The sequence below is a fragment of the Melospiza georgiana genome, chromosome 6, assembly GCF_028018845.1.
Source record: "Melospiza georgiana isolate bMelGeo1 chromosome 6, bMelGeo1.pri, whole genome shotgun sequence".
Lineage (NCBI taxonomy): Eukaryota > Metazoa > Chordata > Aves > Passeriformes > Passerellidae > Melospiza > Melospiza georgiana.
The window spans coordinates 62610773-62893183 of NC_080435.1; the positions used below are offsets into that span (position 1 = coordinate 62610773).

The window sequence follows — 282411 nt, forward strand, 5'->3', positions numbered from 1 at the left end:
TTCCTGGGCAGTGCAGGTACCAAGGTTAGCATTTATTGTTTTCCATGGATTTGCAGGCTGTGGTTCCATGTTCTGCCCTCCAGCAGGGGTCCAGGTGCTGTCACAGCAATGTGAAACACCAGATTAACCAAGCCTTGAGGAAATTGATGCTCATCAATCGGAGAATTTTTATCTCTTTGAACATAAATCAAATTCCAGTCAGGTCAAACCTGTTTTGATGGGGTGCAGCCCATCTTTCCCTGCTTCCCTCTTGACAGAGATGGGAAAAGCCTTTGTTCACTGATCCTTCAAAGACCTTTGTGGCTTTCCAAGGAAGGAAAAGGGAATATAATAACAGCTCTGGCTTTAGTATCTGTGTAAGATAATTCTCCTGTTGTGAAAACAAATGACATCCTCGATACAACAATGGCATTCCAGGGGCAGATTTGTCATGGAGATATGTGACACAATGGGCCGAGTGTCCTGTGCTGGGGTGAGCCAGGGAGAGAAGCCTTTCCCAGAGCACTTGGCCCTGCTCCTGCCTCCCTGTGGGCAGGGAGGGGTGGGGATGGTTCCCATGGGTGCCTCAGCCCTGTTTCCTGTGATCTGGGTGCAGCAGCAGCTGGGATTGGCAGGGAGCTGAACTGAAACCTCCAGAGGTGTGTGAGCTACAGGCAGTGGTGTCAGAAACACCCCTGGACCTTCCCATCGTGTCAGGGAGTGAAGATAGGAAGGGGTGTTGGGGAAAATGGGAATTTGTTTGGAAAGACAGGCCGTTATTTTTAAGAGAGCAACTTAAGCCTCTGTGAGGTGGAAATTTGTCACCACAGATGAAATTTGATTGAGCAAAAAATACCCTGACTGCAGCAGGTCTCTGTGAGCCCCTGTGTGCTGAAATGATGCCTTGAGGATCCTGAGGAACCAATAAAATCCCACAGGTATCATCAGGAAAATCTCTGTCCTGGTCTCCAGCCCCCTGTGGAAGTGGGGAAGAAATCCTCAGAGCCCCTGGCAGGGCCTGAAGGGGCTCCAGGAGAGCTGCAGAGGGACTGGGGACAAGGGATGGAGGGACAGGAGCCAGGGAATGGCTCCCAGTGCCAGAGGGCAGGGATGGGTGGGATGTTAGGAATTGGGAATTCTTTATTCAGAGGGTGGTGAGATATTGCAATCAGGTTTTTAATATCTAAATCTACTCCCTGTAACCACCCTCAGGGAAAGAAATGCACCTATGGGCACTGTCTACTCCATATAGCCCAGTCTTACACTGCTGATTGATTTTCAAGGTAAAATATCTCATAAAAAGCACTGAAAAAAAGCACAGTGTGATGCCCCAGGATCCCTGGCAGTGCCCAAGGCCAGGCTGGACTCTGGAGCCTGGGGCAGTGGGAGGTGTCCCTGCCCATGGAAAGGGGGTGGAATGGGATGGGATTTAAGCTCTCTTTCCATACAAATCATTCAGAGATCCTGTGATTCCAGAATATTTAGGGTTTGTAATATATCTCAAGTACATCCAGATGTCCTACAGGTGCTGTTGTCCAAGCTGGCTCCTCCTTCCCCAGGGTGCTCTCAGGAGCAGAGGGAGGAAATGAGGAAGGGGGGTGGATAATGCCTGACTAAACCTCCACATGCCAAAACCCTGGATCACCACCGTGGCAGCACCAGCCTGACAAATCCTGAAGCCTTAACAAGAGCAATAATTTGAGGCCCATGGTGGGATTTTGGGGTGTCCTGTGCAGGGCCAGGAGCTGGAAATCACATCCAGGGGTGCCTGGATGTGTCCAGTGTTATTTCTGTGGGGATGCTCTGCCTTTCTCCCCTGTTTGTGCATGCCAGGCCCCCCTCTCCTCATGCCTTGACCCCTAAATCATTATCCTAATGCCTTTAGCCAAAACTCCAGCTGCCACCAACAGCTCTTCCTTAAGGAGATAAAAAGAGCCCAGAACAAGGTCTGGGATCTCTCCCTGCAGCCCCGACACCCTTAATGCTTCAGGCTTGTGCAGCACTGGGGAAAATCTGATTTTCCTTCTCGGAGATGGGATTGCCCTGTGGACTTTAGCCCCGGACTTTGCCCCAGTAGCTCGGGAGGGGCTGGAGGAAGTGCTCAGACACCTCGGAGAGGATCTGGCAGGGCGGGAGGTGTGGCCCTGCCTGGGCAGGACACCCTTGCCTTGACCTCTGCGCTGGAGAAACACAATTCCATGAGGAATCCATGGGAACCCACGAGAAACACAAATCCATGGAGGAGAGGGAGCAGCCAGTTATTCCCATGGGATATCTGGGGCAAAACACAGAGTTCAGATAAAAACCCTCAGTGAATGAGTTCCTAAGCAGCAGGGAATGGATAACAGGGAATGGATTCCCTGTCGTGGCAGGGAATGGATAAACGCAGGGAGCTCCTGAATTTTATTCCCTGTTTAAAGTTTTTGTTATTTTTTTAGCCTTTGCTGGGAATCCTTCAGCTCATTACACCTGCAGGGAGCAGGCTGCCCCTCAGACATTCTGCAAATCCTCCTGAGCTCTCTCTGAGTGCATCCCAGAGCAGGACCACCAACTTCAATTTTCAGCCTACACCAGCACAACCCGCCCTGTCTAAACCCAAGCACTGTGCTGGCCGCTCACTCGCAGAGCTAAATTCTGCTCCCTGTGCGTGCTGCAGCCCTGAGGAGCCGCTGCGGGGCTGACGGGGAGCGCGGGCAGCGCCGGGAGCAGCCGGGCACGGTGGCTTGTGCCTGTAATCCAAGCTCCGGGGAGGCTGAGGCTGGCGGACCGCTGAGCCCGGGGGTTCTGGGCTGCCGAGCGCTGTGCCGAGCGGGCGTCCAGGCTAAGGCCGGCATCGATATGGTGGCCCTGGGGGAGCCGGGGGCCACCAGGTCGCCTAAGGAGGGGTGAACCGGCCCAGGTCGGAGACGGAGCAGGTCAAAGCTCCCGTGGCGGTCAGTAGCGGGACCGCGCCTGTGAACAGAGCCTGCAGCGCAGCCCGGGTGACAGGACGGGACCCAGCCTCTTTTGGCACCTCATCCCCTGGCCCCGGCCCATTTTGGCACCTCATCCCCCGGCCCCGGCCCATTTTGGCATCTCCCCTCGGCCCCAGCCCCTTTGTCAGCTCTCCGCGCCGCGGAGCAGCCACATAGGAGGGAAAAGTGAGGGTGCTCCCAGGGATGCTCCTCCTCCTCCTCCTCCTCCTGCTCCTGCTCCTCCTCCTGCTGAAGATGCGGCGCCGCCCTCGCCCACCCCGGCGTGCTCAGGTTTTGGTGGGACGTGTTGGGATCCCAGCAGATGTGATGGAAACCTGGGCAATGCCGGGTTCCTGTGCCGGCCAGCGGGAATTCCCGTCTTTCTGGCCGCGAGTCAGTCGCACCCGTCCCTCACAGGCTGGGGAAGCTCGCAGGAGCCTCTCATCACTCTGCTCCAGCGGCATGCTCTGTCACAGCCCATCGGTGTCCTCCTCTGAGCTCTACACTCAGGAAAACACCGGCAAATCGGGAAGTTTTGCTCCAGGAGTTGTTTTTCAAAGCAGGACATCCCCGGTGTGCTCTGTCCGGAGCTGTCCCGGAGACAGCTCCAGGTTGTCCCTCACTCGGCTCAGAATGAGAACAGCACCAGGGTGTGCCTGCTCGGGCTGCCGGCGGGGCTTTGGGCTTCCTCGGCAGCTCAAACCTCCTCCAAAACCATCCCAGGCGCTTTGGAACACAAAGCAGAGGGAGCCCAAGGACGTTCCCTCGGTTCCCCACTGCCGCTGTGTGGCCAGGCAGCGCTCGCACAGCTCGGGTGGCAGCAATCTGCAGAACGGATGGAGCTGATGGTTGTGGGATCCGAGTGCTGAGGTTGGGATTTTGGGCTGCGGTTGTCGTGCTGGTGGAAGTTCAGTGTGGATTTGGTGCTCCTGAGGATATGGTGATCCTAAATCCCACCGTGAGTCTCTGGGAACAATGCCCAAAACGTGTGAGAAATGAAGTTTGTGCTAAGGATGGGGAGGGGGAGCTCTGTCCTTGGCCCGGGTGCTTCCTCAGCAGGGAAAACTGAGGTGTGTGCTGGGGATGGAGGGAGAGGGGAAACAGGAAGGGAAGGAGAGGGGGAAAGGGGAAAGAGGATGGGGAAGGAGAAGGGGTAAGGATGGGAAGAAGGGAAAAGGGTAACGGAAAATGGGGAAGAAGGTGATAGTGGGAAAGGGGAAGGAGAAAGGAGAGGAGGGAGAATGGGAAAGGATAAGAAGAAGGGGGAAGAAAGGGAATGGGAAGGGAAATTGAGAAAGAAAAGGAGGAAGAGAAAGGGAGAAAGGAGGGGAAAGGAAGGAGGAATGGGAAGGGGGAAAGAAAAAGGGGAAAGGGGAAGGGAGGAGAAGAAGGAAAAGGATAAAGGGAAGGAAGGAGAAGAATGAGGGGGAAGAAGAGAAGGAGGATAAGGAAATTAAGGAGAATAAAAAGGAAACAGAGGAGGACGAGAAGGCGGAGAAGAAGAAGGTGGAAGAGGAGGAGAAGGAGACGAGGACGAGGACGAGGAGGAGCAGGACAAACATGAGGGAGCAGCGAGACAGCAGAGGCAGCAGGAGGCGGATCGGGAGGCGGAGCAGCAGCAGGAGGAGGAGCAGGAGGAGGGTCGGGAGCCCCGGGAGGCGGGCCGGGGCGGAGCGGGGCGGCTCCACACAAACCGTACCGCTGTCGGAGCGGGCTGCGAGCGCCGGGCGCGGTGGCGCGTGCCTGTAATCCCAGCTGCCGGGGAGGCTGAGCCCGACGGATCGCTTGAGCCCAGGAGTTCTGGGCTGCCGTGCGCTGTGCCGAGCGGGCGTCCAAGCTAAGGCCGCCATCAATATGGTGACCCGCGGGGAGCTGCGGGACACCAGGTTGACTAAGGAGGGGTGAACCGGCCCAGGTCGGAGACGGAGCAGGTCAAAGCTCCCGTGGCGGTCAGTAGCGGGATCGCGCCTGTGAATAGCCACGCCAGCGTAGCCTGGGCAATACAGAGACACGCGGGCTCCCCTTTTGCCCCTCAGCACTAACACCAAACCCCAAAACCCCCTGTAAAGCCCCTTTTTGCCCCAAACATACCCCCACAAACACCGCCTCCTACTGGCGAAGCATCGCAACAACGACGCGCCGCTCAATCACTAAATTCACACCTCCAACAAAATTTTGAAGCCAAATCAGCCCTGAGATAATAAATGTCGACAAACACTCATGAGAAGGGTATCGCTGATCCCTTTGCTGCCGCACCCAGACACACGTGCGCTCATTTGCACCGAGAGACGCGGAACCCTTTTCTGCCCCCGCCACGGATCCTTTTCCCACACGCGGGACCGTCTCTCGCCCCTTTCTGTCCCCCTTTCGCCGCCCTCTCCCAGAGCCCCTTAGTCAAACGCGGACCCTTTTTTAGTCACCGCCCGAGTCTTTTTTGTCACTCGTGGAGTCTTTTTTGTCATTCTTGGACGTTTTTCTATAATTTCTCGACGCTTTTCTGTCACCTCCGAGCCCCGCTCGCCGCCCGCCCCCTCAGCGCCCCCTCGCTCACAGCGCCTCCTGCTGGTCGCGCGCGGCACCGCCCTGCTCGGCTCAGCCCATGCGCGGCCGCGGAGCGCCGGGGATTGGCACCGCGCGCTGCCCGTAGCGGCTGTGGGCGCAGGCGCGGGGCGGCCGCGGAGCGCCGGGGCCGTGAGGGAGCGGGAGCCGTGAGGGGCCGGAGCCGTGAGGGGCCGGAGCCGGGATCCGTGCGGGTCTCGGCGGGCGGCGCCGGCGCCATGAAGTCCCGCTTCAGCACCGTCGACATCCGCGCGGTGCTCGCCGAGCTGCGGCAGAGGTACCGGCACTCCCCGCCCGGCTCCGGTGCGGCTCCGGGAGCGGGGCCCGGCCCGGTGGGACCTGATCCTCCTGCCCCGGGTCCCGGTCCCGCTCCTGTCCTGGTTCTCGTTCTGGTTCTGTCCTCGCTCCTCTTTCTGGCCGTGGTCCTCGTCCTGCCCCGGGTCCCGGTCGCGGTCCTGGTTCTGGTTTTGGTTCTGTCCCCTCTCCTCCTTCTGGCCGTGGTCCCGGTCCCGGCCGTAGTTTCAGGGCTGTGGGGGCTCTGCTGCTCCATCGTGTCCCGCTGTCACCGCTCTGTCCCTCAGCACAGAACCCCCTCAGCCCCGCCGCCATCCCCTTCCACCCCTGCCATGGCAGGGACACCTCCCACTGTCCCAGGGTGCCCCAGTGCCCAGCCTGGCCTTGGGCACTGCCAGGGATCCAGGGGCAGCCACAGCTGCTCTGGCAATTCCCAATTCCCAATCTCCCACCCATCCCTGCCCTCTGGCACTGGGAGCCATTCCCTGGCTCCTGTCCCTCCATCCCTTGTCCCCAGTCCCTCTGCAGCTCTCCTGGAGCCCCTTCAGGCCCTGCCAGGGGCTCTGAGCTCTGCCTGGAGCCTTCTCCTCTCCAGGGAGCATTCCCAGTTTTCCCAGCTGGGAAACTCCTGACACATTCCTGGTGTCCATCCCCCTCTGAAGGGCGTCGCTGACACCCCAGGCCAGTTCAGTGCCCACACTGGCATCGCTGGTGCCCTGTGCTGGCCAGGAGCTCCACTCCCACCAGTTCATTTTACATCCCTGCCACAAAGAGGAGCACGGGCAGGACCTGGCACCTTTCTCCACTTTATCCATTAATATAAATCTCTCAGTCTCATTTTCTCTCTCTCTTAATTGTCGTGTTTTAAGAGCAGTTTCTCCATCTCTCCATGGTTGTTGCTTCCAACTCATTTCATTAATCTTCCTTTGCTGCCCTTTTGGTTACTCCTGGGTAATTTATCACAACTTGGTAATTTATTATAACTTGGTAATTTACATAACTTGGTAACTTATCATAACTTGCCCTTCTGTGTACATGAATTCCCCCTGGGATTTTTCCCAGCCAGCTGTGTTTTGGGTTCTCCAGAGCATTCCTTGTTTTCCTTTTGGCAGCTTGTTGGGCATGAGAGTGAACAACGTCTATGATGTGGATAACAAGACCTATCTCATCCGCCTGCAAAAGTAAGGGCTTCAAATGGCTTTATTTACAAATTCTTTAGGAATGCTGGGTGAAATCAGATTTTTTAAAATTGTCTGCTGTAATTTCTGACCTGTTTCCAGTGAAATTCTGCTGGGTTTTGGTAAAATGCAGGAATTTTTACCCAGAAAGTTCTTAGGGAATGGGAAAACCTTTTGTGGGTGGGGGGGTGGGGGGGTGGCTGCTCCTGAGCCACGTGGGATCCCAGAGTGTTCTCATTTGGAGGGGGTGCTGTGGGTTTTGGGGTGCAGCTGGGGATTTTGGGGTGCAGCTGAGGATTTTGGGGTGCAGCTGAGGGATTTGGGGTGCAGCTGAGCATTTTGGGGTGCAGCTGAGGGATTTGGGGTGCAGCTGAGCATTTTGGGGTGCAGCTGAGGGATTTGGGGTGCAGCTGAGGGATTTTGGGGTGCAGCTGTGGGATTTGGGGTGCAGCTGTGTGTTTTGGGGTGCAGCTGAGGGATTTGGGGTGCAGCTGAGGGATTTTGGGGTGCAGCTGTGGGATTTGGGGTGCAGCTGTGTGTTTTGGGGTGCAGCTGAGGGATTTGGGGTGCAGCTGAGGGTTTTGGGGTGCAGCTGAGGACTTGGGGTGCAGCTGAGGGATTTGGGGTGCAGCTGAGGGATTTTGGGGTGCAGCTGTGGGATTTGGGGTGCAGCTGGGGATTTTGGGGTGCAGCTGAGCATTTTGGGGTGCAGCTGAGGGATTTGGGGTGCGGCTGGGGATTTTGGGGTGCAGCTGAGGGATTTTGGGGTGCAGCTGAGCATTTTTGGGTGCAGCTGAGGGATTTGGGGTGCGGCTGGGGATTTTGGGGTGCATCTGAGGGATTTTGGGGTGCAGCTGAGGGATTTGGGGTGCAGCTGTGGGATTTGGGGTGCAGCTGAGGGATTTGGGGTGCAGCTGAAGGATTTGGGGTGCAGCTGCCCTGCTCTCCCCCAGGCCAGAGTGCAAGGCCACGCTGCTGCTGGAGTCGGGGATCCGCATCCACCTGACGGAGTTTGAGTGGCCCAAGAACGTGATGCCCTCCAGCTTTGCCATGAAGGTGAGCTCTGCAGGGTTTTGTAAAGTGTCTGCACATCAGGAAGGAGAGGGCACCTTCTGTCCTTGGGGCAGGAAATTAGGGAAGGGTTTTCCCAGTGAATCCTGGTCCTGCAGGTGGCTGAGGACAAGGGCAGAGCAAACGTGGCCTTGGGGTCACATCACCGTGTTCAGTGCCTGGAGGAGTGAATATTTAAATTTATTAAAACTTTTCATAAACTTTATCGTTTTTTTATAAACTTTATTTATAAATTCCTTCTGGAATGTTGCTCCAGCAAAGTCCTCGTTGTTCCAGTTGGAGTGTGGGAAGTTTTAGTTGCTGGATGCAGCTCTGGGGTTCAGGCCTTGCTCCAGGCTCCTAGGCTGGGCTCCTGCAGGTCACCCATGGGCAGATCCGTGGGGATCCAGCCTGGGATGCTCCCATGGATCTGTTTTACCTCTGGCTGCAGCCAGAAGTGACTCAGCAGAGATTCCCAGGGATGGAGATGGATGCAGGGATAATCCCAATTCTCTTCACAAATAAACTCTTAGAATTTGAACCAGCTGCTCCCTTGAGCTAAACAAACAACATGGAAAAAATGTCTTAATGTTAAGAATTAGGCTCAATTATATTTATAATTATGAAAATGAAGGTGTTACTTTGGTGAGCACCAACATTTTCACTCTTGTGATATTTGAGTTCAATGGGAAGTGGTTGGTGCCACAGGAGGGCTCCATAGCCAAGCCATTCCCAGGTGTTTTCAGATATTTCCCAGACATTTTCCCCACCCCTCTGATGCCTGGAGAGGCTGCCTGGAGCAGAGGCTGGGCAGAGTTCAAGGATGAAGGTGGGTGTTTATTGAAAGGCCTTCAAAGGGCACACCCTGGGCATGCAGAGGCCACACCCAGGTGAGACAGCAATCAGAGTTTCTCAGACAGGTGAAAGTTTGGTCCATTTGCATATCAGAAGTTAATTATTCAATTATAACTTCAGATAATGAAGTCACTCACTCCAGGTTTGCCCCCTGTCCTGGTGTAGGGCAAATTTGGGAGAGAACCTCCCAATAGGTTTCTGTAGAAAACAGATTCAATTGCAGATTCAAAAAGCAGGTTCAGTTCAACCCCGAGTGGTTCAGGAAAAACCTTCCTTGGAGAAAAGTGGAAAAAGCTGATTATTTCACAGGCAAAGCATTCACCAGCACAAAAACAACAAAAAAGAACAATATTAAACAACAAAACCCGCCTGATTAATTCACTGCTGGTTAATTCCATTCACATTACATTTTCTGGGCCCTGAGCCAGCGAGGCATCCCTGAGTTCCCGGCCTAGAGAGGGACTGTTTTACCTGCATAAACCAGGGGGGGCAGCAGCTGGCAGAGCTGAGGGTCCCCCGGGGCAGCCCTGGTGTGGAATCCAGGGCAGCTCCATGTGAGCCTCCCCGCAGTGCCGGAAGCACCTGAGGACGCGGCGCCTGGTGAGCGTGCGGCAGCTGGGCGTGGATCGCATCGTGGACCTGCAGTTCGGCAGCGAGCAGGCTGCCTACCACCTCATCCTGGAGCTCTATGACAGGGTGAGCAGCCTGCTCGGGGCTCTGTGTGCTAGGACTCTTCTGGTCTGCTTCCCAAGGTTGTTTGCTGTTGTCTGTCATGTTCTTTCCCTGGCCTGATGAGGTCTGTCCAGCAGGTCAGTCAGTGGCACGCTCCCCGCCTTCAGGGTGGTGTTGTCTTTTTATACAAAAAACTACTGAAAACTACTACTTATTATACTAAAACTGCTACCTTTTCTACTAAAACTACTACTTTTTATTCTAAAAACTATGTTGCTTTATTTACAATAATTTTCCAATACCCATCACCTATGTTAGACAGTCCGTCTCTACCCTAAACCAGTCCAAAAGTGCCACCATCACCCAAAAGATGGAAGAAGGAGAAAGAAGGACAAGGCATGCCCAGATTTCTTCATCTTAGGACCCTGAGCCCCCATTCTAAAAACCCCAGAATTCTACTTTTCACCCTGTGACTAACTATCATTCTACTTAAGCTTTGGTGGCTTGTAAATCCTCATATGAGATTGGTCATTTTTTCCATGGGTCAAAATCCAAGGCACAGGAGTCTGGGTCTGGAGTCCTCCAGAGCAGCCAGAGGAATGTCCTGGCTTCTGACAGGCTGCCAGTGTCCCCTGGGGCAGGGACACCGTGCTGGCCTCACTCAGGCTCCCCGTGCTCCTTGTGCAGGGCAATGTTGTCCTCACTGACCACGAGTACCTGATCCTCAACATCCTGAGGTTCCGCACCGACGGCGCCGACGACGTGCGGTTTGCGGTGAGGGAGCGCTACCCGGTGGAGAGCGCCAAGGCTGCCGTGCCCCTGCCCACCCTGGACAGGTAATGCCCATTTCACAGCTCATATCTGGTGTATTTATTGTGGCCAGCGCAAAAAGCTGCTGTGCCCCTGCCCACCTTGGAGAGACAATTCCAATTTCTGTTGGAATCTGAAATGCAGGGAACTCTCAGAACTTTGGGCCTGTGAGCCAAAGGTCAGAATTAAACAGAGGATTTGATCTGAGACCTTGGGAAAGGCTCCCAAACTGAGCAGCCAGAAGTGAGAATGTGGATTTATAGTTTAAAGCAGAGACACAATGAGCTAAGGAAAGGAAAGTTTAGAGTTTAAGATGTAGAAATAAAAGTAGTTCCAGAGGTAAACAAGGAGTTTAGAGTGCAGCACTGTGGGTTTGTGTGCCGTAACAGGAGTGGCTAAGAAAGCTCACACTGTAGCATGGGTCCATAAGATGAAATATTTAAAGATTGGGTTAAAAACATAAATGTCCTTGTTGGTGGTGTTTTATTGGTCAATAAATCCTTAAAACATCTTGTAACTGAGGGTTTGTGACCTTCTGAGCCATGCAGTGAAGATGTGAGCTGAACTCACCCTTCCTGTACAAGATAAGAAAATAAATCACACAAAATGTAAAATCTCAGAGATCCCATCTCTAACTTATTTCAAACTCCTTCAGAAATCCCTGTGAATTTCAGAGCTCATAAATGATGTATTTATTGGGACAACCCCAGATTTGTCAGAGCTGTGAAAATCTTTGGGTATTTTATTCCAGGCCATTTTTAGTTTCATTTTTTTGAGGCTGGAAATGTTTTGTAGCTTCTGAGCAGTGCAACGTTGTTTTAAACCACGTTATTCTTTGGAATTGCAGCTTTTTCTTTTCTCCTTGCTGCAGGTTAACTGAAATCATATCCAGTGCACCCAAAGGGGAGCAGCTGAAGAGGGTCCTCAACCCCCTCCTTCGTGAGTGGCCTTTGGCAGGAGGTGGAGTGGGGTCACTCAGGGTGTGCTCTGTCATGCTGGAAAGCTGGAATAACTGATCACAGAACCCTGGAGGGCTTTGGGTTGGAAGGAACCTTAATTCCATCTCCTTCCTTGGGCAGGGACACCTCCCAGCCCCCAGGCTGCCTGGGAAGCAGGGATTTGGTGATTGCCAGGCATCTGCCCCTGGTGCAGCAGTGATGGGCCCTGGCAGTGGCTCTGCTGGAGCTCTGCCTTGGGCCATTTGCACCATCCTGCTACCAGATAGGAGCTGCAGGTGTAAAATCAGATTTTCCTGAGCACAGAACCAAATTTGTCTTGTTTGAGTTCATCAGAACAAAATTGGTTTTCCTCCTGACCTGCCAATGCTGCTGAAGCAGAGAATTTCCTGAGCTCAAGCTGAGAATTTCCAGCTCAAATCACACCTGAGCATGACTTTCTTCATCTCTTGATCCTCTTTTTCACCACCCTTTTCTCTCTCCTTCTCTACCCTGCTCTCTTAAATAATTTCTATATAATAATAGTAATATTACTGTATAATTGCTAATTGCTGTCCCCCAGTGATCCCAGCTGTGCTGTGCCATGCTGCAGTTTGGTGTTTCTGATCCTGTCCTGCAGGAAGCCTTGGCCTCACTGGTGTTACTGATGCAGTCACCAGGCACAGCTGCTCCTCCCTAAAATCCCCATAATTTTCCCTTTGTGGCAATTCTGGCTTTTTCTCACCCCCTTTTCCTCACCCACCCATCCCTCCTGCCCCTTCCCTGAGTTTTGGCACTTCTGACTCTTCTCACACTCTTTTCTCCAGTTTTGTTGTGTTTTTTATTTTTTTTAAATGCAAATTGTGAATATTTTAATATTTTCTACAGATGATCCTTCACTATTTCTTTTTTTTTATTTTATTTTTTTTTTTTTTTACAGCTTATGGGGCCACTCTCATCGAGCACTGCCTTATAGAAGCTGGATTTTCTGGAGCTGTCAAAATAGATCAACAGCTGGAAAATAAAGGTGTAATATTTTAAAGGCTGGGCCACAAACATGGGGATTTTTATGTCTCTGTAGTGATTTTTTCCCAAAGAGATAAGTGAACCTGTGGTTTTATTTTTTAATGTTTTTAGCTTGGGGACTATCCTTGTTTGCATTAAAACTCTTGATTTGTGCATAAATTGGAGATAAAATGTCAGATTGTTCCTGTAGTCTAAATAATTTTATACGGACACCACCTCACCATGAGGTGAGTTCTGGGTGTTTGACAAGAAGAATTAACATCCAAGTCTTTATTTGTAACAAACATTGGGGATTTGATAAAGCAGCAGCTTTACATTTATTGGGAAATGAAAGATTTGGGTAATAAAATCAGAAAATATTTTCCTGTAGTCTTATTTTCCTCATGTGTTTTATATTTCCCATAAATCCAGAGGGTTTTTTCTTCCTACTGCATTATGGTGCAGTAAAAAAATAACTTCTCACAGCTTCTGGTTTATGCTTTACCTCTGCAGCTTTAATTTCATAAAGTGCTGATATTTGTGGGGTCTTTTTTCTCCTCCTGAAACTTGAATAATTATGTGCTAAAACCATCTAAATACATTTTTATATTAAAAATTTCCCAGATGTAAACTTAGACTCCTGATGAAAACGAGCAATAATTGCAGGGATGAAATATTTCTGCTGTTTTCTCTTCAGAAAACCTTGAAAAGGTTCTTTCAGCTCTAGAGAAAGCAGAAGAATACATGGCCCTCACTGACAACTTCAGTGGAAAGGTGGGTCTGGGTGGGCTGTCAGGGATTTGGAATTGCAGAGTTCAACTGGCAGGCAGGGATTCCTCAGGAATTCCCAATTCCTGCTCCTCCCAGCTCTGGGTTTTATTCCTGGGTCTCAGGTGCTGATGTGGAATAAAAATTGCTTCTTTCCACAGGCTGGGCAGCAATTAAATAATGCACAGGCAGATTGTGTGAATCCTGGGAGATTTGCACTTGGGATTTAATAGGTTCTGTAATAAATCCTGCACAGGAACTCTGCATTTATGGGATAGTCCTGAGGGCTGGGAGAAGTTCACTTCTTTTTCCAGAAGGAATTGGAGCCAAGCCAGTGGGTCAGGCACAATGTTCCCTGCTGGAATTATTTATTGATACCTAAACCTTTCCACAGACAAATGATATTTTTGTTTTCTTTCAGGGTTATGTTATCCAGAAAAAGGAGAAAAAGCCAAGCCTGGAACCAGACAAACCAGCAGAAGATATCTACACGTAAATATTTGAAGTATTTCTACTAGTGTGCATAACAGAAATTGGTTTTCAGGTGATAATATCAAATGTGTATTTTACAGATATGAGGAATTTCATCCTTTCTTGTTTTCTCAACATTCAAAATGTCCCTACTTGGAATTTGACTCATTCAATAAGGTACAGTGCTTTTGCTGATGCTGTACTTGAGTGCTTGAATTGACTGCTGCTAAAAGGAGTAATTAAAACATGGTGCAGGGGTTGTTAATGAAAGCAGAGACCTTGGAAGGGATGAATCATTTTATGGAGGAATGTTTGGTGAGAAAAAGCCACCCCAGCAGGGCTGGGGCTGCAGCTGGGCAGTGCTGGCTGCTGGGCTCAGTCCTGCAGTGAGGGAGGTGAAGCTCCATCAGAGATCCCAAATGTTTGTTGTGCAGAGCTGGAGTCTGGGTTGTGTGTGGAGTCACAGTTCTGGCAGACATCACATTTACACTTCTGCTCCTGCTCTGAAAGCCTCAGAGCTCTTGTTTGGTGTTTCCTTGGGCATTGTCCTTTCTGCTCCTCAGCTCATTAACATCTGGAGTTGTTAATTGGCCTCTTGTCTTGATCTTGAGCTCCAGATTTCCCACTCCATGCTCCTGCCCTGTTCCTGCCTCAGTTTCTGTCATTTCCTTCAGTGATCACAGAGCCCCAGAGTGGTTTGGGCTGGAGGGGACTCAGAGCCCACCCAGTGCCACCCCAGCCATGGCAGGGACACCTCCACTGTCCCAGGTGCTCCAAGCCCTGTGTCCAGCCTGGGGTCCAGGGGCAGCCACAGCTGCTCTGGCAATTCCCAGTGTCCCACCCATCCCTGCCCTCTGGCACTGGGAGCCATTCCCTGCTCCTGTCCCTCTGTCCTTGTCCCTCTGATGATCTGAACAGCCCCAAACCTTCCTCACCTTGTGCTTTGGACCACCAGGAGCAGTTTCTGGGCACTCTGGGTTTTTGTGTTTGTTTAAGTGACCCGGTGAAGCAGCAGGGATCCAGGACAGGTAGATCTGGCTTTGCAATCATTTAATCTGAACTAAATCAGCTTCTTTTCCATCACTTCTTAGCTAAGCAGGTGAGCCATTGCTTGGGCACTTTTTCCTTCTGTGTTTGCAGTGACACTCAGCCCTGAGTGTCCTGCTGGACTCCTCCCATGGGAAGGGGAATGGAGAAAGCTCCTGGAAGTTGTCTCAGCCTCTGTCAGCTCTTTTAGTGCTTTGCAGCCCCTCCTCTGCAGGGCCCCTCCTGTCCTGCCCTGAGCCAGGCCAGCCTGGGCATTCTCCAGCCTGAGTCTCTCTCCTGCAGGCCACAGATGAGTTCTACTCCAAGCTGGAGGGGCAGAAGATTGATCTGAAGGCCTTGCAGCAGGTGAGTCCTGATCCACGTGGATGCTCCCACATCTCCAGAGGCTTCTCTTGCTTCTTCAGTGATTACCTGATGGCTTTTGGTAAAGGCATCAGATAATCACTGCCATAAATATATATACCTATATATGATATACCTATATAATATACCTGTATAATATACCTATATAATATACCTATAAATATTTATAGGTATAAATATACCTATAAATATAAACATATTTTTAATAGAAAATGTTTTTATTTATATTTTTGACATCTTGTACTTAAAAGGAAAAACAAGCATTGAAGAAACTTGAAAATGTCCGTAGGGACCACGAGCACAGACTGGAAGCTCTCCAGCAGGCTCAGGTAAGGCAGATTTTGGGTTTTAATTAAAAAGTGCATAATCACACCACCATGGGATGGTTTGGCTGGGAGGGAGCTTCAATCCCACCCAGCTCCAGGGGCAGGGACACCTTCCACCGGGGTCGGATCTTCTCCCGTGCCACCACTCCAACCCATCCTTGCATTTCTCCACCACTGCTTCCATTCTCTAACACCTGCTGCTGAGCTGTGCTCGGCTGCACCGCTCCAAGCTGCTCCTTTCCCAAGGAAGCTGATAAGCTGAAGGGGGAGCTGATAGAGATGAACCTGGAGGTGGTGGACAGGGCCATCCAGGTGGTGCGCAGCGCCCTGGCCAACCAGATCGACTGGAGCGAGATCGGCGCCATCGTCAAGGAGGCCCAGGCCCAGGGCGACCCCGTGGCCTTGGCAATCAAAGAGTTAAAGCTGCAGACAAACCACATCACCATGCTGCTGAGGTGAGTGCCCTGCAGCAGGGCCGCAGAGATTTAAAAATACCCCAAAACAGGTTTTTTATACCCAGAAGTTTTGGTGTAAAAGCTGGGACGTGGCAGAGTTAATCTGTGAATTTTTGGTTACCTCGCTTTCAGAAGTGACAGTCTATTCTATAAACTTGTTTTCAGTCAGTTCCTTGGACTGGGAAAATTTGGCTCTTTATCTTCTGCTTTTGTTTTCTTTTTCCCCCCAAATTTGGCTGACTCCAGGACAAAAAAGGGTTGGCACACAAAGCTTCCTGTGTCTCTAATTGTGAATGGTTTAGAGGCTCCTTGGGCCATTTCTAAGCCTTTGAGAGATTTAAATTAAGAGCACATTGCACCAAGGATTAAAAATTAACCAGCTATCTTATCTCAATCTTATGATCTCACATGGTTTTAGGAACCCCTATGTGTTATCTGAAGAGGAAGAGGAGGAGGATGATGCTGATATAGAGAAGGAAGAAACAGAAGAACCAAAAGGAAAAAAGAAAAAGAATAAAACCAAACAGTTGAAGAAACCTCAGAAAAACAAACCCTTATTGATTGATGTTGATCTCAATTTGTCTGCCTATGCCAATGCCAAAAAGTAAGATTTTTCAGTAAAAAAAATCTTTGTTTTTTGAAGCAGAAATTTCTCTGGGTGTGCAGTTGTTGGTGATAATATTGCAGGAGGAAGGATTTGAGATATCTTGTTAAAAATAAGAGTTAAAAATTGAAACAGCAGCTTGTCCTGAGCTCTGGGATGGGAATTCCCTGGTGCAGAGCAGCTGCTCTGTGGCTCACACTGAATTTTCCAGCTCTGCCCATGGAACAAAAGGCCTGGGATGAGGGGGATGAGGAGGATGGGGATGAAGGAGTGGCTCTGCTGGGATTTCAGGACACACACTTGTGTTTCACAGGTACTATGATCACAAAAGACATGCAGCCAAGAAAACTCAGAAGACAGTGGAAGCTGCAGAAAAGGTATTTTTTTGTTCTCTTGGATTTTAGAAGGTATTTAAAAGGAAAATCCCTCCCACTGCTCAGGGGGAAATCCTGAGCTGATCTGAGCAGCCCTAACAAAACATAAAAGGGAAAACCATCACCCAGAGTTGTTTTATTCTGGACATTGGGAGCTCATGGAGGATTGCAGATCCCTGATGGATCCTCCTTTTCCAATAGCACTGGGAATGCTCAGAGCAGGTGGAGGCACTGACAGACCAGGACTGAGAGGGGAAAATCAGTGGAATCCTTCCCATCCAAGAGCTGATCATTTCAGGGAGCAGCTCTCCAGGGTGCAGGTTTAAGAGCCTGCACTGTGATCGAGTCCAGGCCATTTCCTCCCAACTTTCCCAGTGTTCAGTGGGGAATTCTGGGATTCCTGCTGGGTGCTGATGGTGCTTTCTGTCCAAACAGGCTTTTAAATCAGCTGAGAAGAAGACAAAGCAAACCCTGAGGGAAGTTCAGACTGTCACCACCATCCAGAAGGCCAGAAAGGTCTATTGGCAAGTACAGCTCCACTGTCCTTCTGCCATGTGTCAGGATGGATCTTCCCTGGTTAGGAGTGCAGCTGTTTGGGATTTCTGAGCTCTGCACTTTGCATGGAGTCTCCCTAAAGAGTCAGAGGATCCCAGAGTGGTTCCAGGGACAGCAGCACAGAGCAGCTGTGGCTGCCACCTCCCTGGCAGTGTCCCAGGCCAGGCTGGCTGGGGCTGGGAGCAGCCTGGGACAGTGGAAGGTGTGCTCCAGGGGGGCTGGATCATCTTCAAGGTCCCTTCCAAGCCAAACCCAAACCATTCTGGGCTTCTGTGCTTTAAAATGCAACAAACAAATGAAACAAAACCTCAAAGCTTTTAATTATTAAAATAAAAATAAACGGGAGGACTGTGCTTCTTGTTCCATCTCCAAATCTCCCTGCCAGGGATGCTGTAGTTGTCCCATGCCTTGTTTTTATGTCCCAGGCCTGTGGATGGGAGTAAAAATATTTCCAGTCTCATAAATTGCAGGTGCTGTGTTGCAGATATTTTTTTACAGAATTTTTTTTTTTAGATTTTTATGTCTTCGGGAGGCTAGAGGCCTCCGAAGACAAAGTAAACAATTATTATTAATTATTAGAGAATGTAATAAAAGTATTTATTTTAATTAGTAATTAATTTATGTTTTATGTTTATAATTAAAAATTAATTATTAGTGTAAGTTAGGGGATTGAGTTTTTAGCTACAACTTTGTTGTAGAATTTTTTTTATTTATTTTTAGTTTAGTTTAGTTACTCTAAAAACTTCTCTCCTTATTCTATTTAGTATAGTCATAATATATTATATATAATATCTTAATAAATAAGCCTTCTAATTCAAAAAACAAAATTCACCATCTCTCTCTCTCACCAACAACACCCACTCAAACACAATAGTAGTGCTGATGTGGATATTCTGAGTTTGGTATCAAAACCCAGCTGTGCAATGTCCTGTTAGTTCCAGGTGTCACTGACAGTGTGGATTTGCTGCAATTTGGCAGGTTTGAGAAGTTCCTGTGGTTCATCAGCTCTGAGAATTACCTGGTGATTGCTGGCAGGGATCAGCAGCAGAACGAGCTGATCGTGAAGCGCTACCTCAGACCAGGTGAGCCCCGGGAGCCCACGTGGGGCTTCTCCTCTTCCCCACCCCTGTGGTGTCCAGGAGTGACAGGGGAGGCTCCCTCTGCTTTGTCCTTCAGCTGGGCCTGGGATCCAAGGGAACTGTGGTGGTGGGGGTTCCTCTGGTGCCAGGGAGTGAGGGCAGCTTGGCTGGGCTCCCCTCGGGAGCAGAGGAGCTGATTCTCCCTGGACAGGGATGGGCAGGGGACAGTTCTGTGGGGTGGTGTTCACAGAACTGGGAAATACAAAATTTACCATTTTTACATTCCTAAAACCATAAAGGAAAGGAGCTTTCAGATCTTCTGTGTGGTGGTGTTCACAGGGGTCCCAGCATGAGGGAAGAGATGAGAATCTTGACTCCGTGTTTCAGAAGGCTGATTTATTATTTTATGATCTATATTATATTAAAAGAAAATTATATACTAAAACTATACTAAAAGATAAAAGAAAGGATTCATCATAAGGCTTGAAAGGAATAGGAAAGGAATGATAATAAAATCTTGTGACTGACCAGAGAGTCTGAGCCAGCTGACTGAGATTGGCCATTAATTAGAAACAACCCCATGAGCCCAATCCCAGATGCCCCTGTGGCATCCCACAGCAGCAGATAATCAATGTTTTTCTTTTCCTCTGAGGCCTCTCAGCTTCTCAGGAGAAAAATCCTGGCAAAAGGATTTTTCAGAAAATATCATGGCTACACTTCTGTGTGCCCAGCCTGCCCCTTGCAGCCAGAGCAGGCATTTCCCTGTGACATGAGGGGTTCCCTGGCTGAGGGGGGTGTGATCTGAGGGGGCTCTCTGTTCCCAGGGGACATCTACGTGCACGCGGATCTGCACGGAGCCACCAGCTGCGTCATCAAGAACCCCTCAGGTACCTGTGGAGCCCCGGGGACCGGAGCTGGCTGATCCCTGGGGTGGGATCAGTCCTGGCTGGGCGGCCGCAGGGCCGGCTCAGGGCAGCTGTGGGCGTTGCAGGGGAGCCCATCCCGCCGCGGACGCTGACGGAGGCGGGGACCATGGCCCTGTGCTACAGCGCCGCCTGGGACGCCCGCGTGGTCACCAGCGCCTGGTGGGTGTCCCACAGCCAGGTGAGCACTCGGGCACACAGCCCAGGGCTGCAGGGCACCCCAGGCACGGCTCCTGCCCGGGGGCACACTTCTGTGTGAGTGAGGCTGGGGACATCACACCAAAGGGGGGGTGCTTTTGCTCATGCCTCAGGTTCAGCTTTTCTATTTTCACATTCTGTGCTGCTTTAGTGTGAGGGTCTGGGCTCCATGTCAGGGGATGGTTCTGATGAGGTGCAGTTCTGAGCTCTGTGCACAGAGCAGGGAGACAAAACAATTCCTGCTCCAGCTGGGCACCAAGGACAAATGACCCAAATCTCAGCCCAGGAGCACAAACCCCGTGGGCTGGAGAGAGAAAAACAAGCAGGGTGGGACTGCCTGGGCTAAAGCTGGAATGGGACAATGAACTGCAAGGTGCAAATGGAGCAGAACTGATCCCAGGGACAGAGCCCGTGCCCGGCCGTGCATTTTGGGGCCATTTTGGTTGATCTTGGGTGCAGCCCTGGCTGGGCTCTGGTGCTGCCCAAGGTGGATCCATGGAGGAGATGCTTTGAATGAATCCCTGCTTTATTCTGGAGCTCCATCCAGCCTCTGCTCTAGGGCAGCCTGCACAACCCTTCACATAATTTCTCCCTGAATGCTCCTGAGTAGATCCTGGGTTATTTCCTGAGTTACTCACCCAGGACTCCTAAAACTCAGTGCTGGTGGATTGAAACATCCCTTAGGAAAACTCCCTGCTAAGGAGAGGAAGAGCCCCTTGGATATGGAGTCCTGCAGAGCTGTTCCAGGGATTTATCCCCTTTGAGCCAGTGTTTCTCTTGGTGCTGTTGTCATCTCATGTCTGTCACAGAGATTTTTTACAGTTTCTTGTGGTTTTCTTTTAGGTTTCTAAAACTGCCCCCACAGGAGAATATCTCACTACTGGCAGCTTCATGATCCGAGGTGAGGCCCAGGGCAGCAGTGGGATGTTTTGTTTTCCCAAAGGTGCTGGGCTGTCCTGCAGGGGCAGCAGATCCCACTCTTCTCCCAGAGCTCTGTTGGGAATGGCTCATTCTGAGTATCAGGCAGCTGCAGCAGCAGTTTGAGCTGAGCCCTGGGCAGGAGTTCATTAACTCATCTGCTTTTGAGCTCTCCTGTTCTCATCCCAGAGATAAAAAACCCTCAGTGTAGTTTTTTTGGTAGCCTAAAGCCTCTAATAAAAATGAATTTTGGAAGTACATCCTGCAGCATGGCTGCTAAAGCTCCTCATGAGACTCTCCCTTTGTTTTTCAGGGAAAAAGAATTTCCTTCCACCTTCCTATCTGATGATGGGCTTCAGCTTCTTGTTTAAGGTACAGCTTTTCCCAAGCAGCTCCTGCTGGCTTTTGTAATTTGCTTTGAGCTGCAGGAGGTTCATTTTCTGCATCTTGCTTATCAGTGTATTCCCAATTACTTCTTTTCCCACTGGGAAAGATCCCATAAAGAGCTTCTTGCTGATAATGACTCTGGGCTGAGATGGAAATGGAAGCAGTTCTGCATTCCAGACAGACTCTGATTCCTGTCTCTGCCAGGGCTGCTCTGGACTGGCAGTCTGAACATTCCCGTGTGCCACCCTGACTTGTGGGCTTGGCACACTTGGGTCTGCTTTCATTTTGCTGCCTTTTGATGGCAAGAAGTGTTAAAAGGGGAAGGAGGAGCTGAGGGAGGTGTTGTGTGAGCATTGCCAGCTGACCCAGAGCTCCTCATGTCCAGGTGGATGAGAGCTGTGTGTGGAGGCACCGCGAGGAGAGGAAGGTCAAGGCCCAGGAGGAGGAGCTGGACACGGTTTCCAGCAGTGCCAGTGAGCTGGTGGCTGAGGACGTGGAGCTCTTAGGTACTGGGGGCTGTGGGGGCTGCTGGGGGTCCCTCAGATCCCTCAGGCTGAGGACGTGGAGCTCTTGGGTAGAGGGGGACACTGGGGGCTCCCTCAGGCTCGGGGGGATCCCAGTTTGGACAAAGGGAATGGTCTCACACTGACACAGGGCAGGGATGGGTGGGATATTGGGAAGGAATTCTGGCTGGGAGGGTGGGCAGGCCCTGGCACAGGGTGCCCAGAGCAGCTGTGGCTGCCCCTGATCCCTGGCAGTGCCCAAGGCCAGGCTGGAGGGGGATTGGAGCACCCTGGGACAGTGGGAGGTGTGGGTGGCACTGGAAGGGCTTTAATGTCCCTTCCAAGCCAAGCCATCCTGGGATGAGGGATCAGTTTGGTGTTCTGTGTTTTCCTGCCCTGGGGGCCCCAGATGGAGGAGACAGCAGTGAGGAGGAAAAAGCTGAGGCTGAGACAGCTCCTGAGGGTGAGGAAGGTCCAGAAGGTGAGGAAGCTCCTGAGGGTGAGGAAGCTCCAGAAGGTGAGGAAGCTCCAGAGGATGTGGAAGCTCTGGAGGATGTGGAAGCCACAGCTGAGAGCAGCCAGGGTGAGCAGGGAGGAGGGAACACTCCTGCTGCAGAGGCTGGCTCCGAGGAGGAGGATGGAGACTCTGAGGAGGAACATCCAGAGCCCCAGAGGGAGGTGAAGGAGGAAGAGGTGAATTATCCAGACACCACCATTGACCTGTCACACCTTCAGCCCCAGAGGTGAGAGAAGCAGCAGCTGGGGCACCTGGGGGTCTCCCAAACACTGCCAGGACAAGGCTGGGATGTGTTGCCATCCCTTCCTTCCATGCTCAGCAGTGGGGATGCTGGGAAGCTGAGCCCTGAGCTGCCTGTGCTCTGCTCAGCCTGTGGGGTGGGCTCAGCTCCCTGCAGCCCCTGGGACTCCTTGGAGGGTGCAGGGAGCAGGGATTGGGTGGGTGCTCGTGGGAAGCTGCACCTTGGGGCTCCCATGGTGCCCAGGCTGTGTTTGGTGCTTGTGTGTGTGAGAGAGGAGCTGGCAGAGAGTTCAGATTGTTTTCTGAAGTGAATCCCAGTGTTCCTGCCTTTCCCAGCCAGCAAAGCTGGGGTTGCCAAGCTCTGAAAGCTGAAAGGGCCAGGCTGCTGAAGTCAGGGCTGTGTGTCCACGGTGAGCTGCCCTGCACCTGCTGATGAGCTCCCTTTGCATCTCCCCACAGATCCCTGCAGAAAATCATCCCCAGAGAGGAGGAGCCCAGCTTGGTAAGGTGCCAGCTGCTGTGGGTGGCCCAGAGCAGTGGGAGCTGCTGGGCAGGATCTGCCCTGAGCTGCCTTTGCCTCCCCAGGGTGACAGCAGGGCCCAGGGCCGCAGGCATCTCTCTGCCAAGGAGAGGAGGTGAGAGCCAGGGGCTGTTCCAGGGAATCCCAGCATGGGTGGCTTGGAAGGGACCTTAAATCACATCCCATCCCACCCCTGCCATGGCAGGGACCCCTCCACCATCCCAGGCTGCCCCCAGCCCTGTCCAGCCTGGCCTTGGGCACTGCCAGGGATCAGGGGCAGCCACAGCTGCTCTGGGTCGATGCCTCTTCCCCATTCCCTCCCCATGTCCTGGGCACATCTGCACCCACTCCAGTCCCATTGCCCATCCTGCATTTGCAGGGGAGCTGCTGCTCTGGGAACAGTTTTACTGCTGGGCTGGAGAGGGTTTTCTGAGGAGGGGCTGTGTCCAGTTCCTCTGGGTCCCTGAGGCAGGGAAGGGCTGGGAATGCTCAGGAGAGCAGCAGCCTCTCCTCTCTCCTCACAACACATTGTGTTGGGATTGTTCTCCTTAGGGAAATGAAGAAAAAGAAGCAGCAGAACAACCCTGAGAACCTGGAGCTGTCTGAGGAGAAGCAGAAGGAGGCAGAGACAGAGACCCAGCCTGTGGCTGCTCCCAACTGCCCCAAGGCAGCTCCAGCCCCCCAGCCCATCAAGAGGGGCCAGAAGGTGGGCATGGAAACAGGGACAGCACTGCCAGCTGTCCCACACACCCATGGCTGCCACCCATGGTGGTGCTTTGAGGGGTCTCAGATGGGGCTGGGGGTTGGCACCAGTGCCTCGGTTACTGGTGACCTGCTCTGAAAGTTTGGGACACTGGGAAGGAAAGAGCATCTGTGCTTGCAGAACTCTGCTAAGATTTGTCATTTCTGAAGGTGTTGGTGTTTCCTTCTGCAGAGTAAAATGAAGAAGATGAAGGAGAAGTACAGGGACCAGGACGAGGAGGACAGGGAGCTCATCATGAAGCTGCTGGGGGTGAGGGGGGAGCTCTGCCCTCCCCGGGGTGTGGGGGCTCTGTCTCCAGCCCTGACCACCTGTGTCACCACAGTCTGCAGGCTCCAACAGGGAGGACAAAGGGAAAAAAGGGAAGAAGGGCAAGACAAAAGAAGAGGCAGCAAAGAAGCAACAGCAGAAACCCAAAGCCCAGCGTCGTGCAGCAGGAGGGGGCAAGGAGAGCCTGCCTGCAGGAATTGTGCTGCACGAGGCACAGGAGGCAGGCCTGGATGAGCTGCAGGAGGACAAGGTGAGGACTGGGAGGGGAAATGGGATGGTGGAGCAGGGGGGAAGGTGAGGAACAGGGTGAGAAGGTGAGGAACAGGGTGAGAAGGTGAGCAGAGTGAGAAGGTGAGCAGCTCTCTCCTCTCCTCTCCTCTCCTCCCCATGTGTCTGTCCTGGCTCTGTGTAGCTCTGACCAGGAGGCTGAGCAGCTCCCTCTGGATTCTGGGCACCGTGGGGAGCTCTGTGTCTGCTGCCACTGATCCCACTGAGTTCCCAGAGCAGCCCAGAGCCCTGCAGCCATCCCTGTGCTCATCCTGGTGCCAGCACAGGCAGATCTGGGGCTCGGAGCAGTCCCGAGGCTCGGGTTCACCCAGCAGCTCCCCCTGAGCCGGGTGTGCCGCAGCTCCCCGCCCTGCTGCTGCTGGGATTTGTTATCTCTGAGCAAATCTCCTCCTCCCAGCCCTGCTGCTGCTGGGATTTGCTATCTCGGAGCAAATCTCCTCCTCCCAGCTCGGCGTGTGCCAGGCAAATGAGAGGTTGGAAAGAAACTCCACCCTCCCTCCCACCCACGGCAGTGCTGCTCTCACCTGGGTTGTGAAACCAGCTCAGTTCTGTTTGCAGGGACCGTGGGGCTTTCTGGGGCTGCTGATTAAAGAATTCCTTGGGGACAGGGGAGGCAGGAGCTGCTCTGTGGGTTCTGCAGGCCTGATGTGTTCTCTGTTTGTGTGTGCAGGAGGAGCAGGAGCAGGAGCAGCCAGGACTGGAGGTAAAGGCTCAGTTCTGTAAGGGCTGAGGTGGGGCTGTGCTCCTGCTGGGACTGGGGCATGGGGAGCCCTCCAGGACTGTTTGAACTCACCTTAATTGTGTTTTAAAAATTAATCTCATTAAAATGAACCTCCATGCCTGCCCTGCTCATCTCCACATCCCCCATAAGCCCAGAGCTGGCTCCAGGGATGTTTGCCCTTGGTTTGTGCCTTGGTGGCTCTGGGCTGGAGAATCACACAGTGAACAGTGCAGGTCCTTCTTTAGTGTGAAGTTTATTTACATATCAAATTGCTTCAAACTTTTCTGTAATTACTTTTGTGTAATTACAGGCTGTGGGTGTTGCCCAGGGCTGGGAATAAGTGAATTCCTTTAAATTCCTCCATGGAGGAGGGTAACAGTGTCTGCTGGGGAGCTTTGGGTGACCCTTGGCCCAAAACCAAGATCCAGGCAAGGCTGTGATTTTAGTGATGGAACAGATCAGTCACAAGTGCTGGCTGGGGCATTCCCTGGCAGTTCCCTGCTCATGGAGCCATGGGCTGGCTTGGTTTGGGAGGGCCCTGCAGGAGGGCTGAGCACAGGGCCCAGTGCAGCTCTCTGTGTCCCAGGAGAGCGAGGCCCTGCTGGACTCCCTGACGGGGCAGCCCCACCCCGAGGACATCCTGCTCTTTGCTGTCCCCGTCTGTGCTCCCTACACAGCCATGACCAACTACAAGTGAGTGGGGCCCCTTCCCGGGAGGGCACGTGCTGGGTCCGTGTCCCTGACAGAGCCTTTCCCTCGGGCAGGTACAAGGTCAAGCTCACGCCGGGCACGCAGAAGAAGGGCAAAGGTACAGTGTGAGAGCCCCGAGTGCCCCTGTGCCCCCTGCTCAGGCTGGGTGCTGTCCAGGCTCTTTCACTCTTCCCTGGCTTTTTGCAGCTGCCAAGATTGCCTTGCACAATTTCATGCAGTCCAGAGAGGCCAGTGCCCGGGAGAAGGATCTGTTCCGCAGCGTCAAGGTGAGCCCGGCCTGAGGGGCCACAGGAGCCATTTGGGAGGAAATGCTGCCAAACTGGGGGGGCTGCTGGGGTTCAGCAGGGGGGTTTGTACTCCTGGGCAATGTCAGAGAGCCCTGCAGTGGTTTGGGGTGGAAAGGATCTTAAAAATTCATGGGCAGGGACATTTCCCATTATCCCAGGCTGCTGCAGGCCCCGTCCAGCCTGGCCTTGGGCACTGCTCAGCTCCTGTGGGAAAGCTCTGCTGCCCGTGAGAAGCTGAGCCCCAGTGGGAGCCCTGGGCCTGGTTTCTGCACTGTGTCCCTGTGTGACAACAGCAGCGGCTCCCAGGGACCCCTCTGGGTCTGGGAGTGGGAATTCTGCAGCAGGGGCAGGAGCTGGCACTGGGAGCTGAGGTTGGAGATGTCCTGGTGCCCACCAGGGCCAAGGACAGGAGCAGCCCAGAGCTCCACAAAGGTTTTCCTGCTGTGGTCACCTTCTCCTCTCCCCTGTTCCCCAGGACACAGATCTGTCCAGAAATATTCCTGGGAAGGTGAAAGTGTCTGCACCTCACCTCCAGAACATGAAGAGGAAGTGATTCCATGCTGGGGGCTGGGACAGACGGACACAGACCCAGCGCCAGGACTGAATCCCTGCACCCAGGGCCTGCATTCCTGCTGCTTTAGCTGGACTCTGATACAAATTGCAGATAAATGTGGAATTAAATCGCTGGCATTTGGTCAGGAATGTCCTTCCCTGCCGCTGCTTCTCTGTTCAAGTGCTCATTCCCCTCTGCTGGGCAAAGGCTCTGGAATTCCAGGGTGTTCAATTCCAGAGCCTCCAGGAGGGCAATGCCAGGGGAGAAAGCTTCCTTGGGGAAGGTGGAATTGTGTTTCCCCCCAGACATTCCCTGGCTGTGGAGAGAGGAAGGTGCAGGCCCAGCTTCCCCCAGCCCAGCTGTGCCAGAACCCTGAGGAGGGGAGGAAGGAAAAACCCCGGGGATCTCTCAGGAATTACAGCACAGGAATTGTTCTACAAGTCAACGTTTTTAATTAGTTTTTGAAGACAGCTTAAAACTTGATTCCCCCCTTCCCCACAGCAGCACAGCCTGGCCCTGTCCCCCATGTCCCCTCTCCATGTCCCTGCAGCCAGGGGGACATCCAGGGGAGCTCCACAGGGCTGGGAACAGGCACAAACACTCCCAGTTACACTCGCAGGGCAGAATATCTGCTACCTAAGGTTCACAACTCAAGTTCCACAACATAAAAATTCCAAAAAAAAAAAAACAAAAAAAAAAAAAACAAAAAACCAAAACCAAACTACAGCCAAGCAGAAAGTAGTGGTGCTTTAACATCTCAAGGTTTACGACAGTTTATCGACCGACACCGGGACAACTTCCTGATCCTGCTCCTGACTTCCACATCTGCTTCTCTGACCTTAAGCACCCGTGAAGCTGCGGGTGAACACCCCCAGAGCCTCACTGCAGAGCCGTGCTGAGCATTCCCAGCTCTGCCCCCAAGGACATCCCCCCGCTCTCGGGGTGCACAGCCCCACACCCGGTCACAGCCGAGGCTCAGGCTCATCTCCTCTGGCATCAAATACATTTATTGGAACATCTCACACAAAAATAGGTTCTCTCTAGGCCATTCACATGCACGGGAGGGCGAGAAGCAGCTACCTACACACAGAGGGTGGGGCACGGGCGTGCCGGGCTCAGGAGCCCGAGGTGTTGTTGCTGCCGAAGCGCTGGTTCACGCTGTGCAGCAGGTGCTTGGGCAGGCAGTGCCACGAGCTGGCCAACAGCTCCTTGAAGCAGATCACGGCCTCCAGACACAGCCTGCAACACAGGGACAGGCTGCACTGGGAGCCCCAACACAAGCCAGGCTCTGGCAGCAGGGACAGGCTGCACTGGAGCCCAGCACAGGCTCTGGCAGCAGGGACAGGCTGCACTGGAGCCCAGCACAGGCTCTGGCAGCAGGGACAGGCTGCACTGGAGCCCAGCACAGGCTCTGGCAGCAGGGACAGGCTGCACTGGAGCCCCAACACGGCTCTGGCAGCAGGGACAGGCTGCACTGGAGCCCCAACACAGGGCAGGGACAGGCTGCAGGGACAGGCTGCACTGGAGCCCAGCACAGGGCAGGGACAGGCTGCACTGGAGCCCCAGCACAGGCTCTGGCAGCAGGGACAGGCTGCACTGGGAGCTCGAGCCACAGGTGCTGAAGGAGGGAATGCTCCATGCTCAGCCCTGGCTGCTGCTCTGGCAGTGTTTGGTAGAGGAACAAATGGTTTCCAGTATTTTAGGAACACAAATAGGTCAAATGGTAACCCTGCCCCACCTGTCTTAGAATCCCAAAATGGTTTGGGTTGGAAGGACCTTAGATCCCATCCCATTCCCCCCTTTTTGTATGGGCAGGGCAGGGACACCTTTCACCATCCCAGAGTGCTCCAAACCCTGTCCAGCCTGGCCTTGGGCACATCCAGGGATCCAGAGGCAGCCACAGCCAGTCCCCACCCTCCCAGCAATTTCCCCCTGCCAGTTCCAGGCTGAACTCCTGCTCTCTTACCTTACAAGAGATCGTGGCTGGAGGGAGAACACCAGGATTTCATTACTGTGAGCCTGGAGGGGGGCAGAGACAGAGAATTGGTTCTGTGGGATCTCAGCAGGAGCCAGAACAGGGAACACAACCAGGGAACCCCAGAATGTTGGGATGGAAGGAGCTTAAAGCTCATCCCGTTCCAGCCTGCTCTGGGCAGGGACACTGGGGGAACCTTCAGGCCTCCCAGGCCTGAGGGACTTTGGGCATTTCCCATTTCCCCCTCAGGCTTTGTGTGTGCACCTCTGTGATCCCCACGAGATCAGCACTGCACGTCCCACGGCAAGGGGAAGCTCAAAAGCAACTCACAGCTTTGGAATGGGCCAGCAGGTTGTTGGCACAGCCCCCAAAGATGATCACCTCGCCCTCCTCGCTGGCACAGGCCGTGTGCCACAGCCTGGAACAGAGAGCAGCACTCACTAACCCAAACCCAGCTCTGGGGACAGCCCCCTCACCCCAGCCTGGCCACAGGGACACAACCAGGAAGCAGCAGAGCTTGAACTGCTTCACCTGGCTCAGGGCACTGCCCCGAGCAGAGGGAGGAAGACTCCTGTGCTTCCCACGCCACACTGCTGCATCCCAGGGGCTTCAAACTGCAGGTCACCAACTCCTGATTCCTCAGGACGAGCCTCTGGCAGGACCTTGGTGACACCAGCCCGTGCCTGGGTGGTGGCAGAGCAAGGACTCTGGTTCCAGTTATCTCTGCTGCTGGCACTCACAGCTCGGAGCCCTCTGCAGCCAGATCAAACCCTAAATCCTGAGATCAAACCCCAAATCCCAGAATCAAACCCTAAATCCCAAGATCAAACCCCAAATCCTGAGATCAAACTCCAAATCCCAGAACCAAACCCCAAATCCCAGAACCAAACCCCAAATCCCGAGATCAAACCCCAAATCCTGAGATCAAACCCCAAATTCTGTGCTTCCTGCTGTTTCACAGGCTGCCTGCCCTGGAATTCTGGGAGCACCCAACCACTGCCCAGCTCTGGGGAGGAAACAGGCTCCTCTCTCTGGCAGCCCCCACCAGGTGCTTCCACACCCCTTCTGTCCCCATTTCCAGGGAATTGGCTGCCGTACCTTGGTTTTTCAGAGTAGTTGTGCTCAAACTGTACCCACTCGTTCTTGCTGATACAATAAATCCAGGCATCACCTGAAAACAAGCAAAATCCCAGACAAAATCAGGATCCTGTCAGTTCTGGAAGCTGCTGCAATATACAAATACTCAGGTGTAGCACATCCCATTTCTGTCCTTTGATAAATCAAATATTTTAGGAAAAACTTTATAAAACACTTTATTTAACAACAGGTGTTTAATGTAAGAGAGATTTATGGGGGTGAAGGGGGAGAATTGTAAAGCTGTCACCAATTGCAATTTGCACTTTTAGACACATTTTTAGAGCAGATCAATTGCTGAAGTTGTGGTGTCTCCACACCCTCAGCAGCTCCTGCTGTGTGGAATGAGGAGTTGGAGGGATTTAGAAGGAATTGAAGGCAATCATTCCAGCTCCTGTGCAGAGCTGTTCCACCACCAAATCCCCCTGGAATGACTTACTCAGGGGCTGCTTGTTGGTGGTGAAGCCTCCAAAGAGGAAGAGGTGATCCGAGGAGATCGGCGTCAAGGAATGCCACGACCGGCCCACGGGGCAGATGCCTTGGGTGAGTCTGGAGCGCAAGAAAAACACCCAAACCACATCAGGGCCAGCCAAACCCCTCTCTCCCCTGCCCTGATTACTTCTCAGCTGTCTGCAGGACACTGCAGTGACCCAAGGACAATGTGAATTCCTTTAGACACAGGAATTTTAAGCAGATGACGTTGAGCACCCACATTTCGCTCCACTCCCACGTGTCCAGGTTCAGGCAGTAGAAGTCGTTCATCCTGGACTCCTGCAAGAGAGCAGAGCTGGCTCAGCCCCAGCCCTGCTCCCTCTGGGCCCAGCACGCTGAGCAGGGCTGCCCTTACCCTGTATCTGCCTCCGAACACGAAGCCCCTGTTCCCCAGCGTGGCGCAGGCGTGGGCGGCGCGGGGCGACGGCGTCTTCCCCTGGGGACAGGGACAGGGACAGGGACAGCACAGGTCAGCACCAGGGCACAGCTGAGCCCCAGCCCAACTCACACTCATGGCCAGCAGGATCACAGTGAAAAGCACAGCCAGTAAATCACCCTGTGTGCAGTTTGCTGATGGATGGAAGGTCAGGGAACTCATTAAAAATGGGGTTTATTTCTTCCCTCTGCAAGTGTATAAATTCTGCTTTTAGCACAGGGTTCAGCCACAGAAGACAGGCTGTAAATGAGGCAGTGACATAATAAATCCTTCAATTCATAAATAATGAAAGTGTCCAAGGCCAGGTTGGACAGTCTGGAGTGGGCTGGGATAGAGGAAGGTGTCCCTGCCATGGCAGGGCTGGGACTGGATGAGATTTAAGGTCCCTTCCCACTCACACCACTCTGGGATCCCATTAAACACCATTTCAATTTTCCTTGAGTTTCTGAACCACTCGAGACCTGCAGGAAGCAACCCGAGCAATTCTTTGGCAATCTGGAGCTCCTTGTCTCACATTTCACTTCCTCCAACCCTGTGGCAACCCCAGGCCATTTCCCTGTTCCTGCACACTCCACATGTGTGTGTTTGCAATTAGCAGGGTTTAATTGTCTCCTGAGCACAGCTCAGCCCCCAGGGACAGGAACCCAGCATGCCCTGGCACTGAGGGTGACAGCAAACCCCACTGCCCTGCAGCTGCAGCAGCAACCAAAGCACGAGACAGGAAAAAATGGATGCAGACAGATCTAAAGAAAAAGCAAATTTCCTCTTTTTGCAGAGTGGATCTGTCTAAATGAATGGTTTAAATTCATTGAGACAGATGCACTGTCCAAATGAACACTCCTAAATACCAAGAACACTCCTAAATACCATTACTGAGCTGTGACTTAATTAAATGACAGCAAACCATTAATAATTACCGTGGTTATGGGCTGGCTCCAAGTGAAAGTCTCAAGGTCCAGAACGTGCACGTGGTCATTCCACCCTCTAGGAAGACCTGAATTCTTAAAAAAAAAAAAAAACATAAAGAAGCAACAAGTTTTTACAAGCAGTGCTGAAATATTAAAAGTTGAACATTAAATTATGTTATATAAATTAGAAGCTGAATATTAAATTATTGAAGAAATGGCTTCCAGGGTTACTTACCCAAAAAGAAGTTTCATCAAATTCAAATGTTCCACGTTGCTTCCCTTCGGGAAAATAGCCATAGCCTCCAAAAAATATCAGCCTAGAGGAAAATATGGAGCAAGAGCTGTGAGAAATCTTGTTACTGTAAATATAACTATAAATATAAATATAAATGCTGTGCTCAGAAAACCAGGGCAGCTCCTTTGTTTGCTGCCCCAGTGACCCTCCCAGCACACTGGATCCCTCTGGAGCAGTTCCCAGCCCGGGCTCCCAAGCTCTGCTCCACCTGCAGATCTCAGAATGTGCAGCCTGGGCACTGCCCTGTGGGCTCTGCCACGCTGCTCTCCTGCAGCTGAAGTGGGAATTACCCCCAGGTTTCACCTCTGGGCTTCAGGCTGTGTTAGGAACGGGCAGGGCTTTGCCAGAAATTCCTGCAGGATTATGGAGTGCCAGAGAACCTGCAGCAGCTCATTACCCACCCACAGCCTGCACAGATTCACATCTGCCCTGATGCTATCAGTGAGCTAATGAGCAGCTCACTCCCCACATCAAGGAGCTGGAAAAGCAGCACTGAGGGCAATGCCACAGAACCACGGAGCATCCCCAGCTGGGGGGACACACAAGGGGCTCCCACATTTCCTGAGGCTCTGCAGCAAATCCCACAGCAAATCTCCTGAGTGGGAGCTCTCTAATGGAGTGGCCAAGGCAGCACAAGGGTTAAACTCCAAAATCCCAGAATGGTTTGGGTGGAAGGGACCCTAAATCCCACCCAGTGCCACCCCTGCCATGGCAGGGACACCTCCCACTGTCCCAGGGTGCCCCAATGCCCAGCCTGGCCTTGGGCACTGCCAGGGATCCAGGGGCAGCCACAGCTGCTCTGGCAATCCCAGCCCAGCCAGGAATTCCCAATTCCCAATCTCCCACCCATCCCTGCCCTCTGGCACTGGGAGCCATTCCCTGGCTCCTGTCCCTCCATCCCTTGTCCCCAGTCCCTCTGCAGCTCTCCTGGAGCCCCTTCAGGCCCTGCCAGGGGCTCTGAGCTCTCCCTGGAGCCTTCTCCTCTCCAGGGAACATTCCCAGCCAGCCCCGGGGTGAGGAGGAGGAGGAGGAGGGAGAAGCCAAGAAGGAGCCTCTCCTCTCTGGGGTCTCACCTGTTCTTGTGCACCCACACCCCCAGCTTGTCCTTGGACGAGGGGGGCACCCCCTGGCACTCCACTCTCACCCACTGCAGCACTTTGTCCGTGGATCTGGCATTTAACATGTAGAACTGGGAAAAGAAAGAGATTTTTTAAACTCACTTCATCAGCTTAAAACTTGAGTCCACTATTAAAATAGCAACTTTAAATCAACATGTGTTGGTATAAAAATAGTAATAAATGAAAAGTTCTCTTCCTAGCTGAAATGTAGAGCACTGAAAACATTTGCAACAAAAAATGGACTCACAAATCACAAAGTCCTGACCTTTTTCAGACTCAAACACCTTTTCCAGCACTAACAGGGTTCTGGGCACTGAGCTTCAGCATCCAAAAGCTGCTGTGGGATCCAGTGAAGGTGTGTACAGAGCACAATGGTCTTACAGCTAAAAAGTGGTTCAGAAGTTTACAGTGACATTTTTACAGTTCCACCCCTTCTCTGCATTTATATAACTGTACAGGAAGAGAACCAGCTGCTACACTTACACACAAAACTGAAATGAAAGAATGCCATGGCAGGAAGGGAAGAAATCAACCTTACAATGAGGTTTGTTTCAAACTGTCTGCACAAACTCCTTCCAACTCCTTTTAGTTTATATTTACACAGGAAATTCATGATCTTATATTTAAATATATAAACTACATATTTACATAGACCAAAACTATTTAATTGAAGCCACATTGCCACACTATCAGAAAATATCATTAATTCATTCTGGCTGAAGGGATGGGGATGGGTCAGTGATCCTGGAGGACTTTTCCAACCTCAATGATTTTGGGATTCTGGGATTACCACAGACTGCAGGGAACAGAAACACTTCAAGCCACCCCAGATCAGTTCCAGATCAGTTCCTGATATTATTCAGGCAACTCTGGCACCTCCCATCTTTTAAAATTGGCAAACTCAGAGGCAGGGACACCATCCAGCTGCTGAGGGAATTGCACAAGGGCAGGAGTGGTGCCAGCTCGGGGTGTTCCTGCAGTGCTGTGAAGCTTCCAGGGCACAAGCCCATGGGAAAGGATGATCTTTTATTACATTATTGTTTATTATTCCATAATGGAGGCAGTGCTGACCTTGTTGGTGTTGCCCCGGGCGTGGTGCCCCCCGAAGAGGTAAAGCACTCTGTCCACACACACGGCACAGCTGCCAGACATGGAGGGGGGAACATCTCCCTCAGTCTTGCTCTTCTTCCTGCAAAAGCAGCCTGGGATCTTTCCCTGCTCCCAGCCAGCAGGGATGGGGGGCTCATCTGCAGGGTTTGACCCCCACAGTTCCCTGGGGACATTCCAGCCTGTTCTTCCCACCTTTCCAGATGTGACAATTCACAAAATGACTCTGTGGTGATGGAGGGGTGGGGAAGAGGCACTTTTAGTTAATCCACGGGTTTTTAGGGGGGAGGAATCCCATCTGCCCAGCTCAGGAGTTTGGAATGCTCAGAATCCTCAGGCAGAGAGGATTCCCCTGTGTAAACTGCAGCTTTGCACTCTGCTCCTGCACTTTTCCTGTTTGTAAACACCATCACCACAGAGAGGAGCCTGCAGCCCGTGCCCCAGGCTGGGCCTGCCCCAGGGAGGGCTGGAGCACACCTGGAATCCCAACTCCTGCACAGCCAGCACTGAGCAGCTCCTTTGGCTGCACCAGCCTTGAAAAACAACTCCTGGCAAGGACAAGAGCTCAGCAGGGATTCCCTGACCACCCCTGGCATCAGGAGTGGCACAAACACAAATTCCAGCTGCTCTGTCCTGTCCCAGGAACCCCAAAACTCCTCACACTGGTGGGCACACACTCTCATCAGGCTGCCTGCCCCAGCTGCCTCTCCTGCTTCATCCTGGAAAAACATTTTGGATCCTTTCACAGGAAGAAAAATCCCAAACCTGAAATATTTGACCCACTTTTGCAACAGTTTGATAGGTGGGAACAAAGAGATCAGGGAATTCTCTCCCTGCTCAGTCCCTTTCCACACCAATTCAAGGATTTATCAGATTTTTCCCCAAATGAATGATTTACTGTACCATCTTCCAGTTTCCATGTTGTAGATCCAGATTTCATCCCTCGGCAGGTAGAAGTCGTAAAAGCCCCGGACCTGGGCATTCTGCAGAAGGAGAAGCAGGGACAGAAGGGTTTGAGACAGGAATTTCAGACTCCTGGGAATGTCTGCACCCCCTCTGGGAGCTGATCCCAGCACAGATCCCAGCAGGAGCAGCGCTGTGCTTCCCACACTCCTGTGCCTCCCACCTGCACAATCAGCCCAATTTGGCACCTGCTGGGGACAATCAGCTCCCAGCAGAGCCAGACAGGGCTACATGAAGTTAAACTTTTGTTTTAGAGCCTGGGCCAGGGAGCAGAAGTGAGCCAAGAGCTCCTTTTCCCTTCCCCACCCCTCCCTGACAGGAGTTTATTGACTGAGTTCACTCTGTCACTGAAATGATTCTGTGGTGCTGCAGCACACGCACCCCCCAGTGTGACAACAACAAACCTGGCACCCTCACCACCCCAACAAAATGATTACCACCCAAAATTACAAATTACAAAACCTAATTACAAATTAGCACCCAAAAATACAGTTGTGCAAATAAATCACCACTCCCAGGGTGCACACCTCCAATCAGACAACACTCCCTCCATCACCTTTTGCCAAAGGCAAACGACACCCCAAAAATCCGTGTTACCTGCCAAGCTTTTCACACCTGTGCTTTATCCCAGCATTGCAAAACAGCCCTGAGGGCCGAGTTACAAATGTGCTCACTGGAGCTGCTGGGCTCTGGGGGAGGAGTAATCCCCAGAGTCCTGGATGGATGGATGGATGGATGATGGATGGATGGATGGATGGATGGATGGATGGATGGATGGATGGATGGATGGATGGATGGATGGATGGATGATGGATGGATGATGGATGGATGGATGGATGGATGATGGATGGATGGATGGATGGATGGATGATGGATGGATGGATGATGGATGGATGGATGATGGATGGATGGATCTATGGATGCATGGATGGATGGATGGATGGATCTATGGATGCATGGATGCATGCATGGACGGATGGCACACAGTTCCCAGCCTGGGCAGCTGTACCTTGTATCCTCCCCAGACGTACATGCAGCGCCCGTCGGTGACGGCCACGTGCCCGCTGCGCTCGGCGGGGCTGTCGTTCTCCAGCTGCTCAAAGCCCTCCTCGGCCGGCGCCGGCAGCTCCTCGTCCGCCGGCAGCTCCTCGTTCTCATCGGCCATCCTGGACTGCTGCGGGCACAGGGACAGCAATTCCCACAGCGGGATCAGCCAGGGCCGGCGCAGACCCCCGACAATCCCACCCCACGCATCCCGAACCCTCCTCAGGGCTGTGCCCCTTCCCTGTGCCAGCACCCTCTTGGAATAGTGGAACCTTTCCCTGAGATCCTGACACAGTGTGGGGCTTGGAAAAGCCAGGATCAGCTGGAGCCAAAAATATTCCAGGTAGGATTCCTCACTGCTGCACGGTTTGTAATGGTTACAGTTGCCAACATGGCTCAAAGTGTCCGTTTTTAAAAATATGTAAAATCTTATCTATAAATACTTTGATTGGTCTGCCCAGAGAAGCTGTGGCTGCCCCTGGATCCCTGGAAGTGTCCAAGGCCAGCCTGGAGCAGGGGAAGGTGTCCCTGCCCATGGACAAGATGAGCATTAAGGTCCCTTCCAACCCAGACCATGTCAAAAAACCCCACGATGTCAAAAAAACTAATCCAAAGGGGAATAAATTTGACAGATTTGCCCACAATAGCAACAAATCCTGGAGCTTTTCAGCGTCTTCCCACAGGACAATGTCCCACAGAAGCAACGTTCCTGCTCCAAACCCCAGACTGAGCTGGCAAAACACAGACCCAAAGCCCAGGGAAGCCAAAGAGCCCAAATTTGTGCACCCAAATGCAGGGAAAAGGACCTCAGTGGGACACTCACACCCTGCACTCCAGGCTGGATCCTCTGCTGTTCCCACACACCGCTCCTGAGGGGTTTTTGCTGTTTAATTTTAATCACTCCCGCCACGGAGACGCTGCACCACCTCCGGAGGGTTATCTGTGAGCTTTAATTACGATTTCTAATTTAGATTAGCAAGCCCTGCCCACAGCCCCGTGAAACCTGCCTGCTTCGAGCTAGCGGTGTCTTCACCGACTCGGAGAAATAACAGCGATATAATATTTATCTATAATAGGTATGCACAATGTTCTGTTATTCATTTTGCCCCCTCAGACACGCTGGGCCGCGTCCCTTCAGCCATTTCCCCCTCAGCTCCCCGCAGCCCCGCGGCTCTGCTCGCCCCCCTCACACACCACAGCCGGGGGCTCCTCACGACACCTTCTCCTGTCGCGACATGCCTGAGCGCAGGGCGGGCCCGGCGGGCTCCTCACGACACGCTCAACTGTCGCGACATCGCGGCCGCCCGAGCGCCGCCCGCCGCCGTTACCGGCCCGGCCCGAGCCCGCCCCGCGTCCCTCAGAGCCTCCCGAGCCCCCCGCGGCCCCGGGCCCGTCCCGCTCCTACCGCGGCCCCGCCGCTGCCGCTCCGCCGGCCCGGCCTCCCTCCCTCCCTCAGCCGCGGCCGCGCCGCAACATCCGCCGGGCGGGCGGCACCTTCCGGCGGCAGCGCGCAGGCTCCGGCACCCCGAACCCGGAGCGGGCACCGGCACCCCGGCATTAACGCTGCGAGTGCCTGAGGTGCCCCACAATTAACACTGGGAGCATCTGAAATACCCCCCGAACCCGGGCCGGGCACCAGCACCCCGGGATTAACGCTGCGAGTGCCTGAGGTGCCCCACAATTAACACTGGGAGCATCTGAAATACCCCCCGAACCCGGAGCGGGCACCGGCACCCGGGATTAACGCTGCGAGTGTCTGAACTGTCCCAAAATTAACACTGCGAGTGCCTGAGGTGCCCCCAAATTCACCCTGAGAGCATTTGAAATACCCCCGAACCCAGCCCGGGGCACCGGGCAACCCAGGATTAACACTGCGAGTGTCTGAGGTGCCCCAAAATTAACACTGCGAGTGACTGAGGTGCCCCCAAATTAACACTGAGGGCACCGGGCACCTCAGAATTAACATTGCGAGTGTCTGAGGTGCCCCCAAATTCACCCTGAGGGCACCGGGCACCTCAGAATTAACACTGCGAGTGTCTGAGGTGCCCCCAAATTAACACTGGGAGCGTCTGAACCGCCCCAAAATTAACACTGGAGCACCTGGGCATGCCAAAATTCACCCCAAGGGAACCTGAACCGCCCCAAAATTAACACTGGGAGCATCTGAAATACCTCAGAATTCACCCTGGGGGCATCCAGACACCCCAAAATTAATGCTGGGAGCACATGAACCACCTCTAAATTCACCCTGATGGCACTGGGCACCCCAAAATTCACCCTGAGGGCACCGGCACCCCCCAATTCACCCCAGGGGCACAAGGGCACCCCAAAGTTAACACTGGAGCACCTGGGCACGCCAAAATTCACCCTGGGGGCATCTGAACTACCCAAAAATCACCCTGAGGGCACCTGAACTGCCCCAAAAGTTAACACTGGGATCATCTGAAATACCCCAGAATTCACCCTGAGGGCCCTGAACCACCCCAAATAACACTGGGGCACCTGGCCACTCCAAAAATCACCTTGGGGGCATCCAAACGACCCCAAAATTAACACCAGGAGCATCTGAACAACTCCAAAATTAACACTGGAGCACCCAGGACCCCCTAAATTCACCCTGGTAGCACCTGAATCACCCCAAAAATCAGCCTGAGAGCATCTGAATAACCCCAAGATTAACCCTGGGGGCTCCTGAACTACCCCAAATTAACACTGAGGGCACCTGAATAACCCCAAAATTAACATCACAGCACCCAAACCATCCCAAATTTACACTGGGGACATCTGAACCTCCCAAAATCAACACTGGGAGCAAAACCAACCATGAGGCCACCTGAACAACACCAAAAATTTACCTTGGGGCATCAGAAGCACCCCAAAATTAACCTCAGGGGCACTTGAACCTTGTAAATTCACACTGGGGCTACTTGAACCCAACAAAATTCCCACTGGGGGCATCTGAAACCCCCAAATTAACCATGGGGGGCACCTCAGCCCTCCCAGAGTTAACCCTGAGGGCACTTGAAGACAACAAAATGAACCTGGAGGCACCTGGGCCCCTGCAAATTAACCCTGGAGGCAGCTGAATCAACCAAGCCAATCCCAAACCCCCAAAATCAGACCCTGGGGGGCATCTGAGCCCCCCAAAATCAAACCTTGGGGCTCAGGAGGGCATCTGAACCCCTCCTAAAAATGAGGGGCAGGGAGTTCAGCACATAAAATGAGGCTGTTAAAATAACAAATCACTTTTTGAAACAAATTTGCTCCCCCGAAAGCTCTTTTCCCCAAATAATTAATTTTTACAGACTTTAAAACCATCAAAAACATGTCCAAATGCCTCTTGCTTCAACTCTCTATAAAATTTTAATGACTGTGCTCCTGTTAAGTAAATATTTGAAACAGAAAAATAACCAGTACTACATTTGCTTTTTTTTTAAACAATAAATAAACAACTTTGTTGTTGTTGTTTTTTTTAACAAGAATGAAATATAAACTTTGCACATCCAAAATACAATATACAACTTATTTCCAAAAGGATTTCCTGATGACAGAAACAGTAAAACCAGGTGATGAACTGGAGTTTTCTGATAGAGACCAGGTGGTGTTGCAGCTTTTTCTTCCAAGTTCCACAATTCCCAGATGGATTTTCCTATTTGGAGTGTGAGGTGTGAGGCTCCAGGGTTGGATTTTGGTCAGAGCCTGGTGGAACCAACACCTGGGGGTGGTAAATTTGTTACCTTTAAGATTGAAAAAGTGTGAACATCCCCAAGACACCGAGGTGAATTTATCTTTTTGGGGGTAAGGCCAAGGAGGGTTTTTAAACTCAAACCATATTTTATCCAGCTGAAACGGATCCTTCCAAAAGAACAAAATGTCCCCTTCCAAAAGAACAAAAGCTTGTGAGGGCTGTGTGGCCAAAACCACGAGGGCAGAGGTGAACAATTATCTAGAAATGAAGCTGGATCAGTTTTCCATAACGCAGGAAACGAGAGGTTCCCAAGAAAAGGATTTGTTGTCAAAGTTCCCTCAGGAATCCAGCAGAGCTCTGGACAAGCCCTGGAGGTGTCCCACAGCTGCCTGCCCTGCCTCATGTGCTCTGCAGCTGGCTTTGTCTCTCAGTCTCAGCTTTCCTCTCCTGCCTGTGGGTCATGGCTGCCCAAAATGTGATTTTTTTCAGCACTTCCTGCACAAGTTTGGGTGGCAAACAGGGAATTTGCTTCTCCAAGAGAGCTGCGTTCTTCCCAATGCAGTCCAGACAAAGCCTGAGGAAGGGAAATAGAAAAAAAAAAGAAAAATTGAATTATTTATATTCTACAAATGACACCTGGCAAAAGCTGATGTGCATTAATTACAGGTGTTAATTACAGGTGCAGGAATTACACAGCACCAGTGATTCAGCTGCTGTGCAGCACCACACACTGAAGGGCTCAGGTATTTCCTGAGGAGGAAATTGGGAATTTCACCCCATTTCTGCAGGGGCAGGTGCTGAAACAACACCTGGGGTGGTGGGAGGTGTCCTGCCCATGGAACACGAGGGGATTTCAGCCCAGCCTAAACCAGTCTGGAATTCTGCAACTCCAACTCACCTGAGCAGGGAATAAGGCTGAGTCTGAAATATCAACAAGTCACTGCAGTGACCCTGAGCAAGAGAAGAAAAGAACCATGAGAATGGCAAACAACTTAGCAATCCTCAACATTAATGTCACATTTACTATCACATGATTTAGAAATATCCTCCTTGACCACGATTTATAAGGAACCTGAATTACAAATTCCTTTTTATTCTGTCAGTCAAGAAAGCCTCAGGTGGGGATTCCTCAGTAGTGTGTAAATTATAATTAATTTATAATCTGTGGTGTGTAAATTATAATAATTTCCTCAGTGGTGTGTAATTTGGAATGGTTTCAGTTACCAATTTGAGCAAAGCTTTAGAGCCAAACTCAATCTGATTTGGGATTTTTAAAAAATATTAATTAAAATCAATCAATTAATATATTTATATACTGAAGTTTTCCTATAGAGACCAGGTGATGTTGCAGCTTTTTCTTCCTAGTTCAATTAAGTTTCTTCAATTAGTATATTAATTAATATATAATATTTATTTCTTTATTTGCCCAGAGGTTTTGGACTCCCCATCTGTGGCAGTGTCCAAGGCCAGGCTGGATGATGCTTGGAGCTACCTGGGATATTGGGAGCTGTCCCTGCCCAGGCAGGGGTGGATTAAATGGACTTTAAAGCCCCTCCCAACTGAAACCACTCCATAATTTGGTATTAATTATAATTATCCCAGTGATGGGATTTGTTGCTCAGGTTACTGACCGTGTCCATGAAGAGCAGATCATCCTTGCTGCCCCCAAACACCATCACTTCTCCCTCCTGCCCCAGGCAGGCTGTGTGCCACAACCTGCAACCAAACACACACAGTCAGTGCCCAAGGAACAAGGGCTTGGGGTTAGCAGCAAGACAAAACCATTATTTCAGAGGTAAAAAACAATACCTTAAAATTTATTACTTGTTTGTTGTTTAATAATATAAAGTAAGAGAGCAGTGTAACTCCCCAGCAGACCAATATATTTTGTCATTATTTGACTTTTCTGTATTCTGGGCATATCAACTTTGTCTTATTTATCACCACAGTGGAAAATTTTTTGGCAACTCTACAAACCAAGCTTTTGCCAAGCTTTTCCTTTTGCAATTTTCCACTTTCTTTGGCTCAGCAGTACAATTTTCTCGTGGCTTTCAGCCTGGGGGGTGCTCAGTGCTGACACTTGGATCTCCAGTTCTCCTGTTCCAGTCTTGCCCTTGCCCCAGAGAGTCTGGGATCACTTGCTGTGAGTCAGGAACTTCCAGCACACCAAGGGGGTTTGATCATAAAAACCCCACAAAAGCAAATCCTGACTTTAGAACTTGCAGAAAGATCCTGCCCCTTCAGCAGCCACCCCTGGTGGGGAGTTTATTATTTTTATTTTTCATGATTAGATTTTTCTGCTCTATCACCACTGCTGATGGACTTTAGAGCCACTGAAGCAAAATCAAACACACCACCGAAGTTTCATGCAAAAAATCAACGTTCCCACTTTCTCTCATCAGTCCTTAGCAGGTTCCTCACCTTTTCCCTTCCTCATACCTGTGCCAGATCTGTCTCTGCCTGCTCTGCATTAGGGAAATCTGGGCTTGGTCACGGAGAACACGGGGAAGCCTTTCCTGCCTGGGCTCTGCTGACATCCTAGCTCGAAACCTGAGGCTTTTCCTACTGCCTGAGAGCTCCTGGCCTCCCATGGGCTGCTCTAACTTATCACCTAAACATTCTAACAAAGCACGTTATTCAATCACACAGGGCTGCAGCACAACAGCATCACATGGCAACGACAACATGGGGACCAGGGGTTAAACACTGGGGGCTCACTGAACCCAGCATGCAGAACTGGAACCCGTGGATGGAGGGAGAACAGGATTTTCCACAGTTATGGGAATGAAAACATTGGGAATCCAAAGGTTAAACATTGTGGGCTCTATCCAACCCAGCATGCAGAACTGGAACCCGTGGATGGAGGGAGAACAGGATTTTCTACAGTTATGGGAATGAAAATTTGGGGAATCCAAAGGTTAAACACTGGGGGCCCACTGAACCCAGCATGCAGAACTAAAATTCATGGATGGAGGGAGAACAGGATTTTCTACAGTTAGGGGAATGAAAACATTGGGAACCCAGGGGTTAAACATTGTGGGCTCTATCCAACCCAGCATGCAAAACTAAAATTCATGGCTGGAGGGAGGAACAGGATTTTCTACAATTTTGGGAATGAAAACATTGGGAATCCAGGAATTAAGATTTGTATTTTATTTCAACCCAGCATGCAAAACTGAAATTGATGGACAGAGGGAGGAACAGGATTTTCTACAGTGATGGGAATAATAATATGGGGAATCCACAGGTTAAACATTTGGGGCTCTATTCAACCCAGCATGCAAAACTGAAATTGATGGACAGGGAAAAACAGGATTTTCTACCAACTTTGGGAATGAAAACATGGGGAATCCAGGAGTTAAAATTTGTATTTTATTTCAACCCAGCATGCAAAACGTTGGCTGAATAAAACTAATTGACAGGAAAAGGAATAGTGTTTTCTACCAGTTATGGGAATGAAAATAGGAGGAATCCAGGGGTTACAGTTTGTTTTCTATTCAACCCAGCATGCAAAACTAAAATTGATAGAGGGAGGAATAGTATTTTCTACCAATCATGGGAATGAAAACATTGGGAATCCAGGGCTTAAATACTTGGTTCTGGAGTTCAACCCAATGCAAAACTAAAATTGATGGACAGAGGGAGGAACAGGATTTTCTACAATTTTGGGAATTAAAACATGGGAATCTAGGAGTAAAAATTTGTATTTTATTTTAACCCAGCATGCAAAACTAAAATTGATGGACAGAGGGAGAAACAGGATTTTCTACCAATCATGGGAATGAAAACATTGGGAATCTAGGAGTAAAAATTTGTATTTTATTTTAACCCAGCATGCAAAACTAAAATTGATGGACAGAGGGAGAACAGTATTTTCTACCAATTCAGGATCACCTGAGAAGGCAATTCTTTAGAAGTTGCTAAAAGTGGAGGTTGAAGGAAATTATTCTGTACAGAATTTAGGGAGGGAATCAGAGTTGCAGGAACATCAGGAAAAGACACTAATAAATTTCATTACAAAGTAAGAGAAATAAATAAAAGAACTACATACAGATGTATTACTCTGCATTTGAAGAGCAGCTGAACTGATTTAAAACTTTTCCAGCTGCAGAAAATACAAAGTTATGGAACAAATAGCTCACACTTCAGCTTCTGGTGTGGTTCCTTTTATCCCTGGACACATCCCAGTGTCACCTGCTGCAGGTGGCCCTGCCTTGGGATCTCCAGAGCTCCCTTCCCACCCTAACAATTCTGGGAATGGAAAAATCTGTGGTTTCCTGGGAAAATCTGTGGTTTCCTGGGAAAATCTGTGGTTTCCTGGGAAAATCTGTGGTGTCCTGGGAAAACCCATGGTTTCCTGGGAAAACCCATGGTTTCCTGGAAAAACCCATGGTTTCCTGGGAAAATCTGTGGTTTCCTGGAAAAATCCATGGTTTCCTGGGAAGATCTGGGCTTGGAAGAGTTTTTAGGGTAAAAAGCAGAAAAGTTGGTTTAGCTGTGGCTGTTGTGTTTCAGAGACAGCCCAGAAAAGGATAAAACAGGAAGAAAATTAATTTATTATTTCAGTAACAAGGCAGGGAGGAGCAGAGCAGAACTGGACATTTTTGTATCAGAAAAAAAAAATGATATATTATGATATAAATATTGTAATTAAAAATACATTGTGCTAGATATTATGATATAAAATTGTGCTGGGAGTTCCTGGGTGAATGCAGGGAATGAATTCAATGAAAATCTGAATATTTACTATCCAGACCAAATCAGTTCAATAGTTTTTAACTTAGAAACACAGATCATGATTCAAACACTGGGTTCACACTCAATTTTGCTTTTGAACCCTGAAAAAGGAATCAAGTTTTCCATGGTCTCTCCTCCTCTGTTTCTAATAATTTATAAATATTAATGAGCTTTTATTATTCTCCTTGGTTATTTATTCCTCCAATTTTTATGGTTTGATTATAGAACAGAAATTTGGTTACAGAGCACCAGGTCAGTTGGACACCCAGACCCTTCACCCAAAAAAATATCTTTTCATGCAAAAAAGCATCAAATACACAAATTAAAAATGAGGTATGAAGGCAAAAAAAGGTGTTAAAGCAAACTGCATTAATATTCTAAAATATTCTTTAAAAATACAGTTCAGGAATTTAAAAACTGGTTCATTTTGAAAAAGGATTCAATTCCAGCACACAAATTTCTGTTCCTGTACCTGGGCCTGCTCTTGGGCAGATGGGTGAGCTGCTTCCATCCATTTGTTGCAATGCTGTGGATCCAACCATCACCTGCAATGGGAGAATTATTATAATAACAATTATTATAAAGCTCATTAATGGGTTTTGGGATAAAAAATTGGCTTTTTTTTCACACAAGCAGCTCCAAGAGCATGTTTATTTAGGTAGCAGGAACATCAGCACTTTATGAAGCTGCATCCTTCACTCTTTGTGATTTAATGTTGTCCCAGGACCCTCCCTGCACTGAAATCTGGAATTAAAACACACCTAACCCTTTTATTTTCAGTAAATTGAGGAAATAATTTCCTCCCAGTGGGTTTGGCTGTGAAATTACTATTTATCTTCAAACGATTTTTGCCAATTTCAGTTTGTTTCATGGAAACAAGCTGCCTTTTCTACAAAAGCGACTCCTGCCAACCACCCCACCCCGTCTGTGTGATCTGAAATGCACAAGAGGATCAGAATTCCATTTTTACTGTCCATTACTCACTCAGAGGAACATTGTCAGAGCTTAGCCCCCCAAAAAGGAAAAGCCTGTCCTCCCCTATGGGGGTCAGCGTGTGCCAGGAGCGGTCCCTGGGCTTCTCTCCACTGATGTTAATCCTGGGGAAACACAGAAACAAACCCCAAATCTGCAGTCAGTGCTGGAATTGTTTCATGGGTTCATTTAAATTCATTTGGCAGAAAATTTCAGTTTGTCCCAGAGCCACCTTGGGTGTTTCCCAGTGCAAAAAGAGATTAAATAGAGAAATAATTCCATGTACATGCAGGAAGAGTTAACTGAGATCAAAGGGATGAATGCTGAGGGGCTCCAGGCTCTCCACTCCGAGGGAAAGGATTTTAAATGACACCAGGATTTGTGGTTTTACCTCTGATCCAAAAGCTACCACCTCTCCAAGCTGGGCTCACCCAGACTGTGAAATAAATATCAGCAAAGGGGGGATTCCTAAGTACAGAACAGATGGAGGTTTGTGATTGATAAAATTAATTTGAAATCTATTTCAGCTGAGCTGTATTGAAATTGATTTTATTTTAGTTGGGTTTGCTTGAGAATGTGAACAGCAAAGATCCTGAGATCCCAAAATCCAGTTAATCAGAGATAATTAAACAGGGATTGCACAAGTGCCCTGCTCAATCTGGCACTCAAGGCCAAGCTGCAATTTTGTTTGAATCCAAGTGAAGAAAATAAACTTTTAAAATTGGCCAAGGGACAGCCTGGACTTTGATGGTTAAAAAAAAAATCAAACAGATACTGATAATGGATAAAATTTCAATTTTCATGCACAAGAAATGATCTCAGTACCAGAAATAACCAAATACTGAATGACTTTAGTAGAGCTCAAGGCAGGGAAGGCAACTTGTGGGCAGTGCAGCTGAAATGAATTTTGCAATCTGCTGCTGGATGCTAAGCCTGGGTTAGCAATTCCTTCAGAAAGCTGGGCAGAGCTGAGGAAGCAAAAAACCTCCACTGTTTAGTAAATAAAATCATTATTTATTAATAAATAATTATGAGATCCTTTTGTGATCAGAGTAATAAATAATAATGAATAAATACAAACACTTTATCTCCTGTGAGGTGCCAACAGCAGCAAACATTGAAAACTCTTTTTTTCCACCAATATCTTAATTTTTTTCTTTTTTCAGTCTTAAATCTTTTTTTTCAGCCTCTCAAGGACTCTTTGCAGAGGTGCTGCAAGAGCTGAACAGAAGATTCCTAAATTACAGTGATCCAACATATAAGTATATAAATAGAAATATTTATATGCAAATTTACAGTTGTTCAATATGTAAGTATATAAATATAAATATTTATATATAAATTTACAGTGATCCAATGTAGAAATATATAAATAGAAATATTGATATATAAATTTACAGTGGTCCAATATGTAAGTATATAAATAGAAATATTGATATATAAATTTACAGTGGTCCAATATGTAAGTATATAAATAGAAATATGTATATGTAAATTTATAGTGGTTCAATAGGTGAGTATATAAATATATTTATATATAAATTTACAGTGATCCAATATATAAGTATATAAATAGAAATATTGATATATAAATTTACAGTGGTCCAATATGTGAGTATATAAATACAAATATTTATACATAAATTTACAGTGACCCAATATATAAGCATAGAGGGTTTTATATTTTTAATATATAAATTCACAGTGATCCAATATATAAATATATAAATATATAAATAGAAATGTTTATATGCAAATTTACAGATGTTCAATATGTGAGTATATAAATATAAATATTTTTATATAAATTTACAGTGATCCAATATATAAATATATAAATAGAAATGTTTATATGCAACTTTACAGTTGTCCAATATGTGAGTATATAAATATAAATATTTTTATATAAATTTACAGTGGTTCAATATGTGAGTATATAAATATTTATATATAAATTTACAGTGATCCAATATATAAGCATATAAGTATTTCTATTTTTAATATATAAATTTCCAGTGATCCAATATATAAATATGTAAATAGAAATATTGATATATAAATTTACAGTGGTCCAATATGTAAATATATAAATACAAATATTTATATATAAATTTACAGCGATCCAATATATAAATAGAAATGTTTTTATATAAATTTACAGTGGTCCAATATGTAAGCATATAAATATAAATATTTATATATAAATCTACAGTGATCCAATATATAAGCATATAAGTATTTATATTTTTAATATATAAATTTACAGTGATCCAATATATAAATATATATTTTTAATATATATACTATACTAAATAATGGATAAATCTTCTGAGCTTTTCTTGGATCATAACATGGAAATAACTTGAATTTTGGAAAAATCTTCATTTTTTAAGGATTTCATGGCCTTTTATGGAAGAGACCTTTCCCAATTTGTGCTGTAACTACATCAAAGCCATCAAACCCAGCATTCCAACAGCCCTAAAAGCTGGAATTCCATCTGGAGAAATGGAGGAGGCTGCAAACGAGGGGTTAAATCCCTCCCTGCTGGGCTGCAGGAGAAGCTCAGTCTCCACCATCAAAATTCAATTCCATGGAAATCAGAGCCCAGCAGCTGAGGAGTCCCCAGAGCCTCATTCTCCTCTTGGAAAAGCTGCAGGAACAGCTCTGGAGCTATTTAACAATATGTTTCCATCTTCTACATTCATTTTGAAGGGTTACAAAAGCAAACTTACCTTCCAGACCAAGTCCAAGTGTCTAAATTCAGGCAGTGCAAATCATTCATTCTGGTTTGCTAAAACAAAGAAATAAAATCCCACTCGGGTTATTTTAGGCAAACAATAAACCAAATATTTCAGTGAGGCCTTCCTGGGACAGAATATTCCAAGCACCAATAGTTTGAAGAAATCTGTACCCACTTGCCTTAACATAAATCTGAATTATGAGGCAGATGAAAAGCTTTTCTCCTCACAAAAACCATGCAACACTCAGGAAAGTGCCTGGCAGAAATATTTCCAGTCATGCAACAGCACTATGGGGCCAATTTTAGCTTCTAAAAGTGAAGAATTTGTGGGACTTTATCCAGTTCCTGCAAATGTTTTTAATTTCCATCCACAGAACTCCTGGCAGGGCAGTGCAGAAGGTGTTTGACTCTCCTTGGCTCTGTGAGCAGAAGTTTGGATCCTCCTGTCTGGTCACTACTCCTTGGAGTATCCTGGTAGTGCTGTACTCTCGCTATTCCCAGAAATGTCCATCATTTGTGCTTTTCCCTCTTTTCCTTTCACCAAGTGACCACCAGCAAGGTTTATTGAGGACCCTTTAGCATTTGCCATTAAAATCAAATGGGAAATCTTCCCTCTTGCTCATCTGCCTGGGGTTGGAGGTGGAGAAGGTGATAAAAGGATTTCTCTGCCTGCCTGGGAGCTGGGATTCCCCTGGGAGCTACAAACACCAGCTGGGAAGTAGGGAAATGGTTCTTGCCTTACCTTCCAACTCCTTTTCTCCCTGGGCAGTCCATAGATCTATTAGAAAAAGGATTTTTCTCCAGGTGCAGATCCTCTGAGGCAGAGCCAGGCTGACAGCAGGGCTGGTACCCAGCAGGGAGCTGAGGGAGCCCAGAGCTGCCCAGCACAGCTCTGGGAGATCTCTCAGGGATTTCAGGAATGCCACAACTCCTCTGCCAAGCACTGCCAACCCTGCTGGGCTGGGAGGGGAATGGGGAGCAGCACTTTGGGGAGGGACACAGCATAAACACAGCAGATTGTGAGGGTTTGGGGCATTGCCTAAAAACAACCTAAACACCACCAAGTGTGGTCCAGCTGCCAGATCTGTCTTCCACGACTCCTCTCTCCACTTCCCTACTCCTTCCTTTGAAATCATGAGGGGATCAAATCATCCAAGCTGAAAGCAAAATGCAGTTGGGATCTTCTGGGGACAAAGCCAACTTCCTGGCCTCTACAACTGGGAATAATCATGTTGGAGTAATCCAATTTGATATAAAGGATATCTACCAGAGAGTTGCTGCTATGGTGAAAATTAAGGTTTCAAGAGGATCCTGTTCAAGACCTCCTCGCTGACTTTCCTTTCCTGGGCATTAGGCAGAAGATGGAGAAATTCTCTTTCCTGCTCCCTGGGACATCAGAAAACCTTTGCATTCTCATGGTTCAACAGCTGGGCAGATGCAGAATTACAGCAAGCTCATCTGGAATCCAAAACACCACCAAGTGTCCAAGACTGAGACTTTAACAAACAAAGCCCCTTCCTGCCCCAGCCCTCTCTGGGAAGCTGGAGCACAGAGTTTTACAGGAGCATCACTTGCACAGCTCCTCATGGATTTATCCTTCCTGCTCTAATTCATCATCCTCTGCCAATCCTAAAATGATTTTTAATTGGTTTAAGAGCACCAAGGCTCCTAAGAGGGCTGGAATTTCCCTGGAGCTCCAAGGGCTCCTGACACCCTGCTTATCTCTGCAAGTTGATTTCTGTGAGCTCAGTGCAGGTCAGCACCAAGAGAGGCTTTAAGGGTGCCCTTGTTGCCAGGAATTCTGCAAGAGAGGCTTTAAGGGTGCCCTTGTTGCCAGGAATTCTGCAGCTCTCCCTCCTGGATTTCCAAGCAAAGGCTATTCCATCTCCAAGCTTTGCCAAGAGAAGGACTGCAGCTCCATGGATGCTCTGAGCTTGGCTGACAGCAAATACAAACATGCTGACATTAAGGCACCAGATGTGTGAAGAGCTGCTGCAAAGACTTTGGTTTATTTACCTCATTCTCAACATGAAACTTTTCCACTTCAATCAAACAAAAGATTCACATCAACTTCTGGACTAACTCTCCTTCCTTCCCACTTTCTCCCATTTCTGTTTTTCCAGGGGCTTACCTGAAGGAACTGAGTCCACATAACACTTCTGAGCCTGTTTTCAAATGATTCCTGGTACAACTGATTCTCATCATCATCACCATCATCATCATCATCTTCTTTTACCAGTTCTAGCTCCAAGTTTGGAAAAAGGTGCCCTTTCCTCCCAGAAAGATGAATAGGAGAAGCCTCATGACACTTCCTGGCCCTTTCTGGTTCCTTGCAGAGCCTTTTCCCTGGGAAGATTTGTATTATGGTGAACTAGAAGGAGAAGGAGGAGCAGAGCAACCCCATGTTTGCTCCTCAATTTCTGGAGAAAAGCAAAACTTCATCCTTTGGGCAGGAATTATTCCTGGGGTCAGGAAATTGAGTGGTTTCCTGCTGTCTTTAGCTTTTTCTTTTCATGACTTACATGAATTCCTCAAGCCCCACTGAATGTTCCCTCACTTTTTTTATGTTTCCTTCCATTTATTTCTAGGACAGAAAATGGATCAATAATGAGAATTACACTTGCTGCTCTCCTACAGAATTAAACACAGCTTTCCACAATTTCTCTCTTCTCTGACATGGCTTCCCAAGTGCTTTCACTGAAATTTAGCAAGATTTTAAGGAAGCTGAAGAAAAAAAAACCTTTTAAGATCAGAAAGCTGCAGTCAAACAGAAGCCTGAGGGTAAATGCTGTGAGGGCAGGGCAGGATGAGAGGTGAGCTGCAGCTAAATGAGAATTGCAGTGGCAGAGGCTGCAGGGGAGCCCAGCTGGGGCTGGAGAGCAGCTCAGGGGTGCAGCGAGGCCGGGGTGGGCACAGAGCCCTGGGGAAGGAGCTCTGTGTGCTCAGGAGGAGCTGCCAGGGCAGCACAACCACCCCAGCACCTTTACAGCCCCACATTTGGGGATTTTCCTCCCAGCTCCCTGAGGGAGGAGCAGGACTGGGCTGTGAACAGCTGTGAGCACACAGCACAGGGCACAGGGCTCACATAACTCTGATTTTTCACTCTCCTCCAATCTCTTGATTTCCTTCAGTTATCTGCAAACCCACTTTGGCCAAAGCTCTGGGAGGTGCTGAGTGCAGCTCTCTCAGGCTTGAGGAACAATTGCAGAGATCCTGAATCAAAGGTCACATCATGGCAGGAACAAACAGGATCCATTTCAATTCTCTGCTTTTCTGTTTGCTCTGGAAAGGCACTTAAATAAAAACTTCCTGCAGGTGGGAAGTGGCTGGACATGGTGTGGTCACTCTGAGCAGCAGGAGTGCAAGGAGTGCAGATTAGAAAGGAATGTTCCAGCAGGAAAATCAGGGAATGGGGAACAAAGGGCAGTTTTACACTGCCCTGTTTGCCAGGGTTTGGGAATACAGGGCTGAGGCTGTGGCAGCTTTCCAAGGTGGAGCTGGAATATGTTCATTCCCAAACTAATTCCTTCTCTTTTTTAGAGCACAACTACAGGAACACAGCACTGGGGGCTCTCAGAAGCTTCTTCACTGTCAATTTTGGAGATAGAAAACATCCAGGCTCATCCTCTAGCTGAGTAGGATTAAAGGATCTAAATCAGCTGTAGTGAAAAGAGCTGAAAACTTCCATTAAAATAAAACACAAGAGTGCACAGTCACTGAAACTGGGAGGTTTTAACTTGCCTTACAGGATCTGTTTCTCACATCAGTGCTTCAGCAGAGAGGAACTGAGCAGAAAATCTCCTTTAATTAGCACTGGAGAAATTCCAAGTGCTGCTGAGAGGTTTGAGTATCTCCCTGCTTTAATCAGGGGGGTGGTGCCTGTGGCTTGTTTCAGTTAGAAAGAGTCAGGGAGAGTAAAAATTACACAGCCACGTCCAACCCTAAATTATTTATGCACAGATTGCTTCCTTTTGTCCATGACCTCTTCCAGACATCTCTATTTCAGTCACTTATGTGCAAAAACTGGCAAAATTCAATTAGACAGCCAACTCAAATCTGTTATTTACCACACAATCATCTGTGTTTTACCTTTTCTGGGACAATCATTAATATTATAGACTGAATAATTCTTCTTTTTGTAGAGGGTGATGACAAGCAGCATCCTGCATACAGAGCCCTGAACACCCAGGTTAGGCCAAAAAAGCATTTGGGATTTTTTTTCTTACTACAAAATGACAAGAAAAAAAAGAAAAAAAACAAAAAAAAAAAAAACAAAACAAACTTCCAAAAGAATAAGATGACTGCTAAGAAAATATTGAATTACCAGCACTCGTCCTCCAAAGATGTAACCTTTGTTTCCCAGCACAGCACACGTGTGAGCTGCTCGAGGCTGAGGTGGATCTCCACCCTGAAAGAACCAAAATAATCCTTCAGAACACCACAAAACCTCCTGGACAGTTTCATTTGCTGATCTACAAACCATCAGGAAAACCTCTGGAAATCACATCTTAAAATTTGATGTTATATCCACGTGCCAAAAAGTCCTCCCTGTGTAAATCAGAACTGAAGGTGGCAAAACTGAAGGTGGCTTTTACTTTGCAATGGGAATCTCACATTTTGCATTTGGTTTTAGAGGGATTTTAGAACATCCCAAAGATCATAAAAAGCTGCCAGACACTCTTTAAAAGATACAACTTCTGCTGAGTTCCTATATAAACTCAGCTGGGTTTTATGAATTTTTGGGAATATTTTCATCTCAATAAGGCAGAGCTCTGCTGTGAGAGGTTTTCCATGGGAATTGTACAGGGATGCAGATTTGCAGGTTTCCCTCTGCTGGGAAAACTGGGAATGTTCCCCCGGAGAGGAGAAGGCTCCAGGGAGAGCTCAGAGCCCCTGGCAGGGCCTGAAGGGGCTCCAGGAGAGCTGCAGAGGGACTGGGGACAAGGGATGGAGGGACAGGACACAGGGAATGGCTCCCAGTGCCAGAGGGCAGGGATGGGTGGGAGATTGGGAATTGGGAATTCCCAGATTTCCTGTGCTGCCCCTGGCAGTGCCCAAGGCCAGGCTGGGCACTGGGGCACCCTGGGACAGTGGGAGGTGTCCCCAATTTCTAGAGCACAATCATGATTTAAAACTCAGTAAAATCCAAACTGAGACTAAAAACCACTCACTCGAATTGTTGGCTGAGACCAAGTCTGTGTGGTTGTATCAAAAACATGAACATCATTGTGCCATCCCCAGAATATCTGTCCTTCCTAAAAAAAAAAAAAAGAAGAAATTTTAAAAATATATATTTTATTTTAAATATATATATTTTATTTCAAAAATATATATTTTATGTTAAAATCTTGCTGCTTATTGAAGGATACAAACCTGGAAGGGATCTGTCCAAACAGAAATTACACTAAAACAGGCAATTTGATGAAAATGTGTGGTGATATTTTAAGGATGCTGCAGCAGCTCAGATCCACCTGAGGGCCAGCAGCACCCAGGGATGTTCAGGCTGTGACACCTCAAAATTGGCCTTGGGCCCCAACATCAGACACTGCAGCAAATTTCACCTGCTAAATTTCATTGTAACACACTGAGAAATTGTAAAAAACCAATCCTTGGGTGTCAGTCTTTAATATTTGATGTCAGGAGATTTCTGTCAATGCTCTGCTCAGTCATCTTTGTATTAATTTTAAGAAATTACTGTAGGAAAGTTGATAATCCAGGCATCTTTCTGGAAAATAAACTCAATAAATTAACTCAGAGTATTTGTCAGCTAGACTTGGGAAGCTATAAATGCCCTAATGTTTCTCCAAGAAATAAATTATAAAAATTATTACATTTAATTATAAAAAAAATTTAAATTTTCTGTGATTTTTCAGCTTTAAAATATGCCTTCAGATTAAAATCCAGCATTTAATTCACTGCACTCCAAGGCCAGCACTGGCAATTTGGAATATGTGGAACAACCACCCCTCCCAACGTGCAGCATCTGGAATTTCAAACCTCAATTTCAAATTTCAAATGGAATTTCAAACCTAAAAAAGATTCCAAATTTGCATTTCTTCTGATGCTATAAATAAAAGAAAAATCAGATTTTCATGCTCATCAAGGATGATAAAAATGATTTTTTTTAAATCAGAAATCAGTGGGAATGGGGGAAAGCTCTTACCCAAAAGGCATCGTGGACATCGAAGCAGTCACTGAGCTCGTTGTGCCTCCTGCAGCCATAACCTCCAAAATAAATCAGCCTGAAACAACAAAACCAGCTCAATCTTTTGGAAACAAGATTAAAATGATGAATATTTTGGGTTATGCTGCACTGGCAGTGATACCAGCAATGAGAATATTCTGTGTTGCAGCTGAAGGTGCAAACCCAACAAGGGGAAGGGCACAGCCCTCAGCAAACCTGACTGAAAGCACACCAGGAAACGACTGCAGACACCTCAAAGTCTCTGCTCCTTTCTCCAAAAGTTCATTTCCAGTGCTGTTCTCAGGCAAAAATGGAAATAAAACCCAGGACAGTGAAATGCCTCCTCTCCTAGTGAAGTTCCTGTGCTCCTGCTGCATTTTTTATTTTCTGTGTCCAATTTTTGGCAAGAAATGTTCCCCAGGTTTGTCCCACAGGACACAAACAGTTTTTTTTTGGCTTAAAATTATATTTTTCAACCAAGCACTACAGAAGGATCCTCACACAGCTCCCAGCCCAATATTCCACCCAGTAAAGGGCCACTCATAAATAATCTTTATTCACATCAAAAGGTTCCACTCTATTATCTGAACCAGGTGATTTTCTCAGCATGCAGGTGACACAATGCTTTGAATAAATGCATTTAATTTTGAATAATCTTGTGTTAAAGCTAGGGAGCTGTTCAAATATCTGTATTTCCCTATCTCTGCAGTTAAATTAGAATTACTAAACCAAGATCTGGCACCCAGGGGCATTGCACAGTTATACAAAACCTCTTTAGATGTGGAGTCCAGAAAGAAATAAATCATTTCCATCTGATAATGTGCACTATAAATCACATCCTGACCTGTCTGTAACACAATTAATAATAAATCACTGACAGGGCACCTGCTTGTGATCACTTCTGCCTCATTCTCCAGACATTTCCCACAACAAACAGAAAGTCTGGAGAATTTCTGTTTTCTAAACACACTCAGTCACTTTTCCAACACAAATGTCCAGGCTGACTCAGCCTTGCAAGATAAAGATAATCCCTGAAATGTCTCTGCTGTTAAAATCCTTGGAAATCCACTGAATGGATTTATTGCAGGGAAATGGAATGCTTCCAATAATGAATATTGCAGAGAAAGTAATTTTATACTGCTTTTTAATATACTTTTAAATATACTTTTTTTTATAATTTTATACTTTTTTAATGTGTTAAAATCATCTAATAGATGCATGATTGCTTTCTAAAGTGTAAAACATTCCACAAATTTGCCCTAAATCTCCCAGCCCTCTCCTAAAATGGGGTTTTATTTACCATTAGTTCAGCTCACCATTTATTTACCATTGGTTCATGGGAGGAAACTCTGCTACAAAGTTATTACAAAATCTCCCAGCAAGTCAAGCTAAAAATCAGAGTTTCCTCCACCCCAACCCTGAGTTCTCTTCACTTTTTAACCCTTTCTCTCTACAATTCAGACAAATCAAATATTTTTAATATTTTCAGTATTTTTGTACCTGTTTTTGTACACCCAGCAGGAGAGTTTGTCCCGAGGTGTGGGAGGTTGACCTTTAAAATTTGTGATTTTTTTCCACCTGTAGGTTCCGGTTTTTGTTCTCAAATTGACATAATAGAGCTTGAAAGGAAAGAAAAATGACAATGTTTTCAGAAAAACCACAAATCAGCACCAGAAAAAACAACCCACCACCCCCAGAAGGCTGGAAATAAAAGAGGAACTGGCAGTGGGTTTAAAATGGGAAATACACCACAAAAATAAAGTGGAGAATTGGCAGAAAGTTTCAGCAGAGGCTCCATTTCACTGATTTTCTAGTCAGACTAGAAAATTTCTAACTTTATTTCTATTCAATGATTAAACAACTCATTTAATCTATTTTCTTAATTGTTTTCAGTTACAAGGAAAGCTGGTAGCTCTATTTTAACCTTAATTATTACCTGATTATTTAAAGCAGTGAATTGCTATCAAAGAGCAAAAAGAGATTTTCAGAGATTAGTCCCAATTTAGGTTGTCAGAATATTTTTTAAAAAAACAATTGGGAAAGCAGTGGCATAAATATAGAAGGTTTCAATAAATAAAAATTTCTCTTTAATTCAAATAAAAAGAGACCAGATGAGCAGTATTAGTACTTATAAAAATACAATATTATGGAAAAAAAGAATACAATACCCTATTGCTGTATCCTCTGTCATCAAATCCCCCAAAAATGTACAGCTTGCCATTGATGCTGGCCCCACAGCTGCCTGACATGGAGGTGGGTAACTCCCCTTCCATCAGGTGCATTGTCCTGCAATTTAAAAAAAAAATACATTAAACCCCTTCCAAGCTGGCAAAATGGAACAATCCCAAAGAATTTATTCAGAATTTTTAGATTTCAAGGTGAAAATTCAGTTTGGGCCATAGGTAGGAGCTGCAGGTGAAGTTGGACTCCTGTGGTGGAAGAGAAATCCCAGGTGGATGTTGGGTGTCTTTAAAGTATCTTCATTTTCTGGAGGTGAAATTCACATTAGGAAAGCTTCAGTAGAGCTGAAACATTAATTATTCAGAATGTGCAAACATGATTAACTCCAGGAACTCCTGAAATGAGAATCTGGCATGTCAGAAATGGAAAACTGAGGAGAGCTCAGGCAGGCCAGGAGATCCTGGTTAAACAGAGCCTGGAAAATTCTGTTTAAGCCTGATCCCTCTGCTGATCCCTGGGAGCACAGAAAGGAAAAGCAAGGAGTGTGAAAGGCTTTGGGCAGCCCTTCCCACAAAAAGGGACAGCAAACTGGGGTCATGGGGGAAAGAAATGGGGGAAAAGGGGCAAGAGAGAAAAAGGGGAAAAATGGGGCAAGGGAGAGAAAGGGGAAAAAATGGGGCAAGAGAGAAAAAGGGGGAAAAATGGGGCAAGAGAATGGAGGGAAATGGGAGGAGAGGAAAGGGGAGAAAAGAAAGGAAGGGAGAAAAGGAGAAGGGAAAAGGAAAGGGAAAAGGAAAGGGAAAAGGAAAGGGAAAAGGAAAGGGAAAAGGAAAGGGAAAAGGAAAGGGAAAAGGAAAGGGAAAAGGAAAGGGAAAAGGAAAGGGAAAAGGAAAGGGAAAAGGAAAGGGAAAAGGAAAGGGAAAAGGAAAGGGAAAAGGAAAGGGAAAAGGAAAGGGAAAAGGAAAGGGAAAAGGAAAGGGAAAAGGAAAGGAAAAAGGAAAGGAAAAAGGAAAGGAAAAGGGAAAGGAAAAAGGAAAGGAAAAGGGAAAGGAAAAGGGAAAGGAAAAGGGAAAGGAAAAAGGAAAGGAAAAAGGAAAGGAAAAAGGAAAGGAAAAAGGAAAGGAAAAAGGAAAGGAAAAAGGAAAGGAAAAAGGAAAGGAAAAAGGAAAGGAAAAAGGAAAAGGGAAGACAAAAAAGGGGGAAGAGGGAAACAAAAAAGGCGGGGGGGGGGAAAGAAAGTGGAGAGAAAGAGAAAAATGGCAGGAATAGAAGTGGAAGGAAAAAGGGCAAGTTCTGAGTTATTTTTGGGAGGAAAAAGGAAAGTGGAAGGAAAGAGAAAAAGGGGAAGTTATTGTTTGAGTTGCAATGCACATGGAATTAATACCAAAATAATAAACACATAACTGTAAGTGGATCAAGAGCTCAAGCAGCCAGTGTTGAACTGTTCTAACATAAAAGTGAATGTAACAAACCTCAGCCAGAACAAACTGCCAGGTAAAGGCAGCTGTGCTAACAGAGCCTGCAGCCACCCTGCCCTTGCACACAATAATTAATTCACCTTCAGCAGGGTTTTGTTTCCTGGGGTTCATTTGCCAGCCCAGCTCTGTCCCTCATGCTGACATTAAACACCTGCTGTTTAACATGGCCAAAGTGTCTGAAGGCTTTTCCTGCAGATCTGTGACAAAAATCAGCTTTAGGTGATAATTTAATATAAATGTGCCACTCACCAGAGCCCGCTGTCCATGTCATAGATCCAGAGCTCATCACTGGGCAGATAAACTTCATTTTCTTCAATGGACTGAAAGGGGAACATTGAAATGTTCAGTCAGTTCTGCTTTTTGTGGTTTTACATGAAATGCCAAGCCAGGTTACTGAGCAACACTGAATGATCTCAAGGAAACCAGAACTCACACCCCAGTGTTACTGCTCTGATCAGAAATTAATTTATTTTAAAATAAACAACTCATTCCTCCTCAGGACTGCTCAATAAAGGCACAGATTGAACAACTTCACATTTTGCCAAGGAAAGATGTGTAACAACATCAACCAGATCTGAAACTCCTGAATTAAAACTCATTTAGGTACTTTCGATCAGGAACTGTTTCCATTGGCATTATGGACAAATAAAAAATAGAACATAAACAGTGGAATGAAAACTCAGAAAGTTACTTGCAGCAGTAACTGGAAAGACCAAGGTGTCAAATATAAAGAAGAAAATGAATTCTTCTGTGGAAAAAAAGATTTATGAAGAGCCCTGAACAGAGGTCATTAAGAAAGAAAAATAATTTGGGAAATAATGATGAGGGAAAAACAACAAACAGGAGAGGAAGCCCCCAAAAAATGCAGTGAGTAACAAGTACAGCATTAATTACTGCCTTGGCACCAGGAAGAAATGAAAGCCTGGCAGTGAGTAATCAGCCAGAGTCAGTACACAAATAAAAACTGGCTCAAAACAAAACAAACGTGAGCAAGTTAAACACAAAACTGCAATTTAATTAGTGCCAATCCAGTTACTGCCACTGATGACCTGCCTTCACGTGATGCTTTGTTATGAATTTCTCACTGTGGAAGGTGCCAGGCAGGCAGGTTCACGCTATTTGTGGTGATTTATTCTGCAGGCAGCCCTGCTCGGCTGTCACACACCCTGGCAGGCTCTGCACGGAGCTCAAGCTGTCTCCATTTAACCCAGAGGTGTCCCAGGCCGAGCACCTGCTCCTGCAGCAGCTCTGAGCAAACACCCCATGCCAAAAATAAACTTGGCTGGGCAGGAGTCCAGCAGCAACACGTGCAAGATGATTTATCTGTGCAAAGGGCTGCCTACAGAGCAACAACCTTCATAACACTTTCAACAGATAAATACGGAAAATTACTGAGAACCCTTGCAAAGTTTATCTGCTGAAGTTCATATACACTGTTTTGAATGTGCCATGAACCCACAATTTTTTATTAGAAAACTTTTATAAACGTTGTGCTCAGTAGTTCAACCTCTGTTTTAAAGACCAGAGCATAAAAACAACAAAAGATTACCAGCGATTATGGGGATATTTATTTCTACAGAGTATTGTGGAGTTTAAATCCAGGAGTTTCTCACTGGAGTTCTTGGCTTGAGTACAGAAAGACAAGTTTTGAACACTTTAAAGTTACCTTAGACCATAAGAAATATATAGAGAATATTTTATATAGAATAGATATATAAAGGATTATAGAACATATATACATAGAATATGAAGTATTCTGCACATATATATTCTATATATATAGAATATGAACTATCTTTATAGAAATAACAGTTTGCACCTGCTCAAGACCAGGAATTACACCAAGCACAGGTATTTGCAATTTTATGGCCAAAGTGCACAGACAGACAAGATGAACAGATAAATATAAACAGAAAAATAACATGTAAAACGAAGTGGATGTATTTTATGTAGTTGGGTTGTATTCATAGAGTTAAAAGACACAAGGATTTACTTATGACAGAAGCATAAGCTTCTTTTTATGAAAAAAAAAAAAAAATTAAATTGTGGGTGGGTTTCAGCCTGCCACCAGTTTGTTTTGGAGGTGACAGCAGCGCTTTCTACGGGAGGAAAACGCGCTGTAAGCACCGCACAACAACTACCAAACAAAAAACACAGGGACTCAGCAGCGAGAACACGAATGACACCCTGGAAAAGCTGAGCCGCAAATTACAGCGTCAAGGTTTGAAGGGAGACGCGCTGAGGAGCGAAGGACGGGCGGCTTGGAAGGAGCGAACCGGCTCCACCAGCCCTGCCCCACACGGGCGAGCGGGGCAGGAGGAGGGCGCTGATCGCGCGGGGAAAGGCTGGAGGGACGAGGCGAGCGGAGCGGCACCGCCGTGCCCTCAGAGCCGGCACCGCCGTGCCCTCAGAGCCGGCACCGCCATCCCCTCAGAGCCGTCCCTTTAGCGTCTCCCGCCCGTCCCCTCAGCGCCGTCCCCGCCGTCCCCTCAGCGCCTCCCGCCGCCATTCGAACGGCGCGCGGCCGGCGCAGCCAATCAGCGCCCGCGCCACAGCCCCGGGCACCCGCCGTGGGCTGAGGGCCGCCGGGGGGACCCCCCTGCCCTGCCCTGCCCCGCCCGGGGCTGCTCCGCTTCCCGCGCCCCGAGCCCGCTCCCGCCGCTCCTCGCCGGCTCCCCTGCCCGCCTTACCACGTATCCTCCCCACACGTAGAGAAAGTTGCCGTCCACCACGGCGCAGTGGCCGCTGCGCTCCTCGGCCACGCAGAACTGATCCGCGGGGTCCGCCGCCATCTTGGGGGGGAGGAAGAGGAGGAGGAGGAGGGAGGAGGAGGAAGCGGCTCGGCCGCCTCAGGGCTCGCGTCCCGCCACCGCCTCCTCCGGGTGAAGCTGCGGCTCCGCCGCCGGTCGCTCCCCTGGGGCGGACGGGAAGCGAGGAGGGTCCAAAGTGTGGGGCGGCACCCGGCGCGCGTCGGGGTGGGAGCGGACGGGGCGAGCGCGGACGGGGCGAGCGCGCTGCCCTCGGTGCCGGGCAGCGATGCCGGGCAGCAGTGCCGGGCCGAGGCGTGAGGCGGAATAACCCGTGCGGGAGGATGTGAATAATGCGGGAGGATGTGAATAATGGGCGCGAGAGGAGGAAAGAAGCTTCGGGGATAGGAGAGCTAAACGCAAACCACAAGGCGAGAAGGGAGGGAGGAGCTGGGTCCCAAAGCGGGACGGCGTTTAAGGCTCCGGGCAAGGGCACGCGGTGATGGACAAGGGAGAATGGCTTCACACTGCCAGAGGGCAGGGATGGGTGGGAGACTGGGAAGGAATTCCTGCCTGGGAGGGTGGGGAGGGGCTGGGATGGAACTGACAGAGCAGCTGTGGCTGCCCCTGGATCCCTGGCAGTGCCCAAGGCCAGGCTGGACACTGGGGCACCCTGGGACAGTGGGAGGTGTCCCTGCCATGGCAGGGGTGGAATGAAATCGACTTAAATGTCCATTTCAACCCAAACCATTCCGTGTTCCTGTGGATTCTGTGATAAGGCAAGCACAGCAGAACTCCCTGTCTCTCTGAAGGTGAGACAAGCCAGAAGCAGCAGCTATGAAATAGTACCTGATAGTAATTAAACAGCTGGACAGTTCCAGTTCTTACTCTGTTTTATCGAAAACTGACTCTGTTCCAACTGAACTCTGTGTCCGGCTGAATGAATGGAATTCAAAATAAAACAGGTACAGCTCTTCAGAAATAGGAGAGTAGAACGTGGGAGAAATGTGCACTTTAGCATCCTATGAAAGGGCACCAGAAAATAATTGTCAGGATTTTCTTGTGACGGTAGGACACACTTCCTCTGTTGGATCTAGGGGGGGGAAATGTTAATTATACATTTTATATGCATTGATAAATATATATTATATTTATATAATAATATATATATAAATGTTGGTGATACATAATATATACATTGATAAACTGGTAATATTAATCACAGACTCTCCTGAACTGGAAGGGACCCCCAGGGATCATCCAGGGCCTGGCACAGCTCCAGATATTCTCTCAGTGGTGACACAGAGATCAGGACCTGTCCTGAGCTCAAAATGAGGCAAGGGACTGTTGGTGCATTGGGATGGTGGTTAAAATGCAGGAGCCAGCATTGGGAAGAGATGAAAAAGCCATGGGAAGCAGACAAACTCTATCCACAGAACTCTAGGTCAGGTAGAGCTGCCATGTGCTCTCTCAGGAGATGGGATTTTGCCAGTGGAGCAGTGACAGACATGGAAATGAGCTGTTTGTCAGCGTAACAAAACAATTCCGTGGATCCAGGCAGATCCACGCTGGCTGATCTGGAGCTCTGGGCTCTCTCCAGTCCCTCTCCAGCTGCTGTGATGTCCAGCAAAGCCACAGGAGGTGACAGAAACAAAGATCTGGGCCCGGCTTGCAGAGCTGCAGATGGCTCAGTGGAACACAAGGCTGCAGCTCACGCTGGAATACTTTTATATCTCTGGTGGGAGGCTCCAGGCAAGCCAAGAGAGCCCCCAAATCCAGCAGGATGCTGTAGGAGTGTGCTTTGCATTCCCTGGTTGGTCACAGCTTCAGAGAAAACTATTTTTGGACAAGGGGCACGTCCCTTCTCCAGGTGCACCTTCCTTCATGTGGCGAGACAGGAGCTGAATGGCAGCATCAGGTTTTCTTAGAAGGAGAATAAGCAGTAATTTTAGCAAATGAAGGTACTTATGTAAGAATTTGGCTTATAATGTGCACCTAGCTGCATGCCTGTGACAAAAAATGAATCATATTTCCTGCCAAAATAGCTGAGACCTGTCAGATGGCAGCTTTGTCTGAAGAGAGCAGCAGCAGCTTCACCCATGAGCTCACTCCCCGACGAGGAGCAATTATAAATGATGCAGTTGAGAATGAAAATAGCTGACATTTTCTGTCTGTCTGTAAATCCCCGCAGTCTTTTGATCAAACTCTTTCAAGAGTTGCTTTGTGAGCCTTCTGTGGAATCAGAGCTGTACTTTGAGAGATGGGCATGAGTGTTTGAATGAAGTATCAGGTGTTTTCCATCTGGAGAGAAGGCAGCTGCTCCACAATCCTGGAACTGTGGCTGTCCTTGGATTCCTGGCAGTGTCCAAGGCCAGGCTGGATGAGGCTTGGAGCAACTTGGGACAGTGGAAAGTGTTCCTGCCATGGCAGGGGTGGAATGAGATGAGTTTTAAGGTCTCTTCTCATCCAAACCATTCTGGGATGCTGTGATTATATAAAAGCAGCCCTGGAGAGCATCCTGTGCTCGCAGGACCAATTCACAGTCAGATGTGTTTGATGGATGTTTTGTGCCAAGAAAATCTGAAGTGAGAGACTCTGGAGAACTGGAGATGCAGAGGAGCCTGTGCTGGGCCTGCAGGGAAAGAGGAGGGAGAAATATTGTGAGCTACAAAGGAACAAAGTGACAGTATGGATAATTGTATTGGGTAACTTGTGTCTGTCACAGCAAGTGTTTTATGGAATCGGGGAATTGTTGAGGTAGGAAAAGCCCTCTATAGATGTGGAGTCTGCCAAGGCCACCACTGCCCCATGTCCCCATATCCCACATCCACATGATGTTTAAATCTTTCCAAGGATGGGGACTCCACCACCACCCTGAAAGCCTGTGCCAGGGCTGGACAAACCTTTCCATGGGGAAATTCCTGCTGTGCCCAGCCTGAGGCCGTTCCCTCTGCTCCTGTCCCTGTTCCCTGGAGCAGAGCCCGACCCCCCGGCTGTGCCCTCCTGGCAGGAGCTGTGCAGAGCCACAAGGGCCCCTGAGCCTCCTTTGCTCCAGGTGAGCCCTGCCCAGCTCCTCAGGGATTCTGCAGCCCCTGCCCAGCTCCTCAGGGATTCTGCAGCCCCTGCCCAGCTCCCTCAGGGATTCTGCAGCCCCTGCCCAGCTCCCTCAGGGATTCTGCAGCCCCTGCCCAGCTCCCTCAGGGATTCTGCAGCCCCTGCCCAGCTCCCTCAGGGATTCTGCAGCCCCTGCCCAGCTCCCTCAGGGATTCTGCAGCCCCTGCCCAGCTCCCTCAGGGATTCTGCAGCCCCTGCCAGGGACAATCCCTGCCCCAAGCCGGGTCTGGCACCGGCGCTGGTCCCACCCGGGCTGAGCGGGGCCGTGCCCGGCTCCTCCCGCGGCGGGGCCGGCCCGGCCTGAGGGGGCGGCCCGGCCGCGTTTGGCGCCATCGCCGCCATGGAGCCCGAGCGGCTGCGGCGCCGCCTGAGCTCCGCGTTCCGGCTGCGGGGGCTCGTCCTGCGCCCGTGAGTAGCGCCGGGCCCGACCCTGCATCGGCCCGAGACCCTGCTGCAGTCCCGGACCCTGGTCCGGTCCTAGATCTTGCTCCGGCCCCGCAGGGATCGGCCCCGGGCGGGCTCGGGCCCGGGGAGCGCCGGTGCGGGATGGGGATGGGGCCGGGGCCGCTCCGCGTCCCCCGCAGTCGGGGCTGCCTTTCCCCGCTTTTCCTCCTTCCCCCGCATAGAGGCCTCTGAGGGCTCCTCCAAAGCCGCTTTAGCCGCTCCTGCTGCTGCGGGCCCCTTCCTTCCGTCCGTCCGTCCGTCCATCCATCCATCCCTCTTATGACCCTGGGTGCCACCAAAGGCTGCCCGTGATCTCCCCTTGCAGCCCTCCCTGATGCTGGTGCCGGGTGTTTGCTTGAGTGTTTTTGTCAGCCTCTGACTCTGACAGCCCTGGGATCTGAGTTCCACTTGCCGGTCTTGTGCTCAGCACTCTTTGCTAGGGGAAGGAATGGCATTTCCAAAGACAGGAATGGTGTATTTCCAATATAATGGGATGTGTTATTTAGAGATGCCAAGGTCAATGAGAAGGGATTCCTGCTTGCAATGGAAGGTGTCATGATTAAAAGAGATTTGGTCTCCCGTCGCTCTTATTTTCCCTTTCTTTCTTGTGTTTGTTAATATCAATAAAATTCCCTCTCTGTCATGGTTGGGATGTGGTTATTTTGGACAGTGCCCTGATACTTTCCTTAGAGAGGAGCGCAGGTCCAGAACTCCTGACTCCACACTTCCCTGAGCTGAGACACTTTGAAGGTCAGGCTGATCACCAAAATGCCACTTGGGCTGGCCAGCAGATGACATTACTAAGAAAATTGTTATTTTTAATGTGGGACTCTTGACTAAGGTTGAGGGAAGAACCTGATTTCTAAATCTTGTGTTATTGAGAATTAAAATAACTCCAATTTCAAATACATTGTTAAACTGGAGCAGGTCCTGTGGGGGCTGTAGAGGTGGTCCTGGGCTGGAGGCTGTGGGGAAGCAGGACAAGCTGGAAGCTCTGCTCTGGTGACATCCCAGCTTCAGGGCCGCGCCTGGATTTGGAGTCCAAAATGAGGGATGTGGAGCTGCTGGAATGATCCAGAGAAACCCACGGAGCTGCTCCAGGGAGCCCCTCTGCTCTGGAGCCAGGCTGGAGAGCTGGGGGTGCTCCCCTGGAGAGGAGAAGGCTCCAGGGAGAGCTCAGAGCCCCTGGCAGGGCCTGAAGGGGCTCCAGGAGAGCTGCAGAGGGACTGGGGACAAGGGATGGAGGGACAGGAGCCAGGGAATGGCTGCCAGTGCCAGAGGGCAGGGATGGGTGGGAGATTGGGAATGGGGAATTCCTGGCTGGGCTGGGATTGCCAGAGCAGCTGTGGCTGCCCCTGGATCCCTGGCAGTGCCCAAGGCCAGGCTGGACATTGGGGCACCCTGGGACAGTGGGAGGTGTCCCTGCCATGGCAGGGGTGGCACTGGATGGGATTTAGGGTCCCTTCCAGCCCAAACCATTCCATGATTAGAAGGTCAGAGAACCTGGCTTGGGGAGGATGTGAAGGATTTGGGTGGATTTAGCCTCAAGAAGGGAAGATTCATGAGGAGCTAATCCCAGTCTTCCTAAAAGTGAGAAGTGTTCTCAAGGATGCACAGTGGCAGGGCAAGAGACATTTAATTCTTCATTGAAATTTAATTCAGCTTTGAAGTTGATGGAGTAGAGAATGCTGGAATCTCCCCCACTGGAAGCTCTCAAGGCTTGGCTCCACAGGGCCCTGGGCAGCATAACCCAAACCCTGCTTTCAGGGGAACGTTGGACCACAGGGTCTCCAGAATTCCCTTCCAACATGAAATTTTTTGTGTGAGGCTGAGGTTCTCCACATCTTTTCCCTGATATTTTTAATCCCAGTGATTTTTTTCTTTGACTTAAACCAACGTGGTATTATACAGAGCTAATTATTTCTGGTTATTTCTGCTTTTTAACCACAAGCCACGTGGTGCTGATGTGCACACCTGCCAAAATCAGCACAGTTTGTGTCAACTATTGAACATTGATTGCTTTTTGTGCTTTCTCCTCTGGGATTAGGGATGCCCTCAAGTATCTCACTGAAGCTTTCCAGTCTACCAGTGAGGGAGAACTTGATGAAATAATTGAAAATGTCATCGATGCAGTTGAAAAACAGCCTTGTAAGTAAAGAATTTCTTTTTCTTGAGCCAATTTTCCTGGCATTTCTGATGTCACCAAGACAAAGACAGTGACTGGCAGCAGAGGCACTGAGGTGTCTTTGTGATATAAAGGGTTGATTGAGATAAATGTATTTTTTTGCCTTTTATTTTGGTTAAACACTGAGATTTGCAACAATGTGACAATTACTAAAAGTTTGTTTGGACATCTTTGTACCTGAAACTGCAATTTAAAATATTAAATTTTTTAAGTTTTTTTACACATTGGAGGGATGGGACACAGGGAATGGCTTCCCACTGCCAGAGGGCAGGAATGGATGGGAGATTTTGAATGAATATTTTGAATGAATATTTTGAAAGAATAATTTGAAGGAATATTTTGATGGAATATTTTGAAGGAATATTTTAATGGAATATTTTGTAGGAATTCTTACCTATGAGTGTGGGGAGGCCTTCAAACTCATTTAAGTTATCAGTATAAATTAATGAAAACAACAATATGCCTGTCTCTAGAACTGTGTTGGAACAATTCAGGCAGCAATCCTTGTGATAATGTTCTGGAACCAAATTAACCTGCAGAATGTGAGAGCTCAACTCTAACACATTTGTGATATATTTGGCAGCTTTGCATAAACTATAATTGTCTTGCTCTGCATGTTTGGGGTATTTTTTCCCCAGTGGAATGTGTCCCTTTGGTGGCAATATTAAGTGATCCATTTGTGTGCCATTGCATGAATTATTTGTGTGTGTTCCTGTGAGGAGACTCAGCCATTGAATGTGAGATGTTGGAGACTCACTTCCCTCCTTGCTGCAGGTTTGACCCTTGGGGTTTTTCTTTGCAGTGTCATCCAACATGATTGAGCAGCCCCTGGTGGAAGCAGCAGTCCAGGAATGCAGCCGTGCCCCGGATGAGGCCATGTAGGTGACATTCCAAATGTTCTGGGCACTGCTGGGAGTGCTGGCATTTCCTTGTTCCTCCTGGGGACAGGAGTGCCAGGCACTGTCTGCAGGCATTGCTCTCTTGTGCTTTTGCCTTTGCTCCAGTGATGCCTCAGGGTTTAACTTTTGTATTTTCACATTCTGTGCTGCTTTAGTGTGAGGGTCTGAGCTCCATATGAGGGGGATGGTGAGCTCTGTGCACAGAGCAGGGAGAGAAAAACTCATCCCTGGCACCCAGTGCCACATCCAGGCTTTGTTAAACACACCCAGGGATGGGGACTGCACCACCTCCCCAGGCAGCCATTCCAGAACTTTATCACCCTTTCTGTAAAAAACTTCTTCCTAATATCCAACCTGAATTTCCCTTCAGACAGGGAGCCCCAGGAGACTCTAAGGGAGCTGGGCAGGGGCTGCAGAATCCCTGAGGGAGCTGGGCAGGGGCTGCAGAATCCCTGAGGAGCTGGGCAGGGGCTGCAGAATCCCTGAGGGAGCTGGGCAGGGGCTGCAGAATCCCTGAGGGAGCTGGGCAGGGGCTGCAGAATCCCTGAGGGAGCTGGGCAGGGGCTGCAGAATCCCTGAGGAGCTGGGCAGGGGCTGCAGAATCCCTGAGGAGCTGGGCAGGGCTCACCTGGAGCAAAGGAGGCTCAGGGGCCCTTGTGGCTCTGCACAGCTCCTGCCAGGAGGGCACAGCCGGGGGGTCGGGCTCTGCTCCAGGGAACAGGGACAGGAGCAGAGGGAACGGCCTCAGGCTGGGCCGGGGCAGGTTTGGATTGGAATTTGGGAACATTTCTTCATGGAAAAGTTCCCTGGGGCAGTGATGGAGTTGATGCCTCAGGTTCAGCTTTTCTGTGCATTCTGTGCTGCTTTAGTGTGAGGGTCTGGGCTCCATATCAGGGGAGGGTTCTGATGAGGTGCAGTTCTGAGCTCTGTGCACAGAGCAGGGAGACAAAACAATTCCTGCTCCAGCTGGGCACCAAGGACAAATGACCCAAATCTCAGCCCAGGAGCACAAACCCCGTGGGCTGGAGAGAGAAAAACAAGCAGGGTGGGACTGCCTGGGCTAAAGCTGGAATGGGACAATGAACTGCAAGGTGCAAATGGAGCAGAACTGATCCCAGGGACAGAGCCCGTGCCCGGCCGTGCATTTTGGGGCCATTTTGGTTCATCTTGGGTGCAGCCCTGGCTGGGCTCTGGTGCTGCCCAAGGTGGATCCATGGAGGAGATGCTTTGGATAAATTCCTGCTTTATTCTGGAGCTCCATCCAGCCTCTGCTCTAGGGCAGCCTGCTCAAGGCATCACCAGGTTGCTCCTCGGAGCCTTTGTTCTCATGGCTGGGCCTCCAGGGGCCCTGAACAGAACCTGGAATTGTGGAATTCAGCTCCTGGGGTTGTACTGGGTGTGCTGCAGGTGGAATATTAACCAACACTTCTGGCCATGCTGTATTTGCTCTAGATGAAAGTTATCTCAAGTTGCTTTTGTTCCTTTCTTTTCTGAAAGCACTTAGGAGAAGTTTTCCTCTGGGGTGCCTGCTCCTGCTTTTTTTGTTTAGTTTTTTGAAGCCCTGATTGATTTCCCTTCTGTGATAACAAAGTGTGGAGCAATTACTGGAGTTTCTGAGAACATTTTGATGCTGATGGATGTGTTTCCTTTCGTGTTCACATCATTGATGCAGAGCATGAAAAGAGATGGTTTGCTGGGCATGTCAATTAGATCCTGTCATCCCCCAGCCTCTCAGGATGGAGAAAATTTGGGTTTAGCTTTGCTCCTTGCCTTTGCAATCTTTATGATGCAGATGGTGTGAGGGTGACTCTTCTTTGTGGTGCTTTTTTAGACTCAATGTAGGTTTTTTTCTGCTCCAGAAGTGAAGAGAAATCCATTTGTACAGATTCTCAGTGCAGAGTCCTGAAGGGAAAAGCTCTACAGATCACAGGGACAAGTCTTTTTCATTATTTAACTAAAAGTTGAAGAAGAAAATAGACTAAGAAATAGAAAATAAAATAGAAAGAGAAGTGGTGATGATATTGAACATATTTGTCAGTTTGTTTCACCCACTTCATGGAATCACAGAATGGTTTTGCATGGAAGGTAACATGCAGTTAATCTGTCCCTGTTCTTATTTCAGAGAAAATGTTTTCAACATTATTGGAGCCTTTGACATCCCACGTTTTATTTATAATTCAGAAAGAAAGAAGTTCCTGCCGTAAGTCTGCAATATTTTAAATTTCAAGCACTTTCTGTTTCAAGAACAAAACCTCTATAGGATAAGTCTGGTTTTAATCTTTCCCTCTTGGCTCTGTTCAGCTGAAGCCTAAGTGAGAAAAGCAATAAATGTTTAAGACCATAAACCAAGTTTATTCCACCTAATGAATAAAAAAGACAGTAAGGCTAAGGTCATACATCACCAAAGGTAGTTTGGGGTTATTTTTTTTCTCACATCAGGTTGTTTAAATTTATTTTTTTTTAATAAATTTGATCTGTCTGTTGCCTGTATTTATTTCTTAGTCTGTATCTTGCAGCTCTCTGAAGCCCTGGGGGGTTTCTAAGGAGAGCTCCAAACAGTAACAAAGAAAAATTAGGAGCAGCTGGTGAGAAACTGCAGGAATAATGCTTTTGTTCACAACTGCTTAAAGGCATAACTGTTTTTTTTTTAAATGGATTTCTGCAGAGGTCTCTTTGGGTGGAAGGATAAATCTCAAGGAGGGGAATGAAATGGATGCAGAAATGCAGAAATTCAGGATCCTGAGCAGGAATGTGCCCAAATCAGGGTGCAGCTTTTGCAGCCTCCCAGGCCTTTCAGATCAATAACTCCTCTTGCTGTGGGAATATCCCTGTGTGACCCTGGGCTTGTGCTGGTTCCCTGCAGCCTGTCCATGACTGACCTGCCCAGGCCGAGTTTGTTTGGGACTGCCCGGGACAAGGCGGAGCTGTTCCGGGAGCGCTACTCCATCCTGCAGCAGGTCAGAGCCGGGGAGGGACCTGCTCCTCCCAGACACACCCTGATCCTTCCAGACACACCCTGATCCTTCCAGAAACACCCTGCTCCTCCCAGACACACACCCTGCTCTCCCTCACAAACCCTCTGCCTCCCAGCTTGTCACTAAGAACTTCCTTAGCAGCCTCACAGATGCTTTCATGACGCTTTCTTTAGGCTTATTTTATTACCTCGTGCATTTTTTAGGCTTAGTTTTATGATCTGGTGTTATTTATCATCTGTTTCTTGGAAGTAAATTCTTGTCAAAAGAATTATTAAAAGTTGTTGGATGGAGTAAGAACTTTCTGAAGTTCTTACTTTCTTCTTTCTGAAGAACTTTCTGTTTTGCATAGTGCTTGTAGCAAACTGGCTTTTTGGCAGTGCTCATTTCTTTTTAAACTGAATCACTTCAATTTTGGTTTGTGCAGAGGACTCACAGACATGAGCTGTTCACTCCTTCACCAGTGGATGCTCATCCTGATGATAGCAAGAACAAATTCCAGGTAAGAAGTTGGGAGTTTTAATCCAAATAATGACAGCAGTTCTTTATGCTAGCAGCCACTATTGGGAATCTGCTCCTAAGGCACATTCAGAAATCAGGCTCTGATTTTGGTGATGAGCCTGGATCCTCTGGCTCAGCTGGGTGTTCGTGCACAGCCATGTCCTCTGTGGGGCTTTGGGGGAAAAAGCAACCAAGGGAGTTTGAGTTTGGAGGGTTTCATTTGACTCTGATTGGATTCTTTGCCTTTGACCCCAGCTGAAGACAGTGGAGACTCTCTTGGGCAGTCCAGCTAAGGTGGGAGAAGTGATTGTGCTGGGGATGATCACTCAGCTCAAGGAGGTGAGTTCCTTTATGCTGTGGGGTCTCTGATCACTGCTCATTGTGCTGGGGATGATCACTCAGCTCAAGGAGGTGAGTTCCTTTTTGCTGTGGGGTCTCTGATCACTGCTCACTGTGCTGGGGATGATCACTCAGCTCAAGGAGGTGAGTTCCTTTTTGCTGTGGGGTCTCTGATCACAGCTCACTCAGTGCTGTAATGCATTAAAAATGAGAAAACTGAAATATCTCACACTGACTCATTCTGAGAGACTTTTCCACAAGCATTCAGTGCCAGTGTGTGTGGAAATGTCTTTATTTGTCTTCCCACTATAAAATTTTTATGTCAGCAACCAGAAGCAGTGAGGATTTTTTGGCTTGTCCCTTTGAGAGGCTTGAGCTTCCAGTGGCTGAGTTTGGAGTTGCCAGTGCCCTGCATTGTGATTTTAGGGAGGGGAACACCAGCAATCCCAACTGCAGCAGCTCCCAGGGAAGCTGCTGAGATACATTTCCTATAAATGACATTATTTTCATTTCTTGCCATCTTAAAACATTAAACCAACCAAATGATTTCTAAATGCTGACTGATAGATGTTTCTGATTGAAGTATTTGTGTGTCTGGTATATTTTGCTTTATTAATGAATCCTGTTTTGTAGGGGAAGTTTTTCCTAGAAGACCCCACAGGAGTGGTGCAGCTAGACCTCAGTAAAGCAATATCCTTTTGTTGTGATGGAATTTCCTGTAGAGCTGCAGGATCAGAAATGGAACAGCAAATCAATGCTGACCATTCAGAATTCCATCTTGGGAGCTGCAGCTCTTTCTCCTTCGTTTGCAATTCCTTGTCCTGCCTTTCCCTTGGACATTGGACTTTCCCTCCCCATGGAAGCAGAGCCTGCTCCAGTTCCTGGGCTCTCTCTGGACTGACCTGCTCAGGTACCAGGGAATTTCCAGGCTCTTCAGGCAGCCTGTGACCTTTCAGTGCTGTCCAAATCCATTAGCAAAATTTTGGTTCAAAAACTTACTTTAAGAAAAATACATTCCTTAACCTTGCTGCACCAGTTCCACAGTGGGTTATACACTGAATCCTCCTTTGTTCTGGCAGAAGGTAAAGCAGACTGGGTTTATGTTTTAGCTTGTAATAAATTATTCTGCTCAAGCTGTGGCTGAGCAGAGAAGTCTCAATTTGGTGACCATCAGTGAGATTTTTGGCCTTCAGCTTTTTGCTGTGACTCTGGAGGCAGAGAGGAGGAATTTGGGGGTTTTGGGGAATGTGAGCAGCTTTGAGGATTGGCCCCAGCGTGCTTGGAGAAGTTATGAGTGGATTAGGAAGACAGCCTGGAATAACCAGAGGAATGATTTAATGATCTGAAAATACTGCTCTGTGCTGGCAAAGCTTTTTAATGAGGCTTCTCATTAGGATGATGTAAGAGCTTGCAGTTTTGGAGCCTTGTTTTAGCAAAAAAAAAAAAAAAAAAAAGAGAGAGAAAAAAGAGGCTATTTCTGTCTGGGGAATGTTCCTCTGTGCAAGATCCAGGATCTCAGTCTGTTTTCTGGGGTGTTTTATGCTTGTAGGAAGAAGCTGGGAGCAGAAATGAGAGTGGGGATAAATAAATAAATAAATAAATCACCAAGTTCCTTCTGTTCTCAACAGTGGGGTTTGAGACAAGGAGGAGCACTGGGATGGGGCCAGCAAAATCAGGCAATCCTTGTGTGCTTCAGGGGTTGTTCTGTGGCTGTGCAGCAAATCCACTCCCAGGAATAGCTGGGGTTTAAAAACAAAGTTGATTTCCTTCTCAGCCCTTTTTCCACCCAACTCATTCCCTGCTCTGGTTCTGCTGCCACCAGAGAGGGATTGATGGAGGCTGGGGCTGGCAGTGCAGCACGGCTGCCAGCTCTGACTAATGTCTGGGACACGATGCTCTCAGAAAAACTCAAGGGTTCTTTTGCTGTTTTGCTCTTCCAAAACCTCCTAGGCTGGTATGAAGATGAAGTTTTCCATGTGAACGCTTTTGGATTTCCGCCCACTGAGCCTTCTGCTACCACGAGGTACAAAAGTGGCTTTTGGCAGCCTCACTCCGTGTTTTCCCTGGGCTTTCTAAGTAAGATCATTGTTATTTTGTAATTTCTCTGACATTCAAGTCTGTTATTCTTCCTCCTCCCCAAATGCTTTAAAATAAATCCCATTTTAAGGAAGCAGTTCTGGGCTTGGAGGCACTGTAGGGTTGGCAGAAAAACCCTTCCTTTGGGTTGTGCTTATTAATGGAGATTAGGATGTAAACCCTTCTCAATGGCCAAGCCAGGCAACTGTTCCATGGGAATCATAAATTCCTTGTTGCAGAGAGGGTGGATCCCTGGGACAGTGGGAGTGGAATGGATTCCATCCCACTGGAATGGGATGAGCTCTAAAGTCCCTTTGAACCCAAACCATGCTGGGATCCTGACTGGGGCATTTCAATGCTGCAGAGCCTTCTATGGGAACATCAACTTCTTTGGAGGCCCTTCCTCAACATCAGTGAAGGCTTCTGCCAAGCTGAAGCAGCTGGAGCAGGAGAATGAGGATGCCATGTTTGTGTTTGTGTCTGATGTGTGGCTGGACCAAGCAGAGGTGCTGGAAAAGCTTCACATGATGTTTTCAGGTAGGTGAGAGTTGCTTCCACTCTAAACCTTGCTTGCCTGATTTGTTTCCATAAGTTCTCAGTACAAACAGGGTTTTGACCAGGAGCCATTTTCTGGGCTGTGATAGGAATGTTTCCCTTGCTCCTGAAAGTTCTTCCTGGGCTTAACCTGAAGATTAATTCCTTAGTTCAGGGAGATGAGCATTGCTGCCCACTGCCAGATGGGAGACTGGGAATTGGGAATTCTGGCTGGGAGGGTGGAGAGGGACTGGGATGGAATTCCCAGAGCAGCCCCTGGATCCCTGGCAGTGCCCAAGGCCAGGCTGGATGGGCTTGGAGCAGCCTGGGACAGTGGGAGGTGTCCCTGTCATGGCAGGGGTGGGATGGGATGGGATGGGATTTAAGGTCCCTTCCAGCCCAACTCACTGCAGGATTCTGGGATCAGTAATGGGGACAGCACTGGATAAAATATAAAGGAGCATTTCTGAATTGCTCCTTGAGTTTGGGAACAGCCTGTCCCTCCTGCCTGGGGCACAGTGGAAGTGTGAGTTTAAAACCAGCCCAGAATTCAGGGTGGGAGGCTGCTGCTCACCAGAAGGGAGCTGGACACAAATGAGCAGAGTCGTGCAGGAGTTACAAACCAGTTCAGTGTCTGGATCAGAGCTGGGCACACTGGGCTGGAGGCAGGCCTGCAGGTGCTGAGGGCAGGAAGGGACTTTGCTCCCTGAGCTTTGTGTGCTGGGCTCCCCTGGCAGGGATGCTCACCTTGCATTTGCTATTCTGAGCCTTTCACAGGCCAGTAATAACCTTAATTATCAACTGAACGAGCAGCTGTGGGGGAGAGCAAGGGAAAATATTGATGAGCCATTTCTCTGGGCTAAGCAATTCTGTTCTATTTACCAGCCCTTTGAAAAGCAGTGAAGTAAATCCAAGTGTGATTCTGTGTGTCAGGAAAATGGAGAGGAACTTGGGTGTGAGATGAATGCCTGAGTAGCTGTTTCTATTTTTATTTCAGGGATGGGAATCAGGTTTCCTTTTCCCCCCCTTTGCTTTGAAGCAGTTAATGGGTGAGGTTGTGAGCACTCATCAGATCCTCAAGCTGCTCAGGCAATTCCAGTTACTGTTGCTTTGTAATGCCAGAGGGGGAATTGGATGTTGGGAGAGCCCTTAAAGTGGGATGATCAGGGAGGTTAATAGCAGCCCAGTGCTGCCTGTTTGCTGTTTTCTTCTTGAAGGCAATAATGCATTTAAAAACGGCATTATTTATAATAATTGCACTTGGTGTGATTCTGTGGCTGGGGCAGGAGTTGGATGCACACAAACACTGCTGGAGCTCAGCCTGGAAAAGCCACAGGGCTCCCTCAAAGTGACATTTGTGCACTGCCATCCCCTTTCTGAGCTAAAACCAGCCTGGATCAAGAAAGTCAGTCAGGTGTATTAATAGCAGCAGAGCCTGAAGTGCTGTTTGAGTTCCTGCTTTTCCTGGGATGGGCTGGGTGCTGGAAGTGGATGGGCACAGATGGGTACAGATACTCACAGATCCTCTCTTCTCCCAGGTTATTCCTCTGCACCTCCCACCTGCTTTTTCTTCTGTGGAAATTTTTCATCTGCACCATATGGCAAAAATCAAATCCAGTCCCTGAAAGGTGAGGTCCTTGCAAACAGCCAGACACGTGCACTGAATTAAAATCATGCTGGCAAACAAATGAAGAGAGCAGAAAAGAAACCCTTTCAGCAGAGAGGGATCCACCCAAGGTGTGTTTATTTGTTTATTTCTAACCAGGTGTTGTGCCCTGCTTTTCCCAGGTTCTTTGAAGGCTCTGGCAGATATTATATGTGAATATCCCAGCATCCACCAAAGGTACAGAGCAAGGGGAAATCTGTTTATTTTGTGAAGCCTTTAATTGCTTGCAGAAGCTGAGAGTTACCCTATTTTCTGTGTCTTGTGAGGCAGCTGTGATCAGATAAAAAGCTGCTTTTGTAACAGGCCTGCAGCTTTGTTTGGGAGCAGGGTGAGCTTGATTTTATCTAAAATAGCTTGGGCATGGAAAGTGCTAATGAGGGAGCCAAGGTCTCCCCCTGGGACACTTCCCTGGCTCCTGCTCTCTGAATTCAGAACATCAGACCCAGTTTTTAGATCAGTTTATACAAAAGTGGTTTGTTAAACTTCTTTTTTTTCTGTTTTTTTTTTTGGTTTTTTTTTTTTTTTTTTTTGCAGTAGCCGATTTGTGTTTGTCCCTGGTCCTGAAGATCCTGGGCCTGGTTCCATTTTACCAAGGTCAGTTTGCTTCCCTTCCTGACATCTTGGAATTTTGAGTGAAATTTGAGTTAAAGATGGTAAGAGTCTTTGTTGATACCTCTGTTATTTATTTTAGACCTCCCCTGGCTGAAAATATCACTCAGGAATTCAGACAGCTGGTGCCATTTTCAGTTTTCACCACAAATCCCTGCAGGTAACCATGTAACTGCTAATTTTATAAAATAAATTATGTGCAAATAGAATTTTCAAAGCATGTAAATTTTGAGGAAAATTTGCCTTAAATTTTTAAAATTTATAGAACTCTTCACTTTCATGAATTGTAACTAGTTTTAAATGCACTAAAACATAAAAAATCAGTGAAGAAAGGATGTAGTGCTAAGAAAATGATATTGAATATCAAAATCCTGCTGAAAAGCATCATAAGGGAAAGTATTCTTTTCATTCAATTGTCTGTATTAGAGGGAGATCAACTTTCTAATGCATCTCCCTCATTTTCAGGTTAACTGAAATTAATTAATTCAGAATTTCCCTGCTGTTTTCCCTCAGGGTTCAGTACTGCACCCAGGAAATCATTATTTTCCGGGAAGATTTGGTCAACAAAATGTGCAGGAACTGTGTTCGCTTCCCAAGCAGCACCATGGACATTCCCAACCATGTGAGTGAGTTAATTCACCAATTTTTGCCAAGATTTTTGATTTTATTGATCAGCAGGGCTGGATTTGGGGGCTCTGATGCTCATTTTTGTGCCACATTGCATGAGTAACCCAGAGGGGTTGTGAGAAGGATTTATACATTGAGAATTCTTATTTTTCTTGACATTTTGACAGCAAAATAACTCAAACCATGATAGTTTAAGGTGGGATTGAGTGATTCTATCACACTGGAGCTGCCCTTGAGCACAGAACTTCAGAGCAGCAGCCAAACCTCAATGTCCTGCCAAGAAACACTGATTCCTAAAGGCAAATTTGAATGGAAATTACAGTTTTTTAAAAGATTTGATTGGTTACCCAGTGCCATTTGCAGTAGAGCAGCAAATTCCTCTAAAATTCATCTGCTTGTTTTGTCTCCTCAGCTGAAATTGAAATTCTACTTCTCACCCATCAGTGAGCTCTGGGTTGTGGTTGCACTTAATGAATCCACAGCAGGAGCTGAGGGGATTGACTGAAATAATGGGATGAGAACCATCCAGGTAGTCCTGGCTGATTGCAGTGGTGGATGGAGTCAGGTTTTATTTATTTTACAACAGTTTCTGTGTTTGTTTGCCTCAGAAAGGTGTTTTTGCTGAGTGTTTCTGTGAACACCCCATGGACACTGAGCTACCTTGGTTTTGGGGGCACATTTCAATTCCTGACTCTTCCCTGTCCTCATCCAAGGGAAGGAAATGTGGAATTGCAGCACTTTCTGCAGGTTGTTTTTTGCACACTCCACTTTTCCTCTGCCTTTTTGGCCTATTTTAATTCAGCCATCAGTGGGAAAAAAAAACAAACAAGAGAGAGGGAAATTTTGTCCCAAAGAAAGGAAAATCATCTGGGAATCAAAGGATTTCTTCAGTTCAGGGAAAAGACTTTTTAAGTGTGGTTAACTGGAAAGCAGTAAGGAAAATAAAAGCCAAAAAATGAGAGTTGTGGCAGTGTTGGTGCTTTCTGGGCTGGAGGAACAGGTAAGGGATTCTCCTGGAGAGTCTGATTGATGAGATAATTGTGACATCTTCAAATGCTGGCCTTTAAAAAGGCCTTTGTGTATTAAAACCTCCACAACTGAAGAAAGGAAGGAGCAGCTCACTGCTTTCCTCTGGAAATCATTAATAATCAGCAGGAATGAGATACAAAAAAACCCCAAACATTTCCAGTTTTAAAAAGGTTCTTTATTAACCCACACTGACACGTGCAGGGGTGAACTGAGCTTGCAGCAAATGCTTCAAACCAAGATTTGTGGGGTTTTATTTGCAGTTTGTGAAGAGCATTTTATCCCAGGGGTAATGCTCGAAACCAAGTGTTTGTGGAGTTTTTTGTTTATTTTTTTAAATATTTGTTTGGTTGGTTGGGTTTTTTTGTTTTTTGGTTGCAGTTTGTGAAGGCCATTTTATACCAGGTGTAATGCTTAAAACCAAGTTTGTGGGATTGGGGTTTTTTTGTTTTGGTGGGTTTGTTTTGTTTTTAATTTTTGTTTGGTTTTGGGTTTTTTTGTTGTTGTTGTTGCAGTTTGTGAAGACCATTTTATCCCAGGTGTAATGCTTAAAACCAGGTGTTTGTGGATTTGTTTATTTTGTTGCAGTTTGTAAAGACTTTTTTATCCCAGGGGTAATGCTTAAACCCAAGTGTTTGTGGGTTTTGTTTTTCTTGTCATTATTTTTTCGTGTTTTTTTTTTTAATTTAATTTTTGTTTTTGGCTTTTTTTTGTTGCAGTTTGTTAAGACCATTTTATATATGGTGTAATGCTCAAAACCAAGTGTTTGTGGAGTTTTTTGTTGCAGTTTGTAAAGACCATTTTATCCCAGGTGTAATGCTTGAAACCAAATGTTTGTGGGGGTTTTTCTTGCAGTTTATGAAGATCATTTTATCCCAGGTGTAACACTCAAAACCAAATGTTTGTGGGTTTGTTTTTTTTTTTTTTTTGGTTGCAGTTTGTGAAGAACCAAATGTGTGTGGGGGTTTTTTGTTGCAGTTTATGAAGACCACTTTGTCCCAGGGGTAATGCTTAAAACCAAGTGTTTATGGTTTTTTTTTTTTTTTTTTTAATTTTTTAAAAATGTTTTTATTTTTGTTGGGGTTTTTTTGTTGCAGTTTGTGAGGACCATTTTATCCCAGGGGATAAATGCCTCATATATTTCTACCCAAGTGTTTGTGGTTTGTTTTTGCCGTTGCATTTTGTGAAGACCATTTCATCCCAGGTGTAATGCTCAAAACCAAATGTTTGTGGGGTTTTTTGTTGCAGTTTGTGAACACCATTTTATCCCAGGTATAATGCTTATAACCAAATGTTTGTGGGGTTTTTTGTTGCAGTTTGTGAAGACCATTTCATCCCAGGTGTAATGCTCAAAACCAAATGTTTGTGGGGTTTTTTGTTGCAGTTTGTGAAGACCATTTTATCCCAGGCATAATGCTTATAACCAAATGTTTGTGTTTGTTTTTGCTGTTGCAGTTTGTGAAGACCATTTTATCCCAGGTATAATGCTTATAAGCAAATGTTTGTGGGTTTGTTTTTTGGTTGCAGTTTGTGAAGACCATTTTATCCCAGGCATAATGCTTATAACCAAATGTTTGTTTTTTGGTTGCAGTTTGTGAAGACCATTTTATCCCAGGTATAATGCTTATAACCAAATGTTTGTGGGTTTGTTTTTTGGTTGCAGTTTGTGAAGACCATTTTATCCCAGGCATAATGCTTATAACCAAATGTTTGTGGTTTGTTTTTGCTGTTGCAGTTTGTGAAGACCATTTTATCCCAGGCATAATGCTTATAACCAAATATTTGTTTTTTGTTGCAGTTTGTGAAGACCATTTTATCCCAGGTATAATGCTTATAACCAAATGTTAGTGGTTTGTTTTTGCTGTTGCAGTTTGTGAAGACCATTTTATCCCAGGCATAATGCTTATAAGCAAATATTTGTTTTTGGTTGCAGTTTGTGAAGACCATTTTATCCCAGGCATAATGCTTATAAGCAAATATTTGTTTTTGGTTGCAGTTTGTGAAGACCATTCTGTCGCAGGCCCACCTGAGCCCGCTGCCCCTGTACGTCAGCCCCGTGTTCTGGGCCTACGATTACTCCCTGAGGGTTTATCCCCTGCCAGACGTGCTGGTCACAGCTGACAAACACGACCCCTTCAGTGTCACCAGCAGCGAGTGCCTCTGCATCAACCCCGTGAGCACCTCCCCTCCCTCCCTCCTCACCCCTGCACTGCCATTTTCCTCTCAGAAATGGGATTTTTCCCCCCTTTTTCCTTCACAGGGCTCGTTTCCCAGAAGTGGATTTTGCTTCAAGGTGTTCTACCCCTCCAACAAGACAGTTGAAGACAGGTACATATTTATTTCTTATGTGCTGAGTTTCTGATTATCATAAAAATAAGATAAAAACCACATAAAAATTGTAATATTTTAATATTTCAGCACCTTAACTTACACTTCATACTTAGGCAGTGCAACAAATCCAAATGCCCAGAACTGGAGCAATAAATGTAGAAATTACAAATGGAAAGCACAATTCAAAAGTGAAAGGAGATGATTGCACTGACTGATTTTCAGTGATAGAGAACTAACTGGAGAGCAGATTTGTTTCTGGGGATGATGGTTGTTACATAAATTAATTAAATTTGGGAAAAGATTTTACTTCATTTTGTGATAATTATCATGCCCAGAAGCCACTTTCAGGCTTTGATTTCATATATTTTTAAATCTGCACTTGTTCATTCCACTGACTGGAGAAAAGCTAGCTGTAACACCAAAAAAGTGTTAACATGTATTAATATTTCAGCAGCTTAACTTAAACTTCACACTTAGGCAGTGTAACAAAATCAAATGCCCAGAACTGGAGCAATAAATGTAGAAATTACAAATATCAGTGATGGGAAGCACAATTCAAAAGTGAAAGGAGATGATTGCACTGACTGATTTTCAGTGATAGAGAACTAATTGGGAAGGAGATTTGTTTCTGGGGATGATGGTTGTTACATAAATTAATTACATTTAGGAAAATTTTTTGCTTCATTTTGTGATAATCATCAAGCCCAGAAGCCACTTTCAGGCTTTGATTTCACATATTTTCAAATCTGCACTTTTTAATTCCACTGACTGGAGAAAAGCTAGCTGCAACACCAAAAAAGTGTTAAAATGTATCAAAGGGCTTAAAATGGATGAAAATTTACCTGTTTGAAATAATGATGGTATAACCCATGAGGAAAAGCATAAATTTATCTTCTCCTTGTTGGAGAAACCTTCCCAGGGAATTAATAATGGGTCAGCCCATTTAACTTCTACTTTAATATTAAAATATCACACCGTGAGATACTTCAGGTCTTTAAATAGTTGCAAACATTATCAAGTGTTTCCTAGATAAAGAAATAGGAGAACATCATGAACTATTTTTAAAATAAACCTTCTAAATACTGTTTTTCTTTGGTATTTTCAGCAAGCTTCAAGGACTTTGAATTTCTGTGGCACTGAAAAAAGGCAGTGAACCCATGGGAAGCCAGCTGTATTTTTTTTTACATGCCTTAGTTTTGTGATGTATTATGAACTTTTTATAAAAAATGTCAAAGTCAAAACCGATTTGTTTTGTACACAAATAAACTTTTACAGGAAAAGGCACTGGTGTCAGTTTAGATAAATTGTAAAGTCAGAGTGAAAAATAATTGGCAAAGCTTAAAAAAAGGTTAAATGGAGGAACAAGCTGTATCAAACAGGAAAGGAGCATAAAAAAAATAATTAAAGATAAGGAGAACTTGGATAGCTGGTTATCTGCAAGGAGCCTGGAAATGGGGGTGGGATTTTTCTTTGTCTGGGAAATGCCCAGGAAAGATCTGGGAGGTGTTTTATGACAGCAGCAGCCATTTGAGGATGGTGTTATGCAGGCAGGACAAGGAGTGGTAAAAGCAAGGACAGGATCCATTAGAGCTTCTGGAGAAGGCTGAGAGGAGGAAATCTTGGTGGGGGAAAGAGGGATAAGAGAGAAACTGAGCCAAAAGCTGCTCCAGGTGTTTGTGGGCATGGAGAGCGGAGGGGCCACCCCAAAGTGCCCACCCAGGAGTGCCACAGAGGGGACCCCTGGCACAGGAGCTGTGCCACAGCCCTGCCTGCTGTGCTGGCACTGCCCAGGGCAGCGTTATAAATACATATCATAATACTGGCTTTTCAAAAATACTAAAAAAATTGGATTCTGTATGTATAATGTAAAAGTAACTTTGCTATACAGTTTTTATTCTGCTATTAACTAAACTTACACACAGTAGTGAAACAGCTGATGTAGTTATGCTTGTGATAATTGAACTGCCTACTTAGCTGGGATACCACCCGGTGGATGTGTGATGGAGGACCCCCACTTCTGCTATCAGCACCTGTCTGTAAAAATTACAGACCAAAATATCGACTGAGGTGATGATAAGAATGCACTAAAACCACAGCAAAAAATGTGCATGCTCTGAAAAGGTGGAGCTGATGCTGAACAGTTCTTAGAGCACATAAACTAGTTTGGGGAAAAGTTTAAATATGCATAATGATGAATATGCAGTAGGCTGATGCAATAGAAAAGGTATATAGTAAAAGTATAATAGTAAAGGGTTTCTCCAAAATACCAGGAGTGCTCTTGGCTGAATGCCCAGCACCCAGCTGTTACCTTTGCTTTATTTTTGTATCCTACTGTCCTTTATGAAACTTTTAAACTTTACCAGGAAAGTGAACCTGGTTTTTCACAGCAGGAAGGAGGAGGGACAGGGGGATATGGGACTGCTGAGGATTTAAAACTGCACTGTGAGGGGATGGCAGTGGAGCTCAGAGCTCCACATGGGGAGGGAACATAGACTTTGCAGAAGGATGAGGAGATGAGGGTGGGAAAGCAGCCCTGCTGATGCCAGGGGTGCTGGCTGGAAGCCACTGAAGGGAGGGGAAAGGCGAGGCGGGGCGAGGCCCTCGGCCCTGAGGGACCGCCCGCCATGCTCTTTGCCGTCTCCATAGCAACCCCCGCGGCGGCGCCGCCATCTTGTTTACCGTCACCACAGCAACGGCCGCCATCTTGATCGGCGTCCCCACAGCACCGGGCCGGGCCGAGCCGTGCCGGGGCCATGGCGAGCGCAGGGCGGCTGCACGACCTGAACCTCAGCGCCGAGGAGGCGGAGCGGCTCCGGCGCGCCTTCCGCGACGAGCAGTTCCGCGCTCTGTTCGCGGAGTTCGCGGCCGAGCTCACCGACCCCGAGCAGCGGCGGCTGTACGAGGAGGAGGTGGCGGCGCTGGAGCGGGAGCGCGGCGTAGAGGTGCGCTTCGTGCACCCGACGCCGGGCTTCGTGCTGCGGACGAGCCAGGAGGGCTCCCGCCGCTGCTACATCAATGTCTGCAGCAACCCGCTGATGGGGGAGCCGCGGGCCCGCGCCGAGCGCGGCGGGCAGCGCTGGGAGCTGCCCTACAGCCTGGCCCCGGGCCGCGAGGAGCTGCGCCCCGCCGGCCGCCGCCGCCTCCTGTACGACGTGGTGTTCCACCCCGCGGCGCTGCGCCTGGCCGCCCGCAGCGCCCGCTTCCGCCGCCTGCTCCGCGACACGGCGCTGGAGGCCGTGGAGAGCCAGTGCGGGGTGCGGCTGGACCGCAACAACGCCGCCATCCTGCGAGGGGTCTCATACAAGGGCATCCCGCAGGCGCCCGTCATCCGCTCCCCGCTGCCCGGCGGCGCCCCGAAGCCGCCCGACGACGGCGAGTCCCCGCTGCCGCCCTTTCCCTTCCCGCCCGCCGCTCCCCCGCCGCCCGCCGCCAGAGCCTCCTCGCCCGCCGCGCCCCCGCCGCCCTCCGGCCCCACCACGCCGCGCTGGAGCATCCGGCACCGCTCCTACGTGGACCTGCAGGACTACCGGCACAGCCGCGACTCGGCGCCCAGCCCGGTGCCGCGGGAGCTGGTGGTGACGGTGGAGCTGCCGCTGCTGCGCTCCGCCGAGCAGGCGGAGCTGGAGATCCGCGGGCGGGAGCTGCGCCTGGACTCGCGCTGTCCCGCCTACCGCCTGCGCCTCCGCCTCCCCTACGACGTGGACGAGAGCGGCGGCCGGGCCGCCTTCAACCGGGCCCAGCGGCAGCTGCAGGTCACGCTGCCCGTGGTGCTGCCGCCCGGCCCAAGGGAACCGCCGGGCCCGGCCGGGGAACGGCTGGAGGGGGCCGAGGGGCCGGCGGAGGCAGAGGCAGAGGCAGGGCCGGCGGAGGCAGAGGCAGGGCGGGCAGAGGCGGGCGGCGGAGCGGCTCCTTCCCCGGAACTCGGGCCTGGCGGCGCGGCCCGCGGCACGTGTGGCGGCGGGGAGCCCGGTGATCCGCTCACCGAGCCCCCGGCTGACCCTGACCCACGTTGTGATCCTCCCGCTGGTCCGTCTGCCGAGCCCCTCGCTGAACCGGCCCTAGAACTACTCTGTGATTCCCTCACTGAACCCTCGGGTGAACCGCCCATTGATCCAACCTCTGAACCCTTTGCTGACTCCCCTGCTGAACCCCCCGCTGAACCCGCCACTGATCCAACCTCTGCACCCTCTCCTGAACCAGCTACTGATCCAACCTCTGAACCTGGTCCTGATCCAACCTCTGAACCTGCCCCTGATCCAACCTCTGAACCCCCCGCTGAACCTGCCCCTGATCCAACCTCTGAACCCCACGCTGAATCTGCCCCTGATCCAGCCTCTGAACCCACGGCTGAACCTGCTACTAATCCAACCTCTGAACCTGGTCCTGATCCAACCTCTGAACCTGCCCCTGATCCAACCTCTGAACCCCCCGCTGAACCTGCCCCTGATCCAGCGTCTGAACCTCCAGTTGAACCTGCTACTGATCCAACCTCTGAACCTACTACTCATCCAACCTCTGAACACCCCGCTGAACCTGCCACCGACCCACCCTCTGAACCCCCCGCCGGTCCAAGCACTGACCCCGGCTCTGATCCCTTCACCGCCGCTGATCTCCCCTCAGAATCCCCCACCGAGTCCCCGGCCCTGCCCTGCCCCGGTGCCGCTTCCCCCGTGGCCATCCCCGCTCCAGCCATGCCCACCGGGGACACCGCTCCGCCGGCCCCCGAGGGCCCCCCCGTTGACACGGCCACATGCCCTCCGTTCCGTGCCCGGCAGGACGAGGCGTCCCTCACGCTGCTGCTGCTGGTGCCCGGCATCGAGCCGCAGAGCCTCCGCGGGCATGTGGGCACGCACCACTACAGCCTCCGCTTCCGCACCGAGCGCGCTGCCTTCGCCCTGTTCCTGCGCTTCCCTCGCTCCGCAGCGCTGCTGAGCCCCGAGAGCAGCGTCAGCGTCTCTGCCCACAACGCCGTGGTGGGGCTGGCCAAGGCCCCCGGCAGCACCGGGCTCTGGGACGGCTTCAGCTTCGGCCCCGAGCCCTCCGCCCTGCAGGTAACGCTGCTGGCACGCCTGGGTGTCACCTGTGTTATAAATGAGGTGCTTGAGTAGGCCAATATTCAAGGAGCAATCAATTTATTAATAATTATGAGCAATAACCTCATAATATATATAATATATATTTTATATAATTATTATAATAAGTATGAGCAATAGAGCGCTGGGTACAGTGCAGTCCCTCCAACTGCACCCCAATAGTTGAGGCTCACAGGTATTTATAGGGGTACTCATAGGCTTTCTCAGCAGTTTCTATTCCCAATTTTTACTCATCAGCAGTTTCTATTCCAAATTTTTACGTCACAGTTCTATACACTGTTGTGATTTAGTCGTCTTCAGGATGTGCCTCCCGATAGGAGTATCCCCATATGGTGGGGTCTCGCTTCCATAACAGAGGATTAACCCTTAAAAGCAACAGCCTGTTGCATATTCATACAGCTCATCCATGGTGCATAAATGCCATTCAAACACAGGATTCTGGCTGGGCAGTGTCAGCTTCTTCCTCTGAATCCTGACAGCGCCTTTGAGGCAGGAAGAAGTTCATTTCTCCTGATAATGGAGCAATAAATTCTCTTCCTCTGAAACATTTAGATGTCCTGTGGCTGCTATCTCACTGCCAGTCCTTTCTTTAGAAAAAGTATCCTACATAGCACAGTTTCTATTTTAACATTTTGTTATAACCTAAAACTATATTTAACACACTACTCAAGAGAATTAACACAGCATCACTTTCTAACACCACACACATAATATTCATTTGAATATTTGCGAAAAGCCAAGTATAAAACACGCATTTTTCACATACCTGACACGAGGCACAGCTCGGTATTTCACACCTGCCCGGTGCTGGCTGTGGCTGCTGTTTGAGTGCTGGCTCGGGGAGGTGCGAGGGGCAGCGAGGGGCAGCTTGGAGCTGCTGCTTCCTCCAGAGCTGCTCCCCGGTGTCAGTGCCTGACCTGATTTGTGCGAGCCTCGTACGAGGTCACACCGTGGAGCTGACACCATCACCCTTGGAATTGGAATGACTTCTGCCTCACATACACGTTTTTGTCTAAGGGAAGTTCTGGTGATGAATGAAAACGGTGCCTGTGTCCTCCATGTCCTTATTGCTCACTTTGAAAGCCCTTTAAACTGCTCGTGCAGCCTGTTCGCACAAAGAAAGCTCTTTATGATCCACCAGGCTTACACACACCATCATGAAGTCTAGGGGTGTCCCTGTGTCTGTGTTTTGGGACAGAATTCCCATTTACAGCCACAGGAACCCCCAGCAGTTCAACCAGAGCAGAGCAGCCAGCAGCAGCTGTGAACTGTCCTGCTTTGCTGGGGCAAATCTTCACCTCTCTGTCTGAATGTGACTCTAATTTAGTATTTTCTGATTTTATGGGTTGTTGGGCAGTGATGCTCCCGTGGTGGGACACTGCATCCAGTGTCCCCAAAGGGATGCCCACCTTGTGACACTGTTTGTCCAGAGTCACTCACAGGAGTTCGGTGCAGAGCCACGTTCCTCTGTGAGCTCAGACTTGCAGACAGTTTCTCATGAGCAGGGATTAAAGCTGCCCAGCTCTTGTGCAACCTTCTAGCCGTGGGATTTGGGGTTTGGCTGGAGTTGAGAGCAATAAAATGCTCTGCAGCCTGGGTCACGTGCAGTGGATTGCACGTCCAGGAAGCTGGCAGGCTTCAGGCACATCCACAGGGATGGACTTGGCTTGGAGCAGCTCCATTGCTCCATCCCTCCAACTAGAAATGGCTTGTGCATGGTTTGGAGAGATATTTATCCAGTTAGTGTTTGTGCAGCTGAAACCACGTCGAGTTTGCCATTTAGCAGCCCCACACCTTTTACAGCAGCAATTCCTGTGAAGGAGGAGCTGATCATATCGGGGAAGTCTCAGAAATGATGAATTTATGGAGAGCCACCCACGCTGAGCTGTTTGCAGAGCATTTCCTCTGCTTTTACCCGAGCAGGAGCCTGCAAGTCTGTGCAAGTGGGGCCACAGAACACTCAGTGCTGCTGTTCACTGCTGAGATTGGCACTGCCTGCTGCTGCCACGTCAAAAAAGCCACTGTGTAAACTCCTGCCTGCTCTCTGTGCAGGTCCTGAGGCTGCCCAGGGCACTGGGGGAGTCCCCATCCCTGGGAATGCTCAGAAAACCTGTGGATGTGGCACTTGGGAACATGGTGGAGGCTGCAAGTTTGGGATATGGATTTGTTATTGCAATTGGAGGAACATTTTGTGATTGAAAGGTTTTAAAAGGCCACCCAGTAATGAGAGTTTTGGCTTTGTGAGTTGCAAAAACCCTTTGAATGTGGTGATTTTATTATATATTGCAAAATGTTTTGGGTGGAGTAGGAGAAAGAGGTTGGGCATTACTCATCAGCTTCCTGGCCATTCATTCACTGCAGACTCCAGGAGATTCTCCTGGCCTCCAGTCCTGCTGGACACTGCAAATTGAAGCAGGAGAAATAAACTGAAGTCATTTGTCCTGTTTGCTTTTTTCCAAATCTCTGCTATTTCCCCAAAGTGCCTGAGAGCTGCTCAGAGTGAAGGGAGAAAAATGAATATTTAATTAGAGCCACTATTACTTGCTGCCTTCTGGCCATTAACCATTTGTTCCTGGTCGCTTTTCTCCTACTTGTGTTGATTCCCTCAATTTGTCTGATGCCACCTTGGGGGTTTTCCTGCCTCGAGTCTCATTCTATAAATCAGAGCTGTGGTTCTTGCACTGAGACCTGTAAAAGGATCCACATCAGTCACTGCAGAGAGCAGAGCAGGGCCTGAAGGGGGCTTGGGGCTGAGGCCAGCAGGAATCTCATCCTGGAGCAGGAATCTTTTATCCTAGAGTAGGAATTTTATCCTGGAGCAGGAATTTTATCCTGGAGCAGGAATTTCATCCTGGAGCAGGAATTTCATCCTGGAGCAGGAATTTATCCCGTGCCTCCCAATGTGCCTGTTGGCCATCTCCTCTCTCCCAGCAGCGTTGCCAGAGGATGGTGCCTGGCAAAAGTGAATCATGGAATGGTTTGGGCTGGGAGGGATCTTAAAGCTCAACCAGTGCCACTTATCTCTGTCCCAGACTGCTCCAAGTTCTGTTTTAAACAGCTCTGGAATTCCTGCTCTGCTCCATTCTGGGAGGTTGATGGAGCCTGGGGTTCCCGTGGTGTTCCATGGAGCAGGTTCCTCCCTGGGTTATTCAGAGGCTGCCCCTCCATGCCATGGTGGTTGTTCAGTGCCTGCCCACATCATTCCCATTAAATTCCAGTTCCTCCTTGGAAGCTGGTCTGACCCATGTGCTGGTGGAAGAATGACTTGGGCTCATCCATGCTTGAACAGAACTTCAGGAGCTGCTGTTCCTTCTGCAGTCAGCAGTGCTGAGTCCCTGTGCTGGGAGAGGATCTGTTTGGAGCTCAGTTTCCATAGGTGCTGAGCCCTTGGAATTCCCACCCAGCAAGTGCCTCTGTCCAGGAAATCTCTGCAGTGCCCTGCTCCTCCCTGGGCTCCCACTGTGAGCAGTGAAAATTCACTCCTTGGCCAAAGCAGCATGTCCACTCTGCAGCTGGACTCGGTGATCTCAGAGATCTTTTCCATCCTCCTGGTTCTATGACTGATTTTTTACAGAAATCCTGTAAAAATCAAGATTCCATAACTTTGAGCTTTGTGAGCTTAGGGTCACACATTTCAGGGGTTTGAAATTCACCTTTTGTCACTGCAGCAGAGACCTCAGTGCTGATCCTTCTCCAGGCCCTGTTTTTCCAGGGAATCATTTCCTAACCTGAGGAAGCTGCCTGATTTCCCCAGTGCCAAAATCTCTGCTTTTTGCCTCAAAATTCCTGCCATGGGCTGTGCTCTCCCCATTGCTCTTCACTGCAACTCACCCTCCATAACCTTCTACACCTTGTGCTTAAATCCTGGGAATTCAGGCAGGGAAACTCCTGGGAAATCAGAGAATTCCCTTTCATTTCCACACAACACAGCCTGGGGAGAAAATGACGAAGGAGAAGGGTTGGGAGTTAAATAACCATTAATACAATTTGTAAGCCTGCCAGGCAGGGATTCTGAGAACATGTCCTGGTTTCTGGTACTGCTGGAGCTGGGCAATTATGGAAATTGTGCCTTTGGAAAGCACTTGGAATGTCTGGGAATGTGTGGCCTGCTGGAGTTAAATGCTGGATTCCTAACAGAAATAAAAAGCAGTTTTGTGGAGCTGCTCAGACCTGGGGGCTCAGTTCTTGGAGCTGTGAAACACAACTGGCAGGGAATGAATTCTGCAGTTTTGGGGTTGTGTCTGCTCATTTCCATGGGATTGGAAAGAGCCTGGTTCCTGCAGGAATTCCCACTGCTCCCCACCCTTCCTGCCCTGCTCGGGGGCCTGCAGTGGGGTTGTGCAGAGGATGTGTGCTCACTGCTCTGCCCATTCCCCCTGGGTGCCCCGTGCTGGGCAGGGAACTGCAGCCAGCCCATCCCTTTCCTAAAGCCCTGTCAGATCTGGTGGAGAATATTCAGATTTAACTCACACAAACCCCCCCGAGGCTCCAGAGAGCAGCAGGAGCAGATTGGAAAACAGAGGAAATATTTCCTCTGCTTTCCTATGCATTGCTCTGGTTATTTTTTTTTTTTTTTTTTTTTTTTTTTACATTTAGAGGCTGAAAAAGATTATATTGAACATTCCTGAGGAGTTCATGGTTGGAGCTGGCCCTGAGCTAGGCTGTGTGTGAGGGATCCAAATGGGAATTGCTCAGAGATAGGGAAGTTTTGTTTGACTTTTCTGGGAGTGCTGAGGCCTCCATGCAGGATGTTCTACATGGGTGTGATTTTTCTGCTTGGCACAGCCACCAGTGCCTTGGGAAGGAGACCCTTTGGAGGCTCCTGGTGCTTTTTCCTTCAGAAAGCAGATGGGAAAAATAATGTGGAGCTGTTGGAGCCAGTCCATAGAGGCCACGGAGCTGCTCCAAGAGCTGGGAATGTTCCCCTGGAGAGGAGAAGGCTCCAGGGAGAGCTCAGAGCCCCTGGCAGGGCCTGAAGGGGCTCCAGGAGAGCTGCAGAGGGACTGGGGACAAGGGATGGAGGGACAGGAGCCAGGGAATGGCTCCCAGTGCCAGAGGGCAGGGATGGGTGGGAGATTGGGAATTGGGAATTCCTGGCTGGGCTGGAATTGCCAGAGCAGCTGTGGCTGCCCCTGGATCCCCAGGTTGGACATTGGAGCTTGGAGCACCCTGGGACAGTGGGAGGTGTCCCAGGGGGGCACTGGGTGGGATTTATGGTCCCTTCCACCCAAACCATTCTGGGATTTTGGGATAAGTGCCCCTACAAGAGGCCCAGGCCTGGTAAGGTGATCTGGGCTGATCCAGCCTGGCCTGGGACACTGCCAGGGATCCAGGGGCAGCCACAGCTGTGCCAGGGCCTGCCCACCCTCCCAGCCAGGAATTCCCAGTTCCCAATATCCCATTTCCCTCCATCACTTGTGTGGAGCTGGAGGTGCCAAAGTTCTGTTGCCCTTGGCACTGGGACCGTGTGGAAAAGGCCAAGGGCCGGAAGTGTCCCCATGGACTGGAAATGTCCCCAAGGGCTGGAAGTGTCCCCTTGGGCCAAGCTGGGCTGTCCTTTTGTCCTCTCTGAGCTCAGAGTTTGGGCTCTCGTGGGTGAAAGCGTTCCTTGGTTGTTGAGTCAGCCGATCATGAAGCCTTGAGGGCCGTGTTGGGATGTGCCAGACATGGATGTTTTAAACCTTTCCCACCTTCCATGGAGAAATCCATCCTGGAGAGATGCTTTGCTCTCATTTCCAGGCTATTTGGAGTTATAATTTCCCATTTCCAAGCTCCTATAAAGACTTATTGTAATAGTCAGGGGTTACTTCTAAGAAGATGCTGCTGCAAACTGGGGCTGTTGAATGTAATCCTCCAAGAGTTTATTTTTGGTTCAGTTAATTCTGTGCTCAGCATTTCGAGACTCTTTGCAAGTTTTTTGGGAGGTCAGAGAAGGACAAAGAAGGAGAACACAACAAACTTATTATTTCACATTTTTCAAAGTAATCCCTTTCCCAAGCTACATTAAGGACCATAATTAGTTTGCTTCTGCTATAAAACAAACTGATTTCTGAATAGTCTTTAATTGGTAGCTGCATTTGGGAATACCATGACTACACAAAACAGTTATGTCAGGAAATGTTATTAACCTGCTGATGAACTCATCAGAGCTTCCTTGGAGCAGGTTCATCTTTGCAGTCACGAGCACCTCAGAAAAGTTTTTGTTTCAGTACCAAAACTTTGAGGTTCAAACTCTCAGCACTCAGAGCTGGTTCGTGCTGGGATCCCACAAATGCAGAGCTCAGGAAATCCAGGTCCTTTCCCATATTGGCATCAGTTGTTGGGTTTGGATGAGAGAAGCTGTGGCTGCCCCATCCCTGGAAGTGCCCAAGGCCAGCTTGGATGGGGTTTGGAGCAGCCTGGGACAGTGCAAGGGTTGGAACTGGATGGGATTTAAATCCCCTCCCAACCCAACCCATTCTGAGATTCCCTGATCCTCTCATTACAGTAACCACCAAAATAATTTAAGCCTGAAATCTGTGCTGCTTCTCAAACTTGCAGGCTGTGTGGGAGGTAACTCTGGATGGAAAGTGTCTCCAGTGTGAGAAATGGAAGCAGAGTGAGCCCATCTGAGAGCTGGGGGCAAGGGGAGCTCCCAGTGCTGGGAGACACAGGGACGGCTTTGAATGATGAATGTTCCAGAAACCAAAGCCATCCTGCTAAGGTTTATGTTAATTTGCTCTCAGTTTAGTCACAGGGAAGAATGAATGTGTACCAAACAGCAGATGACAGCGTGTGCAGGGAAAAACAAATTAAATTCAAAGTTGCTAAGAGAGCATCATAAATACCAGAAAATAAACGGCTTCAATTGAAGAATTATTTTACAGGGTCATTGAAATCAGCTGCAGATGGTTGTCCTCTGTTTGCTCTGGCTTGGGAGGCAGAGCAGGCTTTAGAATAAATTCCTGGATCATTTTTTCCCAAGGTCTGTGCTCTGATAACATCTGCAGCAATAGAAATGCCTCGGTGAATGCAAAGTCTGAGTTCCAGTGCCTGGTGGAGCAGGCTAATGAGAATCACCTTCCTGACAACAAACACACCCCAGGGCCTGATTTATGGCAGCCATGGGGTAGGGATGGGTTAAAATGGTAAATACTGCTGGGAATTCAGTGCTGGGCTGGGGGAAACTTGGTGCAATTGGATAAAATGGTAAATACTGCTGGGAATTCAGTGCTGGGCTGGGGGAAACTTGGTAAAATCTGTTTGTGCAGTGAGTCTGAATTAACGGGGCAACAGCACAAGGGGTTCCTTTTTATCCTCATTTGAAGCACTGATTAATCACGGAATTATGAAATCATTATGGAATCACAGGGATCATCCAGGGCAGCTCCTGGCCCTGCCCAGACCCCCAAAATCCCACCTTGGGCATCCCTGGCAGCTCCTGCAGCTCTGGGGCTGTGCCCATTCCCTGGGCAGCCTGGGCAGTGCCAGCACCCTCTGGAATAGTGGAACCTCTCCTGATAATAGACCTCCCATTCAGTTTTTGTTTTTTTAACTAGATTTTCTGTGAAGAAAACAAATTGTTTTGCTTTAATCAGGAAGAAATTCTGCAGAAAGATTCAGGGCGTTTGCTGCCAAATTGCAAAGTCCTGATTGCTCTGAGGAGATGAGGGTGTCCCTCACACAGCCACGGGTGCCAGAGACAGATTCAGAGGGAAAAGAGATTATTTTCCTCATTTTATGGAGGAAAAGTAGGATGGGACTTGGTGCATCCTGGTCTAGTGGAAGGCAATTAAAGCTCCTGAAATATCCCATGGCAGGGGTAGGAATGAGATGAGCTGTGAGGCTCCCTCCAACCAAACCGTGCTGTGATTCCCTGACTTCCATTTTTCTGCTGGGAGAAGAATTTGATTTTTCCAGGGCAGAGCTGGGAATTCTCCTCCTGGGCTGCCCAGGGATGGAGTTCAGGAGCCTGTGGGATTCTGGTGCTGCCCAGATTTTGTGTCTGCAGCCCCTGCCCTGCTCTGTGCTCTGTGCTCTGAGCCCTTCCCTGGCCTCAGCCTGGAGCGCTGGCAGATCCCTCTCTGCAGGCAGCAGAGGATGCAGCACCAGGGAATGAGAATTTTTAGGCTTTGCATGCAGAAATGCAGAGGCAGGGATGTTCTGAGAGGGTTTCCAGGCAGGGCAGCTCTGCTGCTGCACTTTAATCTCTTCCCAAACCATCCCAGCATCCAGTGCTGGCTCCTTGCCTGGATTGTAATCTTGCTGGATAGAAATGAATCCAGTGCTCTGCCTTGGAAAACCAACAGTTTGTGTGTTATGACTTTCCATATTGTGGTTTCTAATTTAACTAGTGGAAAAAATAGGACTCTGGCTGATTTTTCCAGTCCTGGTTTGGTTTTTTTTTTCAAGATAACAGTTAAATTTTGTACCTCAGACACAATGTGACATCTGGCTGTGCATAAGGCTCCATCCACAGGGGGCCAAAAATGTGCAGAATTGCCTTTTTGCCTCTTGGTCTGCAAGATGTCAGCGATAATTGAATTTAACTTTCATTGGACTGACAGGAAGGTTGAACCGGACCGAGAAATTTAAAAGTGTGACTTCATGTGGAAGGTTTGCAACTTGTCCCTGTTATTTCCAATTAAATTAGGAAGGTAATTCCCAGAACCTAAGCTGCTCCTCCAGGTCAGACCATTTTGTTTTGTCTGTCCTTCCCCTTGCCTGCACAGCTGATGTGTGAATAACACAAGGACGGGGAAGCTCTGCAGTTCCTATCCAACAGCCCCTCCAGGATATATTTGAGCACCTTTAATTACCTGTGACTGATTTCAATCTCTGAACCTGCAGCAACACGTTTGAGGTTGTTTATGAAGGGCCTGGAAACACACCCCAGGCTGTGTCTCTGCCTGTGGATACCTCTCCTTCTTTATTTGGTTGGGTTTTTTCCACCTGGCTTGTCTGCAGGGAGATCAGAGCCGGCTCAGTGCTGGGTGTGAAATGGATCCAGCCCCGAGTGCTCCAGATCTGATCTGGGAGTGAGGATCCTGCCGTGCCTCTCCAAGGAGGGTTTGTGTGTTTGTGCTCTCCTGCAGGCAGCCAGGAGACAAACCCTCACCAGTCTGACACCTTGCTGCTGCTCACACACGAGAGGAAGGTGGAACCAGCCTGGGACAAAGCATTCCTCAGAGAGAGTCTGCATCTCTGTGTTAGTCACCCATCCAGAGAGAGAAATAATATTTCCTTTATATTTGATACCGTGCAGATTTGTGCTTTCAAGCAAAATTAGCAAAGCGCTGGTTTTAATTCATTTCACCTCATTCTTTGAATGTCTGCCTCAGAATTTCTCTGTCAAGACTTGAGTGTGCTGTGAAACTTGGGAATTGCTGTCCTGGCTTTCTTTGCAGGGAGTTTTTAGCCCAAATACCCCTGAAATTTAGCACAGAAGGAACATAACCTGCTGTTTTCTCTCTTTTTCTTTAGGAGAGATTGTTTGTCAGTGAGGAGAACGTTGATGGATTTCTAGGCCCTGCTTTGTGCCCTTCCCCTTGCTCCCAATCAGCCCTGGAAAGGCAGCCATTAATTGAAGTGCTGGATGTTACTGAGGACAGAATTCAAATCAGGGTGGAGGTAAGGACCCAGGAGCAGCACAGGCTGATTTATGTTCCTCTGCAAGATCCTATCTAATCCCACTGAGACAGCTTGGTTCCTGTTTTGTTCTGGGGCAGCAGGGGAAGCCCAGGACTGGGGTTGTTTGCAAGTGTAAATGTCAGTTTTCAGAAGTAAAACTTGTGTTCGTGCCATTTCATGTCACCAAAGGATTGAAACCTCCTCTGTTTCATTTGGAAGGTGCAGAACTGTGATCCAGACATTTAAAAAGTGATTTTTCCTTGCAGGAATAGCTCACCCACTCAGCCTTGTACAGGTAGAGAAATCCTGGAGGGTTTGTCTGGGAAGAATCCTGCCTCATCTTTATTCAGTCCATGTGTTGGAATACTTGGTGGGTTCCTGTTGTGTAGATAATTAAACATGAGGCTATTAATCTTAAACACTGGTCTCAAATTCAATCCTTGTAGTCTGAGGCCTCATTCAGGCTCTCCCTCCTCTGCCTAGAACAAGCCAGGCTGTTTCTGGGATTAAATTGTCCTCCCTTGGCAAAATGGATGGGCAGATAAGAAATCCAAATGTTCATTTCGTGAGGAGGAAAATGTGAGGCAAACCCCCCACGTTCACTGGGATTTCTGGGTAGGCACTGCATCCAAAATTCAGATGAAACTCTTCCTAAAGGGAGGGTGAAAAGCAGGAAGAAGCAGGTCCCTGCTGTGGCCATGGACTGGGGTTAATGTGTAACTGGGTTATTGGGAGGCAAGTTCAGAGGAAGCTCATGACCTCTGGAACTGGGCTGGAGCCTGAGCAGCTTCCCAAAGATACTGGATCCAGCTCAGCTTTCACAGCTGCTCTGGGCTGGACACAAAAAATGAAATTCTAAATGTTGGAGAGCAGATGAGTCCCTTTGGGACCCCTTAAATCATCCCGTTCCTGCTCCTGTGTGGGGCCAGGAGTGGAGTTTGTGGGAAATAGGGTAAAGGTAAGGAGGCTTTTAGAGAGTTGTGAAAGCAGGTTTTAAAAATAGAAAGAGGAGAAATTTAGAGTTAGTTGTAAAGTTTGAGAGTAGAAAAGTTACAATAGTGTAGTAAGTAAGGATATGAAATAATAGTTTGAGTTTTAGGTTTGGTTAAGGTAGATTTTAAGATTGTAGAAAAATATGTTTAGTATGTTATTGGCTAGAAAGTTTTTAAAATGTTCTGTAACAGAAAAATTTTTACTACTAACAAGATGTAAACTATTAACATCTTTCAGTTATCTCAGCCATATCATAGGACTAATAGCACAATAAAACTCAAAGCCCACATCCCAGCAGTCCCATCCCATTGATACAAACCCCAACACAGAGCTGGTGATTCCTGAGGGTCCTGTGGGAGAACTGTCCAGTTTGGAAAGGACTCCCTGGTGTTTCCCAAATTTCCTGTGGTTTGGGGGTGTGAGAAAGGGACTCTGTCTCTGGATCCATGAACCAGCTGCTCTTGGATGGATCCTGATCCTGACTCTCCACTGACAGGACCTGTGAATTCCCAGCAGTTTTTGCCAAAACTCCCAGGAATGGGGAAATGGTTGGACAGCACCTCTCCCAGTTCCTCCTCTCCTGAGGCAAACTGCAATTCCCAGATTTGCCCCACAGGCCAGGAATTTCCCTCATTGCAAGGCTCCAACCTTGCAGCAAGAGTTGAGATCCCCTGGCTGATTCTGTGGCCGCTGGGATTTGGGGATCTGGGGATTTGGGGTCAGGCTGGGTGTGGGGAGTGGGAAGCAGGAAACCCTGGGGAACAGAATAACCTCCCTGCCCCTCATTCCCACACACAGAGCAGGAAATCCTCAGCACTCGCTCACTGGGCTTCTGGAAGGAGAATCATGGAATCACAGCCTGATTTGGAACCTTACGGATCATCTGCTTCCAAAGGGACACTTTCCACTATCCCAGTGGAGCTGAGCTGTTGGAGAAACAAATCTGTCCTGTCTTTATGTGCACAGTTTGTTCCAGCTATGAAATAATTCATTTATTTCCTTGACAGCCACAGGAACGTGATGGACAAGGGACTCTTGGCAGCTCAGAGGGAGCCCTGGCCGGACAGACCGACAGCAACTCCCCCGAAACAAAGGCAGAAACAAAGTGTCCTGCAGCCGAGGGAGGTGCTGCGGGCCCCGGAGCGGGAACAATGGGAGCAGCAGCCGGCTGTGCTTCACCCCATTGTTCGCAGCCCGAACCTCCTGCCTCCAGCTCAGCCGCTCCCGGCGCATCCGCGGGAACCCAGCCCGATTTAGAAAGTGCTGCTGCAGCAGGAGGCACGGCCACAGCCCCGGGAACAGCAGCAGGAGAGCTGCAGGGGGCTGGGGATGGGGATGGGGATGGAGATGGGGATGGGGCTGGGGCTGGGGATGGAGATGGGGCTGGGGATGGGGATGGGGATGGGGCTGGGGATGGGGCTGGGGATGGGGATGGGGATGGAGCTGGGGCTTGGTGCCCCATCCTGAGGGAGGTGAACCCCGAGGACGGCAGCGAGCGCATCCTGCGCGATCACCGCACGCACTGCCCTGTGCAGTTCCACAGCTCCCTGCTCTACGAGCTGGATTGATTTCATTGTTTTAGCATTTCCTTCCTTGTTTGATGTTTGTTCTGACTCCCATGGGGATGGAGATTGGGCAGGGTCCCCCATCCTGAAGGAGGTGAACCCCCAGGATGGCAACGAGCGCATCCTCCACGACAAATCATTTTTGTCGCTGCCCCCTGCACTTCCACAGCTCCCTGCTCTATCAGCTGGATTATTTGAATTGTTTTAGCATTTCCTTCTCTTGTTTGATGCTTGTTCTGACTTCCATGTACTGGTGGGTGACATGGAGGCCCTGGGTTCCCACTGAAACTGTTGCAACACCAAAACTTCCCATTGTTAACAGTTTATCAATTCCCCACTCTGTTGCAATAATTTTACTTGTAAGAAAAGTTGCAGTTGGAGGTGAGCTCCTGGAAAAAAAATGTATCTTTATTGTTTACATAAATTTTTTATTCTCTTGCCACGTTTCACGGATTATTTGTATATATCCTCAGCCTAATGGCTCCCTCGGGAATTGAGCAGTAGTCATCATTTTCCAAACCTTTCATTTTGTGATAACTGCAGGATTAGACTCACAGTGATTCTTAGCAATCAAATGAAATTTCTAATTACCCGGAGAAGTTCTAATTAGTCTCCTAGAAATAATCAACATTTATACCCTGTATTCCATCCTAGTGCTGTGCTTCAGATCTGCAGCACCCAGATATCCCCCAGCTGAACAAATTCCATTGCACAAGAACATCCTCTGGGTGCATGTCTGCTCTGAAGTATTTACAACTGCTGAAATGGATTCTCTTTAGCCAGATTAGATTTATTTTTCTCAGTTTCCCTCGAGTGTCAGCGTTTCTCACCTCCCTAAAGCAGAATAACCAGGAGAACACATCTAATAATAAACTTCCTGTTCCCCTTTCTCGCTGCTGCTGAACCAAGTTCTGTTTTTGTTTGAGAGGTGCTTTAGAGGAGAGTTAATTTTGCCTCTGTCACATTTCACTTTGTGTGCGCGGTTTCAGAGTTCAGCAGGAGCCACAGCTGCCCACAGCACGTGCCCTGCCCTCCCTGGTGGCACGTCCTGCTGGAGCCTTGCTGGGCTCAGCTGAACCCTCTCAGCTTTTTGGGAGAGGGTGAGGCACCAGCACAGCTCCAGCACCAGCCTGACCCATTGGAGCAGAACACAGAGCAGTTACCTTGCAAAATTGTGGTTAAATAACCCCTGGACAAAGAAAAAAGCAGCATTTTCTTTCTCTGACATATTTCTGTGTTCCACAAAAGCTGCTGAGGTGCTTCTGCCACAGCTGAGTTCACAGGAGTGGCGCTGAAGCTGCTGGAGCATTCACAGATGGCTCCGTGGCCCCAGCTCAGCCCCTTCCCACCACACTGCAGCAGTTCTCATTTTTCACACAGATAATTTGAAACAACTTTAAAAATCCAAACAAAAGAGGTGTTGTCCACCAATTTGCTACTCTTTTCTGCCTCAATTAATGAGTATCATTAAAAACTTAATGAAGTTAAATGCACACTGCTGGAAGGAGTGATGGCACGTGTCCAGCCCCTGGGATTAAAGAAGAGAAACTTCCCCCTCCTTCCCACCCTGGCTTTTCAGGAACACGAGGTGACATCATCTTTTTGCTGACAATCAACAACTTCTCTAGGCTTACAAAACAACGGCATTTTTTATTTCGGCAGAACTAAAAAAATCATATATTTATCTACATCGTAGTAAAAACAATGAGATTTATTTTCATTTCATATCCTTCATATATTCCTCGACACGGCGCAACCGAACCGGGACTCAGGGATCGGGCGTGAGATGACCCCGGGTGGGACCCCAGGCACCACCAGAGATCTGAAGCACCAAAAAAGATGCACTTAAAAGTGTTCTCCTCCTCCTCCTCCCTCCTCCTCCTCCCAGCAAACACAGCAGCAGGTCACTTTTTGCGTAGGGGCTGCAGCACGTCACCCGTTTCCAAAACGTGGTTGCCAAACATGAGAGATTACTATTTTGGGACACCTTTAACAAGAATGTTTATTCATATTAAAGCAGAAACCAACTCATAAATGCTGTTTATACACGTGTGTGCCTGGAAAGGACACAATGGGACAAGTCAAGGAGAAAAGGCGCTGCGAGGAGGATCCTCACTGGAGTCTGCGGTAGCTCTTACAGAGTTCGTGGTCCCTGATGTCTCCCCACCCTCCGTTCTTGACGTGAGGGGACAGGGGAGCCATGGAGTACCTTTTACTGACACTCATCGCCTCGGGAAACAGGTACTGTTGGTTGCTGTTCAAGAGAGAGTCGATTTTGGCACTCTGGGTGGACGGTCTGCAGGATTTCTTGTGGTGCATGCCACAGTCCCCCGTGTGAAAAATCCTGGGGATTTCGGGAACCAGCACTTTCCAGAACTTTGGAAGACAAGAGACAGTCAAGTGCTGCAGAGTCCAGTCCCAGTTGTAGTCATCGTAGGTGCAGAAGGCGTCCGTGCACTCGATGAGCTTCTGGTAGGTGTCTCTGCCGAAGGCCATGCCCATGTTGTGCTCCGTGGACTTCCACGTCTTCATCTCCACCTTGTCGGCGCGGCCGGCGAAGCCGCCCCGCACGGGGCTGTAGGTGCCCAGCGACACGAGCTGGCACTCGGGGCACTCGCGCTGGCGCAGCGCCCAGAGCCGCTTGAGGACGTGGTAGAAGTCGGGCGCCAGGTAATGATCCTCCTCCAGGAACAGCACGGGCCCCGCGTGCTCCCGCAGCGCCCGCACGCGCTCCCACACGAAGTGCAGCTTCCACCACCAGTGGTGCTTGGTCTGCGCGAAGCGCGCCTCGCGGTAGTGCCCGAACGAGTCCGGGAACTCGGCGTTGATGCAGCCCAGCCGCAGCGCCGCCGCCTTGCCCACGTCGCGGGGGCAGTCGCGGGGGTCGTGGCCCGGGAACTCGCGCGGGTACAGCTGGATGCTGAACGGGAAGAACACCTGCAGCACCGGGCAGAAGTCCACGCGGGCCGCCAGCCGGTTCAGCTCCTCGGCCCACAGGTCGTGGCTCAGCACCAGCAGCACGTTCTCCACGCCCGGCGCCCGCCGCAGCGACTCGAGCAGCAGCCGCAGGTGCTCGGCGCGGTCGTGCACCTGCACCACGAGCACCACGTCGGGCCGCGCCGGGAAGCGCCCGGCGTTCCGCACCGGCTGGTCGAAGTTCAGGCGGTACACGAGCGAGCGGTAACTCAGCGTCGCGTTCTCGGACAGCTCCTCCGCCGCCACGGCGACCGACGCGTTGGCGGCGGGGCGGCGCGGTACCGCCGGCGGGGGCTCGCTGACCCGCGGCGGCTCCCCGGTGCTACCGGGACCGCCCCGCTGCTGCTGCTGCTGCTGCTGCTGCAGCTGCTGCTGCCGCCGCCGCCCGCCGCCGCCGGTACCCCAGAGCGCCAGGGCGCAGAGCGCCAGCGCCAGCGCCAGCAGCAGCACCTTGCGCTTGTAGACGCGCAGCCGCATCGTCCCGGCGGCGGCGGCCCCGCTCCGCCGCTCCCGCCGCCGCCGCCGCCGCTCCCGCTCCCAGCGCGCGCGCGCCGCCGCCGCCCCGCGCGCACACGTCGCCGCTCCCCATTGGCCGCCGCTGCGGCGACCGCCGCCTCGCCATTGGTGGGAGGAGCCGTCAATCAACTCCTCGGCGCTTCCGCCGCGCAGGGGGGGCCGCGCAGCCGCCGCAGCCGCACCGCGCTCTGATTGGGCGGCGCCGAGAGGAGGCGGGGCCGAGGCATGAGGGGAGGGCGGGAAGGGGCAGCGGAATCCTTCGGGATTGGGGAAAAAAAGGGAAAATAACTCAGGAAATACAGGGAAAACACACGGAAATCAGCAGGGAGCCGCGGGAGTAACATAAAAAATAAGGGAATACTAGAGTTGAAAAACTCCACGTTAAAAGCATTCTGTAATGACAAGAAGAAGGTGAGAAATCACTCTAGAAATGCAAGAATAAGGTAAAATCAGTGTAGGGCTGAAATAATAGGATAAAATAACTCTAATATTGAGAGAAAAAAACCCCTGAGATTTACAGAATAAAATAATTCTAGATTTGAAGGATTAGTGCTATGAACCATTCTTGAATGGTAAGAATTAAAAAATTCAGATTAATTAATTCTAGAATCGCAAGTTTAGAATGACTCCAAGGTGTTCAACACTAATATAAGAGTAAAATAATTCTAGAATTGCAGAACAAGGTAAGGAAACCATCCCAGATCCCTGCAGGGATGGGCACTCCATCAGTGCCCTGTGCCAAACCCCTTTCCATGGAGAAATTTTCCCAAAATCCAAACTAAACCTCCCCCAGCTGGCACTCAGTGTGCTCCAAGCCATCACACCTTCCAGGGAATGGGATTCCTAAAAACTTCTCCAAATAAAATAATTCTAGATTTGAAAGTTTAGGATTATGAACCCGTTCTTGAATGGTAAGAATTAAAAAATTGAGATTAATTAATTCTAGACACAAGTGTTTGTTCCCTGCTGTTCCCATCTCCCAGTCATGGAGCAGCTGACAAGACAGGAAATAAAAGAATTGCTGGATGTGCTCAACATTTTGATGTCTTCCTGGAATAGACTGGATGAAAACCCCTCAGATAAAACACAATCCACACGTGCATGGAAGGCTTTCAAAATTTAATCAGTCAACACAGTGAAACAAATTCCAGAATGGTTAAAACAGGAGGATTAAGAAACAAAGTTTCAGGCATGTATTTAGAAAAAAGACATTTCTGGTATCACAAAGAGAGAAACCCCAAAAACAAACATTTGCTCTGGTAAAAACCCAGCAATGCTGGTCCCTGCTCCGAGTGGGAATGTTGTAACAGAACCTTTAAAAAAATGAAGCACCTGGGATTCCACAACTGCTCTGGATGGGATTTCTCCTCCACTGGCAGGAGGGGAGAGCAGTGCTGGCCTGGCAGAGCTCACATGGGGAAATCTGGGATAAACTCAAATTCCCTTTGTCCTTCCAAGAAGGAAGCACCTACCCACAAACCCAGAAACCCCGAGCACGCAGGAAAAGGGAAATACATTCCAAGGGAGGCTCTCTCCAGCTCAACACTGCTTGGTGCTACAGGCAGAGGAGATTCCAGAGGGGGAGGAGATCAGGCCAGGCCAGGTCAGGCCGTGTCCCCTCCCTCTCAGAGGGGGAGGAGGTCAGGATGTGTCCCCTCCCTTGCAGAGAAGGAGAGCCAGGCAGGCCAGGTCAGGCTGTGTCCCCTCCCTCCCAGAGGGATTTGTCTCCAGAGGGGGAGAAGGTCAGGCTGTGCCCCCTGCCTCCCAGGGGGACAAAAGCAAGGCCAGGCCAGGCTGTGTCCCCTCCCTCCCAGAGGGGGAGAAGGTCAGGCCGTGTCCCCTGCCTCCCAGGGGGACAAAAGCAAGGCTGGGCCAGGCTGTGTCCCCTCTCTCTCCAAGGAGGAGGAGAAGAGCCAGACCAGGCCACGTCCCCTTGCTTCCTCCCAGAGGAATCTGTCCCCGTAGGGAGCTCCGGTGACACCGCAGGTGACACCTCCAGGCTCCCCCGTGCCCCGCAGCCCGTCCTGGCCAACGCCAGCCCATCGTGGCCGTGTCAGCCGTGGCTCTGGAGGTGCCTGTCCAGGAACTGGGAGTAGCAGTGCAGGGAGCAGAAGTAGCAGAGCACGGGCGCGTCGGTGCCGCCCATGTTGTCCACGAGCACCACGGTGTGCGCCACGTGGTGCAGGTTCATGGTCACCGTGATCTGGATGAAGCTGCTCAGGCAGGCGCTCCCGCAGCGACACGTCTTGGCCACCTCCAGGTCCTTGCACAGGTGGGAAGGGAGCAGGTGGCAGCCATAAGGGATCCTGTGGGGCGGGGAGAGACAGGGTGAGATGGGCACACAGGGGGCTGTGTCACCCAAAGGCAGGGACAGACACCTGGCACAGAGGGGGCTGTGTCACCCAAAGGCAGGGACAGACACCTGGCACAGAGGGGGCTGTGTCACCCAAAGGCAGGGACAGACACAGACACAGGCACAGAGGGAGCTGTGTCACCCAAAGGCAGGCACAGGCACCTGGCACAGAGGGGGCTGTGTCACCCAAAGGCAGGGACAGACACAGGCACCTGGCACAGAGGGGGCTGTGTCACCCAAAGGCAGGCACAGACACCTGGCACACAGAGAGCTGTGTCACCCAAAGGCAGGGACAGACACAGGCACAGAGGGGGCTGTGTCACCCAAAGGCAGGCACAGACACCTGGCACACAGGGAGCTGTGTCACCCAAAGGCAGGCACAGACATGGGCACCTGCCATTCCCAGGACACACAATGCCTTCAGTTGCAGCCTTCATGTTTTCCAGACTCTGCACTGCATTGGTGAGTGTATATATATATATATATATATTTATTTATTTATTTATATATATTTATATAAAATATATATTTATATCTATATAAATACATAAATATATGCAAATATATATTATATATATGCATACATATATATACATAAATATGTGTATATACACACACATATATATTTATATATATGTATTTATATATATATATAAAAATATATATATGCATGTGGTTATTAATTGTTGAGGCATTGTGAGGTCCTCAGGACGAGGTGAGAGATGAGAACTGACTCCAAGTTCCCAGAAGGCTGATATATTATATTATATTATATATCTATTATATTATATATCTATATTATATTATACTATATTATATTATACTATATTATATTATATTATATTATATTATATTATATTATATTATATTATATTATATTATATTATATTATATTATATTATATTATATTATATTATATTATATTATATTATGTATCTATTATATTATGTATCTATTATATTATGTATCTATTATATCATATATCTGCTATGTTATATTACGTTATATTACATCATAATATATTACAATATATTATGTTATATTGTGCTATACTGTATTATGTTATATTATGTTTTATATTTGTATTGTATATTATATTATGTATATTTGTATTATGTTATATTATGTTTTATTGTTACATTATGTTATACTATATTATACTATGTTATACTATGTTGTATTGTGGTTTATGATATGAAAATGGTATACCAAAACTATACTAAAGAAAGAAAAAGGAGGCATCAGAAGCTAGACAAGAATGATAACAAAAACCCTATGACTGACCAGAGTCCTGACACAGCTGGACTGGGATTGGTTATTAATTAAAAACAGTTCACACTGAACCAATCAAAGATGCACGTGATGGTGAGCAACCTCCAAATCATATTCTAAGCAATCAGATAATTATTGTTTGCATTTATTTTCTGAGGCTTCTCAGCTTCTCAGAAGAAAAATCCTGGCAAAGGGATTTTTCATAAAATGTCAGTAACATACACACACACACAGATGTAACTCTGAACTTCACATAAGGTGTTAGCAGCTCTCCTCACAGCTCAGGCACACAGAACAGAACAGAATCCTTTCCTCTCCTCAGTCCCACAGAACAATCCTTTCCTCTCCTCAGTCCCACAGAACAATCCTTTCCTCTCCTCAGCCCCACAGAACAATCCTCTCCTCTCCTCAGGCACACAGAACAATCCTTTCCCTCTCCTCAGTCACTCTCAATCCTTTCCCTCTCCTCAGCCCCACAGAACAATCATTTCCCTCTCCTCAGTCACTCTCAATCCTTTCCCTCTCCTCAGCCCCACAGAACAATCATTTCCCTCTCCTCAGGCACACAGAACAATCCTTTCCCTCTCCTCAATCCCACAGAACAATCCTTTCCTCTCCTCAGTCACTCTCAATCCTTTCCCTCTCCTCAGCCCCACAGAACAATCATTTCCCTCTCCTCAGTCACTCTCAATCCTTTCCCTCTCCTCAGCCCCACAGAACAATCCTCTCCTCTCCTCAGCCCCACAGAACAATCCTTTCCCTCTCCTCAGTCACTCTCAATCCTTTCCCTTTCCTCAGTCCCACAGAACAATCCTCTCCTCTCCTCAGCCCCACAGAACAATCCTTTCCCTCTCCTCAGTCACTCTCAATCCTTTCCCTTTCCTCAGTCCCACAGAACAATCCTCTCCTCTCCTCAGCCCCACAGAACAATCCTTTCCCTCTCCTCAGTCACTCTCAATCCTTTCCCTCTCCTCAGCCCCACAGAACAATCATTTCCCTCTCCTCAGGCACACAGAACAATCCTTTCCCTCTCCTCAGCCCCACAGAACAATCCTTTCCTCTCCTCAGCCCCACAGAACAATCCTTTCCTCTCCTCAGCCCCACAGAACAATCCTTTCCCTCTCCTCAGCCCCACAGTACAATCCTCTCCTCTCCTCAGTCCCACAGAACAATCCTTTCCCTCTCCTCAGTCCCACAGAACAATCCTTTCCCTCTCCTCAGTCACTCTCAATCCTTTTCCAGCCCCAGAACCAAGGGCACTGCTGCAGCTCCGGCCCCAAAAAGTGTAAAACCAGGGAATTGAGGAGAGCAGCCTGGGAGGGTGGGACTGCAAAACTTGGAGCTGTGATTGGGCAAATTTTAATCCCAAGATGGAAATGGACCAAAACTTATAAAGGTGTGAAAACTTGTGACTCAGGGTCCATCTTGGGTGCAGCCCAGGCTGGGCTCTGGTGCTGCCCAAGGTGGATCCTGTGAAGACCTTTTAATAAATCCCTGCTTTATTCATTAACTCTGTCCAGCCTCTGTTCCAGGGAGCCTCTCCAGGCATCACACTGACATGGAAAACCAGAGATTTGGGACTGAAATGCCACTTCCTGAGATTTCAGGAATGAAATTTCCAATTTGAGGACTGAAATGCCCCTTCCCAAGGCAGCCCTAAGGCCATGAACTCCAGGAGACACCAACAGGGAGCTCCCAGCAATCCTGGCAGCCTGGGCCACAGCCAGCTAGGGAATTAGAGAGATTAGGAGTAATGAGAATTAGAGAATTAAAGGAAGATTAAGAACAATGAGACAATTGGGCACATTCTGTTCTTCCCTCACACTCTGTGCCTCACCCTGTTGTGTTAAACACAGCTCAGAGAAAGCAGGAGATAACTGAGCCTTCTGCAGTCCTGCAGGCAGGGAATGAAAAGCTCTCCTGCTCCACAGCTCTCTCCATCCCTCGTGCCAGCAATGACATCCAGAGCTGGGAAGGGGAATTGCTCCTTTGGCAGTCACAGAGCAGCAGTGTGCAGCTCGGGGTACACAGTCAGTCATTCCCTGAGCAATTCCCTCGGGGTGCTCAAGTGTGGGGCCCAGCAGTGCCCAGCTGGCACCCCAAACTCAGCACAGATCCCCTGACTCACATCCTGCCTCCACCTACACATCCCCAAGTCTTTCCACACAGCTAAGATTCCTCTGGGTTTTCTTTTCCACCACCGTAATTTTCTAGGAAAAGCACAATCAAGAACTCTGGTACTTTCCCAGAATGAAGACTGATTGTTCCAAACATTATTTTTGCACTTTCTCCTTCTGTTTCATCCCTTTCTCAAGGTTTTTACAGTAACTGAAATCTGACCAGTGCTGAGAGATTTCTAGAGGTAGAAAAATGCCTTAATATTTCCATCAAACCTGCTGCAATTTATATAGAGTTGGGAAAGGAGACACGTGGGGGTTAATTATAAAATCAGCAGTGAATTGGCCCAGAACATGTGGTGGCTCAGCTCCCTTCAGGGTGTGCCTGTGGATGCCTCTGGTGCAAATTTCTGCACAATTACCCCGGGTTTATGGGCACTGCCCACCCTCAAGGCAGGAATGGGCACAGGGTGCAGATCGGGGACACTTCCAGCCTCTCTCCCCCTTTCTGTGCCAAATTTCTGTCCTTGTGCTCCCTTCCCACCCAGAGCAGGGTGGGAGCAGCAGCTGCTGGCACCTGGAGGCTCCTGGGACACGAGAGATCAGGGGTGGGGAGAGAGGAGGGAGCTGATAACAAACAGCAGCCTGGGAGGGTGGGATTCACTTGGTGAAATCAAATTTTTTAAATTACCTCAGAGCTGGGCTCTCTGAATAAGTCAGAACACCTTCACTCCAACACCAAGGGAAATGAGGAGCTTAAGGAAAACTTATGGCAGGGGAAAGCCTGCAGAAAAAGTGGCTCAGGGCTGTAGAATTGATTCTCTTTTCACAAAGTTGGCCAAAAATATTCTGTTCATCCCCCTTTGCTGGATGAAAACACTTCAATCTCTGCCTTTCCTTAAATGCTTCCAAAGGCACCAATTATCCTGATGACTTGACAAGGGGAATTCAAAGGAATTTTCATGTTATGAAGTTAATAGGTGAGAAAGCATGTAGAGGGATAGAATATAAGTAAATAAAGGTAGTATAGAAAGTAATCTTACCCCCTAAAGAGGGTTAATTATTAAATATTAGGAGCAGATGTGATGTAAACAGGCCATGGCTGTAGCCAATAAGAAGAGTGTTATAAAGGAGTGGATTGGTTGGCTGAGGGGACTGGAGTCAGCTGGGTACTGTGAGGACAAGGAAGAGTCAGTGCTAGAGGAGCTGCCTACAGGAAACATCAAGGAGGTGCAGAACTCTGCCACTATGGAACCCTTGCAATGTAATGTCAGCAGAACTCTTGCACTGTAATGCCAACCAAAGCAGGCACTGAGGGCAAAGGAGGGAAGCAGGTGGGGGAGGCAGGCGTGAGGGAGCTGTGCCAGCTGCGCCCCCCTGCCCTTACCTGTGATTGACCGTGGCCCTGGCGGCACACTCCAGCAGAGTCAGGGGGATCTTCAGCTGGATGTTGGGCACCAGCGGGTTGGGCTGCTCAAAGGGGTTCCCAAAGAGGTCCAGGTTCTCCAGGGAGAGGTTCCTGAAGTCCCAGGGCAGGAAGGGCAGCTTGTTGCGCGCGGCCGACAGCACGCGCAGGCGGCTCAGCTGCCCGATGCGGCAGGGCAGGCGCAGCAGGGCGTTGTCGTCCAGCCGCAGCTGCACCAGGCCCCGCAGCTGGCAGAACTCCAGCGGCAGCGCCTGGATCTGGTTCTGGCTCAGGTCCAGCAGCTGCAGGGATTTCTGCAGGCCTGAGCTGCACAGGGCCCCGCTGAAGGCCTCCAGGTGGTTGTCGTGCAGGTCGAGCTCCTGCAGGAAGGCCAGGTCCCCCAGCGTGGCCGGCAGCTGCTTGATGTGGTTGTGGCTCAGGTCCAGCTTGCGCAGCCGCCGCAGGCTCAGCACCCGGCTGTCGATCCTGGCCAGCTTGCAGTACGAGGTCTGCAGGTGCTCCAGGGAGAAGGGGAAGCTCTTGGTGAGGGGATAATCCCTCCTGGAAGTGATGATCATTTTGGTTTTGGGCTTCTCCACGTCCGAGTTCTTTGCTGGGACCAGAGGTGAGAGAGGGAGGACACCGCTGTCGTTGCCTTGGTGAGCCAGTCTCACGGCTGAAAGGAAAGTCTTTAAATTGATCACATTTGCCTGCAGGGGAACACAAGGCTGGAGTTAAAAGTTCATTATCCTGGTTGTTAACACTCTGAGCTGTTCTGTGGGTGTCACTCAGCGGGGCAGTGGGATGGGAGGGGGAACAGCTCTGTTATGAACAGTCCTGGTCTGACTGCGCTGCAGCACCCGGGGAAGGAACAAAGCACCAAATCCACAGCTGGAAATGAAGCACAGAAAAAACCCCCAATGCACTGGGAGATCCCAGAAATCCACCAGGATAAAGGACTGTTACAAACACACGTGGGGAAATCAGAGCTCTAAACCCTGAGGCAATAATTCCTGGAAGTTTCTAGGAAAGAAAGGAGGGAAGCTGGGGTGGAATTCAGCAAAAGGAAGGTGAAGCTTCAAGGCAGGTGAAGTGGCCACACACAGCTCTGGCTGTGCCAGCAGCAGGCAAGAGGCAAATCCTTTGCAATGACTAAATAATGCTTCAGTTGGGATACAACAGTTTGGCAGTAGAATCCCAGGACAGCCTGCATTGGAAGGGATCCTAAATCCCATCCTCTTCAACCCCTGCCATGGCAGGGACACCTCCAAACCCATCCAGCCTGGCCTTGGGCACTGCCAGGGCTCCAGGGGCAGCCACAGCTGCTCTGGCAATTCCAGCCCAGCCCCTGCCCACCCTCTTAGGGAACAATTCCCAATTTCCCATCCCATATTCCCTCTGGCAGTGGGGAGCCATCGAAGGCTCCCACCAACTCTCAATATCAGAGTATCAAGTGATTTTTATTTTAAATAAAGAGCCAGAAAGCTCTGATGCATCTGTTGCACTGATTTCATTCACTTCTAGGGACATTTGTGACCAAATCTTTCTCTTCTAGATCTTCCAGCAAGTCTCTGCTCGAGCTGATGTGCAGCTGACAGGCACTGACCTGAAAAGTGAATTCTAAAACAAAATCCACATTGCAACCAGAGAGGAAAAGAAAAGAACCAACTTGGAGTTCTGAGAGCCCAGAGGTTGTCCTTGTGCTCCCAGCTGCCACCTGCCCAAGCCCAGGGACACATTTTGCACCTCCAAGACAATTTTGCTCCTAAATGTCTTTGTTGAGGCCAAACCTGAGAGGGTTCAGAACTGGAGTACACAATGTGCTGCAAGCACCCAGTACAAGAAAACAAAAACATTTGAGATAATCCTGGATGGAAATGTGGGAGAAATAAAGACATTAAAGGTCAAACTGAACTGCACGTGTAAACTGAAATGATAATTTTCCTTAGGCATTCCAAGCACAGCTCCTGCTGTGCCACCTTCAAGCGGTGGGGAGGATGCACAACAAACACCTCTGTACCCAAGGTCATCCAGAGAAGCTGGGGCTGCCCCTGGATCCCTGGGAATGCCCCAGGCCAGGCTGGATGGGGCTTGGAGCAGCCTGGGATGGTGGAAAGGGGGGGATGGGATGGGGTTTGAGGTCCCTTCTGTCCCAAACCAGCTGGGGACTCTGAGACCAGCCAGTCTAACACACACATCTAGCTACAGAATTTCCCCTCATTCCAGGCTGATTTGCAGCATTTCCAAGATCACTAAAAGGGGAATTAAGCCCAAAAAGTCCTCCAGATCTGTAAGAACCAAGTGAAATCAGTATTGCACAGCAGAATGAAGTGACAGGCAGGATTTCTTTGCTCTTAAGCACAAAGCTCCATTCCCTCCACAAGCCCTCCCTAGGGGCCATGTGACATCTCCAAATCTCTTGTTGAGAAACCCTGAAAAAAAAAAAAAAAAAAAAAAAAAAGATAAAAGAAGAAAACAAATAATTACTTGGGAGAGCCCAGGATGAAATTTCCTGCCCCAAGCCCAAAGTCTCAGCCACACAGACAATGCTGGAAAAGGAGTTTAAATTGTGTTGGTGCCTCCCAAGTGTGAGAGCTCTGAGGAAATCGGAGCTGAGGTGGAGCCAGGGGAGCAGGCTCGGACCTGCTGAAGGGAAACAAGCCCCAGGAAACAGCCAGGAGTTGTTATTTCTGCTCTGCACTGATGCTTCCCAGCCCCACTGCTGAGCTGGCTCAGGGCAGCAAATCCAGAGCCTGGCACAGCACAAGCAGGGGGATTTCCCAAAAGCAATATTCCAGTCTGTGGAAATCTCTTCTCCACCAAGTTTCTGTTCATCTTTGAGAGTTAAGGAGCTTTTCTGTAATGAAGCAATAAAAATCTGGCAGAAAACTATGGAAAAGGGATGAAACATCTTAAATTTGGGTTCTGGAGTTGCTTAAGAGGAACCTGTAATATTCTGAGATAAACTTTTTGATTTCTCACTCTTCAGCAGAAAAATTCAGAGTAAAGGAAGCAGAAGTTCTTCTGAATCTAATACAAAAGCCTTAATTTTTCCAAAATACAGAGTACAGTGGCTTTTAACAGGAAAAAAATCACTGGGTTTGGTGTTCTCCCTTCCTATTTAACCTTTAACAGGTTAATAAAATTTAAGGCTGCTTTCCTCAGATTCAGGTGTCAGAAAGGAAAAAGGATTTTATAAACCACCAATCAACATGATTTCCTTTTATTTACACACTCTGACTTGAAAGCTTTAGGTAAGAACTCAGAGGTTTAAAAAGCCTGTCTTACTTTTCTCTCCTATAGAGCTACAAAAGATTCCTGCAACAGGCACAGAAGAAAAGGACACGAGAATTTCATGATAATACATGTTTTTTTGGGTGACTTCAGTGCTGTTAAAACCCCTACAAATCCTCTGGGAACTGTGAATAAATACAGAGGTATTTGAAATAAGGGGAGAGGGTGCCTGTGCCCTGCTCTGTGTGCGGGTGAGCACAATGATAGTTTTGTCCATGAAAACAACAGGATTCTCAATTTTTTTTTTCCATGGGAAAAACTGTAGGGAACAACAATTTCATGGGAGTTAAATTGAGCTGAGGAGACACAGGATTTAAGGCCAAACACCAACATTGCATCCAAGAGCTGAAAAAAGCTTTTTCTAAAGAAGCTGTGAAGCAAAGCATGAGAATGAACTTCAGGAGAGTTAGAACAGAACCCAGAAAAAAGGGAATGGCTCCCAGTGCCAGAGGGCAGGGATGGGTGGGAGATTGGGAATTGGGAATTCCTGGCTGGGCTGGGATTGCCAGAGCAGCTGTGGCGGCCCCTGGATCCCTGGCAGTGCCCAGGCCAGGTTGGGCACTGGGGTTGGAGCAGCCTGGGACAGCGCAGGTGTCCCAAGGGGGGCACTGGGTGGGATTTGAGTTCCCTTCCCGCCCCGCCGCGGGGGTCAGAGCCCGGTGAGCCGCGGCCCTGGCGCCGGTCCCGCTCCCGGTGCCGGTCCCACCTTGCTGAGGCACAGATCCACCGCGGGCTCCCGCAGCCGCACCGTGGCCTTTCCCTCCTCCACGAAGCGCGTGAAGAGCCGCTCCACGTTCTGCTGCACCTGCGGGCACAGCGGGCTCAGCGGCCGCCCCGGGGCACCCCCGCCGCGTCCCGGCCCCCGCCGCCGTCCCCACCTTGTAGCGAGCCCCGCCGCGGTCCCGCGCCGTGCACACCATGAGGTAAATCCCGGCACCGGCGGCGCCGGGAGGGCGCCCGAGCGACAGCAGCGCCCGCGCGGCGCGGCCGCGGCCCCGCAGCCCGCAGGTGGGCAGGAGCCGGCTGAGCACCTCCACCTCGCACTGCAGCCGCATCCCGGCCCGGCCCCGGTACCGGCACCGGCCCCGGCCCGCGCACGGCGGGCGGCGCCGCCGGGGGCCTCCCGCGCTGAGCGCGCACGGGCGCCCGCTGCGCTGCCTGCCCGCCGCGGTGCCGGCCCGCCGCTGCCCGGTGCCGCCCGCTGAGGGGCGCGGGGCCGCCCGGCGAGCGGGATCGCGGGGCGGGAAGGGAGGGCGGCGGCTCCGGTGGTACCGGCGGCAGCGGCCGCAACGGCAGCGGCGGGCAGCCCCAGCGCGGGCCCTCAGCGCGGCGCCGTCCGCGCGGGGCCGGCCGCGGGCACCTCCTGCTGGAGGCGGCCGGTGCGGCTTGGCGGGACAGGGAGAGAGAGGCGGCGGGGGCGGCGGGCGTGAGGGGACAGAGCACAGTGTGAGGGGACACGGGGTGTGAGGGGACAGAGAGTGTGAGGGGACACGGGGTGTGAGGGGACAGAGAGTGTGAGGGGACACGGGGCGTGAGGGGACAGAGAGTGTGAGGGGACATGGGATGTGAGAGGACACGGGGTGTGAGGGGACACGGGATGTGAGGAGACACGCACGCGAAGGGACAGAGGGTGTAAGGGGACACAATGTGTGAGGGGGCATAGATGAGCTGAGAGGATGTGGGAGTGAGCAGACATGGGCGTACGAGAGGCCAGAGTGTGAGGGGACATTCAGGATACGAGGGGATGCTGAGGAAGTGAATGGGCATGGGGGTGTGAAGATCATGGGGTTGTGAATGGACATGAGGGTTTGAGGGGGTGTGGGGGATGAGGGGACATGGAGGGTGTGTAGGGACACGGAGGGGTCAGGGGACATGGAGAGTTGAGGGAGGACACAGAGGAGCTGAAGGTGTTGCTGAATCTTAGGGACTCTAAACATGAGCAACGAGTCAGGTTTAGAAAGGAGACGTTTATTCTGTGCAGGGTGCACGGTGAAAATTGTCCACAAATCAAGCGTGCCAGGGAATAAAAAGCAAAATTATTTATACACTAAAGTTTACATAAATCCGCCCAACCAGTCCGCAGTTCCTGCCTACCTTAATACACAATCACGGCCAAGCATGACATAAAATATAAAGTTTTCCATAAACATCAAGTAAAGCATAAAATGCGTGGTGACGTGTTGGCATTGAAAAGAGGGTTTAGAGGGGAGAATGGTGTGAGGAGGAAGAGGGAGCAGAGGAAGGGCCAGGGAATTCTGTGTAAAGACATGGAGAGGACAGCGGGTGTGAGGGAGGGGACATGGAGGGGATGAGGGGACGGTGGGTCTGAGGGGACATGGGAGGTGAGGGGACACAGGAAATGAGGACACACAAAGGAGTTGAGGGCACACGTGAGAGGTGAGGACACACAGAGGAGGTGAGGGGACATGGGAAGCTGAGGCGACAGGAGTTGAGGGCAGGCGGGTGTGACAGCAGCACCTGAGGTTTGGTAAGCGACAGGAAGGCTTAGGTCAAGCTTGGTGTCGGCGCCATGAGGCTGCTTTGAGGACATGAAGGGTCATTGGGAGAAAAAAAAACCAAACTCGGGGAGGCGTTTGCTGAATGTTTATGCAGATGTATTATTAGAAAGCAGGATCGGTGTTTGAGATTTGCTCGGCGCAGTGAATTGTGTAGTTGAGTGGTGTGGTGTTGTTGCGTTTTTTGTTCAGTAGGAGGCAGTGTGTTGCGTTTGTGTGTTTTGGGGCGAAAAGGGGTGTTTGGGGTTTTAGTTGGCTATTTCGGGTGTGTTATTTATTTATTAGTAGTGTGTGGCAAAAGGCGTGAACCCCCGTTTCACTATCTTGCCCAAGGCCTGCTGGTGTGGCTATTCACAGATGCGGTCCTTTCCGCTGACCGCCACGGGAGCTTCACCGCTCCATCTCTGACACCTCGGCCGGCTGCCTCGTCATCAGTCAGGTGCCCTCCGCCCGGGTCACCGCATAGATACCGACTTTAGGGATGGGACGCCCACTCCAGCGCCCCACATAGCTCACACGTCAGCCCCGAACCCGGGACTCAAGCAATCCGTCAGGGTTCAGCCTCCCCCATGGCTAGGATTACAGGCGCGCGCCACTACGCCCGGCACTGGCCGGGTGCTCCGTTAGCAATACAAACTTCTGCACCCCTGACGTCACTGAATGGGCCGAGCTGCCCCGTCCGCGGCGTGACGTCACGGAGGGGAGGGAGCGGGCCCACCCACAGCTCCGGCGGCGCAGGGCGGGAAGCGGGAGCCGCGCGGTGCACGCCGGGAGGCGCCGTGAGGGGTATAAGGGCGGGCGGCCGCCGCCATCTTTCTCTCGGCACCGCGCAGCCATGGGCCACCAGCAGCTCTACTGGAGCCACCCCAGGAAGTTCGGGCAGGGCTCTCGCTCTTGGTCAGTGCCGCCCCTTGCGCCCCTAGGGTCGTGGCTGCCGTCTCACCGCCCTGCCTCGCTCCTCTTTCCCCTCACATTCCCCCCCCTCCTCTCCGCGCCATTCCCCGCCCTCACGCGCCTCTCTCTGTTCCCTCACAGCCGCGTGTGCTCCAACCGCCACGGCCTCATCCGCAAGTACGGGCTCAACATGTGCCGGCAGTGCTTCCGCCAGTACGCCAAGGACATCGGCTTCATCAAGGTGAGCCCCGCGGCTGCGGGAAGGGGCTCGGGGGTGCCGGATCCCGCTGACTCCCCTCGTGTCTCTCGCTCTCTTGCAGCTGGACTGAGCGCCGGGAGGATGAGGCGACAGCCAGGAGCTCCGGGGGCGTCCCAGGGCCTCCCTGACACATCTGCCGCGTCTCGGCTCAATCTTATTTAATAAATGGTCTCCTAACCCAGCTGATCCGTGCGTGTTTCCCTTCTGTGCAGGTTTTGGCGGCGCTGGGGGCTCTTTGTACAGGGCTGCTCCTGGAGTGGGGGGGGGGCTGCCCTGCTCTGCTCGGCTTCCCAACCTTCCACTATCCCGGGCTGCCCCAAGCCCTGACCAGCCTGGGGCGCTTGCAGGGATCTGAGGCAGCCACGGCTGCTGTGGAGGGAGTGAGGTAAAGACACACTAAGTGCCACGGGTCTGGAATTCCAAGTTCTTTGGGATTCCGAGTGTCTGGGTGCTTTTCTGCTATGCAGTGGCACTGCTGTGAGGGGACTGAGCAGGTAAATGCTCTGCTCACACCTGGGGTCCCAAGTGCTGCTCCCTCCCAGCTGAGTGCTCTGCAGATCCTTTGGGAATGCCCAGAGCCTTTGTTCTGTCCCCCTGGCTATGGCAATGAGATGAGGTGTGAGGAGGGAGTGGGGGCAGACTCAGGTGTGCCCATAGCAGAAGCTGAAGGGCTGTGGGATTATCACAGAATTTGGGATGGTTTGGGCTGGAAGGGGCCTTAAAGCCCATTCCAGTCCCCTGCCCTGGGCAGGAGCACGGGGCACTGGGTGGTGAGGAAGCAGCTCCTTCCGTGTTGGCACAGGGGTGAGGATTTGGCATCATCTGGGAGCCCCGGGGAGGGGTTGGCTTTCCTCACCAAGAAGTGGTTGGGGCTCTTTTTTTGAGTGAGAAATGGTTAAATCCTGGTTCTTACCTGAAAATGCTTCAGTGTGAAGGTTCTACACTAAAAAATAAAAATATTCAGTTGCTCCGGTGGTGGTTTTGGGCGTTCCCCTCTGCCCAGTTTTTGTTGATGTACAGAGGGAGGGGAGTCCTGTGGGATGTGCTCGTTTGGCTTCAGTGTGGTTCTGAAAAAAAACCCAAAACCCTCATTGTGTTTTTAACCAAAATACTGAATTTCTCTGGGGGTTTTAACGAAGACGTGAAATTTCAGGGGAACACAACATCAGTGAGGGTGCAGACTGTGATGGGAGGGTCTGTGCAGCTCCCACTGCTCTGTCCAACTCCTCCTGCTGCCTCTCAGAGGTGCCTGAGGCGCTTCCCGGGGGGAAATCCGAGTTTTTCCCTACATGATGCACACAGGAGGATGCTCCACGCTGGGCACCACTGAGAGCCTTGGAAGTGGCAGCAGGATTGGGGTTTTTTGGGTTCACAGACCTGTTCAAGCCTGGCAGGGAGGGAGTTGTGGATATTTGTCCCTTTATCCTGAGCAAAGCTCCTTCCTGATGGCAAAAGGGATTTGGGATAATTTTCCCTGTGCTGCCCTGAGGAAATGGGCCCCAAATTTCTGCCAGAAGGTTTTTCTCATATGGAAAACAAGAATAAAGCAAATAGTGGGGGATGGTAATTGCAAGGCAAATCCCTATTGAAACCAAAGCTAAAATATGTTTTTCAATTACCTTGTAACCATCCCAATACCTCTGTTGGCACCTAATTTTGTAGAATTACAAAATGCCAATTGCCTTTTCCCTGGTGTGTTGCTCCCAGCTTTTCAACCTGAGGAGAAAGTGGTGCAGGACAAGCTGTAATTCCTTTTTACCTCATTGCTGCCTGAACCAGGTATTTATTGCCCAATATACAACGAAGATGAGGTGCCAAAAGCTTGAATTTCCCGAGCTCAGTGTGAAAATTGCGTTTTCTTTCTGGTGGCTCCAGTCCCTGGAGGTTCATGGATGTAAAGCTGGAACTGATTTGGATGCAAAGTGATTTATAAAGAGCTGCTGATTCCCCCACAGAACAGGTGAAATCCAAATCCACTTCAAGGACTTTGCATTAATAATAAACAACTAATAAACGGTTTCCTGTAGGGAAAAAAAATGTCCTGCTTGGAGCCAAGGAAAAGATAGTGATGGTTTGGGAGAGAGGAGTTTCCAAGTGCTGGAATTGAGTTTGTAGGGGATTTGCACTGCTGAAACCCCACTGAACTGCATTGGATTGCGCACCAGATAAAATCTGTGCTTGTCACAGGCTCTGGGGGGAATTTCAGAGGTTTTGGGGAAAACTTTGGCTTCTGAGCTTATCCCGAGGCTGGAAAAGCTGAGGAAAGCAGTCCCACTCCTGCTGGGAATCCTCCTGGGGGAGATCTTGGGGCTCCTTCCCTTCTCCCAGGTGGATCCCGAACTCGTGGAGCAGGAATTGATGAGCTTTCAGCCTGATCCTCCCCGTCTGCTATTCCTGAATTCCTGCAGGGATCCAGCTCCACCCGGGGTGCTTTGGAGGCTGCAGGTCGTGCTTGGGGTGGTGCTGATTGTAGGGCTTGGGGTGATGATGATTTTAGGGCTGTCCAGCATTCCAGAGGCACGCTGAGGGGAAGGGACAAGCCCAACCATGGAAAGGAAGAAACCCCCAGAGGGTGGAAGCAGGGCCAGGCAGCCTGAGAGGATACAGGAAATTTATCCAAGCACACAGGAATTGGGAAGGATAAAGCCCTGAGGGAATTAAATGTGGCCAGGGCCATCAAGGGAGACAAAAATGCTTCTAAAGTACCAAAATCCCAGAATCACTGGGTTGGGAGAGACCTTTGAGATCATGGAGTCCAACCCAGCCCCAACAGCCCAACTCAGCCCTGGCACCCAGTGCCACATCCAGGCTTTGTTAAACACACCCAGGGATGGGCACTGCACCACCGCCCTGGGCAGAACATTCCAGAACTTTGTCACCCTTTCTGTAAAAAACTTTTCCCTGATATCCAGCCTGTATTTCCCTTGGCACAGCTCAGGCTGTGTGCTCTGGTTCTGTCAGTGCCTGCAGAAAGAGCCCAGCCCCAGCTGGGCACAGGCACCTTTCAGGGGCTGTGCAGAGTGATGGGGGCACCCCTGAGCCTCCTTTTCTCCAGGCTGAGCACCCCCAGCTCCCTCAGGGGTTCCTCACAGGGTTTGTGTTCCCTCTCCAGCCCCGTTGTCCCCTCTGGATGTGCTCAGTGTCCCAAGGTCCTTCCCAAGCTGAGGGGCCAGAGCTGGGCACAGCACCCGAGGTGTGACCTCAGCACTGAGTCCTGTCCTGGAGCAGAGCAAGGGCTGGAGCCAGACTGGAGAGCTGGGAATGTTCTCCTGGAGAGGAGAAGGCTCCTGGGAGAGCTCAGAGCCCCTGGCAGGGCCTGAAGGGGCTCCAGGAGAGCTGCAGAGGGACTGGGGACAAGGGATGGAGGGACAGGAGCCAGGGAATGGCTCCCAGTGCCAGAGGGCAGTGCGGCATTCCCGCTCCAGGAACCGCAGCTAGATGGCACCGTCAGCCTGCCATTCCTTCTCCTTGCTGTGTCCCTGAATCCCAGCGTGCAGGAATCTGTCCCATGGATTCCCTGTCCTTGCTTTCCTTTGAAAAATCCCAATATTTTGTGTCCTTGCTGCTGGACAGAAGGACTGGGGCAGAGCCGAGCTCTCCTTGCTCCTGCTTGAGTCTGTGTGAGACTGGAAGCAAAATTCCAGTTGCTTTCCTTTCCCTCTCTTTTCCTTTCCCTCTCTTTTCCTTTCCCCTTTCCTTTCCCCTTTCCTTTCCCCTTTCCTTTCCCCTTTCCTTTCCCCTTTCCTTTCCCCTTTCCTTTCCCCTTTCCTTTCCCCTTTCCTTTCCCCTTTCCTTTCCCCTTTTCCTATCCCCTTTCCTTTCCCCTTTCCTTTCTTTTCCCTCATGCTCTGCTCCTGCACATTCTGTCATTTTGGGGAAAAAGTTGAAAATCCCACCCAAAGGAGGCAGGTGCTCTTTATCCCTGCTCAGATTATCCCTGATTTCCTCCTTCTTCTTCACCAGCCCCTGCTGAGCTCTCCTCATCCTCACTGGGACCATGAATATTCCTGACCTGGGGCCTTTTATCCATAAATTCATTTTAGGAGAGTCAAACTCACTTGGGGACCTTTGGGTGTCACTTTGTGGGGCCAAAAGCTGTGCTGAGCTTGAGGGAAGCGTCTCCTGCATCCAGCACCAGAGACTTGGAAAAATCCCATGGATTTGGGGTAACTCCCATGGATTTGGGGTGACTCCCATGGATTTGGGTAAATCCCATGGATTTCTCCCTGCTGATTCCCAGCACCAGGCTGGAACTGCAGTGATGCTCACATATCCAAAACTCCCACTTTATATAATCTGATTTATTCCTTTAGCACAGTTCTCTGCTAAACTTTCCCCATCCCAGTGCTGGGTTTGGCACCTGCTGAGCAGAAGAATTTTCCAGGAAAAATTTCCCCATGGAAAAGGTGCTCAGGCCTTGGAATTGGCTGCCCAGGAAGGTTTGGAATCCCCATCCCTGGAGGTGCCCAAGGAATTCCTGGATGTGGCACTCAGAGCTCTGGGCTGGGGACAAGGTGGGGATCGGGCACAGCTGGGACTGGATGATCCCAAAGATTTTTTTCCAACTCGATGATTCCATGATCCTGCTCCAAGTTTTTAACAATCTGGTGGGATAAACAGCCAGGAAAATCCAGGCAGATGGGATCAGGCTGAAGTGCTTCTAAATAAAACATCCCCAAGGGCTGGCAGGAGGCACCAGTGGCTCCAATTCACGCCTCTTGTTGGGAGTGTGTTCCTTGCAGACAATGTTTATTTATGGCATGGAAAAATCTATTTCCATCCAAACATTTCCATAACTGAATATTTATGCCAACAGCCACTGAATGCTCCTTGACTAAAGTGAAAAAGTATTTATTCAGTTAGAAATGTTTACTTGTTTAGTGGTAAAACTGCTTTAAACAAACTTAAAAATCAAATTGGTGGCTTCCCCTTTTGCAGGATTCCCGTGGTTTTCCAGGCCTCAGCATTGGATAATGGTGGAATTATCATTCCAGCTCGAGGAGCCTCTGTGTATTTATACCTTTAATCTCAGAGAAAGTTGGTTTGGGTGGGATAATGGGAAGGAATTCCTGGCTGGAAGGGTGGGGAGGGGCTGGGATGGAATTCCCAGAGCAGCCATGGCTGCCCCTGGATCCTTGGAAGTGTCCAAGGCCAGGTTGGAGCAGCCTGGGACAGTGGGAGGTGTCCCTGCCATGGCAGGGGTGGGATTAAATGGTATTTAAGGTCCCTTCCAACCCAACCCATTCTGGGGTGAGCAGGCAGTGCTGGAGTCCCCATCCCTGGAGGGATTTAAGTCCCTGTGGATGTGGCACCTGGGGACACAGAGCAGGGTGGCCTTTGTCACAGACATCTTCTATGAAAAATCCTTTCCTTAGGATTTTTCCTCCTGAGAAGCTGGAGGCCTCAGGAACAAAATATAAACATTGATTATCTGCTGCTGTGGAATGCAACAGGTGCATCTGAGATTGGTCTCATGGGGTTGTTTCTGATTAATGGCCAATCACAGCCAGCTGGCTCGGACAGAGAGTCTGAGCCACAAGCCTTTGTCATCATTCTTTCTTTTTCTATTCCTTGCCAGCCTTCTGATGAAATCCTTTCTTCTATTCTTTTAGTATAGTTTTAATGTAATATATCTCATAAAATAATAAATCAGCCTTCTGAAACACGGAGTCAGATCCTCGTCTCTTCCCTCATCCTCAGACTCCTGTGAACACCAGCACAGGCCTTGGCACTGCTGGGGATGGTTGGACCCCATCTTAGTTTCCCCCTGCCCTGGGCAGCTTTTCCACGGATAAAAGCCATCCTTTCCACGGATAAAAGTTCCCAAAATCCACCCTGAGCTGCCTCGGCCCACCCTGAGGCCGTTCCCTCTGCTCCTGTCCCTGTTCTCTGGAAACAGAGCTCAAATTCTCCTGGCTGTCCCCTCCTGTTGGGATCTCTGAGAGGCTGAAGCTGCCCCTCCTCTCCCTCAGAGCAGCTCCAGCTTCATCCCACAGCCCTGCTCAGCTGCTCCCTCTGGGTTTCTCCAGCACTGGGCTCAGGAAAGTTTAGCAAAGGACTGTGCTACAGGAATGAATCAAATTATAAACTGGGAATTTGGGATGTGTGGGATTGGGATATCTCGTTTTCTTCCAGCGTGAGATTGGAAGAGGTTTCTCAGCCTCTCAAAGTTGATATTTTTGGGAATGAAGGGCCCTTGGTGCTCTCCTGGCAGCTCCTGCTTGTGCTGGTGAATGAATCCAGCTCCAGATGCACTGCTGGGGTTTGCAGGTGAGCTCTGTGAGGGGAAATCCACGCCAAAACCTGGATTTCTTGGATTTCATCCCATGAAAAGCTGGAATCCTGCCCCTGCTTAAAGCTTCCTGCTTTGCAGAGGGGATTTTGCTTATCCAGTAGCATCTCCTTGCTCCTCTCCATCCTCTTCCTCTTGTAGTGGCTCTGCAGAGCTGGGATTCCCTTGGGAAATGAGAAGATTTCAGCTGGGATCTCACCTGTGCTGCAGGAATCCCCCCCCTAAACAAGCACCTGGTACCCTCTCACACCTGCAGGACCTTCTGATGGATTAATTACATTTTGCTCAGGATTATTTATTTAAATTTTTTTAGCTTTTTTTTTTTTGTGTTTTTTTTTTTGGTTTTTTTTTTTTGTTTTCTTTTTTTTTGTTTAACTGATTTTTTCTTGGAGCTCTGAGAGCACTAAGGATATTTTACTGAGTGTGTGCAGGCATCATTCATCACAGCTTTGAGGGTGGTAAACACCATCCAAACCCCAGAAAATAAATTCTCTGTGGCTTGGGAGAGCAGAAATCCCTCTGGAATTCTGTCCTGAGTTTATGGCTCTGTGTCTGGAGCACCAGGAGCTGTAAAACTGCTGTGATTCCTCGGGTTTGACACAAAATCCGTGCCCAGCTCTGTCATCCCCTGCTGGAATTGTGCTCCTGATGGATTTTGGGTGGATTTTTGGGTTTTTGGGGTTGTTTGTGTTGGATTTAAGTTGTTGGAATGGGGAGGGGCTGGCACAGAATTCCCCATCCCTAAAACCGTCCAAGGCCAGCTTGGAGCAGCCTGGGATAGGGGAGGTGTCCCTGCCATGGCAAAGGTGGGATGAAATTGGATTTAAAGGGATTTAAAATCCCCTCCAGCCCCAGCCAGTCTGGAATCCCCTGATTCCATTCTGCCCCAGAGCTCCTTGCTGCCCCCACACCTACCCTGATGTGCATTTGGAATTAAATATTTACAAATTTCCAATTTATCTCTTTGCAACTGAGGGGAAAAAAACCACATTTTTAAGGGATTATTTTTAAGGGATTTTTTTTTTTTGTTTGCAGTGGGGTTGTCCCAAAATAACTGGCCCAAAAGTAGTGGGAAGGGTGGTGAAAAGGAGGGAGTGATGCCTCCCTTCCCAAAGGGCCTGCTCAGAGTGTGAATACACAAAAAACACAAAACACGCCAAAAAATTCCCTTTTCTGGCTGAGAACTGATCAAAGTCTGGCTGAAAACTCAGTTTTTGGGGTGAGGAGTGAAGAACTGACAACCAAACTTTGAATCTGTGATTACAGAGCAGCAGGCTTAGCTCATCCCTGCCCGTGCCAGGTTTGCAAAGAGACTTCAAGGAGATGGTGGGAGACTCCCAGCTTGGAGATTTTGGGGGGCTGCGGGTCCCAAAGCCCCACAGAGCATCTGCAGCGTGGCCAAACCGGGATCCCCTTTCCCCAAACCCCAACCTGGGGGTGGGGAACCCAAAATCTAAACCCCAAATCTCTTCCAGAAAAGGGAATAAAACCCCCCAAAATTAAAAGAACCACAATTCCCTGGGTATTTCTCCCATCCCCACCCATAATTTCCTGGCTGATTTCTCCCCCAGGGCTGAGTGGATGGGCTGGGAATGGGATGGGAAGGACTCTGAGCATCAAGAAGGGATTAAAAGGGCTGGTTTGGGGCTCTGGAATGGGATTTTGAGGGCATGAACAGTCAGTTCACTGAGGGAACTTTTATCAGATAAATAGGTGAGCACACATCCAGGTGTGTGTTTTTCCTCCTAACCACATTCCAAGGATGGGCAAAATCTCAGGAAATGAACCCTGAGGTGACTTTCTTTGCTCCCAGCCTGGACAGAGCTGTCCAAAGTGTCCCGCCATCATCAGATAACTTAAATTCCTTTATAATAAATCCGAATTCCAGGGTTATTTTGGGCTTTGATGAGTGGATTTTCCTCTCTGCAGAGGCAGAGCAAACCCAGTAAATAAAAGTCCGTGGCAGCAGGAGCTGGATGGCTGCAACTGGAAAGGTCTTGGAGCGTCTGGAGGGAAGGGAATGGATTGATTTATGATTTTAACAAGCCTGGCTGGGCAGGGAGTCGTGCCTAGATGGTTTTAAAGGCAGGAGGAGATATTAATCAAAATTAAAGCTGCTCTAAGCCGCTCTCCGAGCCACTGGGCTGGGTCGTGCCTAATTAATTCCAGGCCTAAAGCAGGACCAGGGAAAGGACAGGCTGGAGGGAGGGGCTGGGGCTGGGCAGAGGCTGGAACAAGGGGGTGATGAGGAATAAATTGCTGGGATCACTCGGGGGGGATAAATGACTGGGATCACTGTGCTCCCCCGCCCTGGGATCAGTGGGATGATGGATGGGGACATGGCACGGGGAGCATCAGTGACATTTCTGGAGCTGCAGCTGCAATCCTGCCCTGCCAAAGGTCAGCTGGGCTTGGATTGGGAAATGCAGCTCTGGAAAATTCACAGAATTCACAGAATCACTGGGTTGGGAGAGACCTTTGAGATCACAGAGTCCAACCCAGCCCCAACAGCTCAGCTCAGCCCTGGCACCCAGTGCCACATCCAGGCTTTGTTAAACACACCCAGGGATGGGGACTGCACCACCTCTCCGGGCAATTCCAGACAATTCCAGAACTTTATCACTCTTTCTGTGAAAAACCATGAAAAAATTATGGTTTTGGGCACAAGTCTGGCTTTTCAGCCTGGATTGAGCTGTAAAAGCCCTGCTGCCTCACCTCATTCCTCCTTCCCCATTCTTCATTCCTCATTCAGGATTTGTCATTCTGAGGGAAAGAATACTGTACTAAACAATACTAAATACAGAAAGGGTTCTTACAGAAGGCTGAAAAGATAATAATGAAAAACTTGTGACTCTCTCCAGAGCCTTGACACAGCTGGCTAACACACCCTTGGCATCCTTGGTTATCCACTAAGGCTGGCTCAGCAATTCTTTTCTTCTATATCAAAATTTGCTTCAATTTCTATTCCTTCTTTAGATTCTACATTCAAAAATCTTCCTGCCAAGCACAGATATCTGTCACACTTTCTTGTCAAACTTTCCTCCTTCCCAACACCCTCCCACTGTCCCAGGTGGCTCCAAGCCCCATTCCCTGCTCTCCTGTGTGTAAAATCCCAGCTTTTCCTGCTTGTGAGGTTTATCCATCCCTCTCCAGCTGCTCCAGAGAGCAGCAGGAACACCTGGATGAGCCCAGCCCACAGTTGTGCCACAGGAAGGGTTTAAATGCTGATTTCCCTTCTTGTAGGACCAGCTGCTTATCTCTCCTTATTTCAGCATTTCCTTGGATTGCAGCCATTTCATCCAAACTCCCTCTTGCTGCTGCTGGAGCAGGAATATCCAACAATTTGCTGGGAAATAGCTCTGCCCTGAAAAGTTCCAGCTCAGCAGACAGGTGGGGAATTGTTGGGATTGTTCAGGGCTGGTTTTGATGCTTTGGCACCGTTTCAATGGATTTAATTCACCCACCACAGCAGAAAGAGAGTTTGTTCCTTTATTTCTCTCTTTTAAAATCCAATATTTAAATGCCCTTTTCTCCCCAGACACGAATTTACTCACAAAATGCTTGTTCTGTTCCCAGAATTTAAAACATTTTATTAGAAGGATCCGCAGAGTGAGGGATGGATGCTACGTCCAGGGATGGGAAGGGTGGTGGGAATAAATCAGGATGTCATGGCTTGGCATAAATAATGTGGAGTGAAGGGTGGAGAAAGTGTGGCTGGGGCTGGGATAAAGTCAATTTTCTCCCCAAAGCTGGTGTGAGGATCTCAGTTTGTAGGAAAGGGGGGATGACAGGGTGTCCTCACACATGGACACTGTGAGGAGTTTTTATCTTCTTTTTGCCAGGGATTAAATGTACAACATGGTATTTCTTATTTGGACTTAGATGTTTATTTGTTTTTATCTATGTTACAGTCTCACAAACCCTGAGTTCCACAGCACTTCATTTCAATAAACTAAAAAACGGAGCTGAATTTTTTTCTACAAGGCTTTTAAAGGATAAGCTGTCCAATTAAGAAATTACATTTAAATTATTTTCACTTTTAACCCAATAACCAACCACCCATGGCTGCAATGGGGACTTTTTATCCAATTACACAAAACCACCCAAACCCACGGAGAAGAAGGTGAAGAAGAAGGAGCAGCCTCACCCTAAAACCTCCATCTTGTTTTATATATATTGCTATTCTAAAACCCCAAACTGAGTTTTCCACCCTGTGATATCACACAATTCTGTTCAAACTCCCCACCCACAATCCCAGTTCTGTCATTCCATTCTGGAAACTTCTCCACAGCCCTCAGGTCAGTGCAGTGTTCTCCTGGGGTCAGAGCCTGGCAGCACAGAAAGCCCAAAATTCTCAGCAATTCCCAGGGTCCCAACATTATTTAGGTTTTCCTTTCCCTATTAAAGTATCTTCACCTCCCACTTTTCCTGTTCCTGATTTTCTCCCCCATCCCATGGGATGAAAATTGTTACCATCACATTTTCTGTAAAAATCCCTTTGCCCAGGATTCTTCTCCTGGGAAGCTGAGAAGCCTCAGAGAAAAATGAAAGCAATAATTATCAGATTTGCTTCTCCTGTGTTGTGCTCACATGTGGAATGTGGTTGGAGATTGTTTCCCCACAGGCGATTGTTCCATTGGATTCATGTGAATTGTTTTGACTCTTTGGCCAATCAATGCCAAGCTGTGTTGGGGCTCTGGAAAGAGCCAGGAGTTTTCATCATTATCTTTTTAGCTTTTTGTAAGTATCCATTCTGTATTCTTTAGTATAGTTTAGTTATCAGAACCCAGGAAATTCCTCTGGCTGCCCTGGAGGACTCAAACCCTGCCCGGGGGGCTCAGAGACCCTGGCACAGAGCCCAGACCCCTGTGCCTTTGATCTTGACCCATGGAGCAAATCACCAACCTTATATGAAGAATTACATGTCAAGAAAGTTTAGGTAGAATAATAGTTAGTTTGTCACAGGGTGAAAAATAGATTTTTGGGGTTTTTAGAATGGGGGTTCAGGGTCCCAAGATGGAGGAATCTGGACGTGTCCAGCCTTTCTCCTTCTTCTTCTTGGCCTCCATCTTCTGGGTGATGGTGGCACTTTTGGATTGGTTTAAGGTAGAAGCTCACTGTCTAACATAGGTGACAGGTATTGGGAAGTTATGGTGAATAATGTACCCATAGTTTTTAGTATAAAAAGCCAACACCACCCCAAGGAGAGGCAGTGTGCCTCAACCCGACCTGCTGGACAGACCTCAGCGGGTCAGAGAAAAAAAATTATAGGTAAGAAACAATAAAAAACCTTGAGAACAAAAATAGAAGAGTTCTGACTCCTTCTTTGACTGCCGGGCTGGGGAAAAGAGACTTGTACACATCTCAGAGTCATTGTGAGCAGCAGAAGTCTCGAGAGAATATAATATAATATAATATAATATAATATAATATAATATAATATAATATAATATAATATAATATAATATAATATAATATAATATAATATAATATAATATAATATAATATAATATAATATAATATAATATATCATAAAATAAAATAAAATTATAAAAAATAAAATAAAATAAAATAATAAAATAAATAAGCCTTCCGATAACATGGAGTCAGATTCATCATTTCCTTCCTGCCATGGGGAACCCCACAAATAGAACAGCAAACCCCGCTGGGTTTGGCACCTCTGGATGCTGAACCCCTCTGGCTGGGGTTTGGGAGGCAGGGCCCATGGAAATGGCAGCAGGAAATGGGGAATGCTCCTGCTCAAGGGTTCTTTGGTGGTGTTGTCCTTGTTGGTGACCAAGGGATGGGATTGTTTTAAAGTTAAGAATGATTTATTACTTAGATAAACATTGTTCTCAGAGATGGTGAGATTTTAGAGGAGGATTTGGTTGTAGTTTAGGGATATCAGGGATCAGTAGATGGAGCTCTCTGTTCACACTTCCCGGGATCTCCACCCCGGCGGGATGTGACTCCCGGCCTCTGGAAAGGTCCCGGGTCCTGGGAGCGTTTCATTCCCAAGGATTCCCTCTTGGAATGGCATTTAAGGAATAATCCACACTGGAGGGAGTTTTCTCCCACTGGATAAAGTTCCAGAACGGATCCCAAGAAAAGCTGCAGAGGATTTTAACGAGTTGAAGAAACTTTTCCAGGAGATGCTGAGCCCTCCCTGCTGCTGGATCCCTGTGGTTTGGAGCTGCACCTGGATTTTTCAGGGATGAGTGAGGGGCTGGAGCTTCCCATGGAAAGGTTTCCTGTGGAAATTCAAGGTTTTTCCTTGGCTTTTCCTGCTCCCAGCACAGGGAGGACGTGGAGCTGATGGAGCAGCAGGATCTGAGGGATGGAACAGCTCTGCTGGGAGGAAAGGCTGGGGAAGTTGGGAATGATCACCTGGAGAGAAGTGTTGGAATGGGCTGAAGGAGCTCCAGGAAAGATGGGGAGAGAGGATTTGCAGGGATGGAGGGACAGGACAAGGAGGAATGCATTCAAACTGACAGAGAACAGGTTTAGATGGGATATTGGGAAAGAATTCCTCCCTGAGAGGGTGGGGAGGCCCTGGAATGGAATTTCCAGATTTGCTGTGGCTGCCCCTGGATCCCTGGAAGTGTCCAAGGCCAGGCTGGACAGGGCTTGGATCAACCTGGGACAGAGGGAGGTGGAACTGGCTGAGCTTTAAGGCCCCTTCCAACCCATCCCAGTCTGGAATTCCATGGTTTTCCAAGCTGATTTTTTTTACTCCTCACTGGCAATTCTGGAAAACACCAAAAATCCATTTTCCACCTCTGTGCCACCAACTTTTCTCCCTCTTTCTCAGCTCACTCCCAAACAACGTCACCCCACTGAAGCTGTTTGGGGTTCTGCTCTGGGGCACAGCCACAGATCTTTCCCTGGTCCATGTTTTAGCAGCCCTTGGAAAATGCTGGACTCTGCTAATTCCATATTATGGGATGATGATGAACTCCTGTGAATTAATGGTCCCACTGAAATCCTCACCTCTGAGTGCTAACCTGGGAGCTGAGCCATAAAATGCAATTCACATTGAAAACCAGTGATCTGTGCTCTCAAAAAGCCACATTTTGTGTGACAAATAGGGAGAAAAAGGCTTCAAAAGACCCTACAGGAGCACATTTACGGTGTGGGAAGTGATTTTATAGGACAAGGCTTTAGGGTTGGGTGGATTTTAAAGGTGCTGCTCTTTAGTTCCAGGCTTTGCACGTGTTTAAGAGAAACTGGAATATTTTGGCCGATTTTCCAAGTGCTTCCACAGGTCTGGCAGATTCTGAACCTGTTTGTTTATTTGTTTTAGGCTTGGAATTTTTTTCTTCAGCAAATAACCTGTGGGTGGTCACTGATCCTTGGGATCAAGCTCCAACCTGGTTTTCTGTAATCCTAATTCAATGCCTTGAATATTTTTAAAGGTTTCTAGAGGTTTTGTCCCCACATCAATGATGAACAGGAGAGATGGAAAAATCCCTAAATCCAGTGGGAACTGTCCCTGTCCCTGGCTGTAGGGTTGGAACAAACCCCTTGAAAGTCCCTCCCAACCCAAACTATTTTTCCATTCCAACATCCTGAAAAAGTCAGAGCTGTTTTTAGCAGAACTGAGCTCCCTGTCCTGCTCCCTGGGGAGATCCCAGTGAGTTCAGGGCTGTGTTTGAGGCTGGTGGTGTGGGGGATTTCTGGCTGTCCCTATGGATTTATCTATGGTTATACTATGGATGTCCCTTTTCTGTATTGCACAGAACACTTTCCCAAGAGATTATTTCCTCCTGCTTTCCCTCTTTCCCCTCTTTTGCTACAAAATCCCATAAACTCCAACCCATTCCCTGTTTTTTAAAATGTCCTGAACCTCCTTGAATTCCAGGGTTGGTTTTTTTTAAATTCTTGTTTAAAATCCCCTGTTCATTCCCTGCTTTTTTCCTCCTCAAATCCCTTTCCTGGGGTTGTTTTCCTTGAGCCAGGGATCTGGTGGTGCTTTGCCCACTCCTGGTTAAATTACCGAGTGACATTTACTGCATTTGCATCCTTAATTATTACCCTTTATGCTAATTAGGCTTCCTCTGGCTGTCACTCGTCAGAGCTCCAGCCAGAGCTGGAGCAAAATGTCTGTTACAAAGATAGATGGGATGCAACCAGAATATTCCCATGAATATTCATCCTCTCCCATTCTGGAACCCTTCCTTGCTGGTTCCATTTGCACTTTTGGGCTTGGACAGCTCTGGTTGTGGGCAGGGCTGTCAGGCAAAACACAACCTCTGGCAGAAGGGGATTTATTTTATTTTTTTTGGGGGGGTTGTTCTCACATCCAGGAGAAAAAAATAAATCATGGAATTTGCTCCAAGAGGCAGCACTGGAGATGGGGATGGGATGTTCTCCTGGAAATGTGCATGGATGGAAATGTTCTTGGAGGAATAAAGGGGTTTTTACTGCAGCTCTGGGGCTGAGCCTTTTGTTTCACCAATCCAAACACTTCCTGAAGGTTGTTCCCATATCCCAAATGTGTTTTTGGGATAATTGCCTTGTGCCTGGACACCTGGGATAATGGAAGGCGTCCTGCCCATTGGAATGAGATGGATTTTAAAGTCCTTTCCAACCCAAACCATTGGTGTGGGATTTATTTTGTTTCATTGCTGGACACAGAGATCCCTTCAGGGCCTGGGGTTAATTCCTGTAAATATTGCAGGAGTGGCTCCCAAACCTGCCCCTGATTTTTCTGGGAGGAAATGGTCTCAGGAATAAATTCTGGGATTAATTAATGATTAATTAATCTGTGTGCATGTTCTGGGTCTGGGATGTGCTGCAGGGTCTCTCCCTGAACAGATACTGAAACCAGAATTGGGCATTTTATAAAAAACAGTTTAATTATTAAATATTTCCTTCTTTTAATGAGAATTAAAGCTGCTATTAAATTCAGATGATGCCTTATGAAGGCTGCCCAGTTCCTGGATGGAGCTCCAGAATAAAGCAGGGATTCATTCAAAGCATCTCCTCCATGCATCCACCTTGGGCAGCACCAGAGCCCAGCCAGGGCTGCACCCAAGATCAACCAAAATGGCCCCAAAATGCACGGCCGGGCACGGGCTCTGTCCCTGGGATCAGTTCTGCTCCATCTGCACCTTGCAGTTCATTGTCCCATTCCAGCTTTAGCCCAGGCAGTCCCACCCTGCTTGTTTTTCTCTCTCCAGCCCACGGGGTTTGTGCTCCTGGGCTGAGATTTGGGTCATTTGTCCTTGGTGCCCAGCTGGAGCAGGAATTGTTTTGTCTCCCTGCTCTGTGCACAGAGCTCAGAACTGCACCTCATCAGAACCATCCCCTGATATGGAGCCCAGACCCTCACACTAAAGCAGCACAGAATGTGAAAAATAGAAAAGCTGAACCTGAGGCACCTGGATTTTTGGTCACTCCACATCTTCCATTTCTCATTTTCCTTCTTTTTTTTTTCCCCACTCCCCATCTCTTCAAAGCCGGTATTTATTTTACCCGGAGCGAGCTCCTCATCAAACAAATCCAAGCCACGCATGCTATAATTAGCATTAGGAGATACTAATTTTTCTTCGGGCATAATTGGAAGGTTTCTCCCGTTTCAGGATAATCCTAAAACTATCCTATTTTATGGCTCATTTGCCAGAGGATGCCTGGGAAGCTCTCGCAGCTTTATCACCCCTTATCAATGGGTAAAGAGTGTCAGAGCGGGGGCGGGGGTGGGAAATCCCAATTTTCCCAACTTGTGCTAATTGAGCATCCTTCCCTGAGCGTTTGGTGATAACGAGCTGCTAAAAGGGCTCTGAAAACAGCCCCAAAACCTCCCTGCAGGGGCTCAGGGGTTCCAGCGCTTTTTGCGGGGGCTGATTTTGGGCTGCTCGGGGCAGTTTTGGTGGGTGCTGTGGATACACGGCTGATCCCACAGCGATTCCCAGCTCCAGGAGGGGGTTTAGCCCTTCCTGCAGCTGCTCTAATCCCATTAAATGCCCGCGGTGCCTTATCCCGAGGAGCTGCTAAATGGCCGGGCTGGTTTTCCCGTCCTAATGAGCCCAAATTAATCACGCTGGATGGGTTCGTGTTGAAGGGCGCCTGCATCGCTCCTCTTCCTCCTCACTGACCTCCAAGGCGGGACACGAGGGGCGGTTGGTGGCCAAAACTCAGAAATGCTGGATCTGTAAGGTTTGGGAAGGGACAGGAATTCAGAGAATTGACAGAATAATCACTGAGTTGGGAGAGGCCTTCAGGATCATGGAGTCCAACCCAGCCCCAACAGCCCAAGTCAGCCCTGGCACCCAGTGCCACATCCAGGCTTTGTTAAACACACCCAGGGATGGGGACTGCACCACCTTCCCAGGCAGCCATTCCAGAACTTCATCACTCTTTCTGTAAAAACCTTTTATCCAGCCTGTATCTCCCTTGGTGCAGCTTGAGACTGGAAGGCCCAGGAGCAGCTGAGAGAGCTGGGCAGGGGCTGCAGAATCCCTGAGGAGCTGGGCAGGGGCTGCAGAATCCCTGAGGAGCTGGGCAGGGGCTGCAGAATCCCTGAGGGAGCTGGGCAGGGGCTGCAGAATCCCTGAGGGAGCCGGGCAGGGGCTGCAGAATCCCTGAGGAGCTGGGCAGGGCTCACCTGGAGCAAAGGAGGCTCAGGGGCCCTTGTGGCTCTGCACAGCTCCTGCCAGGAGGGCACAGCCGGGGGGTCGGGCTCTGCTCCAGGGAACAGGGACAGGAGCAGAGGGAACGGCCTCAGGCTGGGCCAGGGCAGGTTTGGATTGGAATTTGGGAACATTTCTTCATGGAAAAGTTCCCTGGGGCAGTGATGGCGTTGATGCCTCAGGTTTGAGCTTTTCTATTTTTCTGTGCATTCTGTGCTGCTTTAGTGTGAGGGTCTGGGCTCCATATCAGGGGATGGTTCTGATGAGGTGCAGTTCTGAGCTCTGTGCACAGAGCAGGGAGACAAAACAATTCCTGCTCCAGCTGGGCACCAAGGACAAATGACCCAAATCTCAGCCCAGGAGCACAAACCCCGTGGGCTGGAGAGAGAAAAACAAGCAGGGTGGGACTGCCTGGGCTAAAGCTGGAATGGGACAATGAACTGCAAGGTGCCAATGGAGCAGAACTGATCCCAGGGACAGAGCCCGTGCCCGGCCGTGCATTTTGGGGCCATTTTGGTTCATCTTGGGTGCAGCCCTGGCTGGGCTCTGGTGCTGCCCAAGGTGGATGCATGGAGGAGATGCTTTGAATGAATCCCTGCTTTATTCTGGAGCTCCATCCAGCCCCTGCTCTGGGGCAGCCTGCACAAGGCATCAGAGTCCCCATCCTTGCAGGGATTTAAACTCTGTGGATGTGGCACTTGGGGACATGGGGCATGGGTGGCCTTGGGGAATGGTTGGACTCAGTCCTGGAGGGTTTCTCCAACCCCTAGGACTCTGATTCCCATTGCTGGGATGAAGCAGCTGCCTGGGGCTGTCCTGTGGGGCTGGCTCAGGTTCCTGTGGGGCAGAAGCAGCTCTGGGGGCTCGGTTTGCTTGTGGAGCTCTTTCCTGGGGGTTTTGGCAGAGCTTTGAGCCTCTGACTTCATCTAAAATGTTTTGCAGCCTTTTTAATGTTGCTGCGCCACCATGGGTGAGTCCTGGTGTTGCAGCCTGGCAGTCCATCCCTGGATTTGGACCAAGGAATTTGCTCCTGGACCATCTCAAGATCCCTGGGGGCTCTGCTGTGCCCCAGCAGGGCCAGGAGGCTCCTGCGGGGGCTTTTTGCTGAAAACACCTCTGGCCTTGGAAATGTTTCTGCGAAAGAGATCTGAGTTGTATAAACTTTTAATCCTTTTTTTTTTTTTCTTGATGCTTTTCTTACTTCAGCAGAGATTTAGGAAGTGCTATGGCCTTGGCAAAGATCAATAGATACACTGTTAAAGAAAGACTCTAAATTTAGTGTTTGGATGATTTCAGGGGGAAAAACAGAGTTTGAAATATTTAATTTAGTATTGAGCTAAGCTTCATCATAAGAAGGGAGAAACCCTGTTCTCAAACGAGAGAGGAACCTTTTGTTTTTCTCCTGATGCCTTTAATTAAACCCCTGAATAATTAGGTTTGCCCTGCTTAGTGGGATACTGGAACAGAGGCTGGGAAGCTCCAGCTCCATTTCTCTGCTATTTCAAAACCCCCAGCAGACACTTCTGCCTCTCCTATTGTTCCTTTCAAAGCTCCTCTAGACTTTTTCCTCATTTTGCAGCCTGGCTGTGTTTGGGACCAGCATATCCTGATATTTCTCCCTTGCTAACATTGTTTTTGAGCACAAAGAGTTGTTTTTCATCCCCTCCTGGCTGCCTTTGCCAAGCACACGGAGAGGATCTGCCGGAGCAATCCTGTTTTACCTCTCTGGAAATAACAAAGCCAGAGACATTTTCTCCTTCTCGCTGGTTTAAATTTACAGAAGTGAACAATCATTTTTGCAGCCTCTCGGAGTGAAATGTGGGGGAGACAAACTGATCTTATCGACTTTTCCAGCTGGAGCAGCACAGGGAACATTACTTAGAGCTCCACCACGCTCAGCTCTAATCCCATGAGATGTCTTTGTTGATGCATAAGCTGTGACCTAAAATATTGACTTTATAAAGTAATTGAATCCCCGAATCATGTTTCAGATGAAAAGCACTTGACAAATGGCTCCAGGAAGGAGCTGAGCCCAAAGGCCTGAGTGTGGCTGCAATGGGATTTACTCCACTTGACTCCCCTCGGCCTGGCTGGAGCAGGCAGTCCTGCCACAGGTTTGGGGGAATTGCAGGGCAAAACAGGTTCTCTCTTTATTTTTTTTTCATTTTTTACCTCACAGGAAGCAGGATAATAAATCCTTCAGGCCCTACAGAAGAGGTGGGAACAGAGCAGTTTTTGAGGGGGAACATTTTGGCACAGGGTGACATGGTGGGGCTTTGTGGGTGCTGAACTTGCTCTCCTGGTTTGCTTTTTGTCCAAGGGGAGATAATCTCCAGTTACTGTGCCAAATTTGAGTTTCAGAGGCTCGAAATCCCTGCCTGGCCTTTCTGTATGACCCAGCTCATCCCAAGTCATCCCAGTGCTCCAAGCAGAGCTGGTGCTGGAAGGAAAAGGGGGGATGGAAATGGGGAAACAATGCAAAGCCAAAGGACCTCGGTGGGACTCTGGTATGGAGCAGATCTCATCCCTGAGCCATTTCCCTGGATCCTGGGGATGGCTGGGGCTGAGGGGATGAAGATGAGGTGCTGGAGGAGGACTCTTGGTGAGAATTGGTTTCACCCCAACCCTGCGGCCCAGCGACCTCTCCCTCCTTCCTCTGCTCCTCATCATAAATTTCCCCATTAATTTAGGAGGGAATTATTACCTCATTATTCCAAATGGTTCCATTTAACCAAACCTTATTTCTGACTCCTAAATTGTTATCTGGATCATCCCACAACAACTGTTTTCCTTCCGAGCACGTTAACTCCGCCGCTTTCTTTCCTCTGCTCTTTTGCATAATGTTATAACAAGCATTTAAATAACTGTAAAGGTTCCATCAGCTCTTGCTTTCATGTCTTGCTGTCTCCATGGCAACCAGCTACACTTCCCTGTCTACTTTCCCCTTTTTTTCTGGGGTTTGAGTCCCTCAGTCCAGTGGCTGGAAGATGGAGTTGGGTTTTCCACTCCTTTTGGATTGTCCCCTTGTTTGCCCTCGACATTGAAGCTCTGCCCAAATGCTGGTTTTGCTGCCTTGCTGTGATCATTATTTTCCCTCTTGGCCATTAGTGAGGACACTTGGAGCTGGGAGATGGAAATTTATTTTTCTATTTGTACAATGTGCTGGAGGATGGGGAAATAGGCAGCGGTAATTACTGGGATTTGGAATTTGGGACGGGTTAAGTTGAGTTCAATAAACTTTTCTTTGCAGAGTGTTCTCATCCCATGCCCCTCATTTGGGGCATGAAATCTCTTGCAGAAAACGTGATGATTTTTTTTTGTCAAAGCACTTGTTTAAATTGAACCTTAATATCCCATATCCCCATTAAAACCATAAACAACAATCCAGCATCGTGCTGCGGAGTGGTTTATACGGATCTGACAGGCCAAGAGCACTGGGAAAACAAACTGCAAATCCTCCTGCAAATTGCTGGAGTGAACCTGGGAAGGCCTAATCCAATGGGACTGTCTGCCACTGGCAGGAGTTCCAGCCTGTCTGGGGATGGAATCCGTCCTGGCAAGGCGGGAGGGAACAGAAGGTGGGGATGGCAGCTCCCAGCTCCTGCCAGTCTGCGTTCCCATCTGCAGGGAGGTGCTCTTGATGAGACTCAAGTGGCAAAGGGAAGAATTCCAGGCAGGCTGCTCATTTCCCTTCCCCCAGACACAATGCGCTGACCCCGCAGTCGGTGATGCAGATGGAGCTCAAACCCCCGAGCAAACAGGACAAGGAAAGCTGCTGGCATTTTATTGTTATTTATTGCTAAGGAATGAGCCATTGGAGGCTGCTGGTCACTCACAGGATCAGGGAATCATGGAATGGTTTGGGTTGGAAGGAACCTTGAAGACTTTCCACTATCCCAGGTAGCTCCAAGCCCCATCCAGCTTGGCCTTCGGCAGTTCCAGGCTGCACCATGGGTATCCCACAGTGTGGGATGCAAACTCTGGGATTTCCTTATTTATTACACCTCAGTCTCAGGAATATTGGCATTATTGGATCGAGGAAGAGAAACAATCCCACTGGAGGAAGGAATCACCAATAGATAAAAAGAAGGAGGAAATCACTAAAGCAGCAAAAGCTGAGTGAGTCCATTTGGGCCTCTGACCCTTTTCCACTGACTCCAGGAAACTCCTGATGGTGTTTTCCTTCTCTCATTGCAGTCCCTGGTTGATGCCCCTGGGGCATCCTCCTCCCTCACAGTGTCAGGGCTGTTTTGGACATAATTGTGCTATTTGGGAAATATATTTTTATGTTGAAGGGAGATTTCTAAGAACCTGCATGGTCCCAAGTCCTGGGGCACCCCTGGCTGGGGCTGTCGCCACTTCAGGGAGAAAGAAGCTGAAGCAAACAAAATTGTGAAGAAAAAATCCTTCTCCTCAAGGAACACCAAGGAGGAAAAGCCAGGATCAGCCTGCCTTCATCACTCTGTTTCTCTGCTGGAATCTGATTCATCGATTTGGCTGAGTGTGGAACCTGACAAATGCTTTTCAAGGCAAATTTAGGACGATCTTTGCAGCTGCTTTTCTCCCGAGGAGGAATGGGAATGCTCTGAGTGTGCAGCTCGCAGCTGACCCTGGAGCACTTCTCTGCAGAGTGTGGGGCAGCTCTGTCAGGGGAAAGGCTGACCTGGGGCTGAGAGCAGCAGCCCCAAAATTTGTCAGAGGTTTAACCCAGTTTGACTGCTGGGTGAGCAGAGGAGCTGCAAAGGGATTTTGGACAAGGGATGGAGGGACAGGAGCCAGGGAATGGCTCCCAGTGCCAGAGGGCAGGGATGGATGGGAGATTGGGAATTGGGAATTCCTGGCTGGGCTGGAATTGCCAGAGCAGCTGTGGCTGCCCCTGGATCCCTGGCAGTGCCCAAGGCCAGGCTGGGCACTGGGGCTGGAGCAGCCTGGGGCAGTGGGAGGTGTCCCCATGGCACTGGATGAGCTTTAAGGTCCCTTCCAACCCAAACCATTCTGGGCTTCCCTCCCCAACAGCACAAACATGACAAAAGAACGATATAAAGGCACAGGAAAAGCTTTTCCCCATCTCTTCTCACCCTGCAGGGTGTTGGGGCATTAATTCACAGCACTTTGTGCTCTGTGTCCGTTTCACACCTCCCTGCAAAGCTGCAGACACTTGGCAAGCTGCTCCTGCTTGGGGCAAAGCACAGCCAGGGTTTGTGCAGCTGCTGTCCCTTCACCCCTCCCTGCCCAGGTGCCACCTCTGGGGTGTCACAGCTCCGCAATTCCAGACTGCCAGGAGCTTTTCCACCCTCACCATCCGCGTTCCACTCTTCACGTGAGACTCGCACAGTCTGCTCCGTGCCTCCTCTCACAGGCTCCCAAGTGCTGGCAGGACGGTGGGGATCAGAGCCCAGGCTGCACTGATGGGGATGGACACTGCAGGCTCTCTCCATCTGCCGCTCCCCGCGGGGACGCTGGCAGTGCCTGGCTGCCTCGGCCAGCCTGACAGAGCAGCTTCCCTCACCACACTGCTGCTCCCTGCTCAGGGCACCCGTGTTTCACGTGGATAATTGGGATTGCATCATTTATTTAATCAAATGCCTTCCCACCTTTCCCCAGCGGCGACAGCAGGAGCAAAGGATGTGCTGTGGTTTGGGCTGGGCCTAAAGCCTGCTCTGCATGTGGTGATCCTTTTCCCAGGGGAAACTGTCCCTAAAATCCAGGATAACCCTTCCCTGGCACAGCTCCACTCATTCCCTGTTGTGAAAAATGCGTATTTTATGATTGGCTTATTGCATATATTCAAATGAATATTGTATGCATTGTGTTAGAAAGTGATGTTGTGTTAATTCTCTTAAGGAGTGTGTTAAATATAGTTTTAGGTTATAACAAAATGTTAAAATAGAAACCATGCTATGTAGGATACTTTTTCAAAAGAAGGGACTCGCAGTGAGATAGCAGCCACAGGACACCTGAATCTTTCAGAGAAAGAGAATTTATTGCTCCATTATCAGGAGAAATGAACTTCTTCCTGCCTCGAAGGCGCTGTCAGGATTCAGAGGAAGAAGCTGACACTGCCCAGCCAGAATCCTGTGTTTGAATGGCATTTATGCATCATGGATGAGCTGTATGAATATGCAACAGGCTGTTGCTTTTAAGGGTTAATCCTCTGTTAACATGGGTCTTTGATTTTGGCTTTTATATTTTTCATACATTTGTAATCCTGCAGTTCTTTGGTGTGTAGCTCTAAACTCCATATCCAGTGTGAGTTCCTGCTCTCCCATTTTGGGCAGACACAGCGATTCTTTAAGGACGCCTCACTGCCTCAGGCCCCAGAGATTTAAACAAAAATGAGTTGGGAGCAGCAAACTTGGGGTCAATGACTTCATTACCTGAAGCTGTAATTGGAAGATAAACCCCTAATAAGCAAACGGACCAAACTTGTAAAAGTATGAAAACCCACGGTCCATTTTTGGGTGTAGGCCCTGGGCCAAAGACCAGTTCAAGTGCATTTTAGTGGGACTTTTCCCTCTGGTTTGTCTGGATTTCAGCCAAATGGAGGAACTGGGAATCAAACCTTGGCCCTGCAACATCTTCCGCGAGGCACTTCCCAAACCCTCAGAGCTGGGCAGGCCCATCCCTGCCCTGCTTCCCTCCCTGGTGACCACGGATCAGGGTTGGTATTTCTGGGAATGCCCAAAATGCAACCTTGGCTCTGCAGCTTCTTCTGGAATGATTGTGGAAAAAACCAGCAGGAATGTTTGGGAAAAAGAAACAGATCCAGGAATTCAGAGCAAGGCTGAGGCAGGGGGAGGCTGAGGGAGAAGGGACGGGGTCCCCAGGTGGGAGCTGGCTGTGAGTGATGGTTTGGAGGTGACAGCTGGAGCCCTTGGGGGGTGCAGACCAGGCACTGCAATTCCTGCCCGGATTGAGGCTGGGATTTGTCCTTCCCTGTGGAGATCATCCAGCAGCAGCAGGAGGAGGATGAGGGAGAAATTGAGGGGTTCAGATGGAGGGGAAACATTGGGATGGAGGTGGAGAAGGTGGAAGATGCTGGATCCTGTGGGATCTCCGTGGCCTGCAGAGCTCCTGGTGGGATGGTGGTTCTGGGATGGGTGGAGCAGCCTCTGTTTGAGCTGAAACACTGAATTTTCCAAGGAGAACTCTGACAGAGGAGCTCTGGGACCTTCATGCTGAGCTCATGAAGGGAAATGAGCTCCCTTGGCTATTCTTAGTTCACATTGGCTGAAAAGCAAAGTTTTCCAAGAAAAGCTTTGGATGTGAGAAACATTTTCTGCTTGATAAAAACTTCTGGCCTTTTTTTGGGAGGGAGGGAATAAACCTGTAAGAAGGAGTGACACAAATCACAGCAGAAAAAAAAATAACCACGGTTTAAAGAAAACATCTTCCCATTTGTTAGCATTCTCTTCAGTGTCTGCATTTTAATATTTTTTGGTTTTCTTTTTTTGTTTTCCTGACAGCTGCTGCAAGTTGCACCACTTTCCTCCTCGCTGAATCTGCCTGTTTGGGAAGTTGGAGCTTTCCCTTGTGGAGCTTTTTTATCCTTTTTTCCTTTTCCTGTGATTCTGTCAGAGCTCTGCAGGGCTCCGGGCCCCTCCACATCCCTCACACAACGGAAATGATAAATACCTGAGGGGAAAAATTTGAGATTTCCACCTGAAGCTGAGTATTTCGATATTCCAAGTATCCAAATTTAGAGATCTGATGGAGGAGAACAAGCTTGGGAAGAGGTTTGAGCAAGGAATTGGGAATATGAAGCTGTGGATGAGCTGGGAGAGGCATCTTTGGAAGAAGGAGCTGATTCTCCTCGGCAGATGGTGGAGCTCAGCTGGGTCTGTGTTTTCCAGCTTCTGCCTGGGTGCAGGTGCTCCAGGGATTAATTCTTCCCTGAAATTTGAAATCTTCATCCCACAGCTCCCTGCTGGCAGCGCTTTCTGCTCTTGAATTCCCTCTCCTGTTGCTTCTGCAGGGGAGCGAGGGGTCGGCTGAAAACGCTGATGGGAAAATCCTTAATTTTTATTTTTTCTTGAAACAAATTAGAGCCGTGGAGTAATTTAAATAACTCCCAAATCTGCTGATCAGCAAATGAAGCTCGTTAGTGCTCCTGCCCCTACGTGCAAGCTGCACACATACACACACAAGGTTCCTTTGCTGCTCCGCAGATCCGCGGTGTGCTGCAGAAATTAAGGGGCTGGGATCATTAAAATCAGCTTGTCATTCTTCTGCTGGTGCTTTCATTAATAAAATAAACCCTAGGATGGAGAAACGGTGAGCTGGCTTCCCTCTGTAGGTTTGCAAAGCGGGGAAGATGCAAATAATTAGTGCATGCAGAACCTGGCTCCGGGCGAGCCTTTGCCGGGCAGAATTTCACATCTTGGATCATTGAGGGGGAAAGAAATCCGCTTTTCCCTGGAATTTTGGGACGGTTCGTTTGTGACCTCTGCCTTGTGGTCACGTACCTTCGGAGAGGAGGCTGAGTGGGTTCATTAATCACCGGCAGCATCACTGGGTGAGAAAAGCTCCGAGCTCGAGCTCGGGCCTGGAGCATCCCAGCCTCTCCCAGAGCCCTTTGATATTCAAAGCATCTCCCGCTGTCCTTGGAGCTCAGGGAATGGGGAAAATCCCCTGCAGGATCTGCTCCCTGTTCCCAGTGCTGTGGGAACGTGTTCTGGGTGGAATTTCTGGTGTAAATTGCAAATCCAGCTCCCCACAGAGCAGCCTGGTGTGGATCTCTGGGAATTTCTGGGGTTTCAGAACTCCCCATGCAAAGTCCCTGCACGTTCGGCTCGTTCAGCTCCTTGACCTCATCTTTCCAGCAGGACAGGGTGGAGATCCCATTTGCCCAGGACTCCGTTTTTGGGAGAAAAGTGGTTTTTAATGACTGATCCTCAGGGAATTTCCTTCCAGTCCACTTTGGCTCAAAAGTTGGACTCAGGTAGAGGAAGGATTTTCCCTCTGGCTTTCCTGAGTCCAGCAAAAATGCCCCTTTGGCAGTGGCAATCCTCTCTCATTAATATCTTAATTTCTGCTGGCATTAGTTTAAACCTCCATGAAATTCAGTCTAGAAATGAACTCTGGAGGTGAAATCCAGGACAAGGATTCTCTGGGAGAAGCTGGGAAGTTACTGCAGTTCCTAAAAGCTGCTTGACTTCTGGAGTTGTTATCCAGGGGACTGAGATGTGCCTTAGGAGGGGCTGGGGAGCCTCTCCTGGAAATTTGTGCTGAATCCAGCAATTTGATTAACTTGTTCTTTCCTTAAATCAATTCAATTTGATCTATTCCTAAACCTTTTATTTTGTACGAGGAAGAAACCTCCCAGTTTTGGGTGAAGTTGAATGTGATTTTCTGTGCTTTTGAGCGAGAAAGTTTCTGGGCAGGTTTAACTTTGTATTTTTTTAAGGATTCTGAAGTAATTTGCTCAAGTTGGCCTCAGGAAATGGTAAATTCAGGATCTTCAGGCAATGCCATCACCCAGCTCCCGGGACTCTGGGTGTTTTATCCCTGGAGGGTGAAGCTAAGCTAAGGGATAATTGCCTTTTTTAGGTGTAAAAACCATATCAATGATGTTGAGCTTGGCAGGGAATATTCCAACAGGGAATTTTGGGGTGGTGCACCTGGGATTGAAATGGTTAATTAGAAGGATTCTCCTGTCCCTCACCTCTGCTCGATGATTTTTTTTTTTTTAAGCTTGCAGGAATTACCCCAAGCCCATCACTGCCAAGGCTTCGTGAGGTTCCTGGAACATTTTTCCCAGGATGAAATGACTCCTCCACGTTACCCCTTGGACCCACAATGATTCCTGGGAGTTCAGCCCTTCTTGGGGTGTTGATGGAGGTTGTGAAGCCACGGGGTTTTTGTGGGATCCCTGGCAGTGCCATTCCCACCTCACTTCTCCGTGGTGGGAGATTCCTGCAGGTTCCATCCCGTGTTCCATGTGGGACCTCTTGGGAAATGAGGGAAAGGGACTTTTGGGAGTAGTTATTTTAGGGAAGGCTGTCCCCATCCCTCATGGAAAATGAGGGAAAGGGACTTTTGGGACTAAGTTGTTTTTTTTTAGGGAAGGCTGTCCCCATGCCCACCTCACTGCATTCCCACCAGCTTCCACTTTTCAAGGTCCGGGCCTCCTCTGATCCCGCTGGCACCAAAATGAACATTTAATTATCTGCAGGCAGATCCCTCCCTTTGCTCCCATTCCTGCAGCTGCATTTCCCTCAGACCTTCAGGGATTTAATTGCATCCATCTCTGATTTTTCTGCTGAGTAGAACATGGCATTTCTTCAGCGCCTCCCTCTGCTAAAAAGGTCTCCTAAAAAGGAGCAATTTGTCACTCTTTGGCCCAGGTACACTTTTTTTTTGCCCATCCGAGCATATTTTCCCTCAGCATTTGCTTTTCCTCCTAATTTCCCATGGAACATTGCTCGGCTTTTCTCTTGCCTTGCCACCATAAATCCTCCTGAGCACGGGCAGACGAGTGCTGAGGATTATTAAGCACATTGGAAGGAGCACCAGAGCGGGGCCTGACTTGCATTTTCAGCCTTGCTCCGAACAGGGAATGTCTTCTGGGATAAAAGTTATGTTTACAGTCAGCTGCTAATTAGTGCTAGCAGAGTAATTATGTAACTGATGAAACAGGACTGCAATTTTGGGTTGGAAGGCTTTTTGCATCGTAAGCAGAGAGCTCAAAAAAAAAAAAAAAAAAACCCAAATCAAACCCAATGGGGTGTGCTGTTTAATTCCACTTAGGTTCATGGAATCCCAGAATCCTAGATTTATTTGGGCTGGAAGGGACCTTCAAGCCCATTCCATCCCACCCCTGCCATGGGAAGGGACACCTCCCATCATCCCAGGGTGCTCCAAGCCCTGTCCAAGCTGGGCCTGGTTGTTTTGACGGGCTATTTTTTATGTCTAAGGGGGTTGCAGGAGGATTTGGGATGCTGGTGGGATCAGGAGAGGTCGATGTGGGTCTGAACAGTTGTGGGGAGACTGGGAGGCACTGGGAGCAGTGGGGCAGCTCCACCTGCCCCTGCAGCAGCCTGGCTCTGCTCCCTTCTCCAGAGGATGGACGTCCCCATGGAATTATCTCTGTCCTGAGCTTCCAGCTCCCTCCTGAGCTCTCCCTTCCTGCAGGGCTGTAGGAGTTCTCCTGCTGAATCCAAATGAGCTCCACCGGGCCTGGGGACAGGGCTGTGCTCAGAGGGTTTGGGCACGGACACCCTTCAGCCAGGATCCTGCCCCTGGGGCTGAGGAGATAGGATGGAGAGGAAGGTGCTGGGATGGAGAGGAAGGTGCTGGGATGGAGAGGAAGGTGCTGGGATGGCTTTTCTGTGTCTGAGTGAGGGAGAAGTTCAGTTTCCTCCTTTAAATTCTGCATCCAGCACATCTTCCTCCAGCAGCTCCTTTCTCCTGGTGCCTGCAGGGAGCTGGGAAGCCACATCAGCTCCCAGCCCTCCTGCCTTTGAGTTTGAATCTGTTTTGTGTTTATTCCAGGGCTGTGTGGAGCTCAGGGTGTCACTGAGATGTGGCACAGCTTGGATAACTGGGAATATGGGATAAGGGTGCCCTGTGTGCCTGTGGCAGGGACACCCCCTGACACACAGGGGACAGGGCATGGTCTGGCTCTGTCACTGCTGTTTTGTATTACTGCATTTTTTATTTATTTTATTTTATTTTTCTTCCCTAATAAAGAACTGTTATTCCTGCTCCTATATCTTTTCCTAAGAGCCCTTTAATTTCAAATTATAACAATTCAGAGGGAGGGAGTTTGCATTTTCCATTTTAAGGGAAGCTCCTGCCTTCCTTAGCACACACCTGGCTTTTCAAACCCAAACAAGAAATCTTGGCTAAGCTGCACCAGGGGACACATCATGGGGGTTGGATTTATGGAGCACAAACCACGCCAGGAACAGCAGAGAGCTGCCCCAGCTCTGACAGATGGGGATGGAGCACACACCCACATTTCCAACCTAAGCTGTCCCTCCATCTGGGACAGCCTTTTCTCCTTCAGCAGCTTTTTTGCTTTTCCATTTGGAATGGGCACCATTAAATAATGGAATGGGCACCATTAAATAATTTTCCAGTCAGATCCAGGCATTGGTACCTGAGAAACCAGGGTTATTTCCTACCCTAAATACAGGGAATATCTCTGGGTGCATCTGCTGGGTTCTGTTGGTAATTATTTACCAATATTTACCTCATAAACTTTTTATTGGGGAGGTTAAGACACATCAGATCACGATGTCCAGAATGCTCAAATTGTAGAATTGCTGCTGTGGCCTCTGGAGTGATGCAGGGAAGAGCTAGCTGAGACAACGGCTCAGGCTGTGCACACCTGAGGAAAAATATGTAAATACTCAAATAGTCAGAAAAATCAGCAGTGGGAACTGGGGGTTTTATCCCTTTGCAGGTGGTCATGTAAGCCTGACTCTCTTGGGGTGAAAATCAGAGGAAGGGGTGATGCTCCAAAACTCCACTGCTTGGGACAGGGACTGGGATTTCCTCCAGCCTTGTAAATGTTGGATTCTGGGGGTGAAACTGATAGATCCTGGTGGAAATTGTGGGATGGGTTTCCACACTGCAAGAAAGAAGCAGCTTTTGACAGGCTGGTACTGCCCAAGGCACAGGGTGGCTGCTCCTGGATCCCTGGAATTGTCCAAGGCCAGGCTGGACAGGGCTTGGAGCAACCTGGGGTAGGAGAAGATTAACAATTATCCCTGGCCACGGCAGGGGTGGAATGGCATTGGCTTTGAAGGTGTTTCCAACCCCAAACCACTGTGGGATTCTCTGATGGTGGAGCTGGGAAGGCTGAATGAATCTTTCTTGAGCAGAAATCCTGAGGAGAGCACAAACTCTGCTTCCTGAGGGCATTTTGGGCTCATTTTGCCTGAATTTTGAGTGCTGGGCCCTGAGGGCTTCTGGAAGGAATTCAGCGATGGTGTTTGGACTGTTCTATTTGCTGTGAATGTCCTTAATGGTGAAAACATGAAAATCCTTCATATCTCTGCATCCACACGTCCAGGAGAAGTTTGTGGCCAAGGCCCCTCTGTCTCATGTAGAAATCTGCTTCCTGAGGGCATTTTGGGCTCATTTGCCTGAATTTTGAGTGCTGGGCCCTGAGGGCTTCTGGAAGAAATTCGAGGATGGTGTTTAGAATAATTTTTTTTTTTTTTAATGTCCTTTATGGTGAAAACATGAAAATCCCCCAAATCTCTGCATCCATATGTCCCGGAGAAGTTTGTGGGCAAGGCCCCTCTGTCTCTTGTGTAGAAACCTTGAGGAGAGCACAAACTTTTCTTCCTGAGGCTATTTTGGGCTAATCTGCCTGAATTTTGAGTGCTGGGCCCTGAGGGCTTCTGGAAGGAATTCAGGGATGGTATCTGGAATATTCTGTTTTCTCTGAGTGTCCTTTATGGTGGAAAGGTGAAAACCCCCCAAATCTCAGCTGTCCAGGAGAAGTTTGTGGGCGAGGCCCCTCTCCAATGATGTAACAGCTGCAGTCTGCTCCCAGCATTAAATATTATAAATGGGGCTGATGTAATTCCATTTCCCAAAGCCTCGGAGGCTGGCAATAATAAACAGAGCCTTTTAGGACCGGGTTATTGATGCAAAACAGTTTAGCTAAACTGGGTCGCTGAAGTGCAAATGTTTTATTCATGAGCTCCTTTCTCCCCACAAATCACCGCTCTCCGTGGCACAAATGTTCCCCATTCCCGGTGGCTCCACTCCTTGGGAAGTGCTTTGGCAGCAGCCAAAAGTGGGATTGCAGACTCATCCATCAGGGCAGGCAGTTGGTGATGTTGTTGTCTTCCAAATGGAGTTCATAATGGGCAAAGAGATTTAATTAATGCTGCAGAGTAATGGCTCTGTTTATAAAGAAATAATGTCCTATAAAATTAGGCACTGCCTGGTGAAATGTGCCTCCTAATGGCCGGGCTGGCATTCAAAGTGAGCAGTAAATCACTTAAATATTAAGACCTTCTTGAGCAAGGATAATAAAGCAAGAGATTTGGAAATGGGAGATACCAATGCTCACAATTATCCCTTAAATAAAACATTTTTATAGTGATCATAGAGTTAATCACCTCCCGGAGCAGGCAGGTGAGAGGGGCAGTGGAAGATGTGTGGTGTTATCGCCCGCAGATAAAGGAATTTCAATGGAGTTCTTGGAGTCCAGAGTCACCAGGGAGAAAATATCAACTTCTCCTGAGCTCTTTTTTGATTCTTTTGATGAATAAATGCAAGCAGCTGTTGTTACACAGAAAAGCTCCTGATCAAAAATCCGATAGATCAGGACTATTCCCCAGGCAGTGCTCACGGAGCTGCATGGCAGAACACAGGGATGATCTATGAATATTGTTTCCAAACCCCTGCTCTGAGTATTTGAAAATATTCTCAATTGCCTCCATATTTTTAGCTGCAACTCAGGCAAAAAAAAAAAAAAAAAAAATTGCTGAATTACTGCTTTACAACTTGAATAGGATCAGGTTTTGCAGCCTTGCTGCAGTTGTGTTCACGCATGGGAAGGAGGCAGGAGGATCCAGGTTTCCTCTGCAAGGAGTTTGGGCAGTTTTAGGAGGAAAAAAAGAGATTTCAATGAACTGAATGAGATCCAGATGATGGGGATGCTTTTCAAGGTAAAAATACAGAAATTAATTGTCTACAGGAGACAGAAAGCGTTTGCAGAACTCACACAGATTTTTGTCCCAGGATGGGGAATTAGCACCATCCTTTTTTACAGGATTGTGGAAAGGAGCATTCCTAGGTGGTTGGGGGCTCCTTGGAGGTGAAATCCAAACAGGTTTTTTATTTTCACATCCCTCACAGGGATGTGAGATGTGACTTTGAGTGTCTCTGTTATCATGGGTGAATCTCCCCTTTATCAGCACAAATCCATAAAAAGCCCACAACGATCTGCAGTTCATGAAAGAGATTTTTCCTTAGGAATGTTGGGACTTTCTTATTTAAAAGAAAAGCATCAGCAAACACTTCAAAGATTTTTTTTAAATAATTCACCAACAGAAAATAAGGAATTATACCCGTGTCAAAGATTTTGCATCAGCTGCTGAATTTGATGAATGCAGATTTGCTCTTGGTTAAGGATTCAGGGAGGTGAAATGGCTCTGAAGGCAAAAAATAGATCCCCCAATGCTTTTATTTCTGTTTTCATCATTTCATCAAAAAGATGAGCAGAATGTCAAAGCGGCTTGGTAGAAAGAAGATGGAGAGGTGATGAGGATCCCTGGGGGTCAGGCTGGGGATTTCCCTACTATTTGGCTGTCAGAGATTAAAAAAAACCAAACAAGCAAAAAAAAAAACAAAAAAAAACCCCAAAAAAACACCAAAACCCAAACCAAAATTAAAAAAAATCCAGACAAAAATCAAACCCCCAAAAACCCAACTCCCCTTCCCCCCAAAACCTCCAAACCAAACCCTGAAAAAATGAAGAAAAAAAGGAAAAATAAAAGCAAAAATGGGGTGATGAATTCCCACCAGTCACTTTTCTTCTGGAAAATCTTCCTTCTTCTGTATGGAAATATTTCCTGTTGGGAATGGCACAGGGTGGGATGGTTGGGATGTCCTGTGTAGGGCCAGGAGTTGGATTTGATGGTCCCTGTGGGTCCCTTCCAGCTCAGGAAATTCCCTGATTCTATAAATCCATACAGGGACATTTTAGGAGCAGCTGTGTTTGACTGCAGTGTCTTAATGTGAGATACATTTTTGGACCAAACATTATTTTCAAAATAAATTCCTCCATCAGTTCCCACTTGGAAATGCTTCTAAAATGAAGGAAAATGAGGCTTCCAAAGACTGTTGTAAGGAATATTCCTGAAAGTTGACAATTTCACAAGAAACAGCTTTTTTTTTCCTACAAAAAGAGGTTCAAGAAAATTATTTTGGACTTGGGATTGAGCCTTGTGCCTGTTGCATGGAACCTCTGAGTTTTGAGATGGGAACTGGCTCGTATCTCCTCTCAGTTCTGTTTCTGGAATTAAAATCCGAGTTAAAATAGGAACTGACCCTTAGCAAAGCAGGAAAAAACCCTTGAGATTAGAGGGAAGAATTTATTCTGATGCAGCTGAACTATTCCCATCCTGGTGATTTTGGGGGGAATCCTGGAGGAGTTAAAGTCAAAATCTCTCCCAAAGGTCAAAGATTTTGACTTTAACTCCCCCAGGATTCCCCCAAAACCACCAGGAATGAGCTTTTTGTAGGAACAGGGACTCGAGGAAGGTTTATTTTGTGGTCTCCTGGGTGCAGCTTTCCCTTTTGACCTCTTTTCTCTCATTATTAACAACAAGGAAATTCCCCTGGGATCATTTTATCCTGGAGAAGCTGCCAGGTGATGTTGGAAACACCTTGGGACGTGTTTTCTCTGCAAACAAATTCGGTTTGGGGTGAATATTCTACATTTTTGACCTTTTCTCCTTGACAATCAGAGGACAGGGGAGCTGTGCCCTGCAATTCCAAGGAAAATCCACTGGGACTGGCATTTTCCAGGGAAAATCCTTGGGATTTGCATTTTCCCACCATGGTGGTGCCTCCTGACACTTTGCATGAGGAATATTTTTAAAAACAATTTTTTTCTTCTCCCTTCAGGATGGGAACACTGGGATGGAGAAGCTCCATTTGGCAAAATCCTCCAAAACCCCAGCAACGTTCAGAGGGCTAAAAACATGGAAAATCCTGGGAGGTCTTAACAAGGGAAAACAATATTTTAATATTTTTATCAAAGTTGGGATTTTGTTCTGCCCTGAAATGAGGAATTTGTCCCTCTCTGCCCTCTCCTGCAGCCAGGAAAAGAATCCTGAGTGAGAATTCCTCACGGGACACAGCTCAGGTGTGTTGATGGGATGGGATCAGCTGGAATTTAATTCACACTTGGATGACGAGCAGAGAACTCAATTCCAAGAAGTTTTGCTCCAAACATTTCCTTTCTGAAACAAAAAAAGCAATTAAAGCTTAATTTCCTAATAATTCTAAATCCCAGAAAACCTCTTTGCATTAGGAGGACTTGACAACTTTATGTAAAATTCAATTTTTTTCCCCTTAGGAAAAGTATTTAATTCTTAAAAAATTGTAGACAAACCAAATAATTTCAGAAATGGAATGGGAAACATCAAAGTTATTGAAGAGCTTTTGCCTAAATAAAATATTCCTGATATTAAATGGGGTTTGGAAAATGTTCAGACGGGTGGGAATGCTCACTGTCCAACACCAGCTCTTGGGAAATTTTTCAGGCAGAGAAAATTTGAGTGGAAACTCCCAAAATCCACAAAACTTTCCAACAGCAAATGTTTTTTCTCAGAAAATGATTGGAAATAAGGAAATTTTTGGTGGGAATATTTAGGGTGGCTCAGCTGCACGAGCTGTGGCCACCACCATCCATCAAATCTCTTGGATTTTGGAGAAAATGGGTGGTGGAGGCTCCTTCAAAACTGCCAGGAGAAAAATTATTTATGGGACAATTATTTATGGGATGCTGCTCTCTGGGGGTTTTGGAACAAGGGACAGGCCAGGGCCACTTTGGGATAGAAAAATTGGTCTGAATCTCATCTTGAGCAGATGTTTTTGCAGCTGAGATGGGAGAAAACGTGTCCAAAAGGAGATTTATTTCAATACCTTTTTACACTCATTTCATAATAGCAGCATTTTATCTTTTTTACATTGATTTATGGGCACTGAGGCAGAACAGAGGAGTCAGAAAAAAGGCAATTAATGAATCAAGAAAAAACCCCCCTGTGCGAAGGCTTCAAGATAAAATAAAAATGGAAAAAAAAAGAGAAAAAGCTGAAGGAAGGGGAGGGCAATAATTGATGGTTCCATTTTAACATAATGTTATTTCTGGATTTTTTTTTCTTTTTTTTCCTTTTTTTTTTTTTTTTATTCTCTAATGTGTTATTTACTGCCTGCTTTGGAGCTGACAGCAAATAAACAGCATTTGCAATGTAACATCGTTAGCACCCTGATGCACTTGCTCATCCCACTCTGCTGTCAAATTCCAGCTGCATCCAACATCCGTCTCCGTCGGCATGGATGGAGCCGGGCTTTCATCAGAGCCCAGCCTTAATTACCTGATGGCAAAGCTAAACCCAAGTGACGTCTCCTGGGGGAACAGCAAAGCCACCAAAGAGTTTGGGCACCAACTGCTGGGATTTGGGGTTGGTTTTGGAGGATTTGGGGTTGGTTTTGGAGGATTTGGGCACCAGCACTGCGGATTTTGGGGTTGGTTTTGGAGGATTTGGGCACCAGCACTGCTGGATTTTGGGTTTGTTTTGGAGGATTTGGGCACCAGCACTGCTGGATTTTGGGTTTCTTTTGAAGGATTTGGGCACCAACTGCCAGGATTTGGGGTTTGTTTTGAAGGATTTGGGCACCAACTGCTGGGATTTGAGGTTGGTTTTGAAGGATTTGGGCACCAACTGCTGGGATTTGGGGTTGGTTTTGAAGGATTTGGGCACCAGTGCTGCTGGATTTGGGTTTTTGGTGCTCACTTTGGGCTTGGGATGTTTGGCAGGATGTAGGGGAGAGGGAAAGGAAGCTCTGGAGGAAAGAGGGAGAGCTGGAAGTGGTTGGTGGCTGCTGGAGGGGAAGGTGAGAGAGTATTTCAGTGCCAAGGAAATTTAGGTTGGGTATCAGGAAAAAGTTTTTTACAGAAAGGGTGATAAAGTTCTGGAATGGCTGCCCAGGGAGGTGGTGCAGTCCCCATCCCTGGGTGTGTTTAACAAAGCCTGGATGTGGCACTGGGTGCCAGGGCTGAGTTGGGCTGTTGGGGCTGGGTTGGACTCCATGATCCTGAAGGTCTCTCCCAACCCAGTGATTCTGGGATTTTATGGGAAATGAAGTTATTGATGAAATCTGCTGCTGGATGTGCTGCTCTGTCAGGAATTCCTCGCTGTGGTTTGAGTCCAAATGAGGGGAATTGGTTTGGGCTGGGCTGAGTGTGGAAGCACCGGGGCTGGAAAAGGCCTCTGGGATCATGGAGCTGTGCCTGATCCCCACCTTGTCCCCAGCCCAGAGCATTGAGTGCCACACTCCTTGCACACTTCCAGGGATGGGGACACTTCTCTGGGAAGCCCCTTCCAAGGCCTGAGCACCTTTTCCATGGAGAAATTCCTGCTTATTCCAACCTCACCCTCCCCGGCCCAGCCTGAAGTTCTCTCTTTTCCTGTCCCTTGTTCCCTGGGGAAAAAACTCTGCTTCCAGTGAAACTCAGTGAAAAACTCGGGAAGGATTTCCAGCTGCTTTTCCAGCATGAAACTGGAACCACTTGGTGAAATAATGCTGCCTGCAAGGGGAAAAAAAAAAAAAAAGGCATTTTCCAGAGAACTTTTATAAGAAATTGCCTATTAATTGTAACCACTATAAACTGCACTGCTTAAATCATCTTCCAGCTGCTCTTTTTTCCCTCTTCATGAGCTGTTCATGCTCTGGAACTAAAAAGCCTTGATGAGCTGGGTCTTGGGATGGGAATTAAAGCTGGATTTAACCTTTGCCACTGGCGTTTCTGTGGTTCCCTGCCCATCTCTGTCCCTCCCACAGTCATTTATTGACAGCACAGGAAAGAACGGCTGAGAACTAACAGAGGGTGTTTTAGATTAAAGATTGGGATGGAATTCCTGGCTGGGAGGGTGAGGAGGGACTGGGATGGAATTCCCAGAGCAGCTGTGGCTGCCTCTGGATCCCTGGAAGTGTCCAAGGCCAGGCTGGGTGGGATTGGAGCACCTGGGATGGTGGAAGGGGATGAACTTTAAGCTCTTTTTCTAACCCAAACAATTCCATGCCAGCTAAAGGGGAGCTGGTGTTTGCATCTGCGAGCTGACATTACTTAGATGCACTCTTAGTTCAGTTAATATCAGGAATAACCAATTTTTTTTTCTCTATATTTAATGTATTTAAACAAATCCAGGAGTTTTCATTCCACTGTTGTCTAGGCACTGCTGGAAGTAGGTGGAGCACCCACATCTCCTGCTTTGGGACCTGTGCCTTGCTCCCTCTGCAGCTTTTCCATGGCATTCCCAAATATCCCTTTCAGGGGAAGGCAGAAGGCTCCAAGGTTGGTGTTCCCAGCTCCCTTCACGCCCCACGACTTTGCAGCAGCTCCTCCAGCTGCTCTGGGAATTTTGTGGAGGGGAAAAAGGGGAATGAGAAGGAGCAGAGCCTCGTCTGTCCCTCCTGGAGCAGGCTCAATGTGTTTCCCATTGGTTTGGTGCTCACTGTGGGCTTTGGGGTGGTGGTATTCAATTTTTCAGGATTTTGGGTGGATATGAGCTGATAGTTCACCCTGCTTTCCACAGCAGCTCCTCAGTGATGGGATCTTCTCACTGCTGGGGGAAAATTGGACTGGAGAGGGAAAAAAAGGAGGATTTTGGTCATCGTGGGCCTGGTGCAGAGATGTTTCTCACTGGGCTTTTTCCCGTTTGGTTTAATGGGTAATTTCTCTGCCTGAACAAACCTATTGACTCAGCTCTTCAGATAATTACTGGATTTCACGTTGAAAAGCCTTCATACAAATATTTAAAAAAAAACCAAACCTCCAAAAGAACAAAGACAAAGCAGCCCAGTGTTATTAATCAATGAGAGGAGAAGGGCGGATTGTTATGAAAATACAGCACCCACTCCTCCAGCTTCCCCAGAGCAGCAGATGGTGCAACATTTGTGGAGACAGATCTTCCCCAAACAGTCTGGATTAACCATTTAGCATTCCCTGCTTTCCCGAGCAGCCAGGGGAAGGCTGGGCAGCAAATGGCTCTTGGACAGGGAGCAGGAACAGCTGAAGGTGTCCTTGGCTTAATGGCAGTGACTTTGTGCTCAGCTCAGATTTATGGTGCCGGCTCCTGGTGTGCCAAGTTTCTTCCAGGAGATGGAGAGGGATGTCCTGGAGCTGCTGGACTGAGCCCAGCATCAATCCCACTCCACGTTCTGGGGGTGTGTTTGCAATGCAGAGCTGGGGGCTGCTGCTGGTAATGGGATGGGGAAGGGAAGGAAAGGAAAAAGGGAAACCAAGTGGGATTTTTTGATCGCTGTAATTGCCCTGGCCCGAGGCCGACCCACACTCCTGGGGGATTTACAAGGGCAGGGAGTGACAGGATGAGGGGGAATGGCTTCAAAGTGACAGAGTTTGAATGGAATTTTGGGAAGGAATTCTTCCCTGTCAGGGTGGGGAGGCCCTGGAATGGAATTCCCAGATTTGCTGTGGCTGCCCCTGGATCCCTGGCAGTGCCCAAGGCCAGGTTGGACATTGGGGCACCCTGGAACAGTGGGAGGTGTCCCTGCCATAGCAGGGGTGGGATGGGATGGGATTTAAGCCCCTTCCAACCCAAACCATTCCAGGATTTTATCCCAAAAGCACAGATCTCCTCTTAAGCAGCTGCATAAAGACCTGTGGGACTCCCAGAGGTGCCTTTTTTCTCCCATATCCAGTGAGATTTTTGGGTGCAGTGTGCAAGGCTGCACAGCTTCTGCAAAATGAATCCCCTGGGTCCCTCTGCAATCCCCTGATTTTGTGGTTTCATGGGAATGTTCCAGGCCTAATCCAGTTCTAAAGTTCTTCAGAGTGGAATGAGCACAAGAGCTTTTACCTGCCAAGTCCTGTGGTGCTCAGGGAGTCCCAGACCCTCAGCACTGACCATCATCCCCTAAAAAAGTTAAACTTTGAGGAGAGAAAGACCAAAAGAAAGGAAGAGTCCCTCAGACTAGCTGAGCCTGCTCCTGTTGGGTACAACAGCAACTTTTCTTGAATATTTTAATATAAACCAAAAATGCCCCTAATTTTCATTTACTGTTTTCACTCTCTGTCCCAAAAGCCAGAAATGGGGAGTTAAAACCCCAGCAAAGTCCCCAAAACAAAGCTGACAGGCAGACAAAGAGGCCACCATCCATTTTTCCTCTCCAGCCCTTGAGAGGGTGAAAGGAAAAGTGTATTTATTCTTCCATTTCTCTGGGGGACTTCCTGAAGTTATTAGAATCTGCCTTATTAAATAATTGAGCAGGCTTGTCATAAAGTGACTTCTCCTCCCCATCCATCACGGAGATGTGCAGAAAATGGCCCGACAAGGAACATTTGCTGGGAAAGCTTCAGGGACCATTAACTCTTGTCACCACCAAAGTGATGAAGGGACCAGAACCTGATACTTTTTCCTACCTGGTTTGTAAATATTCGGGTGACAGATCTTCCCTCCTCCTTCAGGGCGAGGGCTGGAGGGGGAGTGGTGGGGTGTGGAGAGGATTAAGGTGATTTTCTGTCAGGTTGGAGCTCGTCCCAGGAATTCCCCATGGACAGGCCACTGTGGGAATCTGCCTCAAGGCACCTCCTGTCTGATTGCCCAGATTTTTTGATCCCTCATTTAGAGAAGAGCCCCATCCTCACCATCTCCTCAGGAATATCTTGTGCCAGGGGAGGGTTTGGTTGTATCTCAGGGAAAGTTCTTCCCCCAGAGGGTGGAATAAGCACTGGATCAACTTCCCAGAGAATGGCCCCGAGGCTGCCAGAGCTGCAGGAGTGTTGGGTCAGGAGTTGGACTGTGTGATCCTGGCGGGTCCCTTCACACTCAGGACATTCCATGATTCTCCGATTCCTTGGTTTCTGTGGGTATTTATTCCGCAGAACCCAATTTTGACCCACCCTGCCCTTATTCCTGAGATTGGAGTGTGAATTCCTCTCTCTCTCCCTCCCGCAAAAAATCCTCCAGCTCTGATACGCTGCCATCCACCCTGCCAGCTGCTGATCCATGGGGAATTTCCTGTGCAGAGCCAGAGAAGATCTGCACCTTTTCCACCCTGATGTTCCACAGACAGCTCGCCCAGGACAGGAGGATGTTGGGACTGAAGCTGCCACTGCCCCAACCAGTTTTAAACCCATTTAAAATCCATTCTGGAAATTCTCCAACAGCCATAAAGATCCAGTGGTGGGATATTTGAGTCCCACTCCTAAGGAGGCTGCTTAAAATCCCTTTTTTTTCCTTCCTACCAGGGACAACCCTTCAGGGAAGTGTCCTTGAGCCAGCCAGGATCAGGTTTTTGTTCCAGCTTCCAAAACCCAATGGAGATGGAGCCCAACCACGGGTGCTCAGGTGTTTCCTCCAGTGAAATCCATGGAATTGAGACATTCCTCGTGTCCCAAACCAGCTCAGCCAGGGGGAATCTCTAGAATTCCATCTGGAAGAAGCCCTGGGTGGGATTTGTGACTTCCTCACCCTGAGGTTCTTCCCTGGTGCCTTTGGACTGAAGTTGTAGCTTGATGTGCTTTGCTTTGCCTCAGCCATGTCCAGGACTGGTTTATTCCAGGTTATTCCACAGCTGGGAATAAACCAAAGGAAAAATCTGGTTATTACAATAAGTTGGCACAAAACCATGAAGTAATTACAACCTTAATGCCCTCATGGGAGTCTTGTCCCCAGGATTACCCCCAGAGAAGTCTGATTTCTCTTTTGGGCTCCCACCAGCTCCAGGTTGATGGCACAGCCACAGCTTGGAGGGGATCTCAGTGAATTTGGGGTCTGAATAATAGTAATAATAACAATAATATTAATAATTTTTCTCCCTTTTTATCAGGAATACATAATTGAGGTGGGAATATTCAACCTATCTTTATTCAACAGGCTCATCCAAGGGGGAAGCACGTCTGGAGCAGCCTGGTGTTTAATCTCCTGTCATCCTGGGTGAGTATTCCAGGTCAAGGTGAACCCTGAGCTCCTAAATGGGTATTTGGGAATGCAGGCTCGGTGCTCTTCAATCTTCCCACCTGAGTTTCCTCCCGGTGAATTATGAGGCCGGAGATAAGATCTTGGGTGCTTTATATCCAAACAAATGGACAAACCTCGGCCTTTTTGTTTTTTAAAAGCCTCAACCCAGAAACAATTTTAGCCTCTGAAGGGGAAGGTCACTGCCTATCTCTTCCACTTATAAAATATTGCAATTGGCTGAGGAGTGGAGCTGAATCCCAGGATTTCAGCCCCGCTGGCACAGCTCCAGCTCTCTCCCCAAATAGGCCTCGCTCTCCATAAATCACAGTGCTGTCAGGTCCGCTTTCACCTCTCCAAGTGAGATGCTGACACTTTGTTCCCTCTTTCCAGCGGCTTTTTCCACCCCTGCTCAGGGGAAAGTGTCCTTTGGAGGCAATTTCCGTGATGGATTCAGCGCCTCTCCCTGGGAGTGAATTATCCAGCGGGGCACTTGGATATTTTGACACCGGCGCTCACTCGTTCTGCCGTGATGAGGAACGTGGTGAAGGCACCAGTGTCAAGCAATTCTGAGCCAGCACTTTGGGCTGTAAGTGATGATCCCACAGAGCTGTCGGCGGTGATGAGGTGCCCAAAAATTCACAGGTTGGATGGAACTCCCGTCAGAAGGTCTGAAGGAATGGCAGTGTCTTGGGAGTCTTTCCCATTGTGCTGTTTTTAGGGATGTGATTGATGGGAATATTTTGCCACGAGGCTGCCCAGCTTTTTCCAGGTTTACAGGATAGGTCAGTAGGGTGAAAATCCTATTCCAACCTTGTCCTGTGGAAAAAGAATTTTTGGGGTTGTCCAGAGGAATGTGAGTCCAATTCCCCTCTCAGCTCCCCATGGCTGGTACAATCCTCGTTATCCAATTATTTTTAATGGAAAAACAATCTCTTCCTTTGCCTTCTCGTTTCTGGAAGTGGGAAGAGCTGAAAACAGCTAAATACATCCTCGTTACTGTGCAGGCCTTGCCTCTCAGCACTAATTGGCTGGGAAGGGATTTCCCACTCAGCTAATTAGCCTTAATTGTGTCACTTTCCTTATTTTGCTGTTTTGCTTCTTGCCACAAATAACCCTGGATGCAGCTGAGGAGAAGAGGCTGAGTTGGGCTCCATCCATGGGTGCAGCCAGGATGCTCCTTTGCCCTTCAGGACCACAAAGAAAGGACTCACCTGGGCTCTTGGTGACCTCAGGTCAGGTTATCCCATCCAAACCCAGGTAAAATAGGAATTGTGATGACTGGGATGTTTTTTCTGGGAGATATTTTCAGCCTAGAATAGTTTTTTTTTCTATTATTTTTTCTTGGGCCTCTTTTATCTCCTTCATCCCTGCTTGATTTGCAGTGTAATCATTAGGGGAGCACAGAAGACAAATTCCAGGTGATTGCTGGAGAGCTCCTGGTGGAAGATCAGCTTTTGGAAGATCAGACACTGGGCTGGGAAGCAGCTGCAGTGGTGCCTTATCTCAGAATCCAGCAGGGAAGTGGAATAAGACAAACTTTATGTCCCTTCCAACACAAACCATTCCAGGATTCTGTGGTAAGAAGTGGGGTGCTGACCCCAAGCCAACCTCCCTCTGAGCTCCCCTTGGAATGGTCTGGGTCTGGTCTTCAGGAATGGTTTATTTGGATCCCACCTGCTCATGGACTGATTTGTAGGTGTTTCCTTGTCCGAGTATCTCCATTTCTTCTGCCATCGCTGTCCCTTTCTGGCCTTGCCTGTTTTGTGGGGTCTTCCCTTGCTTCCAAGTTGGGATCTTCTCCCTGTTGGGTGGGTTTGGTGGGAATTGTGGCTTCTTTGAGGCCCAGCTGAAGCTGCTGGAAGAGCTGTGGCTGGCATGGGAGCTGCTGTGACCTCAGTCCTCCAGTTGCCTTCCCAACCTGACCCGACCTCTTTGGGGCTGTTTTTCCAGCACCAGAGCCTGGAGTTTTTTCAGCTCTGCCTGGACCAGGGTTTGTTTGTTCATATCCCTGAAATGAGAGCTTCCCTCTTGCCCACCCAGGATATTGGTGCACAATAAAATGAGGAAGAGCGGGAATGGGTTGTGCAGGTCCTCTTCTGTGGCTGAGGATGTTCCTTTTCTAACATTCCATAGCTGTGTAAGAGATGAGCGAGAGAGATTTAACGTGGAAAAGCTCTGGAGAGTTTTATTTATTCCTCTGTCTCCTGGAGTGCATCAGGATCACAAATTCTTGTAAGAGGATGAGGTTTTAAAGCTCTGAGCAAGTGTCTCTCTTGTGGAAAACCCTCTTGCAAAACACGGAACGGAATTTTTGTCATGGTGGTGCCTCGGGAACAGCTGACAGCTGCTGCTTTGTCCTGATCTGTTCTGCACTTTTCTCTTTATTGAGTGGAACCAGAGAGCTCTGGGGTGGGGAGAGGGCCCTGTCCTGGTTTTATGGGAGTATTTTCCCAGTTGGTGCTGTATTGGTTTCTCTGGGTCTGGACTGAAGGCACTTGAGACAGTAATTCATATTTGCACTCAGGTATTTATTATTTCTTATCAGTGAAACAGTCTCACAACCATGAGTTCAGCAGCTTTTCATTAAAAGGCACAAAATGGCCAACAATCTCTTGGTACAAGGTCTTTTAACACTAAACCATGCAATTAAGAACTGACACCTGGATTATTTTCCTTTTTAACCCAATAACTGACCCCACAGAGCCCACAGTTGGGACTTTTCTGCCCAATTACTAAATGCCACCCAAACCCGTGGAGTAGAAGCATGAAGAAGAAGCCCAGGATGACATCCTGTGCCCTCCATCTTGCTTCCATCCACAACACACTAAAAACCCCAAACCCTCAATTTCTCACCCAGTGATACACCTACACTGCTCTCTATAATCTATTTCACACTTTTGTGGATTCCAGTCTCTCTTGAAGTCTGGAAAACTTTCTCCATAAATGAGGGTCAAAGCCTGTGCTCCCCTGGGGCTCAGGGCACCCCAGAGCAGACAGAGAAATATTCCCTGTGGTGCCCTGGGTTTCCACGGTGCTGTAATTTCCTGGGAGCACGGAGAAGGATGTGGTACCTTGGGCAGCTCCTGTCCTCAGCCCTCTTTGGTACCTTGGAGAGCTCCTGCAGCAAATGTGGATTCTCCTCTGGATGGGAAGGATCCTTAAACTGTGCTGGTACAATTTTTATTAAAATCCTTAAAAATCCGTGGCAGACTGTGCTCCAGAGGGGGATTGATCTGCCCCTGTCCTCCAATAAAAAGGGAGGATGCTTTCAAATCTGTGCCAGCATTATCCATCATGCCTTCAGCTTGGCAAAGCATGGAGCAGCAGGAAAAGGAGGAATGGCTTCAGACTGAAAGGGAGAAGAGTTCGATGGGATATTGGGAAGGAATTCCTGGCTGGGACGGTGGTGGGACACTGGAACAGGTTACCCAGAGAAGTTGTGGATGTTCCATCCCTGGAAGGGTCCAAGGCCAGGTTGGGTGGGCTTGGAGCAACCCGGGATAGTGGAAGTTGTCCCTGACCAGCGGGTGGAGTGAGATGATTTTTCCTTCCTGCTTAAATAATTCCTGGATAATCACAGTTTCTGATTGTTACAGATGAACTTTTCATGAACTCCCACGTGTGGAAATTTCTGCTTTTGGGCTGCAAAATAGATCAAGGAATCAGAGAAGCTCCAGTTTCATGTGTGACACACACAACTCTTCCATGTGGATGAAAGTAATTTAAGACTCCAGTAAATTATCAAAATGCTCAAACAACCCTTAATTAAAATTTTCCCATCTTGCACTTTCTAACCAGGCAAATTTTTAGCTTGAAAATGTTAAATTCCTAAGCCAGGCTTTGCTTCCTGTAAAGGCATCAGGCCTGGTCTAAAGGGCTCTGTCTGAGCCTTTCATCCCTGTTTCCATCCTTTAAATGGACTCAGCTGAAAAAGAGCTTTTCATTTCCAAAGTGTGTGGTTTCACTTAGCCAAGGAGATAATTAGGTTTGTCTTGTAGTTGTTCAGGAGCTCAGGTGTCAACTAAAGCAGGATTTCATCAGGAAATTCCTGCCTGGTGTTGTATTGATTAATGAGAATTTGCTGCAATTATAGAGAGATAGAGAACAATTATCTACCTGCCCTGGAGGAGAAACAGGAGAGCACTAAAAATAAGGAACTCAATAAAAGGGAAGCACAGATGTAGTGGAAATGAATAAATAACATTTTCTGTTGTGGCACTAAATTAGTTCTTGGTGCTGTGGGACCGTGGCAGAGGGAAAAGGGAGAGGAGGGGGAAATCAGCATGGGAAGAGTGGAGGGAAAAGTGAGGGAAGGACAAATCCTCACCTTCCCTGGGCTCCTTTTCCTTTTCTTCCTGCTCTCTTGGCTGTGGGGTTGGGACAGCACATCCAATACCCTCATTTTTAGCAAAGAATTGTCCCGTGTCCTCAGCAGGACAGGGAATTCTTCAGGGAATTCTTCATTTCGGCTGCAGAAGCACCTGAGCATATTTTCCTGGATTTATCAGCTCTGCTTATCCAGGACACCTGCACAGGACTGCAGCACTTGAGGGACGAAATTCCCAAATCCAATCCTTCAGTTCTGCAGTTTTCCTCCTTGTGTGGGCTCAGCTTCAAGGGCTCTCAGGTGTGACCTCCCCATTCCCTGCCAAGGAGGTTTGGTGGCTTCTCCCAGAGACAGACAAACAGTTGGTAAATTGCTAATCCAGGGTATTTTCCATCTGTGGGAATCAGGAAGGAGGATAATGGAATCAGAGTGGAAATTATGGGTTTGAGGTTTTGGCTGCAGCACACGGAGAGAGAATGAACATTTTAGGTCCAAAGCCACTTTAAATGAGACCAGCTCCTATTTATGCTGAAAGAAAATGAGACTGGGGAGGGCAGCAGGGCAGATTTTCCTCCTTTATCTTATTCTGGAGCTGTCAGGTAGGGGGATGTGATATCCAGACTGAAGCATGAGGATACTTGGAATTTCCATCAGGTCTTAATTGCTGTTTTTTACAGAGGTGGAGTAAGAAATGGGGTGGGACTAGTTCTGGGGTGGTGGAGTAACTCTGGAGTTACTTGGTAGTTTCAGTGAGGTTCAGCACCAGGAGAGATGGATCTGGGCAATCTCCACAGTTTTTTAAGGAAAGGTTGGACAAATGCTTCCCAGACTTCTGAGGGAAACAACATCAAGGAGCAAATTGCAGATCCTCATCCCCTCTCCTCTGTCCCAGCTGGAGGATGTAGGGCTGGAAAAAGGGAAAAGCAGGAGCTGGGTGTTTGCAGTGGGTCCTGCTCTCATTTCTGAGAAATATTCCTGGAAATGGATCCCAGTGCTACATTTAAAGATGATTTTTGATATCTTAACAGCTCAATCCCAAACCAGTGGGAAGAAGCCTTTGCACAGGGGAGCTGGTGGAATTTGGCAGGACAGTGTTTTCTCTCTGGATATGAGAGAGGATTTAGGGATGAATCAAATAATCTCCTCCTCTCTCTGAGCCTGATGTTTGCCCTCAGACTCAGCTTTTCCCTCGGGCTTCTCCTGGTGGATTTGCTGGTATAAATTCTGGAAATCTGTCCATGCCTTGGGGTGGGTGTGACCTGTGGGATTTGGGCTCCTTCCAGCTATGAGTTTTGGAGTTTAACTAACTCTAATAATTCATCTTCCTCCTTGGGATTTTCCAACCTTGCACTAACCAAAGTTTTGCAGTTACGTAGTAGTAGTAGTAGTAGTAGTAGTAATAATAATAATCATATTAATAATAATAATAATAATAAAGTACACAACAACAACAACTCCTTGTCTTAAACAGCTAAACTCAAGGATTTGGAGGGACCACACAGCTACAGGAGCTAAATTCCTGTAATTCTAGAGAAAGGAATCTCCTGAGCTGGATTGATGAGATTGTTGGACATAAAATACAGGCTGTGGTGCAGAACACAGGGAAAACATGCAGAAGGAAAAGATTTTTCCTGGCTCATTTTCCTGTCCCATAAAAGAGCATGGATTAATCTTTGTTGATATCTTGCTTCCAGAAAATATTTCATGATGGAGATCCCACAATCCTCCTGCAGTTTCTCACTGCTACTTGTGCCTAAGGAAAAACATTTAATTTTTTGGGTTTTTGGTTTGGATCAGCACCATGAACCTCTGCTGCTCCTCCCAAAGGCACTTCAGGAATTGCTGGGAATTGCAGCTTGTTGCAGTGATGACTCAGTGCAGTGGGACTCCAAATTCTAATAAATTAAATATATATAAAATTCCTCATTAAAGTCATTAATGATGCCCAAATCCCAACTGCATTGTGGGAATGAGCGGATAAACCTGGCTGCACAATACCCTGCTGGCTACAAAGTGATTTCACAGACATTTCCCATTATTCCCCTTGGATTTTGTGGATTTTGGTGGCGTGAATGGGGCAGAGGAGGTGGGAGAGGAGACATCTCCTCAGCCCTGGCGTGACTGAGCCACGGCTCCGTGCTCTGCGGGGTGGAAAACGTCCCTGTAAATCTCATTCCTTGGCTTTCCCAGCGGAACGGGACCATTACGGACGTGTCAGCTTGGAGAAGGGGAGTCCACGAGGCTGAGGTGACAGATGGGGCCATCAACACCTTCAGGACAGGGAATAGTTGTCCATCAGTCTTGGGTAATGTTCTGTGTCCGAGCACTTCCAGGGCTGAGAGCTCGTTCCCTGCTCCACATGAACGATCCCAGGCGTTTTCTGGGATGGTGCCACCCCTCTCCTGGCTGGTGGGCAGGGATGGAAGATCAGAAATGGGGATGGAAGAATCTTTAGCACTTAATTCCCCTATGACAGTGCTCCCAGGGTATTTTTATATTTTAATACTTTCATATCCATTTTTTTTCTCCGTTAGCAGGCAAATCCCAGCGTTATTGATTTGCCCCAGGCACCATATCCATGGATTCTTTATGGAGAGAGTCAGGCAGCCGTAGTTTTAAATTAATGGAATAATTTTGCCTTTACAATCCTTTCATGAGCTCTTGGAGCCGTGTTTGGGATGTGACAAACCTCCTGTTACCTATATTGTTTCAGCTAATGGCTCCTCTGTTATAGGATGATTCGAGGTCCTGGTCTCTAATGCAGCTGGAATGGGATAATTTTTCTCCACTTGGCAGAAGGGATGGCAGCTGCCTTTTCCCTGGAAATGTATTGCTTTGGGCACAGAGGGAAAAACGGGGAAGCTTCACATCAGTGTGGGGAGGTCAGAGAGAGGTGAGGAGTGCCCATCCTTAGATGTGCCCAAGGAATTCCGGGATGTGGCACTCAGAGCTCTGGGCTGGGGACAGGGTGGGCATTGGTCACAGCCGGGACTGGATGATCCCAAAGATCCTTTTCCTCAATGATTCTGTGAGGGAGATGTGGCACTCCACCTTCATCAGAATTCCAGCACCAAAAGCCCCTTGATCCAAAGTTCCGGACATGAGTCCTCAGCAAAATCGGGGATCCTTGTTCCCCTCAAATTCCAGCCACGGTACTGTCTCACAGCAGAGGTGACCTGGAAAGGCCTGGAAGCAGCGGCCTTGAGGGAAGATGCCCCTGTGGAAGAGGATTCATTGACCTGGAGCCGAAGAGCTCTTGGTCCCCAAATTCCTTCAAGGCCACATCCTCTGGTGCACCAATTAAATTTGGTGACCTGGCTTGGTGACCGAACCACATTTCCACATCTGACATCCACACTGGCCTCTGTTAATTCCAGGCTGGATTTTTGCTCCTGATTTTTGTCCTTCAAGCTGCTCTTACTCAAGGAATATCTGTCCTGTGTCCTGGAATCTGTGTGTGCAGTGAGCACTGCCTGTTAAACCTTCAGATTCACCTGTCAGCTAAAGGGAGAACTCAAGGGCTGTGTTTTGGAATGCTTGGGATCACACCTGGGCTCAGAGGGAGAAATTTTCCTGCTGTTCAGCCTCTCCAGTCACCTCATCTTCCTGTCTCTAATTTACCTCATTGTCCCCTAAAAGCGTGAAAGCAAATAAACACCATGACAACAGCTCTGGTAATGATCACACAATGAGGTAATTCACATTATTTTTCTTTTTGAGCTTTTTAAACCTTCTTATTTTTGTCTTTTAATAGTCCCAAATGGTCCAAAAATCCATTTCTGTTTCCCCAGGAGCAGCATGTTGGACGTGTGACTTGGGGTCACCCCGTTACCCCTCTCTGGAGATGAAACCTTCTAAGAGGGGAATGTTCCTTATCTATTCTGGGGGAAGTTCAGGGCTGGGTTTCCCAGGGAAAAGATTCCTGCTCTCCCATGAGTGATGGATGAAATGCCAAAGGCACAAGTGCTTTCCATGGTTTATTCCTTAACAAAGCTTTTCCTGGGTGCTTGGGAGCAAAACTGAATCCAGCTCCAGAGAACCCATTTCCCTTCTCTCTTAAAATTTGGTATTGTTTTCTGATTTATTCTTCAAAGGTTTCTGCCCAAAAAGGGTTTCTAGAAAGAAAATTCGGAGTTCTAAGCCTGATCTAGTGGAAGGGCTCCCTGCCCACAGCAGGGATTTGGGATTGAGAGCTGTAAGGTCCCTTCCAACCCCAAAAAATCTGGGATTCAATGGGAGCAAAGTGCAAATGCATCACTCATGAGCTATGTAGTTCTGATCACCTGGGATGTGAAATTATGTGATCAAATCAGGTCGAAATGGGATAATAATTATTGTAGATTTCCTTTGGAGCCTGCTGGGCCTGGAGAAGGTGGCTTTGTGTGGTTCTGGGATCCGTGGCTGTGGGATAAATCCTGCTGCTGGAGCTGGGTGCTGATGAGCCGTGCTGGAAAACGCGCAGAGTAGCAGCGACAAAATTCGTGGAGTAGCAGCAACAAAATTCGTGGAGCAGCACCAGCGACACACTCTGAGCAGCTCAAATTTGCCCAAGTAATTAAAGTGTCACTTCAGGCTCTTGGAGAAGCGTGACTTTCCTGCAGCTGCTGGCTTTGGGACGCTGCTGACGGTAATTCCCCCTCGTCAACGCTCCAGCCCGAGTTCTGGGCGCTCGGTGACCTTGATTAAACAAATCGAGCGGTTCAAGTACATAATTTAAAAGTTCTGTTCAAACACCAGATTTCGATGCTATCGCCGCTTCCCTGGAAAATGAAGGATTTAATGCTCCCATCCTGGCTAAATGGACTCGGCGGCGCTTGGGCTGAAAGGACGGCACGGTGGATTAGGGAGCTGTTGTGGGAAGTGTCATTGGGAACCTGTAATTTTCCTGTCTCTCCCTCTTCCTTCAATGTTCCATTTCCATGGCGAATTTCAGGAGACAAATGCATTAGTTCAGCTGGGCAGAGAGGGTTTTGCTCTTGGTGTCTGCAGGATTTGGGGCTCAGCACGGGAATTTAGAGTGGAAATGTGCGAATGGGAAAATCATTTCCCAGCATGATGGGTGCCTTTGAATATTGGGAATTTACAGCTGGTTCAGCTGAAACAATGCTTTTTATGATGATGATTGCATATTAACCTAAAGGCTTGTAGGTTTTGAGGTTTTACTGAGGGGTTTTTTGGGGTTTAACTGACTCCAATCATTCATCTTGGACAGCTCTGGCAGATCCTGCTCTGTCCATAAAAAATATCCAGCAATCCATTAACCACTCAACCTGAAAGCAGCCTGTAAGAATATTATTGAGTCCTTGCTTTATTACTAAATTTATTGGGAAGAACACTCACCTTACAAAATATGATTGACTTCCTTTTTCCCCCTGCTGAACCAGACCATAAGCTCGGGGCTACCTTGGATTGGGCACTCACCTGGCATGTTCGCTACAAGATTTATCAATTTCCAGCCACTTAAATTTAGATTAAAGCCAGGCTGACTCATGGTGCAGTAATTAAGGTTCCACACAGTGTCCCTTTATAGCCTTAATTATATAATTATGGCTGGGCTCTGATTTGGGGTTTCTATTTTTAGTTGTTGGTGAGGAGTCCCACGGCTCATCCCCTCTGTGTCCTGTGAGGAACTCTGGCCTCCGAAATGATGTTTTTTTTGGCTTTGTGGTCCTTTATTCCTGAGAGAGGGTTTAAAAAAGGTTGGGAGTGTTTTGAATTAGTAAAGGCTGGGATTTCATAGAATCAGAGAATCCCAGGATGGTTTGGGTTGGTCAGGATTTTAAATCCCATCCCATTCCACCCTCATTCCAGGGGCAGGGACAGTTTCCACTGTCCCAGAGTGCTCCAAACCCCATCCAACCCTGGACACTTCCAGGGATGGGGAAACCTGATTTATAGGAACCCCTCTAACCGCAGCACTTGTGGCCTGGCTGCTGAGAGAGGGTGAGAAAAGCTTTGGAATAAAAAGCTCTTTCTTTTTGGAGAGAAGCTTTTAGTGAGAGCTGGGGGGATTTCTGACAGATCCCTTTGAAAATAAACCTGAGAGGATTTGGGATGAAAAGCGGACGAAAATTTCACTTAACCCAAGAAGCTGAGAAAAACATTCAGGCTGCAAATGAAAACCTGAGAAATCAGAGTGATCCCCACCCCTCCCAATTTTGTTGCTTTTCTGTCCTCTCTGAATTCTCTCTGCTCTAAAATTTATGAGCAAAGGGAATGTTTTCCCCGGAGAGCCAGTGCTGCTGGGGGTGGGTGCTGCTCCTACAAGCAGAGCACATTCCCCACTGCACTCTGTCAGATTCCCATTAATGAACTGGAAATTTTGCTGCCAGGAGGATGAAGAAGCTGACACTGATAAATGGCGCTGGCGATGAAAGCCGCTCGCGACTGCCGAGCAGCCGCCGCCGTTCCGCGCGTCCTCTGCGGATCCTGCTGCTCCGAGGAGGAGCTGGGAACTTTGGGAAGATGCTAATGCAGCCTGGAGACCATTTCTTCCTGGATACATTTCATTTTTATATGGGTTTTCCAAGGTTAGGATCAACCAGTGAGCGCCCAGGTCTCCAGCAAGCCCAGGGTGGCTTCTGGCAGTGCCCGCATCCCTTGGGAAATGGGTTTTTAGGGAAATCTCTGGAGAATTCCCTAAATTGGAGAATGTTATAATTATATAACATCAGAGAATCACAGAGTGGTTTGGGTCGGAAGGGACTTTAGGGATCCTCTCATGCCATTCCCTGCCATCTTCCACTGTCCCAGGTTACTCCAAACCCCATCCACCTTGGCCTTGAGCACTTCCATGGATGAGAATTTTATCCACAATCCTGAGGCCTTGCTCGGGATGGCTGCAGGAGGATTCTTTTCTCGAATTCCTCTTGAAATCTGGGCACCAGAGTGACTTTGCAGCCAGGTTAGTGAAAAATCCATATGTTAGAATAATGCAGGGGGTAATGAATGACTCCTTAATAGCTGGGAAATAAAGCTGCAGCCCGCTCAATAAAGCTCTGGATCCTCACCTTCTCCTCCACGGCCTTTTAAAATAAACCATAAATTCCTGGAGTTTTACTATAGAGAGACTTAACTATTCAAGTAGGCAAAGTAAAATTTATATTGGATTGGGAGAAAATGAATGCCTGAACCTTCTTTATAGTCAGAGCAAGGCTGACTGTGGCAGGCTGCCCTTTTGTAAAAGGGGAAAAATATTAATTTACAATTTAACTGGGGATAAAACACCCCATGAACAGCTGCTGGTGGTCACTGCTGGAATTTCTTCTCCCCAAAGAGTGTCAGGGGAGCTTGAGGAAGAGCTGAGCCCCTTCCCCATCTTTTATTCCAGGATTGTAAAATAACTTCATCCCCATGTGTCCCCCCATCCTTTTCCAGTCACTGGATTTCCAATCCCCATTTCCATTCTTTTCGTGAGCTCTGTTAGAGAGGGTTTGGTTTTGAAGTGAGACAATCACATGAGGCAAAGAATTCTTCTCCTGTGCCATGAATCCAGGCAAATTCTGGCTGCTCCCAAAACAGTGGGAAGGCTCCATGAGCTGCATTTATAGAGAGTTTGGGAGGATTTTTGTGAGGTTGTTGGGGTGAGCAAGGATCAGTCCCATCACTCTGCCCCAAAGAGTCATGAGGTAGTGTTCAGGGTCAGGATATTTAATCCTTTCCCATCTCCTTTTGGTGAAACTCTTTCGCTTTTTGGATGTTGTGTTTCTTTCTGAAACAGGAGTTTTGATCCCTGGGTTCATGGTGAGCTCACAGAGAGAGGGAAGTGCAAAGGGAATTTAGATCTGGGCCTGGTTATGATTACAGGGCTTTCTCCCCCTTTCTTTCTGGGATTTACCAGAGAGAAAAATGCCTGATAACGATGAGAGCTGAACTTGCACAGTTTTGGGAGGGTTTGTTCCATTGGGCACTCCATGCATGAGCCAGTTTTAATCTCTGGATTTGATTCAGGCTCGTTACAACTAGGGAATGAACAGGACGTTTATTTCCTGCAAGGTAAAGTGGTTAATAAACACGTTAATCTCTTTAGAATGCTCCCATTTTATGCTTATATGAATTTTTTTAAGCTGATGCATTGAGAGACTCACAATTAACCGGGCTCCAGCATTTCTAAGGCAGCTGTTTGATGGCCATTGGTTATTAAATGTGATTTTATTAATATTTTCTGTGGAAATTTGGATGAATCCCTCTATTTTTCTTAGCCTGAACTGTAAATTTTCCCAGTTTGAAAAAGAAATGCACTGCACTCAACGACTTCATCAGTGAGGTTGTTCCCTTGATGGCATTTTAATGTCACTTGGTGTCTAACGATGTCACTCCTTCATTTAGACAGGAGGGACACGGCACATTCCAGGAGGTGGGAGCTGGGCTTGGATAAATTGAACCTGGCACTGGTTAAAAAGTGGGAATGATTAATCACAGGGATCACTGTAGAAAGAAAAATGGTAAATGGATCCTTAAGGGAGCTTTAAAATCACAAGGGGATGAATGATTTGGGAATATTTGTGTTCCCAGGGAAGAAATTCCCACTCCTGGGGCAGTGTCTGTTCTGTGCAGGGTCTCTGTGGGTTTCTTGCTGTGTCCATGTCCTGGGAACCCAAGAAGTTCCCTAAATCTGATATTTTTGAACTCTTCTGTTGCAAAAGGAGTGATGCCAAAATTTAAGTGGAAAAATCCTGAATGGAGCTTCCCAGTTCTCCCTTTTTCTCTTCCTACACCCAAACGTCCTGGGAAGTTCCCGAGTCTGAGCTGTGGAGAAGTGGGTCACTGAGAAACTTCAGGAATCTGGAAATGGCTCTAATCTGTGCTTGTATTCGCTTGCCCTGATTTTTCCTTATCCACAACCCCTTTAATTACCTGGATTTTGTGTCCCTGAGCTGCACAACTGCTGTTGGTGTTTAATTACCTCCAATAAACCCAAATTCCAAGCTTGTTGCTAACGAGGGCTTTGCTCGGTGGCGCTGGCAGCTCCTGGCTGCTCACATTTTCTCCTGATGAACATTTTTTGGTTTTCCCTCTCCCTGTGCTGTCCTCAGGTGCGTGGAGAGCAGCCTGGATCGATGTGCACGGAGCAGAGCTCTCAGCTGAGCTCGTGCAGGGCGTTAAGAGCTGGATAAACAGCTTTACACCAAGGTAAATATTAATCCTTTCCCGTGGACTGCGGATGGAAAAATCCAGGGCAAACAGGAATATTAATAAACCTCAGAGCTCTGTGGGCACAGGCAGGGCTCTGTCTGGGCTCCTTCCCGTCCCCTTGGTGCTGGGTGCTGCCTTGGGTGCTGCCATGGCATTTTGGGTGTGGGTTGGGATCACCTGGATGGGTTTCCCAAGCTCCAGTGGGAATCGGGAATTTCCTTCACTGGCTGGATGCAAAGTAATGGAAACAGGCTGGGAGAGCTGGGAATGTTCCCCTGGAGAGGAGGAGGCTCCAGGCAGAGCTCAGAGCCCCTGGCAGGGCCTGAAGGGGCTCCAGGAGAGCTGCAGAGGGACTGGGGACAAGGGATGGAGGGACAGGAGCCAGGGAATGGCTGCCAGTGCCAGAGGGCAGGGATGGGTGGGAGATTGGGAACTGGGAATTCCTGGCTGGGCTGGAATTGCCAGAGCAGCTGTGGCTGCCCCTGGATCCCTGGCAGTGCCCAAGGCCAGGCTGGGCACTGGGGCACCCTGGGACAGTGGGAGGTGTCCCTGCCATGGCAGGGGCGGCACTGGATGGGCTTTAAATTCCCTTCCAACCCAAACCATTCTGGAATTCTGTGATGAAATATCCCCTAGAAGAGGCTGGGATAAGGAGATCTGGGCCGATCTAGGGACAACATGAACATTTCCTAACTCATTTCCCCTTTCCCAAAACCCCAAGTAGAAATGAAAGCCTCCTTAGAAAGCCCCATCAGAAACCAACTCCGTCTTTAACCTCATCCTGCAACCTCAAGTGCTGCGGGTGACACTGGGCTCCTGGGACAGCTTCTGTTAGAACTTGGAGAGCTCTGTCAGGACACCTTGGACAGCGCTGCCGGGACCTCATACATCACTGCCAGGACCTTGGACAGCGCTGCCGGGACCTCATACACCACTGCCAGGACCTTGGACAGCGCTGCCGGGACCTCATACACCACTGCCAGGACACCTTGGACAGCGCTGCCGGGACCTCATACACCACTGCCAGGACCTTGGACAGCGCTGCCGGGACCTCATACACCACTGCCAGGACCTTGGACAGCGCTGCCGGGATGGAAACTGGAGTGGAGCCTCCTCTTGGAAGGGTAGGAACGTGGATTGGTCATTGATTTGCTGCTCCTTGAGCAGGGATATGTCCCTGACAAAGCTGCTGCGGCTGGTGCCAGTCTCTAGGGGACTGTTCAGGGCTTGTGCCACCACAGAGGACAACAGGGACACGCCCGAGGTTTGCTGGATGAACTGAACTTCCAGGGAAAACCTGGATAAATGGCTCTGTAATCCTTCATTCTCAGTGAGAGCTGGGTCAAATTACGGCTTCATTTAAACCCCAGATCAAGCAAAGTCTGGGCCTGGTTGTGAAATATGAGATGTTTGGCTCCATGGCTCGGAAATCCTTTCCATCACTGGTGTAAAAACCTTCCTGAGCTCTTTGGGAAGTTCCCTGCCACTCCTCCGATGTTTAATTTTCCTGCCCCGTTGGGAATGAATTTCTGGGTCAGCCCTTCCCAACCTTTCAGCGCATTAATCGCCGTGTTGTAGCTTTGATTAAACTGCAAAGTGTTCCCTTCCTAATTTAGCTTCACTAATTAATGAGGGGATGACTGATTGGGCCCAGGCTGGCTGTGATTTGCTGCTGTCACTTTTGGGGGAGTGGGTAAGGCCAGAGTCGCTTCCTGTTCCAAAAGGAGGCAGAAAAGGACAGGGAATCTGAGAAATCCTGAAGTATTTGGGCTTGGAAACTTGGTGTAGTACCTTCATTTTAGAGTGACATTAAAATTAAATTAAATTAAATTAAGTTGTCCCTTACATGGCAGTTGGGGTAAATTCTCTTTTCCTTAGGTGTATATGGAGAGTGTGACCCTGTATGGAGAGTGTGACCCTGCACCTCTCTGCTGTGCAAAGTGATTAATTTAATTTTTTTTCCTCAATCAATGGATATTTTAACCCTAAATTTAAAGCAATCCTAGCCTGTGACCCAGGCTTGAAACAGAGGAGGAAGAGCTTTAACAAAGAGGCCAAAATATTATTTCTTGGAATGTGACACTGACGTGAATTGAAATAAAAATTAATAATGGCTGAACAGTGTGGATTTTCCCAGGATTTTGATGTTGATTTTACAGGAATTTTAATGATGATTTTGTAAGGATTTTAATGTCAGTTTTATAGGGATTTTGATGTGGGTCTTCCAGGGATCTGGCATTGATTTTATTGGGATTTTGATGTTGATTTTACTGGGGTTTTGATATTGATTTTCCAGGGATTTGACATTGATTTTACTGGGATTTTGATGCTGATTTTCAAGGGATTTGATGTTGATTTTACTGTGGTTTTGATGTTGATTTTATAAGGATTTGATGTTGATTTTCCTGGGATTTTGATGCTGATTTTCTAGGGATTTGACGTTGATTTTCCAAGGATTTCGGTGTTGATTTTACTGGGATTTTGATGTTGATTTTACTGGGATTTCGATGTTGATTTTACTGGGATTTTGATGTTGATTTTACTGGGATTTTGAGGCTGATTTTCTAGAGATTGGACTTGGATTTTACTGGGATTTTGATGCTGATTTTATAGGGATTTTGGGACCAGGAGCTCTGAAGGAAGGAGCCCTGGGCTTGGCACAAAATTCCTGTTGGGATCACCAGATTTCAGCCCCCACCAGCCGGGCAGGATGCTCCAAAGGGTACCCTAGGAATGCATGCTTGGAAATATTTAAATAAAACCCTGCAGTCTGGGTGGCTGAGAGAATTTCAAACATATTTAAATAATTCCCTGAGCCTCGTGTGCGCTGGGCAGAACCGAGGTGTGCAGAACATGAAAAATCCCCGTGCTTTTTAGGATTTAAACGGTTTCAGTTGCCTGAATAAAAAAAAACCCTTTTTTTTCTTTTTTGGGGGTGGTAACAACAGCGACTGAAGGTGAGCCAGAGCTGCTTCCTGGTGGCTGGAACTCGATAACTCAGGGGTATCAATCAGCCTTCCCAAATTAGCATTTCCCTGATAGGGATGCACAAAGCCTTTTAATGAGCACTTTCAAGTCCCCCCAGCTCCGTGTTTTTTTTTTTTTTTTTTTTTTTTGCCTGCTCGTTCCTTAGCAACAGGCAGGATTGGCAGGGAGCGGGAGTTTGATGTGTTCCAACATAAAGGGTTTACAGGGCTGGAAATTGCACGCGAAAAATGGGGATAATTGTGGTTTATTGTTTTGGCACGAGGTTCAAAGATAAACAAACAACCTTTGGGCCCTCAGAAGCTTCCTGGTGTGTTCTTCTTCCTTCCTCAGTTCTCCTGGAGAACTTCTCCACCAAGCCTGGAGTTGAAATTAAATAGACTTTTGTCTGGTTTCCAGAAATTAACACATCAGAGCAGAAAAAGGGGGAGCTGCTTGATCTGCATTAGAAAGGGGAATTAAGGAATGTTGGGTTGGAATGTGTGGAAAGAGAACAAAAGTCCTACAAATGGCAGAGCTGCAGCCTGGGATGGTGACACCTTCAGCCTGGAGAGGAGAAGGTTCTGAGGTGACCTCAGAGCCCCTGGCATGGCCTGAAGGGGCTCCAGGAGAGCTGCAGAGGGACTGGGGACAAGGGATGGAGGGACAGGAGCCAGGGAATGGCTCCCAGTGCCAGAGGGCAGGGATGGGTGGGAGATTGGGAATTGGGAATTCCTGGCTGGGCTGGAATTGCCAGAGCAGCTGTGGCTGCCCCTGGATCCCTGGCAGTGCCCAAGGCCAGGCTGGACATTGGGACACCCTGGGACAGTGGGAGGTGTCCCTGCCATGGCACTGGATGGAACGGGATGGAATTTCTGATTCTTTCCATCCCAAACCCTTCCAGGATTTTGGGATTCCATAATTTCATCTAAAGGAATGCCCTGGGAATGGGACCCTGCTGGGTGCTGGGGTGGTTTGGGTGGGAAGGGCCCTTTCAAGCTCATCCAGTCCCACCCCCTGCAGGAGCAGGGACACCTCGCACTATCCCAGGTCACTGGAAATGATTTCCACACTCACCCTGTGCATCAATCCTTCTTTTTTTTTTTCACTTTCCAGGCACAGGATCACAAGTATTCCACCCCAAAATCTGCTGTCAGAAGCTGGGAGGGGATCAGCGTTGAGCAGACACCCTTCACTGGGGAGCACCCACCGTCTTTCCATGGGATCCCACCCTTGAGCTCCTGGAAAACATCAAAGCCTGGTGCAAAGGGGATGATGCCAATTAAGCTTTTCTTTAATGAGCTTTGGGCTTTGCTGCCTTCCTCCTCAGAGAACATCCTGCCACATCCCCTCTGCTGAAGCTGGGATTGGTGCAGCTGTGCCAGGGCTGCTGGAACACCCTCACAGATGTCCTGGGATGGGGACACCACCCTGAGAACTGAATCCCAAACCTGGACCCTCCCACCCTCAATTTAAACCCAGCAAATTCTCAGGGATTTTCATATTCTACCTGATAAATATCAGAAATTTGGATGTTTTCACTCTGGACACCCTCCTGGGCACTCCTTCTTTCCCAGGTCACCTCCATGGGACAGGTGGCTCCATTGGGACAGCCTCAATGTCCAGCCTTATCCTTGGACACTTCCAGAGATCCAGGGGCAGCCACAGCAAATCTGGGAAAACTTTCCCAACACCCCAACACCCTCCCAACTAGGAATTCCTTCCTAATATCCCATCTGACCCTGCCCTCATGCAGTTTTAAGCCATTCCCTGTGTCCTGACATCCCAGGCTCTTGGAAATTGTTTCTCTTTCCTTGTTTCTTTCAGCTGCTTCAGCTCCTGGAAGGTCGCAATGAGGTCACTCCAAAGCTTCCCTTGTCCAGTCTGAAGGATCCCAATTTTCCCAGCCTTTCCTCACAGCATCCCTTGAATCATTGGTCCCCTCTAGAAGAATAAATTCAACAGAAGGAGCAAGAAATTCCTCACCGGGAGCCACCCACCCTCCCCAGGGAATTCCACCCCTGCCATGGGCACTTTCCATGAGGTGCCCTGGATTTGGTGTGGGGTTGAGTCAAATTTAAGGTTTGGGGCAGGTGCCTTGTGGTGTTTGCTCTGCTGTTGGATCCATGCAGGGTCAGAGCTGCAGCTCCTCCTGCTCTCATCCCACCTTCCCTTCTGCCCAAATCAGCCCAAATTCTTAATGTAAAAACAGACCACAAAGAGAGAGTGGCGAGAAAACCTCTGCAAACACTTCATGGTGATCTTATGGGCTCAGAAGCGTGGTTTTTATTCAGTTCCAACAGGAGGATCCTGATCCTTTTACAGCAGCAGCAGACACCTGGTACCCTCAGGTGAATCCCTTCATCCCATCCCATGGATCCCATCCCATCCCATCCCATCCCATCCCATCCCATCCCATCCCATCCCATCCCATCCCATCCCATCCCATCCCATGGATCCCATCCCATCCCATGGATCCCATCCCATCCCATCCCATCCCATCCCATCCCATCCCAAGGGTTGAGTTTCTCCCACAGAACCCCTCAGCTCTCACTGAAACCAGATCTGCCCAGCTTAACCCTGCTCAGATTCATTTGCAAAGCTAATTAAGACTGATGACTTGTTTAGAACTTCCAGGCTGTTTCCTGGGGGAATGTTGGCACGCTCAGGCACCGGGAAACAGATCCCTGCTGTTCACAATTCCCAGTTCCCTGGCCTGAGGTCAGAGGGGGTTTCTGCAGCCAAGGTTTGGCTCAGCCCGTGCTGCCCATGGCATCTCTGGCAGGCAGCACCCGAATTCCCGGGGGATGCACTCCTGGGGCTCTCTGCAGGCTCCTGCTTGCAGCATTCCAGAGAAATCCCGTGGATAAGGAAGGGAAGCACCTGTTACCTGCTGCTGCCAGTGGGCTGTGCCACTCCACTGCATTATGTGCCCGGCTGGATCTGCAAACACCACCCAGCTCTGCCTCACAGCCACCCATCCCATCCTTCCCAGCCTCTTATCCAAGGAATCTCCATCTCCAACCCCCTCCTTGTCCGACTGGGGGTTTCCAGGTGTGAATTGCAGTGGGGCCATTTCTGGTGGTGAAGCTGGGTCACTCAGGAGTGGCTTTAACACTTAAAGAAACCTCGGAGGCATGAGCAAAGCCAGATTTAATTTAAATTTAACAAAGCTCAATTTCAAGGTTCACTCTGTTGCTGCATAAACATACAAAGGAAAATCAGATCAGAATCAATTTAATCTGATTTGCACAGATTGTACAAAAGGAGAAGAGTGCAAAGGGCAGGGGAGACCCTCCTGCTGAGCCTCTCCTTACCAAGCTCAGCCTAAGATGTGATCGATGGCTTTATGCCTGAAGGATTTAGCAGCACTTAATCATGGAGTAATTTAACACTTGTAGTAAATTGTTCTGAAGCTCTGTGTGAGCACAGCAGTGACTGAACTGCAGCCCTGGCACTGCTCCTGCTGCACTTGCTGAAGGTGTTGGGAACAATTCCCACACGGACACAAAGGAGGTCACGGAAAGGTGAAAATTCTCTCCTCAGGAGTTTCTGAATCTCTCAGCTGGAGGTGTCAGCCCAGGTACCATCCCAGCTTTTGTGCACGGTTCTCTGAAATCTCCCAAATCACAAATTTCTGTGTTGGTGAGCTCCAAGGGGTGTCCCATTCTGAGGGATGTCCCACTCCCAGGAATGTCTCACTCCTAGAGGGGTCCCACTCTCAGGGATGTCCCGATCCCAAAGGCGTCCCATTCTCAGGGATGTCCTACTCCTTGGGATATCTCACTCTCAGGGATATCCCATTCCCAGGCATGTCCCACCCCCAGGAATTTCCCACTCCCAAGGATATCTCATTCCCAGGGATATCCCACTCCCAGGTTGTCCCACTGTCCCATTCCCAGGTTGTCTCACTCCCAGGGATTTCCTACTCGCAGGGATTTCCTACTCACAGGGATGTCCCATTCCCAGGGATATCCCATTCCCAGGCATGTCCCACTCCCAAGGATTTCCCACTCCTAAGGATGTTCCATTCCCAGGTTGTCCCACTTCCAGGGATGTCCCATTGCCAAGGATGTCCCATTCCCAGAGATGTCCCATTCCCAGGTTGTCCCATTCCCAGGGATGCCCCATTCTCAGGGATTTCCCATTCCCAGGTTCTCCCACTCCAGGGAGATGCCGAGGTCCAGGAGGGCTCCAGATACCTCACACAGAATTTCTCTCTAAAGGCTCGTGAGCTGCTTGGCTTTGGCCACCTCTCAGTCTCCTGGATTTTTCAGGAAAGTCGTTTTCCATGGTTGTAGGGAATGCTGGAATTTCTCATCCCCACCTTGGTGAGGCACCAGGAGCTCAGACAGCTCCATCTTCACCTTGGCTCTGCAAGTTTCTGATAAGGTTTGGGGAAGTCTTATCACCCAAATAGCTCCAACGCTGAGGGTTAAGGAGAATTCCTGGGATTCTGGGACAGCCTGAGGAGTGGGGAGAAGGGAAAATCCACCTGGCCCTGCTCAGAACTACCCCAGAGTGGAGGCACTGAGTGCCTGTGGGAGTGGGATACAGTGACAGCAGGAAAATGTCCCCACTTTTGCTCCTCAGGTTTAAAATCCCGAAGGAAAAGCAGTGCTGGTGGTGTGGCCTTGGTCTCCTCTTCCCTGGAGCTGAGCTGGTTCTGCTGGAATGGCTGGAAATATTTTGGGAGCACTGAGGAAAACGTGACCTCCTGATCTGGACCTGGAGCTGAGGGATGCAGGAAATGCATTCCCATGTTTTTCCCACCAAAAAGGGAATTCTCAAAGTGTGTGGCCTATTCCCATGGGATTGTCCCCTCATGGTGTGACCACGTCACCATCCCCATCTGCTCCAAGGAATCCTTCCCAGGGAACAGCAAACATTCACTTTTTTCCTGTGGCTAAGTTTTTGCCTTTGTTTTCTCATTGTTGAATATAGATATTTCCTTTTCCATGTGTGGTGGGGTAGAAGGTGTCTCCTGGTCTCGTGGAAGGAATTCCTTGGGCAGAAGAGTTGGAATGAGATGACTTTGAGGTGCCTTCAACCCAAACCATTCCAGGATTCCAAAAATAGCATCACTGTTAGGATCTGTTCCCATGGATGTTCCCAACATTAGAAGAGGCAGGGGAAAGGCACTGAAGGAAAGGAAATATTGAAAGGAAAGGACACTGAAAGGAAATGTTTTCCTGGGAAAAGAGAAAGGAAATATTTTCCTGGGATGGAAAATATGGTGCCTCACTGAACCTGGTCTGTGTTTGCCCAGGACACCCAAGAGTCACACGGAGCCCAGGTCACCTTCATACCAGGCTTGTTCCCAGGAACTGCATCCTCAAGGAATGTTCAAAGTCACTTTGTTGGCAAAACCTTTGGATCATCCCTTGGGGCTACTGTCAGGAAATCAGCGATGACGGAATTCAATATAAACCTCTTCCAGTGCTGGGGAAATTGGATTACTGGTGTGGGAGTCCTGGGCAGGTCCAGCAGCCTCCATCCTACAGATGCCTCTCCCATGTTGTGGACAGGTCCTGCCCTCCTGTGCTGCTCCCCATTTTTAACCTTTATTGCCTTTTTTTGGGTGTAATTCCTGCTGATAGCCAGCATCCTATTCCAGGATTTTCACACCCACCCTTTTAGTTCCTGCTAATCTGTGCTCGGGCTCAGGCAGGCCAGAGTCCCCACGCCAAGGTGGCTGCCACAGAAATGGTCTGGGCCTCATTCCGGCTTGGAATTGTATTTCTGGAAGCACTTCCAGATTCCCAAAATCCCCAGAGGATTTTCACAGTGACTTCACAGCCACTTTGTGCCCGGGGTGTTCTGAGGGTGATGCTGCCCCAGGAGCTGGGGTTGGGTTGTGCTGATTCCATGGAGCAGCTCTGTGGATTTGGGATTGGAAAAGGGTGGGTGGCTCCCAGTGAGGAATTTCTTGCTCCTTCTGTTGAATTCACGCTTCCAGAGAGGGCCAAGGATTCAAGGAATGGAGCAGCTCTGCTGTGAGGAAAGGGCTGGGAAAATTGGGATCCTTCAGCCTGGACAAGAGAAGCTTTGGGGTGATTTCATTGTGACCTTCCAGGATCTGAAAGAAACAAGGAGAGAAACAATTTCCAAGAGCCTGGAGTGCCAGGGTACAGGAAATGGCTTAAAACTGCCATAGGGCAGGGTCAGATGGGATATTGGGAAGGAATTCCTGGCTGTGAGGGTGGTGGGGCGTTGGAACAGCTTTCCCAGATTTGCTGTGGCTGCTCCTGGATCCCTGGAAGAGTCCAAGGCCAGGCTGGATGAGGTTGTCCCAATGGAGCCACTTGTCCCATGGAGGTGACCTGGAAGAGAAGAAATGCCCAGGAGGGTGTCCAGAGTGAAAACATCCAAATTTCTGGTATTTGTGAGGTAGAATATGAAAATTCTTCCATGCTGTCAGCCAGGATCCATCTGGAGCCTTCTATTTAGAGCCTTGTTTTGTTCCAGTCTTTGCTTTACATCAATGACAGGTGAAAAACGTCCTTTATTTTTTGGATGTTCTTGAGATCCAGGCGTGTCCCCGAACTGCCCACTGCTCATTTGCCTTTCATCCGACAGGAAACTGCTCAGCAAGTCCTTGATCCATTATTCCAGGGCGGTTTTTATTCCAGTTTTTATTCTGCTGGTTGGTTTAATGCCATTTCCAGACCTTTCAGAGCACAATAAGTCACCAAAAGCCCGAACGCTCAGCAGGTTCCTGTGGCTCTTGTCACGGCAGATAAAACTGATGAGTTCCAGAAGGCTGGGCTGGCTCTGGTTTTCTTCTTTCCCTTTATAAAAGCAGTGTTGTTCACTAAATATTTATTTAATCCTGCTGCTCCCTTTTTCATTGTCTTCACATCCATGGGAATAAACGACACAAGCCCAGAGAGAGAACAGCCCATCGTGGGTGGAAAAACTTGTAGGTAAATCTGTTTATTCTACACTGAATTATGGGATATCCTGAGCTGGAAGGGATCCAGGGGCTGATCCCACGAGGAGTAAATCCATATAAAACCAGTCCTGTTCCCTTCAGTGCAATATTTGTGTGGTGTGCAGGTCAGCAGCTCAGTGGTTTTATAGCAGGAAGGAGAAGGAGCTCCAGTGGCAAAGAATTCCATGGAAAAATCCTTTTGGAGCTGTTTATTGGTGCGGGCAGTGAGGCTGTGCCAGGGACACTCCTTGGGACGGAGGGCGCCTTGCAGGTCTGGGAGGAAGCTGAGCCTTGAGGAGTTCCTGGATCCCAAAAAAAGCTGCTGGGGACTCCTCCCCAGGCACACTAAAAGTAGAGTTCACCAAACTGTGGAATTCCAGAGCTGGGGAATCCATCCCCTCACTCTTACATCAGTAATGGTGTTAAACAGGACTGGCCTGTCTTGGTTTGGAAAGCCAGGTGCCTGCTAAGGAAGGCAGAAGCCTCCCCTGAAATGGAGAATGTAAACCCTCCCCACCTCTCCAAATTGCTATAAATTTTAAATTAAGGGATTCTCAGGCAAAAATATGGGAGCAGGAAATAACAGTTCTTTAATGGGGAAAGGAAAAAAATAAACAATGCAGTGCACTAGAACAACACTGCCAGAGTCAGAACCCAACCTGACACCCTGTGGGTCAGGCTGTTGGCAGCAGTGCCATTGGGATTGTGGCTCAGCCCTCCTGCAGTGTCAGGGATGGCTCTGCTGGAGCAGGGATCCTGGAGAAGGGTGCAGTCTCTGCCTCTGGAGATCCAGGGGAAGGAGAGGCAGCTGCTGTTCCTCTGGGGAATCCAGTGGAGAAGCCGTGCTGGTGTTCCAGAATCTCCAGATTATATCCAGGTAGGAATGCTTGGCTCCTCCCTCTGGGCTCACATCTGCCAATGGGATGCTGTAGTTCTTATCAGCCATGCAGGGACATTCAATAGCTGTTATCAGCAGGTGTCCCCTCCCAAGGGAGGTGTGAATGTGGTCACTCAAAGGCAAACTGCCCTCTTGACAAAGGTAATCTGTTGTAGTGTGTTCGTTAAGTTCATTTAATTCCTCCCCCATTTTATGTATCTGCTCCCACTACAACAGTAATCTGCCATACAGATGGTAATTAAAAACATCTTGCATTGCAATCTTCAACATGGCCCCAGTACTGAGCCTTGGGAGGGAGCAAGCTGGGTTTAACTCTATCTCCAGCTCTTTTCAGTATTTTCTCCACACACCCAAGGCAGGAGCAGGCAGTTTCTCCAGGAGGGTTCTGTGGGAAACACTGGGCTAGTGGTTTTGGTTTGCTAATTTGAGATTTTCTGGTTAATGTACTAATGAGTGTGGTGGGTTTGATATTGGCTAATCACCAGTGCACTCACTAGAATGTATTTACTTATTTGCTGTTGTGGGATAGGATTAGGAGAAAGGCAAAGCTCAAAACTTCAGAAGGGTATAAAGAAAAATTTATTAACAGTAACTAAAGGAACGAGTAATAAGAATCAGAGCAACACCTTTAGGACACTCTTCCCTCTACAACCTTTTCTTTCCTATTGACAAAGAAATAAAACCTAAAATTTCAGTGAGTTTACCACCACTAGAAGAGTCTTTCTTCAGTTCATTTAGGGAGAGAAGTCCATCTTGTAAATTTCTGGAAACTTCTCTACAAGAAAATTCTCTTGTGGCTCTTTTTATGAACAGCAGCTGCTTGGGGAAATATCTACAATTTGAACATTTTAATCTCCCCATACCTTCATGTGTTACAGGGAAAAAGAGTCCCACCACAATGGGAAATCCTTTATGAAGTCCAGGTAGTCACAGGCAGAGCTTTTCCCTCACAGGAGGAGATCAGGATGGTCAGGCAGAGCCTGCCTTTGAGCAGCCCAGACTGGCTGGGATTATCCTGGTTTTCCTGGCCCCCAGGATGATCTGCTCCATGGCACCGAGCTCAGGCTGACAGGCCTGGAGTTCCTGAATCCTCCATCCAGCCCTTCTTGTCCCAGTTGGGGCCCTGTAGTCACCTGGGAGCTCCCCAGCAGGAGGATGATGGAGAGTGGCTCCATGAGCACTTCCCTCAGCACCTTTTGGGGATCCCATCCTTCCCATAAATTTATGTGTATCCACGTGCTGCAGCAGCTCCCAGAGCAGTTCCCCTTGGATTAGGGGCTCCATTCTGCTCCCCATCCCTGTTTCCCAGCTCGAATTCCTGGACAATGAGTGGCTCTGCTGTTAAAGACTGGAGCAAAGAATTAGGGGCTCCATTCTGCTCCCCATCCCTGTTTTCCACCTCAAATTCCTGGATAATGAGTGGCTTTGCTGTAAATGACTGAGGCAAAGAAGGACCTCAGCCTTTTCCCCATCCTTTATCCCCCTGCTCCCCACTTTATCCAATGGAGGTTTTCCATGGCTTTCCTTTCTCTGCTGTTGTATTTCCAGAGCCATTTTTCTTGTCAGCCAGATGAAGTTCCAGCTTGGCCCAGGAAGAATGATGGCACCAGCCTATCAACTTTCTCTGAGGTGCTTTGAGCAATATAACCGAGCAGGGAAACCTCTGCGGTCTCGATTTCTCTAAATATTTGAATTGTAATGGAAATTATCCAATGCCTGGAGCAAAAACCTTATGAAATGTCAGGGTTGCCTTGGGTTTAAACACACAAGCAGTCAAAGCTTTGTCATCTCCAACTGGAATTTGAGTCAGCCAAAGAAATTGTTGCTTCACACAGCCCCTCACACGGGGATATCCACACAGGGCTTTTTTTGGGGAAAAAACAAAAAAATTTTCTTCTCCAAGCCCTGCAATTCCTGACTTTCAGCAACATCCACAATGGGAGCCTGATAAAATCTTCAGAGCAAACCCACATGGGTGAGGGGAACTTATTTATGGGCAAGGATTTGAGTGTATCAAACGATTTCTGCTGCTGCATCCGGTTGTATTTTTGTCTTGGTGTAACTAATGGAGCCCACAGCCGAGCGTGAGGGGGGAGCAGTAAAGAAGCACAGACTGGCTTGATCCAAATAATAGAATTGGGGAAAAAAAAAATCCATCTGGGAGCAAAGCTTTGAATACAAAGCTTGTCTCGGGGTGGGTTGGGATTCAAAGAGACAAATAAAGCGTGCCTGCTTTTCCTGAGGGTGTGCTGGGGCCACGCTCCAAGGCTGAACCACAGCAGGACGTTCCTGGGAAGCTGGGTGGGATTTTAGGGACCTTCCAGGAGCAGTCACCATGAGAAGGGATAATTTGGTGCTGCTGCAGTTAATGATTAATTCCTGAATCCCAAGAAAAAAATAGGATGAGCCACCTCTGGCTCAGCACCACCCTCAGCACATCTGGAGACGGTTTCTGGTCTGTTTCCCTCCCCAGACTGTGTCTGGAAAAGCAGCGGCTCTCAGAGGAGATTTTTGAGGGCTGTAATTAATTTAATGGAGATTTTCAGTCTCTCCAAATACCTTTTCCCTGTTGGAATTTTCCCTTCAGCCTGGAGAAGTGGTGGCTCTGGGAAGGCCCCTCTTTGTGGCGCTTCAGGGTCTAAAGGGGGCTTGGAAAAGAGAGGGAGAGACTTTTCCTGTGAGAGGAGAAGGGGAATGGTTTTAAACCAAAAGAGAAGAGATTTAGATGGGATATTGGGAAGGAATTCCTGGCTAGGATGGAATTGCCAGAGCAGCTGTGGCTGCCCCTGGATCCCTGGCAGTGCCCGAGGCCAGGCTGGACATTGAGGCTTGGAGCAGCCTGGGATGGTGGAAGGTGTTCCATGACAGAGGAGTGGAATGGGATGGGATTTAATCCCTTCCAACCCAAACCATTGGAGCCACCTGAGATAGTCAAAGGTGTTCCAAGACAGAGGAATGAAATGGGATGGGATTTAAGGACCCTTCCAACCCAGACCATTCTGGAATTCTGTTATTTCCAGGATCTCAATTCAGCACCTTCCTGGTAAGGCCATGGTGGTGATGCACTTCCAGACAAGCAGAAAATCCCTGGATTATTTTTCTTTGCTCATCTTTTCCTTGAATTGGGCTTTTGCTTCCAACCTGCGACACCATCCCCATCTCTGAAAGGTCTTTGCTGTGTGGGGATCCAAGCAAAGCTGGTTCAGATTTTCCCATCTCTTTAACTTCTCTGAGGACATTCTGCATCCCCGGCTCCTTTTGTTTGGAATTGTTTGGGGCCTGTTTGTTTCCAGCCTCCCATCCCCAGCATTCAAGGGGCTGATTTAATCTCCTTTCCTTTGTGTCCTTGATTAAAAGGGAGCAGAAGAGAGACAAAGGGAGGCTGCAGCACAGAGGAGTCAGCAGCACAAAATTCTGCTAATTCAGTCTCATTCCAAGCCAACTGCAGTGATATTTTTGGGATTCTCCATCAGGAGTTATCTTTTTTCATGTGTCTCTCATGCTGTGGGTCATGCAGGAAGCTGAGACCACTGGTTTAGTTTAAAATCTGACTTTAAGGGTTTACGATATCATCAAATCAGCCCAAAACACAAACACTTCAGCCTCTCACTGTCCCAGCAGCACTCCAAAATCCAGGGGAGCCATCCCTTGGGAGAGAAGGGACCTTAAATCCCATCCCATGCCACTCCCTCCTATGGGGTCAGTGGGGAAGGCCTGGAATGGAATTTCCAGAGCAGCTGTGGCTGTCCCTGGATCCCTGGCAGTGCCCAAGGCCAGGTTGGAGCAGCCTGGGACAGTGGAAGTGTCTCTGCCATGGCAGGGGTGGGAATGGGACGGGATTTAAGTTCCCTTCTATCCCAAACCATTCCATGGATAATGAGGGGACGTGGAGGAAAATTTATAGGAACCTTCACAAAATGAGTTTTTTGTGCAGGGAAAAGGGATTTGTTTGGAAAAGAGCTGGCAAAGCTTCCGTGTGCCAAGGCAGGGCTTGGGCAGCACCACCCTGAACCAGCGTGGGGATGGGCTGGGTGCAGCCTGGGGGACGTGCCTGAACTCCAACCCTTTTCCAGGAGGGTTCTGCACAGTTTGGGGTGCAGGGTTCACCTGGGAAAGGGGGGAGTGGCTTTTCCCGAGGTGTGATTTGGAGCCTCCATCCTGTGGGATAAGCCTGGAGGCAGAAATGCCCTCCCTGCACTCCTGGTTTCCCTCCTTGCTGGGCTGGGGAAGATCTGAGTCCCAAAGAGTGAGATTAGAAAATTCCTTGGCTTTGGAAAATGTGGAGTTCCTTTTCCTTTTCCTTTTCCTTTTCCTTTTCCTTTTCCTTTTCCTTTTCCTTTTCCTTTTCCTTTTCGTGATTAAATGTGTGAAATGGTATTTTTTGTTTATTTTTTTGTTTGGATTCACATGTTTATTAGTTCTTATCAATATTTCAGTCTCACAAACTGTGAGTTCTACAGTACTTTAACAAACTAAAAATGGAGTTGTGTTTCTTTTTCTCTAAGGCCTTTTTAAGGATAAACTGTCTAATTAAGAGATGACACTTAAATTGTTTTTATTTTTAACTTAATAACTAACTGCCTGTGGCACACAATGCAGACTTTTTTACCTTTTTACACAAAACCACCCAGACTCATGGAGAAGAAGGTGGAGAAGAAGGACCAGCTTCTGCCTTAAATCTTCTATCTTGCTTTATATATATTACTTTATTCTAAAACTTTAAATTCAAAGTTTTCCACTATGTGTGGTATTGCAGGGGTCCCCAGGATGAGATGAGTGAATCTGATTCCATGTTCTTAGAAGGCTGATTTATTATGATATGATATTACATTATATGATATGATTTGATACGATATTGTATAATATAGTATAATATAGTATAATATAGTATAATATAGTATAATATAGTATAATATAGTATAATATAATATAATATAATATAATATAATATAATATAATATAATATAATATAATATAATATAATATAATATAATATAATATAATATTATATTATATTATATTATATTATATTATATTATATTATATTATATTATATTGCTATACTAAAAAATAGAGAAAGGATACAGACAGAAGGTCTGTATCAAGAATGAAAATGAAAACTCCTGACTCTCTCTTCCAGAGTCCTAACACAGCTGGAGGGTGATTGGTCATTAAGTAAAAACAATTCACATGAAACCAATCAAACAATGACCACAATCTCCAGACCACATTCCAAAGCAGCCAAACACAGGAGAAGCAATCAGATAATTATTGTTTTCACTTTTCTTTGAGGCTTCTCGTCTTCCCAGGAGAAGAAATCGTGGCAAAGAAATTTTTCAGAAAATATGACAGCAACACTGTGTGATATCACACACTTCTATTCAAACTATACATCCATAATCTTAATTTTATCATTCCATTTTGGGATCCTTCTCCAGGCCTCAGGTCAATGCAGTGTTCTCCTGGGGGTCCGACTCTGTCCAGCACAGAAACCCCAAAATTCTCAGCAATTCCCAGGGTTCCAACAGGAGACCCCTCTCTCTTTGGGGAGTCACAGCTCCCTCAATCCTCTCTGAGCTCAGCTGGAGCTGCTCCCCCTCCTCTGCTGCCCCTCCACTCTGGATTTCTGTGTGAGCCTTTATTCCTGCACGCTCCCAGCCTCCCAGCGTTTCATCCTCTCAAACTCTGTTCTGTGTGAAGGCTTCGCTATTTCAACAGACATCCAAAGTGTTTTCCCCTTTTTAAAATTTTTTTTTTGCTTTCCCCCTCCCATTGCTCTGTTTTCCTCCCACATCAAAGCCGTGGTAATTGAGCAGCTCCCAGCAGCAGGGCTGCTCTATTATCCCTGACATCCTCCTCTGCTCCCAGCAGGCTCTCCATGAGCACTCTCCAGTCCTGGCACTCCTCCTTCCTCCGAGCAGAAATGTGCTCGAGCGTGCTGGGCTGGCCCTGGCTGCTCTCTGCTGCATGGGGGCCTTGTTTCTTTAGTGTAAATTGAATATCTAATGAGCTGAGGGGCTCTTGGGCTCGGCAAAACATCCCCAGCACTGTGGCTTTCAGGGTGGTTTGGGGAGGGGACGGGATAATTTGGGATTTTTTGGGTTTAAAGGGGGATAATTGTGCTGCCTTCTCACCCTGTGTCACCTTTGTATCCTGGTTTAAACCATCAAGACTCTCTCCCTGAAATAAAATCTGGATTTTCCATCCGCGGTGTGGGGGTTTCATTCCAAACCAAGGCCTGGTTGTGGTCATAAAGTTTTCCATCGGTTTTATGCAGCTGCTTCCTGAGGATTAATAATAATTTCTATTTTTTATTGGAGCTGTGGCAGAGAGCAGAGGTTCAGCTTTGTGGGCAGGGCTTTGGAGGAGGAAGGGAATGTTGAAATTTGGCTGCTTTGTCACAGGGAATTAAAATGGAAAACTAAGACTTGACAGAAATGGAAGAGCAACAATTTATCAGTGAAAAATATTGAATTTATGCTCTGTCTCCTGTCACTGATCCATTTGTCACATGTCTGGTGACTGTCTGTTTGAAATGTGTCACTTCAAAAGAATCAGGGGCTCATCTTCTGATTCCTTGTTTTTAAGGTGGTAATTTGGGATTTTTCTCTGTAACCAGCTCTGGAACCAACTGAGCAGCCTGGGATGGGGGAAGGAGCTCCTGCCCGTGGGATGAGATGGGATTTAATGTGGAAATCAGTCTGGAATTCTGTGAAAACTTAAGTTTCAAGCCTCAGAGGGTAACAAAGTACAGCTGATGTGGTGGAAATTATTCAAGTGTGGGTCTCTCAATGGCACTGATCAATAATTTTGGGTTTGTCCATCCTGGGATTAGCTGGTGCTGGCAGGCAGGGCTGAGCTGTGGGAGAAGCGGAGTGGGCAATAAATAAATTGTGGCTGTGTGCTCCCAGGGCCTGCCTGTTGTGCACTATTAAACTGCTAATTTGGGTCTGCTCGGAGAGCAGGACTGCTGAGATCCTGCATTTCCAGCTCAAGGGCTCCCCATTAACAAAAAATCAGGATATATTGACTGGAGCTGGAGGAATAAATTGTCCTGCTCAGTTAATTGGCTCCTCGGGCTCCCACTCCTTTCCTTCCTGTCTTTCCCTGGTTCCTCATGGATTCCTAATTCCTAAAGGATCCAGAGCGCTGTAATTGAGGCAGAACATCCCTCTTTGTGCCACAGGAATCTGAGAGGATTCCTCCCTCCTTTTTATAGGGATGAGCTCTAATTATTGCCACAGTCAGCTGTAGAAATATTTAATAAAGGATATAAAAAATTATATATATATATAATTTATATATATAAATTATACAATAATACAAATATCAATATATAACATATAACATATAACATATAACATATAATATACAATATACAACATACTTATATTTATATTTATATTTATATTTATATTTATATTTATATTTATATTTATATTTATATTTACATTTATATTTACATTGATATTTATATTTACATTTATATTTATATTTATATATAAATTGAGGCAGAACATCCCTCTTTGTGCCACAGGAATCTGAGAGGATTCCTCCCTCCTTTTTATAGGGATGAGCTCTAATTATTGCCACAATCAGCTGTAGAAATAGTTAATAAAGGATATTTTTAAATATAGGATATAAAGGATTTAATATAGGAAATAAATAAAGGATATTTACTAAGGGACATTTTCCTTTTTTCCATCAAAGAAGGAGGTTAATTGCAAGGCCATGGATGTTGGGTTGGAAGTGCCAGCAGATCCAGTGTGCTGATGAGGGATTTAGGAGGAAATTCATTGGGAAATCTGGTTTGTGGGACAGGCAGGATTCCCTCTCCTCTCCCTGTGTGTGAAGTCACTGAGCAAATAAAACCCAGCCTATCATGAAAATCAAAACTTGAGCCTGACTCCAGCTCCACGTGTAAGGATGGCTCAAAATTCCAAAGCCAGGCTCGGGCTTGGCAGGCTCTCAATGGGATCCACTCATTAATCTGTGATTATGATTAGCAGCTCTAATAATAATGACCAAAGAAGTAATTAACGAGGCTGAGCTTGGCATGGGCTTCAACAGAAATATTACTTGAGCAATCTGAGTCTTTAAAATTAATTGTTTCCACTAATTTTGCTTCAATAGGAGTCAAATGAAGTGTTGTGTGTAAAGCTGGGAGAATTCCACAGCTCCAGGCAGGATGGGACACTGAATCTTTGCATTTTCCTTGATTTCTGATGGGTAGCTCCAAGCAGAGAATTGATCCTCAGAGGTTTAGTCAGGGATTATTTTATTTTATTTTATTTTATTTGCATTTTAAATATTTTAATATTTGTAATATTTTTATAATTTTACTTATTTATTTATTTATTTATTTATTTATTTATTTATTTTAAATTTTTATGTTTGATTCCTATGGAGGATGGAAATGGCCAGATTTTTGCTGCTGGGAGATCTGACAAAAGGTTTTGGGATTGGGGCTGGGAGGATGCTCAGGGCTCTCTGTGGTGCAGTTTGATACCTGTGCTTTTAAACCTAAATTAAAATAACTTTTTGACATAAATTATTTATAGCATATCCTGTATTTTAAAATTATTTTCAAAATTTTTTTTTTCCCCTGGATTTTGGTGGTGTTTGGGGCTGATTGTGCCCATCAGCTGTGTCAGGACCTCAGAGGGGCTCCCAGGCCCCATTTCTGTGCAAATCCTGGAATTTGAGGTGTTCCTGAGGCCTTGGGAGTCTGTGGGAATCGGAAAGTGCTGCCTGATCTTGGTCTTGGCCAGGACATTTCCAGCTTGGCTGTGGAATTTGGTGGGACTGGTTGGAATAACAATGGTGAAAACAGAAATCCCTCAGTCCTGCTCCGTCTTCTCCTCAGGATGGCTCTTCCTGCTGCTCCAGTGGGGCCCTCTGGATACCCCACAAGGTTGTGGGATTTTTTTGGGGTGCTCAGAAATCTGGAATATTCATATTCTGACGAGATCTCTGGCGTCAAGATGACCCCAAGGTGTTGGAAAGTCCCTTTTTCCCAGCCCAGAGATGGAAGAAGAGGACAGGATTCCTCAGCTCTGGTTCTCAAGGTTGTTTATTTTCTCTTATCCATTACATTATTTCTCTGACCTGCTGAGATCTGTCCAGCAGGTCGGGTTGTGGCACACTGACCTCCTTGGGGTGGTGTTGGCTTTTTATACTAATAACTACTTGTACTTTATTTACAATAACTTTCCAATACCTATCACCTATGTTAGACAGTCTGTCTGTACTCTAAACCAATCCAGAAGTGCCACCATAACAGCAGAAGATGGAGGACAAGAAGGAGAAGGAGAAGGACAGGACATGCCCAGATTCCTCCATCTTGCCCCCTGAACCCCCATTCTAAATCCCCAAAATTCTCCATTTTCACCCTGTGATAAATTCACCGTCATTCTACTCAAACCCTTGTGGCTTGTAGCTCCTCACACAAAGTTGGGAATTGTTTCCATGGGCTAAAATCAAAGGCACAGGTGTCTGTGACTGCGTGCCAAGGTCTCTGAGCCCCTGCCATGGTCTGGAGTCCTCCAGGGCAGCCAGAGCAATGTCCTGGGTCCTGACAATGTTTCTCCTGCTTGCCCTTAGATCTGGGCACCAAAAACCTCTTTTAACATCCAGGATCCCTCTGCAGTCCCACATTTCCCATGGCCAGCCCAGTGGGAGAAGCTGTGGGATGATGGGGATGGTGCTCCCTCCTCCTTCCCAGTGCTGGTGCTTCCAAGGAAATCAGCCCAGGAATCTGCCACAGACACCGAGAGGGATTAATCAGAGAATAAAAATGAGGAATAATGCATAAAAATAGCCCGGGATTCATCAGCATCCTTCCCAAACTCCATCCAGATGATGCATGGTGTGGATGCAGCGGCAGGAACGCCACCTGCAGATCCCCAGAACTTTCCTGCTGGATTTGGGGGAGCTCTGAGCAAAAGGCCCCTCTGTGGTGATGGATTAACATTCCTGGTGGGCAGGAATGGAGCCCGGAACTTGGAATTCCTGGTGGGAGCTGCAGACAGCAGATGGATTTTAGCTCCTGAGTGTTTGGTGGTGAAATGAGGACAGATGTGAGAGCAAAACTGTTCAGTTGTTCATAAAAAAGGAGATTTTGAGGAGTTTTCCTGGCTGAACTGAAGGGCAGGGGCTTAAATGTGTTGTGGGATTCCTTGAGCTGGGAATAAGAGATGGGACAATAATGGTGATAAAGGCTGGTTTTCTCCTGGCCTGGAAAAAAAAAAAAAAAAACAGTGGAAAATCTGTGAATTTGTCATCCTTTGGCCAGATGGGGTAGGAGGTGTTCAGTTCTGGAAAACTTTGAATTCCATGTTAAAAGTGGCACCTCATCCCTGGAGATGTCCAAGGCCAGGCTGGATGGGGCTTGGAGCAGCCTGGGAGGGTGGAAAATGTCCCTGCTCATGGCAGGGGTGAAGTGGGATGGGATTCAAGGTCCCTTCCAACCCAAACCATTCTGGAATTCCATGAGGATGGCTCTCTGACATTCCAGTAGGAAGGGAGGACAGGAATCTCTGGTTTTTTAATCATCCAGAAGCTCTGACCATGCCCATTCTCCTTTTCCTTGGAGAATCTCAGAGCTGGCTGCAGCCTCTGTGCCCATTTCCCAGCCTGAAATACCCCCATGGATCCAAAAATATCCATTCCAGGCTGGGAAAATGGGACAATGTCCCTCATGGGACAATGGGGCTCCTGCTCATCCTGCCTGACCATTCTCCCAGCTGGGGAAGCTTTTAGGGAAGGTCATTCCCTGTTTCTGCACATTCCATGGAAAATTTAAGCACCAGTACCTTCACCCTGCTGTGTTTTACCCTGCTGGGATATCTTGGATGAAAGGTGTGGTTTGTCTAAAGAGAAATTTGCTTCAGGATAGTCCCATAAGAAAAGGATTAATTCTTAATTACTTTTAAAATTAATTATTTAATTTAAAATGCAGTTTTCCCCTGAGATCCAGAGGGTTGGATGTGAGGGTTTGTGTGTCTTTTCCTAGAAGGAGTCATGTTCATCCCAAACATCACCTGGCACAGGGACCACAGGATTGGCAAAATCCATAAAATCAGAGCTCCACCAGGATTGGGTTTGGGAAGATTCTTCTCGAGAAGATTTCTCCTTCCCGAGTTTTAGCTCCTGGTGTGGGACACTCCTTGGGATAACTGATGATCCATTGGCCACTGGAACAGCTGGAAAAGGGTGTGACCAGCACAGTGTCACATCTGGCCAGCGGAGACTCCCACAGTACCCGCGAAAAATTCCTGTGGGAAGAGCTGGGGGAGGATTTGTGTTGGATCCACCTCTTTTCTTTTTATTTATTTCCTGCTTGCAAGCCCAGCTGATTTTCCGTTTTCCATTTCAGGAAAGTTTTTGGAGCTCATTCCCTTTAACTTTTTGCTCCCTGAGGGCTGACAGCAGAGCAATTTTTTTCCTTGCTGCTCCAGGAAAACCGGTGTGAAATCCGGGTTTTTAGATTTTGATGGAATGCTCTGCCAGTGGAACACCACGAGCCCTGAGTCAGATCTATATTTCAGCTTTTCTGGTGAGTTCATGCTCCCAGCTGCTGTTTGGGCTGTAAATAGCCTTGTTTGGGAGTGATGATGCCTCTTATTCCTCATCCATTCCATCCCCCAGGGTGAGAATCTGTGTGTAACTCTGGAAAAATTTGAGTAGGGAAAAATGAGGTAAATGACACGTAAACACCCCCAAAAATTATATTAAAAAAAAAGTGATTTCAAGCCTTTCTTTTGGGAATTTGCTTTGCTTTCCTCTGCTTGAGCAGAGGGTTGGAAAAATGTTACCAAGTTTTTCCATCTGGCTTCAGGGATCCCATGGAATATGGGTGATGTTCAAATGTTTGAAACCAAAGAGACAAAAATCTGAGAGATGGGTACAAATGCACTCATGTCCTTCAGCAGACCAACAGCTCCCCCAAAACCCAGTTTAATGTGGTTTTTTAGGAAAAAATTATTCCCTGTGAGGGTGATGAGGCCCTGGAATAGAATTCCCAGAGCAGCTGTGGCTGCCCCTGGATCCCTGGAAGTGTCTGAGGCCAGGTTGGACATTGGTACTTGGAGCAGCCTGGGATAGTGGGAGGTGGAATTTTATGTTTGAAGTATTTTTCAGTTTTCCCTGCCTGCCCCCCATCATTTTCTGCCCCTTTCTTCTCCCAATTTCCCCCCCTTCCCTCCTTTTCCCCCTTTCCCCAACTTTTCCCCCCTTTTCCCACCTTTTCTCCCCTTTCCCCCACCCTTTCCCCTGTTTTCTTCTCCTTTTTCCTCCCTTCTCATAATTTTTCCTCCTTCCCACCTTTTTTCCCCTTCCTGCTTTTTTTCTCTTTCCCACCATTTTATCCCCCTTCCTGTCTTTTTCCCCCTTCCTGCCTTTTCCCCTTTCCTGCCTTTTCTCCTTTCCTGCCTTTTTTTCCCCTTCCTGCCTTTTTTTTCTACTTCCCACCTTTTTCTCCTTTCCTGCCTTTTTTTTTCCTTTCCTGCCATTTTTACTTTCCCACCTTTTTTTCCCTTTCCCGCCTTTTTTCCCCCCCTTCCTGCCTTTTTTCTCCTTCCCACCTTTTTCCCTTTCCCACTTTTTCTCCTTTCCCGCCTTTTTTTCTTTCCTGCCATTTTTCCTTTCCTGCCTTTTATTTCCTTTCCCGCCTTTCCCCCACGTCCTGGGCACTTTCTGCTGCTGCTGTAAATGAAGGCAGAATTTGAGCTCCATTCTCCAACCAGACTTTCCTAGGAATTTTTGAGCTCCATGGAGAATCTTGGAAATCGTCCCACCCTAAAGATCCACAGGATGATCCCATCCCAACAAATCTGGAGACCCAAGAACTGCTCTGGTGGTTTTATGGCACAAAAGGTGCCAAAATTGTGTGAGGTTGGGAAATTATATTTTCCAAGATATTCCTAAATCCATAAACTGGTGGAGGTGACAGTCACTGCCATCTTTAGTGGCTTTTCCATGGATGCAGTGTTCCAATCGTCTGGAAAAACCTTCTGTTTTTATTATTTTTAAAATTTTTTGTATTTTTTTAAAATAGGAAAACATTCCTGGAAGTGCTCAAAAAATGAGTAAATTTGGGATTTCCTATATGGCTTAATGGCCATAAGGGTGTGTGGGCAAAGCTTGGATTTGATCTTGGGTTCCTTAATGATTCCATAAGAAATGGATTTTGGTTGTGGAAATATTACAGGGATAAAATAATTTTTTTAAAAAAGTATTTATAATGAATGGAATAAATGGTGCTCAGCAGCTGTTTCAGGGTTTTTATGGCACAAAATTCATGGATATATGGAAATAGATAGGGAATAAATGGAAATATTTATTTAAATATATTTTATGAGGGAATACAGGCTCAGGAAAAATTTCCCTTTTATGTTTAGATGCCTTTTCTGGGTGGTAAAACTTAAACTGTGCTTTAATTAAAGTCCCCCAACAGCACTTGAGTAGGAAATGTGTTTAATAATTTTACCCTGTTTGCTCACATAAGGGTAATTCCATTTTTTAAATGCTAAATCCAAGTTTTCCTAAAATCCTGGAATTGTTGGGGGTTGGAAGAGCTTAAAAATAATTTTATCCCATCCCCTGGCATGGGCAAGGAAATGTTCCCCTATCCCAGGTTGCTCCAAGCCCTTTCATCCCATTTTCCTGGTAAAGACAACATGAAAATGTGAATATTTCTTGAAGGAGCAGCTGTTACTTTACAGGGATAAGGAGCTTTTTGACTGGGAGAAAATAATCCTTAAAATATTTGACAGGCAGATCCCAAAATATTGGGATTAATGGAGGAAAAAGAAATGGCTTTTTTTTTTTTATTTGTGCCATTCTTGAAATAAATGTGGGTTGAAGCAGGAGCTGTCACATCCAGCCTGCCAAAATCATGGAGCTGATGGATGAGGAGATGGTGTTTGAGCTGGGAATGGTTTATTGGGATTAAACATTCCAAGAAGGAACCGTGAGGGCCAGAAGTTTTCCTGTGTTGATTTCCAAGGGAGGAAGGAGAGCTCCAGAGCCACCTCAGGGATTGTCCTGCTGCTTTTCCATGGCAAATCCCCCAAGACTTCACAGAATTCACAGAATAATCACTGGGTTGGGAGAGACCTTCAAGACCATGGAGTCCAACCCAGCCCCAACAGCTCAGCTCAGCCCTGGCACCCAGTGCCACATCCAGGCTTTGTTAAACACACCCAGGGATGGGGACTGCACCACCTCCCTGGGCAGCCATTCCAGAACTTTATCACCCTTTCTGGAAAAAACTTTTCCCTGCTATCCAGCCTGTATTTCCCTTGGCACAGCTCAGGCTGTGTGCTCTGGTTGTGTCAGTGCCTGCAGACAGAGCCCAGCCCCAGCTGGGCACAGGCACCTTTCAGGGGCTGTGCAGAGTGATGGAGGCAGCCCCGAGTCTCCTTTTCTCCAGGCTGAGCACCCCCAGCTCCCTCAGGGGTTCCTCACAGGGTTTGTGTTCCCTCTCCAGCCCCGTTGTCCCCTCTGGATGTGCTCAGTGTCCCAAGGTCCTTCCCAACCTGAGGGACCAGAGCTGGGCACAGCACTCAGGGTTTGGCCACACCCGTGTTGAGTACAGGGGCAGAATGACCTCCCTGTCCTGCTGGCCACACCATTCCTGATCCAGGTCAGGAGCCATTGGCCTTCTTGGCCACCAGACACTCTGCTGGCTCATGGCCAGCCTCTGCTGACCAGCACCCCCAGGTCCCTTTGTACCTGGCCACTGTCCAGCCACTCTGTCCCCAGCCCAGAGCATTGCAGGGGGTTATTGTGGCCAAAATGCAGGACTTGGCACTTGTATTTATTAAACTTCATCCAAATAGACTGTGCCCATCCATCAGCTGTTCCAGGTCTCCCTGCAGAACCCTCCCACCTTCCAATAGATGGACCCAGCTCCCAGCTCAGTGTTGTCTGCAGATTTACTAATGAAAGACTCAATCCCCTCATCCAAGTGTCTTGGTTTGAAAAGTCAGGTGTCTGCTAAGGAGGGCAGGAGCCTCCCCTGAAATTGAAAATGTGAAACCCCTCCCTACGGATTATTATAATTTTGAAATTAAGGGGCTCTCAGGCAAAGATATGGAATAGGAATAACAGTTCTTCATTAGGGAAATTAAAAATACAAATAAAATAGTACAAAAAAAGAAACCACCACCACTGACAGAATCAGAATTGGACCTGCCCGCTGTGTGCCAGGGGGTGTCCCAGCCCCATGCCATGGGGGCTCAGCCCTCCTGCAGTGCCAGCTGTGGCTCTGCTGCAGCAGGGATCCTGCACAAGGGGGGAGTTTTCCTCTGCAGCTCCAGGGCTGCTGCAGATGGGCCTGGGCTCCCTCTGGCCATGCAGGGCAGCAGAAAGCTGCTCCTCTGGCAATGCAGGGGGCAAAGGCTGCTGTGCTGTGCCAGGCTCAGATTGGATCCAGGCAGGAATGCTTGGCTCCTCCCCTGGGCGGAGCATCTCCCCATGGGATGCTGGGATTGGATCAGCCCTGCAGGGACACTCAGTGGCCATGGACAGCAGAGATCTCCTGCAGGGAGGGTTGGCTGGGGGAGAGATAAAACTGCCCCAGGAACAGCAGAGAACTGGCCAGCTCTCACAGATGGACATGGAATACACACCTCCAGCCACATCTTTCAGTATAAGACACCAAAACAATATTGACCAGAGCTGTTCAATATTGGCACAGAGGGACACCACTGGTGACGTCACCAACTGGATGCAGCACTGCTCACCCCCCCTCTCAGGGCCTGGCCGCTGAAAACCTTGGAGGAAACAATGGGATTGGAAATGCTTTTCCATCCTACGTTTCTAGTAATGCGAAGAAAACAGAATTTTGAGATGCAATTTTCCTCCTCTGCTCCTCATTTTCCTGGATCACTTTTATGACCCAAGCATCACCTTGAGGGGATTCAGCTTTCCCTGAAGATTTGAGGCCACTGGGAATTTGGGAATATAATCAGCTGGAAATTCCTAAGGAGGCAGCTGAAGGATTTCTGTGTCTGGTTCCTGTGTTTGGATTCATCTGGGCAGGGGATTTTTCTCAGGTTTTCCCTGCTGGAATCACCATTTTAAGCATTCAGCTTCCAGCTCCAAAATATTTATGGGATCTCATATTGAGGGAGCTACGTTTGGGATAATGGGATGGAGGACATTTTATCTCTTCCTGGAAGAGATTTGAGAGGAATAATAAATAACAATTGGATATCAAATGCCAGAATCAGCTGGAAAAGATTTTAAATGCTGCAGTGCAAGGGACAATTTTATTGGGACATTTCCAGGTCAGGCTTGGATAAAGATTGAGAATTAATGGTAATAATAACTGAAAAGGCAACTTTAAAAGTAAATTTGAAGAGGTTTGAGCCCACAATCCTGACTGGGAGCATTTAATGCTCACACCAGCAGGATGGAATGATAAAATCTGCTGTGGTGATACCAAATTTATCCTCCTTAATGGACCCCAAAATTCCTTGGGTTAAATTTTCCATCCCACTCTTTACTCCTAACTGGGGTTAATGAGAATAAGCCCCACAAACGTGAAGGATTTTTTTTGCTGTCACCCTTCCAGGCATAAATGTGTGGATTTCAGCAGCTGGAATTATTATTCTAGTGAATCATTGAATTTTATTTTTCTCTGAAATTGTAGGAAAAAATTCTACAAACCGATGAATGACTGAATTCCTGGGCGACAGAGGAAAAACCAGCAGAGATTTGTGGGTGCAGCTTCAATTTTCACAGGGATAGTCTGGCCCAGTGATTATGAAAATTCAGCATGAGAATTGGGGGGGTTCAGGAGAAAACAGCTGGAAAACCTTTTGGGAATGTGCCAGGCAGAAGCACAGGGTGTATTTGAGTCCTTCACTAATTGACGATTGAAATGGTTTGTTAAAATTTTACATTTTGATCACTTCTGGCTTGGCAAATGTACAGCAAAATGAAAACAATTACGAAGGAAAATATCTTAAACCAAGGATATTCATGAAAAACGCATCTGTGGTTACAAACAGCCCCAGGTGCAGGGATCAGAGGCTGGTTTAAATCAGTTCTTCCACATTGCCTCATCCTGATTTATCTGTGGAACTGTCCCGTATTTTATTCCACCCCCAAATCATGGATTAAATTGGTTATAAACACATTTTGGAGTGAGGGAATGCTGAGACAGAGCTTTCCCAAGATCTCAGCCTGTCAAATTAGTGAGACACAAATTTCTGCCCTTGTAAGAGCTGCCTGAAATTCCTCAGTTTCTCTGGAGCATCTTCCCAGGTATTCCCACCTGATTTTCCACCTTCTCTGCTTTGTTGTTCCCTCTGGATTTTCTGGATTTTCCCACATTTAGGCTTTGGCTTGGAGCAGACATGGAAAATCCTGGATTGTAAAGGTTATTTCAGTAACATTTTCAATACTCTCAACGTGTTTCTTTGCCAGATCAGGACCTCCAGCACAGAATCATCAGGAAAGAGGGAAGGGGTGGAATTAAGTGGTTGGAAAAAAGGCTTGGGTTAAAGAGAAGTGCCTTGTAACACATTCCAGTGAGCACAGGGATCAGAGCTAGCTGTTTTAATTTAATGTATAAAAAAAAGATGGAACATGTTGAGATCAGTTTTAGGACTGAGTTAAGGTAAGTTCTTTAAATGAGTTGGAAAAAATGACATAGATTTCACCTAATCCTTCACTGCAGCAGAGACAGGGCTTTGTTTCAGGCAGATTATTAAATTTTAACAATAAAACTTAGAAGTGGTCAAAGAACAAGTTCTTACCCATGGTGTTTGAGCAGGAAGAGATGTTCAGGTGAGGTGGAAGTGGCAGCAGCTCCACCCTGGGAGCCACAGGAGGAGGAAAATTCCTTGGACAGGAGAAAATAGGGGGAAAATAGCCCCAAACAGGCTGGAATTGATCTTTTTTTTCTTGATCTGAAGGATGCAGCTTAAGGACTAAATTATCCCTGGATCTGTCCAAGGCAAACTTGGGATAGTGGAAGTTGCCAATGGCACGGGTGGAATGGGATGAGCTTTGATCCCTTCCAAACCAAACCATTCTGGGATTCTAAAACTGGAATTTAGGGTGACTTTTGTCACCTCTGTCACATTAAGAGGAGTTAAATCCTCCCCCTTTCCCTGTTCCCTTTGTCTGAAAGTGTTGAGGAAACTTTTGCTGAAGTGTTTTAGCAAATTCATGCTCGATTCTTCAAGAGCTTCCAACTGCATCTTCTGTCAAATTTTCTGTTCTCCAAAAATGATTTTCCTACTTGGAGTCAGCAAATGAACAATAATTTAATTTTGGAGAAGCAGCCAGCAGAGTGAAATTATGATCTGATTAATTGAAGCTATTCAGTGCTGTGAGAAGTCTTTTCTCCAAACTGAATGCAAATCCTTGGTGAGGCAGAGTTAAAATGCTTGAAATTGGAAAATAGGAGTGAGTGCAACAAAACAATGACACGGTTATGGACTGAGACTCCTCCCTGGATAAATCACCGGATTTAAAACAAAGGAGGGCAGGAATTACAGGTCTGGCTCCTCACCATGTCTCTTGTCTTGTGAAAAATGTTGATCTGTGCCATCTGAGAAGGTGGAGAAAGAGAGAAACTGGGGGATTTAGGGGAAAGCTTGGAAGGGAAAGTGTGGGAATGTTCTCGATTGTGAGGCAAGATGTATTGTATTGCTATCTGTATGGCAGTTGTCTTTTGTCAAGTGAGCAGTTTTTCTTATCTCTCTCTGAGTGATCACAATCACTCTTCCCTCTGGGGACACATCTGCTGATAACAGCTATTGAATGTCCCTGCATGGCTGATAAGAACTACAGCATCCCATTGGGAGATGTGAGCCCAGGGGGCGGAGCCAAGCATTCCTGCCTGGATATAATCTGGAGATTCTGGAGCACCAGCCAAGCATTCCTGCCTGGATATAATCTGGAGATTCTGGAACACCAGCCAAGCATTCCTGCCTGGATATAATCTGGAGATTCTGGAACACCAGCCAAGCATTCCTACCTGGATATAATCTGGAGATTCTGGAACGCCAGCACAGCTTCTCCACTGGATTCCCCAGAGGAACAGCAGCTGCCTCTCCTTCCCCTGGATCTTCAGAGGAAGAGACTGCACCCTTCTCCAGGATCCCTGCTCCAGCAGAACCACCCTGACCCTGCAGGAGGGCTGAGCCACAATTCCAATGGGACTGCTGCCACCAGCCTGACCCACAGGGTGTCAGGTTGGGTTCTGACTCTGGCATTTTTTTGTTTGGTTACTGCATTGTTTATTTTATAATTTTATTTTCTTCCCTAGTAAAGAACTGTTATTCCTGCTCCCATATTTTTTGCCTGAGAGCCCCTTAATGTAAAATTTATAGCAATTTGTTGGGAGAGGGTTCACATTCTCCATTTCAGGGGAGGCTCCTGCCCTCCTTAGCAGACATCTGGCTTTCCAAACCCAGACAGGGAAATTCTCCACCTTTATATTAGAGTCACGTTTGTGTTGTTTTGGAGGTCTGGGGTTGAAATAGAAGGTGCCAATTTGGTAGTCCTTTTCTTTAGAGGGTTCTTTTATTTCTGTATTCTTTGGTGGAAAAACTATTTATGGAAGATATCAAAACAGCTTAAAATGTCCTTTCAATCCCTCTATTTGCCAGAACGTGTGGGATCAGGGCCTGGAATGGTGGGGGCTGCAAAGCCATGATACCAGGAAGGAAAAAAGGTGGACAGGGACTGGGGAAAAGGGATGGAGGGACAGGAGCCAGGGAATGGTTGGGCAGGGCAGGGATGGATGGGAGATTGGGAATTGGGAATTCCTGGCTGGGAGGGTGGGGATGGAATTCCCAGATTTGCTGTGGCTGCCCCTGGATCCCTGAAGTGTCCAAGGCCAGGCTGGAGCAGCCTGAGACAGTGGGAGATGTCCCTGGGTGGGACTGGCTGACTTCAAGTTCCTTCCAACCCAAACCATTCCATGATTGGTGTAAAGACTCTGCCAATAATTATCTTTAAAGAAATGGAGCAGGATTTTCCCACCAGTTTTTGACCCCAGGACAAATGAAAGATCCCGATGAGCCTGATCTTGTTTTTGGTGACCTTTTCCTTCAAGGATCTCAGGAGGCATTTCCTGGGATTTTTATCCCAAACCCTCCGGACAGTGAAATTATGGGTTATTTTTTTCCCCAACCCTTTGAGTCCTGCAGTTTGTGCTTTTCCTCCTTTGGTGAGAAATCAGGATATTGCAGAAGCACAATTAATTTGAGGAGGTGCCCGCTGGGCCCTTCTGTGATTTCAGGGAGCGCTCAGATAACTTTCTCAGCTGTTCCTAAAGACATTTGGAAGTGAAAAATTCCAGGTAAGAAAGAAACTTTAGAAAAGATGATTCCCTTTTGTAGGCGATTTACAAGACCATATTTTTCCCTGAAATTACTTGTGGATCACAAGTTATGCTGTCTGCTCCATGATTCCTGCACTTCCCATGAAAATTTGGCCTCACAAATATCTCAGAAGGCATGGAAATGTCCCTGAAGCCTTTGGGTACAGGCAGAGACCTGATTCCCTTGGCTTTGGAGGGTTATGATTTAAAGAACTTTTTTAGACCAGGAACATGTGGATATGGAGAGGGGAAAAGGAGGTGCTGTGGATTTATAACCCCCTGGAGGCAGTGGCAATGCAGAGAGGGATATCAGAGGCTGGGTTTTGTTAAATATATATAAAAATAAAGAAATAGGTAAATAAGTAATTGAAAATAAAATTAAAGATAAAATAAAGATATATAATATATAATATAATAATAGATAATTAATATTTATAGAATTCAATATAAAATTAAACATATATTATATACAAAGTTTTTGTCCCATTTGTTTTGATGCCAGAATTGCTCTGCACTTTAAATATACAAGCTTTTTTCCATGTTAATGGATGTTTGAGGTTATTTGGGCTGTGTTTTGTAATGAAAAACAACAGAAAGGTTTAGAGTTAAAAATGAGGTGAAGGTGAATCTTGGCAGAACTCATGTGAGGCACAGAATCAGGTGTTCAATTAAAATTGAATTATTTTGAGCTGAGACTCACTTGAGTTGTTGAGATGCCCTTTAATGGTCTCTCCTTCCCACACACTGAGTGGAAGCAGAGGTGATGTCCTGCTCCTCAAGGATATTGCCAAAACCTTTCAGAGCTTTCTAAAGTTCAAGAATCTCTCCAGAGGAGCTCCTTGTCCTTGACCTGAGCTGTCTGCAGGCACGATGCTGCTGCTGCTGCTCAGCTCTGGAGCCTCTGCCTGCTCTGATACCTCAGAGTTTGGCTTTTGTGTTTTTCACATTCTGTATTGTTTTGGTGTGGAGTTCTGAGCTTCATATGAGGGGATGGTGAGCTCTTCTCACAGAGTAGGGAGTGTGAAAAATGTGTATTTTGTGATTGGCTTTTGCAAATATTCAAATGAATATTATATGTGTGGTGTTAGAAAGTGATGCTGTGTTAATTCTCTTAAGTAGCGTGTTAAATATAGTGTTAGGTTGTAACAAAATGTTAAAATAGAAACCATGCTATGTAAGATACTTTTTTAAAAGAAAGGACTGGCACTGAGATAGCAGCCACAGGATACCTGAATCTTTCAGAGAAAGAGAATTTATTGCTCCATTATCAGGAGAAACTAACTTTTTCCTGCTTCCTCAGCCTTGGAGACGCTGTCAGGATTCAGAGGAAGAAGCTGACACTGCCCAGACAGAATCCTGGGTTTGAATGGAATTTATGCATCATGGATGAGATGTGTGAATATGCAACAGGCTGTTGCTTTTAGGGTTAATCCTCTGTTAACGTGGGGCCTTTTTCAGGCTTATTTTGCCCAGAAAAGATACCTGGACTGTCCATAACTCTTTGTTTCTGTTGTCTCATATTGTCCTAATCCAAATTATTATTACTCTAATTATATTACTATTTTTATAACCATTTTATTACTAGTAAATTTTAAAATCTTAAAAAACAAATGATTGGCATTTTTCACAGGGAGACAAAACAATTCCATGATCCCATATTGTAATTCTCTTGGAATTAGATCCTGGTGGTAGAGCTGATACCTTGACCACGGATAAGGAATTATCCAAAGCAAGATGTGGGATGGTTTCGCTCCAGGAATCTGTATCAAAAACTCAGGAATTTTTTTTTGTTTTTTTAATCTAGGCACAGATTTTCCCAAAAATTTGGAGGTAACTCAGCCCTTTTGATGACTGGTGAATTCCAGAGGAGGCCAAATCCAGCTCCTGGAGGAAATCTTTTGTGGGAAAATGTCACTGTCATATTTTCTGGAAAAATCCCTTCACCAGGATTTTGTCTCATAGGAAGCTGAGAAGCCTCAGAGAAAAATGAAAACAATAATTATCTGATTGCTTCTCCTGTATTTTGCTGCTTTGGATGTGGATTGGACATTGTTTACCAACTGGTCATTGTTTGCTTGGTTTCATGTGAATTGTTTTTACTTAATGATCAATCACAGCCAGCTGTGTCGGGACTTTGGAAGAGGTCACGAGTTTTTAATTAGTATCTTGTTAAACCTTCTGTAAATATCTTTTCTCTATTCTTTAGTATAGTTTTAGTAAAGTGTTCTTTAATATAATATAAATACAATAAAATAATAAAGTAACCTTTTAAGAACATGGAGTCAGATTCATCATTCCTCCCCACGATGTGGGACCCCAAAAGTACCACAGGAAAAGGCTTTTCCCCACCATCCCTTTGGATAATGGCTCATCAAGCTCTGTTTCAGCAGTTGATCCAAGGCCACATTTGTGCCAACAACCCCAGCCCCAGGTTTGATTTAACATAAAATTTCGGGCTGCAGGGGGCTCCATAATGAATTTCATTAAAGAGAAAAATTCTATAATGTAGCATTTTATGATTAATTAACCGGGCATAAAAATGGTAATTATAATTATGCTCCTAATTCCACTCTTGTGTCATTATCATCATAATTGATCAAAATGTTTTACCCCACAAGTGTTTTAAAAGGAGAAAGAAAAACCCTTTAAAAGGCCAAACCAAATCTCTAGATCTGAGGACTTCTAGTGGAGAAGCCTTTGAGGTTTTAAGGACCTCAAAGCTCATCCCATTCCACACCTTTCCCAAGTTGTCCTTTTTGGGAATCTGATAGGATCAGGTAGGACGTTCACAATCACTTTAGGGTTTCCTCTTGGCATCATGAAATTCCATTTTCTCTCCTCTGAATTTTTGGACAGAAGAGATAAATTTAAATTATGAACAGATTTTGAGCTGGAAATGCGGGTGGTGTCCTTGGAAAGTTTGGGAATGTCAAGGCTTATGAGGGTGACCACAAAGTATTCCTGTGGAGAAAGTGGGAATGGCTGAAGGAAGAGCTCTGGATGTCAAACAGGGCTTGAAGAGGACCAGTTTGGATGGAAGAGGGCTAGAAATATCTGTGGAGCTTTGAAGGACCAGCAGCTGCTGGTCCCTGTCAGAGAGGGAAAAATTCCTGTGGATACAAATCCAGGGAATTCTCAGCTGCCTTGGAGCCACCACCCACAATTATTACTTCTGAAAAAAAAAATCCGAGTTCTGGGTTAAAATCTTGTAGCAAATTATTTATGGAATTCCATTAGAGGTGAGCCTCTGATTTGTGGTTGGAAAAGCCAAGGGAAATGCTGAGTTTGGGTTGTGGAGCCCTTTGCTGAAATCCCAATCTTTTCCAATGTATCCAAGAAGTTGGTCATGGAGAAGTATCCTGGCACCTCCTGGTCTGCAGCCAGGCCGGGATCAGCCTGGATTCTCAGCCTAGAAATTCCTTATTCTGGGAGTGCAGAGACATAGGAAGAGGTTGCCCTGGGAGGCTGTGGAATCCCATCCCTGGAAGTGTCCAAGGTCAGGTTGGACAGGGCTTGGAGCACCCTGGGACAGTGGAAGGTGTCCCTGCCCATGGCAAGGGGGTTGAGATGATCTTGAAGGTCTCTCCCAACCCAAACCCTTCTGGGATTCCATGGATCCCTCTCTGTGTGATGGGAATGGGCCCAGGCAGCTCCAACAGGACCATTCCCATAAAACCCCACGGGTACTGAGGACAGAGGTGGGACCGGGGGCTGGCTTGGCAAGGTCCTGGCAGAACCCAGCTTATTAAATACCAGTTTTACTGGACAGGAGGACGTTCAAGTGGCAGTGAACACACCCTTCACTTGCTGGGATGCTCTGGGAAATGTCTTGAATGCAGCCCTAGATGGGGATGTGAGGGAAATCCAGTCCTGCCCATGTGTGCTGGAATATTTGCTTGGATTTTTAGAATTCCTGGCTTTTAAAATGGAATATTTCCAAAAATCAGGAGAATATTGAGTTATAAGAAATCCTGCTCTCCAGGGTCAGGGTGTCCATGTCTTATTCAGGGAGCAGGTACCACCAGAGAAAATCCTGGAATATTTCTGTGGCACTGGACCCTCAAGGATCATCCAGTGCAATTCCTGGCCCTGCACAGATACCCCAACAATCCCACCCTGGGCATCCCTGGGAGCATTTTCCAAACACTCTTGGAGCTCTGGCAGCTTTGGGAATATCTCCTGGAGTGCCCTATCCATGAGGAATGGTCACCTGTGGGTGGAATCACAGCCCAATCCATCCTCTGAGCTCTCCTGGGAAGCATGAGAAGGATCTGTGAAGGAGATTCTCCTTCACAAATATTTCTAACAACCCAACAACTCCTTTTTGATGAACCACTTTGGGTTTCGTTTTTAGCAGCTCTGCTGTGAAAGCTCCCTCCCCTCCCTCCCTGCTCCGTGTTTTCCCTGTCACTTCTGGCAGAAAGTCAATAAACTTCCAATAAGAGAAATCTCAGGAGAGTTTCCCCGGACTTTATTAGGTTGACAACATGAAAAAATGTGTTGCAGGTTGTATTTAAAGCTCGCTGCATCCAGGTAGAAAACAAACTCATGGATATTCCCAGAGGAGGTGTGGGAATTCCGCACATCATTCCTGACGTCCAGAATTGCCGAGACAACCCTTGGGCGGCTCGGAAGTCCTGGAACGTTGCCAGAAGTGCTTGGTGGCTGGACTTTGACCCTGCACGGGATGCCGCACCTGTATGAGGATGAGAGGATCACACGGGGATAAGTGGTGAAGGGATAGATTAATTACAGAGTGAAAACACAGGTTTTAGAATCTCGATAAGGGGTGTTCTAGGAGACAAGATGGAGGAATTAGGGCGTGTCCTGTCCTTCTTCTTCTTCTTCTTGTCATCCATCTTTGATGGTGATGGTGGCACTTTGAGATTGGTTCTTACTGAATTTGCACTTGTCAATAAGGGTGAAAGGTATTGGGAGGAAAAGGTAAATATCTTACACGTAGTTTTTGGAATAAAAATAAGCGGCCGCCCCGAAGGAGGTCAGTGTGCCCATGGCTGGCTTGCTGTGTGGACCTCTGTCGGGCCGGGAGAAAATATTGCAGATAAGAATTAATAAACAACACTGAAGAGCTGAAAAACCTGAAGACTCCTTTCGTCCTTTGGAGCGCGGGCTGCCTCAAGGCCAACCAGAGCCTCACCAGGCCATTTCAACAGCTGAGACAGGACAGGGAGGGATTAAACCTGGACACTGGGAGTGTTCAGACGTGCTCTGGGCCATCCTCCTGACCCAAGCCAGGCTTGGATCACTCCCAGGAAGAACTTCCTTAAGGAAATCTTGGCAAAGCAGAATTTGGAGACTCCCCTCAGTTCAGGCCTGGAATAGAGTGGGATAAAAGTGAAACAAAACCTTCTGGTGAGCCTAGTCCTGCTTGGATACATGTGGGAGAAATAAAACCACTAAAAATGCAGCTCATTCTTCAAGGAATCCCATAAAGCCTGTGGAAACTTCAAGGCCTGGTTGGAAGGGGCTTGGAGCAGCCTGGGATAGTGGAAGGTGTCCTTGCCCATGGAAAAGGTGTGGAATGAGATGGGCTTTAAGGTCCCTTCCAACCCAAACCCTTCTTGGATTCTAATGGCAGCCAGAGAAATGAAAAATTATTAAAATGCCTAAATTCAAGTGAGATAGGATGAGTTTTTATTAATTATATGAATTAATATGAATTATATGAATTGTTATGAAACCTAGGGATGGGGTTCCTTTTGGGGTGGTATGAAGCAGAACCTTACAGAACTTTGTGGTCATTTCTGATTTCCAGCATTGATGGGTGCCTGGTGCTTCAAGGTTGTCTCTGTTAGAGGCAAGAAGTTGTGTTTTTCTCTATTTCTGTAGATCTGTGCCAGTATTTCAGCAGTTAATGGGCATCAGGGTGGTGCTGCAGGCGGGGAGTGTTTGAATCCATGGGCAGAACCCAGCGATTTTCTGGAAATAAATGCACAATTCCTGCAGCCTTTCCAGAATATTGTCAGAGGCAATATTCCTGGCACTGATGCTTGGAAATCATCAAGTCCTAAGGAACCCTAAATCCCATCCAGTCCCACCCCTGCCATGGGCAGGGACACTTCCCACTGTGCCAGGGTGCTCCAGCCTGGCCTTGGACATTTCCAGGGATTGGGATTCCACAGCTTCTCTGGGCACCCTGGGCCAGGTTTTGGATGCTGATCCTTCATCTGGGCAGCCCATGTGGGGTAGAGCATCCCAGGAACCCATGGGGGTGCTCAGGAAAGTGTTGACACATTTTAAATTTGTCTGAATTTGACACATTTTAAAGATATTTAAATGCATTAAAATAAAGTAATAGATTTTTTTAACCTTAATTCCCCTCCAAGCAGCAAAATGGTTTAAATATCCTTATTCTCACCAAAACCCTCAGTAGGTTTTTAACCTTTCCCAGATTTATTTTAGCGCGGAAAAAAAATAACTTCAGTGTAGAAATCTTTGCTTTCACAAAGAAATTCATCTCCTGAGCGGGGAAGCCTGACTGAGAATCCATTTGTGTGAAGCCCAGGACTTTCTGATACTCCTGGTGTTGGTGACTTGGCAACCCTTAAATCATGAAAGATTTACACGAGGGCTGCGGAGCCGCCGATGTTTTCTGACATGTTCATTCACACTAAATCAGACTCTGCCTTTTTAGAGTTGCCTCTCCAGACAGTTATGCAAATGCAGAAAGACAGGGATGGATTTAAAATGATTTTCAGGGCTGGAGGATTAGCAGGAAGTGACAGACTGCCGTGGAAAACTGCTCCAGTGGAATTCCAGCCCGGGGAGGGGTGGGATGGGCAGCAGTGAGTGGAGGAAGGAACAGATTAAAGGGTTTAGTTTTATCTTCACTGCTGAAATGTTGATGTGCTTGGGGTGCTGGGTCTGCTTTGCAAGGTGGCTGTGACAAAATTAGAATTTAAAGGGATTTTACAGGAATTTAGTGCAGGGTTTGGCTGTTCCCAATGGATAACTCCTCATCCTGAGACAGGAAACTTTTCCTTTGGTTTTGTGCAGGGAGTGGGCCCTGTAATGTTTCTAAAGTGATAATTATCTTAATTATCCCTTGTTTGTGTGGTTGGGTTTGTCCATCTGGATATGGAGGGATGAACCAGCTTCAAGGCTGAACGGGGCTTGGAGCACCCTGGGAGAGTGGGAGGTGTGGGGTAGGAATGGGATGGGATTTTGGCTGCAGTGTCCAACATCCCATGGTCCAGAGGAGGAGCTGAGGTCAGTCAGGGATGGGAGATTTTGGAGCCCTTTTCTGCAGGCCCTGCTGGTGATTGTGGTGCCAGCTCTGTCTCCAGGGCCAAATTTCCCACCCCTGTCTTAGGTTGCAAATGGAGGTGTGTGCTCCATGGCCATCTGTCAGAGCCCTGGCAGTTCTCTTCTGTTAATTAGACAGTTCCTTTATCTCCTCCACACCCAATCCTCCCTCCAGGAGATCTCTTCTGTCCATGGGCCATTAATTATTAATTATCTTCTGTCCATGGCCACTGAGTGTCCCTGCAGGGCTGATCCAATCCCAGCATCCCATGGGGAGATGCTCCGCCCAGGGGAGGAGCCAAGCATTCCTACCTGGATCCAATCTGAGCCTGGCACAGCACAGCAGCCTTTGCCCCCTGCACTGCCAGAGGAGCAGCTTTCTGCTGCCCTGCATGGCCAGAGGGAGCCCAGGCCCATCTGCAGCAGCCCTGGAGCTGCAGAGGAAAACTCCCCCCTTGTGCAGGATCCCTGCTGCAGCAGAGCCACAGCTGGGGCTGCAGGAGGGCTGAGCCCCCATGGCATGGGGCTGGGACACCCCCTGGCACACAGGGGGCAGGGCATGGTCTGGCTCTGTCACTGCTGCTTTGTATTACTCATTTTTATTTTATTTTTATTTTTTCCCTAATAAAGAACTGTTATTCCTACTCCTATGCCTTCACCTGAGAGCCCCTGAATTGCAAAATTATAATAATTCGTAGGGAGGCGGTTTACATTTTCCATTTCAAGGGAGGCTCCTGCCCTCCTTAGCACACACCTGACTTTTCAAACCCACACAACCCCAAATCCTGCCTTTGGAGCTCTGGACAGCTGTGATTGCTTGAGCTGATCCTACAGCACTTGGGAATCCTTTCCACATCAGTGGTGATTAACCAACCCTTCCCAGGAGCTGCTGAGCTGGAAAACGCTGCGGTTACTGAGCTGATATCCTGGGATTGCTCCTGAAAATCAAATGGGGCCATTTTCCTTGGGCTGATTAGAGCAGATGTGCAGGACATGTTTAATAAACTGCAACAATCGGGATGATTCCACAGGAAACCTGTGGAGAATGGATTAAGAATTGAAAACCCCAGGAAATGGAGTCTTTGTAAGGGGTGTGTTGTGGCAGGGGGACTGATTCCTCCTCTCCCTGTCCTGCAGATGAAACCTGGAGGATCCCAGTGACCTCCAGAAGAATAAACCCAAATCCAGGATTTGGACACTGCGAATTCCCCTGGATTTGTGCAAGGATGGAAATAGTGCTGGTGGGATGAGGGCATGGGGGTGCAGGGGGCACTAGGGTGGTCAGAGGAGGTGCTCAGCATGGTCAGGTGGATGGAAAAACTTTCTTAATTAATGCACTGGTGCTGATTAAAGCCATCATTGCATCTACTGCAGATTAAATCAGTTGGGTTGGGTGTGGGAATGGGTGGGGAAAGGTTTTGCTGTGGGGCAGGGGGGCTTTGCTCCTCTCCCCCAAACTGGTCCTGCTCCCGTTTATCCCTTCCAGACTGGTTCCAAACATTCCCATCGATGCTGGATGAGCCTTTGTCCATTGTTAAATTTTGATTTTCCAAAGGGAGGCGGCCCAAGCATAGCAGAAATTCCAAGAAATGCTTCCACAAAGCCAACAGCAGGAGTGGCCAACTCAGACACATCAGGGAGGGAGGGGGATTAAAGAAATTAAATCCATGGAAGCTCATTAGGAGGGACAATTAGTGAGGAGCAGGATCCTGATCTAATGATCTCCAAATAAAAATGAGCACTGACATTAGGGTGACTGGAGCAGAGGCGGCTGTGGGTCAGGCCCTGAATAATTCATTTATTCCAGAGTTTGCATGCAGAAATCAGGTAGGTGGAGGATATTAAAAACCTTTGAACTAGAAAAGTCTAGATTTTCTAAGTGCAGGAAAATCCCACTTTCCTGTGATCTGTCTGAGCCTCCCAGGCTGGTGCAAGTTTCTTCCCTTTGCAACCTCCCTGAGGAATTGTTTTCCCCTTTCCCTGGGTTATCTTCAGATCTTATCAAGATTGAATGTTTAAATCACCACAACACTTAAAATATAAAGAAACTCTTGTTTAGCACCAGTGGCCAGCCAGGATTTTCCTGGAGAATCCCTGCTGAGGTCTGGGAAGCTGCAGGAGGCTGGGCTGAGTTCAAGGAGCTTCTAATTCTCTGTCCATGAGGCTGCATTTCACTCCTGGCCTTCAAAAAGAGGCAGAGCACCACAAGCTCCTGGTTTTGAATAAAAAACCAGCATTAGGCTCTGAGTTTTTCCAGGTATTTTTGTGTTATCCATGCAGGAGGAGTTGGAGGCAGTTCTAGAAGTGGTGAGATGGGTTCTGTGCTTTTCCAGAACTGTTATTCCCAGGATTTCTGCTTGCTTTGCTAAAAAAACTTCCTATTATTTTCTTTCCCTATTATTTTTTTTCCTGCCCGAATGCCACTTCCCACTCTTCCTTTCCAAACAAGGATTCTGCCAGGCATCTTTTTGTCTCACTTTTTCTATTTTCACACTGACTTTGCAATATAAAACTGACTTTTCAAAATATAAAATACAAGCAGGAGTTCAGCCACATCCCTTAAGAAAATCCCCACTCTTTCCTAAAGTCCCCTTAAGAAAACCCCCACTCTTTCCTGAAGTCCTCAGTGATCCAAAGCAGAGTCCAGGGTACAAAAGAGAAAGATGAGGAACCTCAAAATATTGTTCCCAGGCTTCAGGAATTTGCTAATTGGGCATTTTCATTTCCTGACCAAAGATTGGTGTCTACGTAATTTTTTTAGCAGGAATTTTTCATCTTTCCTACATGGAATGAAGGATTGCCACGGATTTCACTCACCTGGTGCTCTGGGGACAAATGCAGAGCACGAAATTCCCCTGCTCAGGAGGTGATCCCACTTCCAAAACGATCCCAAATTCATTTCCCAGGAAGGTAAAAGACCACAAAACCCCATGGATGCATTTGCAACGCCCTGAGCTTCCTGCCTGCTTCCCCATTCAGCCCCCCTGAGGTGATTCCCAAAGATCCGAAGGATCTGAGAGACCCTTTGGGAAGTTTATGGGTTGTTTTAATGACCAAAGTATTTGTCTGTGTTATTTCTCATGCAGAGGAGAAAATGAGCCATAAAACCATTTTGATTTTAGTTCACGATCTGTTTGATTTCCAGACGTTATCTGTGTTCAGCAGCCCTTCTGGGAATTCCTGGAGTTAAAACACAAATTATATCTTAGGAAGTCAAGAAGAGTTTCGGAGTTTTTTGGTAGAGGTGCTCACAGCCCTCTCACTTGCTGGATTTTGCAGGAAATTTTTATTTTTCATAGAGTAATGATGATTTAAAGCTGGATGGGGCTTGGAGCAACCTGGGATGGTGGAAGGTGGCCAGGGAGTTGGAGTCAGGGCTTTGAGGTCCTTCCAATCCATTCTGGGATTTTGGAATCCAATACAGCTTGGGAAGGGACACCTTCCTGAATTATAAGGTGAAAATTAACTGAATGAAGAGCTGGGGACAATTCCTTTGAATCTGAGAAGTTCAGGAGTTGCCTCCTTGCAGGGCTGTCCCAAATCCTCTGGGAGAGCCTGTCCAAGGCTGGTGCTGAGCCCCCAAACCCCAGGCAGGTCCTATCCATGATCCAAGGAAAACTCCCTGATTATAAAGTGAGAATTAACTGAATTATAAATTGGGGACAATTCTTTGAATTTGAGGAGTTCAGGATTTGCCTCCTTGCAGGGCTGTCCCAAATCCTCTGGGAGATCCCAGGCTGGTCCTGATCATCTAAACCTGAGGCAGGTCCTGTCCATGATCCAAACTGAGGGAATACGGAATTCTTCCCACGCCTGTAGAACCCAAGGAAGTAATTTTAGGGCTGTTTTATGGCGACTTTAAGGAACTCCCCGCGTTCCTCACTCTGCACATCACAATTAAAACTTTAATTACCCCCAGTCCAACTCTGCAGGGCTGAGAGGGTCTTAAAATTAATAAATGTAAAACATCTCTCTCTCTTTTTTTAAATGGATCCACAGAGCTTGGCCATGGGCAAGTCACTTCACCTCCTCACCTCGTTTTTGTCATCTATAAAATATATAAAATCCATAAAATCCGACTAACCATCGCATCTGAGGAATATTGGAGGAATTAATGTGCTCTGAACGTTAGAAGTGGGCTATGAATAGTGAGCAGAGCAGAGGAGAAAGGAAAAAAAGAAAAAAAAACCTTCCCCAAACCAAAAATTGCTTGATCTCTGCTAATGGAAGTGCTGGCATGGTGGTGTGGAAATTTAGGATAAGGAAAAGGTTTTTAAGGTGTCATTTATTAATTTGTGTTTTCCTTGAGTTTCTAATGGTGTTTTGTGCTGTCAGCACCTCTTTGGACGGGGTTGGGCCCTGTGTTTGAAGAGGATTTTTGGGAAGAGGTTTAGGTTGGATACTGGGAAGAATTTTTTTCATGGAGAGGATTGTCCAGACCTGGCATTGGTGGAGTCCCCATCCCTGCAGGGATTTAAAATCCTGCTGGATGTGGCACTTGGGGACAGGGGTCAGTGGTGGCCTTGGCAGTGCTGGGAGTGGTTGGACTCCAGGATTTTGGAGAGCTTTTCCAACCTCAATATTTCCATAATTCCTGCAGCTCCCCATCCCTGATTTCCCAGCTGTGTCATTAAACCCTACAGTGCCAAAAATCCAAAGCCATTCCCATTTTTTGTTGTGTGGTGGTGTCCAGAACAAGGATCCCAGATGTTGAGTCTTTAAGTATATTTTGATTTTTGAATTTATTTTAATTTTATTTTTTATCTTTATTTTTGTTCTTATTTTGATTATTGATTTTTATTCTTATTTTTATTATTGATTTGGATTTTAATTTCTGATTTTGAGTCCTACAAGGTCATTAAATAGTCAGGGAACTGATGAAAGTACAAAATTTTGGGAGAAGCTGCCTGGAAGTGTTAAAAAAATGAATGGAGGTGTCACTTCAAGATATCTTTTAATGGGCATGGGGGTGTTTGATCAAAGATTGGATTTGGTCTTGGAGATCTCGGAGACCTTTTTGGTTTTGACCTTGGAGATCTTTTCCAACCTTTATCATTCCATAACTCCATGCTGGAAGAGAAAGATTAAAAAAGAAAAAAGCTAAATTATCAGCCTGTTTTCCATTTTCCAAATGTTCTTTGTGAAGAAATAAAGAAATTCCTGTTCCATCAGGTTTCCTGCTCGTGCCATTCCCAGTCATGGGCAGTGTGTTGGGTCTCTGGAGAAGATAATTTCTGCATCTTCCTGAGGAGTTCTCATGGAAACATGGCCCAGTCAGGGGAAAACATGGACCAAACGCCTCAGGAAGAAAGGGAAAAGAGAATTTCCACGTCTTCCTGAGGAATTCTCATGGAAACACAGTCATTGGGAGAACACGGATCAAACACCTCTGGATAAAGGGAATAGGGTGACTCACTCTCAGATCCCCTCCCACTGCACATTTCCAGCCCCGTCTCTGGTAGTGACGTCAAAATCTGAATCATTTCTGCCTCAAAAAAAGGCCGAATTTGGGAGCTGCGGGCGCTGCCTTTCCGCTGTGTCACAGTGAGTCACCGTCACCGGCATCCCGCAGGAATTGTACCCACAACTCCCATCCTTGCTTGGATAACCACTCATGATTATAAAGCACTTCGGAGAGTCATGGTTTGGGTTGAAAGGGACCTAAAAGATCATCCTAATTCCGTCCTTGCCACGCTCAGGGACAACTTCCACGATCCCAGATTTCTCCACCCAGCCAGGCCTTGGATACTTCCAGGGATCCAGGGACACTTGCCTGAGTCCGTGAGTAGGGAAAAAATCAAATTAAATCGAGTTACTATTGGTATTTTATATATTTTTAATGGTGTTTAAACACTACTGTGCCCTTAGCAGTGATTTCCACTTCTATCCCACTTTTTTTTTTCCTTTGGAAAAGTGATCTTGGAGCTTTGGAAGCTGGAAAAAGCTCTCCATGTTCATGTGTAGCAGCACAATGCCCTCATTCTGGGAATTCTCCGAGTCACAAAGGGAGGTCGGGATTTTCAGAGGTGCTGAATCCCCCTGTGTGGGCTCCGAATCAGATCCAAATATTTAGGGCACACCCAGAATTCCTGGGAGAACTGGAATGTTGGAATAGAAATACATGAGGTCTGACCAGGATGTTAAACCTAGAACTGTGTTTCTTCTCATGACCTGTAGGGAAATGAGGCACGAAGGGAGGTTGGGATTTTCAGAGGTGCTGAACCTCCCAGACCTTGTGTGGGCTCTCAATCAGATCCAAATATTTAGGGCACACCCAGAATTCCAGGGAGAATTGGAATATTGGAATAGAAATCCAGGATGTTAAACCTGGAAGTGCATTGCTTCTCGTGACCTGTGGGGAAATGAGGCAGAAAGGGAGGCTGGGATTTTGGAAGTGCCACAGTTAAGTGGGATCAAGTAATCATCAAGGAATCATCAAGGAGAGGCTTTGGAATTGGAGGGGAGAATTGCAGAGCCCTCAACTGTTCATATCCCAAGTGATCCATTGTTTTCTTGGCAATGCCATGTCAAAAAAGGGATAATCAGAGGGAAATTATTCAGTAAATCAGATAAAAGGGGATAAATCAGAGGGAAGTTATTCAGTAAATCAGATAGAAAGGGATAAATCAGAGGGAAATTATTGTGAAGAGAGAGAATTCCCAGCATCTGGAATTAGCAAAGCATCACTGAAAAGAAAAAAAATGAGGGATGTGAATTAAGGTTTGGGAATGAGGGGGACTTTGGATGATATAAAAAGATAAGATCCCTCATTAGCTGATAAATAACCTTTGATTTCATCACCTCTGGAAGCCAGGTTTGGATTTTAGGATAATTCAGTCTTTCCTTGGGGCATTTACCGAGGAAAAATCCCTGAATGTAACGATAAATAAATTATAATAATTATAATAAATTGTTATAATTAAACTTGAGGATGAATCGAGGCTTTGTGGATAGAAATCTGCTCATTTGTGCCCAACTGTAACATGTTGCTAGCATGAGATCTGCTAATTGATATAAATTTATTTCCCATAAATTTATAATTTATGGGAATATCGCCCTTTATGGACATTTCCTTTGGAATGGAACAAACAATCCTGACAAGAATGGAGCAAGGGGGAGGTTTTGATATCCAGGGATGCAACTGAGCTCTTAATGAAGACAACTTCAGTTAATTTAAGATGCCAGAGCTGCTTGTAATGAAAGGATGGAAGGAGAAAAAATGAGAGAAAAGGATGAAAAGGCGAAAAAATGAAAAAAAAAAAAAAAAAAAAGAGCAAAGAGGAAAAAAAAAGGATGGAAAAGGAGCAAAAGGGAGAATAAAGAAAAAAAGGAGGAAGAAGCAGAACAAAAAGAGAAAGGAAAGGTGAAAAAGAATAAAAAATAATAAAGGAGGAAAAATGAGAAAAAAAGAGAAAAAGAAAAAAAGGAGGGAAAAAAAGGAGAAAAAAAGAAGAAATGGAGAAAAAATGAGGAAAAGGATAAAAAATGAGAAGAGGAGTAGAGGGGGAAAAAGAAAAAAATGAGAAAGAAGGAGAAGAAAAGGAGGAAAAAATAAAGGAGTAAAAAGAGAAGAAAAGAAGAAAACAAGAAAAAATAGGAATAAAAAGGGGGAAGAATGAGGGAAAAGGAAGAAAAGGGATGAAAAAAAGGAAAAAAAACCCCAGTAAACCAAAATAAACCCAAACATTTGTGCAGAGGAGGCGTGAGGGACACTTCCCAAGCAGATTGGCTGGGATTTGGTGTGTCCAGAGAAGGGAAAGAGAGTTTGGAGTAGGGAAATGTGGGGCTGACAGTGGGGAAGGGCTTTGGGATCCCAAAATCCCGGGATTCTCACTTGAAAGCACGTGGGCATAAGGGCCCTGCAGTGCTCCAGCTCCAAAAATTCCAAAAAAAGGGGGGAAACCCCCAAAAAACAGTGTGAGGAATACACAAAAATCCAGGGAAATGTGGATGGGAAAGGAGGCAGCGATGCAGCAAATCCTGTGTGAAATAAACACTAAAATGTCATTTTTGGCTGGGTAAAATTGGGGTTTTTGCAGGCAAAAAACAGCTGGAGAATTATCCAGAGGGTTTTGCTGCTTGGGGTTTTAATTAACCTTCAGTGTCCTGATCCCAACTCCACCTTTCCCAGGCTGGAATTCTGATCCTGATGAACAGAGCGGGAAAGGAGGAGTTTCCAATTTGTCTCTCCTCGTTTGCCATCAATTGTTTCTTTTTAATTTAGGGAGGGGAGAGAAAAGCCCTCCCTGTGAAGGTGGAAAAGCTCATTTACACAAAGGTTTAATAAAATAAACCTTTTAATAAAAGTAAATCTCCTGATGAAAGGAGAGAAAAAAATGATTGAATTCCAAGGAGCAGCGGGACTAGGAAAGAGAAGAGGAGAAAAAGAGGGAAAAGGAGGAGAAATGACGAAAAATGGAGGGAAAAGGAGAGAAAAGAGGAGAAAAAGGAAAGAAAAGGAATAGAAGGGAGAATAGAAGAAGGAAAATGAAGAAAGGAGGAAAAAGGAGCAAAGAGGAGGAAAAAAAGGGAGGAAAAGGAGTAAAAAGGAGAATAAAGGGGGGAAAAAAGGGAGAAAAAGGGGGAAAAGGCGGGGAAGGAGGAAAAAAAGGAGTAAAAAGGAAGAAAAATGGAGGAAAAAGGAGAGAAAAGAGGAGAAAAAAGTAAGAAAATGAGTAGAAGGGAGAATAGAAGAGGGAAAATGGAGAAGAAAGGAGGAAAAAGGAGCAAAGAGGAGAAAAAAAGGGAGGAAAAGGAGGAAAAAGGAGAATAAAGGAAGAAAAAAGGAGAAAAAGGGAGGAAAAGGAGAAAATGAGAGAAAAAAGGAGGAAAAAGGAGAATAAAGGAAGAAAAAAGGAGAAAAAAGGAAAAAAGGAAAAAATAAGAGAAAAAAGTAGTGAAAAGGAGAATAAAGGAAGAATAAAGAGGGGAAAAGAGGGAAAAAAGGAGAAAATAAGAGATAAAAAAGGAGTAAAAAGGAGAGTAAAGGAAGATAAAAGGAGAAAAAAGGGGGAAAAAGGAGAAAAGAGAAAAAAGGAGGAAAAAGGAGAAAAAGAGGGAAAAGGGGGAAAAAGGAGGAAAAAGGAGAGAAAAGAGGAGAAAAGGGAAGGAAAATGATTAAAAAGGAGAATAAAGGAAGAAAAAAGGAGAAAAAAGAGGGAAAAGGGAGAAAATAAGAGAAAAAAGGAGTAAAAAGGAGAATAAAGTTGGTAATTCCAGGATGTTTTGGGCCTCATCCCTGCTCCTCATCCCACCAGGAAGGGACAGGAGGAACTAGGTGGGGACCGCTGATCCCAAGAGGTGTCCCAGACCCCAGGGCTGGTGCTCAGCACAAAAATGAGGAAAAAGGAGGATTTGGGAGGAGTTTGGAGTGATTTTTGTCACTTGTGCCGCCCTGGGGGTGGCTGAGCTCCTGCCTGCCTGGGAAAGGGGAATGGAATCCTTGCCTGGCTTTTCCTTTTCCCATTAAAACATCTTTACCTCAAACCACGATTTTGGTCAGTTTTCCCCTCCCAGCTCTTTCCAAATCCCACCAGGAAGGAGTCAGTGAGCAGCTGGATGGGGCTGAGCTCCCACCTGGAATTCCAGCATGGCACGGGGGAGATGATGATTTCTGACTTTCAATCAGCAATGCAGCCAGATTTCGCTTTTCGTGCTGGAATTGCCCTCAGTTCTCCTATTATTTATAACAGTTCTCCTATTTTAATTCTAATTCTTGCTATTATTTATTTCTTGTACCACCCAAAGAGCTCGTTAGCACCGCTCTGACATCTCTGTTATTAATTACAACAGCAATAATTAATTGCCTTTCTTTGGACCTGCTCCTCGTGTGGATGATTCCTCTCGGTTGTGTTGGGCAGTGAATGAAAAACTGTATTTGCAGTGAATGAAAAACTGAATTTTCAGGGGTCATTTTTCCAGCCCCACATGGAATGGAGCCCAGTGAATATTCCTGGCCTGGCAGCTCCTGCTGGAAGCTTTTCCCAGGTTGTTTTTTATTTAATATTCCAGTGCCTGAGGGCATCATCAGGAGCTCTCACTTCAGCTTTGTTGTTTGAACTCTTCAGGGACGCTGGGCATGATGGAAAAGTCAAAATGATAAAGCCAGGCCTGAAAGCAGAACAGAAATGAGCCCTGAACAAGGCTGGCCTGCGGGAAATGTTCTGCCCTCGTCACAAGCAGAGGGGTCAGGACAGCCCCAAGCTGTGCCTGGAGCATTTCATCTCCCTGCAAAGCTGGGATCCAGTTCATTATTCCAGTTGGGATGGAAACTTCCAGAGGATTTGTTTGACTTTCAGCCGGCAGGAGATGGAATTTCAGCCCCGTGGTTTTGTCAGCTGCAGCCACAACCCAATTTTTAGCAATTTCTTCCTATTTCGGCCTCCTCCTCTCTGCAAATGATTGTGATGGAAATTTGGGATAATCACAGGAATATCATTCCAGTGTTTGATCTCAGACTGCAGGAAATGATTCTGCACTTCATTCCCTGGCAATTGGGAGCATTCTGGGAATATCAAAGCCTTGCAGACCCCTGGATGCCCCTCCAGGGAGGGGTGGGGAGAGGCAATTTAATTTGTGGACTCCATTTGATGAGGTTTTGGGGTGGGTTTTTGCTTTTCTGCAAAACTGGATTTAATCCTGCTTTATGTAAATGGATTCTTCTCTCCTGCATTTTCTCCTCTCCCAGAATTTTCCATGAATGCTTTCTTTTTCCAGCCCTTGTCCAAACGCAAGATTTCTCCCTGTGTTATCCTTCATTTATTCTTATCCCGAGCCTCATCTTTCAAATCAGGACAATGGGAAAGATGTGACAGGGAAAAAGGAAGAAGTGACAGAACTTCCTGCGTTTGGGATTTGTCCTAAATTCCCTGCCCAAATCAGGACAGGGGTGGCACAACAGGAAAATTGTGACAGGGAAAAAAGGAAGAAGTGCCAGAACTTCCTGCGTTTGGGATTTGTCCCAAATTCCGAGCCCAGATCAGGACAAGGGGAAAATTGTGACAGGATAAAAAGGAAAAAGTTCCAGAACTTCCTGCATTTGGGATTTGTCCCAAATTCCTAGCCCAAATCAGGGTGTGGACAGGGGTGGCACATTGGGAAAATTATGACAGGGAAATAGAAAAGAAGTGCCAGAGTTTCCTACATTTGGCTTTTGTCCCAAATTCCAAGCCCAGATCAGGACAAGGGGAAAATTGTGACAGGATAAAAAGGAAAAAGTTCCAGAACTTCCTGCATTTGGGATTTGTCCCAAATTCCAAGCCCAGATCAGGACAGGGGTGGTACAATGGGAAAAAAGGAAGGAAGTGCCAGAGTTTCCTGCATTTGGCTTTTGTCCCAGATTCTGAGCTCAAATCAGGACAACGGGAAAATCGTGACAGGGAAAAAAGGAAGAGGTGCCAGAACTTCCTGGACTTGGGCTTTGTCCCAAATTCTGAGCCCAAATCAGGACAACGGGAAAATTGTGACAGGATAAAAAGGAAGGAAGTGCCAGAGCTTCCTGGATTTGGGGTTTGTCCCAAATTCTCTGCCCAAATCAAGAAAACAGGAAAACTGTGACAGGGAAAAAAGGGAAGAAGTACCAGAGTTTCCTGCATTTGGAAGTTGTCCCAAATTCCCAAATCAGGACAACAGGAAAATTGCGACAGAGAAAAAGGAACAAGCACTAGAACTTCCTGCATTTGGGATTTGCCCCAAATTCCCTGCCCAAATCAGGACAAGGGGAAAATTGTGACAGGGGAAAAAAGGAAGGAAGTGCCAGAGCTTCCTGCATTTGGGATTTGCCCCAAATTCCCAGCACCAGTCAAGGATCTGGGACTCCATTTGGAAGGAGCATCCCCTCCGTTCCAGTCCCCGCATTTATTTTAACTCGGGCTGACACAAATTAAGCAGGAATTTCAGCGGGAATTTGATGCCCATCGATTTTGCCAGCGGGGGTTTCCCCCCCTCCCCAAGTCATCTTTAAGGACTTTACTTTTATTAAATGAAATGCTGCCAGTTAAGTAAAGTCTTTGTTTTCCCGGGCTCAGGAGAAGGAGATCTAACATAAATTAATCATGACTTAATTGACTGAGCTAATTCGGGTTCTCTCCAGCCCAGTGCACAGCAATATTCCTGTCTTCCCAAATCCTGGAATTGAAGGGTGAATGGGACATTGCCTGAACAGCACCAACTTTTTTATATCTTTAACACAACGTTTTGACTGGGAACAAAAGTTTTAATTTCCTTGGGATTAAATCTAGGACGCATTTTCACAGTTGGCAGCTGAAGGGAACACCCCTTTTTGTAAGGAATATTAGAGCTGACTCCCATTTCTCCCTGTTATTCTGTTTTATTTTTTTCTCCACTCTGCCTGGACTAAATGATTTATTTTGGCTTTGCTGTTTCAAAGGCAAACCAGGCATTAATTCAATTTACAGCAGGATTTTCTCAGCCCACAGAGGGGAAAATGAAAAGGGATGAATGGGTGGTGGTGGGATAGATTTAGGAGATCCTGGATGCCAGGAATTCTCCTCTGGCAGGACCCACTGAGCCCAGGACATGGATTTTGGGTTGAAATCATCTGCAGAGAGTCTGAAGACAAATCCATCACTCGTGTCTCACATGTTGGAGCAGCAAAATTGGGGAAATTTGGGAATTTTGGGAGAGTTCTGGCTGAGGTGAGGCAGCAACTCCAAAAAAAAACATCCTGAGAAATTTCACTTCCCTGTTCCATGGGAACAGCTCCAGAAATCAATAGGGGTTTTTTTGAGCTGGGTCTCATCAGTGTTTAGAAATTTATTTCACACTTAAAATAGCTCAGTTACTTTAGAAGGCAAAAATTAGCAAGATAACTTCTGTAATAGTGTTAAAAGCAAATAAGTTTTAATAAAAAGCAAAACAACCAAACTCTTTACCAAAAAAAAAACAAAAAACAAGCCAAGTGCAAAAAGTTCTTGCTCTTAGTAAAACACCTCATGAAACCAATTAATTTATTTTTCTTTTTTTTTTTCTACAAAAACAGAACTATTTAGCTCTTATCCAATTAGCTATCCTTTAAAATAAAGTCCTCTAAGTTCTATGAAGTATCTTTTCACTTAATTTAAAAAAACAACTTCTAAGCTCTTTTATTTTTAAAAAATACAAAAAAAATAGTTTTGTCACTCCATCAACAAAAACCACAGGAATACAGAAATCTAGGCAGACTCAGCTTCTTCTTGGGAGGTTGTGGCTCCCTCGTCCCTGGAAGTGTCCAAGGCCAGGCTGGAGCCGCCTAAGATGGTGATTTATTAAAAATAAGGATATTGATGTAGAGCCAATATCCAACTGTGACAGACCAAAGCTGTCTAACAGTTTAGAGTTAGAAAGTGTGTGTTTATTGTGGGATAACTCCCAATACACACCACAATTCACAGGTGATTACAGAGCCCTTTTATCTGTACCATTAGTGAATACCCAAAATACAAATGCACATTCATAACTTGGGTACATCCCATTCCCAATCTGGATATTGGTCTGGTACTGATATCCAAAAACTCTCCAACAGTTTAGAGTTAGAAAGTGTGTGTTTATTGTGGGATAGCTCACACCCCAATTTACAGGTGATTCTAGAGTCCTTTCATCTATAAGTATATGAGAGTATATAGGAGTATCTATAGGTGTATAGGAGTATTGAACACCCAAAATACAACTCCATATTCATAACTTTGGTACATCCCATTCCCTGCTCTGTATGGTAATTAGTTCAAAAGCCATTAAGCATGGTAATTAGTTCAAAAGCCATTAAGCATGAGTAGTTTGTTCCTATAAATGGGTGGGTTGTCCCTTTCATGGGGAGGGGTCCCAAAATGAGGAAGTAAATGAGGTCTTCCTCGTTCTGACCTTTCTGCCTTTTCAATGCAAATCTGACAAATGAACCCTTGGTAGAACTCCCATTCCCCATCTTCAATTGGTTTCAGAGCAGAGATGGCCACAATTGTCTCATGTTCCCAAAAGCTATTTATCAATTTCTATATTCTATATTCTGTAAAAGCTATTTATCAATTTCTATATTCTTCATTATAAACCCAGCTAACCCAACATTGTGCTGACAAGCAATCAGTTATTAGTTAACTACTGACTCCTAACTTCATCAAGGCCTGCCCATTTATTTTAGTTAACTCCAAAAAAATTTATCGCTAACTAAAATCTTAACTTTTCTAGAATCTCTGAATTCCTTAAATTTGATGTCTCAATGGTGGAAGGTGTTGCTGCCCATTGGGGGGTGGAATGGGAGGAGCTTTGAGCTCCTTCCATCCCAAACCATTCCATGATTTTGGTTTCAAGGCTCATCCAGGCTCTGGACACGGCCGAGTCAGGGGGTGTGTGTGCTTTGCACTCAGGAGGCATTAAATGAAATAAATCCATGTCACCTCTATCATCACCAGAGCATCCTTCATCCCTGGAAACTCATCCAGGGAAAAAAGCCCTCAGTGCGTAAAACCCCTCGGTGGCACTTCCAGAGATGCATAAAAGCATTAATGCAATAAAACCAAAAAAAACCCATTAATGTCCCCAAGGCCTGGCTGCTCTTCAAACTGAATTGGATGGAAAAAAAAAATGAAAAAACAACTCCCAGCAAATGGCAAAGGTCTGCAGGAGATATTTGTGGCGTTCTCCAGAATGGAAGTGTCATCCCAAGGTGGTGGAGCTCCTGCTGGGCTCAGGTCACTGATTGCTGATGGAGGTGACACCACACAACGATCAAATTACAGCTCAAAGAGGAGAAATTGGAATTTTCAAAAGCAAAGCAGCTTTCAGATATCTCTGATGTGTGAACTGTCAGCATCAGGGCCTGAAAAAGCTGAGATTGGATTGTAATGTAATAAAGGAGATCAGGTTTTAATTGAATGTTGGGGTTGTTGCCTTGACTGGGAACATTGCAGCTCTTTAATTATGTTTTGTTTAAGAGGAGAACAAATAAAATCCATTTATTTCCTGCCAGTGGAAGAGGAGCTTGTATTTCTCAGCAACCCCCTGCACTTGGAGCCAATCTGTTAAAATAATGTGCTCAAAGCACATTTTTAATTAAAAATGCTGCTTTTTAAATATATATCAAGGAATCCTGCAAACCCTCACTGCCTGCTGTGTTTTAGGTGAGGCCAGATCTACAAATCACGGGGAGAAAAAGCTGATTTTGGGGTCCCTTTGTGCACAAAGCTTTATTTCCTGATGGAAATTTCCTCCTTGGCAGGTCCTATCCCAGAATTATCCAACTCCAGGGTCTCTGTGAGCGTCAAAACCTTCCAAGTTCAACCACCTGACCCCACAAATGGGAAAAAAATCCCTGGAGTTGACCCCTTTTTTTTCCCTTTTTTCCCCCCACCTTTGCTGTTCCATCTCCTTTCCCTGCGGTTTCCTGCTTGATCCAAATTCCAGGATGAAATTTGGACCTGTCCTCAGCTGGGATAAAGGAATAAATCCCATTCAGTGAGGAATCTTCATGCCAGACTTTCTTCAACACCCGAATCCTCTGAAATCCTGGAATTTTTTCTCTTTTTCAGGCCTTGTTGAGCAAAACATTTGATGTTGGGCTTGTTTTGATCTCCTTTGCAAAGTTGGGAATGGGAACACCAGAGATAAACCGGGAATTATCTTCCCTTGCATTGTTTCCCTTTGAAAAGTGAGGATGTTTCTGCTTTCTTCGGCTTTTTGCTCCTTTTGTCTTCCTTGTCCTGCTCACTCCAGGCTGGATTTTGGCATCAGAACAAAAGGAAGGTGTTAAAAAGTTCCCTTATCCCTGTCAGGGACGGAGCAGGGAAATGACAAAGGCAATAATTCCACCTTTCCATCACATTTTTCTGCTTTTCCCCTGTTGTTTTTTTCCTCCACTGGGAAGATTAAAGGGGGAATTAAGGAGAGCATGTCCTGCTTCACTCCTTTTCTGCTGCTGAAATTTCTGAATTTCTCCAGACTTCCCTGGAAATCCTGGATTTCTATTTAATGGGAATTTTGATTTTTTTTCCCCCCACACTTTCTGGAGTCTCTGCTGTTCCTGTTGATTTTGGGACACAAAACCTGGAAAAAACTCTGGAATTCTGCTGGAAACTGGGTTAACTGGGCAAACTGGTCCCTCAGAGATTCCAGGAGGTCTCTGGGTGGATCCCACCATGCCTGGGATATCAATTTTCTCTTGGAAACCTGGAAGGATGGAATTTGAATGGAATAATTAATCCAGATTTCAGCTGTTTGCAGGAAAAATGCCCCAAATTCCCATTTAATTCCAGGGTTGGAGCATCCTTAGGGACAAATCTGAGGCTGGATTTCTTGGAATATCAAAAGGTGACAGCTCCATGTTAATTAAGCTGGGAGAGCCTCAGAAATTTTGTCTGCACAGAAGAAATTCCAGGAATTCTGAGAAAAAAATTTGGAAACCACTTGTTTTCATTTTTTCCTCTTTTTTCCATCACATCTTATCAGAGGGAGAGCCTGTCGTTGCTGTCTGTGTTGGAAATTAAGGAATTTTCATCCCAAAACTGCCACAGAGCTCCTGTTTTCCTAGAACCACCATTTAAAGGTATTTTTTTTCTTATTTTCCCTTCTCTCCCTTTACTTAAAGCCCATTTACTTAAATGTATTTAATAAAAAAAAAAGAAATTAAATTTAAATAAATTATTTGGACATAGAAAAAATCTCCTGGGCTGATTTCAGTCTGAATTCCCTGATGAATTTGACCTCAAAATAGCTCCAGTTTCACCCAAAAGTGACTCCTTGCTAAATATTCATCAAAAAGAAACCTTAGATTTGAATTTATTGCCTCCCTTCTCTCATAGGAATCTGCTGGATAAACCCAGGAGGAAAAAATGCCCTCAGTTCTGCTGAACCTGAAGTAAATGTGGAAAGAAAATCAGGATTATCCTACATTTATAGGGAAAAGTCAAGTTCAAATTTACTCAGGTGTAGAGCAATGTAATTGGGGATTCGGAAGAATCCTGGAGCCTACAGAATCTTCTGGATTTTTAATCCCATTTAGTGAGGAATTTTCATGAATTTTTAGGAATTCAATTAAATGGGGAAGCTAAAAAGAAGACTGGGGAATAATTGAATTTAAGAAATAAGCCATTAATTAAAGAACATGGGCGCCAATCTCTCTGATGTGCTCCCTGCTTGACAAGAAATCCAGAATATTCCTGGAAATAGGGAAAAGAGGGAGCCCTTGGAGCACCCAAATCCTGCCTTCCCCCTTTTCCAAACCTCTGGATTTCTCTCCTCAGCAGTGTTTTAGTGATAAATCTCTGATTTTTTCCTGGAATCATGGGAATTTAATGGGAATTTCTCTGGGAAATGATTATCCCCCCCCAAAAAAAAGATCAACAAAGGAAAATAAATGAGGCAGAGCTGGTTGATCAGTGAGGAAAACTGCTGGGACCACAAGGATGGGAAAAGTTCAGGAAGGTCAGGAAAATTCAGGAAGGGCAGGAAAAATTCAGGAAGGGGAGGAAAAGGTCGGGAAGGGCAGGAAAAGTTCGGGAAGGGCAGGAAAATTCTGAAAGGGCAGGAAAATTCAGGAAGGGTGGGAAAAGTTCAGGAAGGGTGGGAAAATTCAGGAAAGGCAGGAAAAGTTCAGGAAGGGCCGGAAAGTTCAGGAAGGGCAAGAAAATTCAAGTAGGGCAAGAAAAGACCAGGGAAGACAGGAAAAGGCCAGGAAGGGAGGAAAAGGTCAGGAAGGGGAGGAAAAGTTCAGGAAAGGCAGGAAAAGTTCAGGCAGGGCAGAAAAATTCAGGAATGGCAAGAAAAGGTCAGGCAGGGCAAGAAAATTCAGGAAGGACAGGAAAAGGGCAGGAAAAGGTCAGGAAGGGGACGAAAACTCAGGAAAGGCAGGAAAATTCAGGAAGGGAAGGAAAATTCAAGAAGGGCAGGAAATTTCAGGAAGGGGATGGGATTGTTGGGGTGTCTGGGCAGGAGCTGGGGTGATCCCTCTGGATCCTCTCCAACTCAGGATATTCCAGGATTCCAAGCCTTGGCTCTCAAGGAAAGCAAGGAAAATCATCCAGAGCCACCATTTCAGAGGCAGGAGGAGCTGTGGTAGAACCTCCCCATGGATATTCCAGGTTCTCCAAGGGGTGCGCAGCCCATTCCTGCTCCTGGAGAGAAACTCCAGCTCAGACTCAGAGTTTGGAAGCTCCTTTGGAGATCAGGACATCCCAAACTGCTGAGGCTGTCGGTGCTGTTTGAGCTTTGGTGCTTTTCCCAAGGGTGGAATTCCTTGGAATTCTTTGCTGTTCATGAAACTGGAGAATTTAAAATTTTAATTCCATAATAATCGTAATTACTCTGCTCATAAAGACCAAGCTTTGCTAAATCCAATGGATTCAAAGCCCACATGAGAATATTTTATCACTGATGCCATTAAGATTTCCATATAAGATCTAAATTTTTATATTCTGCAAGCAGCTTTAGGAATTACCAGAAAAACGCCATAAAAAAACCTCCTTAAAATTAAAGATTGCACGGACTCGGTTTCCCTCTTCCCCCAAACATTCCAACAATAAATCCACGCTGATGTTTACAAGGTTTCCATCCCATAAACCACTCATTTTTCATTATTTCCCCAATCTCGGAATGTGAAGTTGTGTTTATCTATAACTCACGGCATTTTAACAAAAGGCTTGACATTTATGGAAGTGCTGATAGGAAACAAGCACAGAGAACGCTCTATAAACAAATTAACGATGTTACTGCAGGGAAAATTAATTGGAAATAAAAATGGGATCTATCACAGGGCCACACTGACAGGTGCTTGGAACCTGTGGTGCATTTTTCCAGGAGTTTTTAAAAGGAAAATTAATTTTGGTCTTGATCAGCGCTGAAAATAAAAATTATTTGAACAGTAAAGTAACCACTGGCATTTCCTCTTGTTCCCTTAATTCTGGTTGAATTTTTCCCCAAATAATTTTGGATCTCCTGGATCAGCCATGGATTTTTCCAAAAGGCAGGAGATCTGGAAATTAAACTTATTGTTTTTTTTTTTTTTTTTTCCGTGACAATGAAGTGACCTGAAATTGTTTAAGCAGTTTTGAACGGAACCAGAGGAATTCTGGATCTCTGCAGGACAGCAGGCCTTGACATCCTCAGCTGGGAGTGGATAAATCTGAATAAAACATGATATCAAAATGGGAAAGTTCATTTTGATTGAAGATGGAATGAAAATATAAAACGATAATGAAGATATTGATCCATCCTTGGAGTGGAAAAATCTGGGAGAAGTTTAAGCTGAGGGAGCCAGACAATTATGCAAGAAGAATACCTAAAATTAGATATTCTTGAAGCTATTTTTTACTTGGATTGTTTATTTTTCAATTTTTATGGAAATAAAATTGTTCAGAGGAGCTGTGGCTGCCCCTGGATCCCTGGAATGTTCAAGGCCAGGCTGGACAAGGCTTGGAGAACCTGGGACAGTGGGAGGTGTCCCTGCCCATGGAAAAGGGGTGGAATGGAATGAGTTTTAATCTCCCTCCCAACCCATTCCATAATTTCATGATTTTACTGCTCAAACCCAGCTCTGTTTCCCTTCCCTCACCCCAAATATATTTTGCAGCAGAATTAAAAACCCGGAGCTTTTACTCTGAGCACTAAAATATTTCAGCTGAGGTGGCAAAATCTGTCTGGCTTTCAATAAAAGCCATTTTTGAGGGTGTGGGGAACGTCACTCAGGCTTAGCAGTGAACAATATCTGCCAGTTTATCCCACAGTTTGGGAAAGTAATCCATGAAATGTTCTGGATTTATACATTTACATGCAGGAAATGCAAAGGGAAAGTCCCTTTCAGCTGCCCACGCTCGGCTTTGCTGAGCCCCATCAGGAATGAAGATAATTTCAGCCGAGCCTCCAAAAAACCTGGAAAATGTTGAGGCAAAAATGTTCAGGTGTTTGGGAAATAAGGGAATTTTTTATGAGTGCTTTTTGTGGAGGTAGAGCTGAATTTAAAGCACCAAAATTGCCTCAGTTCTTTCCTTGCATCCCAAAGCTCAGCTCAGCTCCTCCTGGGAAGTTTTGCTGTGGAATTTCTCCTGGAGCATTCCCAGGTAAGGCATCCTACATATCCAAGCTGGAGTTTTCCTAAATATTCTGTGGGAAGAATTGATTTCTTTTCCTTCTGTCCCCACTCCTTTCTCCACCTCTTGGCCATAACAAAAAGCTGTCCCCATTCTGCCTTTTGTCTCCAAAGCTGAGCTCGGAAAATCAACAAATATCCTTTTGTTTTTAGCAATAAAATCCCAATTTAAGTGGCAAAAATAGTCCTACACCCTTCAAATATCCATGGCTGGTTTGTGGGATAATATGGGAGAATCCTACTGGTATTTTGGGGCTGTTTATTAAAATTATAAATTTGCTCCTTATTTTCTAGGAAGGGATTAAAGAGCTTTTAGATCTTCTGGAATAAATAAATCCAGCCTGACCCTCTTAATTCTTGGGATAATTGCAAAGAGATTTGAAATCCTTCAAGGATTTTCAGTTTTCCCAAGACTGCACCAACATTACGGAATTTGGAATCCATTTTAATTTCTTTAATTATTATCTTAATTCAGAGTTTAATTCTTATCTTAATTCAAGAGGTTTCTTCAGAACAATAAGAAGCCAATGAGGAATTCAGGGATAAAAGGAAATTTTGTGTTCCTTTTTTCCTAAGGAAACAAAGCTTGGAATGTTTGGGTCTTTCTTTTGCTTTTCCTAAATCCAAACAGTTTTAACACAGGGACACATTTTATTTAAATATCAAGAAATGGAAAATTCTGCTACTTATTCTCATTATTTTTCCACCTGGGAGTGATTGAAAGTGGGATTTGTAGCACTGGGAGATTGATTATGGATTAATTAGCATGAAAACCAAGAAATCAATAACCAATAGAGCGTGGAATATTAATTAAAGATAATGATGTAATTTTGAAGCAATAAACATTCATTTTTCTGCTAAAAATGTAGAAAAAAGTGAAAAAGTTTTGTGTTGGTCCCACACAAACCCTGGCCAGGAATAAACCCACGACTTCCTGACCCTAAAAAACACATAAAGGGTTGGATTTTTCCTGAGGAATTTGGAGGATTTGGGAAAATCTCTAATCAAGGAGCTCAGGGAGATGAACCTGTGATGGGAAATGTGGGGGAATTCCATCTGCCACAGCTGCTGGAAATGAGGAATTCTTGGGACAGGGAATGGGTGATGGGGATGAACCTTTGGGATCCCAAATAGAAAAAGGGCAGGAATGAAGTGCTGGGAGATCATTCCCAAATATTGGATTTTTAAAAGTGTTTTTTTTTTTTTTTTTTTTTTTTTTTTTTTTTTTTTTTTTAAACATTGGAAAGAGGAGGGAGTTGTGGTGATAAAAAGGAGGAGTATTTGGTCCAAGTGGAGCCCAAAAATATTGAGGAGCTTGGGGACTGAGGGAATTGGGAATTCTATTGGATGGAAAGTCCAGCCTCGTAAATTGGACTGTGTAGCTCTGGGATTTCCCCTTTGAAATGTTCCCATTTTATCCAGGGTTGTGCCTGATCCGAGAGAGATCAAAGACAACCTTTGGAAGCTTTCAAATCAGTCCTGGTGGTTGCTGCATGCATGTACAAAAATCCACTTTTTTTTTTGAAAAAAGCAGCAAAAAGGGTAAAACTTGTAGAGATTGAATGGATTTTTTTAAGATTTCATGGTAGAGACACAGAGGAAATGCATCCAAAGGACTTGAAAGGGTTTTGCAGGCTAAAAGTTGATTTTTTGGGCTTCTTTTCTAGTGAGAAAAAGGAGAGAGACAAAAAGCCCTAAACTTGTCCAGCTTCAGATAGGAAGGCATCCAATCCAAGGCATTGTTAAATTCCACAGAAACTTCCCCAAAATCCCCAAATGCTTCAAGAATTTAAATCTGGTTAAAGCCAAGCCAGTTTTAGAATTCAAAATATGTTTGGGGGTGGTGGGATTGTGCTACCACAGAAAATGCAACTTCATTTTCTGTATCACCCTCAGATCATGGAGCTTAAAAATTTCATTTAGGATGGAAATCTGTTGTAATATTTGGTGCTAATTAAAATATTTAGAGGGAACTAAATAAATTCCCAGGCTCTGGGAGCTGCCATCCACTCAAACCCTCAAATATTTCATCATTGAACGGATTATTCTTCGTTTAGGTTGTGACATTTGGGGACACAGGAAAGTGCTGGGGAATGGTTGCACTCTCATGGAGCTTTCCCAACCTTAATTCCAGGATTCAGCCTGGAAAAGCATTAGGAAACAATGAGGAAATTTGGATTTAAATGGAACATGGGCCTGGCTGGGATTTTGGGACAAAAAGCCACAAAATTAAAATAAAAGCCAACCACAAAATTAAAATTAAAATTGGAGGAGTTGTTCCCAAATGGGCAACCCAGGATTCCTTTTCCACGTTTTTCCTGGAATGAGGAGGGCCCAACAATCCAACACCTGAGGAGGTGCTGCTGCAATCAGGGAATAAATGGCATTTTAATCATCTCCCTCATCAAAAGTCCATTATGCTCCGAGTTAACGAGCTGCTCCAATTAATCCCGGGTGTTTTGTAACAATTCCGTGTTTTATTAATTAATTAAACACCAATCACCATCAGCTGGAGCTGCAGAACTTGATAAAAGGAGGATTTGGGCAGAGCTGGAATTGGATGTTTAACGAAAAACCATCCCAGAATTCCTTGGAAAGATAAAAATGTTGGGATTCTTGACTAGAGTGAGGTTGATCTTTCAATTAATATTGAGACTAAACTTTAGGCTGAGCTCTGAGTTTAGTTAAGCTGCAAATATTGATGTGAACACCTTGGGGTGTTTGCACAGCTGAAGGGGGGTGTTGGAGCAGGGAAATACAAAATTTACCATTTTTACATTCCTAAAACCATAAAGGAAAGGAGCTCTCAAATCTGCTGGAATTCTGCATTTTGCAGGAATAATTAATTTAAATTGATTGTTTTTGGGAAAATCCTGCATTTCAGCAAGGTCTGGAGTTGTTATTCCAAGATACTTCTATTTTAAATTGGTATTGTTTGGTGATTTCAGTTTTGTGGTTTTGGTTTCAATGCTGCAATCTGGAACTTGTGGGTAACTCCAGGTTTTTGTTTGTGCAGGAACACAGCTTGGCCTTTTGGGGATAAATCAGGATAATCCAGAATTTCGGAATGGATTGGCTGGGAAGGAGCTTAAATGTCTTCCCATTCCTGCCCTGCCATGGGCAAGGACACCTCAAATTTTCCCAGATTCCTCCCTAAAATTGACATTTGGCTTTCCAGAGGATTTCTGCTCCTGGTGCTTCCCCAAACTCCCAGCACAGAAATCCACTCCCAATTTTTCTGGATTTTCCAAGACTGACACTTTCCTCGTTATGGACAATATCTACAAATTTTGCCACCTGGGAATTTCCCGTTGATGCAAATCCAAGTCTGTTGATTCCAACTTCATCCAAAAAAAACCCCCGAATATCCAAAGTTTGACAGGCAGAGTCTGATCTTTAAAAATTGAACCTCAAAGCTGAGCAGAAACTTCTTTTTTCTCCTTTTTTAATCTGCTTTTGCTCTCAGTTGTGGAAAAGAAAATGAAGCTGTTTGTCTGCTCCAAAAAAATGATGGTTTTGACACCGGAATTGAGCGGATTTTTGGGCTGGAGCTTTATTTGGAAGAAATGTCCAAATGTAGGCTGGGATTAGCAGCTTAAGACTGAGTGAAAGGCAGGTTTTTTTCCCCAGGTTTTTTCTCTCCTGGTTGACATAAACCTCTCCTGAAAATCCCTTTTCACCCTCAGAGCTCTGCATGTGAAATTTTTAGGCCTTCTCCATTTCACATCAAAGAAATTTGGGGATTTGATTTTCATACCAGGAGCTGCTTGCTGTTAATTTGGAGGTTAATTCCAACAAATCCAAGTGCCTGATGTTTTTGCCTTCTGGAATTAATTTTTTCACCCAAATAATAAACTTTACACTCGGTGCTTCTTCCTCACCTTTAGGAAAATCTGCACTGGGGCATTGCACAGGGACAGGATTGATGGATTTGGGAATTTTTGCAGGTTTCCCAGTTGGTTTAAAACCACAAAACCCCACCTGAAATGTTTTCCAGGAAGGAGAAGTCCCAAAAGGGAACTGGGAGTCTATTCTGGAGCATGAAATGAAAATAGTTAAATATTATTAGTTAATTTAATATTAGTTTATTTTTTATTTTTATTAATGATTATATTAATTATAACATAACAAAATATAATATAACATAAATTATTATATTATTAATAATATTTATTCAATATTAGGTAAATTATTATTAGTTAATGTTAATATAATTAGTTAAATATTGACCATATAAAAATATTTTATTTATTTATTTATTTATTTATTTAGTTAGTTAGTTTTATATACATTTAAAATATATTAAAATATGTTTAATTAAATGTTGACTTTAAAGGTGATTTTTAAATTTTTCAGGAAGTTGAGCTGTTGACTGATGGTCACAAATCTCCCAATTTTTGGTTTAAAACTAAAATGGATTTGTTTTCTAGGAATATCCAGGATAATCCAGCAAGGAATCCTGCAGTGGGATTGGCAGGAAAAATTGAAATCCATAGGAAAGGGGAATTAATGGGAGGTGAGATGAGGAGTCAGAGTTGTTGTCTTGGGGAACAGATAATTTTCAAGGACTCATTATCCCACTGTTTTAGGAGGAATTTTTGATAGTTTTTTTAGGAGGAATTTTTGATAGTTTGAGGGATATTCTTCCCAGATTCCCACATATTCCCTCTATTTCTGGAATTTTCTCCCAGCTCCAGGTGCCCTTTGTTGTTTTAGTCACTGAAATTCAGCCAGCAGTGATTTTATTTAAATTTATCCTGCTCCATTTTAATTTGTGTTTATCAGGTGAGACCAAATAGGTTTTAGAAATATTTAGGAATAAATATTTAGGGATAAGTATTTATATTTTCATTTTAACATTTTAAATATTTTAATAGTTAATAAATATTTAGATGGCAAATCAGATTTTGTGATAAATTTTATAAATTTATAAATGTCAAACTTGTGTCCCCTGAGCTCCTCCATTAACATGAAAGCAAAGCTATTAAGTCAGGGAACAAAAATATATGGAAATGCATATGGGAAAAAACTCTATTTGCAAGCAAATTTCTTATTAAAAACCACCCCAATTTGTACAATCCTTTGTCTTTTTCCCTTTTTTTTTTCATCCTGGAATAATTTAAATTTATCCTAAAACTGGAGCTGGGCATTCGTTTATTGGGGATTCCAATATGAACAGGCCCCAAAGCTCCCAGGAATCAGGCTGTTCCCAGCAATCCCACCCTGCTGCATTATTTACCTTATTTGTGCAGTAAAGAATAATAAATAAATTAAAATAAAAATAATTTATTCTGCGCCAAAAAGCTGCTTTTAATAATGAAATTATTGAAAGCAACCTGGCCTTGACAAGTGAATTATTAATTCTGTTACTCTTCTGCCTCCGGAGCTGAAATCTTCTCCCTTGTAATGTTTGGAGGCCTTTGACTTCACTAATTATGATTTTAAGTAATTAAAATAGAATTAGAGGCTGCTAATTCTGGATCTTAATTCACAACAGGACTGGGGAACATGGCCCCAGTTGGCCTTCCCTTAAATCCCCCTGTTGGCAAAATAAATTCAAATTATCTCAGCATGGAGGGGGCTGGATGCAGAATTTGGGATTTAAGGAGGAGGGATGTGGAAATCCAGGAGGTTCTGCCAGGAGGGAGCTGAGTAAAAACTTCCTGTTGAAATTCATGGAAGATTTCATGGAGGTTTTGGGTTTTACTTTGATTCGCTGTTGATATCTCAGCAAAGGATTCAGGAATCATGGAATGGTTTGGGATGGAAACCCTTAAATGCCATCCCATTCCAGGCATTCATGGGCAAGGACACCTCCCACTGTCCAAGGTTGTTCCAATCCCACCCAGCCTGGCCTTGGGCACTGCCAGGGATCCAGGGGCAGCCACAGCTGCTCTGGCAATTCCAGCCCAGCCAGGAATTCCCAATTCCCAATCTCCCACCCATCCCTGCCCTCTGGCACTGGGAGCCATTCCCTGGATCCTGTCCCTTATTTCCACATGTTGCAGAGCTTGACAACCATTCCAGGGAATTCCAATACCCAACCTAGACCTCCTCTGTTGTTATGAGCTCCACTTTTCCCCCCAAGTCCCCCCAAGTCATTCCCTCCCAGGGGGACACCTGCTGATAACAGCCATTGAATGTCCCTGCATGGTTGATAAGAACTACAGCATCCCATTGGGAGATGTGAGCCCAGAGGGAGGAGCCAAGCATTCCTGCCTGGATATATTCTGGAGATTCTGGAACACCAGCCAAGCATTCCTGCCTGGATATAATCTGGAGATTCTGGAGCACCAGCCAAGCATTCCTGCCTGGATATAATCTGGAGATTCTGGAACACCAGCACGGCTTCTCCACTGGATTCCCCAGAGGAACAGCAGCTGCCTCTCCTTCCCCTGGATCTTCAGAGGAAGAGACTGCACCCTTCTCCAGGATCCCTGCTCCAGCAGAACCACCCTGACACTGCAGGAGGGCTGAGCCACAATTCCAATGGGACTGCTGCCACCAGCCTGACCCACAGGGTGTCAGGTTGGGTTCTGACTCTGGCAGTGGTAGTTTAGTTCACTGCATTGTTTATTTTATCATTTTATTTTCTTCCCTATTAAAGAACTGTTATTTCCTGCTCCCATATTTTTTGCCTGAGATCCCCTTAATTTAAAATTTATATTCAAAATTTATAGTAATTTGGAGGAGGGGGGAGTTTCATTTTTCTCCATTTCAGGGGAGGCTCCTGCCTTCCTTAGCAGACTCTTGGCTTTCTAAACCAAGACACCACCACAGGTTTTTTATCCCTCTTGGATCCAGCCAGCACCTGGATTTGCCCCCGGTGGATCTCAGCTTGCCCCAAGGTGGGGGTTGATTCCTGGAGAAGGATTTTCCTGGGATTCTTCCCAGGAGAAGCTCCTTCCTTTTGCTCATTTCCAATTCCATTTGATAACCACCAACAAAAGAAATGCTGTTCAGTCCTTAAAAAAAATCCTTCAATCCTTAAAAAAATGAACTTTTAAGTGGTTTTCCGAAGGAGGGCGAAAAGTAGGGAAAGAAATATGATAGGGAAGACATTAAAACAAATGGCCAGCAATTACTGATTCACTTTTTATTCCAGCAATCATGATTCCAGAGGCTTTGAACACATTTTTAAATGGAATATCTAGCTCAGGAAATCTCTCCCAAATTTCCCCTGATTGCAGGCTGTGCCGGCGATGGATGATTCAGGATGGAAATGCCAATTTTTTCTGTGGATCTGCAACCCATTGTTCAGGCTTGCTGCTAAATGAAGAGACCTGTGTGAGAGACTTGCTGCCTTTTTCTTATTTTTTATTTTTTTTCCCCTGCTTTTTAAAAAAAGATTGGATTATGGTCAGGTTACCAAAGGTTTCCGAGAGAAATGGGAGCTGTTGTTTCCAAAGTAAATAGTGGCAGCCCCTGGTGTGTCCTCACCTGCAGGGAGCTGTTTATGCACTTCACAGCTTTGTTATTTATTATTTTCACAGAACCCCAGGGCTTTTTGACCCAGGGTTAACATTTCCAATTTACCAGTGGATCAACGTGCATTAAAATGCACAGGGAAAAAATAAAAAACAAGGAAAGAGCTGAGTATGTGAGGCTAATTAAGTGTGGTTTGCTCTCGGTTTTAGCTCTGGATTTACACATTTTTGTGCTTTCAGCTCATGACTGAGCCATGTGCTGCCCAGGGGTGGGTGAGGAAAAGAATTCCTGCCTAAACCATGGAAATCCAGTAGAGGTGGTGCCCTGGCAGGATTTTGGTGAATTCTTTGTTGATTTTTTGTCTCTTACTCCATTCCTTTTTCTTGGAGGGATTTGGGAGAGCAGCAGGGCTGGTGAAGATGGAGCAGAAAACAAGGATGGGAACCAACCCCAGAGCTGGGATCCTGGAGAAGGAGTTGGGAAAGGTGGGAGGCAGAGGGAGAAGGATGGGCAGTACCAGCAGGAGTTCTCCTGAGGCTGCAGAAATGCCAAGCTGCAGAAGAGGAGCCTTGGAAAATTCTTGGAAGGTCGTTTTGTCTCACAGGTAGGAAATTTCATGATGCAAAAATGTGGAATTCTACAGAATCATGGAATTGCTGAGGCTGGAAAAGCCCTCTGAGATCAGAGTTCAACCATTCCCAGCACTGCCAAGGCCACTGTGTCCTCAAGTGCCACATCCACATGGATTTAAATCCCTCAGGGATGGGAATCCCCACCTCTTCCCATGCCTGATAATTCTTCCAGGGAAGAAACCCAGAATTTACTGGGAGGGAATGTCAGATCACAGAATTTCAGGATGGTTTGTGTTGAAAAGGACCTTAAATCCATCTCATTCCCTCTTCCATGGGCAGGAACACCTGCCACCATCCCAGTTCGCCCAGAAGGAGAACATTGAAAATTGCTGCTGGTCCATCCTGATGGATCCCTTGGGATGAGGCAGATCCCTTGGAATTGCTGAGGGAAGGAGGGGCAGGAATGGAGCTCCTGCTCCAAGGCAGAGCTCCTGAGCTTTGCTGGAGGAACCAGAGGGGTAGGAGCTCTTCCCTGGCCTAAAAATGGGAATAGGGAGCCAGAAATTGGGAGGAGAAGTGAATCAATCCGACTGCAGCAGAGCTGTGGAATAATTAATGGATAATGTGCATTGACCTGGTTAGGGGTTGTTTACTGCATGGATGCATGGATTTAACTGCTGAGGGAGCTGGAGGGGGAAAGCCCAGAACAATTGGGAAGGGAAAATAAGGACTGGAAGAAAAAACTCCTGTCCTGATTAAAACTTGAGGCTTGTTAAGAGACAATGTCAGGACAAGCAAATGTGCAGGCGCAGTTAATTTGGCAAGAGAGGGGAATATTACATAAGGAGAGGGAGCAGTGAATTCCAACATTTCTTTTTCCACTGGGATTCTCCTGATGGAGCCACTGGCACAGAGCACCCTCTGCAAGAGGGGGTCACAGACAGACCTTGACCTCTGGTCACCTTTTTGGCCACTTGCTCAGCAAGTATTTTCCAAATGTTTGGCTGGGATTGATCCCCTGGGATGGCAAAACAGGCAGGATTTGGGAAAAATCTGGATGCACGAAAGGCTTGAGTGAAATTTCAGCCCATGAGGGGTAAAGAGCTGCAACCTCCTGTTTGGGAATGTTGGGAAAGGATAAGAAATTGAGCTGGGGAAGGAAATTCCACTTTAACTCTTATTCAGCAGGAGAGGAGGGAAAATAAAGAAAAATTGGACCATAGACAAGAGATTCAGGCATGAAAACTCAGACGCTGGTGGGAGTAGATGATGCAGGAGGAAACTACAGGGATGTAATTATGTGAGGTCCCTAATTAGTGAGATGGGAGGGGCTGGGCAGGCCTGCAGCTGTCTGGGCAGAGGAGGGAAAATCATGGAGGAGAGGAAGGAAAATTTGCTCCTTGGAGGAGCAGGGAATTTCTGTGTCCTCGGAGCGCTCTGGTGCAGGTAGAGCCCGTGGGTGTTGGAAGTGGGAGGTGGGAAGTAGATTTGGGAACAATAAGTGGTTTGGGAATGTTTTGTGGGTAAATCCCACCTGTTTCCATGAGAAGGGGCTGTGGGATTTGAGTCAGGGATGGATGGGATGAGATGGGATGGATGGGTTTGGATGGCATGGGATGGATGGGATGGATGGGATGGATGGGATGGCATGGGATGGGTTGGGATGGGATGGGATGGGATGGGATGGATGGGAGGGGATGGATGGGATGGGATGGATGGGATGGGATGGATGGGAAGGGAAGGGAAGGGAAGGGAAGGGAAGGGAAGGGAAGGGAAGGGAAGGGAAGGGAAGGGAAGGGAAGGGAAGGGAAGGGAAGGGAAGGGAAGGGAAGGGAGGGGAAGGGAAGGGAAGGGAAGGGAAGGGAAGGCAGTGCCTGGGAAGCAGCTGGAAGTGGCCTGAACACAAAAAATTCCTCAATCCTTAATTGTGGATCCCCTCCCACCTTCCTCCTCTCTCTGACCTCCTGGAAGGAGGCTGAAGCCAAGTGGGGGCTGGTCCTTTCTCCCAGGAATCAGAAGAAATGGCCTCCTATGGACAGGGAAGCAGGATTGGGATGGTCTCAAAGGTCCCTTCCAACCCAAACCATTCCATGATCTGGAATTTGGGGAATCCAGATCCCTATGTAGCAGGTTCTTCTGCTTCCACAAACGTGCAGGCGCTTGGGAATGAGGTGGGAGGGATGTAGCCATGATATTTTCTGAAAAATCCCTTTGCCAAGATTTTTCTCCTGAGAAGCTGAGAAGCCTCAGAGGAAGAGAAAAACAATGATTATCTGTTGCTGTGGAATGCAACAGGTGCATGAAATCCTTTCTTCTATTCTTTTAGTACAGTTTTAATATAATACATATAATAAAATAATAAATCAGCCTTGCCCTTGGAGCTCTTGCTCAGACCAGCTGCAAACTCAGCTTTTCTCTGGTTTAGATGAGAAAAATCTTGGACTTGGGACTTGAGCTTGGCCTGGGGTTGTAAAATCAAGGATCTGTTCCAATTGAGTTGGAATTTTAAAAATGGGGCCCAGGAATCACCTTTGCCTGCAGAAGAAATGTGACCTCTCTCCTTAAAATCAAAACTGCATTAAATAAGATTTTTCACTTCCATGTTTTTCCCAAATTTTCCAGATTTACATCCCCAGGAATTGTTTATCCTGGAGACATAAAATATTTACATTTCCTGACCATACAGCCAGGAAATCCAGATGGACATATAATTATAATTCTATTTTCCAGCCGTTGGCAGATCTGGAAGTGAATCCAGTCCTGGAGCAGGTAATGAGAGGGCACAAAGCAGAATCCAGGTGTTTTCCCTCCTCTCTTTTCAAAGGAATGATGTTCCCTGGCACTTCTGTGAGGTCCATGGTGAGCTACAGAAGAATTCCAGTACTTTCCAGAATGGATTTTCCACTCCATTTCCCAGCTGGCAGCTGTAATTCCATGAATTTTCAAGGAGAAATGGAAGCAGAGTCCTGTCAGCTGCTTTTGGTTGTTGCTTCCAGTTTTATTTTGCTCAGATATTCCAGAACCAGCCTTTTGATGGATCCTCAGCACCACAGGACACAAATAATTCCTTGAGTGGATGTCCAAGGAGTTGGTGTCCATGTCTGAGATGTGCCTAAATCATGGAATCACGGAATGTTTCGGGATGGGAGGGACACAAAGGTCATAAAACTCCACCCAAAGGTGATAAATGGGACAAATTTCCACTGTCCCAGGCTGCTCCAACCTGGCCTTGGGCACTCCCAGGGATCCAGGGGCAGCCACAGCTGCTCTGGCAATTCCATCCCAGGGCTTCCCACCCTCCCAGCCAGGAATTCCCAATTCCCAATATCCAACCCAAACTCCTCTTTTTAAACTAAATGACTTTTGGGAGTGTTTCTGCTGGAAAAGGATTTTCCACCCCAAAAAGGCCAGGCTAGGACAAAGAGCAGAATTCCTGCAGGGAACGCATGCAGCAAAAACAACTACAAGGGAGTAGGGATGGCTCAGTGTTGTGAAGAAAAATTCCCTTTTATAAAATATTCAGTTTTTTCCCCATCCATCCAAGAGCCTTTCTCCTTCACTGCTCTTCTTTTACATAGCTCTGCATTCCTTTGTTTTCTCCTCTCTATTTTTGAAGGAATTGTCTGACAAAAGGAGTCGCTCCCACTCGAGTGCTCGGCCTCAAAGGGCACAAAAAAATCATCCCTGGCCATTTGTCAGGATCTGAAATTCATCCCTGACCCCTCTGGAAAAGCCACAAAAAGCCATCTGCTCATATTTGTCATTTTTTTTTTCCGGTTCAATCCCAGGTTTTGTGTCTTTATTCTGTCCTTTCAATGGAATCACAGCCTGGAAATGCTCCAGGCAGGGAAGAAGCAGCTCTGGGTGAAGCTTCCTTTGGAATTGTCCACAGGGGGATTTAATTCATCAGAGAAGGGGAAAAAATTATTGTGGGATCATTTCCTGCTGCTGCTGAGCTCAGGGAAGAGTTGAAGCCCAGGAGATGGGATCCTGGCATGGAATATGGACAAGGAAAAGGAGGAATTGTGGAATTTTTCTGGATATCTTTACCAAGAAGATAGGGAGGCTCAGGCAAAGATTCCCAGAGAAGCTGTGGCTGCCCCTAGATCCCTGGAAGTGTCCAAGGCCAGGTTGGACATTGGGACTTGGAGCAACAAAAAATAATAAAAATATAATTTTATTTTAAAAGTATTTATTTTTATTTATTTATTCCTTTATTATTTAATTTTATGTAAATATTTTCTAATTTTTTATTAATTAAATTATTTATTATAATAATATTATTTGAATTATTAAAATTATTTAAAATTCTATTTGAATTTGTAATTTAAAATATTATTTGAAATATTATTTAAAGGAATTGGACGGGATTTAATTTCCCTTCCAACCCAAACCATTCCAGGATTCCCTGACTCACAGACACTGCTCATACTTTCTTTTCCTTTGCAATAAAAAATGTGGAGTACAAGTTTTTCAGCCCAGCTGAGCCTTGTTTTTCCTGATTTTCCTAAAAAATTTGGGCAACTCTTCCTCCTGTTATGCTAAAGCAGAAAATTCTTTAAGAATCACAGGGGTTAAAGAGATTTTTGGGAGATTTTGTGGGATTTTCTTTATAATTTTTTTGTTGATTTGTGTTTCTTTTTAAGACCAAGCTTAACAAACTCCTCCTGTAACAGATCCTCTGCTGTGGTGTTCATCCTTATGGGATGACTCTAACTGCCTTAATTTCCCAGTTTACCATTCCCACTACGTTTGTGGAAGATTTTTTATGAAAAAGGATATAAAAGAAATCCTTATTTGTACAAGCAACACTTTCCTGGGCATGTTTTGGAGCATCCAGGGCATAAAAAAGGAATAATGCGGGAAATTGAAGCCACTCAGAAGTGCTAAAAGCTGGTTTTTTTAGGGGCTGGATAAACACATTGAGATTTTTATGGGCAGCAAAATCATCTTTTTGGGACACTTGAGACTCGTCTGATGGTAGGATCAGAAAGAGTCTTGTGAGTTTTTATTAGGACAAGATCAAGCTGAAAAAATATTTGAAGTGAAGGGGATTTATCAATATTTTATCCGGAATTTTCCTGGGTATAAAGGGATTGTCAACCTCTTTTTAAATCCCCTCAAATGCAGGCAAATTTCTGCCTTTGGGGCAATAAAAATAAAATGTGGTAATGGATCCATCCATTTTTATGGACTTATTTACAGAGATTGGGTGAAAGCCTTTTTGTTACCTTTCATCAGGAAAAATGGGAGGCATTGGAAGGCTCAGACCATGGCAAGATTTGCAGGCCACTCCTTCAATTCCTGGGATTTTAAAAGGTTTTTAGCTGGGAATGAGAGAGAGGAACCTTTTTGCTGGATGAGTCTCTTTCTCTGTTTTTAAATAAAAGGAAATTTATCCCTTTATTCCCATTTCACACCTGCTGAGGCGGCAGGAGGGAGCTCTTTGTATCAATTTTCTGTATTTTATTTAGTCCTTTCATCCAGATTTGTATTTTATTCCGACACAAAGTGGGATCAATCCCACGGAATGCTGTCGATATAAGGGAGTAACAACAGGGCTGATGGGGTTTATTCTGAAGGTCAAAGTGATTGTGGCTTTTCTGGTGCATTTCCAGCCAGGAAAAAGGGCCTGGTTGGCAAAATCCCACCTGGAATTATTTTCTAGATTCTGTGGGATGGGCAGGGACACCTCCCACTGTCCCAGGGTGCCCCAATGTCCAGCCTGGCCTTGGGCACTGCCAGGGATCCAGGGGCAGCCACAGCTGCTCTGGCAATTCCAGCCCAGCCAGGAACAAGTTTTGAATTGTTATTATTAAAATGCCATTATTATAATTTAACTTTAAAATAAAATAATTTCAAGGTCTTCCCTTAATTTTTCAACGTTAGGACTTGGGAAATACAAACCATGGAATTATTAAGGTTGGAAAAGCTTCTGAGTCCAACCATTCCCCAGCATTCCAAGGCCACTGTGCCCCATGTCCCCAAGTGCCACATCCAGAGGAATTTTGAATCCCTCCAGGAATGAAGATTCCATCATTCATTATCCAAAAAAATGGTGCAAAGCAGAATCTTGGACCAGCTTAAGAGTCCTGCTCGTGGATTTGAAAGGAAATGCCCCCAAAACTCAAACCAAGCCAAGATTATTCATAGAGAGCTGATTTAATGTTCCTAAACCCAGAACTCGGCTTCTCCCTGAAGGTAAATTACAATTATTGCAATTCCTGCTTTTTCCCTCACTCAATAACCTGCAGTCAGTTATCCAATAACGCTCTGGGCAGGCTGAATAATTCATTCCCATCTTTTTCCTGATGCTGGGAGCCTTTGGAATGGGACAAGGAGCCTTTGGAATGGAACCAGGAGCCTTTGGAATGGGATAAGGAGCCTTTGGAATGGAGTAAGGAACTTTTGGAATGGGCTAAGGAGCCTTTGGAATGGAACAAGGAGCATTTGGAAATGCGAAAAAGGGGCCTTTGGAATGGAGTAAGGAGCCCTGGAATGGGATAAGGAGCCTTTGGAATGGGGTAAGGAGTCTTAGGAGTGGAACAAGGAACCTTTGGAATGCAAAAAGGAGCCTTTGGAATGGAGTAAGGAGCTTTTGGGATGGGAAAAGGAGCCTTTGGAATGGGATAAGGAGCCCTGGAATGGGATAAGGAGCCTTTGGAATGGGAACAAGGAGCCTTTGGAATGGGATAAGGAACCTTTGGAATGGAGTAAGGAACTTTTGGAATGGAGCTAGGAGCCTTTGGAATGGGCTGATTCCCATCTCCTGCTCCAGCCATCCCGGTGCCATTTAACCTCACCCAGCGTCCATGGCAGCTCTGTGCTTCCCAAAGGATTCCAGCGAAGAGAGAGAAATGAATTCCTGAAGTTTTAGCCAGGAATTCCAAACCAAAGGAAAGAAGTGGATTGGGATATTTTAGATTAAAACTCTTCATTAGTTTGGGTGAAGCTCATTGTGAGGCAGAGAGCACAGGATCATTCACATCCCAAGGATTTATCCATGTTTTTCTTGGAGATTCTACCCTAATTATTGGTTTTTTCCTGTTTTTACCTCACACTTTGGCATAAAATTAAAGGGGATCAGGGAAATGGGCTATTCTCCTCAGTATTCCATGTGAATTCCCAGTTTTTGAATTCTCTTTGTCTCTCTGTGTGATTCCTCATCAGTTGGAATTGAGGAATCTCCTGGAAATTTGAAACATGGAAAACATCAGGAATCAAATGAACTCCTGGCATCCATCAGGGAGCAGAGATTTCCCTGGGTGATAAATGTGGGGTCCAATATTGGACATCTCCACCCTGAGCCTATCCCATCCTGGAATTCTGAGGGAGTTTTTGATGTCCCAGTGGGAATTCAAGGCCTCGTCCAGCTCTCTTTTCTCTTTGCTCCTGGGGTGATCCTGAGCCAATTTCATCCAGGGCTGAATTCCACTGCAGCCCATTCCACAAATATTTCCACCACAAATTTCCTCCTGCACGGCAGGACCACAAATAACCTGCAATCAGAACAGCCTAAAAAATGCCATTTTTTTGTTTCACTCCTGTTTTCTCCCCCAGAAAACCTTGAAAGCTTTTGTTTCCTGGCAAATTTTCCTGGTTTGTGACAATTCCAACAAAAGGATGAAGTCAAAATCTCCCCGTTTCTGACCCAGCTGGGTTTAAACAAAACAAGGACTTCAGTTTTTCTCTGTGTTCTCTGCAGGCCTGAGCTGTGTCGGCGTCCCTGTGGGAGGTGAAAATCAGATTATTGTTATTTTCTTGTAGCTAAACCGAGGAGTTTTCACTGCGAGAGAAAACAAAACCCGGTTTGCTGCTTGTGTTGAAAATGAGATTTCAAAGAAAAGCAGATCTGAAACAGGGAAGTTTCTCCTCTGCTGTGGTGGGGTTGCAGTTTGGCTTTTGACGTGTTTTTGGTGTAGGGAATGAGGATGGTTTATAATGGGGAATTTTCCTTGGAGTGTTGTTTGCTTCAAAAGTTGTATTTTCATTGGGAAGTGGAGTTGGATGGTAAATCCTGGATCCCAGAGAGGGAGTTTTTACAGGAGTGTGGAGTGACAGGAGAAGGGGGAACGGCCTTAAATAGAAATGGGGGTAGGGTTAGATGGGAGATTGGGAATTGGGAATTCCTGGCTGGGCTGGAATTGCCAGAGCAGCTGTGGCTGCCCCTGGATCCCTGGCAGTGCCCAAGGCCAGGCTGGACATTGGGGCACCCTGGGACAGTGGGAGGTGTCCCTGACTGGATGGGGTTTAAATTCCCTTCCAACCCAAAACATTCTGGAATTCTGGGAAGTTTTTCCCAAGCTCCAGCTCCCAGCCCTGCAGGATGCTCAGGGTGTTTTAGTGATGGACATTTCTCCAAACCCCCAATTTTGTTGGAACAGGAGCAGCTCCGTGTGTTTGTCCCACCCTTGGGGACAATCCCTTGCTCAAAGCTCATGAGGCGGAAAAGAAGAAAAGAGGGGCCTCCAGAAGAACCCCAGGAGATGATTCCTTTTCTTCTGAAATCCAAGGAAAAAGAGAAGTGTCTGGATGAGACAATTCCTTCCTTTCATGCAGGATAAAAACATCGGGAGCTTTCTTTGTCAGCTCCTCCTCTGTGCTCCCCCACAAATTCCAAATGAATAAGATAATGAGGGCCATTAAAATAATTTTTATCCAGGATAATAAATGAATAAAACAATTGAACATCTCCAGGATTAATCCTGGAGATTAATCCAAAATAACCCACAAGTGTCTCCTTCCCAAGGATGCCTTTAAGGATCCACAGCTGCCCTTGGAAAATCCTGGCTCAGTTGGATCCTCTGGAAATATTCACATCCCTGAAATATTGAAGTTATTTCAAGAAATGCAGGGACACATTCCCTGCTCCGTGTCCTACTTTATGTGGCATTAGTGGCTTGGTCACCTCGTGCTCCATGAATAATGGAAATGTGGATTCTGCAATGTTTACAGGAATAAAAGCTTGGGAAATGTGGATTCTGCAATGTTTACAGGAATAAAAGCTCGGGAAATGTGGATTCTGCAATGTCTACAGGAATAAAAGCTCTGGAAATGTGGATTCTGCAATGTTTACAGGAATAAAAGCTCTGGAAATGTGGATTCTGCAATGTCTACAGGAATAAAAGCACAGCATTAATTTGGGCTGTTTGTTCCCCTGTGGGAAGCTCCCACAGCCATTGGCTCTTCCCAGGGATGCTCTGGAGCCTGGCATGACCTGCATGTTGAAAATGGATTTCCCCAAATGCAATAAGCATTTCCTTGCTTTTTTTTATTCTGGTTAGAAGTGATTTAGGTGAGGCAGAGAGGGAACTGGGCTGATTCCATGGATTTTGGCAGCTGGCTGGGGCTCAGACGCAGGGAAAGGAGTTCTCCAAAAACACAATGTGGGCTGGAGGTTCTTTTTCCAAACTGGTGAATATTTGGGGTTTGGGAAAAAGGAATGTGAGCAGCAGGTGGAGGGAAGGGATTCTGTCCCTCTGCTCTGCTCCTGTGGGATCCCACCTGGAATGTTGTGGACAGGTGTGGCGTCCCCAGTAAAAGAAGGACATGGAGCAAGTCCAGAGGAGGTCGTGGAGTTGATAAAGGGACTGGAACTATGGAGAAGGGCTGGAGAGCTGGGAATGGGTGGGAATCTGAAATGCAGGGAACTCTCGGAACTTTGGGCCTGTGAGCCAAAGATCAGAATTAAACAGAGGATTTGATCTGAGACCTTAAGAAAGGCTCCCAAACTGAGGAGCCAGAAGTGAGAAAGTGGATTTATTGTTTAAAGTAGGGACATATTGAGCTAAGGAAAGCAAAGTTTAGAGTTTTGGAGTTTAGGATATAGAAATAAAATAGTTACAAAGGTAAATAAGGAGTTTAGAATGCAGCACTGTGGGTTTGTGTGCCGTAACAGGAGTGGCTAAGAAAGCTCACACTGTAGCATGGGTCCATAAGATGAAATATTTAAGGATTGGGTTAAAAACATAAATATCCTTGGTGGTGGTGTTTTATTGGTCAATAACTCCTTAAAAGGTCTTGTAACTGAGGGTTTGTGACCTTCTGAGCCATGCAGTGAAGATGTGAGCCCAACTCACCCTTCCTGCTTGTGTAGAAGATAAGAAAAATAAATCTCATAATCAAAAACAACTCAGAGGTCCCGTCTCAAATTCCTCACAAATTCCCCACAGGGATGCTCAGCCTGGAGAGGAGAAGGTTGTGTGGAGACCTCCCAGCATCTTCCAGGGAGCTGGAGAGGGACTGTTCATCAGGAGGACACAGGGTTCAAACGGAAAAAGCAAAAATTCAGGTTGGGAAGGAATTCCTCGCTGGGAGGGTGGGGAGGTCCTGGAATAGAATTCCTAGAGAAGCTGTGGATCCCTGGAAGTGTCCACAGGGATGGATGAGTGTTTGAGCAGCCTGGGACAGTGGAAGGTGTCCCTGCCCATGGCAGGGAGTGGGAACTGGATGAACAAAATAAAAAACAAACAACTTTGGAAACTGTGGTTTTAAGACATAAAAATCTATTTTTGGAGGATGGGAGGTTCAGGGATGCAGAAGTCCCTGGAACACCTGTGGGATCTGAATCATTGCTCTGCAGTGCTCCCATGACCAAAATCTGTGGCTTTTCTGTGATGACAACAATGAGGAGCTCTGTTGTCACAGACATGTTTTATGGAAAATCCTTTCCTTAGGAATTTTCCTCCTGAGAAGCTGAGAGGCCTCAGGAACAAAATGTAAACATTGATTATCTGCTGCTGTGGGATGCAACAGGTGCATCTGGGATTGGTCTCATGTGGTTGTTTCTAATTAATGGCCAATCACAGTCAGCTGGCTCGGACTCTGTCTGAGACACAAGTCTTTTTTATGATTCTTTCTTTTTCTATCCTTAGCCAGCCTTCTGATGAAATCCTTTCTTCTATTTTTTTAGTATAGTTTGAATGTAATATATACAATAAAATGATAAATCAGCCTTCTGAAACATGGAGTCGAGATTCTCATCTCTTCCCTCATCCTGGGACCCTGTGAACACGGTCGCACTCTGTGTTCAGAGAGGGATCTGGGTTTGTGACACTGGGTTGGGGATCAGACAGAATGGAGACAAAAAAAACCCCCTGGATTTCCAACCTGGGGATTTCGGCTCCCAGAACAAATTTAGCAGCATCTGCAGTGCCTGGCTGGGAGTCCTGAACTCCCACTGATGGGGTGGCTGGAGTGACTGACCCCTGGGATTTTGGGAGCAGGAGGGTGTGGAAGGATGAGAACAGAGCTGAGAAAATCCACCAAAATAACCCGAAAGGCTCAAACATCAGTCACAAACCTCATTCCTGCTCTGGAGACAGAGCACAGGCTCAGGGAGCACTGAGCTCCAGCAGGGAGGAAACTCCAGGGGCAGATATTGACAGGACAAAGGGGAACGTTCTAAACTAAATATGGAAGATTTAGATGGGATTTTGGGAAGGAATTCCTGGCTGGGAGGGTGGGCAGGCCCTGGAAGATGTTCTGGCTGCCCCTGGATGCCTGGCAGTGCCCAAGGCCGGGCTGGACAGGGCTTGGAGCACCCTGGGACAGAGGAAGGTGTCTCTGCCCATAGAAAAAGTTCATCTTTAAAATCCCTTCCAGCCCAAACCATTCCATGATTTTCTTGAGCCGGGATGACTCCAGGATTATTTTCCCACTGAGGAAATGGTTTCTAAATTGCACATGGATATAGGAGCCTAAAATGAGCCTAAATCCTCATGCAGCCCCAGCTCAGGTCTGGTTTGGAGTGTGATTTGTTAATTAATTAGCAATTAAACACTCTCAATTGGTGCCTCCCCTCTGTGGCTTGAAAACTGCCTGACCTTGCTGCTCTTCCTGGCTGGCTCTGCTTTAGAGCAGCAAAATCTTTGATTTGCTCCCGAAGATGTGGAAAACATCCCCAAAATGCTGCACTTTTGCTGAGAGGCTGCCAAGCACCACCTCCCTGGGAGTGAAAAGCTGAATCATTCCAGAAACTGCTGCCTTGGAACCCACTCCAGAGCCTCATTAATTAAAAACAAAAGCTGGAAATAACTCAAGCCCCTGAGGATTCTTTTATTCCCCTCCTCAAAAGCGCCCGTGTTCAGCTCCTAATTCCTCTGGAAATGAATAACAGGACAAGAAACTTCAGAAAATAAGAGGACAACAAAAAGTTTGATTTTATTCTGTTTCCAGTGCATCCAGCTGGGTTTATTCCATGGGCATAAATGGACCAAAAGTGGAGAAATTGGAGTGGGGAAGAGGAATTGTTGTCATGGTTGGGTGTTGGGAGCCTCCTTAATTCTCAAATCCAATTCTGGGTTTGGTGTTTTGTGTGCTCACACAAGCCCTGTGTCCCTGTGTGCATCCAGGGATGGCTGAGCATGGAAAACATGGGAAGAAGGGCTTGGATTTAACTCCAGCCGGGACGTGGAGACTTCAGGGAAGTGCTGCAGGGAATACCCAGGGATTGCTGAGCTCCTGAGGGAAAGGGCACGGCAGAATTCCCTGCCCTGGGTCACAGGAGCACCAAGGGTGATCCCAGCAGGGAGAATTCCATGGACTGAAGTGATGTGGGGTCATGGAAAGGATCATGGAAAAGGGTATGGAGGCTCTTTGTTGTGAGGCAACAACTTCAGCTACTCAACCAATGACAGGAATAAAATCAGGGGAGCTGCAGGAGTGAATCCAGAGGAATCCATGGAGCTGCCCTGGATCCAGGCTGGGAGAGCTGGGAATGTTCCCTGGAGAGGAGAAGGCTCCAGGGAGAGCTCAGAGCCCCTGGCAGGGCCTGAAGGGGCTCCAGGAGAGCTGCAGAGGGACTGGGGACAAGGGACGGAGGGACAGGAGCCAGGGAATGGCTCCCAGTGCCAGAGGGCAGGGATGGGTGGGAGATTGGGAATTGGGAATTCCTGGCTGGGCTGGAATTGCCAGAGCAGCTGTGGCTGCCCCTGGATCCCTGGCAGTGCCCAAGGCCAGGCTGGACACTGGGGCACCCTGGGACAGTGGGAGGTGTCCCTGCCATGGAATGGGATGGGATTTAAATTCCCTTCCAACCCAAACCATTCCAGGATTCTGTGATTCCCTGAACCATTCCCAGCCCAGTTTCTGGAAGCCATAATTAATTTTTAATTTCTATTTTTAAAAAATTAAATATGCTCAAATTAAGATTCACGAGCACCTCACAAAAGCAGAATTCTGTTGGATTCTTGGAAAACCAAAACCTTTCCCACCAAGGAGGACCAGAGCAAGTCAAAGCTGCTGAGCCATGGCGAGAGTGGAGCCATAATTTTTTGGGAGCTCCTGCATAAGTGGGAAGATGTTCCTACTGGTCTGGATATTCCATAATGAGCCAAATGATGATTCTTGAGTTTGCCATGAGAATAATTAACTCTTATCCTTCTGATTCCATGTTGTTCTTTTCCTGTTGTAATAAATAATAAATCAACATTATTCCAGGGATTGAGCACGAGGGATATCTTGAAGGATCAATAAAAGATTATTCAGAACCACCTCTGTTCCCTGACTCCCAGGAAGGATTTCCTGCCCAACCATTCCCTCTGCTTGTGCTGGAGCTTTTGCGGCTCCCAAACTCCATCCTTTGTTGGTGCTCATTTTTAAAATTAATGGAAAATTTTAAAATGTTAGAGATTTTTAAAATTAATGGGAAATTAATGGAAAGGCGGAGGGGTTTGGTCATTCCTTGTTCCATTTCCCACCTGGACTGGAAATCCCTGCACCCTTGGGATTTTCCAAGGGTGTCTTAGGTTGCATATGTGGGTGTGTATTCTATCCCCATCTGTCAGAGCTGGGGCAGCTCTCTGCTGTTCCTGGGGCAGTTGTTTCTTTATCTCTCCCCCAGCCAACCCTCCCTCCAGGAGATCTCTGCTGTCCATGGCCACTGAGTGTCCCTGCAGGGCTGATCCAATCCCAGCATCCCATGGGGAGATGCTCCGCCCAGGGGAGGAGCCAAGCATTCCTGCCTGGATCCAATCTGAGCCTGGCACAGCACAGCAGCCTTTGCCCCCTGCACTGCCAGAGGAGCAGCTTTCTGCTGCCCTGCATGGCCAGAGGGAGCCCAGGCCCATCTGCAGCAGCCCTGGAGCTGCAGAGGAAAACTCCCCCCTTGTGCAGGATCCCTGCTGCAGCAGAGCCACAGCTGGCACTGCAGGAGGGCTGAGCCCCCGTGGCATGGGGCTGGGACACCACCCTGGCACACAGGGGACAGGGAATGCTCTGACTCTGGCGGGGGTTTGTTTTGTATGACTGCATTTATATATTTATATTTATATTTATATGTAGATTTTAACTTATATTTATGTAGATTTTTATCTTTTTTAAATTTTAATTTTAATTTCAATTTTAATTTTATTTTTATTTTAAAAATTTTTTCTGTTTTATTTTTTGTTTTTTGTAATAAAGAACTGTTATTCCCACTCCCCTATCTCTGCCCGAGAACCCCTTAATTTCAAAGTCATAATAATTCAGAAGGAAGGTGTTTGCATTTTTCATTTCAAGGGAGGCTCCTGCCCTCTTTAGCACACACCTGGTTTTTCAAACCAAAACAAAGGGCAGGGAAAACCAGGAATGAGCTGCATGGAGCCAGCCCTGAGTACCCCCAGCAGACCCTGAGGATGCAGAGTTGTTGCACTGGTGGCACTGGGGCAGGCTGGGAGCAGCAGAAAGATGGATGAGGGAATTTTGGAAAGAGCACAGGGCATTCCATGGGAAATATCCTCTCATCCTGAACGAGGGCAGTTGTTCTGGTCATGTCCTGACAGGAGAATTTGGATCAATTGTGCTCCCACCAAGCTGGACCACCCAACATCAATCACTGCAGTGTGGCTGGGCCAGGGCACGGCCTTGCTGGCAGCACTTAACGAGATTCCTGTACTAATTAATCATGTTTATCAAACATAATTGCCCTTTGCACTCTGCCAAACTTCCTTTTCCCCAATGTTTTTTGAATAATTAATGTGGCTCAGGACACTGCTGGGTGAATTTGAGGTGCTCAGGAACCTGTGCAGGTAAGAGCTGCTCACCTGGGGAGATTTAGCAATAAGCCTTTATTTCAGGTGTTTTAATCAACAATAAATTCCCTTTTCTGCTCTGATCCATGTCTGCCCGCAGCTCTTGCTGGCTTTTCTGAGGGGAAATGATTCTTATTCCTCTGGAAGTTTCAAATCTGGAGCAGCTCCAGCTACTGCAGCTCAGGGGGAAGGTTTTAACCACCAGAACCCTCCTAAATACAGTGAATGGGGTCCTGGAAAAGGGATATTTGGGAACGCAGCCCCAGCCCCACCTTGGGCTCAGAGCTCTGCCTAAACTCTGGTTGGAAATTACAGTGTGCGATAAAATTGGGATATAAAGAGCTTAAGTGGTGGGAAGTAACTGAGATCCCAGAGGTAGAGGGAGCTCCACAGGCAGAGGAGGCAATGGGAAGATAGTTTTTGGACATAATCAAGTCATTCCAGAATCATGGAATGGTTTGGGTAGGGTGAGACCTTAAAGATGTTCCAGTTCCAATCCCCTGCCTAAACTGCTTAAAGTTTCCTCTGGAAGAAAAATTTCCAGGATGATGAGCTGTGCTTTTATTGAAACCCAACCCACTCCCAGGACTGGAGTATTTATCTCTTAAAATGCCATGATCTGGGTCATAATAGGGCAAAAATAGAGAATTTTGATGAAGTCAGCATCTTAAACAAAACAAATATTCCCAGACTGGAATGAGAAGCAGGATAATATTTCATGTGGATATCTAACTTGACATTTTGTATTTACACCAACTCTTAGCAACTCTGCCTGCATGGAGCTCAATAAATTCTAATTAAAATGGAGCTGCATTTTGGAAAATCAGTCTCTCACCTGCCTGGGAGAGCTGCAGAGTTCTCCTGTCTTCCTGCTTGGAAGCTCTTCCATAAGGAGCAGGAATGTTCCTCCCTATTTCAATTTTTCTGTGTTTTTCCAGCTCTGAAATTCTTGACCAGGAGAAAAAAGCCTCTGCTGGGTGTCTGCAGAGTGAGGTGGGGATGATGGAGGCACAGGAAAAAAGTTGAGGAATTTGTCATTGGAATTGGTATTGGCACAAAAGAAGGGATTAATCCAAATTTACAGGAGAAAGCAGTGCCACCCCCTGCCATGGCAGGGATACCTCCCACTGTCCCAGGGTGCTCTAAGCCCCAATGTCCAACCTGGCCTTGGGCCCTGCCAGGGATGCAGGGGCAGCCACAGCAAATCTGGGAATTCTATTCCAGGACTTCTCCACTCTCAGCCAGAAATTCTTTCCCAATACTGTCACCATCATATTTTCTGGAAAAATCCCTTGGCCCGGGATTTCTCTCCTGGGAAGCTGAGAAGCCTCAGAGAAAAATGAAAACAACAATTATCCCTTTGCTTCTCCTGCGTTTTGCTGCTTTGGAATGTGGTCTGGACATTGTTTACTAACTGGTCATTGCTTGCTTGGTTTCATGTGAATTGGTTTTACTTAATGACCAATCACAGTCAGCTGTGTCAGACTCTGGGAAGAGTAATGAGCTTTTCATTATCTTTTTAGCCTTCTGTCTGTATCTTTTAGTATAGCATAATTATTATAATATAATATAATATAATATAATATAATATAATATAATATAATATAATATAATATAATATAATATAATATAATATAATATAATATAATATAATATAATATAATATAATAGCCTTCTAAGAACATGGAGTCAGAGTCTCAATTCCTCCTCCAGCTGGGGACCTCAGAAAATACCACACAATATCCCACCTAAATTTCCACCATGTCTTGTCACTCCAGTTCCTGAGGACTTGTCCCTTTCTGGTTCCCTGTAGCCACTTCAGGTCCTGGATGGTGCTGTGGGATCTCCACACAACCTTCTCCTCTCTAGGCTGAGCATTCCCAGCTCTCCCAGCCTTTCCCCATAGGGAAGGTGCTACCAGCAGCCTTGTGGACTCCTCTGGATTTGCTCCAACAATTCCATGTCCTTCTTTTGTTGGGGACTCCGCACCTGTCCATGGTATTCCGGGTGGCATCTCATGGCAGCAGAGGAGAGGGGCAGAATCAAGCTCATCCAGGTCAGCCCAGCTGATCCAACTCCTTCTCCTTGCCTGCCTCTTTAGCCATGAAGGATCAAGGAGGATGGAGGAGTGTGAGACTCTGTCCAAAGTTTCTCTCATCCTGCCTCATGATCATCACTGGGGACACTGAAGAAAAGTCTGAAGTTTCTGGCCCCACTGGAGAAAGTTGCTTGCCAAAGCCCCGAGTGCTGAGCGCATTGCTAAGCTATTGTTCACAGGTGCGTTAGCTGTATGCTACACTGAACTTGATGAAAGAAGGGGACACTTTGCCTTTTTGCAGCAATAGCCTTGGAAGCTGTCCAACCTCTCGGCCTGTCTGGACTTCTCCTGAGTTTTGGGTGGTCCCCACAGAAGACCCCTCACCTGTTTTACAACCGCCAGACAGACGGATTGAGATGTAAGAAGCCTCTCCATCAAAGACCGAGACATGAAACCTTCATGTGAAAAGGCCCCCCACACTCTTTCCAAGGACTGGGACTGAAACCCCCAACATGGGAGAGGTGTGTGGGGGAGGCAAGCTGACCAAAGCAAGATGGATGTTGCAGGTGTGAGCAGTGGACCAAGAAGACAATGGCTCTCACCCACTGCTGAGAACATGGACTGTGTGTACCCTTCTCCAAATACCATTTTTCCCCAGAAAATACAATAGGCTACTTTTGATTCAGTTTCAAGTTTTACCCCTTCCCCCATTAATAAAAAGTATAATAGGAGTTCAGATGAACTGCAGCCTCTGAGATCTCCCCGGACGTGACCTGGTGAACTCCATTGGCTGGACATTGAAGGACTTCTCCTTTCTACATTTGGTAGCTCTATACCCTCCTTTCTCTTCCTTCCTCTTTTCCTTATTTTTCCCCTTTCCCCCCCAATTCCTCCCCAATACATTTTGCTGTGGTCACTCAATAAATGTGCATTTGTTTTGATTATCACTGCAAATAGTCCTGTGCCGTGTCGGTTTTTTGCACTCTGACATCAACCCACAAACAATCACAAAACCCGTTTGTAAGGATGGATTGTGACAAGGAGCAATTCCCACCAAACCCCAGCAGGAATTCCTGCATGGACTGGGAGCTCTGGCAGCTGAGGTTTGTCCTTGCCACGAGGGCCCTGCTTACACTGTGGTCCTGGGGAAAGTCACCCTTGGAATACTGGGAGTTTGACTCCAGCCCCAAGAGCCCTGATGGGCTCTATTCTTTTTTAATAAGAATTCTTGGTGATGCTTCACTGGCTCTTCCATGGCTCTGACACGGTGCCTCAGGCAGGACGGATTACATGGGCTCCCCTTTCCAAGAGGGAATCGTGCTGGGAATGCAGATGAGTCAGCAGAGATCCCCTTCATCATCATCCTGATGCCTGAAACTCCAACCTTGAACTCCCTCAGCCTCTCTTTTTCCACGAGCCAGGGTACAGGATGCTGCTGTTGCCTCCTGGAGCGGCTGACACCTAATCCTTCACGGAAAATCAGATTTAATAAATTCACAGCCATGTGAAGCTCCGGATCCTTCACATAATCACGGGGAACCTCCAGGGATGAGCAGCACCTTTTATGCACTCCTTTCCCTGAGAGCTGTGAGTTCATCCCAAATAAATCTTGGGAGAAAGTTTCATTTTTCATCCATGGGGTCGATTCTCGGCTCGCAGGGAGTGGATCCATCTGTTTATTTTCCTCATCCCTTTGCAGGATGGATGGAGCACAAGGCTGGGAAAGGGATGCTGTTATTTCCTCTTATCTCAGCCTGTGATTTTTGGAGTAGGCTGACACAAGGTTTAATAAATATTCCCTTAAAAGGGAAGTGAAATATTCTCTGGAAAGCTTCAGCTTTTGAATGGAAGAAAGAAAAAAGTAGGGGAAAATCCAGGATATTTCTGCTTTTGAGGGTAGCTTTGTTAGAAGAGATGGGATGGCTGTTCCTGGATTAAAATACCAGGAATGGGTTTGGAGCCCAATACAAATTAATGACAGAAAGAATGATTGATTTAATTTCTAAATTATCATTGGCACTCCAGGGATAAAAAGCAGGGATAAGACTGGAGTTCACCCCTCTACCATGGAAAAATTCAATTTAATAAACACCAGGAAACTTACTAAGTTGTTCCAATAAATCCAAAAATTCCATTCCTGAGGTAAAGCTGTTTTTTGCAGCCCTGACACATTCCAATTTCCTTTGTGCTATGGAATCCCAGAATATTTGGGATCTTAAATCCCATCCTGTACCTTCCCTGCCATGGGCAAGTACACCTCCCACTATCCCAGGGTGCTCCAAGCCTTGTCCAGCCCAAACCACCCTGGGATTCTGTGCTCTGAGAATCTGTAAAACACAAGCACAGTCCTGGGGATTTGTGTGGAAACATCTCCCTTAGCAGAAAGGATTGGGAATCCCATTCCCAGAATTTGGCTCCTGGGATGGAGGAGCCTGAACCTGAGGGTGTCTCTGTGCAGGTGAGTGTGTCCTGAGGGCAGGGAATTGATGCCTCAGGTTCAGCTTTTCTATTTTCACATTCTGTGCTGCTTTAGTGTGAGGGTCTGGGCTCCATATCAGGGGATGGTTCTGATGAGGTGCAGTTCTGAGCTCTGTGCACAGAGCAGGGAGACAAAACAATTCCTGCTCCAGCTGGGCACCAAGGACAAATGACCCAAATCTCAGCCCCAGAGCACAAACCCCGTGGGCTGGAGAGAGAAAAACAAGCAGGGTGGGACTGCCTGGGCTAAAGCTGGAATGGGACAATGAACTGCAAGGTGCAAATGGAACAGAACTGATCCCAGGGACAGAGCCCGTGCCCGGCCGTGCATTTTGGGGCCATTTTGGTTGATCTTGGGTGCAGCCCTGGCTGGGCTCTGGTGCTGCCCAAGGTGGATGCATGGAGGAGATGCTTTGAATGAATCCCTGCTTTATTCTGTGACTCCATCCAGCCTCTGCTCTGGGGCAGCCTGCACAAGGAATGACCACATCCCTTGCCTTTGATGTGTGTGGTCCCACAAACTCCAGCCTGTTCTGATCCTGAGTTTTTTCCATTATAATTCCCAGTTCCCTGTGCCTTGTGTTGCCAAGGTGATGGATTTGAAAAGGCCAAATCCGTGCTCGCTGTTCAAAGGCTGAGTTGTTCTTTTTGATCTGCAAACCAGGGGCAGCCACACATCCAGGCCTGGCTTTTGTGCTCCCTCGTTTTGTCTCCGTGTCACAACCAGAATGATCTTGGCAGCTGAATTCCTCGGGATAAAAACTCAGCATGGGATCTTGTCAGGGAGATGCTGAAGTCACTTTGGAACTGCTGAGGTTGTTGTGTGAAAAGACATTTGAATACCCAGCCTGTGAATTCCTTGATATTTTCAAATTCGTGGACAGAATGATGGGATTGGGACAACTCCTGAAGATTTTCCTGTGCTGGTATCCATGGGCACCCTTTGGAAAGGCCATGGGACACAAACAATAGCTCTGGATCCTGTAATCTATTGGGAGAATTCCATTTGGGAGCGGCAGGAGAACAAATATGCGATTATTGCATCCCTAACCTGACTCAGGACCTGGCACAAGGAAGGACTCGTGCATTCCTGGTTTTTCCTCCTGCTGGGATTGAAATTGGCTCACAGCTTCTTCCTTGGCCTTTTTGTTGACTCCTGAAGTTAAAGCTTTTAATCCTGAGCTCGGGAGGAAAACTCCTGACTCAGCTCTCACACCCCAGGGACCAGGCAAGCACTTGCAGAACACAGGGAGGGAACTCGAGCTTATCTCCCCCAAATTCTGCAGGAATACAATAACCCCAGCACCTGGAGCCGGGATTTTGCAGATATTTATGTCAAACACATTTCACCTCCACATTTCACACAGCACGAGTGATGCTCAGAATTAAGCAGACTAATTCTGTTTTTATGGTGCTCTTTGACTCCCTGAGCCTGGGCATTCCTGATCGTTGCCATTCTGCCAGGCCCTCATTTTTTCTCAAGGAATGCTTGATTATTTTGGGGTCCTGGAAGAAAGATTTCTCTTTTTTTCTGCAGAATTTGGGTCCTTTGGGAATCATCCAAGTTGTTTATTTTCAGCAGATATCACTTTTATTTACCTGAAACATTTCCCATTACCTGCTAGGAGAAGAAGCAGGATGAAATTTCAGCAATTTAACAAAATCTGACACTTCCAGCTCCCAATTGTGCCCCAAGCTGTGGAAAACATTGGGAATTCATCTTTCCCTACTCCACAATAGGAAAACATGGATTAAATACCTTTAGTCTGCACAGTTCTGGGCTGAGCTGATGCACCTGGACAGCTCCTGCAGGGAGCTGATGGATTATGGCTGGGACACTTAATTAATTAATAATAAAATTAATTCTTGTCTTCCAGCCTGGAGCAGGAGCTTGGAATCGTTCTGGAAGTGCCAACAATGTGATTAATGCCCATCTGTGTGGGGCAGATGTTGCTGAGATCCAACCTGTTGGGAAACAGATGTTTCCTGGAATATCCTGAGCAGGAAGGGACTCCCAAGGATGGTGGAGTCCAACTCCTGACATCTTCACGCTGTGCTGGCACCAAATTGTTGGCACCTGATGCCGTCCCTGCACATCTTCCCAGGAAGATCCAGGAAAAAACCCCAAATTCCCCAAAACTCTCCCCAAAACTCTCCCCAAATCCCCCCTGACTGCCCCAAACCTCCTCATATTCCCCCAAATCTCCCTCATCCTGATGTTGTGAATTCTGATGATCGCATTCTGATGATGTGCACAGAGCTCCCCATCCTTTAATGTGAAGCTCAGACCCACACACTGAAGCATCACAGAATGTGAAACATAGAAAAGCTGAACCTGAGGCACCACAGTACTCCAAAGGTTAAACCCCAGGCCACAGGTCCGACTTTCCAAGTGCATTTCCCTGGAACTCCTCACCTTTCCCAACCAATCAGGCTCCAGAGGGTTCAGCTGTCACGGGCTGTTGGAAAATGCATCAATCCCCAGGAATGAGCCAGCAGGAGAGTCTGGAACAGGGCTGGAGAGAGGGAATGTCCTGGGCTTGGAAGGACGCGGAGGAAATGCTGAGTGCCCACCACAGCCAGCAAGGAAACCTCTGAGTGTCACCTCCAGCTTCCTGAATTCCAAAGGCTATGGATGAACTGCCCTGATTTACTGGATCAGCAACACAGCAAAGATCTGTCGCTCAGTGCCACCACAGCACAGGCTGAAGGTGCATTTATGGCTCTGGAACTTCCCAAATGCTCCTTTTTCCTCCTTGCTGTGGGCTGGCAGGATCTGGGATACAGCCTGGTCTATGCTGGATAAGCAACCACTCCTTTTGTTGGGATACAATGGAATCATTTTGGTCAGAATCCCAGATAATCACCTTCAAAATAAATACCTGCTGGAGGAGAAGGTGCCTTCCTCTTTAACACCTGGAATGGGGAAATATTCCTTTAAGGACAGGGTGAAAAAACCCTGGAATGGGCTCCCCAGAGAGGTTGGTGCCTTAAATGGCCTTAAAAATGTATTTTAACCCTTTGTCAGCCCTAATGTGCCCAAGGAGTTGGACTAAATGATCATTGTAGGTCCTTTCCAACTGAAATATTCCCATTTTTCCACACCCCACTGGAAGAAAATCCTTCACTAACCAAACATGAGGAGTCCCAATTAACATTAAGGAACCACGGGTGACAGTAGGAATCCATAAAGGGTCCCTGGATGCTGCCAGTTATCCAATAGATAGGAAATCCATAGGAACGGGTGGATTGGAAAACAATATGGGTTTTCCCAGGAGAACAGCAGATATTTAAACAGGAATATAACGCCTGATCCACCTTTTTTCATGTCACAGCCATGCCATGAAGGATTCTGGAAAATGAAATGCAGAGGAGTCTGGAAAATGAAAGAGGAGTCTGGAAAATGCAGGAAGCTCCCAGAATTACGGAGCCCTAAAGCCCACCCAGCCTCTGCCTGAAGATGAAACAAAGGAAAAAACAGGGAATATCAAAAAGCTGCTGCAGAGCCTGGAACAAATGGCAGCTTTTTTGCAAATACAGTCCCACGAGAACAAGAAGTTAAAGAGAAATAATTGTAGGCAGAAAATGTGGAAAGGAGGGGTGGGGGAAATGATTTGTTTGGAGCTTCAGCCTCTGCACAAGCCCCAAAATACAAATCTGTGAGACACCAGGTAGAGCTGGGAGGGATTTTTCCAGCAACACTGCCTGGTTTCCATGGCATTCCTCCCAAAAATAATATTCCCTGTTCCCAGCCAGGCCACCTCAGAGTGGTGGAAATTCCCCAAAATCTGGCTAATTGCGAGCCCAGGTCTGGAGACCTGGTCTACAATCATTCCTGGTGGGATGACTCTACGTGTCTGAGATCAGCCCCAGTCTCATCCCTGCCCTGCCAGTATTCCCAGGAAGTTCCCACAGCAAATCCAAACACTCATTTGCAGCTTTCTGCTCCATAAAATGAGCTTTTAAAAGGAGGGAGAACAATTTTTTACATGGAAAGAAAGTGCTAGGAGAGGAACGGTCAGAAATTGGAAGAGGAGATGTTTAAATTGGATATTGGGAAGGAATTCCTGGCTGGGAGGGTGGGGAAGGGCTGGGATGGAATTCCCAGAGAAGCTGTGGCTACCCCTGGATCCCTGGAAGCATTCAAGTATTCCTGGTAAGGGCGTTTTGTCTAAAAGAAGTGTTTTGTCTTTATTTGCCAGAGATGGGGTAAAGTAGGAAAAGACTTTGAAGATCTTTGAGTCCAACCATCCCCAGCACTACCAAGGCCTCCTCTGACCCATGAGCCCAAGTGCCACATCCATACAATTTTTAAATTTTTTAATTTTAATTTTTAAAACCCCAGTATTTGAAACTTGTGGACTTTCTGGGTGTTGTCGTCTTATTGCAGGAAAATTGTTGTCTCCTTATCAAAAAAGCTTCATACCTTCTTGGTGTTTTCTCGTGGGCATCTCCTCAGAGTGGCAACTCTTTCTTCCTCATAAAGCAACCAACTGACCCCAGTTCCCTTCTCAAGGGGCCACCCCACTCTTTTATAGCATCTTCTTCTCTTTGGTTACAGCTGTGGCCTGGTAAAGCCAGGCCTGCTCCTAATCTTTGATAATTGGCCCAGCTGCAACTCCTTAGGGGTAAGATTACATTCTACACTATCTTTATTCTCTTATATTCTATCCCCGTACATCTGGGCACCCTTTTCCATGAAGAAATGTTCCCAATATCCACCCTGAGCTCCCCTGGCCCAGCCTGAGGCCGTTCCCTCTCCTCCTGTCCGTGTTCCCTGGGAGCAAATCCTGGCTCCCACCTTCCTACAAACACTGCCCATGGATTAAACTCCTTTTCATTTCCTGCTCCCCTCTTGTTTTCCATAGTTCCATCATTGTCCCAGGGCAATTCACAGCTTGTAACATAAAACATTCCCCACTTTTTGTTCCTTTCCCCCTTTTAATCCTTTTCTCCTGTGAGAAGATTTAACATGAGGTGCTTTTTTTATTTTCTACATGCATTTAGAACAGCTCAAAATATTCAATTTTTTTTTTCTTGCTTTGCACCTGTCTTCAAATGCACGGAGGTCAAGTGATCTTTGCTGCCAAGAACTTGCTGACTCCACAGCTCTGAGTGCGTCACTAAGCAAATTCAGCTGCTTTTGCTTTTCTTGCCTCTTGTTGAGCAGAACTCGGAGATTTTCAGGGTAGCACCACCACAAAAAGACAGGGGGAAAAAATTCCTTTGAAAAGAAGTGTCTTGATCAGCTCGTTCTGGCTTTCCTTGGATGATGAAAGAGGAATCATTTTGGAGACACAAAGCTCATCGTTTTCACAAAGGGAGTGGCCTCAGGGAGGATCGTCTTGGCTGAGGGTGAAAAGGTGCTGGAAAATGTGGGGTTGGATTAAAATATGAGTAAAATATGGACTTGAGTTAAGATAATGACCCTTCTGAGGGTCCTGTTCCCATTAAAGAATTCCAGGATAATTTGGATTGGAAGGGACCTTAAATCCCACCCAGTGCCACCCCTGCCATGGCAGGGACACCTCCCACTGTCCCAGGGTGCCCCAATGTCCAGCCTGGCCTTGGGCACTGCCAGGGATCCAGGGGCAGCCACAGCTGCTCTGGCAATCCCAGCCCAGCCAGGAATTCCCAATTCCCAATCTCCCACCCATCCCTGCCCTCTGGCACTGGGAGCCATTCCCTGGCTCCTGTCCCTCCATCCCTTGTCCCCAGTCCCTCTCCAGCTCTCCTGGGGCTCCTTTAGGTCCCCTCAGCTCTCCCTGGAGCTTTCCCTTCTCCAGGGGAACATTCCCAGCTCTCCCAGCCTGGCACCAAATTCCATTTTTTTCCTGAGCCAGTCCTGGATTTCATCCTTTCTCACAGCTTCTATCCCTCCCTGCTGAGTGGCTGTAATTTTGGGAATGCCATTCTCATTTTGTGCATGGATTGTAAAGAAAAGCTCCCTGAACGGAACAGGAAAACCATATAAATTTCCAGAGCCATAATTTAGGGAATTATCCAGCATCCTTGGGCAGTGGGAGGAATGCAGATTGTGAGATTGTGTTTGTTGTGGTTCCTCTGCATCCGAACAAACCTTGGTGTGATTACCTGGAAATAATTCTCACTTGCAGAGGGAAGAAAATGCAGCTTTAATTTAAAAACAGGATTAAAAAAAATCCCAAATCCAAACCTTTCAGTTTCTACAGAAGGAATTCTTTCCTTTATATCTTGTTTTTTCTCTCCTTAACCACTCACAGTTCACAGGATTCCTCCATCCTCTCCTCCTGGTCCCTTTGGAGAAGGAGGAGGGGAGAAATTGATCTCATTGGGAATAATTTTGCTCCATAGTTTGGGAATCACTGAGAAACCCTGGAATTTCAGACATGGGTTGTTTCCTACAGAATTCTTTACTGGAGAAGGGCAGAGACAATTTCACCTTCCAGGGTGCTCTGAGCTCTGTCCAACGTGGAATTGAATTATGCAGGGATGGGGCATCCATGGTTCATCCTGGAAAACTGGGCTCTCAGAGATGTGTTACTAATTCCTGGAGATTCCCTAAAATACTCCGAAATAATCCCTTGAATAGGAATTAAAGTCCTAAATTTACTTATCAATGAGGCGCAAAATGGAATAAAGATCAAGAAATGCACCTTTTGCTCAAATTCCTTTGGTTTTGGGGGAGCAGGAGAACCCCAAAGACACTCATAATATTTTAAATTAAATTATCACACAAGAGAATATTCCATACATGAATCCCAATATTGTCCTGGCAGGAGGATGTCAGAAACAGCTTTGGATTATTGGATTTTTCTGTCTTTTTTTTTTTCTGGGTGGAAAAAAAATATTGGGAATGATCAACTTGTCATGTTGGAGATTCAATTGTCCCCCCATTCCATGAGGAACAGAACTGTAGGAAGTGCCTTGATGATGATGCAGTTGGAAGGAGCAGAGTTTAGAAAATTTAGGGAATATAAAGCTGGGAAAGAGGGAGAAGAGCCTCAATTCCTCTGTTCCTCCGGCTCCTTCCTTCCCTCTGCCCAGGAAGGACCTTTCCCTGCAGGCTGCATTCCCAAATTCCCATTTTGAGCTTCTTTCCCAGATTTTTGTGCTGGATCAGCGCTGAGTTGATCGATCCCACATCCAGCCAATGATTCCCTGAAATTCTTGTGCTTAAAGGGAATGATAGCTTGGAAAAAGCCACTAAAGGAAGACTTTTCAAACCCAGCTTCTATTGGATGTTGCTCAAAGGAAAAATCCCAAGGATTTGCTTTCATAAAATTCCAGCAAGTATCGATTTGCTGGTGGAACTGGCTGTTCCACATCCCTTTGTTTCAATCCCATTCTTTCAGTTCTTTCACAATATTGGGGGTTTACTCAGGGTTCTGCTGGTGCAGTATAAAGGGTGTGAAGGGTGTGGAGTTTTTCCAGCTCCTGATCCAGGGCTGAGGAGGATTTGCTTAAGAGGGAATCTCAAAGTCAGGGAGCAGAGGGAAGAACGGGATTTTCTGCCTTCTCGTGGATTCCTGGGATTATTACCCAAAATGGAATGGGTCAGGCTGGAAAGGACCTCAGGGGGCACTTGGCCCCATTCCCTGCTCCAGCAGGGCCATCCCAGAGCACAAGTGTAAACCTGGGGAATATCCTCATCCCTGGAAGTGTCCCCATCCCTGGAGGGATTTCAAGGCCATGGGGAGGTGGCACTTGGGGACAGGGATCACTGGTGGCCTTGGCAGTGCTGGGAATGGTTGGATTCGACGTCAGAGGGCTTTTCCAACCTCAATAACTCTGTGGTGGGATTTTGTGATTCTGTGGGTTTGGGAACAATGCTCCATCGGGAATCAGGGATTTAGAGCTGGGCAAGACTGGAGGGGTTGCCTGGGGAAAACTCCCTGTGGTCCTGTCAGGGATGGAGTGGGAGCTCCAAAGGTTTTTAGGGAAGCTCCCATTGAGTCAGGAGGTGCAGAGAGGATCCTTTTTCTCCCTAAACTCCTTGGGGTCACATGTGGTTGGCTGGATTCAATCCCAGGCAATGGTTTAAATTTTGCCACTTCATCCCACAGGTTTTAATGATGGGAAATCAGATCCGTTTATAAAAACATGAATTATTCATCACTACAAATGATTAGACAAAAGATCTTAATTAGAATTATTGAGTGCGCAGTCTAATGCAGTGCAATAAAATAACACAATTCTATTCAAGCAATTTTATTGAAGGTGGCAAAAAGAAACAATTATTAAGTCGAAATTGATAAAACTCACCCAACACCAACACTCCTGGGCAGGGCTCTTCCTCTTAACCTTGAGGAGAACCCTTGGAGAGTGTCCCCTTCCCAAAGGAGGAATCCCCCCACATTCCAAGAGGGAATATGACAGGACAACCTGCACTAATCAAGGTTTTAACTTTGGGCTTGCTGAGCCAGACTGGTTTTACCCTGATTCCACACCAAACCCAGCTCGTGATGCCCCTCTCATCCCCTCATGGACTTTCCAAGCAGGGCGTTGTCCAAGGTCCTGGACCACATTCCAGGGAAAGCATCCTGCTCCAGGCTCCTGATGCCAAATTAATGAGTGGATGAATTTTGAGGACACGCCGAGCCAGCAGCAGCAGCTCCCAAGCTGAGATTTGCTCATTCCCATGAAAAATCCCATCAGTTTGGCCAAACCCCCTCCTTGCCTTTCAGTGGGAAGATTTATCCCAGCTTAAAGTGGCCACTTTCATTGAACTTAAAGCTCTTCCCAAGCAGCAGGAGCTAAATAAAACATTTGGGATGAGCTAATGGGGGATTATCCCTGGGGAGTCTCACACCGGCTTAGGGAAACTGGTTTAAAAATTACCCCTTAAATTAAAGCAGCAGCACTTCATAAATTGAGGAGCTCGGGATGGTGGGATGGGGAGGGATCAGGCACTGGGTGATGGATGAACAGAATATTTTAGTGAGAGGTGAAATCCTTGGGAAAGATGTCTCCCTCCTCTCTGAGGACATTCAGGAAATGTCAGCGGTTTTGTAGGGATATTTTGAGGTTAATTTCCATCTCTCCCACCTTGGAAGATTCAAGACACCCAATAAATGATGCACTTTTAACTGACACCATTTTCAGGTGCATTTTTGAGTGCTTGAAATCATTTTGAAGGAAGGATTTGAGCAAATAAAGCCCATTGTGCTCATCCCCCAGCAATGTTTCCATTTAATGGCTATGTCAAATAAATTCTGGGAAATGTTTCCAATTAATAAGTGATGTCCATACTCCCATATTACCCTGCCATGGAGAATTTAGGAATATTTGGGCAATTTACTCCTATTCTTCCCAGTCCCCATTAGCATATTAAGCTGCAATTATCATCTGCTCATATTTCAAACCTTCTGAAGTTTTTATCATGGAGCAGTGGAATTCTTTTCCACGATGCCTGCAAAAAGAAAAAAGGAAGGGAAGATGATATTTGGTTTGAAGAGAGCTGAATCTGTGATTAAGGAATGAATATTTTGAATATTTGAGAATCTTGCATTAGGAAATGGCAGCTTTAAATCAGAGAGATAGAATTCCTTTAAAAAAAAATTGGAGAATTCTTGTGTAGAAGGGGGTGATCTGAGTGATGGGTCTTTGTTAATTAAAATAAAAGTTTTCTTTATGTTAATAGGAGGAAATAATTAGTCTCAAGGCAGTGTTGTGGGGAGAAAGAAGATGCTGTTCCTCCAAAATTCCCAGTGATTTGCTGAGAAAGGTTGGAAACGTGGTCTGAACTTATAATCATGGAATAGAATCATCATGGAATGGTTTGGGTTGGAAAGGACCTTGAAGATCATCCCATCGAAGATCATCCCATTCCACCCCATCCCATGGGCAAGGACACCTCCTACCATCCCAGGCTGCTCCAATCCCTGCCCAAGCTTGGATTGAACTGGAATATGTAAATTAATTCTTTCCTGTCTCCAGCTCTTTTGGGTTCAAAGACTCTTCTGGCTTTGGAATTTGCAGCAATCCTTGATGGAATTCTCCTCAGGAACTCTGCAAATTAAATGAGCCTATGGAGGAGGGGATTTTCCTCTTTCTATTCAGGACAAGAGGAAACGGCCTCAGGTTGTTCCAGGGGAGCTTTAGATTGGATATTAGGAAAAATTCCTTCATGGAAAGGGTTGTCCAGCACTCGAAAAGGCTGCCAAGGCCAGAGGGAGTCCCCATCCCTGGAAAGGTGGATGTTCCACTTGAGGCCATGGTTTAGTGGTGGTGCTGAGTTAATGGTAGGACTCAGTCTCGGAGGTCTTTTTCAGCCTCAGCCATCCCATGATTCCATGATAAATCATTGGAAAAGCTGAGGGAAACAAATGTGACTCTGCACTAGTTCCAATTCCTGTTTTTCCAGCACTATTCCTGCTGCAGTAGTGGGACAAGAACTGTCCTTTTCCCAAAAATAAAGGGGATTTCAACTGCAGAGGCCACACAGCCCTGAGGAGCTTTCCCAGATCTTTTCCCAGATAGGAAAGGGAATGGGAGCAGAGTGAAGGTACGATGGGATTCTGGCTCCAGCCTGCTTCCAGTTCTCCTCAGGAATATCCCAGCCAGGGACAGAAAAAAGGGATGGGAGGAACAAGGCTGAAGGATTCCAGAGGAGCTGCAATGTTCCATCCAAAGGGATTTGGGTTTGAATCCATTTCCTGGAAATCCTCCCCAAAAACACCAAAGAAACTGTTAATAAATAATTATAATTGGAAAGGGAAAAAGTCAGGGAACAAAGTGGGTTTTGCTTCTTTTTCAGGACATGTTGACAAAAGATTGGTGGGGCAGCGAAGGGGTCAAAGCACTGTGGGACAACCTGTGGGAAGTGAGGCTTGAAATTCAATAAAACCAGAAAATTCTGTGGGATTTTAGCATTTTGCTGGTTCAGTATGAGGGCAAAACTCACTGGAGATGGTTAAAAAATAAAAGGAAGTGAATTGAGGTAGGAAAGGGCAGGGAGAGAAACTTTGAGGGCCAAACTCTCCAAATATTTGAAATCAAAGCTGCAGCTTCACTGGGAGCCCTGGGGGTGATTCCTAAAAGGATCCTACCTGAGTAGAAAGGGGTGGGAAGAGCAGGAAAATGGGAAAGGTTGAGGAAAGCAAAGCTCTGGTGGGAAAAGCATGAGGAAATTCCGTGGGAATGAAAGGCAAAAAGTGTTGAGGGGGGAAAAAAAAAATCTATTTTCTGCAGTTCATCCTCAACCTGTGGAACCAAAATAACTAAAGCCAGGATCAGCATTACCCAGTGCTGGCTAATTAAAATAATTCCAATTCTCCTAATTAAAAGGTGAAAGGGAATCTCCTTTCATGGCATTGAAACCAATCTCCACCTTTTGGGATTAGCTGGAAATTCATTGTCAGGAGCGGATTATTTCACCTCCTCCCTTTTCCAGGGAGTTCCTCTCTCCTAAAACTTCTCCAAGGAACTGGGCTCTGTTCCAGTCTTGGAATTTCTCTGCTCCTGCCTGCAAATTATCCTTGGGATAATGGAGGTGGATCCCCAGTGGATGGGAATCATCCCTGGGCTGTGGGAATCTCTGCTCTGAATCCTGCAGATCCAGGATTTGTGGTGTTGTGTTTTGGTGTTGAAGCTGTGTCAGGAATTTGCTCCTCAGGATATTTCCCAGGATTTTTCTCTTCATAGGAAAAGGTGAATTTCATGTTAATTTAATTTAATTTAATTCTGCAGCTCGAGGAGCAAAGCATGCAGGGAAGTGTAATCGTAGTTTGATATCAACTTCTTGCTTAGTAATTTATTAATCTTTGGATTAACTTTATTGATAGATTTTATGCCTGATATCCTCAAAACCCCACAATTCCTGATCATTTGTTACTATCCAGCAACTCTTTCAAAAAGGAGGAATATTTCTCCATGGAATTAATTTTTGAGCCATTTTTCTTCATCCTATTGTGGTGTTAACAAGGAGACAAATTATGCCTGCACAGTGCAAAGACAAAGAGATGAAGAAATTAAATATTATAAAAATTCATTTGAAAAGAAATTTGAATTTTTTATCTCACTTTGATGAAAAAAGTGGCTTCTAATATTTATCTAAAGTGTTTGCACCTAGACACAGATTTTAATTCCAAGGAAATTTGGAATTGGTGGTAGGACTAAGTTGGACTTCGTCTTTAAGGTCTTTTTCAACCTTAATTATTGTGTGATTCTCTGAATTACACCACAAATAAGGAATTTAATTAATTCACTAAAATTATATCCTGGTGTTCTACCAATTTACATCCCTGCTCAGGGTGGGGTCATACGGATATTTAATCATGGCAAATTTCCTGGAAAAATGCTGAATCCAAAGATTTACCTTTCAGGAGAGGATTTTTTCAGTGCAGGTCAGGAGGCAAAGAAAGATTTTCACCTCCATTTGAACTCTAGATTTGGGTTTTTTCCCAATTATTTTAAGTTTTCAGGATGTGTGGATCAATAAAGCTGATTTGCAGGTAGTCCTTTATCCACAACTTCCAAAGAATTTTCTCCTAGTGGGAAAATCTGAGGCGACAAAGAACAACAGGGAGATGTTGAATGAGCTACAGAGGGGAAGACCTTTAATTAATTTACAAGATGTGTCTTCCCCTACATGAATGTCCTTTCTTTTTATTAGTTTTTCTTTAATTCCCATTTTGTTTTTGGCTTTTGAAAGGAAATGGTGACCCCGAGTTGCAAACGGTTTACAGGAAAAAGGGATGAAAATGGCACAGAAAATTTGGATTATGCTGTGAAGTGCCACCATGAAAGAGTGGGACATGCAAAGGTAACTCATTTTTAATTAAATGAAGAAGAAATTAATATTTCCCAAGGTCATCTCCTGCTGCTTGGAGCACATTTGGAGCATTGGGAGTGAAGCAGAAGGAAGAGCAGAGAAGGGAAAATGAAGAGGACAAAATTTGCCTCTTTTTCCAGGTCTTTCCAGCCTCTTCCAGGTCCTCCCAATCCAATCTCTGCATAATTCCCACATCAAGGGAAGACAAGGTCTAGGAAGGACAGGAAATATGAAGAAACCAGGTCAATAAAAACCTTAAATTTCTTAATTTATATTCTCACGTACAGCCGGATCCGTGGGACGATTTTTCCCAGTTCCTTTCCATTTGTATCTCCATAACAGATTCAGAAATCACATGTGGCAGGAATTGGAAAAGGACACTCAGGACACTCAGGAATTTTGTCTCCAGTACTTTCAGGTGAGCCGGAAAAGATCTTCAGAACATCCTTTCCAAACCCCACAGGCTGCAAACCCCGGTGCTCCAGAAGGAACAGGTCATTCCAAAGTCCTTTCCCAATTTCTTGCCTCCCAGACTCCACAAAATAAGGAGGAAGAGCCACAGGAACGCTGAAACAGGTTTTTCTTGGAGGAAATATCCCTCCCCATCATCTGTTCCTGCATCCCACATAAGCCAAGGTGACCAATCCCGTTTGGAATTCCAGAGATAAAATTTGAGCCAAATGAATCGGAGTCATTGCAAGGTCCTTGTAGGAGAAACATTTGGAATTGTATTTACAATTCACCCCCTTTTCCCATTTTTTTCCTTGCAGTTTGCCCAATCCTTGATTTTTAGGCAGAATCTGCACATTTTATGTCATTAATTTTAGTTATATTAATGAATACCCATCACAAATATTAAAAATAAAGCATTAATTCCTAATTAATTCTTTTAGCGGCAGAAAATCTGTTCAGCATAATTTGGCAGGATTTCTGACAGGAATTTCTCCTGTAATTGTGTGAGTTCTGTCTGATATTCCCTGATGGAATTGTAATTGCTGAATAACTTGCCTTAAATAAAAAAGAAATTCCAGCCTTTTCCATGGTCTAGTCCATCAAATTGTATCAGGAAGGAAAATGCCAGGAGCAGTGGCCAAAAATTTCCATCTGGACATCAACGATGTCTTGGTCATATCTTGAGTGCTTGGCCAAGGTTTTCCAGATCAAAATATGGATGTCAGGAAAAAAATTCCAAAGATTTGACCTGAAAGAAATGGAACACGACAACTGAGAATAAAATATGAAAGGCTCTGAATATTATTTTCAGGGTTTTTGTGGAGAAAATAGGTTTGAGGAAGCTCGGGAGCTCTTGGTGAATGCAGCAGTTATGGACTCATATTTGGAGCTGGATTCCAGGTACACCCATAAAAATAGATTAAAAAATATATTCTGTGGCCTGGAGCCTGCTGGGCACTGCGATTGGAAGGGTTTGTGTCCTAAAACATTCCAGGATGCACCAAAACTCCATGGATGCCCTCAATGCACCAGTGGTTTTCCAAGGGGAACGTGCATTCCATTGTCTCTGGGATCCATCGGAGCAGCAGATGGAGAGCAGAGCCCTGGAGGAAGGAGCTCGTCCAGGAAATTCCTGCTTCCCTCATTGCCATCCCAGAGAATCTCAGATTTTGGATACTCATCCAACCTGAGCTATCCCACCTTGAATGGTCCTTGTGGGCCCTTTCCATCTCCAGGGTTTTCTGTGGAGGTTCTCCCAGTGAGGAGCTGAATAATTCAGGGAGCAACAACTTCCTGGTGAAGGTCATGGGAAATTTTCTGCATGTTGTTGGTTTTCTTTTTTGTTTTGTTTTGTTTTTTGATACACTGTTGATATCTCACCAAGGGATTACAGAATCGTGGAATAGTTTGGGAGGGAAGGGGTTTTAAATCTAATCCCATTCCACCCCTGCCATGGGCAAATTTCACTGTCCATGATTGCTCCAAGCCCTGTCCAACCTGGCCTTGGGCACTGCCAGGGATCCAGGGGCAGCCACAGCTGCTCTGGCAATTCCAGCCCAGCCAGGAATTCCCAATTCCCAATCTCCCACCCATCCCTGCCCTCTGGCACTGGGAGCCATTCCCTGGCTCCTGTCCCTCCATCCCTTGTCCCCAGTCCCTCTGCAGCTCTCCTGGAGCCCCTTCAGGCCCTGCCAGGGGCTCTGAGCTCTCCCTGGAGCCTTCTCCTCTCCAGCTGAACATTCCAAGTTTTTCTCCCTTTTTCCTGTCTGTCCCTTTACATCCAAGGGTATTTTTTATAATATTAGTGAAAGATTCCTGGAAGGAGTGGATTTTCCAGATGGATCAAATCCAGAGTCATCAACACCTCGTTTTTTTTTCCCAGAACAAGAGGAGCCTTTTGCAGTTGGCTCTGGATTCAGATACAATCAGTTTTCAACAATATCCCTGTCAGAATCTTTTCATTTTCCTGGATAATTCCCTGTCAGAGAGATCAGGCAGCAGCCTCCAGGAGAAAGCAGAGCTTTGCTGACATCCTTCCTGTTTAATATTAGTTTTATTTGGAATGGATCCTGCCTGGAACGGGGACTTTGGGAAAACACACGCTGGGATTTGACAGATTGGAGAATCCTTGTGGAGGAACTTCCAGAAAATTTCCTTGGAATCACCAAAATCATTATTTGTTCATAGTTTTAATTCTATTTTCTGTGAGAAATCAGGGAAAAGTCAGTTTTGGGACACACCAAAGGAAAATTTTACTTTGTGGTGGCAGTGACAGAATTCCTGAGGCCAAGGTGCTGTGCCCTATCCAGGATAAGTAGCATCCCAATACTCTGGATGATTGATGGATGTGTCATGGGGTCAGGTGGTGCTCAGAAGGAAAGAGAGCTGCCAAAGTCTGGTTTTGGGGAATAAAAAAGACCCAATTAAGAATTTTCTCTGCATTTTTTTTTTCAGTGATAACACAAAATCCAGCTGTAAAAATCCAATTTAGAGGAATTTTGCTGTCAGAATTGCCACTGATCCCACCTTGTGGTGTTTTCCTCTCCATGCCCACAGGTCAGGGAATAAGGGGATTTTAATCAATAAAAGTTGGGATTAGCATCAATATTTGGGATTCTCAATTCCAGGGCTTGGAGAGTTCAGATTTGCTGGAGGATGGGGCCAAGTGTTTCCAGCCTTGTGAAAAGGTTGATTCCATATCCAATTAGGGAAGATTGGCAGTTGGAATTAGACTGAAAAAGAGGATTTTTTTCCTCCACAAATTTAGCAAACACTGGAATTGAAAGTTGTGGCTCAGCCCCCAGGTCCCTTAATTTGGATAACAAAATCCAGAGTGGTTTTTAAAGAATACTTGGGTGCTTTGCTTCCATATTTTCCAGTTTTCTCCTTAAATAAAACTTGGATGTCTGAAGCAGAATTGAAATTAAGTTCTAATTCTAAATTAAATTAATTCAATTAAATGAATTTTAAAATTTTAATAAAATTAATTCTAAATTAAAACCCTTTTTTTTTGGTAATTAACCCAGAAATCCATGGAATTTTCAAAGGTGTGACTGAGGACCAGTGACTGAACTTTATAATTTCCTTATTTTCTTATTTCAGTTGTGCTCAGTGTGGCACAAATTCCTTTTCCTGATTGTTTCTTGTTCTGAGCAGAGCAAACCCAGTTTTTCTCCTGTAGGCTGAGCTTGCTTTTACTCCAAGCATTTTTTATTAATGAAAATCATGGGAATTACAAAATTTGGTTTCCCATCCTTGAGGGGAAGGGAGCACCCAGGATTTGTAAATGTTTGGGTTGAAAAGGAACCACAAAAGTCGGGGGATCTGGAAAAGATTCCAGAGTTTATTGGTGAATGATAAATTTGGTGTGGGAATTGATGTTGGATTGTCCCTGGGATGAACCCATGGAAATGGGGTTTGGATAAAGGGTGAGGTGGAAGGGAAGGGAGGGAGGAGAATGGGATAAAGGGAGAGAGGGAGAATGGGATAAAGGGAGAGAGGGAGAACGGGGCAAAGGGAGAGAGGGAGAATGGGATAAAGGGAGAGAGGGAGAACGGGGTAAAGGGAGAGAGGGAGAATGGGATAAAGGGAGAGAGGGAGAATGGGATAAAGGGAGAGAGGGAGAATGGGATAAAGGGAGAGAGGGAGAATGGGGTAAAGGGAGAGAGGGAGAATGGGATAAAGGGAGAGAGGGAGAACGGGGCAAAGGGAGAGAGGGAGAATGGGGTAAAGGGAGAGAGGGAGAATGGGATAAAGGGAGAGAGGGAGAATGGGATAAAGGGAGAGAGGGAGAATGGGATAAAGGGAGAGAGGGAGAATGGGATAAAGGGAGAGAGGGAGAATGGGGTAAAGGGAGAGAGGGAGAATGGGATAAAGGGAGAGAGGGTGAACGGGATAAAGGGAGAGAGGGAGAACGGGATAAAGGGAGAGAGGGAGAACGGGATAAAGGGAGATCTCCAGTGCTGGCTCCAGTGCTGACCCAGCTGAGGGGATGTGCAAGGTCCTGGGGCTCCTCCCAGGATTTGGGGGCATCTTTTTAGGGATGAGTTTTCCCCATTCTGGGAGAAAAAAAAAAAAATTCCTGTGCTCAGTTTGTTCTTCCAGATGTTTCAGGGATGGGTTGGAGGCTCCAGACTCTGGGATGGTTTTGATCCCCCTCTAGTCCATGGGCACTTCCCAGCCTCATTCCTGCCCGAGATCCAGACCAGGGATGGCATTCCCAGAAAATTCCCAGCTCCCCATGGCCCCTCCTCCCGCCACATCCTGTTTTTCCCACTGAGTATTCCCAACAATCCTTGGATGGCTCCATCCAGCTGTGGGTGTTTGGGGCATCCCAACACACAGGGACAGAACTCCTGAGATTCTGGGATCCTACACCCAAGTAAATACTCATTTGGGGTTTGATGAGGGCTGTGCTCTGGAATTACCTTTCCAGATAATTTCAATGGAATTCATGGGAATGGTTTATTCCTTTTCAGCTCCCCCCCACCTTCAGAACACACCTGCTGCAAAAAAATCCCTTTGGAGTTCAGGAAAAGAAGGTCCTCTCTATTTCCACGTTGTCTGGATTTTCATCTGAGCTTTACTTGTAATTTTTTAACAGGAATAAAAAGTATTCCAAGGCTTTCAAGCCCAATTTCAAGGCTTGCTGCTTCCCAGGTTTCTTATTTTCCAAACCACAAAAGAGCGAGGAAGACTCGGGCTGGGTTTCAAAGCCTTTTGCTGAAACCATTTGCATTGGCATCAAATTTAATTCATTGAGCTGAGCTCAAAACCTCCTCAAATCAACTCCTCTCCTGTCTGCAGTGTCCTAATTAATAAAGCTGCTGCCTATTAAAAGAAATCCATTTATTTGAAGGAAGAGAATTACAGTCTTGGCATATTTTTCCCTCAAAATCAATTTGCATTCACTGCTCCTCGGGATAAAGCAACTGTACTTTTAAAGCTCTGGCAGGAGACAACTTCCAATGGAAAATTCTTTCGGAAACATTTTACTCTGACAGCTTTATTAGGCCATGAATAGAGACTTGAGGCTGGGTTTAAAGTATTGATGGGTTTTAAGCTGCTGCGTGAGCAGAGGCTGCTGAAAGCAATTCCACGAGTCAGTCCCAATATCCCGGAGTTTACAGATTTACTGGAAGGAACTTTTGCTCCATTCTCCAAGTTACTTCTCTCCATTTTAGGTCTTTTCCACCTGTAGGGAGGTTCTGTTACTTCAGAGGGACAAAGAATTCAGGAATTGAAAGTCAGGAAGTGAAATGTGGTGGGGAAAAGCTTCAAACCCAACATTCAGATATTCCTTGTTTATCCCCATTTTCCATACATGTGATGATCTGTGATTTATTCACCTGCCAAAAAGTGATGTAGGAAATGCTCCTGGTCCGTGCAGTGGTGGTAGTGGCTGGAATACCAGTGAATCGTGGAATGGTTTGGGTTGGAAGGGGTCTTAAATCCCATTCCACCCCTGCCATGGCAGGGACACCTTCCATAATTCCAGGTGGCTCCGAGCTCCATCCTGCCTGGCCTTGGACACTTCAGGGATCCAGGGGCAGCCACAACTCCTCTGGGAAACCTGTGCCAGAATTTCTCCCAAATATCTGAGCTACATCTCCCCTCCTTCAGTTTAGGGTGATTCCCCTTGTCCTCTCCCTCCCTATCCTTGTGAAAATTCCTTCTCCACACAGATGGAAGTGGATGGAGATCCCAGTGTTCCTCCTTGCAGGGGTTTCTGCAAAGAACAAGTGACAGGATGGAGAAAGCGGCATCAGAGGACCGGCAAATCTCCACAAAAAGCTCCAGAATATTCCAACTCCGTGCCAGCTTATTCCCACAAACACACAAAGCCACGGGGACAATTCCTTCAGGATTATTCACCGGGAGCAAAACAGCTGTGGTGGAACAGCTGTACTTTCACTGCTTGGTAAAACCATACAAGAACCATAAAAGCAACCCCAAAATATCCCAAATATTCCAATTCCTCATCCATTTAGTAGGAACAGATTTCTGTGGAGTTTGCATTCATAATCCAGTGAAGGTTAAATACATTTAAAAAATAAATGTTGGTTTCTAGAACCAAAATGCACCTGAAAGTTCACAAATCTCATTAAAAAATGGCTTTTGTGACAGGGAGGAAGTGCCAAGCTCTAAACCTGGCCTGAAATTCCTGGGATTTTAAAATCTTTTCCCCAGACACCCCACTCAGTTAAGGGAATCCTTGTTTTCCACACATTTGTCAGTTTGGAAGGGAGAGGAATCCACGATGATGATCCAGTCTTGACCTTGCATGGAAGACACTGCAGAATTCCATCTCCTGCTTCCTTCCCTGGTGTTGGTTCAGGGATAGGGGAAAATCCCTAAATCATCCAAGGCAGGAAAAATCTTTTTAACATCATCTGGTGCACAGACCTCCAGATTCATCAAGGAACAGGGAGCATCCTTTGGATTGATGTTACTTAATCCCTTGGGATGCAGGAATGTTATTTATGGATTGTTTTCCTAGGATCCATAATGGTGCAAATCCTAAAATATTGACAAACCCATGTGGGTTAAGGTGGGGGCATGATTTCTTATCTGTGTCCCAGCTCTGGCACAGGCCATTGGAATTCCCAAAATTTTCTCTTGTTGAGGCTCCATTCCCAGCTGGAATGAAACACCTTCCCTCCTCCCAGCTCCTGGGACGAATCCTTGCTCCAACTGGGTGACTTCCCACTGTTCCCCTCTCACCCCTGTTCCCAGCCTGCCATTCCAACTCCTCCTTCCCCTGCTGGATTAAAGGAATATTCAACAATTCAGGACCTCACTGCCTCTCAGTCTGGCTGCAGGGAATTTGAATTCTGATCTCTGGAAAGTTGTTTCCAGAACTTTTGTTCCTTTTGGATGGTTTCCCAGCTGTCTTTTGGAAATAGAAGCGCGAGGATTGTGCTCAGGATCTCCATGGATCTCAGTGGTGAAGGCAGGAACAAAATTCCTAGTCCAAGGAATTCCTGGATGTGGCTCTCAGTGCCAAGGTGAGGACTGGGCACAGCTTGGACTTGATGATCCTGGAGCTCTTTTCCAACCTCCATCATTCCAACATTCTTATTTGTTCTTTTTTCTCTCCCTTTCCACCCCAGAATAGTTTCTTTGAACCTTTCCCATTTTTTCCTGGGCACAGGGAGACAAAGCTGCTCCCATATTTTAGAAATAATCCCTCTCTCCTGTTCCCTGCTGTCCACTGCAATTAATGCAGCTCAACATCAACCCTCGATGAGCAGCCACGACATTTTTAATGCCTGTAACAAAAATTCCATCACTTCCACCCAAAGCCTCTCATTCACCACATTTGTAAGCTCAGAAAAGAATGAAATCAGATTTGTCTGACACGACTTATTTTTCATGGAATGCTGTTGACTGGAATTAATGATATCCTTATCTTTTAATCCTTATTGGTTTCCATATCAGCTTCCTCATTATTTTGTCTGGGACTGGGGGCAGATTAAGCAGCTTGGGAGTTACTTGGATCATCACAGCAGCTCTTTTTTATTTATTAAAGTGAAAAATTCTAACTTTTCCAGTCTTCTGGAACATAATTTTTTTTGTCACACTTATTAAGACTTTAGAGTAGTGGGGAGAGACTTTGGAGTAACTTTTTTTTTCAGGATTCTTGACTGAAATTTATCTGGATTTGCCTAAATTTCCCATTATATTGTCTTTTAAAAAATGAGGCTTTTTGATCTGAAAGATATTTCATCAATGCTTTAGGACATGAGAAACCTGCGATAGTGGGAATTGTCCCTGTCCATGCGTTGGAATGAGAGGAGCTTTGGATCCCTTCCAGTCCAAATCATTCCCTGATTCCGTAAATATTTCATGTTCATGCTTTTACAAAGCTGTCTTGGGATGTTCCCACCCCACATACAAATTTTATGCAACCCCTGGGGGATGTGATCCCTTATCCCACCACCCATTCCAGGGATTTCCCTGTCTGTATTGCTGTGGAATTGGGAAAAGTGGCAGAGGAGGAGCATGGAGAGGTGGGAGGGAGGTGTTGGAAAAGCGTGATCCTCTTCCCACCTTCCCACTGGCAATTCCCTTCCTTTCCTTCCCTATAATCCGGCTGTGCCAGCCATAAAAAGCAGGATTTTGTGAGTGGGTGAGGAAACCTTGCTCAGATGATTTAATAAATACTCATTATTGATAATAACATGCTATTAGTCGTTAATTTTAGGGCTTTGTCTCCTTGCATTCTCCGGGATCCGACACTGACAACTTTCTCCTTGATGTAAGTAGGTCATTCCTGCTCCTCTTCCCACTCTGTAATTACAGGAGGAAAATTAAAATAGATACAAATTTAATAAAAGTCCTATTTTCCTTTTATTCCCTGAAATTTTTGCATTGATAAATCTGAAACTTGCGTTGTCTACGTGTCACCCAGCCTGGTGGCAGTGACCCACTGGTGGAGCTGAAAGTTCATTAGTTCTGCTAGATTAGACAGCGTTAATTAGCTAAGATTAAACATTCTTTTAAGCCAGCCTAAAAGTGGCAGCCTATTAAAGAACATTTTCTGGTTGTTTGTTAAAGCAGACTGAAGTGACAGCAGAATTATATTTGTCCCATCAAACACAAAGGTCACTTGACGAGCCGGATGTTTCCTGCTTAATTACAGCTGGATTATTTCATTGATTGAAACATGAGCTCGTTAAACCTGTGCATGGAGCTAAGAGACATCCAGGAATCCTGGGAAGGCAGGAGAGGGATGGGAAAGAGATGATTTTATAGGTTAATTCCACTCCCTCCTGCTCAGAGCCTTGGTGTGAATTCCAGAACTTCCCAATCCCTGGAAGTGTCCAAGGCTGAGCTGGACGGGGCTTGGAGCAACCTGGGATATGGAAAGGTGTCCATGGAATGAGATGGAATTGGATGGGATTTTAGAGCCAAATAAAGGTCAGTGATGCCCTAAACAAAGTAAAAACCAGGCAGGATATCAGAATCATGGAATTATTAAGGTTGGGGACGACCTCTAAAATCATCCATGTTGTTGGTTTGGAAAGCGTTCTTTCTTTTAAAGGATCAAGGATTTAAGGGAAGGAGACAAAAATTTCATTTTCTCGCCTTTTCACTTGAGTTTTGGGAATTCACTGGCAGAAACGGGCTCTGGGATCTTTGTTTGACCATGATCCATGTGCTGTGCCCCTGGCTCTCCTTCTGGAGACTCCAGGCTGGAAGGGACACAGGGTGACACTGGCAGATGGCACCAAGGACTTTTGTCCCATTTATTCCCTTCCCTGCACACAGAGCGTTTTTTGGGATGAAAGGACTTTGCTAACTGAGGGGAAAAGTGGGATAAATAAACACTGAGGAGCTCCAAAAATCCTGGGAAGTCGGGGAATGAGGATATTCCTTCTCCCTCCATGAACCCCAGAGATGATGGGGCGATGAGAACAGGCAGAGTGAGGATTGCAAATCCCCTTGGAAAGTCACAGTGCCTCGTGCAGGGCAAGCCAGCCGTGAAACCACGGGACACTTTCCAGGCTGGAAAGGCACAGGGCCACAGAAACGAGAGGAAAAGTGCCAAGGGTGCCAAGGAAAAGTGCCAAGGGTGCCAAGGAAAAGCTCAGGAGCAGCATCGCAGTCGCCTCCACGTCTCCCAGCCTTGGCAGCCACATCCCTGCTGGGAAAAAGCCATTCCTGCTCTGCTTTTGAGGGTGGGAGATGTGACAGTCAAAGCTGGGAGGTTGTCCTGCCAAAAGCTGCTTCCTCTCCTGGAATGTGTTGGAAAACACCTTGGAATGGTGGAGGTTTAAAGTTTTTATGGGAAAAGCTGGAAGGCTCCAAAGTTTCAGGCAGATCTTTCTGTTGTTGTGTCCTTGCCATAAAATCGAGTGTCAAAGGAGAAATCCTATTCCATTTAACAGCCCCAGTGAAATCCATATTTATGGATCTGGGGCTGGAGATGTTAAAATGCATAAAAAAGGGAAGATTTATGGGGTTTGCAGTGCTGGCCTTTCCTTACAGACACTCATTAAAGGTTGTTCCCTCCCAGGGCGTGATTCTCTTGTCATCTCTCAAATCCTGCCTTCCTTCTGGTCTAAATCCCAGAATTTATGGCTCTAACCCCTCCAAACCCAAAAATCCTCTGGCTCTCAGGGCTTTTATTCCCATGGATTTATCGACATTGACACCCAGGAGCTGCAGAACAGATCAAAGGCTCCTGATCCTGCACTGCTGGGTGTGCCCGTTCCTTTCAGTCACAGCTCCTGTGCCCTCTCCCAAGGTGAAGGAATTCTGCATCCAGGACAATCCACAGCTCCCTGTTCCTTCATCTTTTCCCGGGTTTGTGCCTCAATAACTCAGCTCTGACCCCGTTTGGGGTCTTGCCACAAATCCAGGATGGGAAGAGAATGGATGGGGAGGAGCCCTGTGAAGGACTTGAGGGTGCTGGTGAGTGAGAGGGACATTCCAGAGAGGCCATGGAGATGCTCCAAGGGCTGGAGCCAGGCTGGGAATGCTGGGGGTGCTCCCCTGGAGAGGAGAAGGCTCCAGGGAGAGCTCAGAGCCCCTGGCAGGGCCCGAAGGGGCTCCAGGAGAGCTGCAGAGGGACTGGGGACAAGGGATGGAGGGACAGGAGCCAGGGAATGGCTGCCAGTGCCAGAGGGCAGGGATGGGTGGGAGATTGGGAATTGGGAATTCCTGGCTGGGCTGGAATTGCCAGAGCAGCTGTGGCTGCCCCTCAAGTCTGTGGCATTCCCAGGATGGGCATTTGGAAGTGCCTGGTATCCACATTTCCATTTCCCTCTGCTCCTACAGACCCATAAGGATCCCTCTTGTCATACTCGGTGTTTCCGTGTTCTCCAGAGCTGGATGACAGAATTCCTTCTTGTTTTATTCAGCTCAGTGATGAATAAAGGATCACGTTTGATGAGTACATGACAACTCCAGAGCTGCATTTCCTTCCATTCCCTTTGTTCCTTCGGATACTTTTCCTTTGATTTCGACAGCAAATGAATAAATGATGAATCCCAGCTCTGCCAGGCTGAGACTGGGGATGGGACTGATTTATAACTGGGAATTTTGCTCCCACCTCCTCCCTCTGTCAACCTAGGGGCATTCCCAAAGTTTTCCCCACATTTCTGTGGGCAGATGGCATTTTCCAAGGTCCAAGTTTGTCTTGGAATAACTGGAATTTTCTTTTCTGAGACAAGTGGCTGCTGGGGAGACAATGGGAAGGCATATCCTGGGTTTCACCATCGGAATAAAGAGTTTGGAAGTGGAAGAGATCCCCAGGGAAGAAGTCTGAAATGGAAAGGAGAAAAAAACCCCTTCAGATACCAGAGAAAAATCCCACAATGTTAGGTTTGGAAAAAACCTTAAAGCCCATCATGGGTTTTATGGAATATTATGGAATGGTTTGGGATTGAGGGGACCTTAAATCCCATCCATTCCTACCTGCCACTATCCCAGAGTGCTCCAAATCCCAGTGTCCAACCTGAACTTGGACACTTCCAGGGATCCAGGGGCAGCCACAGCTGCTCTGGGAATTCCATTTCAGCCCCTCTCCACCCTCCCAGCCAGGGATTCCTTCCTAAAACAATTAAAAAACAATTCTTCCTAAAAATAGTAAAATCAAGCTCAAAAAGAAGCATTAAAAATTGCCAGGCCCAGCTGAAAAATAACCTAATTATTTATTTAAATGTGTCCTCTGGGATCTGGAAGCTGCTGTAGGAATTCTGGATATTTGGGACTGCATTCCCTTCATGGAATTGGGGTGACAGCTCTGCACATCCCAGCAGCAGCAACGGATTTGTATTCAGGCAGAAAGTTTGGCAGATACATTAATTTGGAAGCTCCTTGCGAGGATGATCCAGTATTTACTCTGGAATGACTGAAAAGGCTCCAAGTGGAACTCTAATCCATTAAATACCTCTTGAATGATGTTGTTATAAATCCCAGTGATCCCTGACATGCTGGGCTGCAAATGAAGACTTCCAGGGAGGAGAAAAGCCAAGGCTGGTGCTGGGATGCAGCACCGAGGGTTTGGCTAGGACAGGGGAATTGCTGGGATTTTCATGGAATAACACAAGGAAGAGGTTTCTGAAGGGAATTTATTTGTGCTGGAGATACCCTGACCCATGGAACAGCAGGGACATCTCCCACTCTTCCAAGGTGCTCCAAGTCCCAGTGTCCAACAGAGCCTTGGGCACTGCCAGGGATCCAGGGGCTCCATCGTTATATTTATATTTATATTTATATTTATATTTATATTTATATTTATATTTATATTTATATTTATATTTATATTTATATTTATATTTATATTTATATTTATAAATTATTTATGTTTATGTTTATATTTATAGTTATAGTTATAGTTATAGTTATATAGTTATAGTTATATATATAGCTATATTTATAGTTATATTTATAGCTATATTTATAGTTATATTTAGCTGTAGTTTTATATTTACATTTACACATACAGTTATATTTATAATTATACTTGTATTTACATTTATAATTTATAATGTATATTTTATATTATATAATTTATAATTTATAGGTATATTTATGGTTATATTTATATTTTTATTATATTTATATTTATTCATTTTTGTTCCTGTGCCAAGTCAATGTGATCTGGTCAATGAATGATCTTGCCTAGAACACAAAGACCACAGAGTCTGGAATTCCAATCCCCCATGGATTGTCCCACTGGCACCTTGGGATTTTGGATTTAATATTCATTTGTGATGAACACAACCAGGAGCAAACCAGCAAACCCCACAGCTGGTTTACAGACAATATTTGCACAAGTTTCATCAGTTATTCTGTGAGGAAATTACCCAAAGAAACCTGGAGACACAATGTTCAACATTCCAGACCCGTTGGAATTGCGGGGGAGGAGGTGAATCCCTCGATGTGCTGGAGTGGAGCATCTCAAGGTCATCATTAACCAAGAAGTGGAAATTTGCTGAGCTTGGCTTTGTTTGTGAATTCCTTTGGGTTCCTGAGGTAATGTTGGAGTGTTCTTTTAGCACAGCACAATATTTGGATTTGTGGCTTTGGTTGCAGTTGCAGAGGGATTTATGTGGAAAAGGCACACGGATCCCAGGAATTTTTGTTAACCCTGTGTTATCCAACAAAAGAAATTCTTTGGCCTTTAAAAAGTGGCAGCAAAGTGCAGCCACCACAGGGATTTTTTTTTTGTTTGTTTGTTTTGTTCATTCTTTTCCTGCATTCCCAGGAATGGGACTGCAATTCCATCACAAATTCACAGCAATAAAATTCCTGTGGGCTGAACAAGACAAGATGGATTTCTCCTGATTTTATTGTCACCTGCTCCCTAATCTGTGTTAGGATCCCAGAAGGGTTTGGGTTGGAAGGGACCTTCTCATTCCATGGACAAGGCCACCTTCCACTACCCCAGGGTGCTCCAAGCCCCATCCAACCTGGCCTTGGGCACTTCCAGAAACCACTGGAATGTCAGACGGGGAAGATGGTCCCTTGGGAATTCTCTGGTGTGAGAAGGATCAGGATTAAGGTGCTGGGAATTTGGGCAGAATGATCCAGAAAAGGGGCAAACAACAATTAAAAATATGTGGGGATAAAGGAGAACCAAGAGAAAAGGGAACTGGGAAGAGGATGAGGAAAATGGGAATTACACCAGAGAATGAAGGGGAATTCACTTCCCTCATGAGAAGATGAGAAAAATGAGGATTAAACCAGAGAATAAAGGGGAATTCACTTCCCTCAGCAGCTCCCAGAGCAAAGGATGCTCCTTCCTTCCACAGCAGCTCAGTCATTTGTGGTTTTTGGAGGATTTATGTCCCTTTTTCCACAGATCCTGTTAACCAGCCCCTGAACAATTCCATGATCCTCTCTCTATCCAGCCAGGCAATTTTCTCCCTGTGTGTTCCCTAAATCCAATTGGTGTGGTTAACAGGAAGGTGAGAATCCCCCAAAGAGCAGCTTTGCCTCCTAATTAAGCCAATTAGAATCGCTTCATTACTCAACAGCCCTCTGCTAGTCCCTGTTTCCTCAAGGATCCCATAAAATGCTGAGTGTTGTCCCTATTCCTGGAAATCCTTGGGAGCTGTGCATGGAGGTGGGGGGTGCTTGGAGCAGACCAGGTGGATCAGGGAATTCTGGAGGATTTCCAGGGCTGGTTTTGTCCAAATTCAGATCAATGTGGGTTTGGTGGAGTCACAGTTCAAGGAGCTGCAATTCCACCAGGGAAACGCTGGAATTCAGGAATTCCCAGGGATTCAGCAGAAATATTGGTTTTGATGGAAGATTTGGGACCCGATGCCTCTTCCCATGGAGATGAACTGGCAGAAGATTTTTCCCTTCTTCTTTGCCTTGGTTTTCCAGCAGGATTTTAGGATGATTGTTCTGCTGCGCTCTGTGAGTTATCAAAATTATTTCTCTGAAATGCTTGACTGTCTAAAATCCCAGATCCCAGAGGTTGGAAAAGATTCCAGGATCACCAAGTCCAACCTGTGACCGAACCTGATTTTTTTTGAATAAAAATCCAGAAGATCCCAACAATATGGAAGATGATTCAAAACAAAGCCATTTTCTTTACTCTAAAAATTCTGCAGGAAAAGTTTGTGTCCATTGTAATTCTTGTTTTCCATGGG

The 282411-nt window shown here is 46.9% G+C and overlaps 8 protein-coding genes across 11 annotated transcripts; 4 read left to right on the forward strand and 4 right to left on the reverse strand.

Moving 5' to 3' along the window:
• Positions 1-5670: 5670 nt before the first annotated feature.
• Positions 5671-26282, forward strand: NEMF (nuclear export mediator factor). Of its 4 annotated transcripts, none has more exons than XM_058027020.1 (34): positions 5671-5769; positions 6899-6967; positions 7918-8020; positions 9440-9565; positions 10229-10377; positions 11223-11290; positions 12227-12313; positions 12989-13065; positions 13481-13551; positions 13632-13707; positions 14860-14922; positions 15192-15269; positions 15513-15721; positions 16140-16325; positions 16639-16702; positions 17135-17223; positions 18233-18336; positions 19158-19220; positions 19325-19437; positions 20298-20355; positions 20686-20744; positions 21145-21265; positions 21672-21743; positions 21780-22005; positions 22479-22521; positions 22605-22654; positions 23092-23245; positions 23474-23551; positions 23625-23819; positions 24528-24560; positions 25165-25271; positions 25343-25386; positions 25476-25555; positions 26052-26282. In XM_058027020.1, the coding sequence occupies exons 1-34, from the start codon at positions 5711-5713 to the stop codon at positions 26127-26129; spliced, it is 3252 nt and encodes a 1083-aa protein (XP_057883003.1). In that variant the 5' UTR covers positions 5671-5710; the 3' UTR covers positions 26130-26282. The 4 variants fall into 4 exon arrangements, with proteins under 4 accessions (XP_057883003.1, XP_057883005.1, XP_057883001.1 ...); XM_058027022.1 differs by having other exon boundaries at positions 21672-21725; XM_058027018.1 differs by having other exon boundaries at positions 21672-22005.
• An 833-nt stretch (positions 26283-27115) lies between these two features.
• KLHDC2 (kelch domain containing 2) lies at positions 27116-37040 on the reverse strand. The gene is made up of 14 exons (XM_058026049.1): positions 37007-37040; positions 35567-35731; positions 34498-34577; positions 33559-33676; positions 32443-32558; positions 31310-31391; positions 31084-31167; positions 30086-30166; positions 29951-30009; positions 29678-29787; positions 29203-29275; positions 28435-28522; positions 28096-28148; positions 27116-27368 (listed from the first exon to the last, which is right to left on the reverse strand). The coding sequence occupies exons 2-14, from the start codon at positions 35720-35722 to the stop codon at positions 27245-27247; spliced, it is 1224 nt and encodes a 407-aa protein (XP_057882032.1). The 5' UTR covers positions 35723-35731; positions 37007-37040; the 3' UTR covers positions 27116-27244.
• Positions 37041-38944: 1904 nt separating this feature from the next.
• On the reverse strand, positions 38945-60551 carry KLHDC1 (kelch domain containing 1). Its single transcript, XM_058026418.1, has 13 exons — positions 60272-60551; positions 57831-57901; positions 56091-56208; positions 55423-55541; positions 53902-53980; positions 52910-52993; positions 52063-52146; positions 47731-47789; positions 45011-45123; positions 44499-44571; positions 40921-41005; positions 40188-40240; positions 38945-39863 (listed from the first exon to the last, which is right to left on the reverse strand). Exons 1-13 carry the CDS (start codon positions 60371-60373, stop codon positions 39689-39691), a joined length of 1215 nt encoding a protein of 404 aa, XP_057882401.1. The 5' UTR covers positions 60374-60551; the 3' UTR covers positions 38945-39688.
• Positions 60552-63770: 3219 nt separating this feature from the next.
• Positions 63771-80933, forward strand: POLE2 (DNA polymerase epsilon 2, accessory subunit). Its single transcript, XM_058025755.1, has 19 exons — positions 63771-63850; positions 65934-66034; positions 66874-66949; positions 69093-69170; positions 69834-69927; positions 70370-70444; positions 70699-70782; positions 71416-71472; positions 71816-71864; positions 72733-72805; positions 73223-73395; positions 74931-75020; positions 75181-75235; positions 75593-75652; positions 75750-75827; positions 76181-76289; positions 79317-79493; positions 79581-79648; positions 80757-80933. The coding sequence occupies exons 1-19, from the start codon at positions 63783-63785 to the stop codon at positions 80773-80775; spliced, it is 1584 nt and encodes a 527-aa protein (XP_057881738.1). The 5' UTR covers positions 63771-63782; the 3' UTR covers positions 80776-80933.
• A 1130-nt stretch (positions 80934-82063) lies between these two features.
• DNAAF2 (dynein axonemal assembly factor 2) lies at positions 82064-98527 on the forward strand. The gene is made up of 4 exons (XM_058025757.1): positions 82064-84702; positions 94207-94353; positions 96354-96694; positions 96782-98527. Exons 1-4 carry the CDS (start codon positions 82405-82407, stop codon positions 96912-96914), a joined length of 2919 nt encoding a protein of 972 aa, XP_057881740.1. The 5' UTR covers positions 82064-82404; the 3' UTR covers positions 96915-98527.
• Positions 98528-98887: 360 nt separating this feature from the next.
• On the reverse strand, positions 98888-100375 carry MGAT2 (alpha-1,6-mannosyl-glycoprotein 2-beta-N-acetylglucosaminyltransferase). Its single transcript, XM_058025756.1, has one exon. The coding sequence runs from the start codon at positions 100362-100364 to the stop codon at positions 99024-99026; it is 1341 nt and encodes a 446-aa protein (XP_057881739.1). The 5' UTR covers positions 100365-100375; the 3' UTR covers positions 98888-99023.
• Positions 100376-102219: 1844 nt separating this feature from the next.
• On the reverse strand, positions 102220-111899 carry LRR1 (leucine rich repeat protein 1). Its single transcript, XM_058027078.1, has 4 exons — positions 111723-111899; positions 111551-111649; positions 107533-108260; positions 102220-102709 (listed from the first exon to the last, which is right to left on the reverse strand). Exons 1-4 carry the CDS (start codon positions 111897-111899, stop codon positions 102457-102459), a joined length of 1257 nt encoding a protein of 418 aa, XP_057883061.1. The 3' UTR covers positions 102220-102456.
• Positions 111900-114146: 2247 nt separating this feature from the next.
• On the forward strand, positions 114147-114694 carry RPS29 (ribosomal protein S29). The gene is made up of 3 exons (XM_058026111.1): positions 114147-114257; positions 114396-114495; positions 114575-114694. The coding sequence occupies exons 1-3, from the start codon at positions 114196-114198 to the stop codon at positions 114581-114583; spliced, it is 171 nt and encodes a 56-aa protein (XP_057882094.1). The 5' UTR covers positions 114147-114195; the 3' UTR covers positions 114584-114694.
• The last annotated feature ends 167717 nt before the right edge of the window (positions 114695-282411 follow it).

What these genes read in the sequence shown, in the direction of transcription:
- KLHDC2 (XM_058026049.1), bottom strand. Translation starts at nt 35,722, where the DNA reads ATGGCCGATGAGAACGAGGAGCTGCCGGCGGACGAGGAGCTGCCGGCG. An exon ending in ACGTCTGGGGAGGATACAAG is followed by an intron (nt 34,578 to 35,566) that starts GTACAGCTGCCC and finishes CTCCTTCTGCAG; the next exon opens with AATGCCCAGGTCCGGGGCTT. An exon ending in TGCTGGCCCATTCCAAAGCT is followed by an intron (nt 28,149 to 28,434) that starts GTGAGTTGCTTT and finishes GCCCCCCTCCAG; the next exon opens with GCTCACAGTAATGAAATCCT.
- RPS29 (XM_058026111.1), top strand. Translation starts at nt 114,196, where the DNA reads ATGGGCCACCAGCAGCTCTACTGGAGCCACCCCAGGAAGTTCGGGCAG. An exon ending in GGGCAGGGCTCTCGCTCTTG is followed by an intron (nt 114,258 to 114,395) that starts GTCAGTGCCGCC and finishes GTTCCCTCACAG; the next exon opens with CCGCGTGTGCTCCAACCGCC.
- LRR1 (XM_058027078.1), bottom strand. Translation starts at nt 111,899, where the DNA reads ATGCGGCTGCAGTGCGAGGTGGAGGTGCTCAGCCGGCTCCTGCCCACC. An exon ending in GCGGCGGGGCTCGCTACAAG is followed by an intron (nt 111,650 to 111,722) that starts GTGGGGACGGCG and finishes CTGTGCCCGCAG; the next exon opens with GTGCAGCAGAACGTGGAGCG. An exon ending in AGGGCCACGGTCAATCACAG is followed by an intron (nt 102,710 to 107,532) that starts GTAAGGGCAGGG and finishes CCCGCCCCACAG; the next exon opens with GATCCCTTATGGCTGCCACC.
- KLHDC1 (XM_058026418.1), bottom strand. Translation starts at nt 60,373, where the DNA reads ATGGCGGCGGACCCCGCGGATCAGTTCTGCGTGGCCGAGGAGCGCAGC. An exon ending in ACAGAGGATACAGCAATAGG is followed by an intron (nt 55,542 to 56,090) that starts GTATTGTATTCT and finishes TTTCCTTTCAAG; the next exon opens with CTCTATTATGTCAATTTGAG. An exon ending in TGCTGGGTGTACAAAAACAG is followed by an intron (nt 53,981 to 55,422) that starts GTACAAAAATAC and finishes TTGTTGTTTCAG; the next exon opens with GCTGATTTATTTTGGAGGTT.
- MGAT2 (XM_058025756.1), bottom strand. Translation starts at nt 100,364, where the DNA reads ATGCGGCTGCGCGTCTACAAGCGCAAGGTGCTGCTGCTGGCGCTGGCG.
- POLE2 (XM_058025755.1), top strand. Translation starts at nt 63,783, where the DNA reads ATGGAGCCCGAGCGGCTGCGGCGCCGCCTGAGCTCCGCGTTCCGGCTG. An exon ending in TATCCCAGCATCCACCAAAG is followed by an intron (nt 75,236 to 75,592) that starts GTACAGAGCAAG and finishes TTTTTTTTGCAG; the next exon opens with TAGCCGATTTGTGTTTGTCC. An exon ending in TTCACCACAAATCCCTGCAG is followed by an intron (nt 75,828 to 76,180) that starts GTAACCATGTAA and finishes GTTTTCCCTCAG; the next exon opens with GGTTCAGTACTGCACCCAGG.
- DNAAF2 (XM_058025757.1), top strand. Translation starts at nt 82,405, where the DNA reads ATGGCGAGCGCAGGGCGGCTGCACGACCTGAACCTCAGCGCCGAGGAG. An exon ending in GAATTCAAATCAGGGTGGAG is followed by an intron (nt 94,354 to 96,353) that starts GTAAGGACCCAG and finishes TTTCCTTGACAG; the next exon opens with CCACAGGAACGTGATGGACA. An exon ending in GATGGGGATGGGGATGGAGA is followed by an intron (nt 96,695 to 96,781) that starts TGGGGATGGGGC and finishes GGATGGGGATGG; the next exon opens with GGATGGAGCTGGGGCTTGGT.
- NEMF (XM_058027018.1), top strand. Translation starts at nt 5,711, where the DNA reads ATGAAGTCCCGCTTCAGCACCGTCGACATCCGCGCGGTGCTCGCCGAG. An exon ending in TCAACAGCTGGAAAATAAAG is followed by an intron (nt 12,314 to 12,988) that starts GTGTAATATTTT and finishes TTTTCTCTTCAG; the next exon opens with AAAACCTTGAAAAGGTTCTT. An exon ending in GAAGCGCTACCTCAGACCAG is followed by an intron (nt 18,337 to 19,157) that starts GTGAGCCCCGGG and finishes CTCTGTTCCCAG; the next exon opens with GGGACATCTACGTGCACGCG.